Source organism: Sturnira hondurensis, unplaced genomic scaffold, assembly GCF_014824575.4.
Source record: "Sturnira hondurensis isolate 20B ecotype Veracruz unplaced genomic scaffold, ASM1482457v3 Scaffold0020489, whole genome shotgun sequence".
Lineage (NCBI taxonomy): Eukaryota > Metazoa > Chordata > Mammalia > Chiroptera > Phyllostomidae > Sturnira > Sturnira hondurensis.
Genome location: NW_028093120.1, coordinates 6340629 through 6628986, shown reverse-complemented (window position 1 = coordinate 6628986; position 288358 = coordinate 6340629). Strand labels below are relative to the sequence as shown.

The 288358-nt window shown below is 37.7% G+C and overlaps 1 protein-coding gene and 1 pseudogene across 1 annotated transcript; one reads left to right on the top strand and one right to left on the bottom strand.

Annotated features, from left to right (window-relative positions):
• Window positions 1–8247: 8247 nt before the first annotated feature.
• Window positions 8248–8400, bottom strand: LOC118975732 (uncharacterized; annotated as a pseudogene).
• A 136477-nt stretch (window positions 8401–144877) lies between these two features.
• TRPC6 (transient receptor potential cation channel subfamily C member 6) lies at window positions 144878–271695 on the top strand. The gene is made up of 13 exons (XM_037029742.1): window positions 144878–145511; window positions 228609–229383; window positions 236556–236741; window positions 239635–239799; window positions 245780–245996; window positions 252618–252851; window positions 254964–255228; window positions 256533–256728; window positions 257461–257664; window positions 259337–259411; window positions 266760–266843; window positions 269241–269316; window positions 269862–271695. The coding sequence occupies exons 1-13, from the start codon at window positions 145339–145341 to the stop codon at window positions 270011–270013; spliced, it is 2802 nt and encodes a 933-aa protein (XP_036885637.1). The 5' UTR covers window positions 144878–145338; the 3' UTR covers window positions 270014–271695.
• The last annotated feature ends 16663 nt before the right edge of the window (window positions 271696–288358 follow it).

The following is a 288358-nucleotide window of genomic DNA, read 5'->3' as shown; positions in this document are numbered from 1 at the left end:
TTGGAGCTCCCTTGTATGTTACTAGCTGTTTCTTTCATGCTCCCTTTAAGATTCTCTCTTAGTTTTTCAAATCTGCTATTTTAATTGTGGTGTGTCTTGAAGTAGGCTTCTTTGGGTTCATTTTGACTGGGACCCTCTGTGCTTCCTAAACTTGTATGTCTTTTTACCATACCAAGATAGGGAAGTTTTCTGTTATTATTTTTTCAAACAGATTTTCTATCCCTTGCTTCTTTTCTACTCCTTCTGTTATTCCTGTGATGTGAATGTTGTTATGTTTCATGTTCTGATGCTCCCTTAAACTACCCTTATTCTTTTTGACTCTTTTTTATGTTGTTCCTCTGACTGGGTATTTTTTTCTACCTTGTCTCTCAGCTCACTGATTTAGTCTTCTGCTTCCTGTAGCCTCCTTTTAATTCACTATAATGTGTTTTTATTTCAAATATTATATTTTCATTTCATTCTGTTCCTTATTCAGTTTCTATGTCCTTTATCATGCTGATATAGTTCCCACTAAGTTCCTGTAGCTTCCATAAAGTTCCTTGTAGTTCTCACTGATTTTGGAGCATCCTTATAACCATTATTTTGAATTCTATGTCTGATAGAGTGCTTGCCTCAATTTCATTTAGTTCCTTTTCTGGGGATTGCTTCTTTCCTTTCAATTGAGGATTTATTCTTTGTCTCCCTATTTTGGGTAACATATTTTTTTTATTTGTGTGTCTCAGGTTGCTCTGCTTTGCCTACCTGTCTTTTTGGGGTGGACTTCTGTGGTAGGTGTTCTGTGGGACTCAGTGGTGCAGTCTTTTTGATCTTCTCATCTGGATCCTCTAGAATTGTCCTTTATTCAGTTTATGTGGGCTCTCTTATTATACTTGGGGTTTGAAAATTGGTGGCTCATATTTTGGGTTTTCCCCTTCAACTGGCTGACTGGAAGTTATACCCCTGATACATCTTGTTTGCTATTATACAAGTGCTGGTTAACAAAGTAATACTACCCAGAAAACCAAACCCATGCCCCCTATCACTTCAGCAATATCAACAGAAATTGAGCAAAGATTAATTAAGGTGGAGATATATTAAGAGTATTATAAGATAGGAAAAAGGGAACATGAGATCACTAAAGAAAAGTAGTTTTAAGTGAGAGGAGGGCGGATTAATAATAAGAGAAGGGAAGAGAAACAGGCAATGAAAGGGAGAAAATAAAAATTAAAATGTAAATAAAACAGGGAAGAACAATGGCAAAATGGAGTAAGAAAAGGGTAGAGTATAATATGACGTTTGAAGTAAAATTTAAAAGATAGTGAACTAAAGGGAGCAAAATTGAAGAAAAACCACAACAGAGTCAATAGCAACAAAAGGTGAGCAAATATTACTCAAGTTAGAAAGAGAATAAGAATATTATACAAAAGAGAAAAGAGAATATGAGATGTCCACAGTAAAGGAAAATGACTTTGAGAGGATGGGGGAGGAAAAATAATAACAGTAAAGAATAGAATCCAGGCTAAGAAAGGGAAAATTTAAAATTCCTAACTCAAATAAGCAGGGGCAGGAGGAAGATAAAATAAAGTAAGACAGGGGAAGAATAACCTATGAGATTTGGAATAAAAATAGGGAACAAATAGGAAAACAGTTGAAGAAGAATAGCGATAACTGTAATGTGCATGCCAAATAAGCCATAATTTATAAAGGTGGGAAGGAAATAAGAATATTATTAAAAGGGAAAAGAATGTAAGCTGACTAAAGGAAGAAAGAATGCTTTTGAGAGGATAGAAGGGGAGAAAGATAAGAGTAAGGAATAAGAATAAGGTGTAGTGTGGGTGAAAATAAAATTTACCACAAAAATAAGGAAGGACAGAAAGAAGGTAGAACAGACTAAGAGATGGAAGATATAATGTGAGGTTTGGAATAACAATGAAATAAAAAATAATATAAAATCTAAGTAAAAAGTAAAAAATAAAAGACAAAGAATAGTGAATTATTTGGAATACAATTGAAGCAGAAGAAATATTAAAAGGCTATGTGAAAGGAAGAAAAAAATGCAAATTCTGAAGAAGAATGAGGTGAAATTCATCTCAGCAGTTTGGTACTTACCTTCTGACTTCTCTTTTTGGATCTGCCTCTGGCTTTTTATCAGCTCAAGGTCCCAGGTCATTCAGCTTCTGGCAGCACTTCCTGTATCATCTTCACTTTCCTCTGGAGGGAGCTTCTGCCTCAATCAGGAGGATGGGACCCCGATTCCGCCTTAAGAGGTACTGTGATACCTCTTAAGGTATCACTCAGTCTTCTGGGTGTGGGTGTATCCCCCCTGCCCCTGCAGCACCTGTGTTGGTCTGTCCCAGCTTGCTTTCAATAATGTATAGTTTCTAATAATGTATAATGGACATCTAATGGTGAATTAGATGTCCATTTCAAGGGAGAGCCCAATCTGTGTGAGAGGGTCAGCTCTTTCCTGCTTGGTGTTGATGACAGCTCTGTGTGTGAGCCAAAACTGGGAGGTGCCCTAATTTTCTCTTGTTGCACTGATTTTTGATATCTCTGCTTTGTTGGCCTCAGTGGAATAGAACCCTAGGAACACTGGTTCCCTGAGAGAAGTTCGAGTGAGCCCTTCAGGCATTTCTCTTTCTGCCTTTCTCTTGGGGGAATGTATCCTGAGGGGTTCTTGAGGCTGACCTGCCTATTTTGCAGACCTTCCCTGTTGGTAGTGCTTTTGATCCCACAGGAGGTAGGGGCTAGGTGCAACCTTCTCTTCCCAGAGATTCGATCTCCACCAGGGAAGGGGGCTCTGTCCAGGTGTCAATAATCTCAGGTGCTCATCTCCTGCTCTTCCAGCTCCCCACCTCTCTGCTTTGTTGGGCACCGCTCCGTGTGGTTTTGGAGACTATAGTCCTGAGAAAGCAGGCTTGAAAGAGGCCAGTAAGTCTCAGTGGAAAACCAGGAAATGCAGGTGGCAGATACGACCTGACACCAACACTGAGGGTTCCCAAGGGGAAATCAGGCTTGTATCCTTTGAAGCTTTCTTTGCTTTGTATATCCCTATTGATATAAACTAGATGTTTAAGTTCAAGGCATAAGGAGTAAACTCCTTATCTCATGAAACACGTCTTAAAGACCGTCCGGTGTCAGCACGGCTAGCAGACACAGACCCAGAGGCAGCTCTCTGTTTCTTCAACTGTTATCTACAGATGATACCTGTTTTTGTATGACCATAGCCTTTTGATATTGATTGATGAGGTATGCATATGCTGTATACCCCTACACATACCATTCCCCATAAAAGCTGTTTGGGAGAAGGGCTCAGGGCATTCCCCCCTTGAGGGAATTGCCACCCCCTTTCCCACCAGAACAACGAGATTGTGTCTGGGATGACTTATTCTTATCCACGGTGGCCAGAAGAGCTCCGTGGGATGGAGTTCTCCCACACTTGCCTACTGCCCTCACAGCACACAGAGTCCTGAACTCTCCACTCTGTGCAGCCTCCAGCTGCACTGGGCTGGGGCTGAGATATGCCCTCAACTATGCACCTTTCTGATCTCTCTGCCTAGTTGCTCTGAGTGGGAGTAAACCCCATCCTCAATCTTGTTCTTTGCTGGCAGCACAGCTGTGCACGGGGTCCCTGCCCAGCGCACCCCTGCTCCACTTTCAAAAAGTCTCTCCAGGCACTCCCACCGCAGCACTGAGTCACTGTCCAGCTTTCTGTACCCATCACCTCTCCAAAAAGTGAAGAGTCTCTCGCAGTCACAGCTGGCTGCGGCCTGCCGCCTCTGCCTGACTCAGGTGCAGATAGAATCCTTCTCCCTCTCTGGCTCTCCTGGTTGGTGTTTGCCCCTGCAGCTATGGGAGTGTTGCTCACTGTGTGGGTGTGTAGCCTGGATCTTCCTGACTCTGTGTATCCAATGAAAACTTGTTATTGATCATGAAGCTGTTAAAGAGTTTTGCATTATAAGTTGTCTAAAAAGGAATCAGGAGGGCCTAAAGTCATCTAGAGCTTGAAGTCTAAGGATTGCAAGTCTAGTTTTGGCAACTTAGATGGGTTAGATATGTGGGTAACTATTTAACATCTGAGGCTTTGGCCAAAAACAAATTCCATAAGCTCATGGGGTTTTTGCAGTTATGTTAGTCATTTTGGGGGCTGTGGGAATAAAACATTTTCCCCAACCCCTCTGTCTTTAATATGTTCTCATGATCTTCTCTTCATATTTTTACTGAGAAAACTAATCCATGTACCCTAGACACACACAAGCACAAGCATAAGTCAAATATATTTATGAATTATGTATAAAACTAGGTATATAAATTAGCTATATATTCTAAATATATAAAATAAATATATACTACATATATGTTAAATAGTTAGAATTATACTACAAACTCTAATATACTTAAGTAAATGAAATATACAATATAAAAGTAAGCTATCTATATCAATAACTATATCCATATTCATACCTATATCTGTATCTCAGTTATAACTATCTTGACTAAGTGCTAGAAATTATGCTAGTGATGTAAAATCAATAAAATACAGTTTTGACCTTATGAAGTTAATATTTTATTTGGTGAAGTAGATAGAGTATATATATGTATATATTTCTAGGTATTGTGACAATTGACATTTAAGACGATTCATCAAGAGGAAGGAGATTTGGAGGGATCAAAGGAGCAGCATGACAAAAGTCGTAGGAGAATGACCGCCATGGCTCATTTCGCTTTGGTGGGGAGGTGCAGATATGTGGGTAGAACAAAGTAGTTTGGGTTGAGAGGGTTAACAGCAGAAGATAAACGTGAAAGTGAATTCAAAAAGTGCCTACACTGAGTGAAAAGAATTTTAATCTATATTCTGAGGAAAATGTGCTGTAAACATGAATAAAAAGTTATCTCTCTTTTTTGGAAATGGAAAGAGATTAACAGGCAAATTTAAAGACATTGTGAAGAGAAGTCTAAACTGTTGCGTCTCAAACTCTAATGTGTACACAGTTGACCTGGGGATCTTGATACAATGCAGATTCCAACTGGTTAAGTTTGGGGAGGTCCAAGACTCTCCCAGGTATTGCTTAGGCTTCGGGTTTTCAGACGTGAGTAAGTGAGGAGCCACGACCTGAGAGGACTGAGTAGAGAAATCAGTCCTGGCAAGAAAGGTCTGGGGTGGGTGTACTGGGCGCTGCCTCCGAGTAGACCAGCAGGACTTTCTGGACTGCCTTGGAAGTTGGAATGGACTGGCAGGAAGCCTAGCCACAAAGGCAGGCAGGGCATGTTTGAAGAAAGATCAATTTGAAAAAAAATTAAAATTTCATGGTAGGAGCAGTTCCACATCACCAATGACTAACAATAACTTTTTCTTTCCTTAAAATAGCATGGTGAGAATTAATAATTTCCCAAAACACAGGAGTGTTCTGTGGGAGGGGGCAGTATTTACATGTTGTACTTCCCCAAATGAAAAACGAATGTAGTACTAATTGTATTACATATGCCCAGTGTTCTGAAAGTTAGCTTTGATCTGCTTTTTGTTGAGATTTTCTCATCCTTTGAACTTCGAAGTCTTCCCATGACCCTGCATGCTCTGATGGCTCTTTACCACTCATCATTCCTTCTCTTCACCTATCAAAATAAACTAACACTTTAGCATGTTGCGTTTTATTCCCTTCTTCAATCCCCCTTGTGACACAGCAGATGTCTCGAAATGGTTGGTCTCTTCCTGTCGAAGGAAAATCCCCTCACGGGTACTGTGAATTCCATCTTTCTTTTTCCCCTTTCAGGGATTTAGTTTCTTTGATTGTCTCATCCTCCTCTAGTATCTTAAGTCTCTCTCCACATTGAAACTCTGCCATCTCCATTTAAACGTACTCAAGTGTCTCTGTGTTAGAGATAATCTCTTGTTTCATGTTCCCCTGTAGCTACTGCCCTCTGAGTTTTCCTTTACACTATATTTAACACTTCCTCACCTCACATTTGTGCACTAACACATTGCAATCTCATTTCTCTCCCTTCCCCAAAATGGCTTAACTGAAAAGACTCTTGCCAAATCACAGAGGCACTGTTAAATGAGTATCGTATTTTATTTGAATATCTCATTTTACTTGATCAGTGGTTTATTTTCATGTCCAAGTTCCCTTCCTCTCTCATAAGAGGCTTTTTTTTCTTGGCTCCTGTGAGACAATTTTCTCCTATTATTCTTTTGACTTTGACAGACGTTCCTTCTTAGGTTTTATTTGTTTAGCACTTAAAATTAAAATTTTAATTTGGTTTGCCATGTACAAAGTGTATAATATAAGGATTATATATATTCCATGAATCTAAGAAATAATAAGTATTGCACGTAACAAAAGTTTGGATTTAATAACTAGTAGCTAGCAGAGGCAGCATGGTGGTCAAGACTTTAGTCTCTGGACTCTGACTTCCTGCATGCAAGTCCTGTCTCTGCCACTTTTCAGCTTTATCACTTTGGGGAAATTCCCCAGCCTCTCTGCTTCTTCATTTCCTCATTTATAAGATGCGGACCATACTAGTATCTGCTTCATAAGGTTATGAAGATTTTATTATGTATTGTGCTTAAAGCACTTAGTATAGTGTCTTGTTAATAATAAACCCTCGTTATTATTAGCTATTAAGAAAATAAATATTATTTTATTATTCATTTTGGTCATATCTCTAAGCCAGCTTTAACTTTTTGTTTGTCCTACAGTAATTCAAGGTCTTTACAACTTAAAACTTTTTAAATAATTAAAAATTTGTTCTTTAAAGAGCTTTAATTGATTTTTTATTATATTTTTCCCCATTACCATTGAACCCCCTTATATCCCTCACCCTCTGCACACACCACACTGTTGTTCATGCCCACGAGTCCCATTTCTGTTTTGCTCAATCCCTCCACCCCGTAACCTTCACCCCACTAGCTGTCATCTGCTCCCCATCTACGAGTCTGTCTCTATCTTGCTTGTTAGTTCAGTTTGTTCATTAGATTCCACATGAGTGAAACCATATGATATTTATCTCTCTCTGACTGGTTTATTTCACTTAGCATAATGTTCTCCAAGTCCATCCATGCTGTCACAAAGGGTAAAATTTGCTTCTTTTTTATGTCTACAACTCATAGTAGTCCATTGTGCAAAAGTGCTAAGTGAAATTAGCCAGTCAGAGAAAGACAAATACCATATAATTTCATTTATATGTGAAAGCCAATGAACAAAGTGAACTAACAAGCTAAATAGAGACAGACTCATAGAGAGCAGGGTGACAGCTATTGGGAGGTGGAGGTTATGGGGTGGAGGGACCAAGCAAAAAGAAAAAGGACTCACGGACATGGACGGCAGTGTGGTGATTGCAGGGGGAGGGAGGTATAAGGGGGTTGAATGGTAATGGAAAAATACAATAAAAAATTAAAACAAAAACAAACAAACATACAAAAAACAACACAAACCACAGCTATTAGTTAGTACCATTGCTTCTTGAAAATAAAACCGTCTCATCTTTGATCCAGGATAACACCTTAAAATTGGAAAAAAATTGACACAAAAAGTAAACAGGGTAGCTGATGCAAGTACATTGCTGTTGAAATGTTAGCTGTAGGAGGACAACATTGGCTGATGAGTTTCCACCTGGTATCCAAGTCAGCCATAATTACCATAATTGCATTTGCACTAAGGATAGACTTAGAGTCAATTCAAATTTGGATTGTCCATGACTGTGGTATGTTTTTTGTTATGTATAATTAACTGAGTGAACAAAATATTTAATCTACTTAACACATGTAGTTTAACCAGGAGGGAGATGATTCTGCCCAGCACTAAGATTTGTCTGATGGGTTTTCAGTCAGTTAAAGTGGAAAGCTTATAATTTTCTGTCAATTTAGACTAAAATTTTTCCAGTGGGAAGTGCCTTGAGGTTAGGTGGGTGAAGATCCTCTATTAACAGCATCCAAAGCTTGTCAGCATGGGGATTTATGCATATGTATTTCATGTTCAATTTTTTTGTGATGCAAAAATAATCTCATGAGTTTAAATGGGTCATAATTTTCTTTCATCTTTTCCTTAGCTCATAGTTTACCAAAATAATGGGATGTCCCGTAAAGGTCATTAAGTTGAATTTAAAAATATTTTGTCATCTATTTCTAGTGTCTTTTTTGCAAAAGAATTGAACTTGCTCTTTCCTTAGCTGCAAATAATCTCTCTCGCTCACTTTTATTTTTTTAATCTCTTTTATGGCATGATTCACTTCCTGTTTTAGCTTCAGATAACCTATATGCGTTTTTTTTCCCCATGTCCCCCCATTCATAATACACACCGGGCAAAGGGCCTGGGCTGAGGTGCATATGGGATGGGCTGAGGTGTGTATGGGGCAGGTTCACTCTGCCTCCTGTTTCTACACAGGTGGTGTAAGAACACAGCCCGTGGTAAGCACCGGGAGGCCCCTATATGTGTTTTATTTCTCCCACTAGAAGGTAAAACAGCCTTGAGGTGCTTTACACACCGTATATCCAGTATCTTAAATAGATTAGGTGCTTAAAAATATGATACACAAATATTTCAATGCATAGCTATCTTGACAAATAACAGCCAAAAATTTTAGGGTTCCTGAGAGTAGACCCAGAGATTTGGTAGAAAGTTTCTCCAACCTGGGTAAAAGAACAATCTTTAGTGTTTTCTGGCTACCAGTGACCTTAGGTAACATGCTTATTTTCTCTAAGCCTAAGTTTTTTCATCTGTAAAATGGAAATGTTTTATGTCTACCTCACAAAGTTATGAGAAACTTTAAGTTAGGAAATATATGTAAAGGTTTTTTTGAAACTACAAAGTGCTATCAAAATGTATAAAATATGGAGCTTTTGTTAATTCCCACATTTACCTCAGTCTGAAGTCCTTAGGAGAAATTTATGAGTTGTATGTTAAGTACCTGGAAGAGTGCCTGTTTCATAGTTACTCAGGACATATCTGAGGAACTGAATTATGGATAACTTCAACCACTGAGAGGGTTTCCTCAGAGAGTTAAGGGAGTTGTGTTCTGCGTAGGCACACAGGAGAAAGAAACTGGCAGCTAGCTGTGGGACTTGGTGACTCTGTTCCTTGGATTTGTGCTCAGATTAGAATTCTAAAGAGCTTTGGATCCATTCTTTAGGGTAGCTGTTTAAAAAAGCTATTCAGGCTTTTGCCTAGAGCACTCAATAGGAGCTGTTTCTTGAATTGCTCAACAGACGTACATAGTGCTCAGAAATTACCCTAGAGCTATCCAATTACTGGAAATCTGCAAGAAATACCTAGAACTTAGGTTGAGTCAAGCAGATGCTGAAGATAATTTTCATTGGTCATTGATGCTAAATAGTCATAGCAAGTTGCTAAGATTGAGCCCATTATTTAATGTATTGCAAAGCTATTTATTGAATGCCAGCTCTGTGCTGGCCACTGTTTAGACACAAGAATTTAAATGAGGAGAGGAGAGATGAAAATTTCTGCCATGGTGGATAAAATTGCTCAAGAATAGCTTTTTGATATGCGATATTATTTTATATTAGTTTCAAGTGTATAGTATAGTGCACAGCGGGGACTATGGCCCACAGGCCAAATCCCATCCTCTGCCTTGTTTTATCTGTCACCTTGTTTCTACTCAGTGACAGTGCTGAACTCTTGCTTGACTGTTAAGGAGTAGTTACATTTATACAGTTCTGAAATTACAGTCGGCCCTTTGAAGGCAACCGTGAGGCTGATGTGGCCCCTGGTGAAAGTCAGTTTGACACCCCTGGCAAAATGGTTAGATAATTATATAATTTACAAAGTGATACCCTTAATAATTCAAGTACCCATTTAGCATCATACAGTTATTACAATATTATTGGCTATATTCTCTATGCTAAACTTTATATCCCCATGACTATTTTGAAATGACCAATTCTTTCACATTTTTTACCCACTCCCCCAACCCTCTCCCTTCTGGCAACCATCAAAATGTTCTCTGTATCCATGAGTCTGTTACTGCTTTGTATGTTCATTTTTTTTGTTCTTTAGATTTTACATGTAAGTGAAATTGTGTGTTATTTGTCTTTCTCTGTCTGACTTATGTCACTCAGCATAATACCCTCTAGGTCCATCTATTTTGTCACTTAGCAGAATGCTCTGTAGTTCCAGCCCTGTTGTTACCAAATTAAGATTTCACTATTTTTTTATGGCCAGGTAATATTCTATATATGTACCACAACTTTTTAGTCCATTCATCTATTGGCGGGCACTTGGGTTGCTTCCATATCTTGGCTAGTGTGAATAATGCTACAATAAATAGTGGCAAATATATCTTTTCTAATTAGTGTTTTGGGTTTCCTTGGCTATAGACCCAGAAGTGGACTCACTGGGTTACAAAGTAGTTCCATTTTTAACTTTTTGAGGAAACTCCATACTGTTTTCCATAGTGGCTGCACCAATCTCCCACCAACTAAGCCAAGGTTTTTTTTTTCACTCCATGTCCCTAATCATCAGAAAAATGCAAATTAAAGCCTTAATGAGATATAGCTCACACCTGTCAGACTGTTCCGCATCAGGAATAGCACTTTGAAGGTACTGTCACCTGAAGCTGGTGTAATAGATAACTCACTAATGGCAGCAGCTGTGCCCGTGGGATTGCTGGATGGTGCACATGAACAGAAACACCTATGGAGGGAAGCCAGAAATTTCTTATCATCCAAAACGGAAACATCCTGATATTCAGGGGAAGAATGGAAGTCACTGATTTTTAAATAAAAGCTTTTATTTTTTAAAGATTTTATTCATTTATTTTTAGAGGGGAAGGGAAGGAGAGAGGGAGAGGAGAGAAGTATCAGTGTATGGTTGCCTCTTGTGAGTCCCCTGCTGGGAACTGGCCTGCAACCCAGGCATGTGCCCTGACTGGGGATCGAACTGTGATCGTCTGGTTCGCAGGCCTGTGCTCAATCCACTGAGCTACACCAGCCAGGGCAGCTTTTATTTTTTTTTGTAACAAAATTATGGCTTGATTCCCATGTCCACTCTGACTAATTCTTCACATCTGGTACAGGTTTCCTCTATTACATTACTTATCACTTTGTAGTTTATATTGTGGTTAACTTTTCTTAAAGGGAAAGTATAGTAAAAATTTCAAAAATTATCATAATTGCTGGAAAATCTATATATCTATATACCCATGCTTTAATAAGAAGTCTAAAATAGTTTTCGAAAAGTTGGGTATAGTAACATTCTCTTCCCATGGACTCTTGACCTATGAAGGCCTTTCTAGTACTTTAGACATCATTTTTGGTATTCATCATGGTACCAAAATGATGCTGAAACATTGAAGAGAGCATAAAAATATTTATGGGATGAAAATGCCTTATAAACACTTTTGAATATCACAAAGAGAAGCTGAATGTCTCTGGGCAAAATAAGAGTACTGAGATAATTAAATAAAAAATTAAAGATTTTTCTTTAAAAATTTTGCCATTTAGAAAAATTAAGTGGAATAAGCCAGGTGGTGAAAGACAAATGCCATATGATCTCACCTATAAGTGGAACTTAACCAATAAAACAAACAAGCAAACAAAATATATCCAGAGACATTGAAATAAAGAACAAACTGACAGTAACTGGAAGGGAGAGTAGAGGGGATAATGGGGGGCAAAGTGGAAACGGTCATCAAGAAACATGCCCTGGCTGGTGTAGCTCAGTGGATTGAGCGCGGGCCTGTGAACCACATGATCGTGGTTTGATTCCCAGTCAGGGCACATGCCTGGGTTGCAGGCCAGTTCCTGGCAGAGGACGCACGAGAGGCAACCATACATTGATATTTCTCTCCTTCCCTTCCTCTCTCTAAAAAAAAAAAAAGAAACATGTGTAAAGGACAAAGCCAAAGGCAGGCCAGATCAAGGGTGGGAGGTGGGGATGGGTGAGGATGTGGGAGTGGTGGGGGGGAGGGGGGAGGGGGGAGGGGGGATGGAGACAATTGTACTTGAACAATAATAAAAAAATTAAATAAATAGAAAAAAAAGAAAAAACAATTGCCTACATTTTATAGGCTTATTGGTAAAAGCTTCAGATTAAGAGCATGAACTTTGAGGTCAGCCTGCTTGGATTTCAACATTTATTGGTTATGTGATCTTGGGAAATTGTTTATCTCTATTCCACAGATGAAAAGACTGAGGCTCAGAGAGATCATTTTTGGTACCTTTACAGGTTGTTAGGAGAAGCAAATAAAATAATGCATGTAAAGCACTTAGCATAATAAGCGTATATAGATGTTTGGTGATGATGACATTATTCTTAATCATTTACATTTAATTATATTTCAGTTGTTTCCCTGCCAGATGCTGATTTTATTACCATACTATACCTTGGCTCACATACCATTTTAATGACTATGAACAGTATGCTTTAAAATATAAACTTTTGTAACTTTTAAAAATATTTGAATGGCTTACTTAAGGGATTCTGATTCAAATGAAGACCTGCTATGTGTTAAATATTTTTACAGACTTTTGAAGAAAAAAGACAAAAGTGCAGTTAAGCTTGCAAAAGACATTTCTATTAATGCTATTAAGTAATACAATTTGAAAGCCAGACAAAGACACAACAAAGAAAGAAAACTTCAGGCCAATATCGCTGATGAAGATAAACACTAAAATCCTCAACAAAATATTGGCAAACCACATCCCACAATCCATTAAAAAGATCATACACCATGACCAAGTGAGATTCATCCAAGGGATGCAAGGATGGTTCAATATTCACAAATCAGTAAATGTAATACATCATATAAACAAAAGCAAAGATTAAAATCACATGATCATATCAATAGATGTAGAAAAAGCATTTGATAAGTAAGGTACAGCACCCATTTAAGATAAAAAAACTCAGCAAAGTGGGAATAGAGAGAGCATTCCTCAACACAATAAAGGCCATATTTGAGAAACCTACAGGCAGCATCATACTCCATGGGTGAAAACTAAAATCTTTTTCACTAAGATCAGGAACAAGACAAGATTGTCCACTTTCACCACTTCTATTCAATATAGTATTGGAAGTTTTAGCCACAGCCAACAGACAAGAAAAGGAAATAAAAGGCATCCAAATTGAAAAGGAGGAAACAAAACTTTCACTGTTTGCAGATGACATGATAGTATACATAGAAAATCCTATAGACTCCACCCCAAAACTGCTCAACCTAATAAATGAATTCGGCAAAACAGAGGGATACAAAGTCAATATCCAGAAATCAAAAGCATTTTTGTATACCAACAATGAATCAGCAGAAGCAGAAATCAAGAAAAAAATCCCATTCAATATAACAAAAAGAAAAATAAAATACCTAGGAATAAACCTAACCAAGGAAGTAAAAGATCTGTATGCAGAAAACTACACAACACTGAAGAAAGAAATCAAGGAAGACACAAATAAATGGAAACACATACCGTGTTCATGGATTGGAAGAATTAACATCATCAAAATGTCCATACTACCCAAAGCAATACCTATTAAAGTACCAATGGCATATTTCACAGACATAGAACAAACACTTCAAAAATTTATATGGAACCATAAAGGACCCTGAATAGCAGCTGAAATTTTGAGAAAGAAGAACAAAGTAGGAGGGATCAGAATACCTGATACCAAAGTGTATTACAAGGCCACTGTAATCAAAACAGCCTGGTACTGGCACAAAAACAAGCACATAAACTAATGGAACAGAACAGAGAGCCCAGAAATAAACCCAAGTCTCTATGGTCAATTAATATTCAACAAAGTGGTCAGCAACATAAAATGGGGTAAAAATAGCCTCTTCAACAAATGGTGTTGGGAGAACAGGACAGCTACGTGCAAAAAAAAAAAAAATGAAACTCAAGCACCAACTTACACCATACACAAAAATAAATTCAAGGGGAATAAAAGACTTAAATATAAGCTGTGACACCATTAAAGTCCTAGAGGAGAACATAGGCAGGAAAATCTCAGATACTTCACACAGCAACATTTTTACTGATATGTCCCCTAGAGCAAGGAACATAAAGGGAAGAATAAACAAATGGGATCTCATCAAAATTAAAAGCTTCTGCATGGCTAAAGAAAACAGTATTAAAATAAAAAGAGAAGCAACTGTTTGGGAAAACATATTTGCCAATGATAAAAAGGGTTTAATTTGCCATATTAAACCCTTCAGTCAAGGGTTTAATTCTGTAAAATATGCAAGGAATTTACACAATTCCACCCTAAGAAGACAAGCAACCCAATTAAAAAGTGGGCAAAGGACTTGAACAGACACTTCTCCAAGGAGGTCATACAGAGGATCCAGGGACACATGAAAAGATGATCAGTATCGCTAGCTACCAGAGAGATGCAAATAAAACCACAATGAGATACCACTTTACACCAGTCAGAATGGCTATCATAAACAAAGAAACAAACAAGTGTTGGAGAGGTTGTGGGGAAAAGGGGACCCTAGTTCACTGTTGGTGGGATTGCAGACTGGTCCAACCACTATGGAAAACAGTAAAGAATATTCTCAGAAAACTAAAAATGAACCTGCCTTTTGACCCAGCAATTCCATTGCTAGGGGTATATCCTAAGAACCCTGAAACACCAATCCAAAAGAACCTATGCACTCCAATGTTCATAGCAGCACAATTTACAATAGCCAAGTGCTGGAGGCACTTGAAGTAAATGAAGTAAATGAAGAGATCCAAAAACTGTGCTACATTTACACAATGGAATACTATGCAGCAGAAAGAAAGAAGGAGCTACTACCCTTTGCAACAGCATGGATAGAACTGGAAAGCATTATGCTGAGTGAAATAAGCCAGGCGGTGAAAGACAAATACTATATAATCTCACCTTTAACGGGAACCTAAACAACAGAGCAAACAAGCAAGCAAAATATAACCAAAGACACTGAAATAGAGAACAGGCTGACAGGGACCAGAGGAGGGATGGGAGGGAATTTCAGGGGAAAAGGGGAAGAAGGGTTTACAGGAACAAGTATAAAGTACATACAGACAAAAACTAAGGGGGGTGGAAATGGAAGGGAGGTGGGGAGCACTGGGAGGGTGGGCTGGGATGGGAGTAAAATACAAAAAACTGTACTTGAACAACAATTAAAATATATAAAAATTAAAAAGTAATAAAATTTGACTATTAATTTTAACTTCCATGTAACTTTCTACATAGTTTTGTAAATATAAATTAATTTTCACTGAGTGTTCTTTGTGTGCTAGACATGGTTTTGTACACAGCAGGGAGACATTGTTAATTTAGCAGTGGACAGTAAAATTTAGACCAAGTTCAAGATGAATTGATGGGTGCAGAATACAGACAGATTGATAAAAAGTTCTTTCTTCATGTCAGCGACAACCTAAAAGTAAGAAGCGTTCATGAACACACCTGTTTGATGTGTCATTCAGTTTGCTTCTATTTTCAAGTTACAGAAGACCCAAAACTCACTAACCAAAGCCAAAACAAAAACAAAACCGCAGTGAAAAATAGGAAATTCATGGGCTTACTCAACTGAAAATTTCAGGTGCAGTCTAATTCAAGGGCTCAAATTATGTCCTTGAAAATCTGTTTTTTTTCCTGCCATTTCTGCTTTCCAATTTATTGGCTTTATTCTCTGTTCTGCAGTATATAAAGAAGGCTATGAAATAGCCACCAGTAGCCCAAATCTGTATCTTTCCAGGCATAAGTAGATAGAAGAGGGGCACTCCCTTCCCGGTATTCTTGAACAAGCCAGTTACTGGTGATGTGGCTGGGGGTATTCGATAGCCCGACAAGCTAGTCCTGGATTATTTATGCTGTCCCGAGGACAGTACCCTTGCCAGACAAGGGAAGATACATGCTCAGCAGGCAAAATAACAAGTGTCCATCATATGGGAATTGCTTAAACTGAGGCTGAATCTGCCATAGATTTTATAGACTTCACAATGTGGACTCAATTCTGCTCTGAATGAAACTTGACATGTTGACCATGAATGCCCTTTTTCAACTCTAAAGCCTGAATTTGTGATTTCATGATGAGATCATATTCATAAATGGGTAACTGTAAGAGTAACAGAAAAAGGAAATCATTTAAAATGATAGCAAGATTCTGGCAGGTTTAATAATCTATTCTAAAATTTATCAAATCATAACACAAACATGACTGAAAATTTTCCCTTATCATACTTTTTTCCCATAAGAACAAAAGCAGAAACATTAGACACTGGTTTATCTTAAGGAGTCAGTTGTGATAGTCACATTAGTTTTTGGCAAATCATGGCTTCCCCATGAGACATACAATGTTAGTGTTGAAGATGAATTGCCACAATTTTTCTTCAAGCATCTCTGAATGTGCCTTTACTTTTAGCAAGAACAAAATAATTATTAGCTGACATTTGTTGTGTACTTTTTATGTCACAGCCACTGTCCTTAGAGGTTCACATGTGTTACTTAGTGAATCCTAAACATAAGTCTATGAATTCCTGTTTCACAGATGAGAAAACTAAGGAATAGAGAGATTAAATAACAAGTAAGGGGGCTTGCAGATTATATAATAATCATGTGATATATATTTTTTAGCTATTTGTAATGTTATTTAATATAGTAGTTGATTGCCCAAGAGTTAATAGAAATTTGGCTTATGATTTAATAAGGATTAAATAATTAATGTTTTGTCTATCATTTTGATTAGTGTTATATTTATTAATATAACTCTACATCAACATATGTTATTATTTTTTAAAACTTTATTTTAACAACTGTTTAATTACTTTGTATTAAACAGCCTCACACCAAGAATGGCATAACATATATAATTTTGTACTCTTCAGGGACTCATTTATAAATAATTTTGAGAAAATACAATTGGCAAATCAGTCCCTGAATTTTGTGAGTTGTGCTGGATATTTTTGATAACAGTGTATTTCACTATGGGATACATACGATGTTGAAATAATATGGCTTGAAAATAATAGTCACTACTTTTCTGTGCTCCATTGCCTTTCAGTTCTTTAATCTCTTGTGTGTATTCTTGTCAGTTTGATTTCATAACATTCTATAAATTAATATTTTAAAAAGTAATATATAGAAAAAGTTAGAACTTTGGGATATTTTTGTAAACAAAATCAGAGAGCACACACAGACTTGGGGTAAGTTGTGAAGACACAAAAGTTATGACCTAAACGGTTTTAATTTGGTAATTTGGTATGTGCATGCATACAGGTGTTTTAAGAAGTCATAATCTTGAGCAATCTATATTTAGAGAAAATAACCAACAAAATGGGAGAAGTCAACAATCCAGGAAGACAGGTGGAACCAGTGTCACCGAACACCTGTGCGATTCTCATAAAAATTATGTGATTTAAAACCACAAACTGAAAGATGAATGATGACATGTGTTTTTACATCTAGTAAAAGTGCTTGCAGGATAGAGCCTCAAGGGTTTGAGTACCTCCAACCCTCCTGAATAGATAAAAAGGATCATTTTCTGGGAAATGGATGAACAAGACTTTAAAAAATAACGGGTTGCTGATTGCCTGCCTTGTGCCATATAAAATGTCTTTTCTGTTGCTAGATGTGAGATGTGATCAACTATATGGCAAGTGATGTGTGCTATTTTAGGAGTTTACAATTATTTAAAAGCAAACTGATAATATAGTCATTTGGGAATGAATAAGGCAACAAAAACTTGGCTATGAAAAACAAGAAGCTAAGTGAGAGTTTGAATATCTGAAATGAAATTAATATTAATATAAACTTATAAGCAGTCTACATGTAGTGGGGCTACTAAATAGTTTAGACAATGAGCCCTCTCTCAATGGCATTTTAATTCTTATATACTGAACCCCTTATCTTAAAGTTTAAAAGTTATTTATAGCAGTGCAAGCTAATCGTGTAAATATTTCCCTCTCATTTTTCATCGATAATTGCCAACTGTTCACAACGACCATTCATCTTATTTTCTGTCTTCCCTTTTTTATTTTTCAAAGTGTCTGTCCTCTTAGCTCTGGGAACTTTTGCTTAATTTCATACTTTCTTCTGTTGGCTCAATTCAAATTTGCAAATTGAAAATTCTTCACTATGTTCAGCTTCTCCTATTTGCTGCAATAAATGCAAGTTAAGTATTTAAGCACCGGCTCCAAGGCCAAGAATGAAGTACTATCATCTAGTCTGAAATGTGGCAAGAATGATGAACACCACTGGGATTCCTCCCGTAATCTTTATACCCCAGGATGTCAATTCATTTTTGTTTTGTCCTTGGTACTTCCATTATGTTTTATTTAGAGGAGCAAGTGTAAGAAGGTAAAAGACATCCAGTTCACAAGCTTCTGGCAATGGTTGATCTGAAATGTAAGTTCTGTACTTTGCCTTGTGGATCAACTGATTCAGATTCTTTCAGGCCCAAGTGGGTGAGTCATTTTACAGGCCACATGCCATCTGGTGAGACTGTTCTTCCTGCATGACTTCCTTTTATCATGTTCTGCTGTCATTTTGATACAGAAGTCATTCAGTGTGGCCAGGATTAGAGATGATCTTTCTATGATAGTCAAGTCTGGTAATTGTTTTCCTTCCTCTTTATGATAAAAACAATAATCAGTGAGTGTGAACCTTTGTAAATAATCCTTCTGTTACAGGTTCAGCCATGAATCTTTTGTTGCCAAATGGTTTTACTTTTAAGTATCATCACCAAGTAAAGCTAATGCTTTGTCACCACCTCTGTGGTTCCTTTCTAAGTCCCCCGGTATCCAGAAGTCATTACCAGTTATCTTCAAATAATTGTAGGAGTAAAAACCTTCCATGCATAAAACAAAAGAAAATGAAACACGAAATCAGAGAGCACACACAGACAACCAAACTCATCAGAAGTGCCACACAAATGCATACCACAAGGTCAGAAATTCTAGGTTTTTGGCTTGCCAGAAAACCAGACACGTCTTCAGAGTTACTCAAACATTAATGAGAATGTCTATTGAAACTACAGTCTAATTAACCCAGGCCGATATGGTCAACAAACAGCGAAGGAGAAGCTATAATACTTATGCAAAACCAGCTAGTCTTCTGAACTTGTCCCCTTTCCCTCTTCTTTCCCCTCCTTCTTTTCCTCATCAGTTGTACTTGCTTGAACCAGCTGTGTGGTCTCTTGCACAACTTGAGTAAAAGGTTGATCCTTTTTCATCTTCAGAGACCTAAATATAGTGAGGGTGGGAAGACCTACTATGTAAATAAATAATGGCAGGAAAATGTATCCAATATTCTGAAACAGTAAATATCAGGTGCTCTATACTGAGGCTAAGAAAATTGAAGAAAAGAAATTAAAACTCACTAGCGATGAGGTGGGGCAAAACTGAATTCTGTTCTTTTGGCATTCTTCTCATGTCACTCCTTACTTGTGGTTTCGCCTTCCGTGGTTTCATTTACCCCCAGTCAAATGCCACCTGAATATATTAAATAGAAATTTCAGAAATAAACAATTTATAAGTTTTAAATTGCGTGCCGTTCTGAGTGACACGATGGAATCTTGACAGTCCCGTTCCATCCCACTGGGGCGGTGAATCATCCCTTTGTCCAGCATCTCCACACTCCCCACCTCCTGGACTTAGTAGTGGGTTTGGTTATCACATCACTTGTTGCGGTACTACAATCCCTATATTCCTGTAACACCTATTCTACTCAATAATGACCCAAAGTGCAAGAGTAGTAATGCTGGCAGTTTGGATAGGCCAAAGAAAAGATGTTCAGTGCTTCCTTTCATTGAAAATGTGACGTTCTTGACATAATGAAGTGTTATCTTGACATATCATCACAAGAAAAAGAAGCATTGAATACAGTACAGGACCATAAGATATTCTGAAAGAAAGAGAGAGAGAGAGAGAGAGAGAGAGAGAGAGAGAGACCACATTCACATCACTCTTTATTACATACAGCAGGCCTTGAAAGATGTTTTGTTCAATGCCATTTTGTTATAAGGTTGATAGGAAAAAAGAATCCATTCCCAGCCAGGGTTGCTGTCTGTGTGGTGTTTCCACATTCTCCTCACATTCGTGTGCTTTTCTCTGGGTACTCCAGGTTCTTTCCACATGCCAAAGATCTGCAGGTGAGGTGAANAAAAAGAAGCATTGAATACAGTACAGGACCATAAGATATTCTGAAAGAAAGAGAGAGAGAGAGAGAGAGAGAGAGAGAGAGAGAGACCACATTCACATCACTCTTTATTACATACAGCAGGCCTTGAAAGATGTTTTGTTCAATGTCATTTTGTTATAAGGTTGATAGGAAAAAAGAATCCATTCCCAGCCAGGGTTGCTGTCTGTGTGGTGTTTCCACATTCTCCCCACGTTCGTGTGCTTTTCTCTGGGTACTCCAGGTTCTTTCCACATGCCAAAGATCTGCAGGTGAGGTGAATTGGCATGTCTAAACTGTTCTGGTAGGAGTGAGCAGGGGTGTATAGGGATGGACCCTGCAATGGAAAGGCCTCCTGTGCAGGATGGGTTCCCATCTTTTGCTGTGTGGCTGCTGGGACAAGCTCCCATGACCCTAAACTGGAACAAGAGGTTAAAAATAATTATATTGTTTTATTAATCCTTCTTAAATAAATGCACAGTTCATGTTTATTTGAATATTCAATATTAGCATTGCTTTGGGAGTCTTTATTTAGAAGGTTGGTGATGTTTTTTGACCAGAAATATGCAGGAGAAACTTAACTTTTGTTTATATCCATTAGCCTATAATGGTTTTGTTATGCATCATTTTGCTTAAAGTCACAGTTTCCAAGACCCTATTGAAGAAAAGTGAGGATTTATTTTATATTGTTACAGTTGTTCCACTTTATTATTATTGTTGTTGTTACTGTGTTTAATTTATGAAATAAACTTTATCCTAGGTATGTATGTGTAGGAAAAAAACATAGTGTATATGAGGTTTTGTGACTTTGGACATCCACTGAAGCTTCTTGGAATGTATCCCCCACAGATAAGGGGGGATTACTGTAATGAGAGAATAGACATATTCCAAGAACTGCAAGTAACTCTCTGTAGTAATGTAGGTTGGGGAAATGATAAGTAAAGGTGAACTTGACTTTGTAATAATTTATGCCATGGCAAACACTCTGACTGTTTCCTACTTAAAAATAATATTTCACCCATTATTTTCAGCTATGTTTTTAATCTTCAGTAATATAGAAATTCCATTTATAGGTAAATGTTTTTTAAGGATAAATGGCAGATCCAAAAGGTATAATATAGAGTTTGCTTAACACGTTTCATCTCTTTGGAAATGTAAACTTCCTTTAACATACGTATATCTTTTAATTGCCTTTCACAATTCAACTTTTGAGCAAACTTTTGAAAAGGAGACAACCTATGTGGACTTAGAATTTGTTGTTGCTGATTTGCTTACTGAAGCACAAGGAAAAGTGGATTTACCAGAGGAGTATATATAAAATAGGAAGAGAAGAGCATTAAGAATGGGACTTGGGGAATCCCTTTTTGTTCTTAAAACACTTTTTATCTTAGTTATTTTATTTGTTCAGTGAAGAAAATATGGAAATTAAGGCAGAAAAATTACTTATATATCCACCACCTTAAACCCAACCATTATTAAAATAGTTTTTTTTACAGATTCTTCTTGCACTCCCCCCTCAACACACATTTATAGACCATTTTAAAATTTAACTCCATTTTGAATGTGGGCAATAACATGTAAGGAGTAGAGGGAGAAAGAGTAATCTTTGAAGACGGTTGGACAGAAAAAGGAGCAGAAGCTTATAAAGAACTGGTAGAGAACATTGTGGAGAAGCTAAGAAAAATTTTTTGACTGGGCAATACTGCCAACGTGACTGCCATTGAAAAACCTCACATATGATAATTAAGAAGTCTTTGGTGATCTTAGATATCAGTTTTATGCAACAGATGATTGTAAATCTCAGTTTAGAGTTAACAAATCTGCAGTCTCTTTCATTAAACTATACCTTAAGCATATGGCTATGTTTATAAAATATAGTCATAAAACACATGAATTTCCAAAAATACTAAAAGCCTACTGAAGAACCCATGTGATAAAGTTTATGGAGAAGGTGAAGTATTTATAAATCTTTGCCAGAAAAAAAATCACAAAAGCTCCCCAAATAACCCATAAAGCTAGTTAACCATTTCATGCTTACTAGTGGCTCAGTTTTTGTGAATGTTACTTTAAGTTTCTGTATATTTTCTCATGGGAAGAACACCATTTTGTTAACATAGTGGTTCTGAAGGAGAGCTGTGAAGCTCTTTCATTCTTCATAAGTCACACAAAAACAGGAATAGGTTTTTCATGTAAATTCAGATTGTCAGATTGAAAACTAATGTGCAATTTTAAGGTATACAAGCCCACAGGAATTTTATTACAAAGTATAGACTCATGAGGTCTTTGATCCAATCTTCAAAAGGTGAATCACTTTAATTTCTTAATTTAGCTAACATGTTCTAATCTTTTTGGATTGGAAAACCTTTGATAAATAGCTAAGAATCTCAAATTTAGCATTTCATTAACTCCTTGACTCTTGCTTTGAAGATGTACTAATTGCTTCTTGTCCTTTCCTTGTTTAAAAAATGTAAACCAAGGAGGCTTTTTAAAGTGAATGAATTTTACTCATTTTAATTATATGCCATGCTTTATTAGTGTGTGCATTGTAGAGGTTTATTCCCCTGGCCAGCATCTCCTGGATACTAGGAAACTTTCCTACCTTCACACCACTGTTACCCCCAACACATGGCTCAGATGAAAAGGACAATTTTACAGATTATTAATAGAGCATGACTTAAGAATAAAGCAAAAACCAAAAGACGTTTGTGATGCCTGATAATTTTTCCTAAATAACATTTTTCTTGTATATATGCTTTTCTGTTTGTTTCTTTTTTTTGTATTGTTGTTCAGGTACAATTGTCTCCATTTTCACCATACCACACTTTGCACCCCACCCTCCAACCCACCCCCTTTGGCTTTGTCCATGTGTCCTTCATACATACTCCTAGCTGGCCCCTCATTACCTTTTCCCCCCTCCCCTCTGGTTACTGTCAGATTGTTCTTTATTTCAATGTCGCTGATTGTATTTTGTTTGCTTATTTGTTTTGTTGATTAGGTTCCACTTATAGGTGAGATCATATGGTATATTTTGAAAATATTTCAGCCATTTGAAGGAAGATTGAAAAACATGTTGTTTTCTCAAGTCTAGGTATGCTACCCTAAGATGCTTGGAATTTTTAATTGGTTAAAATGGAGAAAAAAAGATATATAGTATGAACTTGCCCTTTTATGAGATTGATGCCTTTTAATTTGGATTAAATACTTATGATTTTGCTATTTATTTTATTTTTAGAAAACAGCTGGAGTTGGAAAAATATTAAAAGTATGCAGGCTCGTGACTGAGGTAGTGCTCCGTGGGCCTGTCTGACAAGGAAGATAATGTTAGTATGTGTCTGGAATGCATCCCAATTATCTAGCATTGAGATAAGCTCAAAAATAAAATGTTCAAATAGATTTTTCTTTGCCTTCAATGACTTTAAATCTTTGAAGTGTATTGTCTTGCTACCATTTAAGAGTTTTAGGTATTTGTTATTTTAGGAAAAAATAAATATTAGATGTAAAGGACATGTCTAATAAAAGAAAGAAGTACTATAATAGTTGAGAGATGAGAGATAGGTGGACATGGCAGTGTTTCCTGTACTTCATTAAGATGGCTAACCTTGATTGGGATCTAGATTCCAGGAAGATAAATAGAATGACGTAGTGGTGAGAAGGAAGGTAGGGCACATCGAGTTTAAAACACAGGAGCTGCTGACTCATAACTCATCTCTGACTCATAGCTGTCAAAGATGGGCAGCTAGTAACAATCCTGTCAAATTAAAGTGGGGAGAGTATTTTTCCACCATCATCCCACACCTGGACTGTAAATATTTGTTCTAAGAATGTGGTGGGACTTTGACCCTGAAACAGATTCTAGCCTGTATATAAAGAGATGGCATAAAAGAGGTGGAAACTCATTGTAGTCAGATTGCTTTTGCTTTTCAGGTGTGTACCATTTTTACAAGTGTTGCTGACATCTATTATCAACATTTCTATATGTATATATTTAAAGTTTTATATGCGTATATTTAAGAAATTCGCATGAAAGTTATTATCTAGTGGCTTGTAATTATACTTCTTATGAGTTTTCTTACCTTTGAAAATTCCTATGAAACAAAAGTGAAATTAAAAAAAATTGTAAGGCCCTGGCTGGTGTAGCTCAGTGGATTGAGTGTGGGCCTGCGAACTAATCGCGGTTGGATTCCCAGTCAGGGCACATGCCTGGGTTGCAGGCCAGGTCCCAGCAGGGGATGCACGAGAGGCAACCACACATTGATATTTCTCTCCCTCTCTCCAGATAAATGAATAAAATCTTTTAAAAATTATAAGAAAAAGTCAGTCAACACACAAGGTGGAGTAGATAAATACAAAGGCCCATTCCTCCACAGAAATGTCAAAATATAAAGCAAAAACTGTAAGAAGCAATTTTGTCAGACCTCTGGAAAATAGCTAAAAATGTACAGAAAATAGACAAATATTAAAAGGGCAACTTTTAAAAATAATTAGAAAGCTTTTTGATGTTTTGCTTTTGTCTGATTACCTCCCTGGTCTGGAGGTGGTCTTGAAGATTTCAGCCTGTATTTCCAGTGTGAGACCCTCAGAGAATTGTGTTTTGCCTGTTTTGACCTATCTGGGGGTTACCAGAAGGAATGATATAAGGAGCTTGTTTTTGTTTCACCTAACTTGGAACTCTCTCAGGGTGGAAGTGTGGCTGTGCAGAGGGCAAATTGTAAGGCAAAAAACAACCTGCTTCTGGCTGGGGCAAAAGATTATAGTTGAGGCAAAATGACACTCTGTTGCCTGAGAGGCAAAGTTGGAGAGAGAGATGCTTTGGGCAATTAGGACATTGATAAGTACCTGCCTATACCAGGCAATCTAGAAAGACATGTATATGCCCAGGGCAGGATGCATGCTCAGAAAGACCAGAGATTTCACTCTGGCTGTTCTATAGGCTCACTTAAAGCTCAAAGTCCAATTTTCAAATACTGGGGCAGATGTTTTTTTTTCCTTCCCTTTCCTCTCCATTATTCATCTAGTCACTTAGGTAATCTTTGTCAACACTAGTTGACTACAGGCCAAAGAGACAGAGACTTCATAGACTATATCCAATATAGAATACAGGAATTACAAAAATAATTTAGGTAAACAACAAAAGAAACAAATCACTAAAACTCACAGCAAGCAAAAATAAAATAAAAGTACATGAGAAGGGGTAAAATATGATTTTACAGTTACAGTATTCAAATGTCCAGTTTTAAACAAATACTATGAAATATGCAAAGAAACAAGAAAGTATGGCTGATTCACAGAAGAAATTAATAGAAATTATCCTCTAGGAAGCACAGATATTGAACTTGTAAGACAAAGATTTTAAATCAACTCTCCTAAATATGTTCAAATAGCTAAAGAAAATTATGAACAAAAACAAAATAAACCAGTAAAATGATGTCTCAACAAATAGAAAATATTAATAAAGATGTAAAAATTATAAATATAAACCCAAAAGAAAATCTGGAGCTGTAAAGTAAGGTAGCAGAAATGAAAAATTCAGTAGTAGGTTTCAATAGCATATTTGAGCAGGAGGAAAAAAGAATCTGCAAACTTAAAGATTTGTCAGTTGAAATTATTCAGGTTCAGGAGAAAAAAGAAAAAAGAATGAAGAAGAAGACCGGGTGGGCCCATCAGGTCTACTGACATGCACATTATGAGAGTCCCAAAAGAAGAGGGCACGTAGAGAAGGGGACAGAAAAATTACTCAAAGTTGTAATGGCCGGAAACTTTCAAAATTGGATTAAATATGTGAATCTACAAATATGAGAAGCTCAACAAACTCCAAACAAAATAAGAACAAAAAGAACTATACTGAGATATAATCAAAATGTTGAAAGTCAAAAAGAAGAATCTTGAAAGAAGTGAAATAAGCAACTTACTATGTAAAGAATGCTCAATAAATTTAACAGCTGATTTCTCAGCAGAAACCATGGAATCCTGAAAGCAATGGAATGACGTATTTAAAGCGCTGAAAGAAATCTGTCAACCAAGAATTGTGTATCTGGCAAAGCTATCTTTCATAAATGATAGAGAAACTAAGACATTCCCAGATAAACAAAAGCTGAGATAATTCATCACTATGGGACCTGCCCAACAGAACTGCTAAAGGTGGAAATTAAAGAACACTTGACAGTAACTTGAAGCCACATGGAAAAAGAAAAAAAAATGGAACACTGTTAGAGTTAATTATGTAAGTAAATTCAAGAGATAACATAATTATTTTATTGTATATTCAGTTTGTAACTCTTTTTTCCCCTCTACTGAGGTCTGTCCAGAAAGATTCCAGCCATTGTTAATATAATGAGGATAATTTAAGCAACATCAATGTAACCTGGCAGCCGAGGAGAAAGGACTGGGAAGTACATGTGTGAACAATGACTTCACTGTACTTGTCAATGGGGACAGTTGACACTGTTTGAGTAAATACATGTACTGTGTGGCCGTTGAATTCAAAATGACTGAGCAAGTAGAACAATGAATCTGCATCAAATCTTGTGTTAAACTTGAACATTGTTCCAAGAAAACTATTCAGATGATTCAGAAAGCTGTAGCTATGTGCAACTGGTGATTGGCAGCTTCATCATGACAACATGCATGTTCCTGAATCACATCTTGTGCAGAGTTTTTGGTGAAACATCAAATCATTCAGGAGACTCATCCCCATTACAGCCCAGATTTGATGCCCTGTGACTTCTGGATTTTTACAAAACTAAAAATCACCTTTTACGAGGAAGAGATTTCAGAACTTTGATGAGATTCAAGGAAATATGATGGAACAGCTGATGGCTACTGGGAGAACTGTGTAAGCTCCCAGGTGCCTACTTTAAGGGGACTGAGGCACATTGTTCTATGTACAATGTTTCTTGTATCTTCTTCATTAAATATCTCTATTTTTCACGACTGGATACTTTCTGGACAAACCCTGTATGACTTTAAAATGCATGTAACTAAAACTGCAAATCTATGTAAGTGGGTACATACATATAAAAATGTAATTTGTGATGACAGTGTCACAAATGGGAGAGGGGTAGAGCTGTATAGGAGTGTAGTTATTTGAACAGAGGATAAACAGTAAGAAAATAAAAAATACAAAAAATAAAAGAAGAAAGGAATCAAGATGATACACTATAAAAAATCAAACACAACAGAGGACAATAATGCAGAAATTGAAGAACATAAAAGGAATGAAATATAGAAGACAATTAACAAACTGACAGAAGTCCTTTGTTAGTAATTGCTTTATGTATAAATGGATTAGGTCTCCTATTAAAAGGCAAAGATTGGCAGAATGAATAAAAAAATTTCCAACTACATTCTCTCTAAAAAAGGCTCGTTATAGATACAAAATTACCCTGATACCAAAGCCACATAATGACATTACAAGAAAACTATAGACCAATACCCTTTATCAATATATATGCAAAAATCCTCAACACGGTTGAATCAAGCAGCATATTAAAAGGATTTTATACATGACCAAATGTGACTTATTCTCAGGATTCAAGTATGGCTCAATATATGAAAATCAATATAATATACCATATTGATACAATGAAGACAGAAAATATCACATAGTCATCTCAATTTATGCAGAAAAAGATCTGACAAAAGTTAACACATTTTATGATAAAAATGCTTAACAGACTAGGAGGAAGGACACTTTCTTCTGCTTTGCAGGCTGGTGCTCAGTCCATTGAGCCACATCAGCCAGGCCTGAAGAACACTTTCTTCACAAAGAGTATTTATGAAAAACCCATAGCTAATATCATACTCAATGGTTAGAAAATGAAAGCCTTCTCCATAAAATCAGGGATAAGACAAGAATGCTCACTTTTGCCATTTCTGTTGACAAAAGTGACGCTAAGTGATTCGTAGTGTCTGATCACAGCAGTAGAATTGCTGAGTCAAAAGGTATTTCCATTTTTAGCTATTTTTTTTGAGAAAATTCCATACTGTTTTCCACAGTGGCTTCGCCAGTCTGCATTCCCACATGAGTGTACTAGTATTTCCTTTTCTCCACAGCCTTGTCAGCACCTGTTGTTTGTTGATGTGTTTACAATGGCCACTCTGACTGGTGTGAAGTGGTGTCTCATTGTGGTTTTAATTTCCATCTCTCTGATGGCTAGTGATACTGAGCATCTTCTCATGTCTCTGGGCTCTCTGTATGTCCTCCTTGGAGAAGTGTCTGTTCAGATCCTTTGCCTATTTTTTAATTGGGTTGTTTGTCTTCCTGGTGTGGAGTCATATGAGTTCTTTATATATTTTGTAGATCAAACCCTTGTCTGAGGTATCATTGGCAAATATGTTTTCCCATACAGTTGGTTCCCTTTTCATTTTACTGATATTTTCTTTAACCATGCAGAGACTTTTAATTTATTTTTAAAATATATTTTATTGATTACGCTATTACAGTTGTCCCATTTTCCTTGATTCATTCCCCTCCACCCTGCATACCCTCTCCCACTCACATTCCCTGCCTTTAGTTCATGTCCATGTGTCATAAGTTCTTTAGCTTCTACATTTCCCATACTATTCTTGCCCTCCCCTGTCTATTTTCTACCTACCATCTATGCTACTTATTCTCTGTACCTTTTTTCCCCTCTTCTCCTCCTACTTCCCTCCATGTGATCTCCATTTCTGTGGTTCTGTTCTTGTTCTAGTTGTTTGCTTAGTTTGTTTTTGTTTTTGTTTTAGGTGTGGTTGTTAATAATTGTGAGTTTGCTATTATTTTACTATACATATTTTTTATCTTCTTTTTCTTAGGTAAGTCCCTGTAACATTTCATGTAATAAGGGCTTGGTGATGATGAGCTCCTTGAACTTGACCTTATCTGAGAAGCACTTCATCTGTCCTTCCATTCTAAATGAAAGCTTTGCTGGATAGAGTAATCTTGGATGTAGGTCCTTGCCTTTCATGACTTGGAATACTTCTTTCCAGCCCCTTCTTGCCTGTAAGGTCCCTTTGGAGAAATCAGCTGACAGTCTGATGGGAACTCCTTTGTAGGTAACTGTCTCCTTAACTCTTGCAGCTTTCAGGATTCTCTCCTTCATTTTAATCTTGGGTAATATAATTATAATGTGCCTTGGTGTGTTCCTCCTTGGGTCCAAGTTTTTTGACTCTCTGAGCTTCCTAGATTTCCTAGAAAATTTAGATTTCTTTGCCAGACTGGGGAAGTTCTCCTTTATTATTTGTTCAAATGAGTTTTCTACTTGTTGCTCTTCCTCTTCCCCTTCTTGTACCCCTATAATTCAGATGTTGGAATGTTTAGAGATGTCCTGGAGGTTGCTAAGCCTCTCCTCAGTTTTTTGAATTCTTGTTTCTTCCTTATTTTCTGTTTGGTTGTTTTGTTCTTCCTTCTGGTCCACTCCATTGATTTGAGTCCCAGTTTTCTTCCCATCACTATTGGTTCCCTGTGCACTTTCCTTCATTTCCTAGCACAGCCTTCATGTTTTCATCTAATTTGTGACTAAATTGAACCAATTCTGACAGCATCCTAATCACCACTGCTTTGAACTGTGCATCCTATAGGTTGGCTATCTGTTTATTGCTTAGCTGTATTTGCTCTGGAGCTTTGATCTGTTCTTCTGTTTGGGCCATTTTTTTTGTCTTGTTGAACTTGTTATGTGTGGGGGGTGGAGCTTTAGGTGCTCACCAGGGCAGGGCAACCAACCCAGTCATTGGGTTGTGATGCTGTATGTGGGGGCAGGGTCTGAGAGGGAGTAATGATGCTTGCTCTGCTCTCTGTTGGATTTCAGTCCCTTCCGCTGCTTCCCCCAAGCAAACTGGGCCTTTCTGGTGCTGATTCCCAGGTGGGTGACTTGTGTACATTCTAGGACCCTGTGGGTCTCTCCAACAAATTCTCCTGTGAGGCTGGGAGTCTCTCCCAGCACCTTAACCCCCACAGGTGTTTTCAATCGGTGTTTGAGACTTTATTTTTCCTCACTGGGACCCTGGGTTTCATAGTCTGTCTTGCTCCCCAGTTTCGCCTGGTTTATTTGCCCATGAATGTGGGACAGTCTGGTCCACCAGCTGCCTTGTGTGCTGTGCCCTGCTTCACAATCACCGCCTTGCTAAGTCTGCCCCATTGCCATCCCACACCCAAGGTCTGATAGCTGCTGCCTGACTGCCCAGGGTTCGCCTGCTGCCATCTTGCACACCTGGGGTTTGTTAACTGCTGCCTTTCGCTCCTGGTGCCACCTCTATTTTTCTGCAACCCGTCTTCACCCTACAGCCCACCTGACTCTGCCCCTCCTACCGGTCTGGATGAATGTGTCTATTTTAACTCCTTGGTGGTCGGACTTCCATACAGTTCAATTTCCTGTCAGTTCTGGTTGTTATTTTGTTTCTAAATTTTTGTTGCTCTTATTTTGGTTGTGTGAGGAGGCACAGTGTGTCTACCTACTCCTCCATCTTGGCCAGAAGTCCCAGAAGGTTTTTTATTTTGATGAAGTCCCATTTGTTTATTCTTTCCTTTATGTCCCTTGCTCTAGAGGACCAACATATCAGTGAAAGTATTGCTGCATGAAATATTTGACATTTTTCTGCCTATGTTCTCCTGTAGGACTTTAATGGTGTCACAACTTATATTTAAATCTTTTATCCACCTTAAATTTATTTTTGTGTATGGTGTACGTTGGTGTTCAACTTTCATTTTTTTTCATACAGCTGTCCAGCTCTCCCAACACCATTTGTTGAAGAGGCTATTTTTACTTCATTTTATGCTTCTGCCCCCTTTGTTGAATATAAATTGACCATAGAGAATTTGGTTTATTTCTGGGCTCTCTATGCTGTTCCATTGATCTATGTGTCTGTTCTTATGCCAGTACTAGACAGTTTTGATTACAGTGGCCTTGTAATGTAGTTTGATATCAGGTATTGTCATCCTTCTTACTTTGTTCTTCTTTCACAAAATTGCTGAGGACATTCGAAATTGTTTATGGATCCATATAAATTTTTGAAATGTTTGTTGTATATCTGTAAAATATGTGATTGATATTTTGATAGAGATTATGTTGAATCTATAAATTGCTTTGGGTAGTATGGGCATTTTGATGATATTAATTCTTCCATTCCATGAATACGGTTTATGCTTCCATTTATTTGTGTCTTCATTTCTTTCTTCAGTGTTTTGTAGTTTTCTGAGTACAGGTCTTTTACCTCCTTGGTGAGGTTTACTCGTAGGTATTTTATTTTTCTTCTTGCTATAGCAAATGGGATTTCTTTCCCTGATTTCTGTTTTTGATATTTCATTGTTGGTGTACAAAAATGCCTTAATTTCTGAATATTGACTTTGTATCCTGCTGCTTTGCAAAATTCACTTATTAGGTCAAGTAAATTTTTGGTGGAGTCAATAGGCTTTTTTACATATACTATTATGTATTTGCAAACCATGACAGTTTTACTTCCTCCCTTCCAATTTGTATGCCTTGAATAAACATATTTCTAAGAGGCCCTGGCTGGTGTGGGTCAGTGGATTGACCACTGGCCTATGAACCAAAAGGTCACCAGTTCGATTCCCAGTCAAGGCACGTGCCTGGGATGTGGGCCAGGTCCCCACTTGGGGGCACACGAGAGGCAACCACACGAGAGGCAACCACACATTGATGTTTCTCTTTCTCTCTTTCTCCCTCCCTCCCCACTCTGTCTAAAAAATAAATAAATCTTTAAAAAACATATTTCTAAGAAAGATACACAATGGCCACCTAGCACACAATAATATGCTTACCATCATTAGGTAAATGCAATTCAAAACCATTATTGGATATCCCTCCAGACCCACTAGAATGGCTATAATAATAACACAAAGATGAAACTAATAAGTGTTGATAAAGATGTGGAGAAATGGAAATGCTTGTATATTGTTAGTAGGAATGTAAAATGGTACAGCCACTGTAGAAAATCATTGGGTAGTTCCTCAGAAAGTTAAAAATGGAATTACCGTATGATCCAGCAATTCCATTCCTTAGTATAGCCACTCACTCCTCCCAAAGCTGAAAACAAGTACTAAAACAAATACTTGTACAGTAATCTTCACACTGTACTATGCATAATAGCCAAAAAGTGGGAATAATCAAAATTCCCATTAATGGATGAATAGATAATCAAATGTGGTTTATATATCTAATGTGTTATTATTCAGCAATAAAAAAGTATCTTTATCTACTATACTGTGAATGAATCTCAAAAACATTATGCTAAGTGAAAGAAGCCAGAAACAGAAGGTAATATAATATATGATTCCATTTATATAAAATACCCAGAGTAGATAAATCCATAGAGACAGAAAGTGTTTGGGTTGGTGATTGCCAGGGGGCCGGAGAAGGAGTGCCTACTTACTGGCTGGGGTTTTCTTTTGGGTTAGTGAAATGTCTTGGAACTTGATATAAGTGGTAGGTGTACAATATTATGAATATTTCATTATACACTTTAAAAGGGCCATTGTGCACTTTAAAATGCTTAATTTTATGTTATAAAAGTTTCACCTCAGTAAAAAAGCACTAGACACTGTTTTTTAGGCTAAAAAAGACATCAAAATTGATTTGAATTATTTTAATTAACACCAGAATTAAAATTAAGATACTCAGATGTAGGATACATGGGATCTTTCTGTTATTATTTCTCACAACTGCATTGAATCTACAGTAATCTCAAAATAGAAAGTTTAATTTAAAAACTATCAGCTTATATTGCAAAGCTGATAGATGATTTGAATGTTGAGATATAACCATTAAGATACTTAGGATTTAATAAATGTATCTCTTTTCCATTTGCTTAATTGACACACACTACTTAACATACATCAGGCACTTCCCTAAGTGCTTTAAAATATTAACTCCGTGAGTTGCTGGTTTTAATAGTCAGTGCCTTGAACAGTACTTGACACTTAGCAATTGCTAAATAGATACTTATTTAATGATTAGATAATAGTTTTCCTAAATTGCTCTCACTGCTGGATAAATTTGTACTGTCTTGATTTTACTGGATTTCAAGTTCTTTTATATCCTTTTTGGGGGTTTTCTAAAGGCAAAGCCTCAGATTAGAAGTTGGGAGCACAGCAAGCAGTAATGGAGCACAGGAAATGATCGAGGAAAAGAAGAATCTATGTTATGATGAATCATTGAAGTTAAGGCTGGTGAAATTTTGCAAGAACCTCGAGAAACATTGGAATGCTTCTCAGAACTGTTTATATAAGGGACAAGAGGTCAGGGCACCCCCTGTCACCTCCTTTGCCCCACAGATGGTGTGCCTCTGGACTTTTAACTCCCTCCATACTTCTGGGCTGCCTGTTTGCAGGGCTGAACCAGTTCTTTGATTTTGAAGAAGCCTTGATTAGAAATGCTCATGCTTAAACAGACCAGTCCAACCCAAATGAAGCTGGAAGCAGAGGTGGGCTGTGGGGATGAAAGGCAGGCCAGGAAAAGTATTAGCTCTATACCTGATGAATATAACTTTTAATTTAATAAACAATTTTTAAATGATGATCAAAAGAAATGCCATAAATTAAATGCACAATTACAGCTATTACAAATTGAGTTGTTAAATATCTACAAATCAGTGTCCAGTTTCAGAAACAAGATTGCCTCAATAGATTATAGAAGTATTTATGATAATAGACACAATGTACATAAACTGTTTATGCTTAGGTTAAAACCCTTCTACCCTTCTGTCCTTTCCTACCCACTCTTTCATACTCTGGCTTTTCTGTTATGGCAGACTCTTCTCAAGTGTCTGTGTTTACTGAGCAACAATACAAACATTTCTATAAATGGTCTTTGCTTCTCTAGAAAAAAGTGTTTTTCTTTCAGAATCATCAGTGGTGGGTATTGTGATTGCTTAAATTTTAATGGACGGATTATGACTAGTTTATACTCTGATATCATTAAGTGGGCCTGTGACCTGCCTGGAGTCTGTAATACAGCATTTTCTCAGAAATCAGTCATAAGATGTGGAGTTATTAAAAGAAAATGAAAGCACATCATTATCAAAGAGCATGTTAATTCAGATGTAAAATTGTCTCTATTTTAAAACATTTGCTATATTTCACTTAATTTTATTTCTTTATTTTTTATTTTTTAAATATTTTGTTTATTTATTTATCTTTAGAGGAGAAGGGAAGGAGAGAGGGAGAGAAACATCAATGCATGGTTGCCTCTTGTGGGTTCCCTGCAGGGAACTGGCCTGCAACCAGGCATGTGCCCTGACTGGGAATTATTTCACTTAATTTTAATCATAGACTACTGATTCTCTGAACATAACAATTACAAAGTAATAAAATTTTCAGTAGAAAGATCCCTGAAGATCTCTCATATTCCTTTTCCCAAATTTCAGAGGAGCTTCATTAGAAATAATGGAGGAAGGTGGTCATCTGGGGGAAAATGTATCATGGGCTACAGGAGTGGGTGGGGAGTTGTCTTAGTTGGGGATGAAAATTATGAGGGTAGTTTGGGGATAGGGTGTGGCAATTTGATTCCTGATAGCCCTTCTTTGTCCATTCTGCACTTTCTTCATGTTAGAGAGATTGAGTTCTACGTATATCATTGAGTTCCTCTGATCTGTGCCTTTTGGTTGGATTCAGCACATAAGAGGCACCAGCTGGAGTGCAATGTGTAGAAGCAGAATGAAATCATGGTAGCATTTTACTGTTTATTTCCTGTTCGGCCATGGAATTTGTTCAGGTGGTCTTTTCTCATAGCTCCAGCTTTCATTAAGTTCTAGAAATACAGCACAACACCCTCTCCTTATCCCTGCAGGCTGGGCAAGGTAATGGCTTCCTATCATTGCCTGTCCCTGGTGCTTCATTGCCCCTGGATGGATTTCTAATCCTGTTCTCGGCTCTGTCAATAGATTTCCTGAAATTCTTACCAGGTATTCATTTGAATGCATCATCTGTTTTGCTGCCATGCTCCCAGTGATGGAAACCGGTTTTGAATAAATATACAAAAACCAGTTTGTTTGCAATATACCAAGAATGACTAGCAAGTGGTATAGAAAGACATTTCTTATACAGGAGCATATCTTTATTATGCAAGAGTATGTATGTTGTGTATTGTGTGTGTATTTTTATGCACACCTATTTCCTTTTGTGCATTGGTTTTCTGTATTATATTCTTTAATATTCTATTTGAAAAAATATACATATATATAATGGGTCATAAAAATTAGAAACCACTAAATTATGCTGCATCCACACTACTGAATAAAAAGGCTAAGTATTATTTATAAAATAATTTATAATGCACTGCTTAAAATCTCATTATAATACTGTTGGGACTTGGTAGTAATTTAAAGTCCTCTTGAAGAATAAATAAGAACAGCTAATAAAATTTTGAAGTTCTTTGAAAAATAGGCAAATAAGATAACTGGTAAACTTTTGTAATGAATTTAAATGTGGGACTTTTTAATACACCAGATATTTAACAAAAATTATGTGATATTAACATAGGGTTTAGAGATGAATGAGACAAAGTAACCCACAAGGTATCCTTATGTGCATATATTTGACTTTAGTAAGTAATACATTGCAAGCATCTGGGAGAAGCCGGTAGTCAACCAGCATTTTAGGGACAATTGAAAAACAATTTAAAAATATATCATATCTATACGTTAAAATAAATTTTATGAATACTAAGGTATTAAATGTGAAGTCAATAAAATCTAGAAGAAAACCTAAGTATATATTTCTGATTTATAGATGGAAAGAATTGTGAACTTAAAATTATAAAATGGAACCAATTTTCAAACACAAGATAACTAGAAAAATTATTTTAAAATGAATATACTTGACTCTATTCTTGTATATCTTTGGTATGCTATAATATAAAGAAATTTCAAAGACAAATAGAAGAATTTAGGAAGTATTTATAATATGACTAACAGCTGATAGCTTAATTCTGTACATGGAGACTTCTCACCAATTTATACACAGACACACATACACTGTACCTTATTTACAATAAGGCTGTAAATCTACTCAAAATCATTAGAATAAAACTTAAATGAGATACTATGGTACTCAGCATCTTAAAGGTAAGGAGGAGATCAAAATAGCATTGGACAAAGTTTACAGAAACTACCCCTTTTGTATACTATTGGTTGGAATTTAAGTTGAGTTAATTTTTCTTAATGGCATTTTGACAATATTTTTAGAAAAGTATATGCCCTTTGACACAAAATTTCCATATCAAGAAATATTACTTGGAATAGACATGTGCAAAATCTATACATATAGGGATCTTATACCCCGTGCTACTCTGATTTAAATTGCTAGTTTTACAGAATAAATGACCAAACAAAATTGGAACAGATACAGAGAACAGAGAAATGATGGTTGCCAGAAGGAGAGAGGGGTTGAGGGACTGGGCGAAGAAGGTGGAGGGATTAAAAAGTACAGATTGGCAGTTACAAAGTAGTCTTGTATATGTAAAGTACAACCCAGGAAATATAGTCCGTAACATTGTAATAACTACATATGGCATCAGGTGGTGCTGGAAATATCAGGGGAACACTTCGTAAAGTATGGTTGTCTACCCATACTTTAAGGTGTATGCTGTACACCTGAAACTAATTCAAAATAATATTGAATGTAAAATGTAACTGAAAATAAAATCTTAAAAAGTTGGTAGTTCTATGCAGTGCTAAGTTAGTTTGCTCAAGTGTGATTACTTGCTTTCAGGGCCATTGGAGGGGCTTGCTGNGGATTAAAAAGTACAGATTGGCAGTTACAAAGTAGTCTTGTATATGTAAAGTACAACCCAGGAAATATAGTCCGTAACATTGTAATAACTACATATGGCATCAGGTGGTGCTGGAAATACCAGGGGAACACTTCGTAAAGTATGGTTGTCTACCCAGACTTTAAGGTGTATGCTGTACACCTGAAACTAATTCAAAATAATATTGAATGTAAAATGTAACTGAAACTAAAATCTTAAAAAGTTGGTAGTTCTATGCAGTGCTAAGTTAGTTTGCTCAAGTGTGATTACTTGCTTTCAGGGCCATTGGAGGGGCTTGCTGAGCACTGGAGTTCATGCGGTTCCCATTTCAAGGGGCACTCTCAGCTATTTGGCCTCCCGTTAGATGGGACTGTAGTTAGTTACATTGTCTCTAATCATGGCTTTAGGTTTTGGAGCCCCAAAGTGTAGCTCCACCCAGAGGAAAGTAACATATTCCCTTAGGGAACAAATAAAGAGAAGGGGATTAATTATTTTAAAGAAAGTATGTTATTTTTTCGATTAGGAAATAATAAAATGAAATATGTCAAAGTCTAAGTTGACAATTCAAAAGCTGATGCCTAGAATACCCCATGCCTGACAAATAAGCTTTATTCAGGAACTCAAGAGGAACCAGACTGAACTGAAAAATATCTTTCAGTTTTATTGTCCTTTGGATATATACCCACCCTCTATCTTGTAATTTCAAGGGGGCTAGAAAATACACTGCCCGGGAAAACATAGAGTGGCTAATTTATCACTGTATTCTCAAAGTCTGGACTGTAGGCATATAGTAAGAACTCAATAAATATTTCAATAAAGATTCAATAAATATTTGCTGAATGACTGCTTTAATGAGTTAATGAATGTGTGGATGAATGAATGAATCGATCAATCCATCTTAGTAGAGTAGGAAAAATCATGTCAAGCAGCACTTAGATTCACAGTGTGCATTTAAAGTAAATGTTGATAAATTTAACTAAAGGCAAGACCTAAGTTCTAGAACAGATATTTCTTTGGTCAGACTTTTTGAAGACCCTTTGAAATGTATACTTATTTGGAGAACAAGGTCTCAGAAAATATAGTGACGCTATGCATTCAGTATTATAGCATACAGAGTTTTAAAAAACTATCTTTTTATTGGAATGGGATATTGAAAAAGTTTTTAGCTATAAAAGTTATTCTTTTTTACACATGGACAAAGCCAAAGGGGGTAGGTTTGAGGATTGGAGGTAGAGATGGATGGGGTGGTGGTTGTGGTGGTGGTGGGGGAAATGGAGACAACTATACTTAAATAACAATAAAAAATTGGCTAGGATTTGAAAATTAAGAAAAAGTTATTTTTTTCTGTATTATTTAAAATCTTTTACTTTTGCAGGAGACCATTCTGCATGGTGTGGACCCAGCTCCCACTCGGAGATGCACAGGATCCACACCCACGAATAGAGTCTCCCGTGGGGAACCAGGCCTGCAATGTGCCTAGGCTGCTTTGAGTCTTGTTTTTTGCTAAAAATTCCCTCACCTGGATTTGTGGCAAACATTTACTGCAAAATAACTTCCTAAAATCCATGCTAAACCTTCCAAGGACCAGTGTAACAGGTTCAACCACTTTTCCCTTTTCATTTGCAAATATCCTTCTTCTGTGATGGGATTAGCAGCATTGGCTTCTTTGTTTTCTGTAAAAGGTAACCTCCTAAAGCAAATTGTGCACAGTAAATGAGGACCATCATGGAGAAACCCAGTAAAGGCTGGTCCCATCTAGGGCTAAGGCTTTTTACTCCCCTTGAGAGAAAAGCCATGCTGTCCCTGTTCCTCCACCAGACTCAGTAGTCTGTGTGAATGTCTCATTTCATCCATAATGACTTGGACACTGTGGGCTGGTGTCCACGTCAGCGTTAAATCTTTAAAAATAAAAATGTTGTTTATGAACCTACCCTTGTGAATTTTGACAATTTAAAATGTAGATGTTTTAAAGATATATGGTATTAAAATATTTCTTTCAATTGATTTATTAAACACTCTCTTATTATATTTTATGAACTAATGAACTTACATAAAATTCATCATACCACACTGAAGAATTGGGTTTGAGAAAAATGAAATTTTCTCTAAATTTGTATTTTATAACAGGAGCTAGTATTTGATTGTGAAAGAATTGGGAGAGTGGAGAGAGACAGGCTCTGGGGTCAGAAAAACATTAGGTGAAATCCAGACCCTGCCTCTTCTCAGCCAGAGACCCTTGGTAATGTTGCGTATTTTTGCTAGGCCCTTTTTTTAAGTCACTTGTAAAATGAGGGTAATTCTCTTATGCTAGCACTCTTGTGAAGATTAAATGGGATTAGAGATGCTGAAAATTTAGCAATGTCTGACACTTCCGTGACTCTCAAAAAAGAAAAAAAATAGTTAATTTTGTCTTCTTATTCCTCCTCTCCTTTCCATGTAGAACAGTGTTCTTCAAACGGAGAAGCAAAGTAGTTGTTTAGGGATGGCCTAACATTGCCCTCTAACAGGCAACGTGGCCTAAGGATGGTAAGCGATCTCAGTTTACTGGTCTGGTGGAGAGGTGAAGAGGAGTTTGCCAGCTTCCTCCAGGTCCAGTGGAAGAGAGCACACAAGTTTTGGCTGACTGACGTTCTCTCTTCAACTTCTTGCATAAATCCCACCCATCACGCAGTAGTTGCATCTCCCGCTCTGCTTTCATATCAGCAAAGTAAACATTTAGTGATGCATTTAGAAGGCTAAATTTTCTGAGATTTTTATGACTTCGCCCCCTATCTTTTAAAGTTGTCTTTCCATGACCAAATGTTATACTTGATTTTATAGTGTTTTTCCAAAGTAGTCAATGAGTTGTTTAGAGGAAAAACTTTCACATGGATATTTCTTTAGTTTCCATAATATTTAATCAAATTACATGTTAATTATGTAATAAATATAACTGGCATAAAGAGTTTGGGGAAGAAACACAGTTTATTCTTGTTTGGCACAGAGCTTGAGTGGGACAGAAGAGCCGGCACACATCGGGAAATGCTTACCGCCACAGCTGGCATCAATTAGTTTTAAAGCAGGAAAGCAAACTTTTGATTAGTCCAGTGAGCCAATTGAGTTGAAGTTGATTAAAAGAGCTTATACAAACTGAATTATAGACTACTCCATGGCTTTCTGTTGCAGAAAATATGAAGTGAATATAAACATGGTATGTGGCTACTTTTGTGCAATACTAAACATTCAGAACAAAATTGTAAATTAACATCAGCCTTCCAGATGTTTTAGCTTGTAAAGACATGATTTTAATGATTGACTATATTAGTTTCCATCTGAATGTTCCTATTTTTTGAATATGCCACTTTATTTTAGGTCCTCAGTAAATACTTCTTCAATTTTTAAAAGAAGAATATTTCCGCCAAGATGGAGGCATAGGTGGAAACACTGTGCCTTCTCCCACAACCAAGTTTGAATACAACAAAGGTTTGGAGAACAAAGACACAGCCAAAGAACAGAAAATTGAATTATACGGACGTCCGACAAGGAGCCCTTCAACCAGACCGGTAAGAGGGGTGGAGCCAGCAGCAGAGCAGGGTCTGGCAGGAAAGATCACCCAACCCAGGCATGGACCCAGTCGGGGTGTGGGACACACTGACCTCGGTCGCACATTCGTGAACAGTGAGATACCATGCAGACCCCAGTGGGCAAACCCAGTGGCTGAGGACTGACGGCGGTGGCACATTTGCGAGCAGTGGGACGAAACGCAAGGGCCCAGGTGACGGTGGCAGCTGTGGCCGCAGCGGTAGGAGGCGGCATACGAATCCACCATTGCTCCTCTTTGACCCCGCCCCCCACATACAGCGTCACAACCCAGAGACTGAGTTTCCCTGCTCTGGTGAACACCTAGGGCTCTGATCCTGATATGTAACAGGCACGAACAGTCCAAAAGATGGCTCAAGAAGAACTCAAAGCCCCAGAGCCAATAACTCTAAGCGACCAAGAGATTGCCAGCCTCTCAGATGCACAGTTCAAAACACTGGTCATCAGGATGCTCACAGAACTGGTTGATTATAGTCACAAATTAGAGGAACATATGAAAGCTAAACTAATTGAAATGAAGGGAAATGCACAGGAAACCAATAGTGATGGAAAGGAAACTGGGACTCAAATCAATGGAATGGACCAGAAGGAAGAACAAAACATCCAACCAGAAAAGAATGAAGAAATGAGAATCCAAAAAAAAGAGGAGAGGCTTAGGAACCTCCAGGACATCTTTAAACGTTCCAACATCCGGATTATAGGGGTACCAGAAGGGGGAAAGAAACAGCCACGAGTGGAAAACTTATTTGAACAAATAATAAAGGAGAACTTCCCCAGTCTGGCAAAGGAAATAGACTTCCAGGAAATCCAGGAAGCTCAGAGAGTCCCAAAGAAGTTGGACCCAAGAAGGAACACACCAAGGCACATCATAATTACATTAGCCAAGACTAAAATGAAGGAGAGAATCCTAGAAGCAGCAAGAGATAAGGGGACAGTCACCTACAAAGGAGTACCCATCAGACTGTCAGCGGATTTCTCAAAAGAGACCTTACAGGCAAGAAGGGGCTGGAAAGAAGTATTCCAAGTCATGAAATCCAAAGACCTACAGCCAAGATTGCTTTATCCAGCAAAACTTTCATTTAGAATGGAAGGACAGATAAAGTGCTTCTCAGATAAGGTCAAGTTCAAGGAGTTCATCATCACCAAGCCCTTATTATATGAAATGCTAAAGGGACTTATATAAGAAAAAGAAGATGAAAAATATGAACAGTGAAAGGACAGCAAACACACAGTTATTAACAACCACACCTAAAACAAAAGCAAACCAAGAGGACAGCTAGATCAGGAGTGGAACCATAGAAATGAAGAACACATGGAAGGTTAGCAACAGGGGAGTGGGAGGAGGAGAAGGGGGGAGAAGGTACAGAAAATAGCATAGACAGTAGGTAGAAAATAGATAGGGGGGAGGGCAAGAATAGTGGGGGAAATATAGAATGTAAAGAACTTGAGACACGTGGTTATAAACTAAAGGGAGGGAGAAGGGTGGGGGAGGGGTGTGCAGGGTGGAGGGGAATGAAGGGGGGGAATAGAACAACTGTAATGGTATCATCAATAAAATATATATAAAAATATTAAAAAATTAAAAAAAATTTTAAAAGAACTCCAAGAAACACTAAGATGCATCAGTTTTCTGACCTTCAATAGCTGCACAACCTTGGCATTTTACTCATAAAACAACCAAGTTACCTGTAAAGAAAAGAGTCCTGTGTGGTGTGCTTCCACATGTGGGCTGAACAACACTCTCAGATCTATCATGGTTAGTAGTGTGCAAAGTGAGTTAAAAAATGTTTGATGAAAAAAGAAAAAGATATACAAGGAGTGCAATTGATTCAAAAGTATACTCCAAAAACATGGAATTGTTTCAGTGAAAAATATTAGAGATCTTGGTGGTAAAGTGGACTGTATTTTGAAAGATGAAGAATTGAATTTAAAGGGCATATCTAGAACTTCCTGCTCAACATGAATATTTCCCAGTCTTTATTTTAAAAGGGGGAAAGAAAAGAAGCTGCAGATCTGCAGTTTGAGCCAGAGCCTGTGAAAGGCAAAGACAGCAGAGTGAAATGTGTGTGTGAGTTCCTGTCAGTCGCCAGGGGTTGCTGTTGACCAGAACCCCCTTGATCTCTTTCCAAGGCCCTGGCCATATTTGGGAGTGAGGTTTGGAGACCGAGGTGTTTAAGCCACAGATCATATGTATACATGTCATTTGCCCAGGAAAATGCAGACTTGTCTTTATGTTTTTTGGGTTTCACCTCACTGGTTCTGTTTTGTTTTTCTCTGTTGTCCTCGGAGATTTTACTTACTTTCATCAGTAATGCATTCTCAAGCATGTTGCTGTAATTTACCCAGGGCAGGAACTTTGTTGTATTGTGGTAGAGTTTGCCACTGTATGTAGTTCATCATATTGGGGGAAACTGGACTGATAATTTTTTAAAAATTTATTTAATTATTGTTCAAGTACAGCTTTCTGTCCTTTACTCCCATCCCAGCCCACCCACCCAGTGCTCCCCACCTCCCTCCCATCCCCTCCCCCACCTTAGTTTTTCTCCATGTGTCCTTTATACTTGTTCCTGTGAATCCTTCCCCTTTTCCCTTAAAATTCCCTCCTCTCTCCCCGCTGGTCCCTGTCAGCCTGTTCTCTATTTCAGTGTCTTTGGTCATATTTTGCTTGCTTGTTTGTTTTGTTGTTTAGCTTCCTGTTAAAGGTGAGATCATATGGTATTTGTCCTTCAACACCTGGCTTATTTCACTCAGCATAATGCTTTCTAGTTCCATCCATGCTGTTGCAAAGGGTAGTAGCTCCTTCTTTCTTTCTGCTGCATAGAATTCCATTGTGTGAATGTACCATAGTTTTTTGATCCATTCATTGACTGATGGGCATCTAGGTTGCCTCTAGCACTTGGCTATTGTAAATTGTGCTGCTATGAACATTGGGGTGCGTGGGTTCTTTTGGGTTGGTGTTTCAGGGTTCTTAGGATATACTCCTAACAGTGGAATTGCTGGGTCAAAAGGCAGATTCATTTTTAGTTTTCTGAGAATATTCTATACTGTTTTCCATAGTGGTTGGACCAGTCTACAGTCCCACTAACAGTGAACTAGTGTTCCCTTTCCCCCACACCCTCTCCAACATTTGTTGTTTGTTGCTTTGTTTATGGTAGCCATTCTGACCGGTGTAAAGTGGTATCTCATTGTGGTTTTAATTTGTATCTCCCTGATAGTTAGCGATATTGAGCATCTTTTCACGTGTCTTTGGATCCTCTGTATATCCTCCTTGGAGAAGTATTTGTTCAAGTCCTTTGCCCATTTTTTAATTAGGTTGCTTGTCTTCTTAGAGTGGAGTTGTGTAAGTTCTTTGTATATTTTGGAGATTAAACCTTTGTCTGAGGTAACATTGGCAAATATGTTTTCCCATACAGTTGGTTCTCTTTTTATCTGAATACTGTTTTTCTTAGCCGTGCAAAAGCTTTTTATTTTGATGAGATCCCATTTGTTTATTCTTTCCTTTATGTCCCTTGCTCTAGGGGACATATCAGTAAAAAAGTTGCTGCGTGAAATATCAGATTTTCCTGCAAATGTTCTCCTCTAGGATTTTAATGGCATCATGGCTTATATTTTTTTATCCACCTTGAATTTATTTTTGTGCATGGAGTAAGTTGGGGCTCGAGTTTCATTTTTTTGCATGTAGCTGTCCAGTTCTCCCAACACCATTTGTTGAAGAGGCTATTTTTATTCCATTTTATGTTACTACCCTCTTTGTCGTATATTAGTTGCCCATAGAGACTTGGGTTTATTTCTGATAATTTTTAGGAAAAAATGAGAATGAAGTACATGTCTAAGTAGAATACATGTATGTCTATAACTATATATCTCAATTCCATTTAAAAAAAGTGTTTCTGTATTTTGCTTCAGCCTTTTCTTTATACAGTTTCCAGCATGTTTCTCCTAAAACTTCTTTGTGTCAGTGTAATAAATATATTTCCTCATTGATATCTTATTTGACATTGTCCATATCCAGCAATCATCAGACAATAAAACATTCCTCTTGTTAACTTGATTGTAATTGTTCCTCTCTACAAAATAGCAATTGAAGTTGGTAGGGATAAAACAAGTTGAGTTTAATGCTGCTGAATTTTGAGATAATTGAAATTTTCTAAAGCTCTTAGGTAAACTTACTGCAATTTCTGAGATAGAATATATTGTGTTTTCTAAATGGTACTTCTTCAAGTTTTGTGCAATGTGTAACTCAAAATAAATAACAATTTTTGTTTAAAAAGAAATTAAAATGATACAGTAAAGCAGTTAGGCTTTCCCCAAGTAATTGTTGGGCCAAAGTCCTTTGACCCAAATAAATTTCTTATGGGTTTCAGATAAACAAGTAATTATTAACATATGCTTAAAATAATACAAGCTGCATAATGGTGCATATTAATTTGATATGTGGTGGGGAAAGCCCCTTGAAATAATAGAAAAACATTAAAAAACATTTGTGTTGACCTCATAAATATTTCTGTACATAAAAAGCACTGTGTTCAATCAAAATATGAACCACCAATTATGAAAAGAACAAATTACAACAAAAACTAAGGTAAACATGTAATGTATTCTAATACAGAAAAATATTTTTGATATCTTACTATAAAAGGGTTCACAATATAATTCTAATTTATTAATAATTGAAGCTGCAGTACTTTAGATAATGTCACCAAATTTTTATTACTGAATTACTATAAAGTTTAAAAAGTATGATGCCCAATGCTGGGGAGATAAAGCAAGGTTTGTAGTCAATGAACTGTGTGAGTCAGTTTACATGAATGCATGACTTTTATAGGGCAATGGGGGACAAGTTTTGGAAATCTAAGAAATATTCATACCTTTGATCCAGTAATTTCATTTTAGGAAGTTGTGTTTGAGAAATAATCAGAAATATATATAATATTTAGTGAAAATAGCATTTATGTGGGTATTGCCTATTACATAATTGATTTGGAATCCAATAAGAGAGTAATGATCAATTAATTAGGATATATCTATATGATGAAATGTGTCATCTGTTCAATTTAATAGACTAAAATAGTGTACTTTTACAGAATAGAAAGTTTAAAAATATTTACAATGCACTTCCATTTTATATGTGTAAATTACAAAAAATGAGGAAAACATGAAACATTAATAAGTAGTGATGCTTTGGGGTACTGAGATTATGGATGAGCTTATTTTTATCTATGTTTTTTCTATAATACAATGTTTGTTATGCTCACTTACCATACTCACTTCTATAGTTACATAATTTATAATACCCATCTATGAATGTAATAATTTTGTAAAAAGCATTTTTTAAGTTCATCAGGTAAAATTTTATTTTTGGTTAAAGAGAAGGTGTAGAGGGGGAAATGCAGGAGGGATAGATAAGAGAGAATGCAAAATAGTTTTTTTTTTGCTTTGTAGTTTCAAAAAGTGCCTTGCCCCGTGTTTCAGTGGCAGAAGAGGGGAATGAAAAAGAAAATAGAAGAATAACAGGTGATTACATGGGTTTGATACTTCGCTTAAATATATTGTTGTGATGTGCGATAGTTCTTTGCATCAGGTATGCATGGGTAAAAATAATCTATTTTTTTGTAAAAATGACAAGGGCATTTTATGTTTTTGTACATTTGCACCAAAATGCAATGCTGATGAATTATAATTACTATTTTACAGAGGGCTCTTTATATTTTTTTATCCTGATAGAGTTTACATTCTTATATCTGTGAGGGAAAAACCTCAGTTTTTTTCCTTCTGTAGGGAAAAAACCTAGTTCTTTCCTACTGTGGGTCCTTGTCCTATGAGTCTCTTGCTCCTCACACAGAGCACTTTGCTTCTGGTCACCGAAGATGTGGAAGCTTTCCCCCATGCCACGTAATTCCCGGTGATGCCCACGGGGTGTCCTACACTTAGTTCTGACACTACCTACTTGGAGATAGCTTTAGATCCCACAGGTTCAGGGCTCAGTCCCAGGAAATTACAAGGGTACATTTCTAATATTAGAACAAAAAAGATGCTCCTAGTGTTCTTCTCACTTAGGCGATTACAAGGGTTTTATGAGCTGTGTCCCAGAAACCAGGGGCAGAGACCAATATATATATTCTATTCTCTCACAATGGCTAAAAGATTCAATTTTGTAGGCCGTTAAGTTATTGATGTTGATGAATTACAATTTGCAACTAACCCAGCTAATGTGAGAAAGCAATGGTGATTAAATTGAGTAGGAACTGCATTCTTTTTTCTCTATTTCAAGTAAAGTTGTTACATCAGTATTTGTTGGGCATTTTAATCGCTGTTTTGTCTGATTGCCGAGGGTGTTTCCATGGAATTGAGTGTGTTTTGAGAGTCCTTGCATTTCTCAAAGTTTAATATTCAAAGCATATGCTTAGTACAACTGTTTTTTTCTCATGTGCAATTGCAGTCAGCAAGAAGAAAGCCAAAAACTCAGAGTTCAGTCTTCGGTGAGAGGTCACAGAGATGGCACAGCAAGGTGTCTCATCACCCCGCGTAGCTGAGCTGCATTGCTTGGTCATGAGTACGCATGGAATACATTTTTTCCCCTCTGTATTAACTTTCCTTTTCCTATTTTCACTAGGATTAAAGCACAAATGTATTCCTAAATCCTTTTGTTAGAAAAACTTTTGCAAATTTCTGTGTAAGAGTTAGCTTTTTATTTCTGAGCTCCTGACTCAAATGCAGTTTCAGATACAACAGGTTTTCTGTTTCGTGCTCCTAGTTGTGTTATCTAGGCTCCCAGACCTTCAGGATATCCTTACTGGTGCTGAACTGCTGACTCCTCAGTGCCGTCTCATTCTCATGGCTTCCAGATGTCTGGCATTTTACAGGTCATGGTGCACTGAGATATTTCTAATTCTCATACTGGTCCAGAACCTTATTACCTAACCCACTATCAGATGACTTTCATGGGTCCCTTCTTTCTGCTTCTACTATCTATCTTAATGTAGTTTTGTTTTCAATAAAAATGGAAAAGTATTGTTTGCCAATTTGTTTTGTACCTAATAGTGTCATTTCTTGAACTTTTCAGCTCATGCATATAAGTATATTTCATTATTTTGAATTGCCGCACAGTAGCCTCTCAGTATGACATCATAGAATTTATGAAACAATTCTCTGTTGGTGGGTAAATGGCAGGTTCCTATTTATTGTTATCACGAACAATACTATAGTGAAAAATCTTTGGACATACAACTTTGTTTGTGTGTTAAAAATATAATACTATGGAATGGATACATCAATTCAAATTTCATACTTTTGAAATTTTAATATTTACTTTTAGTCAGCAATGCCAGATTGTCCACTAATATGGCTATATTAGTTTATATTTTGCCAACCATATTTAAGATTGTCTGTTTCCTCACATCTTTATCAACCCCAGACACAATCAGTTTCCTTAATTTTTACTGTCTGGATGATGAAAAAACCCCTCTTTCAAAACTGCATCTTTTGATTGTTAGTGAAAGTGGTCATATTTTCATCTGTTTGTTGACTTTGTTTCTTTTCTTTCATGTTCCTATTAAAATTCATCATTCATTTTATATTTTTAAAAGTTATATATAAAAAGTCTTTATATATTAAGGGATTTATTTTTTTGTTTTGATATTTTAAACTCCTCTTTTGTTGTACATTATAATCATACACAGAAAAATTCTTGTCAAGCTACTACTAAACAATCATTTATCTACTCAGGTCAAAACAGGTCTTTTAATATTAAAAAAAAATTTTTCTGCTTTTTTAGTTTTCTGAATTGTAAGAGTTAATCTAAATCAGTTAATTGGTTAGAACCAGAAATCTTTTATAACCTTTTTTTCATAGTTTTATATATTTCTGTAGAACTGATTATGCATTTTTATACATTTTTATTTATATGCATAATTTTATTTATACATTTTTTCAGAACCTACAGAACATAGAGATGAAACACATGAGTAAACACTGTTGTCTCGGAAGTGGACATTAGCTAATATATTTCCTCCTGGCTCCCATGCCTCCTCGGAGCAGTAAAAATGCTGCCCGCTGGACACCAAGGATAAGGGAGACAGATCTGAGATAGAAGAATATGAAGTCATTCTCTCTCTGGCTGAAAGTGGAGCCAAGAACCTGAGTGAAACAAACATGAGAACAAAGGGAGATTTAGAGAAGGAATAAATATTGGCGTCAATTTTTCAAGTTTTGTTGTAGAAGTTGTACTGATTCTGTACTTGGATTCCATAACACAGTGTTATTAGGATGATTTTCTTTTACGGTCAAGCTAGCTCAACGTGGTATTTTTTTGTGTGTATTTGACATGCAATAGAAAGCATCCTAATGAAGGCAGAATCCCTGTCCAGTTTTGATGTAGGTTATTTTATTTTTTTCCAATAAATAATTTGGATGTAAATTTCAAAGAAGTACGTTAACAAACCACCAAACTAGAAGCTATGTGCAGACAAACTTACTGATGAGACAGCAATACCCTGTTTATTTTGTTTCCAGATTCCACACTTAAGTAAAGTTGGGGGAAAATTAGTGGATAGAATAAGGAGAAAGAAAGAATACAAATTTGTGAAAGGTTAGCAAAAACAGTGGATAAAATGAATAGTACAGATTTAAATTTCAGTTACTATTTTTGAGCTTTAGAAGCGCTAGCTAGCTCTTTTTATAATTTGTCTTATCACCTTTTTATTGGTTTCAGTTCCTTTTTGGTATTTTCAAGATCTAAAAAATTCCCTTAAACATACTTAGCATAGTTTCACAGTATATGTATGATAATTCCATATGTGAAGTCTTGGTGAGTCTGCTTCAACTGCCTCTTTCTTTCCTCCTGTTTTTTGCTCATATTGTCTCATTTCCTTGTCTAATGGTGATTTAATATGTCTGATTATCCAAGTTCAAAGATTTAAGCTCCCTCCCTTGGGCCGCAAATCTGAAAAAAGTGTGACCCCACTTCCGGTTTACTCTTACTCTGAGGGTCCAGTTTAAAGAGAAGATGGTGGCATTTTTCAGGCTTCCTACTTCGGCAGGCCTTTGCTTTAGTTACCCTTATTCTGAGAAACAACTAAAACTCCAGTTCTATTTCCAGCTATCTTATTTTTATGAGCAAAATGCCCTCAGGGTAAAAGCAGCTTTGTCAACTGTTCTTATTTTATTGGGTTCCTACATTTTCCAAAATATCGATATGGTAAATTTCATATAAATTTTCATATATACATATACCACACATTACACTCATAAGTTGATTTTTAGCTGTCCCCAGTAAAATTGGTCTTGATTATGTGGTCCATCATACTAGAAGTGTACGTCCTTTCTCCCAGAACAGAAAAGAGACCAGTGGTTGCTGAAATCCAGGACTGATTATAAATGAGTATATAAGGGAATATTTTAGGGTAATATCAGTGCTCTAAGATTGAATTTGGCAATGTTATAAAACTGTACAAATTTACTAAAATGCATTGATCTTTATACTTACAATGGCTGAGTTTTATGGCATGTAAATTATACCACACTAAAGCTCAGGAAGTGGTTATTAAAGAATGGGACAAAGAGGGGTAGGATCAAGGGTGGGATCAAGGGTGGGGATGGCTGGGGTTGGGGAAAATGGAGACAACTGTACTTGAACAACAATAAAATAATAAAGGATGGGAGAAATCTCAAATGGATTGAGGGGGGATGTGAAAACGGAAAGAGCTTGAGCCCTCATTTGCTGTTAGGAAGGAGACCACTTCACATGAAGCCCCCTGGGCCAACACAGAGGGGCCAGAACAGAGGAGAAATTATTATCAGGCCCGTTGGGGCAGAGTGCTGGAGATTGCTTCTACCTCTTAAAAACCTCCGCCTTAGGCGGGTGGCGGAGGAAGAGCCAGAATTTCTCATGTGCTCTTGTGGAGGGTACAGAAAGTAGTTGATCAAGGATCAACGACATTGCTCTGTGGTAAGGACTGTTTGCCACGTAGCAAAGGCCACGGCATGGCCAGCTGAGAAAAAGGCCAGATCAAGCACGTGGAAGAGATCCAAGGAATCCGAAGCACCCACAGGAGCTGAGGTTGGGAGGCTGGGGGGTAAGGGTCAGGAAGCACCTGAGATGATGAAGGAAAGAATAGACCATGAGTTACACAAGCTGAATGTTCTTGAAACATATGTAGTAATACAGAAGCTGACAGACCTGGCAAGATTAAGTTGCTGTGGTATATATTCTACACCTCCTCTCCATCTGGACCTCAACCAGAGATGGATGAGAACCCCCGCCTCTCCAACACCCTGGGCACACAGGTTTTGCTCTGTTCCCAGAAACTGTCTTGTGAAGGAGGAAAACAGACAGTCCTTTTGAGAGCGTAATGACACCTGACGGGTAGTTTGAACTTCAAATTAGCTGCATATTTTCCTGACATGGACTTTTAAATAAAAAAAGACCGTTTTATACCAGAAAAAAATGATTCACCTCTAATTGGCATTTTAATGCTCTGCCCCATCCCACCCCCCAGCCACATGCCACAATAACTTAGCACATTTGTAGAAAAATGAAGACACTTGCTTTTGTTAAGCATCTGAGCTCTAGCGTGCAAAGTTTGACACATCACTACTGCCATGAGCACCATGGCATCAGCTATGACCCGACAATAACCAGGACTTTCCCATGACAAGAGGTGAGTGTCAGAAAAGATGTACTTCGATATGAATAAGCAAGAGGGGTTTGTTGTTTTAGTTGAGAAAGTCTCATGACTCTGTATGAAAATTTTCAGCCTGTTTATGCTCTTTGTCAACACTGGTATCATTTCATTTCTGCTTAAAAGAAATCATTAGACAAAACTTGTTAAGATGGCCCAGGTTTTCAAAAGTGTGAGTATTGCCTGTTTCCCCAGTTTCAGCCAAATTGGCCACCTCTGTCCTATAAGGTCCTTCTCGTCTCTAAATAACACTAGGATCTATTCTTATCGCTGCTAGTGCTTTATAGCTTCCTTCTCCAATAATGCACATGTAGTTCTCTGTTAATTTTGCAAAATAAAGCTTTTAACAGAGAATAGAAAAATCATCTAAATATGTGAACAATAGAAATGATGAGATAATTCAGTATGCAACCATACTCTATAAACTTCTTAAGTTCACTATATTTTAAAACTAAATTAATTCTAATATTCTGTGAATTTTCATGATGTTGGGGTGGCCATATTCATTGTATGTTGTGCATTGTACCATTTTTCAGTGAATACAATGTCACTATGTGGTGATCATGGGTTTTCTGATGTTGAGTTTGGCTGGACCTGCCGCCATAGCTGTTGTACTCCATTAACTATAATGTTGCAAGATTTAGCAGCTAAAATACAGGATGCTCAGTTAAATTTCAATTTTAGATAAACAACAACCAACATTTTAGTATGAGTATATCCCAAATATTCCATGGGTGATACTCACACTAAAAAAATACTCATCAATTCAAATTTAACCAGACACCTGTATTTTGTTGGATGACTACAAATGCTAGTGTGAATTTTCCATCTGTCTTTCTTGCAGTTGTGAACATTTCTACCCTTTCCCAATCAAAATCAGATTACTCTAGCGGGGTTACCTTGGCCTGTGCTTTGCTCTTGGTCTAATTTCACCACTAGAGGGATTATTTCACTTTTGTTTTTGGCTATTTGTAGAAAGTAAAGCCAAAAGATAAGAATGATTGAACAAGAGCCCATTCTTTCCCCTGACTGTAATGAAACAGAATGTAGAGCACACGTAGTTCAATTAGAATGTATTCTGCAGGGAGCTTTGGACAACGTGTTGCTCTGGCAGTGAAATTAGTCATTGTTTCAACTGGCTTGTAATTTACCACCACGAAACAACAGATGGCCTGGTGTGGAGGAGTGTGTCCACAGAGCTGTTTGTGGGGAAACTATGCCATTGGCTATGTTTGTTTCTCTTTTCTAATTACCCCTTTGGTGGAAGCATTTTTGGAATTTCCGGTGGTGAACATCACTAGATTTAAAAGTTGATTTGAAACCTGTGTGACTGGTGTGGTACATCTAGCATTTAACCTCCTGCGTTTATATGGTTTTAGGCTTTGTGTAGTGTTGCCCACTGAGACCTGAATAAAATAATTTTGGCCCTGAAGAAAGATTCCAGAAGTTACTTTGAAATTTTCCTCTACAAGGATAATAATTATTCTGCTGAAGTATGTACCAAAACATTTCATTTCCTTTTCACCTTAGTCCTCCGTCGTTTATAGATTGTACTTATACTTTCTATTTTAATCCCAGCAGAAGTGTCATCAGTTGATGTGTGGATGGGGCCTTTATCTGGCCAGGCACTTCCAGTGCTTCAGGAGGCGGGCTGCTAAGGCGGGCGGCTAAGGTTTCAAAGCCATTTGACTCAGTAAGCAGCAAGACTATTACGTATTGCATTTTAGTTCTCCTATCTGGCAAATAACCTATTCCTTCTTTTGCTTTCCTAAAGATAACTAGAACTCTGAGGAAATTGTGTTCTCAGAATTATTAGACTAAAGCTAAGGGTAAACATTTATAAAGACAGTAAATATTAAAGGAACAGGCACTGTGGCATAGAGCTTAGGTTAAATCATATTTGGTTTGCTTTGTCTCTTACCTTTCAAATTCTGTTTACTCTGAGGCTCCGTATGAATCAGAAACATCCATTACTGTGTACACGCTGGGTTGGTAAGAAAGAAAGTGTACCTCTTGAAGAATATCAAGTGCTCAGTGTCTACGTCCTCAAGGGTCTTTTTTCCAGGTCAAATAACAATAGTAGCGGTAATAATAAGAGTTCTGGATGATAGTTTTAAGCACTTACTATGTACTAGGCATTTTTATACAGCACTTTATTTATTCTTCCTCTTCGTGGAGCACTGGAATCATGTTGTTAAAGTTCTTTTGCCAGACTATAAGATCTTCAAGGACACTGAGTTCCTAGTAACTAACATAGTGCCTGACACATTGTATTTCTTCCATAAGTGGGGAATAAATAAATAACTTCTTTACTTAAAAGGTTGGAGGAGAATAAATATTACTGTATCATTCATAGTATTTAGTCATTTTAAAAATACTTATATTTATTTTATTTTTAAAATATAATATTTGATACATCTAAAGAACATATCCACAAAATAAAGCCTAAAAAAAAATCACTGATCACAGCACACAATTCCAATCAGATCCCATCTCATTATCAGTAACTCTTATTTACTCATCTACTTCCTTCCCTCATCTAACCTCATCATAAGTAATGACTGTTTAAAAATTTTGGTTTATCACTCTGTCATTTTTGTTCTTTTATATTTATTACAAACATATATTGTCTGAAGAATGCATAGTTTGGATTGACTTATTTTTGAGCTTTATAAATATAGTATCGCATCCTACGAAGCCTGCAGAGGCATGCTTTTCCCCCCACTTAACATTATGCTCCTAAGATTCATCTATGTTGCTGCATGAGGCTGAATGCCATTCATCTTTACTGCTGTATAATATTCTACTATACAAACAAAACACAACTTCTCTTGTCAATGGACTTTTGGGACTTGGTTTTTCACCTTTGCAAGTAAAAAAGTGAAGCTATCAACAGTCTTGGACATATCTTCTTGCACGTGGGCTAGAATTTCCTTCAGACCTATACATATAATTAGAATCACTGGGATGAATTGCTGTGATTGTTTTTTTTTTAAATATTTTATTTATTTATCTTTAGAGAGGAAGGGAAGGAGAGAAGGAGAGAAATATCAATGTATGGTTGCTTCTCATGAGTCCCCTGCTGGGAACTGGCCTGCAACCCAGGCATGTGCCCTGACTGGGAATCAAACCGCGATCGTGTGGTTCGCAGGCCCGCGCTCAATCCACTGAGCTACACCAGCCAGGGCCTGTGATTGTTAACATTACAAGATAAGACCAAGTGGTTTAAGAAGGTCATCACCTTATTTTCTTGGGTGAACCATAACTGAGAATTCAGAATTAATTTTAAACTACCCAGTTTTCTATTGAGAGTTATGTCTCAGAAACCATATATCTTGTTAAAGAGCAAATTCTAGTTAAGATAATGTCTTGCTGTTCAGAATTGAGTATCTGTGATGACTGTGTATTGTCTAACAAGGATACTTATTTGTTAGGGTCTTCAAGTGGTGTCTCTGTAAACTAAAAATCTAATCTCTATTTTGGTTGCAAAAATATAGAATGTTAGAATTAGATTCAATCCAGAAGATTTTGTAATTCTTGAGAAGGTACTCTTCATCTAAAACCTTTTGAGAGCAGAAGCATTATTCTGAGAAAATAAAATGATGATAGTATTTCCACTCTTGCTCATGTGGAAAATACCTTGATTCAGGATGGACTGAATGCATCTAGGGCTTTAAAAAATAATTCATCTCTCTCAAGTGGTAGGTAAGTCTATAATTACACTGTAAAAATATTAAAGAAATCTGTTTAGTATAATTGATGCCAAAAGAGTATTTATCCACATTTGCTCTAAGAAAAAAAAAGTACTCACGCAGTTAATTACATACATATGGTCCTATCTTTATTAGGCATCTTCATACATCTGCTACAAATTGGAAATTTCTGACTAGAGAAGAATCCATGTATTTTAAGTAAGCTTTCATTGGACCTAAAAGTATTCTGATTCATTTGGAAGATTATTTCCCAGTGGATTCCATTTGTAATCAAGATTCTTAAAATGACTATATTGCTCATATTTACACAAAAAGTCAACATGGTGTAAATGTTACTTGAAAATAGACCTACTGTGTGAGAAACTACAGGGCATTTGCAGAGATTACTACTTCCTGAGGTGTTGTGTCTATGCTTTTGAATTGATCAAACCTCTAGCCTTTGGCTTGAAATTTGCCATTGAATTTTACATCCTTTTCATTTAAAAAAGGCAAGAGGGCTAAATAAGTGACAATTAATCTATTTTGCAAAGTAATGTTACGGAACACATACTGATATGCCATGTTCTGGGCCAGACATTGTAGGGGCTAGCCACAAAGAATGTAGCCAAACTGTCCTGTGGAGCAGAGGATGAAATTCGTATTGCAATAAATAGTGAACTCTACAGAGTAGAACATTAAATGCTAAGTGAAAACTGTAATAATTTGGGGGAGAGAGCCATCTGTTGAATAACTTATTTATGTATTTGTAAGTATAAGTAGAAGATTCAAAGGTTTCTTTCATCTTGCAGTTTCTTGTTTTGAATAAATTTGCTAATATTAAATGTATTCATATGTACATCTGTAATTAGTAGAAACTTTTTTGTTTGTTTTACACCTTATCCTTATTGGTTATAAAAGCATTAAACACACAGTAACTGCCCAATTAATATTAATTCTATGAACTACTATTATTAAAAAATAACAGCTATGAAACAGTTGTAAAATATATTAGCCCAGTACAAGAGAGTCAATATCTAGTGCCCAGACTAAATGGGAAAAGCTTAATCACTGTCTGAAAACACTGCTTATATAATTACCAAGAGTTTAGCTGATAGAGTCAGCTAAACCTCTAATAAGGTGTTAATACATCTAATAAGGTATTTACCCTACCCATGCTCAAGGCATTTTATTGTAAACTATGGGCTCTAAATAATATTGAAGATAATTTAATGACATGCAGATTATTACACTGGATTGGTTTGATTGGTTCATTTGAGTTATTATTGGGTTTTCCTTAAAACAATTTGCTGTATTTCTACTTGGTAGCAAGGTTATGATTAAACTTTGACCCAGATTTTAATTTTACTGTTGTATACATGCATGCCTAATTTGTACTAAATTCCGTAAAAGAGCAAAATAGGGTGTGGGCGATATGGGTGAAGGGGGTCAAAAGCTACAAACTTCCAGTTGTAAAATAAGTAAGTCATGAGCATCTAATGTACAGCATGGTGAGTATAGTTAATGATACTGTGCTGCATATTTGAGCGTTGCTAAGAGAGATCTTAAAAGAACCCATCACAATAAAAAATTTTGTAACTATGTGTGGCAATGGGTGTTAACTAGACTTACTTGGTAATCATTTTCCAATGTATAGAAATGTTGAATGATGTTATATACCTAAAAGTAATATAATGTTATATGTAGAAGATAGTAAGTGAAAGGAAAATAAATAAATCTGTTTGTTTACCTTTCTATCTTCCTTAGAAATATCGGTTCATGATTTTCCAGGAAAATCATTAAGCCAAAGAAAAAGTAGTCACTCATTCACAAAATATAAATACCAGTAATTAGTGGAGATTAAAACTCATGGTGAACAATGAAAGTTTCTACATAACTTTGAGGAGGTCTTTGTAATTTATAAAATGGTGTGTATATATATATACACACACATATCATATATACTATTATGTAAATAATATAAATGCATAAATGTAAATTTGGATAACATATGTAAATAATTTATGTAATTATTATAAATTTGTATATATATACACACATATATACACACATATATATTCTTATTCAACTCCCCCATATGACTATATGATTACAAAGTCATTCAAGTGTAACAGATAAGAAAAAACATTCATTTGGTTGTGATTTCCCTAGGGTTTCATTATTAACTTGCCATTGACTTTTTAGAGTTGAACTTATCTTAATATTGTTTCTTCCATTATTTTCAAAAAATTATTTATTTATTTATTTCAGAGAGGGGAAGGGAGGTAGAAAGAGAGAGAGAGAAACATCAATGTGTGGTTGCCTCTCACCCACCCCCTACTGAGGACCTGGCCTGCAACCCAGGCATATACCCTGACTGGGAATGGAACTGGTGACCCTTTGGTTTGCAGGCTGGTGCTCAATCCGCTGAGCCACACCAGCCAGGGCTCTTCCATTATTTTTATGTGTACATATGTTTACTTAGTTTAATCACAATATGAATAAAGGCTGCATGAAAGTTAGCATCCTGTTTACTTATTACAGTATATATTCATGTTGCTATTTAGGTTTTTCAATGACCATAAATAGTTGTATAATATTTTATTGAAGAGATACAAATCATTTATTCTATTCATTTACAAATATTTATTAAGCCCTTATAATGTGCCAGGGACTGAGGAAATAACACTGACTAAGCAGTTTGTTACTATCATGAACTTTAAAAAATGTAGATATTGTTTTCTAATATATGATATGTTACAAAAAACACTGCATACAGTGTTTATAATAAATAACCTGTTTCATAAGATGATCAGTCATGGGCATTTCTAAAATGATTGTTGATATATACAACTTGCTTTTCAAATAGTTTGTAAAAATCTAAGATCCTCTGAGTGTATAATAATGCTTAGTTTCTGCCAATTATTACCACATTTTATATACAGACATGCTTGTGCATGTACAGTATTATCTGTGTGTTTAATTTTGCAAATTGGTAGTTGATAAGTAGTATCTTATTATTAATTCATGTTTTGGTAACTAAGGAAAATCATATTTTACTATATAAATTTTTATAAATGTATTTTTTCTCTTGTGTGAGGCATCAGTTCATGTCTCAACGGACTTGGATTTTTGAAGTATGAAGGTCAAAATGAAGAGGTCCAACAACATTAATGGAGAATCTATTTTTACTTTACTAATGTTGCCACTCTTCTCACATATTTAATTTTCATATATACTTTGGTATATTTATGTCTTAGTTATATTTAAATAAGTAAATGTAATAAATACTAAATGTGGCCTAGTAATAAATCACACTATATTTACATGCATTTCCACATCTGATATGGTAGTTTGTTCCTTATTACACTTTCTATTCACTTCTTGAACATTTACTACTTTACTCTTAGTGAGGTATTATCATTTTCCTCATAAAGATTCTGAATGCGTGTTGCTAAGATTTCTTTCTAATCGTTAACAAACATTGCACAGATACATGTATTTTTCCGCTGTTGTTTTGGCAGTATTAATGGACTAAGTCCTTTTGTAATTTTCAAATAAAGCTATTGACAATATATGAGAAATGTAGAGTTTGCTTATATATTTTCTTATTTTTCTCATTTTTAAATTTTTGTTCAAGTACAATTGTCTCCATTTCCCCCCCACCAGTCCCACGTACCCCAGCTGTCCCCACCTTCCACCCTGGATCCTGTCCCCCTTTGACTTGGTCCTTTATCCATGTTCCTTGATGATCCTACTCCTTTCTCCCCGTTATTCCCTCCCACCTCCTCCCTGGTTACTGTCAGTTTGTTCTTTATTTCATCGGCTCTGGCTATATTTTGCTTGCTTGGTTATTTTGTTGATTAGGTTCCACTTATAGATGAGATCATATGGTATTTGCCTTTTACCACCTGCCTTATTTCACTTAGCATAATACTCTCCAGTTCCATCCATGCTGTTGGAAAGGGTAGTATTCCATTGTGTAAATGGACCACAGTTTTTTTATACACTTATTTACTGATGGGCACTTAGGCTGTTTCCAGCATTTGGCTATTGTAAATTGTGCTGCTATGAATATTGGGGTGCATAGGTTCTTTTGAGTTGGCATTTGAATTAGGGTATAATCCCAGCAGTGGAATTGCTGGGTCAAAAGGCAGTTCTACTTTTAGTTTTCTGAGGAAATTCCATCCTGTTTCCCAAGTGGCAGCACCAGTCTGCAATCCCACCAACAGTGCACTAGGGCTCCCTGTTCTCCACATCCTCTCCAACATTGGTTGTTTGTTGATTTGTTGATGATGGCCATTCTGACTGTTGTGAAGTGGTATCTCATTGTTGTTTTAATTTACATCCCTCTGATGGCTAGTGATGCTGAGCATCCTTTCTTATTATCAAGCTTCTGCATGGCTAAAGAAAACATCAGCAAAATGAAAAGGGAACCAAAAGTATGGGAAAATATATGTCCAGTGATACCTTGGACAAGGGTTTGATCTCCAAAATATATAAAGTACTCACACGACTCCACTCCAGGAAGACAAATAACCCAATTAAAAAATAGGCAAAGGACCTGAACAGACACGTCTCCAAGGAGGACATACAGAGGGCCCAGAGACATGAAATTGTATATTTTTAACAATTTCACATTATGAAGTCACTAACATTATTTTCCTTTCTTAACCTTATTGTCTGTTTGATTATTTTTAAGACTTTACTTTTAAAGAAGTAATATACCAGAGTGAAAGAAAACATAGGCTTTACAGCCAGCACCTACTTATTTAGAGTATGGCACATGGAGCAAGTGCCTAATATATTAGTGATACATACAAATATATACATATATATTTTTCATAAATATATGAAATATATGTATCCTAACCATATACTTTGGGTCATGATTAAATTTTTATTATTTTTATGAGTGAATTTGACAGGATGTAATATAATGTCAGATGTATTATTATGTTGAGTCTTGTCATCAAGGAAGATGTTATCTTTTCATCTGTTTGGTTTGTTTTAGGTACTTTATTAAATTTCTTTTTTTTTTTAAAGATTTTATTTATTTATTTATTTTTAGAGGGGAAGGAGAGAGGGAGAGAAACATCAATGTATGGTTGCCTTTTGTGCGCCCCCTGCTGGGAGTTGGCCTGCAGGGAACCGGCCTGCAACCCAGGCATGTGCCCTGACTGGAAACCGAACCTCGATCGTCTGGTTCACAGGCCTGTGCTCAATCCACTGAGCTACGCCAGCCAGGGCTAAATTTCTTTATAGGTGATGGATATTTCTTCTTTCATTTATTTCTCAGTATAATATTCTTATGATTATTATAAAGAGAATTCTTTTACTGTTATATTCTAATTTGGTAAATTGTAAGCTGTTGAACTCTGTTCTTAACTTTTAAGAGTTTCTTAGTTAACTTGTTGGTTTTGGCCTATTTAACAAAATTAGTTAACTTACGGTTTATTGAACAATATGACTTATTTCAATTGTATGGGAACTAACAAAACACCCAAAAACAAAAGAAAAAATATCCAAACCATGCAAATTTATTAAAAAACACCCCTGCCTATACTGAGTTAATTTTCCTAAATAATTTAATGTTGTGTACATTTTCATAATAACCTCATAATCTTTTAGCCACGTCGTAACTGACTCTCGATAGATCGTAACACTTAACACTGCCAGACCAGTGCTGTCTTTCTTATAATAGATAAAATCTTTAGTCCTGAAATGAAGATCATACACCTATGGCTATAGTATATTTAAAAATATCTCTTTCAACATTTGGGCAGACCTGAACTATAATGAAGTTGTCATATGCTTTCCTTTACTTATAAAAAATTACTAAGAATTTATGAGAATAAAAAGATTGGAAATCATACCGAAGCAGCTCAGGGCAATGGAACTGGTTTTTTTTGAAACTGTTTTTTTTTCTGCCTTCTTCCCTGGAATATCTACTACCAAATTTTCCTCTGAGCCCTCACCATCAGCTTCTTACTCCATCCAGGTCTGGGACTTGTGTCTCTGGGATCTCCATCACAGCACATTCTGCTGGATTCTACCTACTTATCTGTATTGCTTACTACTTTTCCCCAAACTGAAAATTCAATTAGGTTTGTGTAGCTTATCATCATATACCTAGTACCTCCCATAATGTTTGGCATGTGGTAGACAATCAGTAAACGCTTACACAAGTGAAACCTGAAAGTGGAATGTCATGCAATTATTGACTTCTTAGCATGAACGTGACTTAAATCAATGTTCCTTAGGACAAGTGTTCCATCTTGTGATGTTGAAGCTGTCCTAAGTTTAAATCCTTGACCCACCTTGGAAGGAAATTTATAACTTAAGTGTATCTATTAGAAAAGAAGAGAATGTTAACATTAAAGATCTGAGCTTTCACTCATGATTGGAAGGATAAACTTTTCTGTACTTCCAAGCTTGCAGGCATGCCAGGACACCACTGCTCACCTCTAAATACAGCTTACCTTTAAAAATAGCACTACAGACACCATTTCTGACCTCTAAGTATGGTTTATTAGCTTGGATAAGGAGGGAGTAGTAGTGTTATCTACTTGGTTTTTCCCTGTATGATAGTTCTGACTGCATAGATCAAGGAACTGATATAGGGTTTGTGCCAATTCCCAAATATGACTGTTTTAATTACAATACATATTTGGTAACCAGTCAAATGACCACTTATGGGTCCATAGACTCAGAGGTTTTATTATCTGGTCTCCACATGCTGCCACTCTAACAGTGGGCCGTATGGCAATGCTTTTCCTGTTTCAAGTCTTAAAGTACAGTTACCCAAGTATACGGGTATGGATTCCCTGAGGATAACTGAGGAACAAAACTGTACACTTGACATGGTGTTAATGGGTCATTCTTTTGGAGATGCAGCCTCTCTTTCAGTCAATAGTTCCTGAAAAATAGCTCAGTTCTAGAAGCTACGTGACTTTTAATTGTGATGACATTCCTCAGCATTCTGAAAATTTTTATTTTGATTTTGCAGTATTACCCTTTTGATTTTAAGTATTACCCTTCCTGGTTGTTTATTTTGCCCATAGGAATGCTATATTTTACTAGCTGCATCTGTAATTCTCTGTAGCCCAGTTACCCCTAGATGCCCCTTCTAACTTTGCCACTCATTAGGATAATTGTGTCTGCCTATCTTATGATTATTAAGTGTCATCATCTACAATTACTGTCCTGGACCCTATCATCCCCGTTGCTGTCAGTGAGCTTATATCTCTAATGACCTTTTCTACCATCAGCCCTGCCCTACAGAGAAGAGCCACCACTGAACCTCCTAGTGATGCCGGCACCCTTCTTGATAGTGCATTTGTTATTGCTTTGGTAGACTGTGTATCCTCTGGACTGAGAAAGAAAATCTGGTGCAACCTGGAGGAGCTGTGCTCCGAGGTGCTGACAGGTGAGCCAGCAGATGAGCAACACATGTCTGAGCTGCAACATCCTGGCCCTAGATCTATTTTCAGAGAATAGAAGGACTGCCTTTTCCTTTTGCTTCTCAAATCTCACGACAATTTCTCTAGATGCTAATCCTGACATGGAGCCAAACAAAGAAAAGAATTCTGGGAAACATGACTCAACTCAACTAACTTGACACAGTACAGTCATAACAATTTCCACTGCCTCTGAGTCAAATGTGCTAATAAAAAGAATGCTGATTTTCATTTACAATAGGTTAAAAAGCAATATCTAGCACAATGGAAGGGATAATTGTGTTGGTACCTTATTAAGGGAGCTGCTATTTCCCCGCATCATTGTTTTATTTATGTAAATGCTTTTCTCTCTTTTCTTTTTTAACCAGGAATTTTATTACTGAGATTATCAGAGATTGTGAGAAGAGCCTAGGTGAACGCTTCATTCCTTTATTCAGTCAGAACCCCCACGACCTCTCAGTTTCCATTACTCGGTGAAATGTTTAAGTAAAATATATTTATTTGTTTGCCTTTGTTATGTCTAAAAATATAGGAAATCACATTTGATCAGATGATTTTCTTAAGTCAGAATGCAACATCCTCCCTCCTACTCTTAGGTCTGCTGTGAAGCTGGCTTGCTTTTATGGTCAACCCCACTAGAACAAAACAAAACAAAACAAAACATAATAGCCCCAAAGTAGAAACAATACAAATACTCATCAACTGCTGAGTAGATAAACAATATTGGTACATCCATATACAGTTATATAAAGCCATAAAAAGAGTGAAGTGCTAAAACATGTACAAATGGACTGAACTTGAAATATCACTCCAAAGAAGCCAGACAGAAAATTTCTTATATTCTTTTATTTGCAATTAATGTCAAAGCTATGCAAAATCATAAAGACAGAGGGTGTATTAATTTTTGGTAGGGGATGGTGGGGACAGGGCTTTAGAAATGCCTGCTAAAGTGAATGGGGATTCTTTTGGGAGTGATACACGTGTTCCGGAAGACAACGGTGGTGACTGTTGCAGACATTGCGCGTGTGCTGAGAACTGCGGCATCATGCACCTTTAAATGGCTAACGTGGAGAACTTGGTGTTGTGTGAATTGTATCTCAAACAAAAAATTGAAAAGCAGAAATGGAATGTGGAAGAAAAAGTGGTAATTTTGTGCTCATTAGTTTTTATAATTCTATACATAAGTGGTTACCATCCTCAATATCTCTAGGGAAACTATTTCACAGCTCTTATACCTATGGTTCTTTGAAGGCATTTTCATTAATTCTTACAAGTAAAATGCAGTGAATCAGAAGATGCAGCAGATGTTCTTCTTTGCTATGGAGAAAACAAGGAATATGACTAATAACAAGAACAATAACCCAGGTACAGAATTTCTCTCTTCTCCCAATAGCTCTCTCCCCAACCCTCTCTGATAAATACAGATACTGTGTTAAGAACTTAAATAGCAGCCCTGGCTGGTGTAGCTCAGTGGATTGAGCACAGGCCTGTGAACCAGAGGATCGCAGTTCGATTCCCAGTCAGGGCACATTCCTGGGTTGCAGGCTGGTTCCCTGCAGGCCAACTTCCAGCAGGGGATGCACGAAAGGCAACCATACATTGATGTTTCTCTCCCTCTCTCCTTCCCCTCTAAAGATACATAAATAAATAAAATCTAAAAAAAAAACTTAAATAGCTTTATATACTCAGAATCTTCATTGAGATATTAAATACATTAAAATTGCTGCTAATTCATTATGTTTTAAATATTAAACAAAAATTTTAATACATTGAATTTAACTCCCTAAGCCAATGAATTGAAAGTAATCGGAGGAGTAATTAGTTTTCAAATTTTTATTTAGATGAAAAGATACCTGCCCAGAAGAAATTCTTCGGAGATCAATTTAATTAACTTGGCTCTTGACACACAATTTCTTTCTACTTCCCTCATAAATGACCTCAGTTTGACAGGACTGGACCACCTGTTCTGTGTGTCTGTCACAGGGCCCAGCTTCAGCTGCTGAAAGCCAGCCGGGTTGCTTTGCCAGGAGTCCCAGGCTTCATTCCCAAAAATGGTCCTGACTGTACCAGCTGGCCCTTGATTTCCTAAACTTTCTACCTTAGAAGTCCTAGTGAGCCATTTTGAACCCTTCATCTGCCCTACTTGGATGAATTTTTTCAGTTTGTGACCTGCTGTTACTCTTGCCTGCACATCTACGAAAAGGAAGTCAGTCATCTCTTGCCGCATATAGTCTTGGCATCCAGTTATTTTATTCAGGTGCTTTAGGGTCCAGTTAACAGAAACCAGGATTTAAACTGGGGTAAGTACATCATGTGTCATGTCATAAGGGGGAGTCTGGGAATACAGCGGGCTCAAGGGTTACTTAGCTGATCAGTCCCAAGGTTCTCTGTTCCTCTGCTCTGCCTTCATTGGCAGAGACTTTTTCTCAAGTCAGGGCTGAGTGTTGACTAGAAGCAACTCTAGTCATCATTTTCAGACATGACCATATTCCAGGAATGGAGACAAGTGTTTCTTATTTGGTTTTCTCTAAAGCAAAAGAATTTTTTCCCTCAAAGCAGTTACCACCCTTTGCTCTTCTACCAGGAGATTTCCTCTAATGTGCCATGGGCCAGAATTGAGTTTTAGTCCCAACCTACAGGTAGGCATTGCCAGGGGAATAGCAATGACCTTTCAATCGGGCATCCCTGGACTAGGGATGAGGTTTGCCTCTGAAACACGTGGGGATGTGAGGGAGGGTGGAAACCTTAATGACATTTGGATTTCATTAAGAAGAAAGAAGAGAAGATGGATGCTCGGTTGGCACCCATTGGTGGCTTCCATGTTACTATGTACCACTTTGTCATGCACAAACAAGCCCTGGACTATGGAGTGAAGCAGATCTGGATTCTTTTCCTAAATGAACTTTGCTCTCTCCAGGGAACCTTGATCAAAACCCTCAATTTTTTCTAGGCTAGATTTTTAAAAATATCTAAACTAGATAGAAGTATAACTCTTTAAAGGTCATTGAAATTGTTAAATGAGAATTGTAACAATAATCATGAAACAAAAAAGATTTATAGAATTCTGGCCATAGTAAGTTCTCAATTTAGTGTTTACCTCTTCACTTTCTTAACCTGTTAACTCCCATCCCTGGCAAAAGCACTCAAATTCTACACAATGATAAGAACCTTTATTTATTGCTATGCTGGCAAAGATTTTTCTTGAGAAAAACACTACTAAAGCTCTTCCAATCCTACTATATACCATCCCATTTCATTTTCTTTGTACTGAGTGTGAAAGTGCTTATTGAGTTAGAATGTTAGCACAATTTTTACTTATAAAATAAAATATTAATGCTTGTGTAACCTGCCTAGCACACGGACAGTGCTGTGCTGTTCTGACTGGGGAATCTGTAAATTATGCAAAAGGTTGACTGTCAGATACGCTAGACATAAAGCAGGCGCCAACTTTTCACAAAACCTAAAACAGACAAGTAGAGACCATCCTCCCCACCAGGAAACCTCCTCTGACCTGGTTTCAAACAATGCTTTGAATTGAAGCTGATCTCAGGCCAATAATACCCAACTCAGAATTGAGTGGTGGCCATGCAATAAAATCTTATGCCAATTGACCATGGCAAATACTTTTTTATTCTCTTTAAAATATTTGAATTCATTCTTGATGAGTTCAAGTTCACTAGGTAGAAGGCTATCATACATGACGAGTTATAAGGGTAATCTAGGGCAGAAAATTTACCCAAGAGTAAGAACTGTATTACTTGTGTTCCTGACTTCACTAAGTGTTTCCTTAAATATTTCTAGTAAATATATCTTGAGAGTATTACTTTCCCTCCTTTCTCAGGCTATAATTTTTACCTTTGCACTCTAGGGCAGCCAAACAGAAAAAAAAACCTCTAACTTTCTGGTTTTCCTCTTCTGGGGAGTGTGAGAGTCTTTGGACTGTGAAGGGGAATGTTTTTCCCCCCCTAAGAAGTGGCTTCTGCCTTTGAGGGTCTGAGCAGCCAGAGAGTTCAAGTAGCCTGCTCTACCACAGGGGATGCACGCAGCAACCGGATTTTGGCACACAGCCATGATACCGAGGATAGAAAGCTCAAAAACAGCATACAGGTAATACTCACCCAAGGCTGAGGAATACAACCTGGGAGTTGTTTTAGAGTCGGGCTTTCAGAAAGCATATCAGGAAAGTCAGAGACGAGTGGATCAATTAGGTCACACAGGAGATAAAGCCCAAGTTGTACAGGAGAGGGCCCTACCTTTTTCCTTTGAACACTTAATGTGAGATCTACCCTGTTAAAAAAATGCTTTGAATTACATACGGTGGTGTTAACTATGGACACAGGTTGTACAGCCAACCTCTAGACCCAATCACATCACATCACTGGAATGCTGAGCCCCGCCCTGCAAGCACTATGCTACTCTCCGCACCTATGCGTTTGACTCCTCTAGGTACCTCATGTGAGTGGAATCACATAGCATTTGTCCTTCTGTGACTGACTTATTTCATTTAGCATCACATCCTCGAGGTTCGTCTGTACTGTCACATGTGGCAGGATTTCCTTCTATCTTAAGGCTGAAAATATTCCATTGTTTGTATATATTGCATTTTCTTTATCCATTCATCCATTGATGGGCATTCAGGTTGTTTCTGCATCTTAGCAATTGTGAATAAAACTGTAGTGAACATGACTGTGCACACATCTCTTCAAGATGCCGATTTCAACTCTTTTGGGTAAATGCCTAGATGTGGGATTATTGGATTACATGGTATTTCTATTTTTAATTTGTTTGAGAAAGGGAGGGTCTTATTTTTTGATTGGATAAAAGACGACAAGTTTATAACCCAGTAATTCAAAAGCCACTTCTAGCCCTGGCTGGCGTGGCTCAGTGGATTGAGCGCGGGCCTGCGAACCAGATGATCGCGGTTCGATTCCCAGTCAGGGCACATAGCTGGGTTGCAAGCCGGTTCCTTGCAGGCTAACTACCAGCAGGGGACGCACAAAAGGTAACCATACATCGATGTTTCTCTCCCTCTTTCCTTCCCCTCTAAAGATAAATACATAAATAAATAAAATCTTTAAAAAAAAAGCCACTTCTACAATATAACATAATGCTGTATACTGCTCGGCTATATTTCTGGGCTCTCTATGAAATTGCAAAAATTTATTGACATCTAATGAGAAAAGATAATGCACTTTCATGGTTAAGGGTATGGTCTCTGGAGCCAGATGTCCTGGATTTCAATCCCAACTATGTCTTTACAACCCATGTGAATGGGAGCAAGTGACTCAGCTACTCTGTGCCTCAGTTTCCTTATCATCAGTATAAGAGAAATATGCATGGTCCCTACTTTATGACATAACTGTGATGCTTAAATAAATATATGTAAAGCACACATATAAATATACAAATAAATTGTATGTTAAACATTGGGTACTATTCTTAGTGTTTCCTATTATTATCTACTTAGGTCTTTGTTAATATTGCATTCTTTAAATTACTACAGCAGTACAAAGGCTCTGTAGGAAAGCTGGGTGTGTGGGAAAGCCAGTTGCCCACCCTGTTCTTCTTTTCACATATTGCCTTAGATGCAGAATTGTGCTTTTATCTGTAGGGTTGCCTTCCTGCTTTAAACAATTAAAATGTATGAAACAATAGTTTGCAGACATTTGGTAACAGGCAACACAAGACAGGGATCCTTGAGAGAAGGGGAACAAAAGAAGTAAGTTCTATGATTGCCTCAGGTTACTGTCTGGAGGGAGTTTCCAAAGCCACATTGCAAGAAGGAAGAAACCAAACAAAGTATTAAGCCTCCTGGCCTCCCCAAGTGGTGGAGACAGAGGTAAGAATTCAGGGAGGTCAAGAGGTCTGGAATTGTCAGGATAGAATACAAGGGAGGGGAGAGTGGAAAGGTAGAACTGGAGATATGCAAAGGGTTTCTCTCAGTCTTTAGCTAAGTACGGATCAGTGAATGCAGATGAGGAAAATATGAAATATAAATGGGCAGGTGAGAAATTCCCAGTGCTCACACAGGCTGGAGTAGGTTCATGTTCCCAATAGCCAGAGTGGAGAAATCTCATAATACATCTGGTGTAGGACTGATTAAATGCTCAGAGGTAGTTTACCTTGATAAGATCCAAATAACCTTTAGACTTAGGCCTGCTCTGGTCCCACCTGATAAAGTTTAAAAGTAGATTTGAAATTTGTTTCCAAATAATTTTATCAGACACCAGAAGAAAGCTAAAAATATTTCAAGAAATATAAAATTTTGCACCTAATAATGTAAAATTCACAAGGTCTGCCATTCAGTAAGAATTATCATGTATGCAGAGAAGCAGGAAAATGCAATCCATAATGGGAAGACATTTAAAGCAATCAAAATAGACTCAGCAATGATGTAGATGATAGAATTCTTAGACAAAGACATTTATAAAGCTATTACAAGTATACACACTATATCAGTAAGGTAGCATGATCATATTAATGAGAGACATAGAAGATAACATAAAAAAGACCAAATCAAACTTTTATAGATGATGCATATACTATCTGAACAGAAAAATACACTGCATGCTATTAATAGCAGATCAGACAGTTCAGAAGAAAATATTAGTGTATTTCAATTCATAGTGATAGAAGTGGCCCCAAACTAAGCAGAGAAAGAAAAAGGACTGAGAATGAACAGAGCATCAGGCAGCTGTGGGGCAACTTAGAGAGCTACCTAGAGAGCCCCAGAAGAGGAGAATTTGAAGAGTGGCAGAAAAAACTCCCACAACAATGGGAGGAATAATGGCAGAAGTTTTCAAAACTGATGTAAACTGTAAACCTAATCATGGTAGTGAAATTCCATCCCATTCACAAGTCCTGCTCACAGTCAGGGGAAAAGGAATATACGGTGTGTAGCGAGGGGTTAGCAATCTTAGGGGACATCTTAGAATTGTACCTACCACTCAGAATTATGAAGAAGACTCGGTGAGTACAGAAGGCAGAAAAAGTGAACAAAGAAGAGAATGGACAGATATGAAACAAATATGATGGATTTAAACCCAACCATATCATTAATCACATTAAATTCAAATGATCTGAACAACACAATTAAATGGCAGTGATGGTTAGGTTGGGCAAGGAAACAGGTCCAACTATATGCTGTCCATAAGAAAATCCACTTCGAATATAATGACACAAGTAGATCAAGCATAGATAGAAAATAATAAATGATGTTAACACTGTGGCCAAAGGAAAGCTGAAGTGGCTTCATTCAAAAAAAGTATATTTCAGAATCTTGGTAACAATAAATAGGATCTTTGATAATGGCAAAACAGAAACTTTACTCAGGGTACATAATCCTAAATGTTTATATATTAATAACAAAGCTTCAGAATACATGAAGCAAAAATAGAAATGAAAGGAGAAATAGATCTCCAATTATAGTTGAAGAATTCAACACACATTTCTCAACTGATAGTACAAGGGAGAAGAAAACCTAAGCATATAGAAGAAGCCATGAACGACACTATCGATCAACGTAACCTGATTGGCATTTTGAAAACACCCTACCCGACACGCTCGGAGCACACATTCCCATCCTTGGCACTACTGACGTTTTGGGCTGGATGATTATTTGTGGCATCCTGTCTCTTGAATTGTAGGATGTTTAGCTCCACCATTGGCTTTTACCCGCTAGATGCTAGGAGCACCTTTCCCCTAGTTATAAAAAACCAAAACGTCTCCAGACATTACCAAGTGCTCCTTGAGGGGCAAAAGCAGCCCCAGTTGAAAATTCCTGGTTTAGAAAATAACTCTGCCATGAAGTGTGTGTTTGGGGGACAGACTAACTATTTTCTGATAGGGGCGGCCCACCGGCCAAGGAGGTCGCATCACACAGTGTCTTGATGAAATTAGTAGACCTTCCTATAATCTCTTTTTCATTCCAAAATGTGGGCTCATGTTATGATTTGTTTATGCATCTTCATTGGTGTGTTACTTAGAAATTGGCAAATGGCAAATCCAGCATTCCTAGTTTTGTGCTACTATTCATTTATTGAATTCAGTCAAGTAGCTGCCATCAGCTAGTTCTAGCATTGGGAATATATTAGAGAACAAGGCAATGCGCTCACCTAAATAGAGCTCACATTCTGGCAGCAGGAATTAAACACACAAATAAGTAGGTGTACGGTGTACACGTCCATACAGCTATGGAGATAAAGTAGGATAGGAAAGACAGGGAGTTGAGGTGGGGAAAGCGTTCAGAGACAGTGGCAGTAATAAAATGAATGGATAATAATAATAGTTGGATAATAAAATAATAATAGTTGAGTGGATGACCTGAAAGAAGTAAGATAGTGATATCTGGCTTTCCATTTCAGGAAGAAGGGAAAAACCACAAAGGACTTGAAGCAAGAGCTTGCTTGACAGTGTGGTAGGATGGAGCAGAAGGAGTAAGTCAGAGTGGCAGGAGAGGTGGTTAGAGAAGCCGCAGAGGGGCAAGATCACAAAGAGCCTCCAGGTCTTCGTGAGGTCCCAGTAAGCTTGTTGAGTAAAATGGAAAGCGATTAGAGGGTTCTAAGCAAAGTGATGTTACATTATGTTACATTATTATGTTACATTATGAATACTGTAACATAGTCACTTTGGTACCTGGGTTGAGCCTCGACTGTAGTGAACAAGTTTAGAAACTGGAAGACCAGGTAGGAGGCTGTTGTAACAGTCCAGGTGGGCCACAATGGTGACTCTGTCCAGATTGGAAGCAAGGAAGGTGGGAAGATGTGTTAGACTTTGGTTTTACTTTGAAGGCCCAGAAACAAGGTTTCCTGACAGATAGGGTGTGGGGTATGAGAAGAAAGATTTTTGACCTATGAAACTGGAAGAATTGAGCTAATGCTGTCATTTACCGATGTAGAGAAGGTGGCAGAAGGACCATACATTTTGGGGACATGTTAGATTTAAGATACCTTTTAGACACAAGTGAAAATATCAAGGGAACCATTAGTTACAATAATCTGGAGTTTAGGGAAGAAGTCTGATCCAGAGGGATAAATGTGGGCATCATCCATGCTTAGTTGGTATTTTACTTTATTTCTCTTCTAGTTTATTGAGATATAATTGACATATAACATTGCATTACTTTAAGATGTACGACATGATGATTTGATAGATGTATACATTGCAAAATGATCACCATAATCAGTTTGGTTAACATCTATCACCTCACATAGTTGCAATTTTTTTCTTGTGATGAGAACCTTTAATATCTTCTCTCTTAGCAACTTGAAAATATGCAGTGCAATAGTGTTCATTACAGTCACCATGTGCACTCCAGAACTTTTGTATTTTATAACTGGAGTGTGTACCTTTTGACCCCCTTCACCTATTTCCTCTACCTCTCACCTCTGACTTTTGGCAACCACCAATTTGTCCTCTGTCTCAGTGAGTTTAGATTTTTTAGATTCTACTGTAAGTGAGATCATATAGTAGTTGTCTTTCTCTGTATGGCTTATCTTACTTAGCATAATGACCTCAAGTTTCATTTATGTTGTCAAAAATGGTAGAATTTTCTTCCTTTTTATGGATGAATAGCATTCCATTATATTTATATATATTCATACATATAAAATGAATATATATATACATATATAATGGGTATATATAATGGAATGTATATATACACATATGAACACTTAGGTTGTTTTCATGTTTGGTTATTATAAATAATGCTGCAATGAACATAGAGATGCAAATAACTCTTTGAGATAATTATTTTATTTTCCACATATATATATTTAGAAGTGGAATTGCTGGACTTATAATCTTAATTTTTTGAGGAATCTCTACACTGTTTTCCATAGTGGCTACTCCAATTCACATTTCCACCAATGGATTCCCTTTTCTCCACATTCTAGCCAATACTTGTTATCCCTCGTCTTTTTGATAAAAGCCATTCCAACAGGAATAAAGTGATATCTTGTGGTGGTTTTAATTTGCACTTTTGATAGCTGGTTTCAGCCTTGACACAGGCTACTTTAAAGTTATTAGGGAACGAGTTTACATAGAGAAGGCAAGAGGTTCGAGGGATGGCGCTGGGGCAGGCCAATATATAAGGGCTGGATTGATGAGGAGGATATTGGTCTAGCATTACTAGTGTAACAAATTACCACAAATTTAGTGGCTTAAAACAACATCAATTTATTCTCTCATAGTTCTGGAGGTCAAAAGTCTAAAATCAAGTTTTTGTCAGGGCTTCAGAATGGTGTTCCCTTTGGAGGCTTCAGGGAAGGATCTGTTTCCTTTTTTTTAGCTTATAGAGGCTTCCTGCTTTCCTTGGCTCATACCCCTTCTCACATTACTCCAACCCCTTGCTTCCATCATCATATAACTTACTATTGATTCTGATTCTCCTGCCTCCCTCTTATAAGAGTTCATCTTATTGCATTGGACGCACTCGAGTAAGCTACTATACTCATCTCCGGATCTTAAACTGAATCACATGTACAAAGCCCTTTTACAATGGGAGGTAACATAGTAACAGGTTCACACTATTGAAGCATGGACACCTTTGGAGAACCAATATTCAGCCTACCACAAGAAGGAACCAGAGATAACACTGAAGAAAGCAGCACCCAGTGATTCGACAGTGAGCAGAGAAAGTGTGTTCTGAAGCCAGGTATGACCAGTGCTTCTAGAGGAAGGCAGTGATCACTCTATTAAGGTCCACTCATGGATCCAATAAGATGAAGATGAGAATTGATTGTTAAATTTAAGCCAATGGAAATCATGGTTGACATTGACAAGAGCTGTGTCAATATTTCTTGTCCTCCTCTCAGTATTTACTCAATAAGTGCCTAACAGTGACAAAGGAAGAAGGATGAAACAATGGACAAATGAATAAAAAGATGGGTCTAAAGAATATTGAAACAGATTTTGTTGAGTTTGTGGAGCATGAAAGCATGACTGGAATAGGTTCAGGTGACAATGGAGAGTGGTCTGTTTCAGGGGTGTATGATCTGTACAGGTCACACAATGCCATGCTTTTACAAGAGCCCCACACTTGGATCAACACTCTGCTATCATGGTTATGAAATTCCTAGTAATTTTGAGAAAGGGTCTCACATTGTTACTTTGCAGTAGGCCCTGCAAATATGTAGCTAGTCCTGTAATAGAAGAAGAAGAATTAGAGTCAAGGGCTATGGACAATTTTTTTTCAGAAAATTTTATGTAAATTAGATCAGAAAATGCAGTCAGAGAAAGAAGTGAACCAAGGGATAGTTTTTAAATTTGATGGTAGTTTTCGAGTCTGGTGCTTCCTCTGCAACAATAGAGTCAGGATTGACCAGGGGCAATTCTCCTTATTGCAAGATGTCCCACATGTGGTTTTAGGTGAGTTCATAGCAAGAATTCACTGGTGTCCTGTGTAGGAGGCCACACCGTTGTTTCCCTGGCTCACCTCCATTATTTTTCCAGTGGTTGTTGTTGTTTATTTTGCATGAAGGAAAGATCAAACTTCTTATAAAGATAAACTTCAACACATCTTTTTTATCTGCTAAACTCGTCACTCTGAAGTTCAGTTTAAGAGATTAATTTTCCAGGCTTTGTTCTTTACAGAGCCATGTTCTTTAGAAGCCTTTGCAAACTGATTTTATCATATTTGTTCTAGCATTTTCCCAGGCATACCAGTTAAGCTGAGTCAGGGCCAGAGTCATTCATTGCTGTCCCCAGGAAGGACACACTGTTGGCATTTGTCCAAGCTGTAAACATTTTTTCCATCTATCATAGTCACTGGATATGAATTTCACTGTAAAAGGCTGCTAACCACACTTAAATAACCATCCAAAGAGCTTTATTAAGCAGCCAAGCATTCCAACTCCCCCTTCTACTAAGTAAGCCAAACATACCCCAATGAATTCATGAAATAATCCCTGAGACGAGTGCTATTGAAACTGTTAACTGGAAAAGAAAAACTGTCAGTCTCTCAAGACATTGTCACTATTTTTCTACAATCGTTGACTTGTGGGAGTGATTTTTTCTTGTGTGCCATAGCCTCAACTTTACATAATGGATAACAATTCTCCAATGTATTTCATATTCATGGACTGTATTTCAATAACATTTATATAAAATGGTGTTATCTGATATTTGGAAATTTCGAATTTACATAGGACTTCCTTTCTTTTCCTCTTAATTGACAGCACCCCCTGCAGTGCTTCTTCTCAATATTTACTCACTAAGTGCCTAACGGCAACAAGGGAAGAAGGACAAAACAATGGACAAATGGATAGAAAGACTGGGTCTTGAGAAAATTGAACCAGATTTTTCACAGATTTATTCCGTTGTTCCTCACTAAGTATACACAGTAAAACAAGGCTAGGAAATATAGTTCTGGAAAGCAAGGTGCTTATAGGGAGGTGCTTTTAATTAGGGGACAGATAAGTGAGCAAAAATGACAACTTTGTGGTAGGTGGCATGTAATCGAAGCTCGAGTCGGGTCTTTGGGACCTTCCTTTCCTTCTCAGTTTTCTTTGGTCTTGAGTCCTCCTGGTGCTCAGATTTCTCTCCTTGGTTTAATTTCTCTCCCTTGTCTTTTCCACCTTTCCCTCTCTTCCATCAACACTTACCTGTTTTCATTTTATTCCTTCTGGAGTCCTCCTTTTTATTCTAAATTGATTAAAAACCAGTTCTAATATGTAAGTGATTAGGTTAACCTTCATAGACAATATTGTTAAAACATTTTTGTTAAATGTTTTAAAAAACATTTTCTCCTCTAGTTTTCACTTAAAAATAAACATTATGAATGACAACCCCAGACATTTTGCCAAACAAATGTTGCATCATAAAAAATGTATAGTCACTCGGGGCCAATTAATATCTGATTTGGAGGCATATACACTTTAAAGTAATTCTTAATTTACATAAAATTTCAAAGTTTCGTGAGGGTCCACTTTATCATTTCATATTAGCATCAAACCCATACAAAGCTTCTAGCCTTTTCATTATTTTACAAAGGAAGAAACAGAGGTCCAGGCAGAGCCGCACAGCTAGAGGTGATGGAATCTCAATCGGTAGGTAGCTACCTGTGATTTTCAAGCCCATTGTCTTTTTCATAAGACCTTTTCTTTTGCTTTCCAATTTCAAAAACCAAGTTTCTGAAAGTGCTCAGGCATATATTTGATTTGGAAAAAAGCAAGGAAGGAATGAAGCGAGCAAGCAAGAGAGGTAAGGAGGGAGGGAGGAAGGGAAGAAAAGAAGAAAGGGAGAGAGAACAGAAGTGGAAGAAAAAGAAAGAAAGAAAAAAATGAATGAATAAAGGTAGGAAGGTATTAATAATATAATGTAAGGGTGGCAATTAAGGGAGCTGAGTCAATATATTGAAGATGTCCTTTACCAATGTGGTACCCAAGAGGTGCTTTATGTTTCTTTCATTAACATTTTCTTTTATTGCATTTCCTGGCAGCAAATCAAAAGTAAGATAATCCAGTAAATTAAAATGGATGATGAAGTACAGAATTTTCTTTGTCATATTAAAGCTTGAATTAATACATTAGAAAAGCAATATCTGGAGAGGCATCTGTATTTTAATTAAGTTTAAACTCTCACAGAAGAAGATAGTGTCTGTACAAAAGATTCACTTTGTGCTGTTTTATGATTTAGATAAAGATAGGCTAGCTTTTCCTGGCTGGTGTAGCTCAGTAAATTGAGCACGGGCCTGCGAACCAGATGATCGCAGTTCGATTCCCAGGCAGGGCACATGCCTGGGTTGCAGGCCAGTTTCCATCAGGGGACGCATGATAGGCAACCATACATTGATATTTCTCTCCCTCTCTTCTTCCTCTCCCCTCTAAAGATAAATACATAAAATCTTAAAAAAAGATAGACTAGCTTTAGCTCTGAAAGATAACATTAAACTTAATGTAGTTTTAATACAGTATACATATCTATAAAAATAACAGACCAGAGGTAGAAAAATTCAGCGATTTGTGCACTAATCTATAAGGAAGCTCTTTTTGATCAAACCAGCCCATACTAGTATTTCTCCTTTCTTGTTTTCCATATTAATTATTGAATCTACATTATGGACTTCACATTTTGATTACAGTTTCTGATGTTAAACTTATTTTTCCTCTAGATATTTATTTTGATATCAATATGTCAGATGCTTTTTATGAATGTCTGATAATATCTAGCAGAGTATGAAATAAAGAAATTTACGAGTACCTATTTTAACCTAAAATAAATTAAAGTTTCAACTTTCTTTGTGAAAAGTCAAATATCGCATATATTGTTCTTTTTGTTTCATAAGGAGACAATTTCAAATAAAGCTATCCACACATGTTGTCTTCAATTGTCTGATCTTATTCATAAAGTATTGCATATAGTAAAACCTCTTTGCGCTAATATTATTATTCCAAATAACTAAAAACTAGAAAAGGTGCTATTCCTAGTTAATTTTCCCTATTGTAAAAAATATTGCTAATGGTCAAATTTTCTCCAAAAGTGTGAAAATTTGATGAGTTATATTTTATCATTTTGCTAGCACCTTAAATGTATGGGAGAAATCCACTATAGGAAAGTAATACTACTTTGCTTGAACACTTACATTTTTGTTATATCTGTATGAAAATAGAAGCTTAAAAGAACTTATGCACCCCCATGTTTATAGCAGCACTATTTACTGTAGCCAAGTGTTACAAACAGCCTAAGTGCCCATCAGCAGATGAATTTAAAAACTGTAGTTCATCTAGCAATGGAATACTATGCAGCGGAAAGAAAGAAAGGATTCCTATCCTTTGTGACAGAATGGTTAGAACTGGAGACTATTATGCTAAATGAAATAATCCAGGCATCAAAAGACAAATACCATATGATCTCGCTGGTAAGAGGAATCATCAGAGGGGAAAAGAAGGGGAAGAGATTAGTCAAGGAACATGTCGGAGTGACCCATGGACATGAGCAATGGGGTGGGGATGGACTGTGGGAGAAGGAGGTAGGCAGGACAGAGGAGGGCAAAGGGGGAAAATTGGCACAACTGTGATAGAATAAACAGGAATAAAATAAAATTGAAAGAAGAAGACAGAAGCTTAAAAGGAAATTTATCAACTTGAATTTAATTCTAAATCCAGGTTGATAAATATATAAATATTTCAGGCAGCACCTTGGAACCACTGAAAGGAACAGTTGCGTTTGTCCAAAAAAGTCTGAAATAATGGACTCATTTATTTTCCAATGTTGTCTTGTTAAATAACTATTTATTATTGTTTTTTGAAGATATTTTGTTTTTCTGTCCTGAGAGAAAGAAAAATGTCTTTCTGTACAATGCACCTAATAGATTACAGGAGCATAAAATGTAAACATTTTTAGCATTTCTCCATTTTAGGCAACATATCTTTCTAAGACTAATTTATCTTGTTGGTTGAAGGGTACATTCATTTGAAACAAGGAAGATTTCCACTCTAACTAGAAAAACTGTTATAAATTTAAAAATTATTAGGCTCTAGAACATTTTTTAAAACCAAACTTCTGAGTTGTGTCAGCTCAGTGCGCCAAAAGGCAAGAGCTGTGGGCTCCTGTCCCAGTTTTCCACACCCGTGGTGGGTTATGATGGCAGTGCGACCTGGTTTCCTGATTGCACTAGGACGTGGAGTGCAATCCTGTGCCTGTGATCATGCCATCCCAGTTTCACCCTTTCTTCTTCCACTCTTTCTTCCAGTTTGTTCCCACCGTGAGTAGTTCAATGTGCTTTCAAGACAGCCCTCAATTTCAACCCAAACTACCAGACTACATAAAGGGTATCTCAAACAAATGTGGTTGATAGGTTACAGCAGAAAAACATGTGTGTCTCTCATGATTTAATCTGATGAGTGAACAGCAGGGTGAATTTTGTATTTGTGTTTGGATGAAATCATTGCCTCAGGCAGGCCTCATACTACTTTGGATTCTTGAAGCGGTGTCAGGAACGCTGGGTGAAGAGGTCGGGGATAATGAAACTGTGTGTTGTGCTTTGGTTCTTCATTTAGGCAAGTAGCTTCTAGTGTATCATGGTTTCTTGGTGGGATCCTTGATGTTAACATCCCATTTCACTGTTTTACTATAGCTGTGAAGACTAATAAAGGTGACAAACTATAGCATGTGAGCGATGAAAGATAGTTTCAGCATCACGTGCCTCGTGAATCTTAAGTTTGGCTTAGACAACTCTAAGCCTCAACCCCTAGCCTCTTCTCAGGCCCAGACTCTTGCTATTTCCCAGAATTCCACCTTATTTTTTCACTTTGGTGTAGGATAGTTACCCATCATGTTCTCTGGATAGCCAATGAGATTATCTCCATTTTTAATTCAGGCTTTTATTTAATTAAAAAAATTTATTTTAATATTCAGATTCAATGTATTCTGTTTTCCCAGCTATTTGACAAATCAAATGCTCATATGATATAGACTACACCCTTCAGGTTCTTACCATATACCTTGTTTATTCATCCAACAAAACTTTACCAGGTACTTTTTTGAAGAGTGCTGTATTTATATCTGAGAAGATAGAAGAAAGTAATGCACACAGAACATGACATATTTAAGTGATAAAATATTTGGTACCAATGTCAGTAGCTATGGAAGAGGACTGAGAAGTAAATATATAACGTAATGGAAAGACCACTGTATCTAGTCTAAAACTTTACTGTTGTAAGTATGGTCCACGTGGATAAGCAATGTGGGCACCACCTGGGAGTTTGTTGTAAATGCTAGCTCTCAGGATCCACCTTATATATACCAAAGTAGAATCAGCATTTTAATGACTATTCAATTAAACTTTGAGAAGCACTTCTCAAAAACACTTGGGTTAGGATATGCTAATTATTTTTACTTACATGTTTATTTTATGGGATTTTTGTCTCCAAAATTGTGAAACTGATTTCTCTAACTCCTTCTTGCATTTCTTATTACATAAACTTGGATGACCATGAGCATTGATATGCTAAAGAGGTTAGTAATAATGCAGGGGTGCCTTCATTGAATTTTGTTTATATTCTGCCTCACACTCACTTCTTTATGTGCATGTGCACATTAGCATCACGTGCACAGACACACACACATGTGCACAGACACAGAGAAGTGTATCTATATTTTCTGGGCCCTTAGTTCCACTGCTAAAAGCAGTAGTATAGAGACATAAAAACACAACTAAACTGCAGAACAACCATCCTTCAGAACTGCCTGAAATCTAGGTAAACAGAAGTCCTACCACTAGGATATAAAGAAGAAGCCACATGAGAATCATAGGAGGGGTGGAGATATGGAACAGGCTGGTTCCATGTGAAAGATATCTTATCTGCGGAGGTCTCCATGAGAAATGAGGGATCTCAGCCCTGCATTAGGCAGCCCAGCCCAGGGTTCCAGTGCCAGAAAAAGTAGTCCCTATAACTTCTTGCTGTAAAAACCAGTGGAGATTATGGCTGAATGATATGGAGGGCTTCTGGAGTCCCAGGCGTTCCTCTTAAAGGGCCCCCACACAGGCTTAGTTGGACTCATTCCTCTGGATTCCAGTGGTGGGGCAGCAGCTTGGAAGGCACCAGGAATATAAGAAAAGAAACTGACATGTTTGGCATTAGGGTGAGAACAGAGGGGCAGTTTTCTCCCAGACAGAAGTGCTGGCAGAAGTCATTATTTCTTTTCTGATCCTTCCCCACTGCAGAGCCAGCAAGTGGGCATCATATCTGAGTCTCCCTCAACATGGCTCCCACTGTTCACCCTGGTGATTCCCTGAGACCTTACCCTATCAACTGGTGGACCTGCCCAAGTTGTTTCCAGTGGTTTTTCCTTTTTACAAATGGCCTGGCATAGTTCATGCTTCAGATTTTTCTAAAGTCTCTTAGATAAGTAGCACCTGGCTTCAGTGTGTCTCCTACCCTTCACTAAGTGACTCCAGGCCCAGAACTAGTAGAAGCTGGCCTTAGACAACTTGGCTTTTCCTAGGTACTTCAAAGCCCAGCAGAAAAGGCAGCCATTTGCATATGGCTTTGCAGCTCATGCCAGGTGGCCCTGGGCAGAGCACAGTTGGCAGTTGATTTTGATCTGAACCTCCTTGGAAGCCCTAGAGCCAGCACACCTAGTAGACAGCTTAAGACCATGTCAAAGCTATACCCAACCACCTCCACAAAAACACACACTCAAGGGGCAGACTCAGTGGGTACCAGAGCCCCACTGAAGCAAGACCTGTTCCATGGGGTGGAGCCCTGCATGTTTGTCATAGTCAGTTCTTACAGCCAATCAGCCTGGGGATAAATCCCTCCCATTGATGTGGCAACAGTAATCAAAGCTAAAATACAGTAGGACAGTGTCCATAGTCCACACAAGGGGACACATGGAGTGTCCAGTTCAGGTGAATGGGAGGCTGTGCCACTGGACTCTATAGTATACCTTCTACATTAAACCATTCTACCAAGCCCAGGAGATATAGCAGCAGCTCTACCTAATAAATAGAAATAAACACACGGAGGCTGCCAAAATGAGACAAGAAACATATCCCAAATGAAAGAACAAAATAAAACTCTAGGAAAGGAACTAAACAAAATGGAGGTAAGCAATGTACTAAATGTAGAGTCTATAACATGGTTATAAAGATGTTGAATGAACTTAGGGGAAGGGTAGATAAACTAAGAGGAAAATTAAACAGCATAAAAAGGACACGGAACTCATAAAAAAGAACCAGTCATAAATAAAGAATACACTACCTGAAGTGAAGAATAATTTACAGGGTATCAACATCATCTAGTAAGGTAGATGAAGCAGAAAATTAAAACAGTGATTTAGGAATATAGGAAGGAAAAAACACCCAGTCAGAATAGCAAGAAGAAAAAAAATCCAATAAAACTCAGATAGTGTAAGGAGCCTCATGGACAACTTCAAGCATGCCAACATTTGCATCATGGGGATGCCAGAAGGAGAAGTGAGAGAAATCATAAAATTGAAAATCTATCTGAAAAAATAATAACCAAAAGCTTCTCTAACCTGGTGAAGGAAAATAGTCAAATAAGCCCAGGATACACATAGAATCCCAAATAAGATGAACCCAGAGAGTCCCACACCAAGATGCATCAAAATTAAAATGCAAAAGGTCAAAGACAGAGACAGAATCTTAAAAGAAGAAAGAGAAAAGCAGTTAGTTACCTATGAGGGAGTTCTTATAAGACTGTTAGCTGATTTCTCAACAGAAACTTTGCAGGCTAGAAGGGAGTGACATGAAATATTGAAGGTGAGGAAAAGCAAGGAACCAAGATTCCTCTATCCAGAAAAGCTATTATTTTGAATCAAAGGACAGATAAAGCGTTTCTCAGACAAAAAAAAAAAAAAGAAAAAAAAAGAAAAAAGCTAAAGGAGTACATTGCCACAGAAGAAGGAGGAGGAGAAGGAGGAAATTCTGAACAATAAAATGGCAACAAATACACATCTATCAACAATTGAATAATTGTAGGGAAATACCTACCAAAATATGTAAAAATAAATCAATACAGTGTTAGAGGACACCCTCAAAAGCAATTTTTAAAAAGGCATTAAAAAACTCCATGATGTAACATTTTAAAGTAAATTTGATCAAGGTATCATTTGCATACAACAAAAAGCATTCAATTTTGTAAAACAGAGCACTTGGATTTAAGCCCCTTTGCAACTATTTGTGAGTGTATGACCAGAAACTCCTCTATGTTGGGAATAATTAATGTCAGCTTCACAGGAATATAATAAGGTTCAAATTAAAGATAAAGATGTGAATTATCAAATAATATACAAACCAAAGTTACCTGCTTTTGAGAAAAAGTTTTCATGGAGAGTATACAACTTCATGTTAATCTATGTGATGAGTATGCAACCTGAATATTTCTTTTGGTCTCCAGCTTCCACCTAGCTAAGCTCTTTTTCTCATGAGGATATGCCCTTAAACCTACCTTTTAAATTTCTTTTTTGATGTGTTTTCATTTTTTATCCCACTTTAGAACTCCCGAGCAATTCTACTTATTCTGGAAGAGTGGGCATGATATTTTTTAAGAAGAGAATTCTTTACTAAGAAAATAACTTACTGTTATCATTAACATTAATAATTAATACAAACAATCATCTCCAAAGTGATCCCATCCTCAAGCTCAGGAAATAGGAGTAATCTGCACAAAAATACATAGAGATTGTACATTTTAACTTACAAGAAATTCAGAAGCATGTAGATATCTAATTTTTGTATTAATACTATTAATCTTACCTCCCATTGGTGTGTTGGTATGAGGTAAGCAACACATGATTCATTCTACAATGTTATTTCCCCTCCACTTCTTACTACATAATTTTCTTCAAAGATATAAAATGTAACAACTCATACCATCACTGACAACTAAGAGTGGTGGTGAACTCATTGCTAGAATATGAGTGAACTCATTGCTAGAATATAAGAAAATTTTCACTAACCACAAGGCTTATGGAACAGAATTCAGATTCTATTGAAATATTTTTTTCATTCAATATTTTATTTCAGTAGGGTGGGGAATGAAGGAAGAGCAAAGACTGATATATGTCAGATGTTTGAGGCAGGCTTGTAGTTATAAGATTCCTGGTTGGAAAATATTTTAATCCAGATAATTAAGTTGCATGTCAAAAGGTTTATTTTAGTTGTATGTATTGAACTGAACCTATTTTTGTCTCTAGTTGGTGTACAATGGGAGTAACTGACATACTTAGAACTTTTACCTTTTAAAATAAAAAAATAAATAAATACACGCACTCATCATTCTCATCCATGCCCCACCCCCTAAAATATTCATTATAGAAGAACATTGGCTAACAAATTGCTTTATTATCTAGAATTTATTCATTATTTATTAACACACAAGGAAATAAATGCATCTCCTTTGCCTGTCTTTATGTGATATTTATGTTATCTAATTATTATGACAGAGAAAATTATGTTTGATATAATATCATGCATTTGGTTGGAGTGACATTGTTAGAAGCTATCTATGTTTCTTAAGTCATCTGCATTTTTTAATACTGCTAATATGTGAGGGCTAGTAAAGTGAATTACTTATATTTAGAAAAATCAAAGGATATACTCAATGTTTTATTTTCCTTAAAAGAAGTATTTATTTAATCTAAATGTTATACAAGGACTTTCATAATTGCTTCCAAGATTTTTCTCTCCTTGGAATCTGAAATTTTACAACTATGTTAATTAATAATAATGTTTTTCAGTTCCATGGCACCCTTCTGTCTGAGAATTTCAATGTTTACATAATACAATCACCGTATCTTCTGGGAAATGTGAATCTGTGGGGTTTCTTTTTCTGCTTCTTTTTAAAATATAAAAGTGTATTACTTCAAACTACCCACTTTTGTCCAGCATTACATTTGTGTGGCAAATCAAAGGAGGGTCTCATTCTGCTGTTTTTCTCAAGGAGCCTGAATGGGCCTTAACTATATGTATTCCTGCCTGCATGTTGTAAAGGTGTAAGAGAAGGTATTAGTAAGCATGCAAAAGCATTTCACAGACTTTTTGCAGGTACGGATCACACCTTTACTTTTTTTCTATACATTTTTCCACATTATATTATAGGTGAAGCCAAGTGATAGTGAACTTCATATATACTCATTTTGCCAGATAATGGATTGATAAATTTTTATACTAAGATGAACTATATCCATTGAAAGTTTTGAGAACCACAGATTAAGTCTAGATTTCTTGTGTTAATTTACTGCTGCATAACAAATTGCCACAAATTCAGGCCCTTAAAAAAACACATATTGTTATCTTAGTTTCTTTAGGTCTGAAGTCTGGATTTAAAGAGAACAGGTTAACTGAGTTCTCTTTTTACTAGGTCAGAAAACTGCAATCAAAATGTTTGTGCTGTGTTCATACCTGCAGCCTGAGTGGAGAATTAACTTGTAAGCTTGTTCAGGTTGTCAGCAGAATTCATTCTCTTTGGTTGTAGGACTGAGGACCTCAGCTTATTGCTAGCTGTTGGACAGAGACCACTTTAGGATTGTAGAGACCACCTTCCAACCTCCTCACCAGCTAAGCTTCCAACATGGCCACTAGGGAGACATGGTCTCTAGTGTGGGTCTGCTAGCAAGACTCAGTTTTATAAGTTTTATAAACACCTTGGCCTTTCTATTACACAGAAGCAACGGACAGGTTTTGCCAACACTCAAGGAGAGGCAGTAGGAGGTGGAGATCATGAGGACCATCCTAGAGTCTGCTCATCCTACTCCTCAACTTGTGTATTGACTGAGACTAAGGATACCTACATATGACGGAAAAGCCACATTAACAAAAATTAAAGCAAAACAGAACTTGATTTCTCTTTCATGTAAAAGAAGAAGGTAAATTCAGAGGAGGGCACGTCATGACTGGCGTGATAGATCCACCTATTTATTTGGGCCTACACTCTGTCTCTTCATTCTGTGCAATTCTTAGCATGTCTTCCAGTCGCAGCTTCTAGTCTCAAGACCATTACTTCATGGTCCAACATGGTTGTTAATACTTACAGTCATCTCCAACACAAAGAAGAAAAGGTAAACAGAATAAATGTTCCACTCGTCTAAAGCAGCTCCCATAGCTTTCCCAGATATCCACAGACCACTCCATCAGTTTGGCCAAATCCTACATGTAGCTGAGGGCTACAAACAGCTTACTTACATGTAGCTGAAGGGGAGGCTGAGGAACGTAGTTTTTAACTGGAGCTATTTTTGAGCCCCAAATAAAATCAGGGCCCTTTTAGTAAAACACAGACAGAATAGCTATCCAGTTATAACTTACTGGTTCTGTCATGTTGGCAGCGAGGGCTCCTTACAAGCCTATCCTGACTGAAGTTGAAGCTCATGTCCAGTGCTGACCTCATATGGAAACCATACACCTACGCCTGGTTCCAGGCACCCCTAAACAAAGAAGATATGTTGATACTTACTTGTGCTGGTCCAGGTATCTTTTCCGTGGAAAGTCCCATATGTTGATTTCCCCATTCTTGCCAGGCTTCTTGCATTTGGTAATATGTACAGTGAATCAACCCGTAGTATTTGAGCTGTGCCTTGTTTTGACTAATTCCACCCTTCATCCCCACCCCTTAGATCCAAAAATTCTTGGGTCAGAGTCTTGGCCCAGTGCCTGCTTCCCTTGTACGTGGTGATTTATTGCCTCCTCTGGAATCCCCATCACTGTGTTCTGGCTCCATTTCAGGACACAGACCACTTCCTTTTACGTCTTCGATGCCAGGTCTTTATTTGGGCAGGTCCTGTTCTCTGTCCCCATGCTCCCATTTACCATGCTGTTCTGTCGCCTACAGCTGGAGCTGACCGGAGTGCCTTTCAGTCTTATTGTCTAGTTCACATTTTATCTACCTGCAGCCTCAGCCTGCCAACCTTATAGCAATTACCCAGGCCATCCCAGAGGTCATACAGCTGGCAATACTTCTGTAGGTGCATAACAGGCACTTGGTGCATGTTTGAACCGGGTTTAGTGAATCTGCATTTTAGGAGAAGGTTTGTTGATTTCACGGGTGCCAGCCTCCCTTACATACTCAAGTTATGCTATTTTCTTCTCAAAGAAAAATCTTGTACAAGTCCAAGACTGTTTATATCTCAGGCAATGGTCGTGAGACCTAACTTTGTCGATGCCAAAAGTAATTTGGGTGGGAATCTCAATCAGCGGTGAAATATTTGGGGGAATATTTGAGCCCCTGGTGAGATGGTTACTGAGGCTGGGATTGTCAGGGGAAGGAAAAGTAGATCAGAAGTCTGCTGAGCTGCCTGGGGCTCCTGCTGCCCTCTTTATACTTGCCATTGTTGCCTGAAATCCCCTCCTCCTTACACTTGCTGGAGATCATATACATGTTTTATTTCCCTGGAATCACAGTTCTTTTATGGGATGGCTGCCGTATCCTGTCCCATCCTACAAGTTCATCTTTCTGCCTTAGTGTCTGCCCTACCCTGACCTGCAGGTTCCTAATAGGAATTTGCAAGGACACTGGCCAACATTCTCACCCTCTTCACTGACAACAATTAGGGCATTATAGTCTCAGTTTTTATTCACAGTACTAGTATTTATGAAACCTTTCTTGGTGTAACACACTGTTCTCAGCATTGTGATACAGGGCCAAACAGGAAAATGCCCTGAATCTCATGCAGTTTATAATTTAGAGGAAGATACAGACAACGGCCACATAAATGAATGAACAAACACAAAAACATCAAGTGATAACAAATGCATTTTATGGAATTAAAGTGAGCTATCGTAGCCCTGGCTGGTGTGGCTCAGCGGTTGGGTGCTGGCCTGTGAATCAAGGGGTTGCCAGTTCCATGCCCAGTCAGGGCACCTGCCTGGGTTGTGGGTCAGGTGCCCAGTAGGGGGGGGCACAAGAGGCAACCGCACATTGATGTTTCTTTCCTTCTCTTTCTCTTTCCCTCCTCTTTCTAAAAGCAAATAAGTAAATAAAATCTTAAAGCTACTGTATTAGTGAGTGACTTAGGTTCAACTAATTGAGCAAGGCCTCTGAAGGATTAAAAATACATGCTGGATGATATCACTGTTAACAGGAATCTAAACAACAAAACAAACAAGCAAGCAAAATATGACCAAAGACACTGAAATACGGAACAGGCTGACAGGGTCCAGAGGGGAGAGGGGAGAGAATCACAGGGGAAAAGGGGAAGGACTCACATGAACAAGTATAAAGGACACATGGACAATAATTGAGGTGGGGGGCAGAAATGGGAGGCAGGTGGGGAGCATGGTGCGGGGAGCAGGGCTGGGAATATAAAACAGAAAACTGTACTTGAACAAGAATTAAATAAAAATAAAAAATACATGCTGGATATTATTCACAATAGCCAAGATCTGGGAACAACCTAAGCGTCCATGGACAGATAAAGAAAGAAACATTATTGAGGCTTAAAAAGGATGCTGTCCCATCGAATGTGACGATGTGGTTAACCTGGAGGGCCTAATGCTAAATGAGATAGGCCAGAGAAAGACAAGAAATATACATACTGTATGGTATCATTTATATGTGGAATCTTAGGAAGAAAAAGTTAAACTCATAGAAACAGAGTAGAAAGGTGACTGCCAGGAACTGGTTCAAGGAGAAGGTGAAAATTAGAAGAGGTTGGTCAGAGTGCGTAAACTTTCAGTTATAAAAAATAAATTACTAAAATCGAATGTATAGCATGGTGGCCATAGTTATTGATACCATATTTTATACCTGAAATTTGCTGAGAGTAGATCTTAAACATTCTCACCAAAATAAAAAAGATACCTACATGAGGCTGTGGATGTGTTAATTAGCGTTGTTGTGGAAATTATTTCACTATGTATATGTATATCAAATCATGATAACTTTCACTTTAAATATATGGAGTCTGGCACAAACAATGCCCATTTTTATCACAAAATCTTTTGTTACAAAATCATAAGCATGTAATTCTGTAACAGAACAATATCACACTCAAACACACCATATGACGTTTTAGGGGAAATGTTCAAATTGCTGTCCTTGTGTGAGACATCCACACACCCTACCACCCACACTTAGGCAGGTGTTACTTCTGCCAGACACCCTATTATGGCTTGTCAATTATACCTCAATAAAAAATTAAAGTTAAAAAATAAAATAATATTTGCTTGGTTCTAAAAAACACCTCTCTCCGGAGAATTGATAGCATAATGTTTAATGCTTCTATACAATAAGCTGCCCCTAAAACTGATGATGTATATTTGGGTAAGGAACTGTATGTGTGTTGGAATGTGTGTATAAGTTTACACAGAAAAATGTGTAGAATAACTGAGTAGTGAGGTTAAGGGTGATCTTTCAAATTTTGCTCTTCATGTGTTTCTGGATTTTTTTTACAGTGTATAAGACTTTCTCCTACAATAAGAAAAGGAAAACGACAGAAGCACTTAATGAAATAAAGAAAAGGAATGCAGACAGCCTGCCTCCACTCATCTCCCCTCTGCAGACAGTAGTCAACACCCCTTTTATTAAGGAGGAGCTGCTCTTCTTATTAACCCTTTTTTGGAGGAATAGAATTAAGTATTACAGAAGACTAGATTTATCTGAGGTCTGTCAGGACAAAGATGGAGGCATGTGCAGCTAACAGTTGCAGGGAAATTGAACTTAAGACAAGCTAATGAGAGAAGAAAGAAACAGGCCACTGAAGATGTCTGCTTGTCGCTGAGCTATAAATTCTTTCCCCAATTACTTCTCTTCTGCCAGCTGTGCTGTGTGAACTGATGCTTTGCCCAGGAGACCTTCCATGTTTGATGGATTGTGGTGAAGCAATAATTCATCCATGCAGAAGCATTTGTACATTTCCAAACAAGAGGGTTAAGCAAGTTCAAAAACAATATGAAGACTTATACCAGGCTGATCTCTTTTTTAGGTACATGCACCTAAGTATGCTCAAATAAACAAACTCATTTATTATGAACATGTAATAATGCTGATCGTGAAAGAGGAAGTCAAATAAATTATTATATAGACACATTTGTCCTATTTTCCATTTTATTATAATCTGGGATAATTAATATCAGGTCTAGGCCTGCAATCAGTATATTTTAAAGTGCAATACACACTGTACTTTATAGGTACAATTTATAACTCTTTAAATAAGCACAGAGATCTTTTTCTATGTGCGTTGGTATTTACTTACTGCTTAAAGTTTGATTCAAAGTCCTTAGAGTAAAAATGTCTTTGGAAATCATCTTGTCTAGTGCTGATTCCAGTATTGGCAGAGTGGTTTATCTCAGGAACCCGAGACCCACACAGAGCAGGGTGGAGACTGTAAAGGATATGACCCTGAAAGGAAGAAAACTTCACTGGATGGGGTACACTTGAGTATGGTGTTTCTCTGAGGGAACTCTCTTGTGAAGGGTAAAGAGTAGTTGGAAATAAGCAGAAAGCTGTTGTGTTACTGACTTGAGATGTCAGAGGACAGAGCTGAGGGATGTCAGGGAGTCTGGAAATCTAGTGGAGAAATCCTGGCAGGAAGGTTGCCACAGAAGGAAGAGCTTTAAAATCTGTGTACAAATTCCCCTCAAATCCTTGTTTAGCCTCTGATTTGCATACACATGGTGCAGACTCCACGGAGCCCAGCAGAAAGGTGGAAGGTGGAAAGAGCCTTCAATGGCTAACTTCCATAAGGAAAGTGGAGTTTGGAATTTCAATCTGATCATGTTAGTAAACGTAAGCTATTCATGGAACCTTTACAAGTTTCATGTTGTAAGTGTAAAAACTATGTCCCATATTTAAAGGATCCATCATAGGTCTAAGCGTAAACCATGAGACTCACGCCAAAAAGTGTAAAACCAAGCCTATACAAGTTCATTGTGACAGCCAATAATTCCACTGACTGTTAGAACAAAAGTCAGCACATTCCAGAGGATGATAACAGAATGTAGTCCCTGCAGTATATCATCCACCATGTCTAGCACATATGAAAAATTGATAGGAATGCAAAGAAACAGGAAAATGTGACTCATAGTCAAGAGATAAATGAGTCAAAAGAAATCAAATCTAAGGTGTCGTAGATGTTGGACCTAGCAGACAAGAATTTTAAAGCATCATTTTTAACAGTTATCATTTTGTTTCTCAACTCCAACTCTACCTTTATTTCCCTTGTTTGTGACACTGGAGCTAGAGCCTATAAACATTTTGCTTTTGCCCACTGGCAATATTAAGCTTCGTTAATGAAAGGTACTGATTAGGACAGTGCAAAAGGAAGGACCTTCTCTTCCTGGGTCTGGTGTGCTATTATTACTATTATTACTATTATTACTATTATTATTATTCTTTTTCATTGACAAATTCTGGCCCCCACAACAAGAGGCAGTCAGTAAACAGAATGTTTGCGTCATTCACAGAGTGGTTTTCCCATGAGTTACAACAGGCAGCTTCCTGCTAGTTTTGCCACTGGGCTGGGCAACCAAGCAGGTGATTTTCTGCTTGCCATCCCTAGCCTGAAACACATGAACTTTTCTGTCATCCAGTGGGTCAAAGCAATACTGTCTCCAATGATGTTTGAATCTCAGTCTTGTGGGTGGAGGTGACTTTTTCCATGCCTATTATTACCTCTGCCGCACATGCAGTGTCTGCCCCATGTATCTGCTATTTTCTCGTATTCTTTAGACTTCTCTTCATCTCCTGGAACCAGTTCATCATTATTATAGTACATTTCCTTATTCAAATTATTTGTGTTATTTTTCAGCTCCTGACTGACCTATGAACTACAAAATATATTTAAGACAAATATAAAAATGTCAACATATATATTAAAAATGAGTAGCAAAGCCCTGGCTGGTATAGCTCAGTGGATTGAGCACGGGCCTGCGAACCACACAATCGTGGTTCGATTCCCAGTCAAGGGCACATGCCTGGGTTGCAGGCCAGTTCCCGGTTCCTGGCAGGGGACGCATGAGAGGCAACCATACATCGATATTTTTCTCCCTCTCTCCTTCCCTTCCCCTCTGAAGATAAATAAATAAAATCTTTAAAAAAATGAGTAGAAAATTCAGTAGAGATTCTAAACTTAAAAATAAACTGATTGAAATATAAAATAAATATAATTTTAAAATGCAAATAAAATATAAAATATATAAAATAAAAATTCATGGCATGGACTTAATAGCTGATTGAAAATAACAAAGAACAAGTCTGAACTTCAAGCTTAAATAATGTCTATGTATTTCTTTAAAGAACTGAAAACATAGATTTTATAGACCCCTGAAATATTGTCATAAAAATATAACATACATATAATTATAGTCCCAGAAAGAGAGGAGAAAGAGAAAATGGAACAGAAAAATATTTTTTAAAATAATGGCTAAAAAATTCTAACTTGGGAATATATATATTCAAGAAGTTCAGCAAACTCTAAAGAAGATAAGTGTAATGAATAGGCACAATATAGTCTAACTGCTGAAAACTGAAGATAGAAAATCTTGAAAGCAAATAAGAAAAAAGTAATACTTCTAAAGAGAGTAACAGTAATGAGAATGGTGCTGAACTCTCATTAGAACTAGTGGAGATCAGAATACCAGGGATACCACCTTTAAAATGTTGAAAGAAGAAAAAATTCAATTCTGAATTCCATACCCAGTAATAAATGTTCTTCAGAAATAAAGATAAGGAAAAAAGATAAGAATTTTCTCAGATAAGTAAAACTAAGAAAATGCTTCACCAGCAGACCTGCACTATAAGAAATACTAAAGGAATTTCTTCAGGCAGAAGGCAGTTAGACTACATAAAAAATCATGTTTACGGTTGGGAATGGAGAGCACTAGAAACTGTAAGTATGTGAGTAAATATGATAGAAACTATGTTTTATCTTAATTTTTGGAAAATATATACAATTAAGTAAAACAACAAAATTTATAATATATGCATATATAAAATATATGAAAACAAAATAGGAGAAGGAATAAATAGAATTATACTGTTACAAGATTATTATATTCTATATAGAGCAGTACAACTTTAATTTTAAATAGAATGTGACAAGTTAAAGGTGCATGGGCTAACTCCTAGATCCCCAACTTAAAAAGAAGATAGGGATATACCCAAGTAGTCAGAAGGAAATAAAATGCAGTAATACAGTGATGCAGTCAACTTTACGTAAGGAGGAACTAAGGGGAAGAAAACAGGGACAAATAGAAAACACAGCATAAAGTGGTAGATTTAAGTGCAGACATGTAAATAATTACATTAAGTGTAAATGGACTAAGTGCTCCAATTAAAAGGCAGAGGTTATCAGACTACCTTTTGTACAACACAAAAAGGTAAAATCTGACATACTGTATAAAAGAGTTACACTATCAATATAAATACACAGGCATACAGAAGAGAAAAGAATAGAGTATATCATTCTCTATTTAGTATGATATACTATCATTCTCTAGTATGATATACTAAAAAAGCATATCCTTCTAAAATATGTATTTGAAAGCTGGTGTGGCTATGTTATAAACAAAGCAGATTTCAAGACAAGAAACATTAAGATATTTACAAAGTTTATATCATAATGATAAAAACAGTATTAACTAGGGAGATATAATATATAAACATAAAAACAGAGCTTCAAAATATATGAAGCTAAACTGAACCAAAAGGAGATTGAGACAAATCTAAAACTGTAGTGGGGGCTTTTACCATTCCTCTCTCTTTAATAGTAGGGAAAGTTGCCCTGGCTGGTGTAGTTCAGTGGATTGAGCGAGGGCCTATGAAGCAAAGGATGGCGGTTCGATTCCCAGTCAGGGCACAGGCCTGGGTTGCAGGCCAGGTCCCCAGTAGGAGATGCATGAGAGGCAACCACACATTGATGTTTCTCTCCCACTCTTTCTCCTTCCCATTCCCTCTCTCTAAAAATAAATAAATAAAATATTTTTAAAAACAATAGGAAAAGTTGATAATGAATCACTAAGACTGTAGACTATGTTTAACAACATTGTCAGCTACTTCAACCAATCAATACTTATAGACCAATGGACTGTTACAGATTCACAGAATACATATTTCTTTCACCATGGGATAACCCATAGAATTTCTGGAGAGGCTGCTGATCAGTGAGTCCAAGAACTAAATGCATCTAAATCCTGGCCACCTACAGGAAATATCAAATTGAATGGTAAAATTTAGCAGATTCTACCTTAGAAGGTAGGACTAAGATCCAAACCCAGTGAGCCTAATAGACAGCAAGGCAGATCAAGTGTGAACGAACGTAAGGTGCCATGTAGTTATTGGTACAAGAACTGGCCTAGGAGTACATAGCATGATTGTTTTTAAATATTGCAAGGTAAAAAAAAAGCTCGTGTTTAAATAGAAGAACCATTTCAGAAACACCAGCAGCGTGAGCACCTTGATGCTGTGTCACTGGAGCAAGAACCAGAGCTCCTTAAATGTTCCAGGCCAAAGACCAGGTTTAAACAGCTCATAAGGTGGCATTCAACAGTTTACTGATAATAAGAACTATATGCATGAAAATTAATGCATTCAGGACTGTTGGACAGTAAAACCAAAACCTGACAAGTAATTTAGTGCGTTGTGGCCTAGTCTGCATCAATTATGTTAAGAGACCAAAATATAAACATCATTATGAGACCAAGGGGAAACCACTGCACCTAAAGTTCATCACCACCTCCAAATAATTGGACAACTCTGATGGGAGACAGTGAGTGATATGTACATATTTATATTGCATATGGTTTATTAAAGATATTATATGTTTAAGATAGGAATTTGCCAATAGAAAATTGTGTTACCTATACCTTATCAGTCTCCGAGGAATTCTTCAAAGCAGAAATGGCACAACTGCAGGGGTTCAGGAAGGTTATTATGCCCAAACAATATTGAAGAGTCTTAAACATAACCATCAGAGATGTTTACTTAGGGTTAAGTATTGTGCTCTTATAAATCCTTAAGACATTAAGTACTCTGGAAGGCTTTAGAAGGAACTCATTAACAATTTAGTGTTAATATGTTTACTCACTGTATTAGTTCTCTGTATATGTACAACAAAATACCCCAAAACTTATGTGGCTTAAAACAATAAGCATTTATTATCTTACAGATCTGATTGGTTAGGAATCTTGGCATGACTTGAATTAGGTGTCTCTGTTTTAAGTTCTCTCATGAAGTTACAAACTGTTGGCCAGGGTTACAGTCCTCTCAAGAATTAACTGGACCTGAAAGATCCCTTATGAGGTCGTTGACAGGCCTCGGTTCCTCACTGGCCAATGGCCAGTTCCTTGCCTCTCCTTAGGCTGCTCTTCATAAATGTCATATAGCTCCCCCCAGGGTGAACAAGAGAGAGCAAGAGAGTTCCCAAGATGGAGAGAGCATGACAGAGTTCCCAAGATAGAAGTCACAGGCTTTGCCTAGCTGAAGCTCTGATACACCATCACCTGTGTTGTAGTCTTAGAAGGAAGCCACTAAACCGAGCAAACTCAAGGGGAGCAGATCACACAAGCAGATCACACAAGTATGGATACTAGAAGATAGAGATCATTGGAGACCATTTTTGAGGCTGCCCACCACACTCATCGCTTTACTCAGTGATAGGTGGTAATCTTTAGGTGGAAGGTCATTCTGAGTACTGAGTAATGAAGTGAATAATGGACACACATTTGGGTTGTAGTTAAAGATGTTGGTAATGCTGATTAAATGCCACTTTTAAAGTGAATCCAACCATATGCACCACTATAGAGTCATTATAGTTCAAATGTTATTATAAAACTGGAAACACATCGAAATCATGGGCACAATCAAATTCAAGCCAAAACTGATATAATTTAATTTCTTATATCAAAATAGATCATTGGAGCTTTTAGAATTTATATGGAGATTATTTTTTAAATTACCATGCCTGTGTATAAACTGGAGCTGTAAAAATACTCAGAATACAAACAACTTTAAGTAGAATATCTTGAATACATACAAGGTCTGTCTGGGAAAAGTTCACGCATTGTTAATATAACAAGAACATTTTGCATGGCATCAACGTAACCTGGCAGTCAAGGAGAGTGAACTGGAATGCACTTGTGTGAATAATAATGACTTCACTGTACTGGTCAGTGGCGGCAGTAGACGCCGTTGAGTGAGAATATGTACTATGTGGCCATCACATTCAAAATGACTGTGTGAGTAGAGCAACATATCTGCATCAACTTTTGTATTAAGGTTTAACGTTGCTCCGCAGAAACTATTCTGATGATTCAGAAGGCTGTAGCTGTGGGCAACTGGTGACCGGCAGCTTCAACATGACGATGCATCCACTCATGCATGGCAAAACATCGAATCACCCAGGGGACTCAACCCCACTACAACCCAGATTTGGTGCCTTGTGAATTCTGGCTTTTCCCCAAACTAAAATCACCTTTGAAAAGGGAGAGATTTCAGACCATTGATGAGATTTAGGAAAGTACCACAGGGAGGCTGATGGTGACTGGCAGAACTGTGTGAGGTCCAATGGAGACTACTTTGAAGGTGACTGAGGTATCATTGTTCTATGTACAGTGTTTCTTATATCTTGTGTCTTCTTCAGTAAATGTCTTCATTTTTCATAGTGCATGGCTGGATACTTTCTGGACAGACGTCACACATAGTTCATATACCTTATCATAATATTATATACTAATAAAGAGAGTGCTAATTCTAATTTTTTCTTAAAGAAATTAACCTTTTAAGCCCTGGCTGATGTGGCTCAGTGGGTTGAGCGTGGGCTGCGAACTAAAGGGTCACCAGTTCAATTCCTAGTAGTAAGGGCACATGCCTGGGTTGCGGGCCAGGTCTCCAGCAGGGACACGTGAGAGGCAACAACTCATTGATGTTTCTCTCCCTCTCTTTCTCCCTCCCTTCCCCTCTCTCTAAAAATAAATAAAAATAAAATCTTTTTTTTTTAAAAATCAACATTTTAAGTTACTATCAGCTTAGTAAATACTATCTCAGTGTCAGTACCTTAGGCCCCAAATAAAACCACTAAAATAAACTCTCATATCTATTAATTTCATGTTATAATGTCAGGGACTATGTTTAGGAAGGAGTTAGATTATACAATGAGATTAAACATTGCAATTAAAAGATTATACAATCTTATTACAAAAGCAATGAGAAATGCTTTTAGTTCACAATAAGCTAATAACTTTGTAATAAGTAAAGAGAGGTAGAGAGAACAGCAACAATTAGACATCAAGTCCAAACAAGTTATCACAAAATCAGTTTTTTTCTAGGTTGGTCAAGGATATCCAAGCCTGGGGTGATGAATGGGGCAAGGTATGGTATTAGAATGTGTGGAATGTTGGACTTGTCAGCATTGGATATCAAGTTAGGTCAAGTTCTATCAGAAGAGGAAACCAGTCAAGGAGAATAGACAAAGTCTAGTTCTGGTTTTCTGTAGCTTTTCTACAATAAGGGATTAAATTAAATTAAATTAAATTAATTACAATTAAATTAAATTCCCATGCCAGACGACTCTCCTAAATTTTAGATTGTGTGTATAATATCTTACTTAACATTTCTACTTCTATATATAGCAGGAGTGTCAAATTTAAATAATCAACATAAAACTCAAATTTTAAATTTTAGCTTTATTGAGTTATAATTTACATATAAAATTATATATGGGCAAAAACTAAAATCTTTTCTACTAAGATCAGGAACAAGACAAGATTGTCCACTTTCACTTTCACCTTCTTCTCCACTCAAAGAAGATGAACAACCCAATTGAAAAATGGGCAAAGGACTTGAACAGACACTTCACCAAGGAGGACACATAGAGGATCCAGAGACACATGAAAAGATGCTCGATATCACTAGCTATCAGAGAGATGCAAATTAAAACCACAATGAGATACCACTTAACACTAGTCAGAATGGCTACCATAAACAAAGAAACAAACAACAAGTGTTGGAGAGGTTGTGGGGAAAAGGGGACTCTAGTTCACTGTTGGTGGGATTGCAGACTGGTACAACCGCTATGGAAAACAGTATGGAATTTTCTAAGAAAACTAAAAATGAACGTAACTTTTGACCCAGCAATTCCACTGTTAGGAGTATATCCTAAGAACTCTGAAGCACCAATCCAAAAGAACCCATGCATCCTGATGTTCATAGTAGCACAATTTACAATAGCCAAGAGTTGGAAGCAACCTAGATGCCCATCGGTCAATGACTGGATCAAAAAACTATGGTACATTTACACAATGGAATTCTATGCTGCAGAAAGGAAGAAGGAGCTCCTACCCTTTGCAACATCATGGATGGAACTGGAAAGCTTTATGCTGAGCGAAATAAGCCAGGTGGTGAAAGACAAATACCATATGATATCACCATTAACAGGAATCTAAACAATAAAACAAACAAGCAAGCAAATGTGACCAAAGAGACTGAAATACAGAATGGGCTGACAAGGTCCAGAGGGGAGAGGGGAGAGAATCATAGGGGAAAAGGGGATGGACTCACATGAACAAGTATAAAGGACACATGGACAATAACTAAGGTGGGGGGCGGAATTGGGAGGGAGGTGGGGAGCACTGGGGGGGGGGGGAAGGGCTGGGAATACAAGACAGAAAACTGTGCTTGAACAAGAATTAAATTTTAAAAAAGAAAATAAAACATATTCATCACCTCACATATTTATCTTGTTTGTCGTTGTTGGTAACACAAGTTCTAGTCTAACATTTCAATTGTAGAATACAGTGCTATCATCACATTTTACATTACATCCTAAGGCTTGGTATATCTTGTTTTTATTGTTGTTCAAATATAGTTGTCCCTGTTTTTTTCCAATTACTCTCCCCTACCCTACCCACCCCCCACATCCCACATTAAATTCACTCCCCCCACCACGTGGTCTTTGTCCATGGGTTCTTTATACATGTTCTTTGACTTTACCCTTCTCATTCTTTGCTTTGTTTTATCTCCCTTACTGCTCCCCTCTGGTCACTGTCAGTTTGTTCTTTATTTCCATGCCTCCGGTTATATTTTGTTCACTTGTCTGTTTTGTTGGTTAGGTTCCACTTACAAGTGAAATCATATAGTATTCATCTTCCACTGCCTGGCTTATTTCACAGCATAATGCTCTCCAATTCCATCCGTGCTGTTGTGAAGGGTAGGAGCTCCTTCTTTCTGGTGTGTAGTATTCCATTGTGTAAATGAACCACACTTTTTTGATCCACTCATGTACTGTGGGTGCTTAGGTTGCTTCCAGCACTTGCCTATTGTAAATAACACTGCTATGAACATTGAGGTGCATAGGTTCTTTTGATCGGTGCTTCAGGATTGTTAGAGTATAATCCCAGAAGTGGAGTTGCTGGGTCAAAAGGGAGTTCCATTTTTAGTTTGTTGAGGAAATTCCACACTGTTTTCACAGTGGCTGTACCAGTCTCCATTCCCACCAATAGTGTGCTAGGGTTCCTTTTTCTCTACTCCCTCACCAGCACTTGTTTGTTGATTTGTTTATGATGGCTATTTTGACGCGTGTGAAGTGGTATCACATTATGGTTTTAATTTGCAGCTCTCTGATGGCTAGTGATGCTGAGCAACCTTCCGTATGTCTCTGGGCCCTCTGTATGTCCCCTTGGAGAAGTGACTGTTCAGGTCCTTTGCCCATTTTTTAATTGGATTGTTTATCTTCCTGGTGTGGAGTTGTGTGAGTTCTTTATATGTTTTGGAGATCAATCCCTTGTCTGAGGTATCATTTGCAAATATATCCCATACTGTTGGTTCCCATTTCATTTTGCTGATGTTTTCTTTAGCTGTGCAAAAGCTTTTTAGTTTGATATAGTCCCATTTGTTTATTCTCTCCTTTATAACCCTTGCCCTAGGGGACATATACATGAAAATATGGCTGCATGGAATATCTGGGATTTTCCTGCCTGTGTTCTCCTTTAGGACTTTTATGGTGTCTTAACTTATATTTAAGTCTTATCCATCTTGAGTTTATTTTTCTGTATGGTGTAAGTTGGTGGTCAAGTTTAATTTTTTTGCATGTGGCTGTCCAGATCTCCCAACACCATTTGTTGAAGAGGGTATTTTTACTCCATTTTATGTTCCTGCCCCCTTTGTATTAATTGACCATAGAGACTTGGGCTTATTTCTAGGCTCTTTATTCTCTTCCATTGATTTATGTGTATATCTTATAGCTCTAGTTTGCACACCATGCTAACCTCTTCCATTTTCTTCTCATGCATAAAATTCTTACCACTTCCCTAAAAATCTGTTTCTTTCCCAGGCTTTGCATCTCAATGAATGATTATCCATTTCACGCAAACCAAAGCAGAGTTTTTCTCACCTCCTATACCCAGTTTATAAGTAAGTGATGTTAGTTTTATTTCCAGTCCCACCTTTACACATAGGTAAATGTTGGGATCAGGATTTTGCCTCAGGGATCCTAATAAAAGTATTTGCTCAGGAAATTTTCTAAATCTCCCCAGAAAATCCTGGGACAAGTCAGGGCTGACAGTGCCATCCTCACTGGGCACCCCAGTCTCTGTTTCTCTCATTTGGGATTGTCTATGCTCCTTTAACTCCCAAACACATGTAGGTCCCAACAGTTGCCTCCAGAAGCTCTGGAACTTATACCTGTGATGTTATCCCGGACCCCATGGTGAGGCCCTGATTCCAGTAGGCCATCTCTGACTGCAATCTGCTGAGCATATCTGTCCCACTGGCCTTTGTAATGGACCATCAGAATCAAGCTGACATATTTACTTGGAGTAATTACCACTCATGTTGGATACAAGACAAGTTCAGGGGTTGAAATATACTGTAGTTTATGTGTAGGCTCTTGCCATGTGTGTTTCAACCAAGGTGACGCCTCTGGTGTATAGTACTTGAAAAAGACAGGGATGGAAGCAGCCATCGCTTACCCTGTATGTTCCCACTGCTGGAACTCAGGGCGATCACCTGCTTGCTTTTCAGTCTTCATGACACATGCCAGGCAAGCACTCCTCCAGAGGTGGCTGTACTTACCACTTTCTAAGGCTGTCATGAGTTGTCCTGAAATGCCAGCAGTCAATATTCTTTCTCACCGTCAATTAATGTGAGGGATCTTTGCTTTTCTGGGTGGGTTTTCAATCATGCTGGAGGATTATTTCCTGCACAAGTAAGACGACTCTTATGACTCGTGTTTTTTACTTTGTTGATATTGTCTTCTGAAAAACTCAAGTTATTAAATTTAATTTAATAGAATATATCAAAATTTCATTCAAAACTAATTCTTTTTTGTTCTCTCTCAGAAACATTTACATATCTCTGAAATAATAAAGACTTCTGTTGTTTTTTTCCAAAAGCCTTATAGTGTTCCCCTTAACATTTAGATCTATAGTCCATTTGGAAATGAATTTAGTATCAGGTTGGAGTCAAGAGTAATTATTTTTACATAAATACAAAGTTGACTTAGCATCATTTATTGACAAGTGCATCCTTTTTCCTTTGCTTTGAGATGCCATTTAACATCATAAATCAAGACACCATATTTATGTGTAGGTTTGGTTTTGGCCTTGGTAATCTATTTCATTGGGCTATTTCTCTATCTTAGCCCCAACACCATACAGTCTTAATTATGGTAGCACTTTAATAAATCTTGATACATGGGACTTTAAGTCCTCCAACTCTAGTGTGCTACTTCCAGGCTGTGGCTACTATTGCCATATTGAGAAATAGCTGACAGTCTTATGGGGGCTTCCTTGTAGGTAACTAACTGCTTTTCTCTTGCCACTTTTAAGATTCTCTTTTAGTCTTAACCTTTTGAATTTTATTTATGATGTGTCTTGGTATGGCCCTCTTTGGGTCTATCTTGTTTGGGTATCTCTGCATACTCTGGACTTATACGTCTATTTCCTTCACCAAGTTAGGGAAGTTTTCTGTCATCATTTTTTCAAATAGGTTTCTAATTTCTTGCTCATTCTCTTCTCCTTCCAGCACCCTTATATTCAAATGTTGGTATGCTTGAAGTTGTCCAGAGCTCCTTATACTATTCTCATTTGGGGGGATTCTTTTTCTTTCTTGCTGTTCTTATTGGTTGTTTTTGCTTCCCCATGTTCCAAATCACTGATATGATTCTTGGCCTCATCAACTCCACTATTGTTTCCCTCTAAATTGTTCTTTATTCCAATTAGTGTATCCTTCATTTCTGATTGGATCTTTTTTATGTTGTTGAGGTCCTCACTAAGTTCCCTGAGCATCTTTATAAACCGTGTTTTGAACTCCGCATCTGATAGATTGCTTTTCTCTATTTTGTTTAGTTCTTTTTCTAAAGTTTTATTCTGTTCTTTCATTTGGGCCATGTTTCTTTGTTTCCTTGTTTTAGCAGTTTCCTTGTGGTTTTTTTTTTCTGTGTATGAAGTAGACCTACTGTGTTGTCCAGTCTTGAGAGACGGCTTAATGTAGTAGGTATCCTTTAGGGTCCAGTGGCAAACCCTCCCCAGTTACCCAAGCTGGGTATTCAAGGTATGCCCACTGTGTGGTCTGTGTAACACCTTCCTTTTGTAGTTGGCACATCTATGGTAAGCCAATGCCTGTGTTCTGTCTGGAGTCACACAGCACTAGCTACAAAGAGATCTGCAGGTAGCTGTTATTTATGCTGGGCTTGGAGGTGTCCAGGAGAGGCCAAGCAGTGAAACTAGGCATGCTGCTGCTAGTGTGGGTCCTGGGAACACTTAGAGAGAAGGATGGGTCTCACTGAAGCTAGATGCTGCTTGTTTGAGAGAATTTAGGAAAATCTGAAGTATAGACCAAGACAAGCCATTTGTATGAAAAAGCCACTGGAAACAGCTTGGGTGGACCTAAAATTTGTGTGAGGCAGGGCCTCAGGGAGTCACCAGAGTGGGCCAAACAGTGTGAGCCATGTTGATGGAATCTCAGATATGGCACCTGCCTGTCAGCTGTGCGGGGAGAGGTCTCAGAAAAGGAACAATGGTTTCTGTGAACACTTCAGTCTGGGAGAATGCTGCCCTCCAGCTCTTACCCTGGTGCTGGACATTTGGAGTGAGTCTGAGCAAGTCTGTGCTTGGGCCCTTTAAGAGGAACTACCTGAGATACCAGCAGTTTCTGTCTTCCACAGCTTTAATCCCCACTGGTTTTTAAAGCTTGAAGTTATGGAGACTTATCTTCCTGGTGACGGAACCCTAGGCTTGGGGGCCTGGTGTGGCTGGGATCCCTCACTCCTGAGATATCCCTTCCAATTTTTATCCACCACATGTGGGTGTAGGGCCAGCTCATTCTGCATCTCCACCCCTTCTACCAGTCTCGATGTGCTCTCTTATTTAATTCTGTAGTTGTAGGACTTCCAGTCAGCTCAATTTTGGACAATTCTGAATGATGGTTGTTCTATAGTTTAGTTGCAATTTTGATGTGGTTTCATGGGGAGGTGAGCCATGTTTACCTATGCTGCCATCCTGACTGGAAATCCCCAAGAGTTTCTTTTAAACAATAGCCCAAACTGGAGACATTCCTAAATATTCATCAACAGGAAAATGGTTAATGTGCTAATATACTAAAAGCTTATATATACACAATAACATGAAAGAATCTTAAAACATTATGTTGACTGAAAGAAGCCAAAAGAGCATGTAGTCTATGATTTTTTTGTATAAAAGTCAAGAATTGAAAAAATTAGTCTGTTATAATTATTGATTGGGATGGTGCACAGAAAGTAATAAAAATATTCTATGTAATTTTTTAATTGGAGTGGTTTGTTACATGGATATATATATAAATACATTGAAATATGAAATTAAGAGTTGTGGCTTTTAGTACATGTAAATTATAATTCATTAACTATTAGACTAAATAAAAAAGAAAAAATGCATCGGAAAAATAAGAAAATTATTTAACACACAAAAATTATTATTTGACAATGGCTTTAATACATTTTTTTCTTTAGAACCACGTTTATCTCAGTTAATTTCCACCACTTATTAATGTTGCATATTGTTTTAAAACAGTAATTAAATATGCTAAAGAAACAGCACAATTTCTGTTTAGAATTTCAAGCCAAAAGTATAAATTACTTCACTGAAGAAAGAAGAAAACCATGATTTCCACTCTACAAACAGAAACTGTAATAGACTATTTGCAATAGTCTTACATTAGGACTATATCATACTGTGGACAGAAGTTGCAAACCTATAATAACAAGATAAACTTCCACCTGGTTCCATGAGATAAGTAGCTTAACATTCTAAAATAAGTTACACAAATTCTTATCTTGGATAGCAACAAAAATAGAACATATTTATAAAATATCCTTTGTATGTTTCATATTCTTCTTTATGGTTTTAATTTGTCATTTTCCTTCCTATTGCATCTCTCATATTCACCCTTTACTTTTTAATTCCCAGAGTCACATCATGATTTAAGACCTTGAACATTCTCATGGAGAGTGAAGAAGGTGTAATAAAGAAGCATGACAACATTTCCCCCATATTATCATTTGATTCTACTTTCAATTATAGCATCCAGGCTAAGAGGCCTTTGACTGACTGACCCAACTAAGCATACATTATGACTCATGATACTAAACCCCTTTCCTACACTATATACTTTTTACATGTATCCTCTTTAATTTCTCTTAATATTGTTTTCCAGACTTTTTTCCTGTCATCTTTTCTCATTATTCTCTCTACAATTCAAGATAATGACTTCCTGTTGCATGTTCTACTTGTGTCTTTTTACTCAGCCTTCCTGGATTTGTCTAGTTTTCTGTCCTTAGTAGGTACCTATTGTCTTCACAGATGGTGTAAATACAGGATCACTTAATATTCTGGGTATATGTTTGTGTTTTCATGTGTACTCTCCACCACACCTCAGGAAGCTGACTACTTTAACTGTGCCTCTCATACTCTTTCACTGTAGTCTGGTTGGATTTGCAGGTAAATTTCAGTGGCCAGGTATTTGTAAGTGGGACAATACACAGATCGGGTATTTATTTGGTGGTTATTGCAGTGGCTGCATTCCTCTACCTAAAGCTATTGTTTTCATCACAACTATATGTGCTGAGTTCTGTTAAAAGCTACTTTCCTTTACCCTTTCAAGCTAAAGGAGGGTAGAAGTTTCCTATTATTTCTAGTCTCAGGATGCTTCATCATTCCTTGGAAGTTTTTGTAACTTGCCCCTAGCGTCTCAAATGATCTCTTCATAAAATTTACTTTGCTTTCATCTTTGGGTGTGCCAGGATCCTAAGCTCCTGATTAATACACCTACATAAAGCAAACAAAAAAGAGGCTTGAATATGTTAACCATCTCAGAGAACATGTGTTGTTTCCTCAGTTTTTTTTTAGATTTATTTATTTATCTTTAGAGGGGAAGGAGAGAGGGAGAGAAACATCAATGTATGGTTGCCATTCTGCATCCCCTGCTGGGAGTTGGCCTGCAGGGAACCAGCCTGCAACCCAGGCATGTGCCCTGACTGGGAATCGAACCAGGATCCTCTGGTTTGCAGGCCTGTGGTCAATCCGCTGAGCTACACCAGCCAGGGCTTGTTTCCTCAGTTTTAAAATAATTTATCCTAGTTGCACTTCTAGTGGATGTAGGTGTAGAGAGCAGCAGAAGCCTGGACACTTTGTGGAACCCTGCCTGCCTTTTATTAAACTGGTATTTATTTAGCCTGCAGCATTGGGTTCCATGTTCATAGGAGATTTGAACTGCAGGCCATGGAATCAGAACTAGAAGGGGATTCAGTGCTAATACAGTACAGACTGTCAGCTATATTCATTGGAACCAGGTAGGAGCCCAGGCTGTGGAACTGATAGGGGAGCCGAAGAAACAAGACCCCAGCATCCCTTGAAACTCCTTTTGATGAGCAGCTCCATGTTAATTCGTGTTATAGCTTGATCTTTTACAAAGAGTTGGATTTGAACTGTATCATTTAGGGTCAAACCTCTGTACGCAAATATTATAGATATAGTAAAGAATAGCTGGCATGTATCAGATGCTTATTGTATGTGGGGATACTGGTTTTATACTTATTATTTCATTTAAACATGACTCACTTCTTTATTCTCCCTCAAAAGGGTAATAACAGTTCACCCCAGATTCTGAGGATTTTCATCTCACTTGAGCATACAACTGTGTGCTGTGATGTGTGATGCTTTCCGTTGACAGCTGAGATGAGAATGAGAACACAAAAAGGGCACACACAAAGAAATGTTTAAAGCTTATTTATTGGGAATATTTTATTTCTTTAATGAAATCCATCACCTGAAACAGTATATGTAGATACATTTTCTCATAGTGACCAACTTGTGATGACGGAAGTCTTTCAATTAATAGTTATTTACTGAAATGTTGCAGACCCCGGCCCGCAGAGTCTGCCTGTTGTGGAATGCACAGGCGACAACAATCCTGTGTGGAAAAAGGGAACAGGCACGACTACTCTCTCAAGGGGAGAGTGTCTATGGTGCCTCGGCCACTCCCTCAAGAGGGGAGCGCCCTGATCCTTGCCTAGACAGGCTTTTATTGTTTTCCTGGGGTCTTAAATCATAGAAAGATTTATTATCTATCATGCAGAACATTATTGTCTACATTCTAGGTACAATCAAGAAAGTGAAAATAAAATGCAGAGGGGAATGACGATGAGCTCATTAGCTCTGTCCTTGGGAGAACTCATACAGGCTTTGGAAATTACCTTGAGGATAAACAATACACATTTGTTGCTTTAGACCAGGGTGAGGGAGTTTTAGCAAGAGCAAGCCATAACAATCTATATGCATTTTCTAGGCCTGATTCCCATGGGAAAACTCAGTTTGAAGGTCTGGCTCCTGCCCACCACTTCGCATCTGTAGGTTTTCCGTACAGAGCTGAGTCACATTTGCCAGGCCAAGACAAACAGGTCCCCTACACTGAACATTCACTGGGGCTCTGCTATATGTAAGATACTGTTCTTTCAGTGACAAGGTGGACAAGATGGACAAGGTGAAGCCAGTGCCCTCAAAGAGCTCGCCACTGTGAACACTACCAAGTGATCATGCAAATATGGTGTCACGTAGGTCCCTTGATTGTAATTCATGAAGGATCCTTGGAAACCATCTAATCTTGTATATTAAACCCAACTATAAATGGCACACGAGGTTCCCAGATCTTCTGAATTCATAGGTTCTTTAGCTTAGAATTTAAAACTTAAATGACTAGATGTCCTCTTCCCTTGTATTGGGGAAGTAGTGTGTCTTGCTCAACATATGCAATTTGTCAGAGATTTATGCTTTTTAAATCCTCATCCAAGGTTATATTTATTGGTTTTAGAGAAGGAGGAAGGAAAAGACACACACACACACACACACACAGAAACACTGATGTGAGAGAAGAACATCAATTCAGTTGCCTCTTGTATGTGCCCCAACAAGGGATCCAACCTGTGACCTAGGTATGTTCCCTGACCAGGAATCAAACTCACAACATTTTGGTGCACAGGACAGTGCTCCAACCTACTGAGCCATCTGACCAGGGAAGAGATTTACGTTTTTATGGCCCTGATCCATTTCAGTTTCAAGTTTTTAAGAACCTTGGGTCTTATGCAAGCCTTCCCTCCTGTGACCATTCCATCCTCTATCTCTGAGACAATCGAGGCATGAAGAATAGTGCCCCAGCTATGGGGTCTCAGAAGCAGCACCCAGACAAGCAGTCAGTAGTTTTGATGGTAAGAGAAAGACACACTACAGCATACAAAATCACATAAAATTTAATATTAAATATTGTGGTTCATCAAAATCCTTTGGAAATTCCTTACATGTGTAATTATGTGGAAGAAATAGTAAAATGAGCTGGGCTTTGAAATACAATAAGATTTTTATTTAGAAATTGAGTAGAAGGGTATTTAGAGAGGAACCATCAAAAGTGATGGCAAGAATAGGGGGGTGAGACATGAACAAAGATCTCTCACAAAAATACCTTTACAGATTGTTTACCACTATTCCTACTTACACACTGTTTATCTGGCCACACTGGGGCCAGAACTGGTTTAGGGATGGTGGTTTGGCTAAACTGAGAATGCATAAGTGAGTACGGTGGATGAAATTTAGGTAGTTTGGGTATTAGGATACATTAATATGAGAATAATGAGTGTGGTGGATTACAATGGAGAGAAGTTAAAGGGAGGAAAACTAGTTATGAAAAATCAGGTATGTTCCCCCAATAGGGCTTGAGGAAGTGCTGCTGGAAGTTTTGTTCATAGACAGTTTGTAGTTGTTAGATTTGCTGGGGATTGGCTCATCTGCAGAGAGCTACCTCAGTCAAGGTCAGACCCCTTGCCGGGGTAACTCACATCCAATCACTGCTTTGTGTAGGCCTGTAATGGCCTAGACATCTTGTCAAAACTTGGAAAAACTCTGAAGTGTCATTCTGGTTTCTGAGCTTCCACTGGGGTGGGGGTAGGGGATAGGCTTAGGCTGTTTTTCAACCTGAGTGTAGTGTTACTCCTCTCTGTCCACACCTGCTTCCTTCTCCCCCTTCTGCAGGTATTGATCACTAGGGTACTTCTTAATAAATATCCTGAATCCTAAATTTCATTTCAGATTCCATTTTCCAGGGAGCCTAATCTGCAACATTAGTCAGAACATATTATACTAGTCTAGATGATAGGCAATAGGACTTAAAATAGTAGCATCATTTGAAATAGAAAAGCCGCACATAAAGAAGTCAGCTCGTCCATGGAATGGTTTTGATATCACGTAGACATTGTTGAGGATTCCGCAATTAAGATTCACTAGGACCAAGTCTAAGTGACTGCAAAAATGATACAGACTTGTCCATTCAAAGCATGTGTGAAAACATGAATGAGTGAATAAATTAATGAATACACTAACAAGTGAAATAGATGTGGTAAGTCTGTTTATAGTTCCATGAATAAAGTGGGTCCAGAAATACAGATTCTCCTGTTCATAGGGCTGTGGTAATAAGCCACAGAGAAGCTGACTGCTGTGTTTGTCATCACATCTGATTCTGCTGTACTTAACTACACAAAGACTGTGATGAGAACAGCAATGCAGAGTGCTTTCAATGAGATCTTTGCTGTGCTAAACTGCAAGCTCTATGAATGCTAATTGGGGATCTGAGATACCCTAAATATGTACATCCTACCACAGGCCACAGCCAGCTGGGAAACCTAAAATGGCCCTTTGTTTCCCATTTAAGGCACCAGCTTTCTCAAAAGGTGCACCGAAGCCTCACCTAACCAGACCCAAATCTTGGTAACTGTGAAGCAGCCATTTTCATTTTTAAAATCATTGATTTTATTTTATGAGCTAGTAAAAATAAAATGAAATAAATAATTTATAGTGAGCTTTCTCTTTTGTAATTTCTCTTTTGCTACTAAAGATAGCAAAAAAAAAACCGTAGATAATTTTAAATATTGTCAGCTAGGTTCTGACTAATCAGCATTTTTTCTATTTAAAAAAAGATAGTTCAGAGAATGGTCTAATTTCTACAGTGATACAGGCAGCTTTCTGTGCTGAGTGTGTCCATAGGTCGGGCATAATAGTCTTTAGACACGAAGTATACTTAATACCCAAAGAAAATTCATTTTTGCTTAATATGTTATTATTAGCAGGGCTATTTTATTAATTCTGCAAATATTTATTGAATACTATACATGTACCAAATACCGTGCTAAGCAACAATATGCGAGTTTATGAAAGAATAAAATTAGTCCAGGAGAAAGTGAGGAAGAGGGAGGTGGGGAAGGAGGAAAAGAGGAACACGTCTTAAAGGAAGGAATTCTTGGCAGTGCCAAAGTTCTTGAGGTCCAAATATGATAAGAACCAATAGCGTCCTTTAGATTTAGCATCCTGCACACTGTAAGTAACTTTCGAAAAGCAGTATGTGCAGGGAAGAGACCAGACTGTGGTGGTTTCATATTTTAAAAAGGAAGTGGACTCAGCAGATTCTGAGTAGCTTCCAGGGAGCGTGATGCAGGCGGGTGACTTGGGGAGAGGAACCAAAGCTGAGGAGGGAGGGCTTCTTTTCCCCCCACAGATGTGAGAGAATTGATCTCATGCACTGAAATAAAGGAACTGCTAGGGAGGGAAATGCAGAAAATACAGGAGACAGATGGGATAAATAATGAAGTGAGGTCTTTTCAGGAAGCAACCTGAGATGGGACTAAGGCCTGGCACTGGGATCAGATTTGGACAACACCATAATAATTGCAATAATGATAACTAATAAGTATTGATCACTATATGCAACGCCTATATAAGTATTGCATATGTTATACCCAAAGCAATATTAGATGTGTGTAATTATTACTTAATTTTTATAGCTGAGAAAAGTGAGATGCAAAAAAATAGTGGTGTAGTTGTGGACCACTTTTTAGGTGAGGAAAGAAATTGAGGTGTTTACTACTTGGGAACTTCCATTTGGTCCTATGAAGCAGGTGAAGAGAATGAGGAGGAAATGATACAGTAAAGAACTAGAGTTAGACTTATTTTTATTTGCTTTATTATTATTATTATTTTTCATCCTCACCCCAGGCATGCTCAGTGACTTTTAGAGAGAGGGAAGGTACCATTGACTGGTTGTCTGTCATATGCGGGATGAGCCAACAACCTAGGCATGTGCCCTGACCAGAATTAAATCAATGACCTTTCGGTTAAGGACCAACTGAGCAAAAATGGAAGGGTCTGAAAATGTATTCTAACTAGAAATCACAGGAGGCTTTCTGAGTTTCTCTGAGGAACCAACTGATGTTTAAGACTGTAGATTCTCACCAGCTCTAAGCAGCTGTTCAGAATGGATTAGCTCCTAAAATTGGAGGAGGTGAACACTTGGCATTGGCACTGGGTTATAATGTCTTTCTGTATCTCTAAGAATGTCCAGCATACTGAAGTACATTCACATGATGGCCCATAGAATGCCCCACCATCAAAATTCCTTGGCCTTCTCTGTCCCAGTTACCTTCTTTGCCACTGCATTTTATCTACTCTCTCCATGGACATCTCATGAACTTTGTTATGAACCTTAGCCACACGCTGTACATTGTGGCCCTTCATTAAGACTTCTGGTAACTTAAATCCTCTATCCCTCCCCAAGCTGTAAAATTCATCTTATCCAACCCTGATCCCAAGCTTAATTATTTTAATCATTCATCAATTCTGTCCTAAAATTGCCTTCCAGTGTCCTTGCATAGGCTCCTCCTTCTGCCCCTCTCTCTCCATATTTTTGACATGGAAAAAGTCATTCCATATTTGAAAGTTAGTTCAACATCGGCTTCTCTAGGAAGCCCTTTGAATTTCTTCTTCTGTAAGCTTTTTGGAAAATGTGTCTTTCATATGCTCTTTCCTATAGCTCTCTGCATGACTCTTCACATCCTGCAAAGTAATTATTAGTTTATTTCATCCCACACAACTAAATTTTGCACATCTTGAAGACTGGTATTATGCTTTTGTTTAATGTCTGCAGGCATATAACCTTGCATAGTAACTTATAGAGCAATTACTTAACAAACACTTGAAAGATATCAATTTCTTTTTAACATTTGTCACTGTACAAATGTTCCTCTACCCAATGTTTTCTGAACTTGAAAATAAAATTCTGAAACTAGGTAACATTCATTGTGTAAAGATTTAATGATAATGGACAAATATAATTTTAATAACTTACACATTCAGGAGTCTTGAAATTGTATTTATCCTCTTATTTACAATTTCTTAGACAGTGATATATCACAAGCCATTTCTGAGAAAATATCACAACATTAGTATGAGTGATATTAGCACTGGACTGACAAAGGCATTACACATCAAGGAAAGTATTCTTTGGAGGTTCTAGCAGGGGAGCACAGCTACTCATATATCCTTGACTGAGGAGGACTGGTCCTCTCCTTTAGTTGGGAAGGTCATCCTCTTTGACCGAGCTCGCAGCTTCAGGAGGAACACATGTGGATCCATGAGGGAGGAAGGGGACACCTGCCTAGCCAGCCAGATGAGCCAAATCAACCCTGGTGATCAATGGGGTGACAGATGTCACAGCCGAATTGCCTTCACATCCAAGGAAAGTATTTTTTAAAAGAGAATTATCTCACCAACAGTGCACTAGGGTTCCCTTTTCTCCACCTCTCCAACACTTGTTATTTGTTGCTTTGTTTATCATGGCTATTCTGACTGGTGTGAAGTGGTATCTCACTAGGATTTTAATTTGCATCTCTCTGATAGCTAGAGAGACAAGCTAGGTGGCTTGTCTTCTTAAAGTGGAGTTGTGTGAATTCTTTGTATATTTTGGTGGGATTGCAGACTGGTACAACTACTGTGGAAAACAGTTTGGAATTTTCTAAGACAACTAAAAATGATTCTGCCTTTTGACCCAGCAATTTCACTGCTAGGATTATATCATAAGAACCCTGAAACACCAATCCAAAAGAACCTATGCACCCCAATGTTCATAGCAGCACAATTTACAATAGCCAAGTGCTGGAAGCAGCCTAAGTGCCCATCAGTAGATGAATGGATCAAAAAAACTCTGGTACATTTATACAGTGGAATTCTATGCAGCAGAAACAAAGAAGGAGCTTTTACCCTTTGCAACAGCATGGATGGAACTGGAAAACATTATGCTAAGTGAAATAAGCCAGGCAGTGAAGAACAAACACCATATGATCTCACCTTTAACAGGAACCTAAACAATAACAACAAAAAACAAGCAAAATATAACCAAAGACACTGAAATAGAGAACTGGCCGACAGTGACCAGAGTGGAGAGGGGAGGGAATTTCAGGGGAAAAGGGGGAAGGGTTTACAGGAACAAATGTAAAGAACACATGGACAAGAACAAGGGGTGGGGGGTGGAAGTGGGAGGGAGGTGTGGAGGGCTGGGGGGGGGTGGACTGGGATGGGAATAAAATACAGAAAACTGTACTTGAACAACAATTAAAAGTAAAAAAAATAAAAAGAGAGAATTATCTTTAGATTTCAAAGCTTGTGCTAAGTTTTGCAAGTAAAGAGAAATTAACTATGAGATCTGATTGGACTCAGATTCATTCTGCGTCCTTCTTCTATGCTGATGTTGCTCAAATCTGTCCTTAATGGAGATAAAACATTGTTTTTGCTATCACTATTTCTGTGTCTAGTACTTGTACTTCTGTCAAGAGCTTTTTCTACACTATCTCTGTAGGAGACCATTATGTGTGGTGTGGACCCAGACCCCAGTGGCAAACATTTACTGCAAAGTAACTTCCTAAAATCCATGCTAAACCTTCCAAGGACAAGTGTAACCATTTCCACCACTTTTCCCTTTTTCATTTGCAAATATTCTTCTTCTGTGATGTGATTAGCAGCATTGGCTCCTTTGTTTTCTGTAAAAGGTAACCACCTAAAGCGAACCCGTGCATAGTAAATGAGGACCATCACGCAATGGGCTGAGAAACCCAATAAAGGCCAATAATGACAAGGGCCAAGGCTTTTGCTCCCCTTGAAAGAAAAGCCATGCTGTCCCTTTTCCTCCATCAAAGTCGGTAGTGTGTATGAATATCTCATTTCATCCGTAGTGACATGGACATTGTGGGCCAGTGTCCTCATCAATCTCATTTACACCTCACAACATACTTCATATAATGACCTTTATTATTCAATATTTACAGATGAAGATTTTGAAGCTTAAGGAGTATATCATGTTCTTTTTAAAAGATTTTCTTCATTTATTTTTAGGCAGAGAGGAAGGAAGAGAGAGAGAAAAATATCAATGTGTGGCTGCCTCTCGTGCGCCCCCCACTGGGGACCTGGCCTGCAACCCAAGCATGTGCCCTGACTGGGAATCGAACTGGCAGCCTTTTATTTTGCAGGCCAATGCTCAATCCACTGGGCCACACTAGCCCGGGCTAAGAAATCACTTTCTTAATGTAACATGGCTATCCAATGGTAGACCATAGCTATCACTTGGTCCAGAAAGGCACTATGCAAAGTAGTTTGCCAGCAGAGACATGACATGATGGCAGAAGTTAACTGCATCTTGTAACAGAGTGTTTAATACTCTGAAGCAGATGTGTATACATTTTTCTCAAGAATTTGCTTTCCTCTGAATTAACGGGAGCTATGGTAGTTAAGAGTCCCATCATCTTCTATCCTGGAAGGATAAGAGGGCTATTGCTAAGAGAGTAAGAGGGAAATTGTCATGCACACGCCCAGAGCAGTGAGGGTTTGGGCCTTGGGGGAAGCAGTGACAGGCATTGGAAAGAGTCCCGCATGGACTAGACATTAGCTTTGCTGTCTTGTGGCTTTAGCAAGTGAGCATTCTGTACCTCATTATTTCATTATCTATAAATTAGGGATGGCTATACATTAATGATTTCATTAACCTGCTAGTATAAACAGTAACTCATAAACTAGGAGATTTCCAAGAAAGTACCTAGAAAACCAGAGCATGTCTGCAAACTCTCACCAGGAAGATGTCATTAAAGTCATCAGTCATCAGTGTGGGCCACCCTATCATCCAAATACCCAAATTGAACTGGAACATGTTTCATGAAAGGCAGAAGAGCTGACATGAAAGAGAAAATACAATCACTTACATGTTGTAATCTGAAGACTGTGACAACAATATTGGTTAGCTAATAGCTCCCACCAAGTGTGGTATATTTGAGATGTGTTTAATCTGTTGGGATGAGGCATTATGTGACAAGTGTGTGTGTGTGTGTGTGTGTGTGTGTGTATCTGTGTAGTTATTATTTTTTGCTTCATCAATACATTAGTACACATTAACCCAAATTAGTTTTGCATGACCTTACTGCTACCTCACAAGTGCAGTATGGAAGAGGAAGAGTCTTTTTAGAAGGAGACCTAAAGCAATACTAGAATGAGGCTCTCTCCCCTTGTTCTGAGTCAAGGTTCACAAGGGAACATCTCAATTCACCCACAGACCTGCTTGCAGGGAAAATGTGTGTTGATAATAGGTCTTCAGATATTTTCAATTTTTGATCTCTGAGGCAGAGACTTTTCTTCCTTAAAAAAAAGTAGATTTTATTTATGTATTTATTTTCAGGGAAAGGAGAAGGATGGGAGAGAAACATTAATGTGCAAGACAAACATGGATAAGTTGCTCTCGCACACCCCCAGCTGGGGACCTGGCCCACCACCCAGGTTATGGAACCGGTGATTGGGTTCACAGACTGGCACTCAGTCCACTGAGCTACATCAGCCAGGGCGAAGCCAGAGGCTTTTCATGGCTTTTCAACAGCTTCCCAGGTTGCTAACCACAGGAAGGGAATGTGAGGGCACTACATTGTCTGTCACTGTGGCAGTTGTTTTCCACTGGGTAACACTAGTCCTGTTTTAGTGAGCATGTGTCAGATTCCCAGGGTCTAATGAACTTGAGACACTGGTCCAGCCCTGTCTCTGAGCCTTCAAAGCAGAGGGCGATGTCCAGTGGCAATTTCTCAGAAGGCACTACCTCCCTACATACATCAGTATAATCTCTCAAACATAGAACATGCACATTTTGGATAAAAGAAATGCACTTGTAGAACTGCTTGGGTGGCATGGAAAGGAATCTTGGACACTAAGTCCAGCATGTACCCAAATGACCAGAAACTGATAAGAGAATATGTTTTTTATATTTTGCTGCTCTGGGCAAGCCATAGAAAAAGTGACCTATTATTTCCATTATCCTTTCTGTGATCTTAGTTCCACTTCCTGATTCTTCAGATCTGTGTGAATCAGTCAATCACAGTGTCACAATAAAATTTCATAGCATCAAATTAAAAATTCACCTGAATATTTTAGTTTGAATTAATCATTTTCTAACTCTAAAAGTGGCTGAACACATGCTCAATGCACACAGATCCACACTGCATCTCAGGACAAGAGATGACCATCTGGATAAATGAGTGTTTTCTATTTATATGGCATTCCATATCTTTAAATTCAGAAGAGTACAGAATAGATAATTCACTCATGGAAGCTCAGTTAAGCACATTTTTCTCTTATAAGCTGTTCTTCCATTTATCAGCTTGTTTCTATCAGCTTGAATTCATTTTGAATTCTTTGAATTCACTTGCATAAAAATGTGACTAAAATTTATGCAATTTTCTAAAGATTTCATAGAGGAGACAGAAGAGATTTACCTCATGTACCCCACATCCGACAATTTAGAAGCAAAGACAACTGATTTTTTAAAAAAAATTCTCCCTTAGTCAGTGACCTGGGGCTAGAAGGAAAAAGAGTATTTTCTCTCTTTTTTTCAAGTAACATCGTTGGCACCTTATTGATTTTTATCCCCTGCCTCCAAGATTTCCCTCAGGAATTTAAAATATCCCAATCCTTCTAGAGAATTTATTTTACATCTCAAGAAACTTATAAGCAGATTGCCAACAAAAGCCAACCTTGTGTGAAGAATTTTTATACTTGGTCTTAAGAGACAAATATCATTAGTACTTATTATGTAACAGCATGGAGACTATTCTTATTGTCATGTGAGCGTGCAATAACATTATGCTATAGAGTGAGAACATTTTGTTTGAACAGTTAGAATAATGTAAAATAATGGTATCCCTGGCCACTGTGGCTCAGTTGGATGGGTGTCGCCTGCAAACGAAAAGGTCTCAAGTTAGATTCCCGGTCAGAGCACGTGCCCAGGTTTTGGTTTCCATCCCAGGTTTGGTCCCCAGCTGCGGCTCATGCGAGAGGTAAATAACCCATGTTTTTCTCTTACACTGAAGTTTCTCTTCTTCTTGCACTCTCTCTCTCCCCCGCTCTCTAAAAATGAATAAATAAAATATCTAAAATAATGATAAAGTGTAAACTCCCACTATTTATAGATTAAAGAGCTATCTAGAAATAGTATTCTATACTTTTTAATGAAATGACTGGTGGATTATAATCAAGAATTGAAAAATAATTTTAAAATCTGCTGTAGAATGGCATAATCATTTATCATCAACAATGATTTCAAACATATACCAAATATATACCAAAAAAATTGGGAAACATACCAAAATTTATGGGATACAGCAAAGAGACTTCTGATAGTTGGTGGTCTATATTTTATAAAAATTTAGCTATAGCTGAGTATATTTCTCAGAAAGAAGACATTTGATTAAGTTTAGTCTATTTTGGCATTGGAGTTGCACCTTACATGTTGTCATAAAATGACTTAGATAGAATGAATGCTTGCTCAGCTCAGGTCCAGCTGGGAAAAGAGAAACCCTTCAGCTCTTTCCTAGGGAGCAAACTTAATACAAGAAATTAATTACACAGGGGTAGAAATGATAAGAAGCCAATAAGAAGTGGTGAGGCGACTTAAAGATTAGCAACTTCAGGAAGATCACAGAGGAAACGATGCCAGTGTCAAGAAGCCGTGCCGTCTGTAAGGTGCCAGAAGAAGATGGGAGTTGCTAGTTGAGAGCTGAGATCACAGCTTTCTAAGAAAGATCTGGAGGCATGGTTAATGTGTAATTGCTGCCAAACACCGTAAGAAGCAGGCAGAAGGAGGGAGGGAAAAAAACCATGGTTTATCGCTTCCTTCTGACTTCCATTCTTCCACCAGTGATGCCAGCTAGTCAAAGTACCACGAAAAGAAAAGGAAAAGATCCTAGTAGCTCTCTAAGATACAGGGCATAAGATAGAGCATAGGAAAGGGTAGAAGATGTATTTGAGAGAAAATGGAGTGTTCACCTGCATAAATGCCATTGCAATAATTTGTATTTGAGCTAATAATGGGCTAAGAAGACATGACTTTAGTGAAAAGCATTTATAGGGGATCTAGTCATGAACTTTCCCATTGTTCTTTACCACCCTACCAAACTCTGTTTTTATCACACGAGTCCTGATGCTTTTACTTCCTTACTTAAAGAAAGTCTGTCCTTTCTTAATCCAAGTTTAAGAACTATACCTGTGCTCAGTTGTCATCCTGCTATATTTATACTCCATGCAATAGCTATTTTATCTTCCTCTAACACCTTTCTGTTTTCTCTTTTTTCAAGCTAATATTGTACATATTTATGCATCCAACATCAGAGCAACTAAATTAAAGCAAACACTAGCAGAGCCAAAAATAGCAATAAACAGCAATATGACAATAGTAAGGGACTTCAGTGCCCTATTTTCAACATTGGACAGATCACCCAGACAAAAAGTCACTAAGGAAACAGTAGACTGAACAAGTGATCTAACAGACTTAAACAAACATTCCATCCAACAGCACCAAAATACACATTTTTCTCAAATGCAATTAGAAGATTCTCCAGGATAGATGATATGTTGAGCCAAAAAGCACATCTTTAAAAAATTAAAAAGATTGAAATCATACTAAACATTTTGTTCTGGCCACAATGGAATGAAACTGCAAACCAATAACAGGAAGAAAACTGAAATATTCACAAACACATGGAAATTGAACAACATGCTCCTAAATAACTAATGGGCCAAGAATAAATCAGAATAGTAATTTGAAGTATTTTTGAGACCAAAAAATAAAGAAAGAAAAAAGAAAATATAATGTACCAATATTTATGGGGTCCAGCAAAAAGAGTTCCAAGAGTAAAATTTATAATGACTAATGCCTACATTAAGAAAAAAAAAGATCTCAAATAACCAACTTAACTTCAAACCTTAAGAAATTAGAAAACAAAACACAACAACAAAAATAGATCTCAAAGTTCCCAGAAGGAAGGAAATTGTGAAAACTGGAGCAGAAATCAGTGAAATAGGGAGTACTAAAACAATAAAAAAGGTCAATTAAACTAAAGGTTGATTTATAAGAAAAGAGACAAAATTGACAAAACCTTAACTAAATCAACAAAGAAAAATAGGGGATGCAACTAAATAAAATGATAAAAGAGGAGATATTATAATTAACACAATAAAAATTCAAGGATTGTAAAAGGCTACTATGACCAATGATCTGAAACAAATTGGACAACTTAGAAGAAATTAATAAATTCCTAGAAATATACAATATACCAAGCCTGAATCATGAAGAAATAGAAAATTTAAACAGACCAATAAGTAATGAGATTGAATCAGATGGTTTCACTGGTGAATTCTGTCAAACATTTAATTCCAATCATTCTCATATTCTTCCCAAAAAATTACATAGAAAGGAACACTCCCAACTAATTTTGTGAGGCAAAATTACCATGATATGAAAGCTGGACAGAGTCACTAGAAGAAAAGAAAAATTCAGTCCAATATATCTGATTAATATAGATGCAAAAATCCTCAAGAAAACAGTAACAAATGGAACTCAGTAGCATGTTAAAATGGTCATACACTGTGACCAAATGAGATTTACTCTTGAGATGCAAGGATGGCTCAATACATGCAAATCAATAAATGTGGTATACCACATTAATAGAATGAAGGATAAAAATCTTATGATCCCCTCAACTGGCACAAAAAAGCACATGACAAAATTGACATCTTTTCATGATAACAACCATTAACGAATTGGGTGTAGAAGGAATACACTGCAACATAATAAAGGGCATATATTACAAGCCCAAAGATAGCATCATACTCATTAGTGAAAGATTAAAGCTTTTATTTCAAAATTAGAAACAAGACAAGAATGCTCACTCTCATGACTAGTATTTAAGATAGTATGGGAGTCTTAAGAGAAATTAGGCAAGAAAAATGTATAAAAGGCATCCCCCCAAAAGAAGTAAAATTGTTCCTGTTTGTAGATGATATAAATTTATATATAGAAAACCCTATATACTCCATCAAAAAATATAGAACTAATAAGCAAATCAGCAAAGTTGAAAGATACAAAATGAATATGCAAAAGTCAGTAGCACTTCTATACACTAACAACAAACCATCTAAAGAAGAAATTAAAATAATACCATTAATAATGGCATCAAAAGAATAAAATAGTAATAAATTTAACCAAGAAAATAAAAGATCTATACAATGAAAACTGTAAGATATTGATGAAAAAGTTGAAGAAGACAGAGATAATAGAAAGATGCTCCATGTTCTTGGATCCAAAGAATTAATATTGTTAAAATGTCCGTACTTCTCAAATTGATATATGAATTCAGTGTAATCCTTGTTAAAATTTCAATGGCATTTTCATAAAAAATGTATCCTAAAATTTATATAGAACCACAAAACACCCAAAAGAGGTAAAACAATCCTGAGAAAAAAAGGAACAAATGTGGAAATATCATACTTCCTGATCTCAAACTACATTACAAAGTTATTGTAATCAAAACAATATGGTAGTGACATAAAGATGGATACACAGGCCAAGGGAAAATAATATAGAGCCCCGAAATAAACCCATGGATATGCAGTCGACTTATATTTGACAAGCAATCCAAGAATACTCAATAAAAGAAGGTCTCTTTCATGAATAATGTTAGGGAATCTGAATAACTACATGCAAAAGAATGAAATTGAATCCTTACTTTACAAAGGATCATACAGTTTCTGGTAAAGTGGATGCTGTCAGCTCCTACTCTCAGGTTTGGCTACAAATCAGCTACCACTATGCTAGCTTTCTCATAATGCAATGGGAGCTGAGCTGGGCATGATGTCACTTCCACTAGTGGTTTTAAAAGGTCTTATATAGCTTCCTACCAAAGGGTTAGAATATTGGAAGAAATTAAGTTCTTAATGCAAGTTTTAGTGACACTAACAATTGGCCACTTCCATGAGGTCAGTCTGCCCAGTCTTTTGGGTTCCATAATTTCTCTCTCTGCTATGTCTTTGGACTTCATCAGGCATCTTGTGCTGTACCAAAGCCAAATTGGCTGGGACTTGCATTCTTGTCTTATTCCTGCCTAGCTTTGTTTCCTTCAACTCTACTCTATTTTGAGTATTCCATGGTTCATCTCAGAGAGAGATTATCCAGGGCACGTCTCTGCTGCCTGGTTGCCATGTCTTTCTCTGCTCTGACCTCCTGGCATCAAACCTTTGTTTTGTTGAACTTAAAGGTTTGCTACTTGATGTAAATCTTGGTGGCCACTCTTTCTTAGGATCAAACATTTTACCCCTGATGGTGCCTCCTCATTTCTGCTGACTCTCTTCTTTCTAATAAGGCTTTTTGGGATGAGAGGACACAGACGGGAGCAAGCAACTGAAATGGTTAAAGCATGCTCTTAGCATATGGGTTTCCTGTGGCCGAATACTTTTCACGTGATCACTTAATTAGTATTATTGAGCCTCTACCCACACTGTGCCAAATACCATGGAAGAGATGTAAGGATACTCACAGACTCAGTTTTCAAACAGTTTATGATCTAATGAATAGATGTATAAACAAGTAAAAATGAGTGAAAAGTAATCACACCTTAGTTCAAATTTGGACTCTGTCACTGACTGTGTGACTGTGAGGCTTAGAGAGATGAACACTTCCCTTTCTTAGAGTATGCAAATATAAAACCCACCCCTTTGGATTATTGTGAGGATTAAGTGCAAATGTGAACATGAAAAGTAGGGTGCCTGACAGACACATAGTGGAAAACAACTGCTATTAGAGCACATTAAGGGTCTGACTAGATAAACAGAAACCACTTTGAGATTTTGGAATAGGAAATGTACTGCTCACAATTAGTTACCCATGTGGGTAGAAAACCTGCCAAGACCACAGAGGGCAGGGTCAAGGCACAGCAAAGGTTAGTGGCAGCAGGAAGCCACTACCATCCTTAGGCTGGAGGGAGGACAAAAGAGTCTGAGTTATCATCAGGGTCACCCAGTGAAAGGTGGAGCCACAATGGGCACGGGGAGTAGGAACTGGAGCCAAAGAGAAGCTGCCCATTGTACTGGAGAAGGAGCTCTGGACAGAGAAAGGGAGAGAAACAGCTCGGTTTCTCCTTTCCTCTGCCCATGCCCCATCTTGAGGGAATGCCTTCCTTTAGCTGAATCCAGCTGAAAGCCAGCTTATTCGAAACTGGGAAGAGCAGCTGGAAAGGTTCATTTCTATTCCCCAGCTCCTCCTGGCAATATGGGAACTTAAGAACCAGGGTTAGAAAAAGACTTAAGGGCAAGCAGGCCCGGTGTGGCCTAAGCACGAGCTGTGAGTACGTGTGTGGGGTGGGCAGTAAGGTAGGCAGAGGTAGTGTGTGCTGGAGAGAGGAATGACATGGCGAGGGGCACAGAAGTCCTCTGGGAGTCCCAGGGAGAGTAATTCTAGGCTAGTAGCCAGTGGTCATGTGTAAGGACACCGGACTGAAGAGATACCGATTGCTAAGCAAGAGCAGAGCCAGGATAAGTGTAGTGTCTATGCCGGGGCCTGTCAAGCACTGATTGCATTTTAGAGCCAACCAGATTTAGCACTTAAAATTTACATGCTGTCTATTCTTTTTTTAAAGATTTTATTTATTTATCTTTAGAGGGAAAGGGAAGGAGAGAAGTAGAGAAATATCAATGTATGGTTGCCTCTCATGAGTCCCCCACTGGGAACTGGCCTGCAACCAGGAATGTGCCCTGACTGGGAATCGAACCGCGATCATGTGGTTTGCAGGCTCTCACTCAATCCACTGAGCTACACCAGCCAGGGTGAGTCTATTCTTAATAATCTGTCTGCTGGTCTTCTCTGGGTAGTAAGAAACTAAAACCCACACTTTTTTAAAAAGACATTTTGTTAAGAGCAGTTTCAGGTTCAGAAACATATGCTTTATACGGGAAAAATATAGAAATGCAAAGGAGACTCTCTGGGATTTCCATGGTTTAGCTGTTATTAAAATATACTGCCTTTACTCAGTAAATATAGGGCAGGATTAATTATCATTTTAATGAAAAGATAGTTCACAGGACTTTTTACTCAGCTTTTTTGACAATGTATAGTTTATAAAGTTCAACTCTATTTTTAATGAATTTTCTTAGATGTCTCTAATATATATCTGATATCTCACATGACAGACTGTAAAGCAGCAAAACACACGTTTCTTGCCCCACAGTATATTGGTGGTGGTGAGATTCATAACGAAGAGTTTCTGTGTTACTCTACAGCAGCAATTTTCAACTAGTGTGTTGTGATAGGCACACTGGTGTGCTGCAGAATTTTAAAATCATGCAATCTCTATTTAGTTTGGGGCACTGCCTCTTCTCCCTTAGAGTAAAAAAAAAATGAGAATAGCCAGTGCAACAATAGCTGTCCTGTGTGACTAAATCAAGATTATACCTATTTTTTGTTACATCAGGGAAAAGGGAATATATTTCTTGGTGTGCTGCAGAATTTTAGTAATTAGCTTATGTGTGCCATGAGATGAAAATGGTTGTAAATCACTGTAGAGCAGTGCTGTTTCCTTACCATTTAGGTTAATCATCCACTCAATGCTGAGCTCCTCTGGGGCAGGATGTGTCTAATCTATCTTCCGATGCCCAGGACCTGGCACAAAGTCTGGCACACAGTAGGGGCTTGCTGAATTGCTGTCATTAAATTAACTGCCGAATGGCCTTACCAGTGAGGCCACGAGGGGATCCTGTTTCTGCCTCTTTTTCTCTGGTAATTATTTGAATGGGACTCAAAGCAGTGCTTCTGACAAGGGCAGTCTCATGTGTTTTCTCGTGCTCTCTGACCGGTGTTCAGATTTCCACTGTACCTTGTCCAATTAGTCTCTAGTCCCATGAAATGATCTTCTCTGGACCTCCGCTTTCACATTTACAGAGTAAGCTACCCCTAGCGACATTCAGAGAGTTGTGAAAGTGGAAGAAACCACATTGCCGAATGTGAATTAATAATTTTTAAGCACTTACTATGAACCTGGCACTGTGTCACTTAGCCATTAATCTGCCATAACACTGGTTATTCTCATTGGGGCTACACTTTGGATCGTTTTCCTCGTGGTGATATGGAGGTCTGTCTCACTGAATTTGAAGCTATGGAAATACGCCCTACATCTCATCCCTTTTTTATATTCCCTTTGCCACCATATAGCTATAGGCCCTTAACCCCATGCTGGATACTGCAATAACTTTTCACCATCTCTTCAACACCAGTATTTCTGTCCTTCTATTTACATACATCCCTGCTAGAGTCATCTCATTGAATCCTCTTCTCCCCAACTTTTTCTTAGAATTATGGTTATGAAACTTTAGGATTTCAAAGAGCCTCAGCCTCAAAAACAGACAAACAAACAAAACTACAAACTAGTTTTGCTTTTTGATTTAACAGTTTATGCAGTGATTTTTGAAAACAGCAGAATAGACATCTTTCAGAATATAGGATATTAAATCAATCTGATACTTTTAGTTTAATGTAAGGTTCATTAATGTCCTTATTTTTATTTCCTAACTGGGGTCATGGAAATTTTTACCATAGATCAATATTCAGAAATATTATACTATCCATCTCTTAATAGGTGTTTGGACCCAAGAGCAATTTCTAAAACCAAGCCCCAGGAAGTGGTTGAGAAAGAGGAAGGGAAAGGCAGAATAAGCAAAGAAAAAAAAATCTTTCCTGTAAATTCTACTAAACTGGTCTCCTTGTCATCTCCCTCTCTCTACCTCTCTAACCCAATGAAATGTTTCATTGCACCACTCACCCACTGCTGTTGGAAAGATCTCCATCTCTCACTGTCCCCATCACACACACCTTGCCTAACCCATCACTTGGATTAGGGTAAACAACTATGGAAGAGGCACATATCCCAAATCATGGGCTTTCAACTCAAATAGCTCTGTGCTAGAAATCTCAGCTCTACTGCTTACCTGTCTGATAGGCAATTTCTTAAAGTATCAGGGTAAAAATGTCTAGTACACAGAGTTCCTGATATACAGCAATTGCTCAATAATGGGCAGATCTTGTATTATTATTTTATTTTAGGACATGAGAACAGGAATGTAAAAGGGAAAAGTGTTGTTTCAAAGCTTTTCAGAGGTGCTTAGCCAGGAACAAAACAGAATTAAAGATTCTGAGTCATCTCGTTTACTTTCTTTCTCTTGAACCATTTTGCTGTGACTCTGTCTACCATTGTACAGAGCAGAAATTGTATGTCCTCTTATCAATCTGTCGAAGATATGTTCCTGATTTTTTTCTAACATCTATGTCCTTAGAGCTCTGACTTGTTAATGCAAGGTGCAGCAAAAATAGGTTTATGGTTGTTCATATAGAAACTAATACAATAATTAATAAATAAAAACACAAAAATAAACTCTCGCATACTCACCACTGTAGGCCTATTTTTGCTCCGTCCTGTATGCCACATCATTTCAGATAAACAAAAATTAATCTAAAATCCTGTCTTAACTATTGATGCCATGGATATGAGAAGACAAACCAAGGAGGATAGAAGCAGGTATGAGATAAAGATCATAGGACTAGTGGGGGAACATCCAGTAAGTCCTCAGAGAGAGGCTCAAAGGAAACAGGTTCTGCTTGAGCAAAACGGAAAAGGTCATCCGTGCTTATTTTTTTCTGCTTAGAGCAAAGAAGGGAGGCAGACTTAAATATAGTTAAGGGCTTAAAACAGAATGAAGTTGAGACTGTCTGGGTTATCTGACCATTGGTGCTTCTCAGTTCTGCTGGATTCTAAACAGAGTCCATCTGGGTGAGGTGCTCAGAACCCACAGTGAGGAAACAGACAGAGGACACAGAATCATGAAGATTCATGAAAAACAAATGAAAATTTAAAAAGCTTATATGCAGAGTTTATGACCTGGCATATGTAAATATCATCTGTAAATGTCACAAAACAAGGTACATCCTGAGTCTGGCACCTTGTAAAGTCGGTTTAACACTTTTCCTGAAAAATCTGTGAATATATGGCCTTCTGATGCAACACCTAAGAAAGCAAATTTTGAACACATTGAAATGTAGCATTAAATTTCTGTTTTAAATATTTTGGTATGAAGCAGCTTGATCTGATATAATTGCTCAAGCACAAATTTGTCCACTATGTAAACTGAGATATTTACATCATAGTATATTTCTTTAAATGTGAGTGTATGTCCCGTGCATTATCAAAGTGCCTGATGGTGAAGACTAGATGGTAAGAGAGATGTTGGTAGCTAATTCTGTCACCAGCAGGAAAGCTGCCAAGTATAAAAAACAAGTCTCAGGAGACTCACTTTAGCTTTAAGGACAAACATAGGTTGAAACTGAAGGGATGGAAAAAGATATTCCAAGCAAATGGCAACCAGACAAGAGCCAGAGAGCCTGTCTTATATCACACAAAAATAGACTTTAAGTAGCAAATTGTGCACTTGCTGGTGTGACTCAGTGGATTGAGCACTGGCCTGCAAACAAAGAGTTGCTGGTTCGATTCCCAGTCAAGCTTCATGCCTGGGTTGCAGGCCAGGTCCCCAGTAGGGAAAGCTCGAGAGGCAACCACACATTCATGTTTTTCTCCCTCTCTTTCTCCCTCCCTCCCTTCCTTTCTCTAGGAATAAATAAAATCTAAAAATAAATAAAAAAATTGTCAGAAGAGACAAAGAAGGCCATTATACAATGATCAAAGTGTCAATTCATCAAGAGGATATAATAATTGTCAATATATGCACTTAACATTGGAGGACCAAAATATTTAAGCAAATATTAACTGAATTATAAAGGGAGAAAACAATTACAGTACTATAATAGTAAGGGATCTCAATATCCCATTTTCAACATTGGCTATATCATCCAGAGTGAAAATCAATAAGGAAACAATAGACCTGAATAACACTGTAAACAAAACAGCCTAACAAACACATAACAGAACATTCCATCCAATGGCACCAGAATACACATTCTTTTCCAATACACATAGAACATTCCCAGGATAGATCATATGTTAGTCCCCAGTCTGGCAAAGGAAATAGACTTCCAGGAAATCCAGGAAGCTCAGAGAGTCCCAAAGAAGTTGGACCCAAGAAGGAACACACCAAGGCACATCATAATTACATTAGCCAAGACCAAAATGAAGGAGAGAATCCTAGAAGCAGCAAGGGATAAGGGGACAGTCACCTACAAAGGAGTACCCATCAGACTGTCAGTGGATTTCTCAAAAGAGACCTTACAGGCAAGAAGGGGTTGGAAAGAAGTATTCCAAGTCATAAAATCCAAAACCCTACAGCCAAGATTGCTTTATCCAGCAAAACTTTCATTTAGAATGGAAGGACAGATAAAGTGCTTCTCAGATAAGGTCAACTTCAAGGAGTTCATCATCACCAAGCCCTTATTATATGAAATGCTAAAGGGACTTATCTAAGAAAAAGAAGATGAAAAATATGAACAGTGAAAGGACAGCAAACTCACAGTTATTAACAACCACACCTAAAACAAAAGCAAACCAAGAGGACAGCTAGATCAGGAGTGGAACCATAGAAATGAAGAACACATGGAGGGTTAGAAACAGGGGGGTGGGAGGGGGAGAAGGGGGGAGAAGGCACAGAAAATAGCATAGATGGTAGGTAGAAAATAGATAGGGGGAGGGTGAGAATAGTGGGGGAAATATAGAATCTAAAGAACTTGAGACACGTGGTTATAAACTAAGGGGGGGAGAATGGTGGGGGAGGGAGTGTGCGGGTGGAGGGGAATGAAGGGGGGAATAGAACAACTGTAATGGCGTAATCAATAAAATATATTAAAAAAAGGAAAAGGGGCTTTTATGAAACTTTGGTTAGTAATAAATTAGAGACTATGATTGAAAAATTAAAAAAAATAAAATAAAATAAAGAAGACTGAAATCTTATTAAGCATCTTTTCTGACCACAATGGTATAAAATAGAAATCAATAACTGGAGAAAAACTGTAAAAATTTTAAATATATGGAAATTGAACAACATGCACTTAAATAACCAATGAATCATAAAGGAAATAAAAGGAAAATAAAAAAAATCTACAACAAATGAAAATGGAAACACAACATACCAAAACTTAAGGGATGCAGCAAAAGCAATTATAACAGGAAAATGTATAGCTATAAATGTCCACAGTAAGAAAAAAGAAATAAACAACTTAACTTTATCTTTCAAAGAAATAGAAAAATGACAAACTGAGACTAAAATTAAAAGAAGGAAGTAAATAATAAAGACTAAGGCAGAGATAAATGAAATAGAGAATAGAAAAGGTCAACAAAACTAGAATGGGTTTTTTTAAAAATTAAAATGAACAAAACTTGCCCTGGCTGGTGTAGCTCAGTGGAGTGAGTGCAGGCCTATGAACCACATGATCACGGTTTGATTCCCAGTCAGGGCACATGCCTGGGTTGCAGGCCAGTTCCCAGCATGGGACTCATGAGAGGCAACCATACATTGATATTCCTCTCCCTCTCTCCTTCCCTTCCCCTCTAAAGATAAATAAATAAAATTTTTAAAAAATATTTAAAATTAACAAAACTTTAGCAAGACTAACCAAGAAAAAAGAGAAGACTCATATAAATAAAATTGTAAATGAAAGAGGACACATTACATTTGACACCACAGATATAGAAAGGATCACAAGAGACTGCTATAGATAATTTTACACCAACAAATTAGACAATCTAGATGAAATCAGTAAATTCCTAGAAACATACTACCTACCAACTCTGAATCATGAAGAAATAGAAAATCTGGACAGACCAATAATGAGTATGAAGATTGATTTGGTAACAGTAATAATAATTAGAAAAACTTATCAAGGAAGAAAAGATGATGACCAAATGGCTTCACAGTAAAATTCTATGAGACATTTCAAGATGAATTAATGTCAATCTTTCTCAAACTCTCAGAAAACACTCCTGAACTTGTTTTACGAGGCCATGATTGCCCGGATACTATTACCAGTTACCCTGACACTAAAGCCAGATGAGGACAAAAAAAGAAACGAAGACTACAGACCAATATCCCCAATGGATATAGATGCAAACATTCTCAACAAAAGACCAGCATATGTACAGTGGAATATTATTCAGCATGTGTCAAAAAGAAATTCTGACACATGCAACATATTGGGGAAACCTTAAAGACTTTGTGCTGAATGAAATAAGCCAGACACAAAAGGACAAAAATTAAATGGTGCTCATTATATGAGGTACCTAGAGTCGTCAAACTTATAGAGACAGAAACTAGAAGGGTGGTTGTCAGGAGTGGGGGGCTAAGGGGTGGGGAGTATTTTTAATGGGTGTGGAGTTTCAGTTCTGCAAGATGAACAGTTCTGGAAATGGATGGTGATGATGGTTGCCCAAGACAGGAAGGCTAGCATGGCCTGGAGTCAGGTATTTCCTCCTTGCAGGCATAGTTAGGCTCTGATGAAACAGCAGCAAGTTAAGCTCTGGTTAACTAGCTTCTCCTGAGCACAGCCCTTATGAGGAAGAACAGAAGGTTCTGGCATTTCAAAATGGTTCATTTGCCTCTCCCCCTATAGGAAGCACTGGGTTGTTTTTCTCTTATATTCACTGTGAACTCCCTTAGATAGCTCAGCTGGTAGAGCGGAGGACTGTAGGGGTTTATTCACTCTTATATTCACTGCGAGAGCCTGGTAGAGTTTCAGGAGGTAAAATCTGCAAAGGTGTGGGGGCCCACTGGCGACTGAGTCCCTGGAGTTTTTATCTCTCAGATTTGCCAACAATTTGTTCATTGCTGTTCAGATTTTTCTGCCTCAGCACTGGTTCCCATGAAGGTTTCTGCTCCAGTGACTTGTGAACCTCTGGTGATTTGTTCCCACATCTCAATTCTATGATGGAGCAAAGAAAAGTTGTTGATTCTTCAGTTTTCTCAAGCTTACTTGTTAGGAAGAAGCGGTAACTTCCAATCTTCTTACATGCTGGGCCAGAAACTGGGAGTCTCAATACATTGGAAAATATATATTGGATAAGTAATGATGGACTAAAAACCACCTGAACTTGGATTTGAGAAAGTAATCAGAGTTAGACATGCAGATAAAATTAAAAACAATTTTCCCAAACTGAATCAAACCAGATTCTTTGTCTTACTCACAGATACTTTACTTACATTGATATTCCTATCTATTGTACCACCTATAGCAAGAGGCAGTAGTCACACTGGAGATAGCAGGAAATGTCGTATTATAAAAATAAACTTCCCACATTTTCATTTTCTCTATGACTGACAGAAACTGAGTTATCTTTGGAATGTAAAGCTTTTTAAAATGTATTTCAAGAATATCTTGGTATCATTCAGCTGGGAAAAAAACCGAATTTTCTCTCTTTATATTTCCCTTCAATTCCCAGGGGCCTTTTAGGACAGAATCATGGGCTAGAAATAGCCGGGACTAATTTAGTCTCAGTTAGACAGGCTATTTACCCCATTGCACATAGTTGTTTTTTTCCTTTTCAACCATCTAGTCACACCAGCCATGCAATGAAAGCATCTGTGTGGTGTGAACAAGACCACTTGCTCTGCATTCTGAGTCACTTGCTTGAAAATAATTCCCAGAATTTAGCTTTTGTTGAGCATCTATGGTCTGTCACTCTACTCATATTTTATTGCATACTGTTACTATATTATAACCAGAAATTCTTCATCATTTGCCTAATTACTGAACAGCATATTCAGTTATGCAACATTATGTCTGTAACTAAAGAAAATCAGGTACTCATTTAACCATATTTTAAGTAACTCTTCCATTCTTTAGCAACTTTTAACTCCCACCTCACTCCATCATTCCCACCCCAACAAGTGTCAGGTTCAGGTGCATTATATATTTTGCTAAATTAATAAAGGTTAGAGTGGTTGAATCAGTAAGACCCAACATGTATTTTTTAATGTTACTGACAATCCTTGAATACTAATGACACACTAGGAACTAGTCTAGGCACTATTCGGTGGTAAGATAGAAAAAGTCCCTGAACTCATGGATCTCATAATCCATTCAGGGGAGACAACCAGTGATCGAATTAGCATTAAGTGCTATGAATTTCTTTTTCACAGTTATACTACTTTCACATGGGTATTCAGGGAAGGCTGCTCTGATAGGGTAACAAGCAGAGACATGAATGAAGGCAAGGAGTTGGCTGTGCAGATAATGTACAGGGAAGATCATTCCAGATGGAGAGAGAAGGAAGGACAAAGGCCTGAAGGTAGAAGCACTCTTGGTATCTTTGAGGAACAGCAAGAGAGGAAGCAGACATGTAGGGTAGTGTTTGCAAGTCTCTGAAGGGACCACATCTGCTAATATCCCCTGGCCAAAGCTAGTCACATAGCCAGTCTCCAAATCAAAGGGTTAGGAACAGTGAAGTCACATGGCAAAGGGCATGCACAGAAAAATGGGTGAAAAATTGGACTACTTAAAAAAAATCTTTACCCGTGTCCTTAATTACTCACTTGTAATATAAACCAAAAACAGGAATTAAGAGACAAATTATCTTTTGAGCTTTCTTCTTTAAACTACTAATATGGTGAAGACCTTGTTGGAATTTGCTACTTAAATTTCCCTTATATGCCCAGGATAAAGTGAATTTCTTCATGCCATGCATGGTTTTTAGATATTTATGTATTTGGCTTGCTCACATATGTTTGGGCTTCTGGAGGGAGGTTTGGAGATTCATGAGTGCATAGCAATGAGTGAGACTGGCCCTTATTTTTCTTCTCTTACATTGTCTAGTTTGTTTGATATTAAGACTATGTCCGTTATGAAAGTAATTGGAAAAAATGCCCTCTTTTAATACTCCATGGATAATTTGGTGTAAAATTGTACTCCACTTCTTGAGATGCTTGGTAGAATTTTCCAGTGAAGCCATTTGGTACTGTTTTTTTTTTATGGCACAGTTTTAAATGCTGATTCTCTATCTTAATAGTATAGGATTACTAAGATGTACTGCTTCTTCTTGTATTTTGATAATATGTATTTTTTCTAGGGTTTTTTAGCTTTTATGTGGGTATAACTTTATAATATTTGTCAATTATCTCTCACTTTCTATAAGATGTGCAGTGATATTCCTCTTTACAGTTCTGGAAATTGCTTTCTTTTACCTTTGTTCTTCTTGATAAATCTTGTGTTAAGTTTATCAATTCCATTAATTTAAACAAATAAATTTTAATGTTGAATTATATTTTTTATTCCTTGCTTCTATTATTTTTCTTTTATATTCTTTGGATTTATTTTGCTTTTCTTTTTATTGCATCTTGAAACAGATGCTTGGATCATTAATTTCTCAAAATTCTCCTTTTGTGATATATGAAATTAAAGCTAATTCTCCTCCAAATTCTGCTTCAGGTTTATTCCTAAAACTACAAAATGTATTTGTGATAGTCAGATACAATGGACAATTAATTGGAATATCAGTGACTCAGCATAATAAAGATTTTTAACTTGTGTACTGCAAGTCTGATATGGGTCAAGTAGTTCTCTGGCCTGAGAACTTCTACAGGTGGTTTCCTAAAATGTAGGCTTCTTTGATTTTATAATGATGCCATGTGGGGGACTCTTCCTGCAGCCCCCCACTCCTCTGCCACCCCTGGCTGCCATGGATGAGAATAATTCTACCAAGACATAATCTGCTTGGGGAGGAAAGGTGGCCGATCTCTCAAAGGAAAAGGGCCAGGAACCTGTTCCTCAATGGGCTTTTATTGGGTTCATTTGGCATAGGAATATAGGTAAAGGTCATCAATCATTGTCAGGCAGTAAGGATCAAACAATAGATAACATACAAAGGACTCTGAGGGCATATTCTGAGTCTGGGTCGGTTAGCTAAAATGCTATAAAACTTTGGGAAACATACTCATTTCCTGCTTGGACCCTTATCAGAAAATTAAGAACATTCTTAGCAAAACAGGTTTCACAGGATTTTATGCATTCTTTCTTAGGCCTGATCACCCCAGGGAACCCACCCTTTCCAGCACAAGACTGTACTGCCCTCTGTCATTGTGTCAGGCTTAAGTCAGGCAGGGGAAGTAAGGCAGCCAGGGGATTAGGAGATTTCTTGCAGACAGAATGAGAAATCAGGCTGTTTCAAAGCTGAGCGTGAGGGTCCATCACCCCCTTTTTTATAGCCCCCCAAGTCCTTCCCTGAGGGCTCCTTCATGACCATTCCTGTCTTAGGTCATCCCTTCCTTGAGGAATCTTATTTGTCATTGGCTAACCAGTCAGTCCTGGGGCCAGGCAGGGGGCAGAGTAAAAGGGGCAGAGGCAGCTCTGTGGTCAGGGAGGTAAGCTGTGTCTCCTTGGTGGCTTAGAGTCCTGAGGTCTCGCACTCAGCCTTAGCCATGGGGGGATACAGCTTCTGAAACCAGGCAGGGTGGTTCCCAACAATACCACCCAAACCTTCTGTTTTAAGAGACTCACTATGGAAGAGGACTTAAGAGTAAAAGGGTTATATGGCTAGGTCTAGAAGGGGCATGTAGAATTTCCACCTCTATTCCACTGATTAGTGTTCTAGTTACCATTGCTGCATAACAAGCTACCCCAAAACTTAGCTGGCATGGAATCACCATTTTATTATATTCACAGATTCTGTGGGTTAGGTATTCAGATAGGATACATCAAGGATATCTTGTTTCTGTCCAACAATGCCTGGGGCCTCAATTGGTAAGACTTGATGGCTGGGAGTCACTTTCAAACTAAGGGTTCATTTCATGAGTACATCCACACATATGTCTGGCTGTTGGTGCTGGTCATCAGCTGGAATTTCAGCTAGGACTTGCAGCCAGAATACCTACATGTAGCCTTTTCATGGTTTGTGTTCTTTATAGCATGAAGGCCTCAAGGTATTTGGAGTTCTTATAGACTGGCTCCAAAGACAAGTGACTCAAGACATCTAAGTGGCAACAGTAAGGGGGTTCTAACCTTGCCTTAGAAGTTAAAGTGTTTCTGCTGCATTTTAATTGTTGTAATTGAGTCATTAAAGTTGGTCCCAATTCAAGGGGGGGGGATATAGACCCTGTATGTTAATTGGAAGAGTGTTAATTATTGTGCAGGAATGTTTAGAATTGGTCATAGTCAGTTATATGTGCTCATTCTAACTGTAAAGGAATCTGGCAAATGTTTTTGTTGTTGTTGTTATTGTTTTTTAGGTGTGACAATGATATTACAAGTATTTTGAATATTTTTAATTAAAAAATTTTTTGAAGTATAGTTTCCATTTAATATTATTTTGTATTAATTTCAGGTGTACAGCATAGTGGTTAGACAATCATATACTTTAAAAAGTATTCCCTCTGATATTTCTAGTATTCAATCAGCACCATATAGAGTTATTATAATATTATTGACTATATTTTCTATGTTGTACTTAATATCCTCGTGACTATTTTGTAACTACCAAACTGTACTTCTCAATCCCTTTACTTTTTTCTCCTAATTCCCCAAGCTCCCTTCACAGGGCAAACAGTCTGTTTTCTGAGTTTGTTTCCGTTTTGTTTGTTTATTTATTCCACATGTAAGTGGAATCATATGGTATTTGTTTTTCTCTGAATGACTTATTTCACTTATCACGATACCTTGTAGGTCCATCCATGCTGTCACAATGGTTCAAGTTTGTCATTTTGTGTGGCCAAGTAATATCCCATTGTAAATTGTACCACCACTTTTTTACCCATTTGTCCATTGATGGGCACTTGAGCTGCTTCCAGAGCTTGGCTATTGTAAACGATGCTGCAATGAACATAGAAATATGAGAGGTGCATATATTCTATCAAATTAGTGTGTTGGGTTTTTCAGAGATATATCCAGAAGTGGAATTGTTGGGTCAAAAGACAGTTCCATTTTTCAGTTTTTGAGGAACTTCCATACTGTTTTCCACAGTGGCTGCAGCCATTTTCATTCTCACCAGCAGTACACAAGGGTCCCCTTTTCTCTACATCACAGCCAGAACTTGTTTGTTGATTTATTGACGATAACCATCTGACAAGTGTGAAGTTGTGTCTTATTTTGGTTTTATTTTACATCTCTCTGATGATTAGTAGCTTTGAGCATTGTCTATTCACCAATCTGTATGTCTTCTTTGCAGAGTGTCTTTTCATGTCCTTTGCCCATTTTTAAATTGGATTGTTTATTATTATAATTTTTTGGTGCTGAGTTGTGAGTTCTTTATAAATTTTGGATATTAACCCCTTATCAGATGTATCAGTGACAAACATGTTCTCCCATTCAGTGGGTCATCTTTTCATTCTGTTGATGGTTTTCTTTGCTGTGCAAAAACATTTTTCTTAATTTTGATGTAGTCACATTTGTTTATTTATCCTTTTGTTTCCCTTGTCTAAAGAGATATATCAGAAAATAGTATTACTAAAAAATATGTCCAAGATTTTACTGCCTCATGTTTTCTTTTAGAATTTCTTTTCTTTTTAAAAATATTTTGTTATTGTTCAATTATAGTTGTCCCCATTTTTCTCCTCTATTCTCCACTGTCCTACTTACCCCACCTCCCATTTCCAATGCTCCCTCCTCATTGCCTTTGTCCATGGCTCCTTCATACATGGTATTGAGATTTCCATTTAACTCTTTAATCCATTTTGAGTTTATTCTTGTATGTGGTGTAAGAAGTTGGTCTAGTTTCATTTTTTTTGCATGTATCTTCCCAGTTTTCCCAAAACAAACAAATGTTACTTTCTTACATGCTCAAGGAGAGGAAAATGAAACAGAGCTTGATGAACATATTACAAGTAGAAACAACAGCATTTTGTCATTTACTTAAAAGCCTATTCTAGATTTCATTATGGGTTCTTCTATTGCATTTTAATTTTCCAACTATGCTTATAAAGGGTGTTTTGTACACTTTGTTTAGTGCAGGGGTCAGCAAGCTTTATGAAGAACCAAACAGTAAATATTTTAGGCTTTGTGGGCCACAATATGATCTTTGTAGTACATTTGTCTTTATTTTTCATAACTCTTTTGAAATATAAAAACCATTCTTGCCCTGGCTGGTGTAGCTCAGTGGATTGAGCGCGGGCCTATGAATCAGATGATCGCAGTTCGATTCCCAGTCAGGGCACATGCCTTGGTTGCAGGCCAGTTCCCAGCAGGGGACACACCAGAGGCAACCGTACACTGATATTTCTCTCCCTCTCTCTTTCCCTTCCCCTCTAAAGATAAATAAATAAAATCTAAAAAAAACATTCTTGGCTAATATTTCATACCAAAACAGGTCACAGGCAGAATCTGGCCCAGTTTACTGGCCCCTGCTCCAATGGATTGTTCTATATATGACTATTAGGTCAAGTTTGCCAGTTGCATTCAAATCTTTTATATCTCTCAATACAGAAAGATTTCCCATATCAAATATAGAAGGAGGCATGTTAAAATCTCTGTTGATTTATTTCTACTTATAGATCTATTAGTTTTTACTTTATAAATTTTGAGCTCTAGTTAAGAATTTTTGTAGAAGTAGTTTCTGCTTAACACCAGTAATAGATCCATTAAAATAACATTATATGCAAAACACATTAATGAGAAGCCTATTTATCATTATTTTAAATGGAAAAAGCTATGGTGCATTTATGTTAATGCCAAACTCTCAACCAATCTCCTAAAATGTTACTAAAACACAGTAGAGAACTTATTTGTAGCTGCCTATATGTTTATATACTAACAAGTTAGGATAAAAAATGCTTGAAATATCACTTCCTACTCATCAAACAATTTTTATTTGTTAACTGATATCTGCTTTATATGAAGTAATATAGCCTCTTTTAGCATCAACAATACCTCAGATAAATATCCCCTTTGTTGACACTCTGAATGTTTTTCAAGACATCTACTTTTATAGTACTTTTTTAGTACAATGTTAAAATCACCATCTCTTGTGAATAATGGTGCAAAAACTCTAAGCAAAATATTAGCAAGCCAAATCCTGTGCCATATTTAGGAAATAATATATAATGATAAAGTAGGATTTATAATCCACTAAAATTATGGGCTATATTAATAAACCTAAGGAGAAAAAATATGATTATTTCCATAATTGTTTGGAAAACCTCATTTAAAAAAGAATTAAAAAATCAGAAAAATAGGAACTGTTGGATATTTTCCTCATGACACACATGTATGCACACACATTTGTATGTATTTAAATATTATATACATCTATGCATATATATTAATTAACACCAATATTTAACAGTGCACAGGGGATATTAATCAATGCAATTAGACAATAGGAAACAACTAGAGTCACAGAAATTTGAAAAAATAGAAAACTATCTTTTTTTAAAGATTTTTTTTGTTTATCTTTAGAGGGGAAGGGGAGAGTGGGAGAGAGATATCGATGTATGATTGCCTCTTGTGTGTCCCCTGCTGGGAACTGGCCTGCAACCCAGGCATGTACCCTGATTAGGAATCAAGCCATGGTTGTTTGGTTCCCAGGCCCGCGCTCAATCCACTGAGCTAAACCAGCCAGGGCAAAAACTATCTTAAGTTTAAATGATATGATGATATTCCTAGGAAACTCTAAAGAGACTATTGTTTAGTCTAAACAATAAACTAAAACAGTAAAAGAATTCAGTGAGTCATCAGTATAAAATAACAGAAATTAATGGACTTCAGGAAAGCAAGAATAAGTATTTAGATAATATAATGGAAGATACACTATTTTTAAAATAGGGTGATAAAGTTTTAAAACTTGGGCATGTACTTAGCAAAAAATGTATAAAAACTATATAAAAACTTTAAAACAATTCTTCAAGATACAAAAATTGATACAAGCAAATAAAAAGGCAGCTCTTGTATTTATATATGATAACTTACAATAGTAAAGATTTCAGTTTTGCTTAAATTAATTTATAAGTTTAATGTGATACCAATAAAAATACCAACAAACATTTATTTTGGAGTTAGAAAAGTTGATGCCAAAGTTAATATGTAAAAATAAGCATACAGAATAACTAGGAAAATACAGGAAAAAAAGCTAAAAAAAGGGACTAGTCTTTTAGTATATTAAAATATATTATAAATCTATAATTAAAACTGTTTGGAACTCACATACTAATGGAAAAGAATAGCAAGTCTGGAAATAGACCCAAGTACACATGGCAATTTAATATAGGATAATGATATATAAAAACACCGGGACAGAGCAAAGTTTTTAATAAATGGTGTTGGGATAAGTGAATAGCCATGTGAAAGAGGATGAAAGTAAGTCCATATTTCACACCATACACATAAAAGAGCACGCTTCTGGCCCCCTAAGGAGAAATAATTGGTTAATCAAACTATAGTTTTCTTGTATATAATGTCTCTTTCCAATGGCTTCTTTCAAAATTGTCTCATTATCTCTGCTTTTTAGCAGTTAAACTATGATGTGTCTGCCTCTATGTCAGAAATTAAATTCCTATAAGTCTCAAACATGCCATTTGTAACAACTAGGACTGTAGATTACCTCCTCCAACATGAGTGATGCTTTTTATTTCTGTCACAAAAATTAGTCATCAGAAGTATGGTGGTTTTGTCAACAAAACTAACTAATACATTAATGGAAATAAAATGTGTGGCATTTTCTCAGATGCCAAGTGGTGACTGAAAAAGAATCTGTTATCAGATGCTGGAAAGAGGACAGTTCACGTTACTTGGCATCATGTTGTAGAAAAAAATGGCAAAAACAGTCACCTTCAGCTACTTGGACGACAGACAATGTACATAGTAAGGTTTTTAATTGAAGGGAAGGACTGAAAAAAAAATGAATGTTTATAGCAAATGTTGGTTGCTGTTGGCTGTATTTGGTAATTTAATACAAGAAAGAGATGAGCTCCAAATAGTGTTGAAAAGTTTGCCAGCAAAATGCAAGACAATAGACAATTCTCAAGTTCAAAGACCTTTAAGGGTTGAATGGGTTGCTGCTTTTCATTTCTAAATGGTGAAATATAAAATTGTGAAATCATTTAAGGCACAAACACCTATAAATCTCAGTCTCACATTAAGGGTCAAATCAAAGATGTGGCCGTGGTGCTTACCATAAAATCCTAACAAATTTAGGTGAACAGCGCACATCCCCGTAACGGAAGGAAACGGCTAAGGGTGCACAGCTCCCACTGCAGCCTGGTGTGGGCCCGGTGTCCACACTCATGAGATGTAGTGAGAGAGTGAAAAAGAGTCACCGGGGTGAGGTACTGCTGAAACAAGGCAAACCCAAGATACGTGACTAGAAAAACGTGTAAAATCACTGGCACACGAAGCTGACTGGGGTCAAATAGAAAGAAATTTTCTGAATTTCCAGAAGAGCGTCTTCCTGTCAAGAGGAGCCATGAGCCCACAGTAAAGCTTGAGCTTTCAGCTGCTTCTCCTTTGAAGCCCTCTAAGGACCAACTGGTGTGGGTGGGTGACGCTGCGTCCACTCCCTGAGTCATCTATCTGTATTGATGTATGTACATATGTATACTTTTGTTTTTATTAGTCAGGTCCATAAATCTTTTCCTTTATTGTTTCAGCTTTTGCTGAATGCTTAGAATGGCATTATCCACCTGAAGATTAAAAATATCTACCTCTATCTTTCTCTAGTAGGTTTTATGGTTTTAAAAATTACATGAAACATTTTAATGCATTTTCTTTTAAAAAATATTTTATTTACTTATTTTAGACAGAGGGGAAGGGTGGGAGAACCAGAGGGAGAGAAACATCCATGTGTGGTTGCCTCTCACGAGCCCCGCTCTAGGGACCTGGCCCACAACCCAGGAATGTGCCCTGATTGGGAATCAAACTAGTGGCCCTTTGATTCGCAGGCCAGGGCTCAATCCACTGAGCCACACTAGCCAGGGTTCAATGTTTCAATGCATTCCATTTATTTTGACAATGATGGGGGCAGAAATCTCTTACCCAATTCCATTTATTCAATATTCCTTCATTTCCCTTACTGAAGTAAGATGTATTCTTTTAAAACAGCATCCTATTACTTTTTAATTATATTTTATTATTTATGCTATTACAGTTGTCCCAGTTTCCCCCCTTTTTCCTTCTCTACCCAGCCCCCCTATTCCCTTAGGCGATTTCCACACCATTGTCCATGTCCTTGACTAATCCCTACACCTTCTTTCATCCACTTTCCTTCCCCTTCTCTAGTCCCCTCTGACAACTGTCACTCTGTTCCATGTTTCTATGCCTTTGATTCTATTTTGCTCATTATTTTATTTTGTTAATTAGATTTCACATGTAAGGTCATATGTTATATGTCTTTTACTGACTGGCTTACTTCATTTAGCATAATAATCTCCAGGTCCATCTATGCTGCTGTAAAAGGTAAGAGTTCCTTCCTTTTTACTGCTGTGTAGTATTCCATCATGTAAATGTACCACAGTTTTTTTTATCTACTCCCCTATTGATATGCACTTGGGCTGTTTCCACATCTTGGCTATAATAGATAATAATACTGCTGTAAAAATAGGGGTACATATATTCTTTGAATTGGTATTTCAGTATTCTTAAGATATACTCCCAGAAGTGGAATCACTGGATCAACAGTCTCCTTTTGGTATTCAATTAGCTTTTCAATGTGCAAAACCGTATGTGCCCCAACTTGGAATGGAACCTGCAACCTAGCTATGTGCCTTGACTGGGAATCGAACCCTCAGCCTTTTGGTGTACAGGGACTCCAACCAACGGAGCCACACTGGTTAGGGCTTAAGATGTATTCTTTATCATACTATAAAATCTTTTATGTCCTGAAGTCTTTGCCTGATCTTTCTATCATACTCTTTTAATGTTTCTATTTTTTTTTCCTTTTTCAATATGATAGCTTTATTGAGATATAATTCACATACCATACAATTCACCCACTGAAAGTATACAGTTCAGTAGTTAGTATATTTATGGAGTTATGCAGCCATTAGTGTAATAAATTTTGGAACATTTTTATTATGCCAAAAAGAAATCCTGTAGTCACTTCAGTCACTATCCAGTTCTCCCTTATCACCAGTCTGCTTTCTGTATAGATTTGCCCATTCCTAACATTTTCTATGAAATGGAATTATAGTCCATGGTGTGTGTGTATATGGGTGACTGGCTTCTTTCACTTAGCATAATATTTTCAAGGTTTATCCATGTTGTAGTATATATCAGTACTCGATTCCTTTACATGGCTGAATAATATTCCATCTTGTAGATGCACTACAATTAACTTATCCTTTCATCAGATGGGTTGTTTCTACTTATTGCTATTATAAATAATGCTGCTGGAAATATTCATGTACAAGTTTTTGTATGGGCATATGTGTTCATTTCTCTTGTATATTTACTTAGAAGTTGAATTGCTGGATCATATAGTAACTGCGTGTTTAACCTTTTGAGGAACTGCAAGTGTTTTCCAAAGCAAAATGGGATCTCATCAAAATTAAAAGCTTCTGCATGGCTAAGGAAAACAGTATCAAGATACAAAGAGAAGCAACAGCTTGGGAAAACATATTTGCCAATGATACCTCAGATAAGGGTTTAATCTCCAAAATATACAAAGAACTCATTCGGCTCCACTCAAAGAAGACAAGCAACCCAATCAAAAAATGGGCAGAGGACTTGAACAGACATTTCTCCAAGGAGGACATACAGAGAATCCAGAGACACATGAAAAGATGCTCGATATCACTAGCTATCAGAGAGATGCAAATTAAAACCGCAATGAGATACCACTTAACACCAGTCAGATTGGCTATCATAAACAAAGAAACAAACAACAAGTGCTGGAGAGGTTGTGGGGAAAAGGGGACTCTAGTTCACTGTTGGTGGGATTGCAGACTGGTACAACCACTAATGTTTCTATTTTTTTAACACCAATCTATTTATTGTGGTTTTCCTAAAACATTTAATATTTTATAAAGGAAGTTCCATTCATTGATTTTTTTGCCTTTGTCACATTTTTTCTTAGAAAAAATAAATAGTGAACCTATCAGTATAGGGGAAAACAACATTAAAAACACTACATTCTATCCAAATTAGTGTATAAATTGAATATCCATTTCATCAAACTATCAATAAAATATATTGAATAATCTGATGTAGGCCTTTGACTGTAAATTAGGTCTTAGGAAAGCTTTATAATTTTATTTACATAGATCTTATAATTCTAGGTTCAATTTATTTTGTTTAAAAATCTTTTTCTTCATCTGTGGACATCTTTTTTATTGCTTTTAGAGAGAGAAACATTGATTGGTTGCCTCCCATATGTGCCTGGACCAGGTATCATTTTTGCTCTGATGGGGAATTGAACCCCTAACCTTTCAATTATGAGATGATGCTACAACCAGCTGAGCCACACCGGCCAGGGCTTGGTTCAATTTGTTTCTATTTATTTTATATTTTATAGCTTTTATTGTATTTTAATAGGCTATTGCTAGTATACAGAAAAAGTACTGAATTTTCCATTTACTTTTATAGTCTAATACTGTTCCAAACAGATTTTTTACTCCTCATTCTAATAACTTTCAGTTTAAAATCTTGGATTTTTTATAGTAAATAATTATATCATCTGTAAACTACTAACTTTTTCCTCTATCATATTTTATTTGGGCTACTGCAGAAGTTCTTAGCTAATGATTAACAGTAATGATAATAACACTTTCATTTTATTTTTACATTGATGGATGGATCTGTAATATTCTCCCTGTTGATTTTACCTGAAATAGGTCTACTTCACTATGCTAAAGATGTGCCTGTTATTCTGACTTTACTAAGTGTTTAAAAGGATAAGTCAGGAATGGATATTTAAATTTATCAACAGTGCATTTTGGATCCATGGAAATGGTGATGAATTTTTGACTTTTTCGTAAAGCATCTTACTGTTCATTTAATTTACCACTAAAAACATTCATTTGCTTTATCTCATACATAGAAAATTGAGGTCAGTCTGCCTTTAAATATGTCTAGTGATAGGAAACTACCCATAAAGCAGCTCCATCCATTCTTGATATATCTCTATTTACTGAGCCTGGGTGATACTGATCCATACATCAGTAGGCGTCTCCACAGTGTTCTGGCTATTTATGAACTAACCCTCTGTTACCCAGTCCATATTTTTCAATCTTGCCGACAAACCTATTAAATGATGCCCTTGGCCAATTGTTTACTGAAAGCATTCTAATAATTCTATCAGAGATTCATTTATTCTGACACAACTTATTCTAAGTGAAACCATGGTAATCATGAGTCCTTACAAAATACCCATATGATAATGTTAGAATTTTGGACATCTATGTTAAGTTCAAATTGTCACAAACCATCAAAATAGTTACTATTTAAATTTTATATTTCTAGTATTTAACAAAGTTTCAGCCTCAACAGAGATATTAACTCATTATTACAACTCTTTTTACTTCAAAAATTAAGAAATTTAGGTTCAAAGTTCTGGTAGCACTGGCAACTATTTCACTCAAGACAGAATTTATGGAATTTCTTCATTCGCCCGAAGATCAGGCCTTCTAAACCTTCTGAGGTGTTTTTACTCTTTCTTTCCCTGTGGATTCTACAGTGCCTGTGTTAGGAGGCAGTGCTCAGGGTCTCCATGCTTTAAACTATCCAGATGAATTGCCGACTACACTCTTTGTAGCTGTCAGCCAGCTAACCCCGGACTGCCTTTCTCAGAAAAGCCCCATGCCAGTGATTTCCCATCATCAACAGCATCTCATAAGCTTCAGTGGCCCTAAGTCCCCATGTAACACCTTTTTAGCTTCCTCTTGAGTCATCAAGCACCTAATAACGTTTTCTCAACCTTTTGACCCTGCTGCCAGTAGCAATTTCATTTTCTTTCCCATTGGGCCCATAGCGTGAGACCTTCTAGAGGCCAAGACTTACTTTTTCATTATTTTGCTGCCCCTGACTTTTCAAAATACTGTGTTGTAATAACAAACCAGTTTTTGTAAAATCAAACAGTGCAGACACACATAATGAGGCAAAGTCTTCTCTTAATGGCCTCCCTCCCTTGGACGAGACCCACAGCTGACCTTCATCCCCACACCTCAGAGTTACAGCTGAGTGATCTTTTGTAATTCAGTACCATAAACACACTACACAAACACAAATAGCAGTAACTTACACAACACTTTTTCCCTCTGTGAAAATTATAACTTCTTTACTCATCTACTATTTTTTACTTTGAGAATTATCATTTCTTCATTCACCTAATGTTCTTTATTACTCCAGATCTAGTCACACTGCTGTACTTGATTTAAAACGTTAATCAGTTGAAAAGTTGTCTTCCTGTTTCACTGTGTTTTTAAACATAATTGACAAGAAGATAAAATTGCATAATCATAAAATGCAGAAAGGTAGAAATCGAGGGATCCTAGTATTATACATCCACTTACTGGTGGATAAATGAGAGAGACGGGGAGGGAGATTAAACGCCCTCTCTTAAGGTCAGAACAAGAATTCAGGCTTTCAGATTTCCAACCTAACGCTCTTTCCGCTTCATCATACTATGGGCCTCCAGAATCCTCTGACCATTTGTATGCCACCTTTTCCCTCTTGGGGGAAATGTCCCTGGGATTTATTGGTCCTGTACTAACCATATCTTGAGAAAAACATGTCTTACCTTGCCAGATGATAAACTGATGTCACATGATAAGTTTGCTATAATAACTTTTTCAGTGTAAATGTTGCTACCTGAGTATAAAACAGTGTTATGAGAAAGAGTGCAAACAGTACAATTAACTATAATAACAATAAGATAAGTTGTCTTGATTTTTGTTTTTTAAGTGACAGAATAGCACTTCAGCTCACATCACAGGTCCTTTCTCATTGCTTTAACTCACAGAATTTGAATCAGGTCAACACATCTAAATTGTTGCTTTCTCCACTATATTGTTTCCTATACTCGGTATTCCCAAAATGATTAACTTGGCACTACTTAAACATGTACTAACTAATTCATTCAAGCATCAAAGCTGTTAAGTCTGACAGACAGAAGTTGCCTAAATGAATTTCAAGCACAGTATCTTATTGCTATGTATAATCACTAGGTAATAATAAGATTTTTAAAATGTGACTCCACATGTTAAGAGATTAAAAAAGGAGATTCTTAAAATAGGGATAACATACCTCAGAACGATCCATTCTAGTTTTTCAGGGATGTTCTTTTAGTGGCCAAGAATATTTCCTCTCTCTTTTTTATACTTCATCCATCCTTCAGTCCACTCATTCCTTTCACATACCTGAGCCAAATATAGAACTAGGCTCTCAGAATACAATGGTTTCTGTCTTCTCTCAGCTTTAGTTCTTAGTACACTGGCTAAGTCACAAGCTCTACATTTGTGACCTCTTTTCCCCCTCTATCTAGTTGATTGCTGTTGCTCACACTTCTAACATGCATGTTATTGTCCACCCAAGCAAAGGTACCTTAGGAATAGAATTTTAGATGGTTTGGCTTTCTTTAGTCCATTTGCCACAGGGTTTCTGATCTTTTCACGTCTGGCCCTTTGCCAACCAACATCACTTAACTAGCACCTCCTGGGAAAGGCCTCTTAAAAACATCTCATCTTAAGTAGTCAGTCCCCAGTTACTGTCTTTTTTTTCACTGTACCTTTTGTCTCTGATATTTTCTCCTTTGATTGTTAAATCTCTGTCTTCCTCTCTTCCATGAAGACTGTGAAGACAGACAGGAGCCTTATCTGGCTAGTTTGCCTCCAAATCCTAAAATGGTCTTGGTGCACAGTTGGCATTGATTAAATATGTGTTGAACGAGTGAATGGATTCCTAATTGACTACTATTTGTAGTACAGATACAGACTCACCTCTGTTGAGATGTTTTTAATCTCACGTTTATGAAGATTAAATCAGAATTTAAAACTAAGTCTGAAAATTAAAAACACTTTGGAACTGTGAGAAAGATCTGGCAGAGAAATAATTTTGGCATTTGCAGTGATGGAAAGAAGTTTTCCTTCTGATAGAGGTTGTTGGCCTCTATCAGTATTATTGGAAAATACTCGCCTATTTTTGTTGGTTTGCTCAGGAACTGGGAACATCTGGCACTGGGGTCATTGAAGTTGTTCATTTCCAAGTGAAGAGTTGTAAGAACTTTGGAGGTTGGAAATGGCAGAGAAAATGCCCTAAGAAAATGAAAGCAGTCTAGAGAAAGGAGAGACTCATGCCTCCTTTACTTTTAAAATTTTTTTAAATTTATTTTTAAATTACAGTTTACATTCAATATTATTTGTATTAGTTTCAGGTGTGTAGCATAGTGGTTAGACAGTCATATACTTTAGAAAATGGTCCCACAATATTTCAAATACCCACCTGGCACCAGTACATAGTTACTGGTGTGTGAGAGTTATGATATCATACATCTTAAAAAATAGGTTTCTTCGGTTCTTCAAGAGTCTTACCTAAAGAAAGCTTCCTAGAAAGTTCTTAATGTATGGTTTCTGAATAAGCAGACTCCTGGGGTGGCGGGGCGGGGGAGGAGGGAAGGGCAGCGTGTCGCTCCGCCTAGTTTAGGCTCATTCCGGCCCAGAAAGTTGTGTTTACAGCACAGGCTTCGGCTGCTGCTTTCTAGAACGTCATTCTGATCCCTTTAAAGGTGGGGGTCATGACGGAGGATGTGGAGGAAGAAGGCGGGAGCCAGGCGAAGGCTGGAGAATCTCGGTTGACATAGTAACTCTTCAGCTGCAACTCCCTTTGCTCCGGGCTGTCAGGCTCCGCTGCCACCCTCCGCCCCGCCTTTACTCACTGGCCCCGGAGCCAGGACCTCCTCCTTGCGGGGTCCCCTTTGTGGCCCCCCTAAGTGGTGACTTCTCTCCGAATGAACAGCAAAGCCGCTCTCTGAGCTCAGGACGCCACGCGTCCGCACCCCCTGCCTCTCACCCTGGTCTCCTGGGCACCTGCGCGCCCCGGGACAGTCGGGCGAGTGGCACGGACGCTGCCTCGGGGTCCCCCTGGGACTGCCCGGGCGTCTCCCCTCGGAGCCGGACCCTGGGCCCGGCCGGCGTCCCCATGATGAACCAGAGCCCAGCGTTCGGGCCTCGGAGGGGCGGCTCTCCCCGGGGCATGGCTGGGGCCGGCGCGCGGCGCAACGAAAGCCAGGACTACCTGCTGATGGACCCCGAGCTGGGGGATGAAGGCTGCTCGCAGCCACCACTGCCTCCCTACGGCTACTATCCCTGCGTGTAAGTGTGGGCGCCACGGACCGGCGGGCGGGGCTCGGGCTGTGCCCCGGACGCTGTGCGCTCGCAGGAGCGTACGATCCGCGTCCCTGTGCGTCTGAACACGCGTGTTCCCCCGAGGGCCGCGCCGTCTGGGCTGGGACCCCTGGGAACCGAGGGCCGTGTGCGGATCTAGGTTGCTCCCGGTGAGCAACCGCGCGTACGTTTGCCACCCCGCGCCCTCAAAGAGGGTCGCTGCGCCAAAGGCACGTTCTGGGCAGGGGACTGATTCAAATTTGCCCCCTGTAACTCAGCCTGTGTGGGAGAGATGAGTACAACACTAAAGGTCCTCGGAGCCACCTCGGTGCGTCCGGGGAACTCAGGAACTAGTGCGTCTGGCGGTTCCTGCACACTCTGCCTGCCTTAGCCCTTCAGGTGGCGCGATCAGGTCCCTCGGACCCCAGACGGCGGGGAGTTCGAAGATGTGCACGGGAAGGTGTGGACTTGTCCTGGGGACTTCCTCTTCTCCGCCTCCGGGTCCCCAGGTTACGTCTGGGAAATAGAACTTCTAGGCTTCCCCATTCGCAGCACGAAGCTTTTACCAAAGGCGTCCCTTGGAGAGGAGCCGGATAGGGTGCGGGCCGGGAGACGAGTGAACTGTAGAAGCGAGGACGACAGGTCATTAGTAGTGCATTGTGACTAGTCAAGAGATTTTATTTAGGGATTTGGGGGATGGGGTCGTTAGCAGAGGCGGGTAGAGGGTGGAGTGGAGAAGTCTCCCCTCTCTCATACGCCTGGGCCCACACGTGCAGCTGGTAGATAGTGTTTCCGCCTCGTTGCTCCTTTACTTGATTGGGTAGAGTGGTTTCCTGACATGTCTCCTCCATCCAGATGCGGTTTTCCTCCTGAGGAAAGCAGTTCCCTGTAGCAGTTCTGTAAGCAGCGTGCGTGTGTGTGTGTGTGTGTGTGTGTGTGTGTGTGTAGCAGGGCGTTTCCGAATTTCTGCTTCCGTGGGCTCCAGGCAGACCCTCGTGGTAGATGGGGGTGCACCCTCCAATCTTTGGTCAGGACTGCCCACAGCCAGGCCCTGCTGTGGTTCCCTTTCACAGTAAGACATGAACCCTAGGAAACAGAATCTAATTTTTTTCCAAGATAAAAAGAAAATGTTGGAACTGGTTCCATTCATCTGTGTGCTGAACAATTTGAAAGCACTTACTATTACTTATCTTTCGTCTTTTTAAAAAATTAAGGTATATCTCACATCACATACAATTCATTTTAAGTTGTACAGTTCAGTGGTTTAGTATACCCACAAAGTTGTGAAGCCATCACATCTATCTAGTTTCTGGACATCGTCATCACCCGCCCCCCCCAAATCTGGTATTCAACTTTAAATTACAGAATATTCTATTGTTTTACAGTACAAAGCTTCTCAGGCTTTAATGAACATATGAATTACCTCGGATCTTGTTAAAATGCAGATTCTAATTCAGTAGGCTCCAGGTGCAGCCCAAGATTCTGCACGTCTAACAGTATCTGGGAAGTGTGGAGAATGCTGGTCATGGACCACACTCTGAGTAGCAAGAACGCATACACCAAGAAAAAATAGGAAGAAAAATAAATCAATCTTGGATATTATGAATACAGCTATTTTCAAATTTGATTTGAGAGTATATGTTTAAAACATAGACTTTTAAAAATTGGCTTAGACTTGAGATTTACTAAGATGGTAACATTACCTGTGGCTAAGTCAAACAACTTGAAAAAGCTATATGACTTTTTAAAAATGAGGCTGTCTCATAGACAAAGTCTTGTATGTTTTCTTTTTACCACCTGATTAGTCTATAATCACTTGTTACTGTCTGTGGGAGAAAGAATTTGGTTTTAAAAACTTGTTTTAATATATTAAAAAACTTTTTCTCACTATATTAATGTAGTGAGAAAAAAAACTAAATAAAGTAATAAGATCATGTCCTGAAATCTTTCCTCAATGCTTTCTTCAAATGTGGTTTACTGCCTTATTTATTTTTCTAGTTCTTACATTATCTACTATTTAGAGAACATTTAGTTCTGGAATTCCAGATCACTCTTAATGGCTAGACCTGTGCAGCAGAGAGATGAACAGAAATATTTGAACGCTCTTCTATTCATAAGGAGCACCCCCCTCATGCTATGTCAGAGGTACTATGTAATACATTTAAGAGTGAGCCTTGTTTCAGAAGTAGAGGCTAGTCTTGTCTAAATCTGTTATTTCCAGAGGCTTTAAAGTTTTTATAGCTTTTATCATTATTTATCTGGCAAGGTTTGTATTTTCTGCAGTTAAAAAATCAAGTAATTGAAAACTTTTAATCAATACACAACAGTTCTTCACACCTGTGATGTAAAAAAAAAAAAGAGCTAAAGAAAATGACTTTCCTCTGTTGGGGAGTACAAATAAACCCTTCCATATGCTTTTGATTTGTGATTTAAACAATTTCATGTATTTTTCCCAGAGTGGGAGGAATATTATTTGTGAAAGTGTTTTTTCAAATCACTGAGATATTTCCCTTATAAGATCACAAATTTTTGCAAGTTGTCATTTTTGTGGGGTAAGTTCATGACTCTTGCTAAAAAAATTCTGTTTCATAGTTCACTTATGGAGAAAGACTTTTTGCATAGATTTATGAGGCTTTTACTACTTAAAATTGTGACATATTATCTTCTTTGGGAACAATAACATATTCGCAGACCTTAATGGTGTTAGTAGTAATATTTTGAAATGGTGTCTAGAAGAAAAAGATTTAATTTTTTCTTTTTCCAACTTTTAATCAGGAATCAACCAATACACTGTGTTTTGATCTATTTGTATGGATGAATAGCAAGAAATGGTCCATGTTCTGCCAGAGTTTTAGGAAGTGTATCATTTAGAAATTAAAATTATGTTTCTTGTTCATAGCTTCTCAACATGGGGAAGAACTCTAGACATAAAATAAGTAATGTTAAGGGTTTCTAAATTCTCAAGACCTGAAACACAGTCAAACTAAATGTTCTATTTGGGAAACACTGACTAAATAATTAAAAATAAGACACAGTAAGCTCTTTGTAAACTAAAGCTCTGGCAATAGAATAGACTGAGATAATTTAAAAATATTATGGTTACTATTACCTAGAAATACTGGTTAAAGTATTTAAAGTAATTTTAAAACATTGCTCAGTTTCACAAAAAGTAAGGTGGTTTATTTACCATGTGCCAAAAGCAAAGAAATGGACAGCCAGAGGAGAGCTGGTGCTGTGGCCCCCTTGGGGCTTATGGACCTGAGTGGCCAGGATGCCAGAGCCCAACACCCATGAGAAAGGCAGAGCAGCTCAGGCCTTGGTTCCAGATGAGGCAGAGAGTTGGGACTGAGACCTCTGTGCCCTGCACAGACCCAGGGTCCTTATTTGTGTGAGAAGTTAGGCTAGAGGGAGAACAAGAACGGTGAGAACACAAAACTTTATTAGTAAGAGGAAAAGAAATCTTCCCCTAAAAATTTCATTCTTTGGGCTTGCATATTATGAGTTTTTGTTGTAGCTTTTATTTCTTTACACTGCTTAGCTGACCTGGAAATCTTCAAGCTGAAAAATGTTCTTGAGGTTCCTAGAAGAGTAAACCACAAAACTATTTTGAAAGAATAGTGCCAACCATCTCAACTGCGAGGATTTTCAAGAAAATGGCAAAAGAGAAGAGAGCACGGCTAAAGATGTGCTCACCATAGTATGTGACCAAGCACACAAGGAAATAGTCAACCGAGAATGAGTGCCGGCAGAGGGTACAATCCGTCAGGCAGAGTCAGCAAGCAGTCTAACAGCCTTACTGGATACTTAGGAGTTTAAGATAATGTCTCAACATGAAAAAAAAAAAATAAAGTGCAGGATATAAAATAAAATGTTGACAATGTATACAAAGAAATCAAATTCTAAGGAAAGAATAAGACTTACTTCAAAAAATAGAAAATCTGTAAATGAAAATACAATTTTGAAATAAAAGGTCAATGGAAGGGTTAAAGTGCATATTAGCCATAGCATAATTGATGATAATATCCAGCATACAGAGATATAAAGAAGTAAAAAATATAAACATAACTGAGTCATGGAACAATAAGATAGGAGTTACAGAAGGAGAAAATACAGAGAATAGCAGGGGAGGCAACATTTGAATAGATAATGGGGTGATAATTTTCCAGAAATGCTAAGTTCTCATGTTCAAAAAGTACAGTAATGTAGGCCCTGGCTGGTGTAGCTCAGTGGATTGAGCGCGGGCCTGCAAACCAGATGATCGTGGTTCGATTCCCAGTCAGGGCACATGCTTGGGTTGCAGGCCAGTTTCCGGCAGGGGCCAGTTTCCGGCAGGGACCAGTTCCCTGCAGGGGATGCACGAGAAGCAACCATACATTGATGTTTCCTTCCTCTCTCCTTCCCTTCCCCTCTAAAGATAAATAAATACAATGTTAAAACAAAAAATAGTACAGTAATGTTAGTGTAATAAATAAAAATAAACCATTTAAACATATCATACTGAAACTGCAGAACACTAAAGACAAGAGGAAATATTAAAATGAACCAAAATACAAGGGATTTGAATAAGTTTAAAAATAAAAAAAAGTTTTTTCAATTACAGTTTGCATTCAGTATTATTCTTTGTTAGTTTCAGGTGCAGAGCATAGTGGTTAGACAATCATATAGTTTGCAAAGTGTTCCAATTGATATTTGCAGTACCCAAATAGCACCATACACAGTTACTACAATATTATTGACTATATTTCCTGTGCTGTGCTTTATATCCTCATGACTATTTTGTGACCACCGGTCTGTACTGCTTAATCCCTTCATCTTTTCCACCCAGTCCCTCCTCCCCCCTTTTCTATCTATGAGTCTGTTTCTGTTTTGTTTACACTGCTCTTTAGATTTTACATGTAAATGAAGTCATATGGTATTTGTCTTTCTCTGCATGACTTATTTCACTTATCGTAATACCCTGTAGGTCCATCCATGCTGTCATAAATGGTAAGATTTCATTCTTTTTATGGCCAAGTAATATTCCAATGTATATAGGCAGCACAATATATTTTTTTATCCACTTGTCTATTGATAGGCACTTGGGTTGCTCCCATAGCCTGGGTGTTCTAAATGCTACTGCAGTGAACAAGGGCTGCATATATTCTTTCAAATTAGTGTTTTGACATATAGTCAGAAGTGGAATTGCTGGTCATAAGGCATTCCATTTTTAAATTTGGGGGGAACCCCCATACTGTTTTCCACAGGGTCTGCACCAGTCTGCATTCCTACCACCAGTGCAGAAGGATTCCCCTGTCTCTGCCTCTTTGTCAACACTCGTTTGTTGATTATTGATGATAGCCATTCTGATACGTATGAGGTAATATCTCAAAGTGTATATTTCTCTTATGATAAGCAAAATTTAGCATCTTTTTATATGTCTATTGGTCATTTGTAAGTCCTCTTTGAGAAGTGTCTATTTAGGTTCTTTGCCCATTTTTTAATTAAATTTTTTTGTGGGGGAGTTTTGGCATTGAGTAATGTGAGTTCTATAAATTTTGGACATTAACCCCTTATCAGATGTATCGTTGGTGAATATATTCTCACATTCAGTGGGTTTTCTTCTCATTTAGTTTCATTTTGTTGATGGTTTCCTTCATTGTACAAAAACTTTTTTTTTATGTAGTCCCATTTATTTATATTTTCTTTTGTGTCCCTTGCCTGAGGAGATATATCAGAAAAAATATTACTAAAAGCAATGTCTGAGATTTTACTGCCTATGTTTTCATCAAGGATTTTTATGGTATCGAGTCTTACATTTAACTCTTTAATTCATTTTAAGTTTATTCCTGTATATGGTGTATGAAGGTGGCCTAGTTTCATTTTCTGGCATGTATCTGTCCAGTTTTTCCAACACCATTTATCAAATATTTCCTTTACCCTATGGTATGTTTTGCCAAATAGTAATTAACCATATAGGTGTGAATTTTGTTCAGGGCTCCCTGTTCTTTACTATTGATCTATATGTTTGTATTTATGCTAGTACCATTGTGGTTTGAGTATTATGGCCTTAGAGTATAGTTTAATGCCAGGTACTTTCAATTTTGTTTTTCTTTCTCAAGGTTGCTGTGGCTATTTGGGATCTTTTGTTGTTCCATATAAATTTTCGGAATATTTGTTCTAGTTCTGTGAAATACAACATCAGTAATTTGATAGGAATTCCACTGAACCAATAGATTGGTTTGGATAGGATGGACATTTTAACAAAGTTATTTCTTCTTATCCATAAGCACAGTATATGCTTCCCCTAAATTGTATCTTCTTCAGTTTCTTTCTTCAGTGTATTATAATTTTCTGAGTAGAGGAGTTTTACATCTTTGGTTAAACTTATTCCTAGGTATGTCATTATTTTTTGATGCAATTATAAATGGGATTGTTTTTTTAGTTTCCATTTTTGATAGTTCATATCAATGTATAAAAACATCACTAATTTCTGAATATTGATTTTGTGTCCTGCTACTTTACTGAATTCTTTTATTATTTCTAACAATTTTTGGTGTAATTTTTAGGGTTCTCTATATACAGTATCATACCATCTACAAAGTTTTATTCCTTTCTTTCAAATTTGTATTCCTTTTATTTCTTCTTGTCTGATTGCTATGGCTAGGACTACTAGTAGTATTTTGAATTAGGGTAATGAAAATGGACATCCCTGTGTTATTCCCAATATTAAGGGAAACAGTTTTAATTATTGCTCATTGAGTATGATGTTAGCTCACTCACTCATTGAGTGAGTTTGTGATATATGGCTTTAATTATATTGAGATATGTTGTCTCTATTCTTCCTTTACTGCGGGTTTTGATCATAAATGGTTGCTGGATTTCATCAAAAGCTTTTTCTGCATTTCTTGCTATCATCATTGATTTTTATCTTTCATTTTATCTATGTTGTGTGTCACATTGATCAATATGTGGATATTATACCAACCTTGCAGCCTAGAAATAAATCCTAGTGATTATGGTGCATGATCTTTATAAGGTATTGCAGGATTTGGTTTGCTGGTATTTTGTTGAGGATTTTTACATTTGTTTATCAGGGATATTGGCCTATAATTTCTTTGTAGTGGTTTTGAAAGTAGGATGTGTTGACCTTCTAAAATAATCATGGGAGTCTTTTCTCTTGATTTTTTTGTAATAGTTTGGGTGGGTGTTAGTTCATTTTTGAATGGTTGGTAAACGTCACCTGTGAATCCATCCAGTCTAAGACTTTTGTTTGTTGGAAGTTTTTTGATTACTGCTGTAATTTCATTAGTTGTAATTTTTCTGTTCAGATTTTCTGTTTCTTCTTGATTCAGTTTTGGGTTATTGCATTTTTCTAGGAATTTATCTATTTCTTCCATATCGTCCAATTTGTCAGCATATTGTTGTTTGTAATATTTTCTTATAATCCTTTGTATTTCTGTGGTGTCAGTTGTCACTTCTCTTTTACTTCTGATTCTATTTGTTTGGGCCCTCTCTCTTTTTTCTCAGTGAGTCTGGTTAAAGGCTTATCAATCTTGTTTATCTCTTTAAAGAACTAGCTCTTAGTTTCATTGATCTTTTGTAATGTTTTTAGACTCTGTTTTGTTTATTTATGCTCTGACCTTTATTATTTACTATTACTCACTTTTGGCCATTTTTATTTTTATAGTAGTTTTAACTATAAGGTTAGATTGGTTATTTGAGACTTTTCTTGTTTCTTGAGGTAGGCCTATTGCTGTTAATTTCCTACTTAGGAGTACTTTCGTTATATCCCATAGGTTTTGGGTTGTGTTTCAAGGTATCTTTTTTAAAAAAAATATTTGATTGATTATGTTATTACAGTTGTCCCAGTTTTTATCCCTTTACCCTCCTCTGCCCTGTATCCCCATCCCAACCAACAATCCCTGCCCTTAGTTCATGTCAATGAATCATGCATGTAAGTTTTTTGGCTATTCCACTTCTTACACTGCTTTGTTCCTACCAATTTGTACTTCATAATTCCTGCACCTTTCCCCCCAATCTCCATATTCCCCCCCCAGCTGATAATCTTCCAAATGATCTACATATCTATGATTTTGTTCCTGCTCTGCTTGTTTGCTTAATTTGTTTTTTAGATATAGTCATTGATAATTGTGCATTTGTTGCCATTCTAATGTTCATATTTTTGATCTTCTTTTTCTGATACAGTTCCCTTTAACATTTTACATAGTAATGGCTTGTTGATGATGATCTCCTTTAGTTTTACCTTGCATGGGAAGCACTTTATCTGCCCTTCAATTCTAAATGATAGCTTTGTTGGATAAAGTAATGTAGGTTGTAGGTCCTGGCTTTTCATCACTTTGAATACTTCTTGTCAGTCCCTTCTTGCCTGCAAAGTTTCTTCTGAGAAATAAGCTGGTAGTCTTATTGAACTCCTTTGTAGGTAACTGTCTGCTTTTCTCTTGCTGCTTTTAAATTCTCTCTTTAGCTTTAACCTATGGCATTTTAATTATGATGTGTCTTGGCATGTTCCTTTTTTGGTCCAACTTGTTTAGGACTCTCTGTGTTTCTTGGACCTGTATGTCTATTTCTTCACCATATTAGGGAAGTCTTCTTTCATTATTTCTTCAAATAAGGTTTCAATTTCTTTCTCTTCCTCTTCTACTTCTGGCACCCCTATGATTCAGATGTTGGTACATGAGGAGATGTCTCAGAGGTTCCTTATCCTATTCCTGCTTCTTAAAAATTCTTTTTTCTTCTTGCTGTTCTGAATGAGTTCTTTTTTCTTCCTTATGTTCCAAATTGTTGATTTGAATCTTGACTTTATCCCCTCCACTGTTGGTTCCCTGTGGATTTTTCTTTATTTCACTTAATGCAACCTTCATTTCTTTCTGGGTCTTTTTTTATGGTGTTGCAGTACCCAGTGATTTCTTTGAACATCCTGATAGCCAGTGTTTTGAAATCTGCATCTGATAGTTTGTTTATCTCCATTTCATTTAGTTTTTTTACTAGGGTTTTGTTTTGTGTTTTTTTCATTTGGGCCATTATTTCTTTGACTCCTCAATTTGGCAGCCTCCCTGTGTTTGTTTCTGTGTCTTAAGTAGAGCTGCTTTGACTCCCTGTCTTAGTAACATGGCTTTTGTAGAAAAGGCACCTGTAAATTGTGTGGAGCCGAGCCATAGGTAGTCACCAGGGCAGAGCAACCCATTTTACTGCTCTGTGGCTCTGTGTGGGGGAAGGCTCAGAGAGGGGACAATGCTGCTGCCTGGCCTCTGGAGAATGACTGAGAGGAAGCTGTCTTCCTGGCACTCATCTCATTGCCAGTCACTTTACTTTCTCCCTTTCTCCCTGTATGCCGTTCGTGCCCTTCCAGCTGCTGCCCTGGTGCTGAGTTCCAGAGGGGGATGGTCTGTGTGAGTACTGAGTCCATTGTGGGCCCTTTAAGAGAAGTCTGTTGGAATTCTGCAGTTTATTCCACAGCCTCAACCCCTACTAGTTTTTGCAGCTAGATGTTATGGGGATTTATCTTCCTGGCATTGGAACCCTGGGCTGGGTGGTCTGGTCTGGGGCTGGGATTGCTCACTCCCAAGGTATCCCTCCCAATTTTTATTCACCACACACGAATGTGGGACTGCCCATCTGCCGCTTCTCTGTGCCTCTCCTCACCTTTGTGTCTCCATCCCTCATACCTCTCTGATGAATGTGGCTTCCGTAAATCCCTGGTTATCAGAATTCCATGCAGCTTGATTTTCTGATGAATTTGGGTGATACTTGTTTTGTAGTCTAGTTGTAATTTTTGTTGTAGCTGTATGTGGAGGTGAAGCACGTTTACCTATGTGTTCATCTTGGCCAGAAGTCTCAAGGTATCTTGATTTCTTTCTTTATCTCATTGTTAACCCATCATTTGTTAACTGACTAAATAAGTAACATTTGTTACTAAACAAATAACATCGGTCAGTAACAATGTTATTTAGCCTCCATGTGTTTGTGTGTTTTTAGTTTTTTTTCTTGTGATTGATTTCTATTTTTATACTGTTAGGGTCAGAGAAGATTCTTGATATGATTTCACTCTTAAATTTATTGAGACTTATTTTGTGTCCTAACATGTGGCCTATCCTAGAAAACTTTCCATGTGCACTTGAAAGGAATGTATTTGAATAAGTTTTGAAATTGAAAATATATATAATAAAAATGTACTCATGATGTATCTTGAAACCTAGGTTATAAATTGTGTAGCTTGTAAGAACTATGTTTTTTTGTTTCACATAAAAGTACAAAGTTAGTTCTCCATTTCTGATAGTATCTTTTTTTAACAAGGATACAGACAAAAAGAGATTCCTCTTTAAGGGTTGACTTATCATGAATCAAAATTGTAAGAAAAACCCAGGTTCTTAATTCTGTTCATTTCACATGGTAAAAACAAAGACTTTTTGACACTTATATTTATTTTTTATTTAATCTATGAGTTTCATAAAACCTGTTTATTTTATAAAGTAGTTTAAATTAAATAGTAATTGTGATTATTCAATGATTTTAAAAGGCTAGACATTCAAGGATGGGAAGTTGGGGTGGCTGCGGTGGGGGCCAGTTACGGGGGGAAATGGAGACAACCATACTTGAACAACAATAAAAAAATTTAAAAAATAAAATGCTAGACATTCTCTGAACAAAGACTTTAAGATTATTTTTATTGTTTATTTGGGAGACAAATAAAGTTATTCCATGTACATGGTTAAGCAATAAAGAATGCAAACTGAAGAAAGAGACTTTTACAGCACAATAGCTGTTTAAACTATTATTTTATTAATGATCAAAGAACTTGAATAATGTGCCATAAGCATGATATTGAATTATAGACATTGTTACAATAATGTTTCTCAGATGTTTACTTGTACGTCGTGCTATTTAAAATTTTACATTATGGAGAACCTATTATTAAATAAAGATAAGTGAAAAATTTCTTTAATATATGTTACCTCATGTTTTTTAAAAACTTTTTTCAATTATAATGAAGAATGACATTTAAAAAAAAATCTCAATGACTTTTCTGTTAAACCTGTTTTTCTTTTTAAGATTTTATTTATTTATCTTTAGAGGGGAAGGGAAGGAGAGAAGGAGAGAAATATCAATGTATAGTTGCCTCTTTTGCGTCCCCTGCTGGGAACTGGCCTGCAACCCAGACATGTGCCCTGACTGGGAATCGAACGTGATACTCTGGTTCGCAGGCCGGTGCTCAAGGAATGACATTTTTATGGGTCATGAATTCTTTAAAACTTTTTTGGCTTCCAGATGGTTTTGGATGAAACTTATGTATGAATATCAGGACCCAGACTTTTAATACCTGATTTAAGAGAGGCCACCTAATGTCAGAGACCACAGACGAATAGAATTCTCAAACACAGTCTTCTTTTCTCCAGGTAAAATAAAATGTGTCCTCTACACATTTATGTATAAATAAGTGAATGACAAATTCAGATTGCAGGTTAGAAAGTGTTTTGTGACATTAATTACTGATAGAGAATACTTACTCTTTTAAAGAAGTTTAAGACTAAAGTTAGCATATGGACTCAGGCCTATGAATCATTAAATTTTTATGTTTTTCCCTCACTTTGCCTCCATATGTCTAATAACTATGTTTGTTCAAACATCTGTTATGTTTTTGCACTTATTTTTTTCATACATCTCTTTCCCTCTATTACTAGACTGTAAGCCTGTAGATATGAGGTGATGCTCTATTTCTTGAAGTTTGCAGTGTATAACAAAGGTGCAAATTAATGTGTCTTCCTTAACAAAGATATGATCCTCTCCTCAATACAGGAGTGGGCAAAAGTAGGTGAAATAATAAATAATACAATAAATAAATAAATAAATAAATAAAGCAAGAATAAATTCTGTGTTTTGTGTACTCAGAACTGTAAACCTACTTTTGCCCACCCCTCTTTTTGTTGTAATAGTAAATGAAGTGATACTGGCTGTTTTCTTTTTGAAATAGTTTATTTACTTATTTTTAGAGAGAGGAGAAGGGAGAGAGAAACAGAGGGAGAGAAACATCAATGTGTGGTTGCTCCTTGCACGCCCCCTACTGGGGACCTGGCCTGCAACCCAAACACGGGCCTTGTCTGGGAATTGAACCAGCGACCCTTTGGTTAGCAGGCCTGCACTCAATTCACTGAGCCACAGCAGCCAGAGCTGGGTCTTTTCATAACATAGCATCTAAGTCCTCTAGGTTAGGCAGAAGAATGAATGTCCACATAGAAGGTGATACTATTTCTTATATTCCAGCTGCCAATCCACCGAAATTCACCTTCTTCTGGGAGGTTGGCTACTACTGAACATTACTGTCACTACCACACTGCTCTCCTTTTAGCTCTCTAGCCTCAGGCTCTTCCCTTCAGGTTTCTTCTGCTCACCTGAGATGAGGCTGTGTCTGTATCAGGACCTGTCAAATGTTCAGGTATAATCAAAGAGAATTAACAAACAGAGAACTCTTCGCTGGTTATAGCTGCTCTTCCAGTTCATATACGAAGTCTCCTAAGGATTGACCCTGCCTAGCACCAAACTTCATCCAATTGGCAGAGAGCAGAGCATTCTTCCTTCCTCTCCCTAGACCATCCTGAAAAAATCTAGCCCTTAATAAAGCCTAGTCCAGACAGACAAACCCTCAGCCCTCACCGTCTTTTTAATCCAGTGCAAGATATGCCTTTCAAACTCCATTCTTTTTCTAGGATTCCTCTTCTCCTGAATCATTGACATTAGGTCCATTCACCCATTTAAGCAAAGACCCCACCAGCTACCCACAGAGGTATGGCTTCACTCCCTGACCCACAAAGGGACAGACACATAAGAACACAACACCCAACAGCAGTGTAAGGATAAAATCAAGCAGCGTTTTTCCTTACAAAAATGTATTTATCAAAAGATAAATAAAATCAGCCCTGGCTGGGTGCTCAGTGATCGGAGCATCTTCCAGCATACTGAAAGTTTAGGGGTTCAATTCCTTGTCGGGGAATTTATGAGAGGCAACCGATAGATGTTTCTCTCTCACATGGATGTTTCCTTCTCTTTCTCTCTCTCTCTTCTCTCTCCTTCTAAAATCAATAAACATATCCTTGAATAAGGTTTAAAAAATAACAAATAAATAAATGAAAAATATAATTAAAATCAATCAAAGGGAGCATGTGTGATATCATGATTCCTTGTATATATATATATATACGGAATGATTTAGAATTCAGAGATAATCCCAGTATAATGTCCTTTGAAGTAATATTAATAACCANTATATATATATATATATGGAATGATTTAGAATTCAGAGATAATCCCAGTATAATGTCCTTTGAAGTAATATTTATAACCATAAAGCAAAGAGCTGGTCCTTGGTTAACAGTTTGCATTTTCAAAGCTGCTCTCAGAGGAAAAGCAAGTATAACAATCACCTTTGGATCTGCTTCCCCTTCTTCATTTAAGAACCAACATCTCCCCTAGCCACTTGGGTTAATGGTGGATCTCTTTTAATTGACCACTTTGGCAGTCTGTGTTCTGCATGACAGAAACCACCTATTTTGTTTCCAAACCTCCACTGCCTTGAAGTAATCAACATCGACTGATAACAAATTATCAGGAAACATGTTTTTAAGGGGATAGACATGCAGGTTGTGGAGTTATTGCCAGATGTGCTGAAATGTCTACATACATTCTTTAATAGAATGTTGGTTTACCTCTAGGAAGGCATTGCATATTTTTTCTCTAGAGTTAGTTATGTTCCTTGAATTATAAGAAGTGACTTCATAAGGCAATTCATCTTTGTTTTGTAAGAAAGTAAGTCATAAAAGGAAACCATTTTCTTAAAGCCCATTCTTGTTTCTCTCCCTCTTCCATAAAAACATGCTAACTATGGCCGTAAGAGGATCCAGTTGGGTAAAATGACCATCTGTGACTGCTCTTTGTTCAGGAATCTTCCACTTACTCTAAGTACATGGCGAATGCTCATCTATATGCCAAATTTCAAGTAAACTTTGGCACCTAAAAGTGGACATGCCATTCAAGACTCTTAAGCCATTGGAAGTGATTGAATCACATTTCTTATAGGATGTCTGTTTGGAACAAACTATGGAAATGTTTCCAACTACTACCCATACAATGTATATGAGTGTGCTATACCTCTATAACTGTTTTCTGCCTAATTCAGATAACTCAGCCGGGACCAAGAGTAGGGATGATGTTAATGAGAGTTATGAGAGTTACAGTTCAGTGCAAGTTGTTGTTTCTGTACAGGACTAATCTAAACTCTTTACATGTATTTGGTGGGATTAACACCTTTTGAATACATACTCTGTAGCAGGTCCTTTTCTAGTTGTCATACAAATGTAATTTGCTCTTTAGAGCAGGCACTTGGCTCTGTTAAATGTCCATTTCATAAATGATAATATTGAAATTTAAAGATGTTAAGCAATGTGCAGAAAATTACACAGCTGGTACATTGTCAAGTGGACAAAAACGAATGCATCTTAGATAGCACAGGCTGGAACGCATGGGCAGAAGGGCTGGTAGTTTGCAGAGTTCCCAATTCTTTCAGCATTCCGTACTTGTCCTTGGCACAGCTGGCTACTTGGTGGGTTGCGCTCTTGGAGAGCATACTCATCATCCCTTTTTCTCTCTTTCCATAGCTTTTTGAGGAGTCACAGGTTGGGTGTGATCTACTGAACCAAGGGTTTTTGTTCAGTGCTCATTGTAACTAAGTTGTACTCTGGTTGAGGGGAGAAGACAGGAAGAAAGGCTCTGAATAGTAGTGATAAATATGTTTAACCTCCATCTTCTCTTTCTATTAAAATCTTAATTAACTATCTTTGAAGGTGAAGCTTTATATTATATACTTCTTTCATTAACTCATTAAACTACATATTCATTCATCTTTTATGTGATTATGTCTGGTAATAATAAAAATAATAGCTAGATTTATTAGGGGCCTCTATCACTAGGCCCTCCTCTAAGTGTTTTTATAAGTATTAACTCATTTAATATTTATAGTAGAGCAATGAGGTATGCAGCTTTATACCCTATTTTACTGATAAGAAAGAAAAAAATTCAACAGCAATGTGAAGTTCCGTGACTTCCCAAAGATTACGTATCTGGTAGTTGACAGAAATGGGAAGACAGAAAGGAAGAAGCAGAAGATTTTGTTTTATCACTTAACTAGATAAACAGTGATAGGTTTTGAAAAACTTACAATCTTGGTCACCAAAAGATGATGAATGTACCCAAACTAGGTAATCTGTAATTGTTTTATCAAGTGGTCTTTTATGACTAAAGATTACAAATGATGAAGCTTTCTTTTACTGTTGATTTCTAGCATGTGGATGAAATTGTTTCTATGCTTTCATGCAGTTGTATCGGAAAAATGGCAGTGTGAAACTGGAGGATCTGCGTAACTTTAAAAGCATTTTACATGATACTTATCTGAAAGTGTCTGTTGCCCCCCATCAGTTACAGTGTGGATATTCACGTTAAGCTTGATTGCCTATTCATGGCAGATCTCGTGTTTCAATCACAGCAGCTCTGGTTTTGCAGCACAGAGAGCATTTTGGCCTGACGTGTGGTAGGTCAGCACAAAATCCTCCCACAAGACTGGGAAGAGTTTTCTTCATGGGAATCACCAACAAAATTACCTGGAGAGTTATAATAAGAATTGGAAAGGACATGATTTGTGCAACTCTTTTGAAAATTCTTTTGGCAGATAAACTGTTACTGATAAACTCATTTTTATTATTATGATGTGAATCTCCTTGAAACAGAATTTGCATTGAAGAGGTGGAGGGTGGCAGTGGTGACTGTGGGAAGTTGACCCCTGAGCAACGTGGGGACCCCGCTACTACCCAGGACGAGGTTTTCTGCAGATCCTCTTTCTGTGAGGGACATTCAGGAGCAGGCACTACATTTCATCTTGAGAGGTGCATTAATCGCTTTCAACAGTATTTGCTTAAGCTCCTTTGATATGCCACACACCATATTTGGGAACCACAAACAATGTCTTATCAAATATAAGGTTCTATCAATTGTAACCTGCTCTGATATTAGATATACCCTCCAAAAAACAAGCAAAAAATGTTGTCAGTTAAATGCTACCTTTGATTTTTATTTTATACTCATTGAAGCAGCTCTTTGTAGACAATTAGATATAGATTTGCGTCATATATAACTCTTATGCACATATGGAAAAAGAAAATCTAAACAAAATAAATTTGGTTAAGGTACTCCTAAAGCCCCTTCACACTTAGAGATGGGCTTTCTGGTCCCTTTTCAACTCAGAATCTTAAATGCTCGTGTTTTCCCACATGGCATTGTCCTCCATGCCAAAATGAACAGTGGTGATGCAGCATTTCTTTGAAGAACCTGTGTTAGACACAAAGCTTTTGGTGCTAGGTAATTAAACTGACTTTGCCATTATGTAGAGCTAGACTATTTTGAGTAACAGTTCCTGAATGTTGCTAAACAAATGATTCACCACTATCCCTCACGTATGTCCCACCCTCCCCAACAGAGAGATTCACATACACACATGCATTTGTTTCTTGGGCTTGAAAAGAATGCTCAGCTACTGTTTTCAGGATTTATTTTCCACCCTCTGTCATCCAATCTGAAACATTGGATGCCACTGCTTTTTCTGCTTGCTCATGCACTTTCAATGTTATGGTAATGACTGACACCTGACAGCAGTGATTCCAAGAAGCCCTAGATGGCAAGATGCAGTCTATTCCACACAAGTTAAAATGGGAGAGATATGTGTTTAAAAATCAATGAAATACAGTGTTTGGTGTGCTAGAGGTAAGGTAAATGAAAGAGAAGATGTGATGTGAAAGATGATAAGGCATACAATATCTTTTATGATCTGTCTAGAATTTAAGAGGCTTAAACTGTATTCTCCAGCTGACTTTAAAATACAGATAAGACTGGCAGTCTTTTGCTTTATTTATATTAGCTGATTTCATCCTCACAGCAAACCTGTGTGATAGGTAATATTATTTTTTGCTTATAAATGAGGAAACAGTTCTGAAACACAAAGTGACTTGCCTAAGACTTTATGGCTCTCAAGCATCTGTGCCAGCTTGACCCATTTGATTTTTTTTTCTTGATTTTTTGTTTTTGACCCTCGCTGTCCGTATTTTTTCCCCATCAGTGGAATGGCAGCTTCACAGGGGCAAGCGGCTAATCTGTAACAATGAGTAGCATGTGATGTGATTCAGTAAATGTCTGTTGGATGAAAGAATCAGTGTTTCCCTTAAAAAAAGCGATTTCAGTGGATTGGACTTACTTCTAAAATTCTTCCCTCTCTGGGCCTCATACAGTATTGCTAGACTTTGCCTTTACCATGTTTTTATTGTTGCCTTTTCAGAAATACTACAATATTGGGGTTTTATATTCTTTTAGCTTAGGTAATTTAATGAATTCTAAGAGCTGTGTGTACATGCTTGTTTTCTAAAATGATGGCTGTTAAATATTTCTAAATAACTCTACCATAAAAGTCCTAGATGAGAGCATAGGAAGGAAATTTTAGATATTCCATGCGACAATATTTTCAGACAAGGGTTTGATCTCCAAAATATATAAAGAACTCAAAAGACTCCACACCAAGAAGACAAACAATCCAATTACAAATGGACAAAGGACCTGAACAGTCACTTCACTAAGGACATAGAGAGGGCCCAGAGACATATGAGAGGATAAACAGCATCACTAGTGATCAGAGAGATGCAAATAAAAACCACAATGAGATACCACTTCACACTGGTCAGAGTGGCTATAATAAGTCAAAAAAGAACAAGTGCTGGCAAGGCTGTGGAGAAAAGGGAACCCTAGTGCTCTGTTGGTGGGAATGCAGACTGGTGCAGCCACTGTGGAAAACAGGATGGAATTGCCTCAGAAAACTAAAAATGGAACTGCCTTTTGACCCAGCAATTCCACTGCTGGGATCATACATTAAGAATCCTGAAACGCCAATTCAAAAGAACCTATGCACCCCAATGTTCATAGCAGCACAATTTACGGTAGCCAAGAGTTGGAAGCAACCTAGGTGCCCATCAGTAAATGAGTGGATAAAAAAAATGTGGTCCATTCGCACAACGGAATGTTACGCAGCAGAAAGAAAGAAGGAACTCCTACCCTTCTCAACAGCATAGATGGAGCTGGAGAGCATTATGCTAAGTGAAATAAGCCAGGCAGTGAAAGGCAAATACCATGTGTTCTCACCTATAAGTAGAACCTGATCAACAAAACAAACAAGCGAGCAGAATAGAACCAGAGACACTGGAATAAAGAACAAACTAACAGTAACCAGAAGGGAGGGGGAAGGGGGATAATGGGGTGAAAAAGTGGAAGGGTTGTCAAGGAACATGTATAAAGGACCCGGTGGCCAAAGGCAATGGGAGAGGGAAAAGATTGAATGGGGGAAGTGGAGGGGAAGGGAGAGCATAATGGGGGGAATGGGGACAACTGTAATTACATAGCAATGAGAAAATGTACAAACAAGAATATGCAAACATAAATTCGTTCTCTATTTACACTGTGTTGATGTAACACTCATGGGGATTTATCTTTTCTTGTTTGTACTAAAGTAACAAAAAGAAAGGTACTTTTTATTTAATAAATTGAAAGAATTTGTGACAGCTTATTACATCCAGGAAAGTCTTAAATATTTAAATGAAATAATTCAGCTTAAAAACAAGAAAGTGAGAAAAGAATGTTAAGTGAAAATTATCTAAAAGTTACATTACATTAGCAAAATATTGTAACTTTTGTTTGGACCAAATTGTGCCTGGGCAAAACTCACAGTTAAAGTCATACAGTTGATTTTCATTGTAATCTATCTTTCAGAAATTAATTATTTTCAGGTTGGACTACAATTTATCTTATACCTAGAAAGGCTTAGAAATGATCCCTATCCCTTTTCTTACATGCAAGCGCCTTATGTACTATTACTGGAAAATTATAGTGAAAGATATTACTAAGGGGAAGTGTTGCATGCTAAAAGATGTAAACACAGAGAAAATATTAATAGCCTCTTTTTTACACATTTAGACCAGTGGATTGCAGAAGGTTTTAATCAGTGACTTGCAAATCTGTTTATACAGGGTGGGTAAAAGTAGGTTTTCGGTTGTCAGTATCCACAACACAGAGTTTGTTCCTGCTCATTATTCATTAACCATTGCATTATTTTCCATATGAACAACTGTAAATCTACTTTTGTCCCACCATGCATATCAGAATCACCTGGATGATTATTAAAAATACACATTTTTACAAGAGCTTAACTCAAGAGTTTTGGGGTGAGGTATGGCCTAGCAATAACATTGAAAACATTCCCCAGATGATTTTAATATGTAGCCATTTGGGGAAACCTATTATTTCAGATACTTTAGATTCACCGTAAAAACCAGAGTTAGCAACTAAATCTAATTTCAGTTAAGAAAATCATTACTGTGTATTCATCCGAAAGCAAAAATATAAGATTAAAAACCTCAAATTTTGCCCTGGCTGGTGTGGCCCAGNGACACTGAAATAAAGAATAAACTAACAGTAACCAGAAGGGAGGGGGGAGGGGGATAATGGGGTGAAAAAGTGGAAGGGTTGTCAAGGAACATGTATAAAGGACCCGGTGGCCAAAGGCAATGGGAGAGGGAAAAGATTGAATGGGGGAAGTGGAGGGGAAGGGAGAGCATAATGGGGGGAATGGGGACAACTGTAATTATATAGCAATGAGAAAATAATTGTACAAACAAGAATATGCAAACATAAATTCGTTCTCTATTTACACTGTGTTGATGTAACACTCATGGGGATTTATCTTTTCTTGTTTTTACTAAAGTAACAAAAAGAAAGGTACTTTTTATTTAATAAGTTGAAAGAATTTGTGACAGCTTATTACATCCAGGAAAAGTCCTTAAATATTTAAATGAAATAATTCAGCTTAAAACCAAGAAAGTGAGAAAAGAGTGTTAAGTGAAAATTATCTAAAAGTTACATTACATTAGCAAAATATTGTAACTTTTGTTTGGACCAAATTGTGCCTGGGCAAAACTCACAGTCAAAGTCATACAGTTGATTTTCATTGTAATCTATCTTTCAGAAATTAATTATTTTCAGGTTGGACTACAATTTATCTTATACCTAGAAAGGCTTAGAAATGATCCCTATCCCTTATCTTACATGTAAGCACCTTATGTACTATTACTGGAAAATTATAGTGAAAGATATTACGAAGGAGAGGTGTTGCATTCTAAAAGATGTAAACACAGAGAAAATATTAGCAGCCTCTTTTTTACACATGTAGACCAGTGGACTGCAGAAGGTTTTAATCAGTGATTTGCAAAAACTGTTTATACAGGGTGGGTAAAAGTAGGTTTTCGGTTGTCAGTATGCACAGCACAGAGTTTGTTCCTGCTCATTATTCATTAACCATTGCATTATTTTCCATATGAACAACTGTAAACCTACTTTTGTCCCACCATGCATATCAGAATCACCTGGATGATTATTAAAAATATAGATTTTTACAAGAGCTTAACTCAGAGTTTTGGGGTGAGGTATGGCCTAGCAATAACATTGAAAACATTCCCCAGATGATTTTAATATGTAACCATTTGGGGAAACCTATTATTTCAGATACTTTAGATTCACTGTAAAAACCAGAGTTAGCAACTAAATCTATTTCAATTAAGAAAATCACTACTGTGTATTCATCTAAAAGCAAAAATATAAGATTAAAAACCTCAAATTTTGCCCTGGCTGGTGTGGCTCAGTGTATTGGGCATGGGCCTGCAAACCAAGGGGTTGCATTTTCAATTCCCACTCTAGGGCATGTGCCTGAGTTGCAGACCAGGTCCCCCACAGGGGGCACATGAGAGGCAACCACACACTGATGTTTCTCTTTTTTCTTACTCCTTCCCTCTCTCTAAAAATAAATAAATAAAATCTTTTAAAAAAACCCTCAGATTTTTAGGGTGATATAATCAGATAAATTGAGGGTAGTGTATTTTAAATAAAGAATATTCTTATGAAATACCTACCACCCCACATCTTTAACTTAATATCTAAAATTTTTCATCCTAAGTTTAAACAGTTGCAAAGAATGACAATATTTTGTGAAAATTAACATTTTCAAGTAAAATTGACCCATCACTTTAAAAATTATATTTCATTTGATCTAAGTGCTAGCAATATAATATTCATCAACATTAATTTAAAAATATATAAACCCCTTTTAATATATTTTACTTTTACTTGAAATCATATTTCCACATAACTTAAATATCATGTTGCACAATATTTTTCTTGAAAGTTTTCTATTGATGACCCTATATAAGTTTCCTGAAACAAATGAAAACCTACATAAAACTTAAAAAGTAAAAAAAAATCCTCTGAGTTATGATTGCAATTAATATAATTACAACAATAATAGTAATACCTAACACATAGAGCATTTTCTATGTGCCAGGAACAATTCTAAGCACTTTACATGTATTAACTTATGTAATGCTCACAATAATTCTAAAGGACCTTAATATTATTATCTGAATTGTACAGAAGAGGAATTTGAGGTACAGGGAGATTCAGTAACTTTCTCAAGATTTCACAGCTGGTAAGTAGTGGAATCAAGATCAGATCCTAAACATGATGACTCCAGACTTGAGACTTTTTTGGATCAAAATCTCACACATTTTGGTCAGTGATAGTTTATTTTTTTGTTTAATAATGAATAGAAATGCATTCTTTAAAAGGATGGATGGGGAGACGTCATGCCTTGATTAAAAGATGCCTGGTTTGAACTTTGGGACATTTGTTTCATGTTGAAGAGGCTGTTACACATTAGAGCAGTGCTAGGAATGGGTGAGGGTTGTACTTTTCCTTTGTAAAGTGAGGGGAGGGAGGCTGTGAAATGGAACGTGGGAAAGGGGAACCAGCTTGGCTAATTGACGACACGAGTGATCTAAGGGGAACCTAAGGGGAGTTTTAGAAAAGAACACATGTGCATATGGAGGACTTGGACAGAGATTTCCGTGAAACAGTTTCTGTCCATGTACTTCTTGCAAAGTTGTGTGTGTTCTGCATGTACGGGTTCTCCAGTTTCAAGACAGTTCCCCTACAGCGGGACTGTTCAAGGTGTGCCCCAGCATCCTCTGGGAGCTCCTCAGGAATCCAAATCCCTGGGCCCTGCTCCAGACCTACTGAATCAGAAACTCAGAGGGTGAAGTCCAGCCACCTGTTTCTTTCTTTCTTTTCTTTTCTTTTTTTTTTTAATGTGCAGCTTGACTTTGAGCCACCGGCCTAACTGCCACGAGCCCAGCTCTCAGAGCGTGATGCTCCTTAGTAACATTCCTTTGTTACTATAGTTTGTCCAGTCAAAGGCATCGTCATCGTTAAATAAAGCCCAGTTTTAAAGATATTTAAATGTAAAAAATTGGCTGTCTTTCATCAAGAGAGATATGGTCTCTCCTTGCCTACAAGAATGGCCCCCCTAATGTCAAAGGTAGGGCTTCGTCACCACTGTGCTCCTCTCACTTTTCGGTGCTTAGCTGGGTGTGAGGTGTGGAGTAAACACTTGCTGAGCGCACATCAACATTGGGCTTCTTTGTTTATTGTATGTTCTTTAGGTTTTTAATTTTCTCTTCCCTCTTTTAACATAAATACCCAGGAGGAACAGCATCTTTTTATTTTTATTATTTTCCCTCTGTGCTACCTGCGATATGCTGAGCATCATCTGGCCCATCCTTTCCCTCCTATTCCATGAGGACCCACGCCTACTCCACCAATTCACCCGAAGTCCCGTAGTTACCTGGCAGCTTCCAGCTGTGGACGCTTTGCCCTGTTTGACATCCTGCGAAAGCCCACACCCTACTCACATGGACCATTATCTCCGTTTTACAGATTAGGAAATGTGAGCCCAGCATCTGAAGTAACTTTCACAAAGTCTAACAGGTAATTGGCGGAGCAGGGATGCAAACCCAAGCAGCTGGACTCCACAGTTTATATCCTAAATCCCTAATCTACACCCTCTTAGGTAAGGCATTTTAATCCTCAATTCCAGTATCATATTCCAAAGGGACAAAGACAAAGGAACTTTTCCCATTACATTTTAACTCACAACTAGGTGGCTGCCTACATGTGAGTATGAATCTTATTTTACTGTGTAAACTAGGATTTTTGGTAGGACTGTCTAGAACAAAACTTAAGTGACTTACTTATTCTAAGATTTCTGGTTGTACAGAAAGTAGTATCTTCATACACTGAAAGGAGTAAGAAAGGAAATACAATAGGGAAGGAATTTTAAAGATTTGATTTGCAAATGGATTTACCCTGCAGTATTTTGGGACTTGGGATGAGGTCATAAACTTCTTGAATTTAGGGACTGCCCCAAATTGATGGGCTCTAAATATATATAGCTACTCATTCAAATCCTGGCAAGTCCCATTGGGACTTGAAATTGGGTGATGTCCCCTGCTTTCTTTCCCCTTTCTTTTTTCAGTTACCGTCTTTATTTTTAATGTTTACTTCTCTTCCCTTTTATGACTGGGCCTGTCCATTTTCAGGAGGGTCAGAGGAGGAATAGAAATCAGAATTAGGACTCACCCACAGACAAAGCAGGTTTGGATTTTTAGTGCATCAAAATATTTATTTTACCACAGGTTTACTTCACTCATTCCAGCAACTGAGATCATCTTTCTGTGATGCTGTGGTGTATCTTAGGCATTTGTGAGGTGTGCCGCAGGCAACTTATTAATAGCTAGAGAGAAAGGACCAAACTCTCAGAGGAACTTGCTTTTTCACAAAATTAAGTTTAGGCCCTGGCTGGTGTGGCTCAGTGGACTGAATGCCAGTCTGCGAACCAAAGGGTTGCCCATTCAATTCCCAGTTGGGCACATACCTGGGTTGTGGGCTGCGTCCGTGGGGGTGTGCGAGAGGCAACCACACATTGATGTTTCTCTACCTCTCTTTTTCTTTCCCTTCCCCTCTGTCTAAAAATAAATTTAAAATCTTTAGAAATAAAAAAATCAAAAATAATTAAGTTTAGAAAATTTAATACAATCTTTAGAAACCCCTGATATTGACATGCCTTTCTACAGTTTTTCCTGAGTGGGAGAGAGAGATGAGTGGGGCTTGTCTGTAACCCAGCCTGTACCATCTACATCGAGCCTCAGGAAGCTTCTCTCCATTTGGATACCCCCCAGGTCAGATGCAGAGTCGAGGGGCAAAAGGGATGATGGCCACTGTTCTGGAGCCTTCATCTAAGGTTTATTTATTTACTTATTTATTTATCTTTAGAGGGGAAGGAGAGGGAGAGAAACATCAATGTATGGTTGCCTTTTGTGTGTCCCCTGCTGGGAGTAGGCCTGCAGGGAACCGGCCTGCAACCCAGGCATGTGCCCTGAGGGGGAATCGAACCGGGATCCTCTGGTTTCCAGGCCCGTGCTCAATCCACTGAGCTACACCAGCCAGGGCCCATCTAAGTTTTTTTAAAAAGGTGTTTGTATGTGTGGGTGGGGTCGGGGGTGCTTATGAGTCGGTGTGAAGCTCATGAATACAATTTATGAGTGCTCATCCCAACCTAAATTAAAGAATTATTGTGTATACTTCTAATGAGCTTGATCCTTTACTTTTAACTTACAGTATATCAGAAACAACAAGTGAGAAGTGGCAGACAGTACTTGAGATGTCTTACTTTTCTATCAATTGCTCTCAGTTTGGCTAGTGGCTTTATATAAAAATGATGAGTTGCTAAAATAGAATAATAGAGGAAATGTCCGGTAACCCTGAAACTCTCTTACAGCATTGCTACTGTATTGGCAACATGGATGGTATAAGGTTTGGCATTATGGTGCCCTTGAGTCATCAAAAGAGATTTATACAATGCATTTTAGAATGACTTTAAAACCAGTTTAGTTAATGAAAGGCATGACAGTAAACAGGAATGTTCCTTTATGTGGATTTGCTCGTACCAACAATCAAATACAATCTGCGGCCCTACTCTGGGACAACTGAGTGCGCTGGCTTCTACAGTCTGACTTCCTTCTCCAATCGGCTCTCCTCACCTTCATCCTGATCTTTGTGTTCTCACAATAAATGTGCTGATGCTTTTGACGGCAGTCCTGTTCTTTAGACCACCCACTCCACCTTGACTACCACTGCCTCCTTTTGTATATGGCACACCCATTCAGGGAATCATTTCCTGGACCCACCCCACGACTCCAGGCTGGAGTTACTTCACCTTAGGGCTCTCGCCATATTCTAAGCCGATTTCTTTCATTGCTGTTAACAACACTGTCATTTAATAATTCATTTGTGTGTCTGCTGTGTGGGACTTTCGGGTGTTCCAAGGGCAGGGGCTAAGGCTTAGTAATATACTTGTTAGTTGCAGTGTGTCATACACAGTATCTAAAAATGTCTGATGTGTGGAGAGATGGGTGAATGAATCAGTCTTGCCAACTCAAATGCTTAGGCAGGAAATAAAAACAAGTAAAGGAAATCTGATGTACAGGCGGGTGAGTTGGGGATGTAGTGAGCTTCAGAGGATGCCCCCCCCCCCCAAATGGCAGTCTCCACTTAGCCCTAGTCAATTATTACCAGGAGCCATTAGATGGCCGTGGTCCAAAACCTGATTTTTAAAGAAAAGCCAGAAGAAAGATTTTACATGTGAAATGTTCTGATTTGAAAAGCATCAGATAGTCTAAAAAGACTATAGACCAGATCTAAGTCTCAGACTTAGAATTTGTAAAGATTTAGAATACACAAAGAGATCAGTTTCCGTGACACATTAGTTGTAGGCTGAACAAATTCTGCTCACTAATATACCACTAAAATAGAACCTACCACTCTAGTAATTTTATATATGTGTGTGTGTATGTGTGTGTATAGAGAGAGAAAATGTTATCATCTTTGTTAAACAGGTATTAATTTTATTTCTCAACTTGAGCTGTTAGATGTTACTTTTTCACAAGATCATCAGTTTTTGCTTTACAAAAGAACTGTAAAAAAGACATTAAATTGATAGTAAACATTTTCATGTTTATAGAAAAATAAATTTTGAAAAAATCACTGCAGTAAAAATCCTTTCAAATTATCAAAAAAATCTGTTACTTCTCTTAAAAAGCAGTTCACCTTTACTTAGAGGCATGTCCATAATATGTCATTATTATTAAGGCTTAAAGTATTTGCTTCATTAAAAATCTATAGAGATAACTTTCTAGGGATTAGGAAGCTGACATAGTGCTCCTCAAAGCTTTACAAATAAAATTTTACATAAAATTTTTAGCGTGGCATTACATGACACAAAAAGATAAACAACTGGTTCTTACCGAATTCTGATATGGCCATCTGTAAACAAATTCTTTCACATCTGTTTTACATTAAAAGTTTGAATTCTGTTCCACAATGTTCCCACGTCTATCTAAAAAGAAAATAGTTTCCCACCACCCTTTTCCCATAAATATGTAATATGTTTACTCATAACTTTGTATGCCATTGCCATTAGGTCTCACCACATTCTTAGGGATACTCATAACAGGAATGGGAAAAGCTGATTCACATCAGTGATTATGAGCAGAAAATATTGACTCAACAGCTCCTCAAACTCAGGTCATGAGCAAATACACTACGTATATGGGTCCTTCCTAGGAAGGAAGAGGTAGTTAGTGGAACAAGAGGAAGATTTTTCAGAACAATAGGCTAAAAGGAAGGTTCATTTCAACGCGGTGGAAGAGTAGGATGCCATGTGGCAATGCTGGAAAGAGAGGTACTGGGAACGGAAGAAACGAGTGGGGGCCCCGCAATGTGTTCCCTGACCAGGTGACACCAAGTCTAAAGGATCTCGCCTTTGAATAATAGGTGAAGAAAGCTGACTCCATGAAAAACAGTCAGCCAGTGAATGCACACTTCACATCCATAACAAATCACAGAGAAGAAGCCCCAGAGCCTGGACTCAGCAGCATCTCTATGGCCTAGCGTAGGGGTTGGCACAAAGTGAGGACTCAGCGACTATCAGGCCACACTATCCAGGCAATTAAATCATAAACAATAGGAAACGAGAGGAAGTAATCAGTAATACAGCCTGGAGCAACCTGAACCTGTGGAATAGAATCTCTAAGGTCTGTTTTAAGACTCTGAAGTACAGAGAACGTGGCAGACTTGGGGAGAACGGAGAGGGGAGGAGTCAGGGGGACTAGTGCCCACACCTGCAGTGGGGAAGTAGGGCAGGGGTCTAGGGAGGGAGTATCCAGCTCTGAGAGCTGCCGTCTGACCTTGGAGAGTAGAGCAACTCTAATTTTTAGTTAATAAAGAATTTTGTTGATTGGTTGTATTTCATTTTTGTTTTTAACTTTTTCCCATTATTTGCATAAAACAGAAAAAGGGATGCAATGAGATGGATAGCTTGCTTCTTGTTGCCTGGCCGTGGGTAGCCAGGGGCTGAAACTGGCCAGGGCTCTGAGGGGTATTGTAGAGGTCAGTGTCTCTCCTGGGAGCCAAGAAGTCCACCGTATTCTCAATCCATATGTATTTCATACACAGTCATGCAGGCATGGGAAACACAAAAAATTTCAGAATAATAGGTTAATGTTTTTATTGTTTTATTGCTTAACTTTTGAAAAAGATTGGAGTGCCTAGTTAATATAGCAAGCATAACATAATGCAAACAAAAGTTTAAAAACATGAATACATGCAAATAAAAACTTTTCTTTCTTTTATATTTTATTGATTATGCTATTACAGTTGTCCCACCCCCCCTTTATTCCCCCCCAATCCTGCAAATCCTCTCCCACCTATATTCCCCTCCCACCCTCTTTAGTTCATGTCCATAGGCCATACATATAAGTTCTTTGGCTTCTACATTTCCTATACTATTCTTAACCTCCCCCTGTATTTTTTCAGCCTACCATTTATGCTACTTATTCTCTGTACCTTTCCCCCTCTTTCCCCTCCCAATCCCCTGCTGATAACCCTCCATGTGATCTCCATTTCTGTGATTCTGTTCCTGTTTTAGTTGTTTCCTTAGTTTGTTTTTGTTTTTGTTTTAGGTGTGGTTGTTAATAGCTGTGAGTTTGTCATCATTTTACAGTTCCTTTTTTTTGATCTTCTTTTTCTTAGATAAATCACTTTAACATTTCATATAACAAGGGCTTGGTGATGATGAACTCTTTTAACTTGACCTTACCTGAGAAGCACTTTACCTTCCCTTTCATTTTAAATGAAAGCTTTGTTGGATAGAGTAATCTTGGATGTAGGTCCTTGCCTTTCATGACTTGGAATACTTCTTTCCAGACCCTTCTTGCCTGCAAGGTCTCTTTTGAGAAATCAGCTGTCAGTCTGATGGGAACTCCTTTTTAGGTAACTATCTCCTTATCTCTTGCTGCTTCTAGGATTCTCTCCTTCATTTTGATCTTGGGNGATGCAATGAGATGGATAGCTTGCTTCTTGTTGCCTGGCCGTGGGTAGCCAGGGGCTGAAACTGGCCAGGGCTCTGAGGGGTATTGTAGAGGTCAGTGTCTCTCCTGGGAGCCAAGAAGTCCACCGTATTCTCAATCCATATGTATTTCATACACAGTCATGCAGGCATGGGAAACACAAAAAATTTCAGAATAATAGGTTAATGTTTTTATTGTTTTATTGCTTAACTTTTGAAAAAGATTGGAGTGCCTAGTTAATATAGCAAGCATAACATAATGCAAACAAAAGTTTAAAAACATGAATACATGCAAATAAAAACTTTTCTTTCTTTTATATTTTATTGATTATGCTATTACAGTTGTCCCACCCCCCCTTTATCCCCCCCCCCCCATCCTGCAAATCCTCTCCCACCTATATTCCCCTCCCACCCTCTTTAGTTCATGTCCATAGGCCATACATATAAGTTCTTTGGCTTCTACATTTCCTGTACTATTCTTAATCTCCCCCTGTATTTTTTCTGCCTACCATTTATGCTACTTATTCTCTGTACCTTTCCCCCTCCCAATCCCCTGCTGATAACCCTCCATGTGATCTCCATTTCTGTAATTCTGTTCCTGTTTTAGTTGTTTCCTTAGTTTGTTTTTGTTTTTGTTTTTGTTTTAGGTGTGGTTGTTAATAACTGAGTTTGTCATCATTTTACAGTTCATTTTTTTGATCTTCTTTTTCTTAGATAAATCCCTTTAACATTTCATGTAACAAGGGCTTGGTGATGATGAACTCTTTTAACTTGACATTACCTGAGAAGCACTTTACCTTCCCTTTTATTTTAAATGAAAGCTTTGCTGGATAGTGCAATCTTGGATGTAGGTCCTTGCCTTTCATGACTTGGAATACTTCTTTCCAGCCCCTTCTTGCCTGCAAGGTCTCTTTTGAGAAATCAGCTGACAGTCTGATGGGAACTCCTTTTTAGGTAACTATCTCCTTATCTCTTGCTGCTTCTAGGATTCTCTCCTTCATTTTGATCTTGAGTAATGTAATTATGATGTGCCTTGGTGTGTTCCTCCTTGGGTACAGCTTCTTTGGGACTCTCTGAGCTTCTTGGGCTTCCTGGAAGTCTAATTCCTTTGCCAGACTGGGGAAGTTCTCCTTCATTATATTTTCAAATAAGTTTTCAATTTCTTACTCTTTCTCTTCTACTTCTGGCACCTCTATGATTCAGATGTTGAAATGTTTGAAGTTGTCCCAGAGGTTCCCAAACCTCTCCTCATTTTTTTGAATTCTTGTTTCTTCATTCTATTCTGGTTGAATGAATGTTTCTTCCTTCTGGTCCACACTGTTGATTTGAGTCCCAGTTTCCTTCCCATCACTGTTGGTTCTCTGTACATTTTTTCTTTATTTCACTCAGCATAGCTTTCATTTTTTCATCCAAATTGGGACCAGATTCAACCAATTTTGTGAGCATCCTGATTACCAGTGTTTTGAATTGTGCATCTGATAGGTTGGCTATCTCTTCGTCGCTTAGTTATATTTTTTCTGGAGCTTTGATCTGTTCTTTCATTTGGGCCACTTTTTTTTTTTTTTTGGTCTGGGCATGCCTGAGCCATGAAAGGTTAAGTGCCTAAGGCAGGTTCTGCTGAAAGGACTGATGCACTCAACTGACTCAGAACATGCAGGTAAAAATGCTGGAATAACTCGTCCCCGTATAAAAAGTCTACCCACATCCAAACAACTGTGGTTCCTTAGAAGAGAGTACGTTCTCAGTGGAAGGGATCATAGCTCTTTTCTTTCCAAGTTTTCCACCTGCTGCATTCCCTCCCTCTAGCATGTTGGCGTGTGCTGACATCCCAAATAAAAACTTTTCTGTATTGAATCTGTGAAACTGGTCCCTTAATAAAAAAGCAGAAGTAAAAAGGAACAATTTCCACTTTCAGTTCTTCTGACTGTGTTGAAATGACACAGTCTACAGTCTCATACATTTTTTTCATTGCATATACTGGTCTGTCTGCCTGGAATGCAGATTCTTCCTTCCTTTTCACTTATGGAACCTCTTTGCATCCTATCAATGTTCTTTAAAAATGACCTTCTTGTGAATTTAGATTCCACACAGACCCACTTCAGTGTGTCTGTTTTTATATTTTTATGTGCATTATGCAAACCTCTAATATGGCATTTAAACCAAATGTGTGGTGTTCATATGAACATTTCTCCTGCCAAACTATGAACGCTTACAACAGCATGTGGTATAGGGCAGGGGTTTACAAAATGCTTCTTTCTGCAAGTGCCTTATTTTCCTTTGTATATGTCCTACCACTATGTGGTTGGCATCTCGAATATGATTAAATGTTTTTATGGAGAGAATGATGTATAGGTGCATATACTCTTCTAGAACTCATTGTAGGAGCCAAAGGAGATAGAAATAAAATGAAGGAGCTTTTCATACACATGTGGTAGACTATTTTATAATCCTTAGTGGACCTGAAACACTGTAAGCTGAGAGCTCAGCAGTTGAGTTGGTTGAGAAGGAAAGAAAGCTAGAAACTATTAGGAACGTGATCTAGGGGATTCTAAACTATTGGTCACCAGTCTAGATTATAAAGTCCAAAGGCATGAGACTAACATTACTTGGTTTAGGCTAACACTGACATGCAAAAGATCTGAGCTGATGGGTGGCAAGTCAGCAGGAATTAACTGGTCGTGAGATACTTCATCTTATGGTGTCCTTTGAATCATTTTTTATTTATCCAGTTTGAGATAGGATACCAACTATATATAATAAATTTCCAGTCAGAAGATTATAAAGCCTAGTCAGGGAGAAATGAAAGCAAGAAAATAAAAGACTGGTATCCGGGTTAGCAGGTGTGAGATAGGTTATGGGAAAGAGTATAGCTCGGGAGGATTTGGTCTCTGCACTAGGCCTGTTTCAATTCTGAACTCCTCAATCTGGTATAATTGCATTGGTCAAGACTAGTTTAGCATCCTGGTCTTAAGCTCCAGCTGCTGACTCTGGCACAAGAAGGGACTGCCTGCCTTTTTTGATTATGCTTAACCCTATGACCCTCTCTTACTTCCCATTAATACCATACTTCCTAAATTTCTGCAAACTCGGCCTTTAAGGAAGCTAGCTACTCTTTTCACATTAACTGAATACAACTTAGTTTATTCTCCATTTTTGGAGAAAAGACTAATTTCCCAGCCCTGATATTTTCATTTCAGTTTTGTTACTCAAAATAGAAAAAACACAGTATATATAGTCCAACAATATTTGTAACTATCACTTATGTTTACACCATGGAATTTATACATTTTTCTAGGCACTTCCCAGAACCCATAATTAGACCTGATCTTCATTCACTGGGGTAAGGTACATACTCAATACTAGTAGAAAAATAAGAATGCAGGAATTATAGAAGAAATATACAGAGTTTGAGACATTTGTAATCTTAGACAGATTTTAAAAAATTAGGTAATCTGATACCTAAAACTGAATTTGTTTTAGAATTTGTTGTTGGAGTATTGACCACTACCCTCATTTTGTGTGGGACAACAAATAAACGGACCTAATGGGAAGAAGAGAAGATGTCTCAAAAGCAAAACCTGATGTTTTGACTAAAGTTTTATGATTTGGTCTGAATGCTTTCTGGACCATTTTGGTTCTTGATATATAAATCACAGAGCCAGACGGTGATAAAAATATTTAGAGCCAAGCAATTTTGGATAATTAGAAAATTCTGCCTCATGTGGCTTTGTAATTTTTTTCACGTATAGGTCATTATGTGTTTCAAATGTGGGTTATGTTGATTTCTCTTCATTGTCCATTTCTCTTGTCTCTTACAGCTAAGAGTGACGTGGTACACAATGGAAAACGTGCACTGAGAGGCCTTGGCTCTACTTAGTTAAAATTATAACCCTAGGGCCTGGAAATTATAAATTGTTAATAAATTATAAGATGTTATTGGTGTCCAGAACTGCGAAGGGTCTAATATCTTACTTCACTTGAAACTTACAAGATAGCCTGTCAAAGCTTCATGGGTACTGGTGGGAGACGTAAACCTCCTGGCTGAGAGGCGAAGGACAGTTTATTGCCCTACAACAACAGGAGCCATTGTGTTCTTATTTTTGGATCAGTTCCCTGGTCCAGAGTTTTTACAAGGAGACATGAAAGGCTAAGATGGCAGTGCACTCACAGTCAATTGTGTTATACATAAACTCTGAGTTTAGGGAACCTAAATCTTCTGTGATGGGCAATAACCATGCTGCCCCTGTGCTCTGGAGAGAGACACCACCTCTGTCTTTCAAGGTTGTTTGCTATACCAACATCCTTGAAATTATAGGTTGGAAAAAGGACAATCCTTACCTTGCACATAGGAAACTTCAGATTCAACTGTGAATAATTTGATTTTAGAAGTCTTTCTGTGTCAGTAATTGGTAAAGATGATCTATTGAAGGAAAAGTTGATTTAAACATTATTTACTGCTACAGAAAAATTGCATAATATGACTATATGAGGAAGTAAGAAAAGCAGTTTATATTAGATTTGAAAATGGTAAATCGGGTTTTTCTAAAGGTCTTTCTTTCTTTCTTATTTGATTATTTATTATTATTGTTCAAGTACAGTTGTCTCCATTTTCTCACCACCACTTTCCCCTGCCCTACCCACCTCACCTCCCATCTTCAATCCTTTCAACCTCTGGCTTTCTTTATGGGTCCTTTATACACGTTCCATGATGACCCTTCCCATTCTTTCCCCCATTATACGTCTTTCCTCCTTTGGTTACTGTCATTTTGCCCTTTATTTCAATGTCTCTGGTTATATTTTGCTCACTTGTTTGTTTTGTTGACTAGGTTCCACTTATAGGTGAGATCATATAGTATTTGTCTTTCACTGCTTGGCTTATTTCACTCAGCACGATGCTCTCCAGATCCATCCATGCTTTTGCAAAGGGTAGGAGCTCTTTTTTTCTTTCTGCTGCATGGTATTCCACTGTGTAAATGTTTTCTGATCCACCCATTTACTGATGGGCACTTAGGCTGTTTCCTGCACTTGACTATTTTAAATTGCGCTTCTGTGAACACTGGGGTGCATACGTTCTTTTGGATTGGTGTTTCAGGATTCTTAGGATACAATCCCAGCAGTGGAATTGCTGGGTCAAAAGGCAGTTCCATTTTGAATGCAATGCATTCCACCACTATGCATTCCCACCAACATTGTACTAGAGTTCTCTTTACTCCACAACCTTGCCAAGACTTGTTTGTTGACTTATTCATGATGGCCAGTCTGACCCATGTCTCCATGGTCAATTAATATTCAACAAAGTGTGAAGAAACAAAAATAGTCTCTTCGACAAATAGTGTAGGGAAATCTGGACTTCTACATGCAAAAAAATTAAACTCAGCTACCAACTTACACCATACACAAAAATAAACTCAAGATGGATAAAAGACTTAAATATAAGTTGTGACACCATAAATGTCCTAGAGGAGAACATAGGCAGGAAAATCTCAGATATTCCATTCAGCAATATTTTCCCCAATATGTCTGTCCCCTACAGCAAGGGACATAAAGGAAACAATAAACAAATGGACTTCATCAAAATAAAAAGCTTCTGCACTGCTAAAGAAAATATCAGCAAAATGAAAAGGGAACCGACCATATGGGAAAATGTGTTTGCCAATGATACTTTGGACAAAGATTTGATCTCCAAAATATATAAAGAACTCACAGGACTCCACTGCAGGAAGACAAACAATCCAATTACAAAGTGGGCAAAGGACTTGAACAGACACTTCTCCAAGGAGGACACACAGAGGGCCCAGAGACATATAAAAGGATATTCAGCATCCCTAGCAATCAGAGAGATGCAAATTAAAACCACAATGAGGCACCACTAAATAATTTTTGGGGGGAGAGTAATCTGAATAACATTACTTAGTTTTAAAAAAGAGAAAGTATGCCAAAAAAGAAAAATAGTATAAATGGTGATATCTAACATATTTTTGGCTTGCTTTTTGATAAAATGTTTATTAAAAGTTTAGTTTATTAAGGTTGTCTATCTGAACTGGGCATAAGTAGATTATTCTTTTTTAAAAAATATAATCTTTATTTTTTCCATTACCATTTAGTCCACTTATACCCCCGCCTTCACAATCACCACACTGTTATCCATTTCTTTTTGCTCAGTCCTTCCACTCCCTAACCTTCCCCCTCCCACTAGCTGTCAATCTGTTCTCCATCTATGAGCCTGTCTCTGTTTTGCTTATAAGTTTATAGTTTGTTTGTTAGAGTCCACATATGAGTGAAATAATATAGTAGTTGTCTTGTTCTTACTGGCTTACTTCCTTTAGCATAATGTTCTCCAGGTCCATCCATACTGTTGCTTATGGCAAACTTTACTACTTCTTTATGGATGAGTAGAATTCCATTGTGTAAATGCCCCATAGTTGTTTTATCCATCTGTTCTATGAATGGACACTAGGGCTGCTTCCATATCTTGGTGATTGTAAAGAACACTACAATGAACATAGGGGTGCTTATGTCAAATTAGTTTTGGGTTCCTTTGGATATATTCCCAGAAGTAGGATTGCTGGGTTAAAAGACAAATCCATTTTTAATTTTTTGATGTATCTCCATATGGCTTTCCACAGTGGCTGTACCAGTCTGCACTCCCACCACAACAGTGCAAAAGTGTTCCCCTTTCTCCACATCTTCACCAGCGCTTGTTGGTGAAGATAGCCAATCTGATAGGTGTGGGATGGTATCTTACTGTGGTTTTTACTTGCATTTCTCTGATGAGCATCTCTAGTGATGTTGAGCATCCTTTCATATGTCTATTGGCCATCTGTATGTCCTCTTTGGAGAAATGTCTATTCAGGTTCTATGCCCATTTTTAATTGGGTTATTTGGTTTTTTTGGCATTAAGTTTTGTAAATACTTTATCAATTTTTGGATATTAACCCCTTATCAGATGTATCAGTGAATATGTTCTTCCATTCTGTGGGCTGGTTTTTTATTTTGTTAATCATTTCCTTTGCTGTGCAAAAACTTTTAACACAGTCCCATTTATTTATTTTATTGTTGTTGTTTCCCTTGACTGGGGGGTATATTTGATAATAAATTTCTATGAGCAATGTCCAAGATTTTGTTGCCTATATTTTCTTCTAGAAATTTTTATGGTTAGAAATTTCCCTAGAAATTGTTATTTATAAAAATTTCTATAATTTATTCTAGAGTTTGTATGGTTTTGGGTCTAACATTTAAGTCTTTGATTCATTTTGAATTTATTCTTCCGTGTGGTGTAAGAAGGTGATCTAATTTCATTTTTTTGCACATATATGTCCAATTTTCCCAACACCATTTATTGAATAAACTATCTTTGGCCCGTTGTATGTGTTTGCTTCCTTTGGGCTCTCTATTCTGTTCCCTTGATCTATGTATCTGTTTTTATGCCGGTACCAGGCTGTTTTAATTGCAATGGCCTTGAAGTGTTGTTTAATATTAGGTATTGTGATTCCTCCAGCTTTATTCTTCTTTCTCAGGATCACTGTTGTTTTTTGGGACCTTTTGTGGTTCCATATACATTTTTGAAATGTTTGTTCTAGTTCAGTGAAATACATCACTGGAATCTTGATAGAAGTTACATTGAATCTCTAGATTGCTTTGGGTAGTATAGACATTTTAATGATGTTAATTCATCCTACCCACGAACATGGTATGTGCTTCTGCTTATTTGTATCTTCTTCGATTTCTTTCTTCAGTGTCTTATAATTTTTCAAGTACAGATCTTTTACATCCTCAGTTAGGTTTATTCCTAGGTTTTTTATTCTTTTCGAAGCAATTGTGAATGGAATTGCTTTCTTAATTTCCCTTTCTCTTATTCGTTATTGGCACATAAAAATGCAACTGAATTCTAGATATTAATTTTGTATCCTGATAGTTTGCTGAATTCATTTATCAGTTCTAGTAGCTTCTTGGTGGAATCTTTGGGGTTCTCTATGCACAGTATCATGTCATCTGCAAATAAAGACTGTTTTACTTCCTTTCCAATTTGGATGCCTTTTATTTCTTCTTCTTGTCTGTTGTGGCTAGGACTTTCAGCATGATGTTGAATAAGACAGGTGAAAGCAGACATCCTTGGCTTTTTCCTGATCTTAAGAGTAATGCTTGTAGTTTTTATTTCTTAAGTATGATGCTGGCCATGGGTTTGTCATATATGGCCTCTATTATGTTTAGGTATGTTCCCTCTATTTCCATATTGCCGAAAGTTTTCATCATAAATGGGTGCTGGATTTTATCAAAAGCTTTTTCTGCATCTATTGATATAATAATGTAGTTTTTATTCTTCATTTTGTTTATGTGGTAAATCACATTTATTGATTTGTGAATGTTCTACCATCCTTGTATTCCCAAAACAAATCCCACTTGAGCATGGTGTATGATCTTTTTGATGCATTGTTGTATTCACTTTGGTCATATTTTGTTGAGGATTTTAGCATCTATATTCATCAATGATTTGACCTATAATTTCTTTCTTTGTAGTGTTTTTATCTGGGTTTAGAATTAGGATACTGCTGGTTTTGTAATGTGAGTTTGGGAGCTGTCCCTCCTCTTGAATTTTATGAAATAGTTTGAAAAGCAAAGGTGTTGTTCTTTTTGGAATGTTGGGTAAAATTCACCTGTGAAGCCATCTGGTCCAGAGGTTTTGTTTGTTGGGAGTTTTTTGATTACTACTTCAATTCCGTTGGTGTAATCTGAATATTCAGTTTCTCTGATTTTTCCAGATCTAGTTTTGGAAGATTGTATGTTTTTAGGAACTTATTCCTTTTGTCCAGGTTGTCCAGTTTGTTGGCATATTATTGTTCATAATATTTTCTTACAGTCCTTTGTATTTCTGTGGTGTCAGTTGTTATTTCTCCTTTCATTTCTGATTTTATTTATTTGGATCTTTTCTCTTTTTTCTTGAGGAATCTGGTTAAAGGTTCATCACTCTTATTTATCTTTTCAAAGTAGCAGGTCTTGGGTTCACTGATCTTTTGTATCCTTTTTTATACTCTATTTCATTTATTTCTGCTCTGATCTTAATTATTTCCTCCCCCCAACTCACACTGGGCTTTGTTTTTGTTACTTTTCAAGTTCCTTCAAGTGTGGTTAGATTATTTATTTATGCTTTTTTTGTTTTTGGAGATAGGCCTATAATGCTATGAATTTCCCTGTTAGGATTACTTTCCCAGTGTGCCACAGATTTTGGATTGTTGTGTCCTCATTTTCATTTGTTTCAAGGTATCTTTTGATTTCTTCCTTGATCTCATTGTTGATCCATTCATTGTTTAATAACATGTTGTTTAGCTTCCATATCTTTTCATGTTTTTCAGTGTTCTTGTGACTGATTTCTAGTGTCACTGCATTGTGGTCAGGGAAGATGCTTGGTATGATTTCAATATTCTTAAATTTATTGAACTTGTTTTGTGTCTTAGCATGTGGTCTATTCTAGACAACATTCCATGTGTAATTGAAAAGTGCATATATTCTGCTACTTTGGGATGAGTGCTCTAAAGATATCAATGAAATCTATTCGGTTTAATGTGTTGTTTAAGGCCACGGTCTCCTTGTTGATTTTCTGCTTGTAAGATCTACCCATTGAAGTCAATGGGGTGTTAAAATTCCCATCTATGACAGCATTTATGTCTGTCTCTTCTTTTATGTGCTTCGAGATTTACTTTACTTATTTTGGTGTAAATATTTACTAGGTTTATATACTCTTGTTGGATTGTTCCCTTTATCATTAAGTAGTGTCCTCCTTTGTCTCTTACTATAGCCTAGGTATTAAAGTCTGTTTTGTCAGATATAAGTACTGCTACCCAGATTTTTTTCTCTTCCATTTGCATGAAATATCTTTTCCCATTTCTTTACTTTAGTCTACGTATATCTTTGAATCTGAAATGGTATCTTGGAGGCAGCATATATATGGGTCTTGTTTTCTTATCCATTCAGCTACCCTGTGTCTTTTGGGTAGGGCATTTAAGCCAATTATATATAAGGTGATTATTGATAGATACATTAGCTACATATGTATGCCATTTTATTCTTAGACTGTTTTCCTCAGGTTTTTTTTTCCTTTCTCTTTTTCTTCTCTTTCTCAAAGCAAGCCATTTAATATTTGTTGCAATACTGGTTTGGTGTTAACAAACTCCTTTAGCTTTTTTTTGTCTGGGAAGCTCCTTATTTCTCCTTCAGTTTTATTTTTATTTTTTTTTAAATATTTTATTTATTTATCTTTAGAGGGGAAGGAAAGGAGAGAGGGAGAGAAATATCAATGTATGGTTGCCTCTGCCGAGGACACATAATGTATCGTGTGTCCCCTGCCGGGAACTGGCCTGCAACCCAGGCATATGCCCTGACTGGGAATCGAACTGCGATCCTCTGGTTCGCAGGCCCGTGCTCAATCCACTGAGCTACACAGCCAGGCTTCTCCTTCAGTTTTAAATGATAACCTTGCTGGGTAAAGTAGCCTTGGTTGTAGGTCCTTGCTTTTCAACACCTTGAATATTTCATGCCACTCCCTCTGGCCTGAAATGTTTCTGATGAGTAATCACATGACGGTCTAATTGGTGCTCCCTTGTAGTTAAGTACTATATTTTGCTGTGTATAATGCACACCCATGTTTTTGTACTAAAATTTGAGGGAAAAAAATCTTTTGTTTTAATTTTTTGATTCAATTTATTTATTTATGTTTAGATACCTTTTTTGCATTATAAAGGGTATTATTTTCCATATTGATATTGTTATTGCTTTCTAGAGTTATACCTTTAATACATAGGCATAAGTAAAAAAAATTCAAAACATTTATATAAACTTGGGATTAATACAACCCAAGTATAATACATTCTTAATTTCCCCTCAAAAATTTGGGTAAAAATTGTGCATTATACATGGCAAAATACTGTACTTGCTTTTCTCTTGTGACTGTTGGAATTCTCTTGTTATTTTTAAGCCTTGCCATTTTAATTATGATGGGTCTCGGTGTAGGCCTCTTTTGGTTGAATTTGTTTGGGACTCTGAGCTTTCTGGACTTGTGTGGCTTTTTCGTCACCAGATTAGCAAAATTTTCAGTTATTATTTCTTCAGATAGATCCTCAATCCCTTCTTCAATCTTCTCCTGGTGTACCCATAATGTAGATGCTGTTCTGCTTCATGTTGTACAAGATGTTTCTTAAGCTCTTTCGTTTTTTAAAATTCTTTTTCCTTTTGATGCCGTGTCTGATGTTTTTTCTACCTTGTCTTTCAAAACACTGATTTGATCCTCTGCTTTGTCTAACCTAATTTTTCATCTTTCTAGTGTATTATTTATCTCAGATATTGCATTCTTTATGTGTGACTGATCCTTTTTTTAATTTTCTGTCTTTTTTCATGTTTTGAGTAATCTTATAGCCATTACTCTAAACTTTATATCTGATGAATTGCTAACTTCTATTTCATCTAGTTTTTCTGAAAAATTCTCTTGTTTTTTCATTTGGGGTCTATTTTTTTGTTTTCTCATTTTGGCTGCTTCTTTGTATTTTCCACCTTAGATGTTTAATCAGTCATTAAACCAATCAGTTTTTTAAATCTAAGTAGGCAGTAATCAGCCCTCTGGCTTCAACACCATAGGGTGGACCAGAGTAATTCGTGTGGGCGGGGCTCTTGCTTCCCCTCAGGCTGGTGCCATTGAGAGAGGAGTGCTGTGCCTCAGAGAGATGGCTTTGTGGTATAGGGAATGACTCAGCACATGGATCCCGGTGGCTGTTCCTTCAGTTCTCTCCCCAGAACCACCAACCCCAGACTCTCCTCAGGTATCTTTAGTACAGTCTGCCCTTCCTCTTCTGGCACCCAGGGTAAGTGGCTGCCAACAAAATATTGTGTGTTGGCCCATTAAGAGGCTGTCTGCATCCCCAGCTATATCTCCCTGGTCAACAGAACCCGTGCTGCTTTTCATGGGTGGATATTATCGGGGTTCTTTTCTGCCTCTGGTGTTGTAGGCTGGGGAGTGCAGCTTGGGGTTCAGTTTCCACACTGCTCAGTGGGTACCCCTGTGCCCCTGAAATATCCCTCAGGCACTTCAGCTGCTTTGCCTTGGAGCCCAGCCAGCTATCTCGCATCTCCTCTGTACTCCCTACTGGTCATGTTGTGCTGAAGTGTTTTCTTCTGTCCATGTTTGCAAAGCCTCTCTTTAGCTAGTGTTCCACTGGTTATTCAAAATTATTTCTCTACAATTTAGGTGTAATTCCAGATTGGTCCTGAGAGGAGGTTAGTGAAGTTTTCACTTACTCTTCCACCATCTTGGATCCCAGTTTACCCTTTAATGCTTTAAATTATGTCACATTTATGTCAATTCATGATTTTCGTTTAGTTCTTTTCATTCATTTAGTAATTTTGCTGAATGTGTTTACTGATTAAGTGCTAAGTGTTCCTTTCCAGGAAGTTTAAAATTGAGCTGTTTTTTTAAAGATGTTAACATGAAAATATGTTTCTATATGAAGAAACTATTTTCTGATTACTAAAATACAGAAGCATTTTCTTCAAGTGAACTACACTATAGATCAGACTTTGTCATAAATATTTATTTATGTGTAGTCATATAACTGCTCTGAATGCAAATGATTGTTTTAAGTTTGGCTAATGCGTCAGCCAAAAAAATGTTTTATTAAGTCATATAGTTCAATTTCTTTTAACTATTATAATTGAATAAAATGTAGGAATCATCTCTTATCCCATAACACTATTAAGTGACTCTAATGAACATAATTAAGAATGTATATTATTTTCTAAATAAAAAGAAAATGCACTTCTATGTAGTATTAAAAATTGCTACACTTGATATGAACACTTTTTTCAAATATGCAGCAGTTATATTGAATCATCTGTTTTATGACATATTTTTACTTAATCTGTTTGCTTTCTGATATCTTATAAAGCCTTTAAGAGGCATTTGCATATAAATAATATTGTAGTTGTTCAACTGTTCTTTGTCCCTATTCATTAATGCTTATGACAAATGTAAAATTTTTAACAGGAATTAAATTTTCTTTTTTTTTCTTGTTGCTGAAAAACATCACATTGTGTTTTAGGGTTATAAAAATTGTTGTTATTAGTTGAACAAATATTTTCATAACAGCATTAACAGAATTTCAATTAAAATTTAAAAAGTATCATAGCTTCAACTCTAACAAATCAAATTGTATTTCACTGTTACTCTGTTATTTTACATCATAGCATATATTTCTGTATTTCTGTCTGTATTTTTAAATGTTATAAAATATTATACCTGCCTTTTCACATGTATGATATATAGTAACTATACTTTTTTTAGATTTTATTTATTTATTTTAGAGAGGGGAAAGGAGGGAGAAAGAGAAGGAGAGAAACATCAGTGTGTGGTTGTATCTCATGTACCCCCTACTGGAGACCTGGTTTGCAACCCAGGCACATGCTGTAGACTGGGAAGCAAACCAGCAACCCTTTGGTTCTCAGGCCGGTGCTCAATCTACCGAGCCACACCAGCCAGGGCATATTCTTTATAATAATGTTAAAGTCCACACTATCATGTGATCTCCAATTCTACTGGAGAACTTTTTATAAAGGGATTTATTATTATATTATTATAATATCTTTATTGATGAACATGTGTAAGCTGATTCTAAACTTTTGTCCTTATACATAATGTCGGCAAGAAAATCTTACATAAATATTTTTCCTTTAGATTTTTTGACCAAATTCCAAAATGGAGAATTTTTAAAGCACAAAAACAATATATTCTCATAATTCTTAGACCATACTATTAAATTACAATACTTTCCATAAAAAGCTGTTCCAATTTCTGTGTTATTAGTAAAAATGGAAGATATAAATTTCGCTTCAGCCTTGTATAACTTTGGTGATGTGATTTATACTGCTAATTAAGTTATGAAAAATGATATCTCATATTAGTTTTAATTTGCATTTGTTTGTTAGTCAATGGGCTATTTTTCCAAGTGGTACCTTGCTAATTATATTTTATATTGTGTGAATTATATTTCCATGAACTTTGACTTTTTTATCTATTAGGGCTATAATATTTTCCTCAAACTTTTATATAAGCTCTTCTCAAAATATAGTTACTAATCCTTTGCTATATTATTTAAAATTGTGTTTTTCTCTCTGACAATTTCTCATTATTGATCTTATTTTATTGTAAACATTTAAAACTGCCTTTTCATTATGGTGTCTTTTATTTTATCAAAGTTTATAATTACTAATATAAAATCTGGTAAATATTAAGTGCTTTTTTAACTTTCCTGGGTTTGTTTTTATTTAGTTAGCTAAATAAAAGATATATAACTATGTTATTCACATATGTTTGTTTTGCTGTGTGGTATAATATGAGGTATAAACAATATAAATGATTATCCTTCCATATAGCTGACTTATTATTCTCACATAATTTTTTTAATTAAAAATTTCTAGTGTGGTACAATACACATAACACAAAACTTAGTATCTTAAGCAATTTTAACTGTAGAGTTCAATGTTATAAGTACATTCATGCTGTGGTGCAACCATCACCACCTCCACCTCCAGAACTTTTTTTATCCTGTAGAACTGAATCTCTATACCCTTTAAACAGTGGTTCCCATGACTTTTTCTTCCAAGTCCTTGGCATTCACATTTCTACTTCCTTAAAAAAATTAATTTATTGGGGTTACATCAGTTAATAACACTATATAAATTTCAGGTATGCAACTTAATAATATGACATCTGTATATACTCTATTGTGTGCTCACCATATATCTGACCTCCTTTATCTTCTTTGTCCTCCAACATATATATAATAACCTCCAATAACCAGCATTCTGTTCTCTTCTCCAATAACCACCATTCTGTTCTCTGTATCTATGGTTTTTTTTTGTTTGTTTTATATCATAGGTATGAGTAAAATCTTACTGTTCTACTCTTGTCCTTTTGTGTCTGACTGATTTCTCTTAGTATGATGCTTTCAAGATCCATTCAGTTTGTAAATTGCAATATTTTAGGTTTTTATGGCTGACTAACATTCCATTGTATATTTGTACCACATCTTCTTTATCTAGTCATCCATCAGAAGACACTTAGGCTGTTTTTAATGTCTTGGTTTTTGTGAATAATGCTGCAAGGACCATAGGGATTACATATACGTTTCTGTATAAGCATTTCCTAATTTTTAGGTGGAAACTCAGTGAAGGGTTGAGAGGTCATATGGTAGGTCTATTCTTAATTTTTTGAGGAGACTTCCTATTGTTTTCCTAGCTACACCAAATTCATTGATTAGGTCAAGTAGTTTTTTGGTGGTGTCAGTGGGGTTTTCTATGAACATTATCATATCATCTGCAAACAGTGACAGCTTTACTTCCTCCTTTCCAATTTGGATGCCACTTATTTCTTTTTCTTGTCTGATCGCTGTGGCTAGAACTTCCAATACTATGTTGAATAGAAGAGGTGAAAGCAGACATCCTTATCTTGTCCCTGATCTTAGTGGGAAAGCTTTTAGTTTTTGACCATTGAGTATGATGTTGGCTGTAGGTTTCTCATACATGGCCTTTATTATGTTGAGAAATGCTCCCTCTATTCTCACTTTGCTGAGTGTTTTTATCATAAATGGGAGCTGTACCTTATCAAATGTTTTTTCAGCATCTGTTGATATAATCATGTGGTTTTTGTCTTTTGCATTGTTTATGTGATGTATTACTTTTACTGATTTGAATATATTGTACCATCCTTGCATCCTGAGATGAATCCCACTTGGTCATGATGTATAATATTTTTAATATATTGCTGGATCCAATTTTCCAGTATTTTGTTGAGGATTTTAGTATCTATGTTCATCAGTGATATTGGCCTGTAGTTTTTTTGTTGTTGTTGTTGTGTCTTTATATGGTTTTGGAATTAGGATGGTACTGGCCTAATGAAAAGAGTTTGGGAATCTTCCCTCTTCTTAGATTTTTTTGAAATAGTTTGAGAAGAATTGGGGTTAGCTCTTCTCTGAATGTTTGGTAAAATTCTCCTGGGAATCTATCTGGCCCAGGGTTTTATGTGCTGGGAGTTTTTTAATTACTGCTTCAGTTTCACCAGCTGATATCAGTCTATTCAGGCTTTCTGTTTCTTCTTGACTTCATTTTGGAGGATTAGATGTTTTTATAAATTTGTCCATTTTACCAAGGTTTTAAAATTTAATGGCATATAGTTGTTCATAGTAATTTCTTAAGATCATTTGTATTTCTGTGGTATCAGTTGTAATTTCTTCTCTTTCATTTCTGATTTTATTTATTTGAGTCAGCTCTCTTCTTTCTTAATGAATCTGGATAAAAGCTTGTCAATTTTGCTTATCTTTTCATAGAACCATCTCCTGAATTTATTGATTCTTTGAATTGTTTTTTCAGTCCCCATGCCATTTAATTCTGCTCTGATTTTGATTATTTTTTTTCTTCTACTTTCTTTGGGCTTTATTTGTTGTCATTCCTCTAGTTCTTATAGATGTAGGGTTAGGTCATTTATTTGAAAATTTTCTATCTTTTTTTGGCAGGACTATATTGCTATGAACTTCCTTCTCGGGACTGCCTTTAATTGAACTGAATCTGTAGATCACTTTGGGTACTATGTACATTTTAATAATAAAATTCTTCTAATCTATGAATATAGGATATTGTCTAATTTATTTGTGTTGTATTCAATATCTTTTATTAATGTTTTTTTTTAAAGATTTTATTTATTTATTTATTTTTTAGAGGGGAAGGAGAGAGGGAGAGAAACATCAATGCAATGTATGGTTGCCTTTTGTGCGTCCCCTGCTGGTAGTTAGCCTGCAAGGAACCGGTCTGCAACCCAGGCATGTGCCCTGACTGGGAATCGAACCACGATCGTCTGGTTCGCAGGCCCGCGCTCAATCCACTGAGCTACGCCAGCCAGGGCTTCAATATCTTTTATTAATGTTTTATAGTTTTCAGTGTATAGTTCTTTCACATCCTTAGTTAAATTTTTTTCTAAGTATTTTACTCTTTCTGGTTGAGTTTTTATGGTTTTCTACATATAAGATTATGTTTAGCTTGATGAAGAAAAAACAGAAGATTGAAATAAATAAAATTATAAATAAGAGTTAAAACATTACAAGTGACACCACAGTTATGCAAAGGATCATAAGACACTACTATAAACAATTATATGCCAGCAAGTAGGATAATGTAGAAGAAATAGATGAATTCTTGAAGATATACAACATACCAAGTCCAAATCATGAAGAAATAGAAAAATCTAAACATTACCTATAAGAAGTTAGGAGATTGATTTAACAATAAAAAAATCTCACAACAAAGAAAAGTCCAGGATAAGATGGCTTCACTGGTGAAAACATTTAAAGAAGAATCTATACCAATACTTCTTGACCTCTTCCCAAAAAATTTTAAGAAACACTTTCAGACTCACATTTTGAGGCAGAATTACCTTGATTCAAAACCCAGACAAGGACACTCCAAGGAAAGAAAATTATAGGCCACTATCCCTGATGAACATTGATTCAGAAATCCTTAATAATTAGTACAAACAGAATTCAATAACAAATTTAAAAAGATCATCCATCATGAGTAAGTGGGATTTATCCCCGGGATGCAAAGATGCTTCAACATATGCAAATCCATAATTGTGATACAACACATTAACAAAATGAAGAAAAGCCATATGACTATCGCAATAGATGCAGAAAAAGCATTTGACAAAACTTAACATGCGTTCATGACTTAAAACTCTCAACAAATTAGGTATAGAAAGGATGTACCTCAACATAATAAAGAACATACACTATAAATCCAGTTATATCATAGAGCTGAAAGTTTGGGTGTAAAGCTAAAAGTTTTTTTTAAGGTCAAGAACAAGACAAGGATACCCACTGTTGCCACTTCTATTTGACATAGTTCTGGAAGTCCTAGTGACAGAAATCAGACAAGAAAAATATATAAAAGGCATCCAAATTGGAAGGGAGGAAATAAAATATTCTTACATAATTTTAATAAATAACTCTTCTGTTTTATGATATACCCTTTTTAAATCAAACTGTGAGATAAATCAGTTGTTTTTCTAGATTTGAGTTTTCCCCTAACATTCGTGTTTAACTTTTTATCTTACATCTTAAATCATCTTACTCTTAAATCATTTCAGGTGATTAAACCAGTCATGTATATTATTCAGTTCCTCCTAGTAGTAGACCTATCTTCTGATGTGAATATACGCCATTAAGAAAAAAACAACTACATTGTTCTTTTTTAAAAATATATATTTTATTGATTATACTATGACAGTTGTTGTTCTATTCCCTCTCTTCATTCCCCTCCACCCTGCAGACCCCCTCCCCCACCATTCCCCCCTTTAGTTTATGACCACGTGTCTCAAGTTCTTTAGATTCTATATTTTCCCTACTATTCTTGCCCTCCCCCTATCTATTTTCTACCTACTATCTATGCTATTTTCTGTACTTTCTCCCCGCTTCTCCTCCTCCCACTCCCCTGTTTCTAACCCTCCATGTGGTCTTCATTTCTATGGTTCCGCTCCTGATCTAGCTGTCCTCTTGGTTTGCTTTTGTTTTAGGTGTGGTTGTTAATAACTGTGAGTTTGCTGTCCTTTCACTGTTCATATTTTTCATCTTCTTTTTCTTATATAAGTCCCTTTAGCATTTCATATAATAAGGGCTTGGTGATGATGAACTCCTTGAACTTGACCTTATCTGAGAAGCATTTTATCTGTCCTCCCATTCTAAATGAAAGTTTTGCTGGAAGGAATCTTGGCTGTAGGTCTTTGGATTTCATGACTTGGAATACTTCTTTCCAGCCCCTTCTTGCCTGGAAGGTCTCTTTTGAGAAATCCACTGACAGTCTGATGGGTACTCCTTTGTAGGTGACTGTCCCCTTATCCCTTGATGCTTCTAGGATTCTCTCCTTCATTTTAGTCTTGGCTAATATAATTATGATGTGCCTTGGTGTGTTCCTTCTTGGGTCCAACTTCTTTGGGACTCTCTGAGCTTCCTGGATTTCCTGGAAGTCTATTTCCTTTACCAGACTGGGGAAGTTCTCCTTTATTATTTGTTCAAATAAGTGTTCCACTCGTGGCTGTTTCCTTCCCCCTTCTGGTACCCCTATAATCCGGATGTTGGAATGTTTAAAGATGTCCTTAGGAGGTTCCTAAGCCTCTCCTCATTTTTTTGAATTCTCATTTCTTCATTCCTTTCTGGTTGGATGTTTCGTTCTTCCTTTTGGTCCATTCCATTAATTTGAGTCCCAGTTTCCTTTCCATCACTATTGGTTTCCTGTGCATTTTCCTTCATTTCAATTAGTTTAGCCTTCATATGTTCCTCTAATTTGAGACTAAAACAAACAGAAACTATAGAAAGGTGAAATTTAAATCTTCATGTATAAGCCCTAGCCTCAGCACTACTCCGCAGATACCCACTGATATTTTCTTATATGTACTTTCAGAAAATGTCCATACATATGCAACCTTATGTGTGCATGTATTTCACATGTGTAATATCAAAACAAATATATATATTTTACAAACCAAAATCGGATTATTTTTATACCTTTCTACACCATATTATTTTAGTCAATCACTTGTGTATTTTGTAGAGTCTTGTATTTTAAGAACTTTAGATTATTCCATTCTTTCTAGTAGCTGCATTGTATTCCATTGGATGGAAATTATTTCTAAACAGTTTGAATAGTTCTTTCATTTCAGTCTTCTTTTTATAAATAAGCCTGATTATTGACAGAGGCAGCGTCTTCTGCAAAAGAAAGGATGTATTGGCTTTGCTGTTATGGAATTGAAGTCTGACATTGATTAAGTGGCTTGTCTCATCCTAGGACAAGCTAGTTGACTTATTTAAATTTTACTTTTGTTATTTGTGATGTAAGTATAATATCTACTTTTTAGGTTGTTGGGAAGATTAAAGGAGGTGGTAAATTTTAAATGCCTGGTATATAGTACAAGATAGGAGAAAACTAAATTACAGAAAGCCTACTTTGTTGAAATTTATTTGGACGATGATTGGTTTTATAGAAATCCTACAGTAGTCCCATTATTGAAATAATAGCTTCAGTGTATATGGCAAGAATTTAAGGAATCTTGAAGTCATAGTGGGTATCTCCTAAAGACAATTTATTTTATTTTTAAAAAGATTTTATTTATTTATTTTTAGAGACGGGATGGGAGGAAGAAAGGGAAAGAAACATCAATGTGTGGTTGCCTCTTGTGTACCCCCTACCAGGGACCTGGCCTACAACCCAGGCATGTGCCCTGACTGGAAATTGAACCAGCAACCCTTTGGTTCACAGGCTTGCACTCAATCCACTGAGCCACACCAGCTGGATGCTAAAGACAGTTTATTTTTGAGAAGTATGTGTGAATATATTTGAATGTAACATGCTTATTGGCATAACAGTTAGTTTGGTATCTGAAGTGGCTAATAGGCTCATTTTAGTGTTCCCTAGTTTGCTTGTAATCCTGAATATTGGAAACTATTGAGTAGGAGAAGAGAGGCAGCCGGCTAGAACCAAAGAGCGCCTATGAGACCAAAGGAAATAAAATTGTGTCTGCCTGTCTCATTCTCCACCTCCCTGTTAGTGTACTGCTGGCCTTTGGGGAGTATCTGAGGACACAAGTCTGAAACACAGAAAGATCACCACCTGGATGGCTGGTAGGATGGTCTGTTTTCTGTGCAAAGTTTCAGTACAAACTCACGACTTTCTAAATGACAGACAGGAAGAGACAATCTTGAAGACTGAGCTATAACAGACATTGATGGTTCCCCCAGGGTATACTTGAAGCAAGGAGGCTTTAGGGATTTCTAAATTGTGTACTAGAATCCAAAAAAATGTTCTCAGCAGCAAAGGTTTTTGCTCAATGCCATTCTTCCTATGCACACTTTGGAAAACTCGAGCTGCTTTGTTATTTACCATATTTTAAAAAAAGGTACTATATTAATATTTGTAAGCACTGGAGAATTTTAGGGTCCACCTAGCTCCTAGGTATAAAGATACTTTGGGGATATCAGGAATACTGGATGTAAAATCCTGCTTAGAATATGCTGAGGAGAATATAGGGTTGAAAAGATGGAGGGAGTAGGCTGACACAAGATTTTTGAAAACATTTGCAATCTGGGGGAGTTTTTTAAAGCCAACTTCCAGTGCCCTTCTCTTGCCCCCTTTTCCATATACTAATCTGTTGAAAATACAACACAAATGCTCTCTTATCTGATCCTGTTGGGACCCATAGTTAATAGTTTAATTTAAAGAGTGAATTGAAGCACAGAATTCTGAAAAATGTTTTACGTATAGCTTAAAACTTTCAGGTAAAGCTTACATTAGGATTGCACAGTCGCCAATATTTTGATGTAGTACCAAGGATTTTCAAGACTTAGGGCCAATGGTTGGTACTTCATGTCTTTCTCCTATCAACCACAGTAAAGTGCATACACTTTCATTTACAGTATCATGTTGAAGCATAGAATGATCAGGTAAAAACTCCAAAATAATTGGAGGATACAATTTTTAAGATTCCATTTTTACAGTTGCTTCACTCAATCTAATAGTAGAACATTTTTTCTTAATAGACTCTCCATTATCAAGTTTCCCAAAGACTGCAAATTACTCTTCCTAAGATTGACAAATTTCATTTTACATTCCTACTCTATTAATAAAAATACATGACTGATTTTTGTTGGAGCTGTTGGAACAGCAGTGCCAGGTACTTTAGTCACAAGCATTTGCTGTGGTAAAAGCATCAGGGAGTTTGCTTTCTAAATGTACCGCATTGGTTCATCTATGGTTTAGATAAGAGGAGACGTGTAAAGAAAGTGTGTTGTATATGATTGCTGCATTGTGCCTTTAAATGGAAGGACTCAAATATATTAAAGAACTTAAGGATTTGGATTTCTACTAAAACATGACTATGGTTTCATGTTCATAGATTAAATATGTTTGTGAAAGAAAAGCAACATTAATTTAAAACAATGTCTAAGAGTAATGAAAACTAATTTTGTTCTCATTTTTGAGAGACATATCAGATTTACAGAAAAATAAATAAAACATACACATGCAACTTAAGTAATAATTATAAAATGAACTCTATATAACCAATGCCAAGGTCAAAAAACATATTTGCAAAACCCAGAAGACTCCCATGAGCCTCTTTCCAACCTGGCTTTTGTAATGATTATTTCTTTGTTTTCCTTTATTGTTCACCACCTATATATTTATCCTTGAACAACATAATGTGTGAACTTTATTTAAGTGGATTATCCCATTTGTATTCTTTTATTTCTTGCTTTATTTAATCATATCATAATTTTGAGATTCATGAATTGGATGTGTAGCTCTACACCATTTGTTTTCATTACTGTACAGTGTCTCATTGTATAAATGTACCATAATGTATCTTACTATTATATTATCAATAGACATTTATGTTCTTTCTAGGTTTGCACTATTATACTCATTGCTACTATAAACCTCCCTATATGCATGTTTTTTTGAGTTGCTATAGGGCTGCACCTTCAACTATCGCAAGAACTAGACAGTGACTCTTTAAATTTAAATTACCTAGTCAAGGTTAAATAAAATAAAAAATGTGGTTCCTCACTTGTGTAATGACATTTCAAGGCTTCAACAGCCACATGTGACTTGTAGCGATAGTACTGGACAGCACCAATTATAGAATATTTCCATCACTCCAGAAAGTTCTGTTGAACAGCCCAGCCATAGGGTACATGGCTGAGTAGAATTGTTAGGACCTGATATAAACTTATCTTCAACCTTACCAGATAAGGCCAAACTGGTTTTCAAAGAGGTTGTACTAGTTTATATTCCATTCAACAGGACCTGAGAGTCTTGCTTCTGCATCCTCAACAACACTTGGCTTAGATATTGTATTAGTTAGCTAGGGTTGCTGTAACAAAGTACCACAAACTGGGCTGTGGAAACAATGCAAATTTACTGTCTCAGTTCTGGAGGCTAGAAGTCTGAGGTCAGGTCATCAGCAGACTACTCATTTCACAGAGTTGTGAAAGAAGGGTCTGTTCCAGGCTTCTCTCCGTGGCTTGCCAATGGCGTTCTCACATTGTCTTCCCTTTGTCTGCATTTTGGGGTCCAAATTTTTCCTTTTGATAAGAATAGCATCGTATCAGATTAGAGCCCACCCTAATGACATCATTTTGATTTGGTTACCTATCTCTAAATAACATTGCATTCTGAGGTCCTGGGGTTTTGAATCTCAACATATGAATTTGAGAGACAGGGGTACAATTCAGCCAATAACAGATATTTTAGATGTCTTAATATTTGTGAATCTGGTAGAAGTATAATAGTGTTACATTGAAACATTAATTTTATTTTATTTTTCTGTTAATTATTAAAAAGATATAACATATTTTTCATATACTTATTGCCCATATGGTAGTTCTCTTTTTTTAAGTGCTTGGCCAAGATTTCTACCTTTTCTTTTCTATTAGGCTGCCTACTTTTGTCATATTGCTTTATAGAAGTTCTTTGGCTATTATGGACACTGGTGCGTTTTTTATTATAAATGTTGGGATTATGTTCTATTCTGTGGTTTGCCTTTAACTTATTTTTTTATCCTCATCTGAAGATATATTTATTAATTTTTGAGAGAGAGAGGGAGAGCGGGGAAGATACACACACACACACACACACACACACACACACACTGGTCGGTTGCCCCCTGCTTGCTCCCCACCATCCAGGGACAGAACCCTTGACCTTTTGTTGTATGGGACGATGCTCTAACCCACTGAGCAACCTCGCCAGGGTGCTTCTTATTTATTTTTATTAATAGTTCTTAAATTTAACATATCTAGTTTAATAAGCATTTTCTTTATGATTAATACTTTGTATTTTCTTAAGAAATCCTTCCTTATCCTGGAGGGATGAAGTTTTTTTCTATATCATCTTTCAATAGCCTCATATTTTTGTTTTTCTCATTTAGGTAATTTTCCCACCTGGGATTATTTTTTTGTTTGTTAGGTAGGGGTAAACAATTTTTTTTCAATAAAGAAAACCAATATTCTCAGCATCATTTATTGAAATTTTTATTCTTTTTAAAGAAATCTGTAATATCATCTTGGCTATATAAAAAAGTGTCCATAGGTCTGTTAATGCTAATTTATTTTTAAATTTTGTTCTGTTTACCTACCACTATGCCAATATTATACTGTATTTCCAATGTCTTGTAATAAGTCATTAATCTAATAGGGTAAATCTTTTTTACTGGTTCTCTTTCTTCAAGAATTTCTCAGCTACAATGGGCTCTTCACATTTCCTATTTTTTTATAGCTCTATTTTGTCAGACTAAGTTCCCTTCTATTCCTGGTTTGCTGAGGCTTCTTTTTTAAAACCACAAATAGAAGTTGAATTTGGTCAAACATTTTTCCTGCAGCTGTACTGAACTTTTCTGAAAATCCCATGCTTCCCAAATGATGTGTTCGATGCTTCATGTATATCATATCTAATCCACAGATCAGTTTTGCAAACTGAGTATTATTATTTCCATCTTATAAATGAATAAAGCAAAGGTCAGAAAGGCTAAATAGCCTGTCCAAATTTTTAGCTACTCAGTGGAAGAGCTCAGATTCAAGTCCAGGTTTCTCTGGCCACTTCATTTACTCATTCATGAATTTACACGTGTATTTATTCAATAAATTGTTATCAAGGAACCTTTATGTTCCATTGAAATCTTGGTAGTCACTACCTTTCTCTTCTTATCACCTGAGTCTGAATATAAAGGGCTCTAAAATGTGACCCTATTTCTTGTGAACTCAAATAATTCATCTTTACTTTCTTCCCTTCTCCATCACCCTATTCATAGATTGGAACAAATGAGTAGTCCTATGTAAACCATAAAGGGAGGGCCCTTCTGTGTGGAAACTAGGTGACACTGGGGCTTTTATGAGGACAAATGGGTCAGGTAAAATTGATGTCTATTTTTAGTAGCTGATGTGAAAAGTAAAATTTATCTCAGTAGAATAAAAAAATGGAGGAATGGGGTAGTCAAAGGATGAAAAGATGATAAAGGCCTCCATCATCTGCTTAAACATTGCTTATTTTAAGCCTTTGTGAAAAACTTTTAATGTCTTAGCTAAATTATAAGAAAGGTATCAGGGCTGAATGAGTGCTGAATAAACAAAGCTAAATACATAAAGCTAAATGAGTGCTTTATCCAAAGGTTGGCTTTTCATCAGGAGACTGTAATGGTTAACAGAGCTAGGTTAGCAGTCAAAAGACCCAGGCACACTATTGAACACTATGGTCCAAGAAAGCTGTTTTATGGATTGTAGACAGAGGCCAATCTGCCTTGTAGACATATTAATTTTGTTTTCTGTCAAATATGGTGGCAATGTTATGGGTACATGTACATGATATGGATGTGTATAAAGACTAGGACAGACCTATTTCTCAGAAGCGCAACTCTTATAGGACTCACATACTCAAAAGTTATCCTCATGAATCCTACCCAACAAATTCCTCAGATACTGATAGGGCAGAGATTCCACACTCAGGAGGTGGCCGGTGCTCCCACTCTATTCCCTGAAAGTTCACGAACTATGAAGTAATTTGAAGATCCAGGAAAATATCTGTTTTCTATAGTATTTTCCAGAACTGGGCATTGATGTGTGAGATGTAGACAAGCTAATAATTTGACTTCACTTCAAAAATAGCGCTTCTTAAGTCTAAACATGTCATTTATTGGAAAGAACTGTGTATGGCTCATTGGATACATGTTAGTTTACAGCAGCATTTGAACAAAGTAAATTCCCACAGCATTTAAAAAGTCTAAATGATTCGGTTGGCATGAAATCTAACCTTTGAAAAATGTGTACTGAGTGATAAATTACATACAATGAAACTCAACCCTCTTAAGCATACAGTTCAGCAAGTTTTGGCAAACGCATACAGTCATGAAACTACCACCAAAATAAAAATACAGATCTTTTTATCACCCCCAACTTTTCCTGTCTTGAACCCATCCCGCTGTAATCACTGGCCTACTTTTTTTGTTCCTATAATTTTGCCTTTCCTGGAATGTCATACAAATGGAAATACACATGCTTTTGGTTTCTAGCTTCTTTAGCTTAACAGAATGCTTTTGAGGTATATCCATGTTGTTGCATGTCTCAGCAGCTTGTTCATTTTTATTGATTGTATTTTGTTGGATGGATTACTGTAATTTATTTATTCTCTCACAAGTTAATGGACACCTGGATTTTTCCCATTTTTTTTCAATTGTTAATAAAGTAGCTATGAACATTCGCATACAGATATTTGTGTAAATATATGTTTTAATTTATTTTGGAGTAGGATCATAGGGTACATGTAGGTTTAACTTTATCAGAAACTGCCAAAGTGCTTTTCTTTTCTTTGTTTTTTTGGTTTCTTTATTTTTTATTGTTGTTCAAGTACAGTTGGCTGTACAGTTTTGCATTCCCAACAATGATGTATGAGCTCTAGGTTCTCCACACCCTTGACAAACTTGGTATTGTCAGTCTTTTAAGTTGTTCATTTGATGATTAATGAAGTTGAACTTCTTTTCATGTGTTTACTGGCCATTAGAATATTTGCTTTGTTGAAGTGTCGTTTTAAATCTTTTGCCCCTTTGTTTTTAAATTGTCTTACTGAGTTATAAGAGCTCTATGTATGTATATCCTGGATACAAGGCCTTTATCACATATGTGTTCTATAAATATTTTCTGCCTGTATGCCATTTGTCTTTCTGTTTTTTTAGTGTCTATGAAAGAAAATGGAAAGGGTAGAAGTTTTTCAATTTTAATGAAGCATAGCTTATCGATTTTTAATGGTTTCAAGCTATTTAAAAAATCTTTGTCTAATCTAAAGTCATAAAGATTTTCTCATATGCTTACTTCTAAATTTTTATCCCTTACATTGGGGTCTAATACCTACAGCATGTTACTCTGTTTAGATTCATATTTAATTTCCATTTTTATCATTTAGAATTATACTTATATCACACTGACTAAGCATAATGGTTGCTTATCCAAATCTAGCTATGAAGACTTGCTCAAAATTTGTTTAGATACTTTATTTCATGGCCTCAATGGCAAAATATTTTTACTTTTTGGTAGATACTACTCTCTTCAGTTTTCTCTTGTGTTTTCTAAGTGGTGTGCTTTTTAGGGCTCATCACAAAGGGTTTAAATTTTAGATAATGAAACACTCACCCATGGTGAGTGGGTGTTTTATGTGGGTGTACCACATAAAACTTATGTGGTTCAGGCTTCACTTGATTTCTGAATATCAACTGGTTTGGCTGCTGACTTTAGTAGTGATTATTAGCCAGCTGAGGTAACTGGCAAAACTATCTAACAGAGTCAGGTCTGTTCCAGTAAGACGTGTTTTTAGATCGTCATGTGTTTTTAGATCGTCATGTAAAAGCACTATCTTCATTAGTGGGATGGAATAAGTGACCAATTTACATTTTTTTCAGTCATGAGGAGGTATTTGGCATCCTATTTATGGCTGACTTTAGCATTAAGTTATTACCTACGTAGATGGGTGTCTCAGAGGGGTGGTACATAGACCCTGCACCTCTAATTGACTCTGTATGTCAGACTGTGTCCTTGAATTACAATGGTCAAGGCACTAGAGACCAAGACACTAGACACTAGAAAAAAATCAGCAAACTAAAAACAATAATGTTTTTAATTTTAATTATTTTAAGAGTTGATCTAGGGCTTTGTCCTCTCTTTTAATAACAGCATCCACCAGCCAGTTTCCCGGTAACACTTTAGACCTGAGAATTGCTGATCCTAATCTGGATAGTCTAAGAGTGGCCTGGTATTTTCAGATGCTCCATACTTCCAGATAGAGTATATACTTTCAAGATAAAAGAAACTTCGTGGATAGCTACTGGTTGNGTCCTTGAATTACAATGGTCAAGGCACTAGAGACCAAGACACTAGACACTAGAAAAAAATCAGTAAACTAAAAACAATAATGTTTTTAATTTTAATTATTTTAAGAGTTGATCTAGGGCTTTGTCCTCTCTTTTAATAACAGCATCCACCAGCCAGTTTCCCGGTAACACTTTAGACCTGAGAATTGCTGATCCTAACCTGGATAGTCTAAGAGTGGCCTGGTATTTTCAGATGCTCCATACTTCCAGATAGAGTATATACTTTCAAGATAAAAGAAACTTCACGGATAGCTACTGGTTGGAGTTCTGCTTTATGTCCTGCCTCTGGTCCGCTTAAGAACACATTGTCATTAACGACGATAAACTGCTGCCTATATGTCAGCACTTTCTGAGATTTAATTCTTGAATTATTGAGATACTAATAGGGTAGTGCTGATTTTCTTCATCATTGAGTGACAGATGCAAACAGTATCCTTTAGTCCAACATCATTCAAGGTGGTTTACAGTCCTTGGCAAAGTCGGCATGAGCGGAACATATAATCAGAAATTGTGTGTGAAGAATTCCTTCATCGTACGCCATCCATTCAGCCTGACCTGGCCACAGCTTTCTGTTTCATAGAAAGTATGAGAAATACAGTCATTTTTATATGTGGCAACTCAGTGAAACAAAAAATGAATTTCAATATATTCTAAGCATTATGATAAATACAGACATTTTACACTGCATAAGCCTGGGAAAATGCATATAATAATTTTTTAAAATATATGTACTGTGAATAATACCACCTTTCCCTTTCTTTCCTGTCTTTAGAGTAATAAAAGTTAAAATGATAACTGTTCTGAATGCCTAATCTACTCAGTTCTCAAATTATTTCTTAGGCCCTGCATTGTTCTCTGTTCCCTCATCGGCTGTGGATCGTTGGTGCTCTTCTGACCGCAGATGTTTCGCGGAAGCCTTTACGCAGCCTTCAGCCTTCGCTGTGTCTACCCCCAGGGTGTTACCTCATTTCCACTGCTGATAATTGTTTCGGCACTTCCTAGAAAATAGAAAGTTTTTACAGATATTCATTGCTCAGTGCTAGGAGGAACTAAAAAGTTTTGAACAACTTTTTAATCTTCTTATAAAACTCATTCAATTTCTTGCTGTATTTTGACATAACTGAAGGCTTTAAAAGTGATTTTATATTTCAAATCTGTACTTAATCACAGAAAAAATAAATGATCTTATTGAAATGGATCCCTGATTTACTCCGAATGGCTATTACTCCACTGCCTGCCAATTTCTCAGCATTGATGCCCCTCGTCTGTGTTACACAGCTTGGCCTCACTCTCAGACACCCCGAATTCACACAGACAGCCTGAGACATCATATATCTTAGGTGGTTTTCTTTAAAGAGAAACTTACCACTAAATTTGCTTAGAAGAGGAGCTGCCATTAGGTAATTTAACTGTGGTCCAATTTTTAAGAATAGTATTTGCAAGCAATTTTTTTTAAGTGTGACTTAAGTTAGGCCCAGGATTCTGGAAAGATGGTGACAGCAGAAGCAGCATGTTTTTTTTTTTAAGTGTCTTCAAATTCCCACATACAAACAGCTAAGGCAATTATTTAAGAAAACCAGTGGACAATATGTATAACAAAATTGGTGACAGAGTATTACCAAGAAAACCCCAGATGCTGTCTAAGGGGATAAGCCAGCAATAGTCACAAGGCCTGCTTGCCATCCGTGTCTGAACCACTGAAAGCAGAGGGATGCTCCGTGTGGCATCTGAGCATCTGGCAACAGAGAACAGCCAATGCACTACTAGCAGGCCCCGGCTCATCTAAGAACAGCAGCTGGAACTGGGAGGGTCTTGCTCATTCTCGTAGCAAGAGAGCTAGGGGCTTATGGTAAATCCTAAACATGAGAGCAGGGTAACCCTTACAAAATCGCAAAACTGAGCTTTTAGAGCTTCTTTCTGGGAGTAGATCTCAAAATAAGCTGTAAGGCCAACACTAAGGAAGGATGACAGAGAGGTAAGGATGACAGAGAGGGGGAAAAGAAAGTTCAAATAAGAGTGGGTGAGCCATGAAAGACATGGAGGAAAGTTAAATGCATATTACTAAGTGAAAGGAGACAACCTGAAATGACTCCAGCATTATGATATTCTGGAAAAGGCAAAACTATGGAGATGGTAAAAAGGCCAGTAGTTGCAGAGGGCTGGGGTGCAGTGAGGGGTGAAGAGGAAGAGCAGGGAAGAATTTTTTTTAAATAATTTTTTATTTAATTCTTGTTCAAGTACAGCTTTCTGTCTTATATTCCCAACCCTGCCCACCCCCCACCTCATGCTCCCTGCCTCCCTCCCATTTCCACCTCCCACCCTTAGTTATTGTCCATGTGTCCTTTATACTTGTTCATGTGAGTCCATCCCCTTTTCCCCAGAGAACATGATTCTCTCCCCTCTCCCCTCTGGACCCTGTCAGGCTGTTCCGTATTTGAGTGTCATTGGTCATATTTTGCTTACTTGTTTGTTTTGTTTAGATCCCTGGATGTAAACGGTGATAACGGTGATATCATATGGTATTTGTCTTTCACCACCTGGCTTATTTCACTCAGCATAATGCTTTCCAGTTCCATCCATGATGTTGCAAAGGGTAGTAGTTCCTTCTTCCTTTCTGCAGCACAGAATTCCATTGTGTAAATGTACCATAGTTTTTTTTTCTTTTTTTTCCAATTTTTTATTTAATTATTTTTCAAGTACAGTTTTCTGTCTATTACTCCCATCCCATCCCACCCCCCATGCTCCCCCTCCCTCCCATTTCCACCCTTCTCAGTTGTTGTCCATGTATCCTTTATATAGGTTCCTCTAAATCCCTCCCTTATTTCCCCTGAAATTCCCTCCCCTCTCCCCTCTGGTCAGCCTGTTCTCTATTTCAGTGTCTTTGGTTATATTTTGCTTGCTTGTTTGTTTTGTTGTTTAGCTTCCTGTTAAAGGTGAGATCATATGGTATTTGTCCTTCAACACCTGGCTTATTTCACTAAACATAATGCTTTCCAGTTACATCCATGATGTTGCAAAAGGTAGGAGCTCCTTCTTTCTTTCTGCAGCATAAAATTCCACTGTGTACCATAGTTTTTTGATCCAGTCATTTACTGACGGGCATCTAGGTTGCTTCCAACTCTTGGCTATCGTGAATTGTGCTGCTATGAACATCGGGTGCATAGGTTCTTTTGGATTGGTGTTTCAGGGTTCTTAGGATATACTCCCAAGAGTGGAATTGCTGGGTCAAAAGGTACGTTCATTTTTAGTTTTCTTAGAAAATTCCATACTGTTTTCCATAGTGGTTGTACCAGTCTGCAATCCCACCAACAGTGAACTAGAGTCCCCTTTTCCCCACAACCTCTCCAGCACTTGTTGTTTGTTTCTTTGTTTATGATAGCCAATCTGACTGGTGTTAAGTGGTATCTCATTGCGGTTTTAATTTGCATCTCTCTGATAGCTAGTGATATCGAGCATCTTTTCATGTGTCTCTGGATTCTCTGTATGTCCTCCTTGGAGAAATGTCTGTTCAAGTCCTCTGCCCATTTTTTGATTGGGTTGCTTGTCTTCTTTGAGTGGAGCCGAATGAGTTCTTTGTATATTTTGGAGATTAAACCCTTATCTGAGGTATCATTGGCAAATATGTTTTCCCAAGCTGTTGCTTCTCTTTGTATCTTGATACTGTTTTCCTTAGCCATGCAGAAGCTTTTAATTTTGATGAGATCCCATTTGTTTATTCTTTCCTTTATGTTCCTTGCTCTAGGGGACGTATCAGTAAAAATATTGCTGCGTGGAATATCTGAGATTTTCTTGCCAAGGCTCTCCTCTAGGGTTTTAATGGTTTCACGGCTTATATTTAAGTCTTTTATCCACCTTGAATTTATTTTGGTGTATGGTGTAAGTTGGTGCTCAAGTTTCATTTTTTTGCATGTAGCTGTCCAGTTCTCCCAACACCATTTGTTGAAAAGGCTGTCTTTACTCCATTTTATGTTATTGCCCCCTTTGTCGAATATTAATTGACTGTAGAGAGTTGGGTTTATTTCTGGGCTCTCTGTTCTATTCCATTGGTCTATGTGCCTGTTTTTGTGCCAGTACCAGGCTGTTTTGATTACAGTGGCCTTGTAATACAGTTTGATATCAGGTATTGTGATCCCTCCTACTTTGTTCTTCTTTCTCAAAATTGCAGCAGCTATTCGGGGTCTTTTCTGGTTCCATATAAATTTTTGAAGTGTTTGTTCTATGTCTGTGAAATACGCCATTGGTACTTTAATAGGTATTGCATTGAATCTGTAAATTGCTTTGGGTAGTATGGACATTTTGATGATGTTAATTCTTCCAATCCATGAACACGGTATATGTTTCCATTTATTTGTGTCTTCCTTGATTTCTTTCTTCAGTGTTGTGTAGTTTTGTGCATACAGGTCTTTAACCTCCTTGGTTAGGTTTATTCCCAGATATTTTATTTTTGTTTTTGCTATATCAAATGGGATTTTTTTCTTAATTTCTGCTTCTGCTGTTTCATTGTTAGCATACAAAAATGCCTTTGATTTCTGGGTATTGACTTTGTAACCTGCTGTTTTGCCAAATTCATTTATTAGTTCGAGCAGTCTTTTGGTAGAGTCTATAGGATTTTCCATGTACACTATCATGTCATTTGCAAACAATGCCAGTTTTGTTTCCTCCTTTCTGATTTGGATGCCTTTTATTTCCTTTTCTTGTCTGATCACTGTGGCTAGAACTTCTAATACTATATTGAATAGAAGTGGTGAAAGTGGGCAACCTTGTCTTGTTCCTGATCTTAGTGGAAAAGCTTTTAGTTTTTGTCCATTGAGTATGATGTCAGCTGTAGGTCTTTCATATATGGCCTTTATTATGTTGAGGAATGCTCGCAGGGAAGAATTTTAAAGCAGTGAAACTACTCTGTATGACATTATAACGATAGATATATGTCATTATACATTTATTTAAGCTCATAGAATGCACAACACCAAGAGTGAACGCTACTGTAAGTATGGTCTTTGTGCATCAGTGTAGGTTCATCTACTGTAATAATTTTATGGCTCTGGTGGGGAATGTTGGTAATTGTAGAGGCTATGCATGAGTGGGGATAGGGAATACATGGGAAATTTCTGTACCTCCCACTCAGTTTTGCTGTGAATCTAAAACTGCTAAAAAGAAGTCCATTTAAAGGTGGATTTGCTTTTTTTCAATTACTACTGTAAAACATGGCCAAAATAGTGATTTAAAACAATGGTTCTATAGGGCAGAATTCTGGACAGTCATGTCTGGTTCTCTGTTATGAGTCTGATGCCTGTCTGGGCTTTTATTGGGAGAGTCTAGGGAGAATTCACTTCCATGTTCATTCAGGCTGTGGGCAGCGCTCAGTACCATGTGGTAGTAGAACTGAGGTTCCCATTTCCTTGCAGTATTCCAGTCATTTTCTAGAGCCTATCTGCATTTCCTAGTTTTTTCCTAGTTTAGGGCCCTCTTCATTTTAAATGCATCTATGGCAGTACTTTTTTAAGATTTTATTTATTTATTTGTAGATAGGAGGAAGGGAGGGAGAGAGGGAGAGAAGAAGAGAGGGAGAGAAATGTCAATGTGTGGTTGCCTCTCACCACCATCCCCCACCCCCGCCACCACTGGCATGTGCCCTGACTGGGAATCAAACTGGCAACCTTTTGGTTCATAGACCGGTGCTCAGTCCACTGAGCCACACCAGCCAGAACCAGTAAGAGTGGTCTTTTCATGTGGGTTGAGTCCTTTCGTCTCACATTTGTCTGAGCTCTGGTTCTGCTGTATCTCTCCTGCCTCCAGCTGGAGAAAGTCCTCTGCTTTTGTGGGCTGAAGGTTTAGACTAGGTTTATACAGATAATCCAGTATGGGGGTGACTTTTCTCGCAAGTCCCCCATGTGCCAGGGATGAGAGTAAACATGACTGAGAGTAAACATGTGATCTGCCTGGGGAGGGGAAGTGGCCAGTTTCCCAGAGGAAAAAGGCCTTGAGCAGTGGCCAGTTTATCAGGGGAAAAAGGTGTTGAGCCCCTTCCTCCAAAGGCTTTTTTGAGTTGTAATACACAGGAATATAGGTCAGCAAGGATCAAACAATAGATAACATTTCAAAGAGATCTAAGGGTTTAGTCTGAGTCAGAGTCTGTCAGAACAGAGTTTTAGGGTTTTCTGCTTGAACCCTTAACATATGAATGAAAGCACTCTTAGCAGAGCAGATTTCACTGGTTTTTCGGGAATTCTTTGTGATGCCAGATTTATCTGGACACACTCTAGCAAGGCAAGGAGCTGCACCCCTCCCCATCAGGTATTCAGGTTTAAGGGGATTAGAGCCAGGAAGTGCTTCTCCCAGAGGACATGGGGACTCGGGCTTGGTCAAAGCTGGGGGGTGAGAGTCCATTGCTCTTTGTTGCAGCCCCCCCTCCCCTGAGTCCTTCCATGAGGGCCTCCAAAGTGATTGTGTCTGGCCTAAGTTGCCCCTCCTCTGAGGGGTCTTACCCATCAAGGACTTCTGACCATGCTTTGGGGGCAGGAAGGAAACTGAGGCAGCATTTGCTACCAGAGACAAGCTTTGCCTCCTGCGGCTCACATTCCAGAGGTCACTGACTCATCCTTAGCCACAGGGGATAGAGTTACAATTCCTGAAACCAGGCAGAGTGGTCCACCACAATCCAGTATATCTCCTTGGATTTTATATTGTGGTCCATAACCTTGACTATATCTGTAGACTCCCTTTTGCTATGTAACATACATGTTCATAGGTTCCAGGAATTAGGATGAAGACATTGTAGAGGACCACTTAGCCTCCCCCCTGGGAGAGGGGCTCAGAGCCGGGACGTCTCGGGAAGCAAGGTGCTGCACCAACATGACAGAAGAGGGAGCTCTGTGACATTAGAAAAGTTGTCCTCAACTACTCCTCCTAAAAGTGCAAAGAAACCAATTTTACATAAAAACAGGCAACAACAAAGCATAGACATAGTCCTTTATTTAAAAACAAACTTCAAGACTTAGAAGCTTGACAAGACAGAACATGAGAATGAACAATATTCATCAAAATGAGAAAAATTCAGAAAAGAGGTAACAGAACTGAGGTATTAGGAATAAAAGAAAAAATCTACATGAGAGTAAACATACATGAGTGCTTTAAGAGAAATGAAAGATGGAAAAGGATGACACGGTAAATATAAAAAGTGAAGAAATTTAAAGAAGGATTAGAGAGAAATTTAAAAACATTGAGAGTAGGTAATGAAGATTCAACATAAGTTAATTAAGGTTTCTGGAAAAAAAGGAAAACAAGGCAAGGGAACAGAAAAAAAACACTACTAATAACAGTAAAAAATTTTTTCTAAAAATATGAATATTTGAATTATATATTGAGAGCACCCTATGTATTTAATAATATCAACCAAGAATGACCAACATTAAGATACATTCTAGTAAAATGACTGCACTTTAAATAAAAACTAATTGAGCATCTGGGAAAAACCAGTAAGTGGTTAATAAGGAGAAGAAAATGACATTACCACCAGATATTTTTTGATAGTATTCTATGTGAGCAGAAAATGGAGTAACACATTCAAGATACTCAAGGAAAGAAATTTTAGCCAAGGATTTTGTATTTAGCAAATTAAACTTCAAATACAGAGAGTATAGATAAACTATGAATAATATACAAGAACTCAGGGAAATAGTTCTCAAGATTCCTCCCTGAATATGTTTTTAACTACCAAAATGACAGAGAAATATCACTATAAGGTCATGTGGTGGTATTCAATGTATAGTTACTTAAAGAACTCAGATGAAGTAATATTGAAGTGGAGAGAGTATGGTATATAATGGCTATTTGTTCAGAAAAAAATACAGTCCCGCTACTACAAAATAGAAGTAGAATGAAAAGCACACAATTAAGCCATTCCCAGTAATTACTATGTAAGAGATGGTAGTAGTAATGTTATTCTGAGACCTATTTTTTTGTATAATGTGGATAGAGTAAAGTGGATCTATATAGGATAGTCTGTCATTTCTTGTGTCCTTGAGACATAGGATCGTTGGTATAGATGAAAGAGATATGGATATAATATGAGAGGTTAAGGGGAAAACTCTGTAGTCTTAAATATGAATTTGAATGGGAAGTATCAATATGACTTTATCTTAAAACATGAAATTATCTCAAAAGATTTCCTAAAAGAAGTGATACTCAATGATTACACTATGATATCCCAATCCTACTTTTCCAAGTGTAGATTGTAGCATTACAGCCCTGGATATTCAGTCCAGAGACTTGATAAGCACACTTATCCCTTAAAATCCCCCACTCCTTCCTCATTCACATTGTTAAACCATCCAGTCTGTAAAGCCTATTAATTCTACCGTTCAAGAGTTTCTCAAACCCATCTTCTCCTGTGCATCCCAACAATGGATGTCATCGCCTCTCACCTGGAGCACTGCAATAGTCTCTTAACAGGTCTCCTTGCCACTCTCCAATCCATTCCTTACACTGCCAAGTCATCTCTGTAAACACGTGTCATCATATCACTTCAGTGGCTTCCTAGAGCCCTAAGAAAGGCTGCAATGGCCTGCAAGTTAGAGCCCTTGGCTAAGGCTTGACCTCTCAAGGGTGCCTTCTCCTTCTAGCTCTCTGTTTCTCTCTCCCTCCTGGTGTTCTTTTGACTGCTGAAACAGGCCAGAGTCCTAAGGGTCATTACTTTGTTTTCTTTTCCTAAAAATTTTCTTCTTCCTACTACATTGTATTCTTCCATCATGTTTCAGCTTAAATATCACCTTCTCCAAGAAAATATTCCTGGTCCCTACCCTAGACTGGAGAATGAACCCTCACATGCATACATAGCACACTGAGCTTCTTAGTAACACTCTGAGCATTTGTACTCACAGTTTCAGTGCCATTTTTTTCCCCATCAACATGGAAGCTTCATGAAGAGAGAAATCAGTCTACCTACTTTCTTACATCATCCCCATTTCCTAGCATGTAGCAAATATTGATGAAATATTTTTTTATCCAATAGATGAGAGAATGTTTAAATAGACTGAATTGGAACATAAAAGAGGCTGCTATCTTACTTGCTCTAATCTTTGCATTCATTAAACCAAGTGTGATGTCATCTGTTTTTATATTTCTAGGAATATTATTTAAAGGATATTCTCATAGTCCATAGCCATTAATCTATCACTATTTAATTAAAACTTTTCCAGGCAGGTTATTTATCTGCAAGATATTTTTTTCTTTCCATCTTAATTTATAAATACAATAAAAGCTGATTATCTTGTCCCCCCAATTAGTAATGCTTTTATACTCTGCTTTGAACGGACTAGTCGAACCACAGTGGAAAAAAGTCTATTATCGTGGATTTTACTAAGATATAAGCAAAACTACTAAATCATATCTCAGAGTCAGTCCAGTTCTCTACATTTTCTATATTTAAGGTGGACATAAATATTCAGAATAATGACCCTATAGTCCTCTGAAGTCCCAAATCATGGAAAAAATGGCTTTAATTATCTTGACACAAAAGTGGATAAATATCTTTTAGGAAGACTTTCAATAACAAAGGTTAAAGCAAAATGCAAGATGAAATAAATAAATTATTTGGGTAGTAACTACATTAACCATAAAAGTAAGAACATGCTACTTCTAAGCACCCTGGGCACTTGAAATCATCTTAAATGATTTATTTTCTCATATAAATCTTATAGTAAGGTGTGAACTATCCATGGTTTCTGCCACCCAAATCAGGATTTCTAAATGAACCACTGATTTAATTTCTGAAAAAATCTTATAGGATTAAAATTCACTTTCCTGTGAAGTAGGTGTGTTAAAGAGATATGAGCCCTCTCTTGCTACATATACATTGGCTGCTATTTAATCTTTCCTTCAGTTAGATTAGGAATGTAAGCAATTACTATCTTTTGCCTATAGTTTGGCTGCCTATTTTTTAAAATCTTTCCTGACATTTATCAATTATAACTCTTGATGAATTTGTTTGCTTTTTGATAAAGTGGTTTAAATAACTTTACACCACATCCTTACTGTTTTACCTTGTACTGTTAACTGGAGCACAGATTCTGTAAGAATTGAAAAGGAGCGAGGGCTGAGTACAGAAGCCGACACTGGGGAAGGGCAGGGGCACATGGAACTTCCTGACTACAGACTACTACGGAAGAGCAGACTCCTGGACTAGATGGAGTGGAGGCTTCCAGATAGGTATGTGGAGTCCAGCCTTAAGGAATCCAGCAAGCATAGAGGTGGAAGAGAAGATTTTTTTATAGAGATATCTACCTTAAACTCAGGTCAGCCCCCGAAATTTATGAAACAAAATATGAATTTCTCAAAAGTGGTGGGAGGCAGCCTGTGGGACTCAAGGGATGCATTTCGTCTGATTCGCAACTTTCTCAACAGCTTAACTGAATTCCACTTTGAAGGTGAGAGTAAACCATAGTTTCAAACAGAAAAAGACCTAAGTTTTGTGGGGCCTGGTACTTATATATTTTAAGGGTCTTTTAAAAAAACAAAACAAAACAGAATACAAAATTACAAATACGAACTTACTAGGATTCCTTGGACGTGATCTTGGAAGGCCTGAAAGGGACCTGTGCAAGTGAGAGGCTCTGAAGGTTGAGCTTCTCAACTTTGGAATGAACACGCTCTGGGTTCAACCGTACTCTGTGGTTGCTTGAGGTGACCTCTGACCTTGCTTTTGCCTTAGCACCCATGAGTGATTTGTCTGATACTGGTTCTTGTCCATTCAACTGTGCCTCTGTGTTAGGATAGAGATTGCCTTAACCCCAGCCTGCAGAGTTATCTTCTTCTCAGGTACCCTCAACTAGCCCACTTCCAGGATGCTTCAAACGGGCAGAGTGGAGGTGGAGAGATCACTTAGGACACTTCTGCAATAATTTGGGTGATGAGAGTTTGAGTTGCAGTGGAACAGAGAGGTTGGGGAGAAATGAGAAGGTACTAGATTGGTTATAAGAGATGGAAAAAGAAAAATAATCCATAATGTCAATACCAATTAACGTGGAAAAGTTGCTGATTTGGTCCTGCATATTTAGACTCATTGAAAATATGACAGGCAGTAAAATTGTGTTAAGTACAAAAAGCCTCAAATTTGTTCACCTTATTCATCATATCTATGGGTTTCAGGAAAAGTTATTGGAAAATTATCTTCCTGAGGTACAACCAGATTTTTTTTAGAATCAAAGATTATAATCAAAATATTTCTTAGAATAGAAGCTGGGCATGTTGCCCATCCCTGTCACAGCCTTTCAAGCTAGAAAAAGCAGCGCTGAGTGCCTACCTAGATGAAAGGCAGTGCATTAAAGAAAGATGTGAAGGGTGCAGACTCTGGGGCAGACTTCCTGAGGTCAGATTCCTGCCCTGCCACTCAGGAGCTGCACCACCAAGAGCGAGTTACTTATGTCCTTATTTCTCAGCTTTCCCATCTGTGCAAATGGTGTATAGCTCATAGTGTTGTTCTGAGGATTGGGTTACAGTTTATAAAATAATGTTTAGAATTGCACCTATCATGTACAGAGTAAGTAGAATCTAAGTAGTACACAAATAAGGTTTCTAAGATCCCTCCTAACTGTGAGACTATTCAGTTCTATAGAATAATCTTTTCTTCCTGTTCTTCAGCATTGTATTATTTTGCCTTCAGAAAATTTTGTATCAAGACAAACAATTTGAAAAACACCAGGTATGTCAGAGGACCTTATTAAAGGACAAAAACTGCTCGGTGCTCACTCATGCTTCCACCCAGGCCACTTAATTCCCATAATGAGGCAGCAGCACTTGGGGCTCATTTAGGACTGAGCTCTCACATCAGGATGCTGCCCCGCCCTGGTGTTCAGCCAAAAAGGGAATCTCCACATCACTCCATCCTTCCCTAATCCCATCTTCAGCAGTATGTGAACTCCTTAATCCTTCCTGATTTTTCTAGGCTTTTGGTGAAGTTTGATGCATTTTCTAACCTTTTGATGTATGTACCTCTGTGTTATAAAGTTTTGTGGATCCACAAGTCTGGTATTTAAAGGACATGAGAATTCCTTAGAAAATGTACTTATTATTCTTTGCTTTCAACTGAAATTCCTTAGTAGTTAATCAGAGGAAAATGGTATCTGTCATGGTTCATGCCTCCTGCTTGCTAAAAGGGCTGTTGACTCATTTGTTGGAAATTCTGGGATGTATGGCTTGGAAAGAATATTTAATACTTGCAAGATTCTAGATACCAATTGGCTTGGCTTGTGGTATTATTTTATAAAATACTTTTATATGCATTCTTAGGGCAACTTAGCCTTTCAGAAAACATCGAAGAAACCTTTTTGTTTGTCAAAATTCGTTTGGCTCAACTAATTTTTATTGACACATTTGCTTATGACCTCACACTCCTAAGTATGTTAATATTTTTCTAATATGTACAGGCTAAGAAAGCACCATGAGGCAAAGGCAGTGGGCCTGCAAACTCATGGGTGTCTATGATAAGAGAAAGCAGACTACATATGAGAGTTAATAACAATTATAAAATAATAATAACAGCATAACTGCATGCCTGATAATATGTCAAGTGTCAAGCTAAGCATTTCTTCGTCATGTGTTACTTATACAGAGTTCAACAACACTCTAAGGTAATATCTGAATTTTAAAGATAACTTTTAACCAAAGTGTTTCATAGTAACTTATATTAGTAAATAAGATCATATTGCATATCCTGCTCTATGAACGGCATTATTTTTGCAGGCCATATATGGTCAACATCTTTGCATGTCAGTATCTCAGGATCTAACATTTGGATAATACTTCATGAATATGATTTTTACCTTTCCATCAAACATGCTTAAAATAATAAAGAATACATAATTTAACAAATTTACTTATTCAAACAGATATAAATCTAGCTATAGATACACATATAGAGACAAACATAGAAAAAAATATTTTATGTTCCTTAGCCATTAAGAAAGGATTTAGGGTGGCAGTAATTTGAACAAAGAACTAAAAACATAAAAAGAGTAACTATTTAGTTACTTCATTTTAAAAGATACCCTTTTATAAATAAATAATTTCATAGTTTGTTAATTAAAATGTCAAATTGTGTACTGTTATTCTTATAAAAGCTGCAAAGTGTCCATCAAAAGAATCAATAAGGTATTACATGTGCACACACACTCACACACGCTGCACTTCACAAACGCATGTAGTCTTGTTTGCCCTAATATGTAGCTCTGGGACTGTGTCAGAAAAAAATGTAAATCATGAAATCCATGTTTTTCCTCAGTGTTATATAATAACCAAAGACACTGAAATAGAGAACAGGGGGACAGTGACCAGAGGGGAGAGGGGAGGGGATTTCAGGGGAAAGGGGGAGGGATTTAGAGGAACATATATAAAGGATACATGGACAACAACTGAGTAGGGTGGAAATGGGAGGGAGGGGGGAGCACAGCGGGGTGAGTTGGGATGGGAGTAATAGACAGAAAACTGTACTTGAAAAGTAAATTAAATAATAAAATAAAAAAGAACACTTTCTTAGTCCAATGATTATGAACATAAATGATAAAAAGCCAAAAGCCTTCAGAGGACCCAAGATGGCAGAGGAGTAAGTGGAAGCACCTCTAACCTCCTCCCAGGACCGATCTGGAATTACAACTACACTGTAGTGAAAGCATCCTGAATGACCAACAACATTAGCTGGAGAGAAGCCTTACAACTGTGGACAGCAGAAGAGAACACTTCACCACCACAAGTTTGCTAAGGAGTGCGGAGAGACACAAGAGGGCTGGCTGGACTCCGATGGGGAAGCAGCTGAAGTGCCAGAGGGATATTTCAGGGGCACAGGGGTTCCCACTGAGCAGTGTGGGGACTGAACCCCAAACTGGGCTCCCCAGCCTACAGCACCAGAGCTAGAAAGGAATCCAGATAACTTCCAACTGTGAAAAGCAGCAGGGGTTCTGTCTGCCAAGGAGAAAAGACTAGAGAAGCAGAGAGCCTCTTAGAGGCCAACACACAAAATTTTGTTGGCAGCCACTTACCCCGGGTGCCAGGAGAGGAAGGGCAGAGTGTACTAGAGACACTTGAGGAGAGTCTGGGGTTGGTGCCTCAGGGGGAAGAACTGAAGGAACAGGAACCGCCACCAGAATCCATGTGCTGAGTCATTCACCATGCTGCTGGAGCTGCTCTCTCAGGCAGAGCACTCCTCTCTGAATGGCTCCAGCCTGAGGGGAAGCAAGAGTCCCTCAAAGGAATTACTCTGCCCCACCCTGTGGGGCTTAAGCCTGGCTGCTGATTATAGCTTGATTAGTTTAACAGCTGATCAGTTTAGTCGTTGATTACTTTAATAGCTAAGGTAGAAAATACAGAGAAGCAGCCAACAGCCAAAATGGAAAGACAAAGAAATAGTCCCTAAATGAAAGAGAGAATGAACAAGAGAATTTTCCAGAAGAACTAGATGAAAAAGAAGTAAGCAATTCATCAGATGGAGAGTTTAGAGTAATGACTATGAGGGTACTCAAAAATATGAAAAGAGACATAGAAACCATAAAAAAGGACCAGTCAGAAGTAAAGAATGCAATATGTGAAATAAATAATACACTAGAAGGAATGAACAGTAGGTTAGATGAAGCAGAGGATCCCATCAATGATTTGAAAGACAGGTAGAAAAAAACACCCCGGCAGAGCAGCAAAAAGAAAAACGAATAAAACAAATAAGGTTAGCTTAAGAAACACTTTGGACAACATGAAGTGAGACAAAATTCACGTCATGGGAATAGCAGAAGGAGAAGAGAGTGTGCAAACAATCAAGAACCTATTTGAAGAAATAATGACAGAAAAATTCCCTAATCTGGTGAAGGAAAACTACACACAAGTTGAGGAAACTCAGAGAATCCCAAGCAAGTTGGACCCCAAGAGACCTACTCTGAGACACATCAAAATTAAGATGACAAGGCTAAAAGACAGGGAGAGAATCCTAACAGCCACAAGAGAAAAGTAGGTAGTTACTTACAAGGACACACCAATTAGACTGTTATGCAATTACTCATCAGAAACTTTTCAGGCTGGAAGGGAGTTGTGTGAAATCCTCAAGGTGATGAAAAGCAATGACCTACAACCAAGTCTACTTTACCCAGCAAGGTTATCATTTAAAACTGAAGGAGAAAAAAGGAGCTTCCCAGACAAGAAAAAGCTAAAGGAGTTTGTTAATACCAAACCAGTACTGGAATAAATATTAAAGGGTTTGTTTTAAGAAAGAGAAGAAAAAGAGAAAGAAAAAAAAACCCCAAGGAAAACAGTCTAACAATAAAATGGCCCTATGTATGTATATATCGATAATCACCTTAACTGTAAATGGCTTAAATGCTCTAACCAAAAGACATAGGGGAGCTGAATGGCTAAGAAAATAAGACCCATATATATGCTGCCTTCAGATCAAAAGATACACACAGACTAAAAGTAAAGGGTTGGAAAAAGGTATTTCATGCAAATGGAAAAGAAAAAAAAGCTGGGGTAGCAGTTCTTATACAAAATAGGCTTTAAAGCCAAGGCTGTATGTAGTAAGAGACAGAGAAGGACGCTACTTAATGATAAAGGGACCACTCCAACAGGTTTACCCTAGTAAACCCTAGTGTGAGAGTCAGAGACCCCACATACATAAGAAGTTCAGAGATAAAAAAGAACACGGGTATATAAGACATTTTGAGTAAGGGATGAGGTAAGGTGTCTTGGGATTTCAGAAGGTCACCGCAAGGAGGGCAGATCTTCAGAAATTATTAGTTTGCTCTGCCTATCTGTAGATAGGTTAAAAGTCAATTTTGGTTATAACTCTTATCATGGCCAGCCTTCTAACTTAAATTCTTCTAGATAAGGTAGGGTGCAGATGTTTCTCTTGAACCCCCAGGGTCTCATTTGCCTTTAGTTGAAAATAATCAGCACACCACTGAGGCACATCTTGGGGTGACTTGTTCTGACCCCCTATACTTCATAAATACAAGATACACTTTTTTTTCTCCAAAATTTAACTCTCTGACAGCAGAGGTAGTGGTGCAGTATGGTTGGTACACATTAGTTATTGATGGTAAGTGACATTCTGACTCTACAGTAAAAAATAGGTCCTTGAGTCCTGGCTGGTGTGGCTCAGTGGATTGAGCACCAGACTGAACCAAAGTGTTGCCAGCTCAGTTCTCTGTTGGGACACATGCCTCGGTTGTGGGCCAGGTCCTCAGTTGGGGGCACACAAGAGGTAACCACCCATTGATGTTTCTCTGTCTTTCTCCCTCCCTTCCCCGCTCTAAAATTAAGTAAATAAAATATTTTAAAAAATAAGTTATTGATACGGAATACAGTAGTTTGGGAAACTCCTAAAACATGTCAAGCATGAGATGCGCTTATTTTTCTTTTCAAACTCTTTTTTTCTATTATTTTTTATCCATTTTCAGATTTCCAAGATATTTTATACCTGGTCTTGTACTTGGTACTGGAGTATGAAGATGAGTTCAGATTTTAACAGCCCACGTGTACAAGAAGGGTCAGGGAAATATTAATACACAATTGGGGGATGGAGAGAAAAGAGTAGAACAAAGTTTAAGAACAATGCTAGCAAGGCTGAAACACAGAATATGCTGAAGATAAAAAAAAAACACTAAGGCACCCTGGCTGGTGTAGCTCAGTGGATTGAGCACGGGTCTACAAACCACACGATTGTGGTTCGATTCCCAGTCAGGGCACATGCCTGGGTTGCAGGCCAGTTCCCAGCAGGGGACTCACAAGTGGCAACCATACATTGATATTTCTCTCCTTCTCTCCTTCCCTTCCCCTCTAAAGATAAATAAATAAAATCTTAAAAAAAAACCACTAAGGCAATGAAAATTCCGTTTTAGCCACGTTGATATACAGAGCAAGAAAAAAGAACCAATCTGTTGTTTCGGGCACATGGTACAAATGCAATAGATGGTATTGGGGAAATAGAATCTATTTAATAGCTACTTAGCTTTCATTTTGTTTATTAAGCAGAACATCTTCAAACTGGAAAGCATTGAATAATTATGATTAAGAAGGATTTGAATAAATGAGGGATCAAATTACTCTAAGCTGGATTTCACAAGTCACCCATTCATAGTAACCTTGCCTTCCCTGCCTTACCCATCCATTTTATAACTAAGAAATCTGCAGCTCAGAGAGATGACACAGCTTGTTCATGGCTGAGTCAGGATTCCCAATAAAGCCTGTCTTTCTTCAAAGCTACGTTCTTCTCAATATTTCCCGTGGCTCCCTGGAGTTGCCACGAGTCCAGATCCCTAGGGACTCAGTTCTCAGCAACCCTAAATTTATTCTTAATTTTTCTAAATTTGGGACTTTGAATTATATAAGCTTCAAAAGCCTCAGAACAGAACTCCCTGAGCTGAAGACGCAATACTTGAGTGCTGAAGCTTGAATCTCCTAAACTGGAATCTTTGTCTCTTTGAGAGTTACCTAAATTTTCACATTTCAGCCTTAAGGTGTAAGTCATAAATGCTGAACTGAGAACAGCAATAGAATCTAGACTCCAGTGTCTAATACTGAGTCTTCAACCATCAGTTAAACTGAGCCAGGAATGGAAAGGGCCTTATGGGAGAGGACTCCTGTACATTCCTGCTGTGATGGACATCTTTCTGTTTTCTCTAGATTATTGACTTATACAAGTGTGGTTCTCTCTGCCCAGAGGGCCACTTCTCTTTCCTCTCTGCTAACTTCTCCCTCCTTCTTGGAATAAGAAGCGTCTATTCGGAAGGCTTTCCCTGATCCATAGACTGTATTTAAAATTATTTGTTACTCATTTATATAGTGTAAATGACACCTTTCCTTTGATAACATTTATTGCCTTGCAGTCTTTCATTTACTTCTCTCTTTTCTGCCATACTTAAGTGTCTTTTCCTGCTGTATTCATCACGTGTCTAGTGCAGTGCTTAGAACTGTAAATATTTGAACTGTAATATTATGAATAAATATTCATAAATTAATGAATAAATACACAAAACATTGAATGAATGAATGAATGAACTGTTAAGATTCTGATGGTGGATGTGAGATTTCATAGTGGTATCTAAAATCATACCTCATCAGCAAAGAAAGGCATACTACAACTTTTGTTTTTAAATAAAGTGAACAACCCTGGCTGGTGTGGCTTAGTGAATTGAGTACGGGCCTGTGAAGCAAAGACTTGCTGGTTCAATTCCCAGTCAGGGCACATGCCTGGGTTTCAGTTCAGGTCCCCAGTGGCGGCCACGTGAGAGGTAACCACACACTCATGTTTCTCTCCCTCTATCCCTCTTTTCCCCTCTCCCTAAAAATGAATAAATAAAATCTTTAAACATTTTAACTAAACAATGCCCTGCATTTTCTGACCTTCTCTTTCCCTACATCCGTACTCTCTTAAACATGCCAGGCTCATATAGACTGAAATCTGCGCTGTGAACAGTTGGATCTATAGCCTGTGTTAGAAGTTGAGAGCATGTTCCAGAGCCATTATTTAAATCCATTTCTTTAGTAACATTATCTGTAATAGTCAGCAGCTTTGGCTTGTGCTTTGTGGCACAATTTTAGTAATTCTGAATGTTTCTGACATCACACCCTCCTTCTCACCCTCAGAATCAGAGTTGTTCATTCTAAGTCTCACATGAGTTGCAACATAAAATGCAGATAGATGAATTTTAAAGGTGCGTTATTGAAAGATAATGGACTGCCTGAAATTGAATGTGGGTGTCTTTCCTGACAGCTTAGAGAAGGAAAAAATAAGCTCAGAAAGGTGAGAACTGGTGATGCATCAGTGACTCATAGTAAAAAAATTATATACTTGCCATTTTCTCTGTGTAACTGTTTCATCAGTGATTTTGAAGGGATTCATTGTGGCTGATAGAGTGTGTGCTGGGTGCTGTTTTCTTGCCTTCCTGGTCCACTCCCCACCATTTGCATACTGTCCTCTGCCTGGGAGAATATTAGTTCTGCCTTTGAGGACAAGAAAATCTTCATTTCTGGATCAAAGACAAGTCGCAAAGATGTCATTAAAAATACGTCTTTTAGACCTGTGTGGACGAGGCGAATATGTCCCTTTGTCCCCAGCTTTTGGTTAGGTGCACGCAGTTCACTGGAGGCCACTGTGGGATAGCAGAGGACAGGGGAATGAGGTCAGGGTGCCAGCTCTCCTGGTTCTCTCCTTGAGCATTGTCTATTTCCCTCTATTAAATGCCAGACACTCTGTCAAGTGGCTCATGCCTTATAGTTACCCTGTGTAACTTCTGGTCACTGCTCCCTCCGTATGCCCCTTTAGGTCTAAGCTTCTACTGGCCTAGACCTGGGTCTTGCAGGCCACTATGTTGAATTTCCCTAACTCCTGCCCACACATGCCTAGATTCTCTTCATTAAACTTCCCAGATTACCCAATTTAAGTGTGCTATCTCTTTCCTGCCTGAGATCTATCTTACACAAGTTATTTGTGGAATTTGAAAATATGCTTTATGGTGGTTGTTGAAAATAGAAGCAAAGGGTTTAAACTTCTTTCTCTGATGACATAAGTGGGATACATTTTTCTTGTATTGCACACACACTTTTTAATATTCCCAAGTTCTCAATTAAAATAGATTAAAATAAATGTACACACATTTATTCAAGAGCATTTCAAAGAAGTAAGATGCAACTTGTGAAATTAAACCACAAGCAGCAGTCTGAAAAGAAAAAAAATGACATCTCAGACTTAGGTGTTTTATAAAAAGTCACCTTTCCATAAATGTTCCATTTTTATTCACGTTTCTATTCTCCCACATAGTTAGGTTTCTAGTTTATGCACAAACTGGTGATAAAAATAAACAAGGTGGAAACATGTAACAGCATAAGACATTTTTCAGTCACACTCCTGCTGGGTCCCAACGAAAGGTAACGAACAGTTCAGGCTACTTCCCCTGTGGACTAGTGAGGCAGTAGTGTGATGTGCGACTGATCAAACGGGAAGTTAGTCTTGGATGGAATGAGAGGAGTCCATTGGGAAAAATAGAGCTAAATGAGTCACAATGAATGGTTGCTATCAAGAAAATTATCTGGAGTTAAAGGGGTTTAGCGACGCGTTGTGAAGGTGGGTGATTATGCTCTGTGCACAATGTCAAGGGGAGGCAGGGAGAGCAGGAGGGCTGAGAGAATACCGGTTCTGCCTTTGCGGGCAAGAAAATCTCCACTTCTGAATCAAAGACAAGTCACAAGGAGCTCATTAAAAGATAGGCCTTTTAACTTTCTTCATTCCCTGTTGAGCTCGCTACTTACTTGAAATGAATATAAAATACTATGTTTACACCAAGGAACATTATGGTTCACCCTTTATGTTTTGTTTCTTTTTGTTTGTATGGCTGTACATGGTAGTGATTTCCTGTTGGCTTACTAGTGAACAAGCAGGCTTTGAACTTTATTCCTTTGACAAGAGGTATTCGTGCATTTGACAGGTATGTTCAAAGTGCTTGCAATGTGCCTTTCTGCAGAGCACTGAGGATACAGTGGTGAATAAGGCAAAATAGTCCTTGCTCTCATGAGATGATGGAAAACCACATTAATTGGCTAGTGCTTCCTCAACCGTGGAGGAAGGGACATGGGTATGTGATCAGAGATTAAGTAGACGGCAATAATGGTCTCATTTTCATAAAATCAGAATAAATCTCCTTTTATCATCCATCGCCCTAAAGTAGTCTACATAATTGTTAGTCTTGGTGATTGTTTATTTCTAAATACCCAAGCCCATTTTTTCCCATGGATAATTGTGTATATAACAAAATACATGTTCTGGGATTTCCTTTATGTTTCACCTCCCTAGGATGGATTTAAAGCCTACTCTTCTGGCCCTTGCATGCTGCCTGGAATAGTTATATGCCATATACACGTCTAACACTCTGCTTTAGTAGACCTGTGGTCTGACTGAAATATTTTTGAGTATTCTTGAGAGAAAGAATAAAAGTTAAGCTAGATGGTTCATAAAGAGTTTAGCTTGTATAGGGGCAGCTCCATTTGGTAAAGGTGCCTCATATTTTGAACAGGAAGTACAGGAAATTACTGCACATGCTCTGGACTCAAGCACACAGTCCATTCGACTCAGAAGCCAGTTGGTGTTGCTGGCATTTTCAGTAGAGATGGGTTATTCCATCTCTCACTATCTGGGACAACAGGCACTATTTCGCTGGCAAAAAGATTCAGGAAAATGAGGTATGTGAAAACTGTTGATTTCATGATCTAATCAATATTTGAGTACCGTGGGGGCAGGTCTGGTTACTCTCTGTTCTAGAACTGGTATTTATATGTATTTTGTGTGTGATTAAATAAATTTTAAAAATAAACACATCAAAATGTAGGTCACTAAACATTCAACCTTGCTAAATATGGCTAAATGGATGAAGAAACATGCTTAGTAAATATTTTTCTTAAATACAAGAGCTGACTTTGCGAAAGTGTGCCTTTAGCTGGAATAGCACTAGCTTTTTTATTGACCTAGTGCTTTGTGTGTTCTTTCTAGTGTTCATCTAGAAAAGATGATTTTCTAGATTACATAGGCAGTTAATGTAGAATGCTGTAATATGTAGACTTATGAAATCCACTCTCAGAGAGGTAGTATAACCTAGTGACATCTAGTATTTTTCTTGAAAGGCTTCACATATTTGTTACTGAAAAAGTTGTTTTACACATTTTGCTTTTGCATCTGAAAGTTAGGGATTAAGCACTTAATGTCTAAAATTGTACAGATTATAGGGTTACAGTGCTAGTCTAACGAACTCAGTAAAAATATTTTAGAACAATTATACTATAGTTTGACTCTACTGAAACTGTCTTAGATAATTATTTACAACTTCATCATACTATAAACACTCTAAATTTTAAAACAAATCTATGGATTATATACAAAAATATTCTAAAGTACAAATATAAGTTAAAGACTGAATAAAACATTCACCAGGTCCTGTGACAATAATATACACGGAACCTTTTGCTCTTCCAAGGGGAGACAAGGAGGCAGCCAAGCATGCATTTCGTTGTGTCAACATGCAAGCAGCCTTGTGGTTCTCTTGCTACTGCCTTCATTGTGCAAGTGGTAGTTGTCTTCATAATGCACTTGTGACCACTTCTGTAAACACTCTGCATCTTGCTTTACGGTTGATGGTGCTAAAGAGAGGATGATAATCTGGGCCTTTTTAAAAAATGATGATGTCCCTGCATATGATAAATATTGTGGTCCCACTGAGAGAGGCAAGAGATGCTTTAACACTGAGGATAACATTTCCTATGGAAATGTCTTTGCTGTTTCTTCAAAAGGATGGAAGTTATAGATATGAAAGCCATGGTAGTTTAGAAGGAAATAGGAAAGAGCCATTAAGATTAGTGGCTTGCTCAAAGGGAACTTGCCATTATTAAAAAAAATAGGCGTTTAAATCATAAATTGTTACTTTAAGATTTTAGAATTAAAGATATCACAACTCAGGCTTATTCTACCTCAGTGAAAATTTTGAGGTGTTATATGAACAAATAAAACTTTGGAAACCAGATTAAAAGTTGAGAAATGAGTAAAGCTACTGATTATATTCATTCTCTCTGTAAAAAGACAAAAAAAACATTTACAGTAATTATGTTTACATGTAATTGCAATTCTTGCCTTTTCATGGGTTCTCTAATTGAGTAATAGCTAAAAAATGATAAAGTCAGTATCTTCTTGTTTACATAAATGCACCTTCCCTTAGCTATAAAAAAACAGTGAAACCTAAATTTAAGCACTTTCCATATTATCATTTCAGTTGACCCTGGAAGTAATCCTGTGACACAGGCTGAAACAATTATTCCTCCTATTTTCAGGCAGAAAGAGAGCAAAAAACCAGGATTGCTTCTTGGTCTTCTGGTACTTGGTACTACTTTGTGTCAATTTTATGTCTTTTTTTTAGTTACACAAGAATTTTTCTTGCAAGTTCTCATTCTTAGCACTTTCATTTTACTTTTACAAATCCCCTAATACTTGCTCTTTTCTCCCTTAATTTTTTATAGTTTTCTTCAAAGCCTTATCTATGTTCAGCAGATACTTCCCCTGTTCCTAATTATTGAACTTCCTCTTGTGTGCAACCCAAACTATAGAATGTAATATGTAAAGAAGACAAAAACGGAAGTGAAGGGCTAAAGCGGTTATTAGAAGAGTGATGGACAGAGAAAAAGGAAGTGAGCTCAGAAGTTCAGGAGGGAAATGATGGATGGTGCTTACATGACAAATTTTGGGGGACCTCTCATCTCCTCTACCCCATCCACCTAGCTAACTCAGAAATAACGCTGCTGTTCTGGAAACTCACCTGTAATATCACCTGCTAAAGTCAATGTTAGATCTGGCTAATTCTGAGGAAAAATTTCACTGTCTTTGAAAGATAGTGAATAATTTAATAATAATTTAATAATTATTAATTATTAAAATTAATAATTATTTTTTGTAAATGAAAGGAATGATAAAGGGAACAAAGTAAACAAACAAAAAAGCAACTTAGGAGTAAATTCTCTGAAGTGTTCTGATCTGTATAGTCTTTATCACAATATCTCCAGAATTAGATAAAACAAGATATTATGTTTTTGAAGGCTTTTCTTCTGCTATGTATTTTCTTTATGTAACACTTGCTTCTGGTGCTATATAAAGAAACATCTGAAAAACAAAAATATGTTTTTGAAAATTAAAATCATAATAGAAAAAATTTCAAAATATATATTACAGCATAAAATTAAAGCAATACCCCACAGTATAATGTGAAACAATAAATAATTACAAAATAGGAAAAAAGATAATAAATTAAAAAATAAATCCAGAATATTCAACATCCAAAAGAGATGTTCCAGAAACAACACTGAAAACAGGACACATAAAATTATCAGAAAATAAGCAAATAATGTTTCTCAGAAAAGAACACATTTTCACAGATTAAAAGGTTTACTGAATGTCCAGAACTATGGAGGAAAAGAGATTCCCTCCAATAAAAAATCATGTAATTTTAGGTCAACACAAAGAAAATATCCAGAGTCATACTTCTCAACAGCAACTACAAAAACTAGAATCTTGCTAGCAGAACAAGACTTTCAAAGTTATTATCAACCTAGAATTTCCTACCCAGGCCAATTACTAATTAAGCTTGGTAATAGTACAGTCATTTTTGGACATGCAAAATCTCAAGAAATTTACCTCCCAGGTATATTTCTCAGTCAGCTACTGAAGGATATGCTCTACTAGACACAAGAATAAACTAAGAAAAAAAGGGGGATCTGGGATACAGAAAACAAGAAACCCAGCATAAAAGCAAAACAAAGAGAATCTTTGGGATGATGCTAAAAGGAAGATTCAAAGAGAACGTACATTCCTCACATCTAGATAGCAACCAGTCCAGACTGGCAGCACATCAGAAGACTGCAGAAGACATTCTTCAAGAAGCTAAAACTGAAAAAAACACATAGTATGTTGACTATATTAAAGGAAGATTTACACTGAAGAAGAGGATTTTTTTGAATTAGTCATAAACAGTCTAGTATGATAAGCATATGAATATAGAATGAATTTTTAACTGCTGGGTTTCAGGACGTAGGGAAGCTACACCCGAAAAGACATAATAGTGTACTTCTTGCTATGAGTAGCACTTGCATTGTCATAATGTAAATAGTTATCTAATAAAAGTTATAATGTAATTATACTGGAATGATAAGGGACCATGAGGCTGATTTGTGTGTGTCTCTGAGTGTGAAGGCATGGTGGGAGACTGGGAAAGTGAGCTGAATCCTGAACTTTTGTAATAGGAAGTCCATAGATAATGCCAAACCTGTAAAATTAAGAAATAGCAATATTAGCAAGTCATATTGATATAAGGGTTTAAATGATCAAATAATCAGCTAAAATAGTTGAAATTTATTGTCACCGGGGATCTGGAAATGGGGAAATGAAGAACAATGGACCGTTGGTTTTTGTAACAAGCTTATAGAGTCCTTAAAATAAGGACATGCATAACTGATAAAATTAAAAATGGAATTGAAAAACAAAAGATGGCTAGAGAAAAAAATAATTGTAGAGATGATTGCCTTTTTACTTAATAAGAGTTTAATATACATTATTTAAAGACCCATCTTAGAAATTATTCTCTGGCTATTGGCCGTTCATGTCATTTATAAAGTTGTTTCTTTTATAAAACATCAACCTGGTTGGTTTCAAAGAGGACTTGGATGGCTAAAGGATTCAATGTTGAATGAAAATCCATGGGAAACATTTGTGAATATGGCAGCATACTCTTCAAGCTCCTTGGAGAACTGTAATCTGCTTCTGAGTTGCTGAAATTTTACTAATTTATTCGGGCATCACTCTACCATAGACAACATTGCCTAGAGATTCGGTATAGGGTTGGATCAGGGCTGGGAGGGAAAGAAATTTAGGTTCTCTAGGCCTGGCCACATTATAGGGGGTTCTGGTTTATGAGGTCTGTGGGTCTAGCTAAAGTCTTTTCATACTGGGGAGCTTGTGACTACCTTTAAAGTGGGAGGGCTCTTATAAAGAGAGGGGGCATCAATCACATCAATAATCAATAACAGTTTTTCCTTCTTTTAAGGCTCCCCTATAACTGGACCTTTTTTATTCTGTAGGAACTCGTCCTTTTTGGGTTACCAGTTAAGCCTTGAGCCCTTCAAGCCCAAAAAGATGTGAAGACATAAAGTTATGACTCAATAAGAAGAAAAAACTATTGTGGAATTTTGATCAGAGGAGGAATCACTTTTTTTCATATCACAGACTAAAGGCCACATTGAAGGCTGGCCGCCTCTTTGAAAACTGTCTCCATCACAGCAGAATCCCTTCCCACCTACGATTTTGATCACAATTGCCTCAAATTTCCAATAATGTTTAGAACAACGCCTAACAGAGTCAAAGCATTAATGTTCCCTATTCCTGAAATCTAGGTCATAGCATGTAGTTGACCGCTCTCCTGGAGAAAGCTCTCCACCTGTTCCTGACCCCTGTTTTACCTTCCCACACACGCTCTCACCTAACTCCTACTTTTATTTTTGACAAGTCAGCTTCTCCTATCAGCTAAGCTAGCTGACCCTGCTATAGGTTTATCATGACAATTAAATAGCTGATAACAAGGTATTGTGGTAATTGTCCATTTTCCCTTTAGACTACGAGAGTTATAAGGGCAGAAGATGTTGTGTGTGTTTTTTCCAACCCAATGACATTGGTTATTCTGGGCCTTATATAATATCTGGCCCTGGACTCAATAAGTATGTGTTGATATGAATGGATTTGCTATTTTTCTACTATTTAAAACATATTTTCATACTCTATATCATAATTGTGACTGATCATGGGTCTTTCTTATGTCTTATACCATCTGTGATTGAGGAACATGTATTAATCTCTATGTAAATGGCACAGAGAGATTATGGGAATTGCTAGTCTTCCTCCTAAATTGGAATGTTAAAATATGCAAAGTACTTGGCTTTCTTAAAGGAAGAGTTCTTGGAATCCATTATCAAATAAATGCATCTTCATTTTATATTAGAGTTGGTCTAGAGACAATGAGACAACATCTAATATACGGGGAAGATTGCAATTAGATGGTAAGTCATTTGGCACACTAAATTGCTCTTAATATGATTTGTTAACAATTTTTCTATTTTATTGCAGCCGAGGCGCCGACAACAGACTGGCCCACCGGCGGCAGACAATTCTCCGTGAGAAAGGGAGAAGGTTAGCTAACCGAGGACCAGCGTACATGTTTAATGATCACTCGACAAGCCTATCTGCTGAGGAGGAGCGCTTCTTAGATGCAGCTGAATATGGCAACATCCCAGTGGTGAGAAAGATGTTGGAAGAATGCCTGTCACTCAATGTTAACTGTGTGGATTACATGGGCCAGAATGCCCTGCAGTTGGCAGTGGCCAATGAGCACCTGGAAATTACAGAACTTCTACTCAAGAAAGAAAATCTCTCTCGTGTTGGGGATGCATTGCTTCTAGCTATTAGTAAAGGTTATGTTCGGATTGTGGAAGCCATTCTCAATCACCCAGCTTTTGCCGAAGGAAAGAGGTTAGCAACTAGCCCCAGCCAGTCTGAACTCCAGCAAGATGATTTTTATGCCTATGATGAGGATGGCACACGGTTCTCCCACGATGTGACTCCAGTCATTCTGGCTGCCCACTGCCAGGAATATGAAATCGTGCACACCCTCTTGCGGAAGGGTGCTCGGATTGAACGGCCTCACGATTACTTCTGCAAATGCAACGAATGCAACCAGAAACAGAAACACGATTCCTTTAGCCACTCCAGATCTAGGATCAATGCCTATAAAGGTCTGGCAAGTCCAGCTTATCTGTCATTGTCTAGTGAAGATCCAGTCATGACAGCCTTAGAACTCAGTAATGAGCTAGCAGTGCTGGCCAACATTGAGAAAGAGTTCAAGGTAGGTCTTTAACATAAGGTCTGCATTCTTCCTAAGTCGTAGTCAAGGTATATTCACAAACTTCCACTATGTGCTCAGGATTGTACTAGTTACTATAGTCAGTAAGTAATTGAATGTTTTTTTCCCCAACAAACTCTTTGTTCTAATCATATGTAGTAAAAGTTATGATTGCCACCACTTGGAGATATTCTGCTATCTACCAGACATTTTACAGTTATTATGTCTAATCTTTATCACAATCTTGAGGAGATATTAGTTCCTTTTCAGGTGAAGAAATGGAAGTATAGAAAGGTTAAATAGGGCCTCACTTAAACAACTGGTAAATGACAGAGCTGGGGTCAGAATCCAGGTATGCTGCACCCTCAAACCCAGGTTCTTTCTCCTATTTTGTGTTCAGAGCATGGTGACCCATACTGTTGAGGTCAGAAAGGTGGACAAGCTGAGGGAAGGGACTGTTTGACTGGAGAGACAGGTGCATGCATACTTTCTGGTGAGGTGTAAATATTCACATTTAAAGATAGAATTCTTAAATCGCTCTGTCAGATGTATTCAGGGGCCTATAAATGCTACAGTGATGTGATGCGCCTCAACACCTATTTTAAAAATAAGTGAACAACGTCTTCTTTAACATTCAGAATAGCTATATCTTTCCTTTTTCAGTCCAATTTCCTGCAGAAATGTGATTCCTAATGTAATAGCTTTTATTGTAGTCTCTTGTAATCACTATATATGCAAAATTTTGTGTATGTATATACCTATACATATATTTCATATGTTTATATATGAAATTTTTGACTTTTTAATTTCCTATGATCATAAGGTTCTAAGTATTAAAATATTCTGAAAAAGTTAATTTTACATCTATTATTTTTGCATTTGAACAAAGCAACATAAACTAAACACCATTGTTTAATATGACAAGTATATACAAATTTTGACAACAAATTTGACTATATGACACAATCCTTATTGGAAATAAATTCGTAGTGGGATTAATCATGTCTACACCTTTGTTATACATTTAATAAAAGAAAAAGGTATATCATGCTAAAAATATCTTGGTAAGGAAGCCAGAATGTTACTTTAGTTTTTGTTAATAAGCTATATAAATCATTAAAGATTTTATGGAATAAAATTAAAAGAAGGTTGACTGTAGGTGGAATAAATATTTCTTGATATGATTTGATAACTACCTTAGTAAATTACACATACTATATCTGAAAAAAGTCACATAAAAGTTTATCCATGTGTGTCAGCCAATGTCCTATAAAAATTCTGAGTCCCATAAACCTTTGCAAGTCACATTAAAAGGAATCATCCTCACTAGTTTTTCTGTACCTTGGTCATTTGAGATGCCTCTCATTTTAACTAATGTTATATCCTAAAGAGGAATATTCAGACTAGTTTAAAAGAATCACACATTTAAGTACATGAAAATTTTACTTTTGTATTTAGTATTTCCTACTGAAACCTTCTTTTCATTTTCTGTCACTGTCACTCAAGAGGGATGCATTTCTTTGACAATGATTGTCGGATAATGAAGAGGCAATTATACTGAACAAAAGTTATCATGGCTCCTATCACCACACTGTACTGTATTTCTAAATTCAGAACATTCTAACATGAACCATCACATTGTATTTTCACCACTAAGCTTTGTCTTCGACAGAGATGTGTATGAGGGCGGGGTAATTTAGGGACCTCTCAGGGTGTGTGGTACTGGGATTGATCATTAGAGGGAGATTCCTTATTGCTGGCTACATGGGTGAAGTGGGGAATTCTTTTGTAAAAGGGCAAAAGGTATATTTTTAAGGAAATCAGTTTTAGGAAAGTTGAGGATCTGTAAATCAATTCCCTTAAAGCTATCAATATTCTATGGTCCCTTGGAAAGTTTTTACATATCTGAAGGCAACTTAATCTATTTTGTGAGTCAGAGAATGTGAACCTACACAAAGATTTCTGTAATATCTAGCATATAACTTCTCTAAGCTCCTCCCAGTTTCTCCCCTTCCATTAATAAGAGGCTGGGTGCATTGCTCCTGAGTTCCATGGGCAATTTTAGTCTTTCTCCTTGAATCTCCTAAGCCAAACAAATTGCACTAACCATCAGGTTTGTAGCTGGTTCCATGCAGAGGTACAACCAGACCACAGCAGAAAAGTCCAATAACTAGATAAAGCCACAGGAATAAAAAAGAAAACAAATAGACCTGAGTAATTGCATGTCTTTAAAGAGAATGGGGAGAAACCAGATTCAAAATTTTTCACCCATTCAAATCCAACTTTTGTATTGAACTTTTTTCAGCCACCTTAAACTTTCACTAAGCCTAATTTTTGCAACAAATACCAAATCAGCAAAAAAAAAAAAAAAAAAAAAAAAAAAAAGGAACACCCAGAACTTACCTTTTCCATATCCAGAGAGCAAGACTGCTGGCTCCTCCCCTTGACTCAAGACGAGGCTCAGATAAGGTAGAATAATCTTACAGACAAGGAGATCAACACCAGGGTTGGTTTTATCAGCAAATTTAGTCTCCCAAATTTCTAATTTCTTTCTAACATCTCATTATGTACTTATGACTTATGTCTCTAAACCCTTTTTGAACTTTTAGGTTGCTTGTGACAACAATGTTTTCTTTACCCTAAGGAAAACCTGTATACTTGTATACTCTTGTATACTTCGGGGACCATCATCTTCCCTATCATTCTGGAAAAGCAACTGTTCTGGAGCTTTTGCAGATCCTTCACGTCTCCCCAGGGACCTGTGCCTAATCATGCAGATGCCTCTGCCATTGACTTTGAGAAGGAGGAAGATAGAGCAACTCCTGCTTCGTCCATTTTTAGACCATTGCTATACTCTAGTGTTCAGATGTTCAAAAATGTCTGGCATTGTTTGCAAGAAAGATCCTTTAAGAAACTGATTGAGCTGAAAAATCATTTTTGTTAGCAGGATGGCAGTGTGATTATTGTTAGACCTTAGCAGAGTGACAAAGGTGTCACCTTGTAGCGACAGTGCTGAGTAGCAACAGGGCGAATCACTGTATCAGAAGCACAGGGCTGGGAGTCAGACAGGTAGGAGAGGTAAGAGGAAGGAGAACAGGTACCATTATTGAGCTTTATGGATTATTCTAAGTGATTTACACTCTAATTTTATGATATCACAACATTTAAGTTCTCTGTGATTAGGAGAAATTGGCCAAAAGCTAGAAAATACAGTGACCTTTCTAAGATTATATAAATATTAAGTAGCGGAGCAAAAATTAAAATCCAGGTGTGTTTTGTTCCCAGCCATATCCCTGTCTTTACATCACTCAACATGTTTTTGATTAAGTACCATGTGCCACATGCTGTGCTGGGGTGTAAGGACTCAGAGATGCGTAAGATCTGTAGCAGTCTTTGCTCTGAAGGGTATTTGAATCTACTCAAGAGAGGCAGATACGCAAACAAATAAATGCACTAAAGTGCATGCGGTGCATGTATGTTGTTACCATTGAATTTCCTATGCTAATTTGAAATAGATGGACAGAGAAAATCTCCTTCAGGCAGAATTTTAGATCTAAGGCAAGTCAGCACTTAGGGAGGGAAGTGAAGTGCAGCAATTCAACCCTAAGGGGCCTCAGCCCCTGAAGTCCATTGTTTACTTCCTTGCTGCTCTGCAAGGGCAGTGGGACCTGAGAATTTCTACGTGAAAGGAGCAATAAAAGCTGGTTGTCAAACACGGTGTTAAATTAAATATATAGCCACTGATGGCCTGCAATCAACGTGAAAGTCAGTAGCATCCACCATGTCTAAGAAAATGTCTTTAATTCACGTTTAAAATTGCGTCTCCTCTCCTTACCTTTTCTGTAGCATCCTGTAACTTTTATACCCCTTACAACCCTACCTGGTGGGTTCTGCATAAATACTTGCTAATCGTTACATCTGCTGTCACAGAGCTCAGGGGCCAATATGACAATAATTCCAAGAACAGGAAAGACCCAGTGTTACAAATGGTCTTCAGAAGCATGGCTGGCTAACAGGTGATAATATTCAATATTTACCTTAATCTTCAAACACATAATGTCATTTTACAAACACCTGTCTTAGTAAGACTGGTATCTATCACACAACTGGTGCGTAGAATATTTGTTAAAGAATGCATGAAGATGCTGCCCAGGAATCCCAACATGTGTCATATTTGTTAGCACGGCTTTGTGCTGAGGGAATGAGAGCACCTGAATATTGTTTACGAAAATAATAACAATCCTAATAATTACCAGGGAGTTGGCAGTCATATGTGATATAGTCTTCACAGCAACCCTGGAATGGGTACTGGTGTTACCCTCATTTTGCACATAAAGATTCTGAGGCTTTTAAGGGGTTAAGTCACTTGCCCAAATCCATGCAACTAGTTTCAAGGTAATTTTGAATCCAGGTCTGTCTGCCCATCTCCGAAGCTCAGACTGTTGACTAGTGGAAGAAGTAAGGCGTGCTTTTCCCCCTGGCAGTTTCTATGAAGCAAACCTCATTCTTTGTGCAGAAAGAAGAGCCAGGCATTACAGTCACAGATCTTAACATCTCTTCTACTGTGTAATGTGCAGCTAAGATGACTCTTTGAAAAGATAATTTTAACAAGGACATTTTTATGTCTTATAATTTCTAAACTCTGTCCTTTAAGCCCACTATCAGCCATCTCCTTTCAACTCTAAGGTTAATAGGCGAGCACCCACTTCTGATTTTATAGTGTATTGTGTGGTGTGGGTGTGTGACCAGAGACGTGACCCAGAACTAAATCAAGACGCCAGCCTCACTTCTCTTTCCAAGGAACCAAAATCACTGCTGCATCTGGCTAATGAGCTGCTGCCAACATTTCATTGTAAATGGGTTTACATGTCCACTGGAGAGAGCTTAAAATATGAAAACCTTTGAAAATGGATTCCGAAGGTGAAAAAAAGCATGTATTTCTAAAACAGAGTCTTATTCTTCCTTTTTTTTTTTTTAGAAAAATGGGTCTTGGGTTTTTAATTTCCTTGAGAATGAGCAGTGAATTGGAAACATGGTATTAAACAACACAAAACTGCTGTACTTTACTGTTTCAGTCCATGTGGTTTCTCCTAAAAAGCACAACTCCACAGTTGATGGGTTATACTCTCTTTTTCAATGGCTAATTTCCCTGTGAGCCTTTCTACAATTTTACAGAGTATTGATTTCAACCACTAGGTATTTTGCTTTAAAATGATCCAGGATTGAGCACTGCATGGAGGAGAGGTTAGGTTCATTAGATTTTGTAATAGCTCCATGGGTTCTTATGAATGTCAGGAAATGGTCTGTTTTCAGATCTTGCCTTTGATGATATAAAATAAAATAAGTACCTTTTATTGAATGCTTGCTAAGTGCTCATCACCATGCTATGGACTTTGTGTGTGTCATCTCATTACACTTACTTAATTTCACTAAGCCTCAGTTTTCTCATCTTAAAATGAGACCAATAATAGCTCCTGTCTCATAGGGTAATTTGAACATATTTGAGATTGCATGACTAAAAAATGGAATATCTGGGATATGACAAAAGGCATACTTAGCTCTAAAAGTCCAAGTTTGTAACTAGAATACAGTGGACACACAACATTCATACCTCAGTGTTTGTCCCCATGACTGTAACAGACTCTTTTATGGGAAAAGGGTGAAGCTGTTTCCTTGTAACTCTCCTTATACTCTCTGACCAGATACCTTTTTTAGAACTGATTTGAGCCATTCTCAGCTAAGACACCATTTCTTTTATCAGTTTGCTTTTATAGAAACTGTTTGGGTTTGCAGTTAGCAAAGTATAGCCTGTTTATAAGTTCCTAAACTCACAGAAAGGTCACTTGTCATGATTTACAGAGAGGAACCTTAGCAGGTGATTTACACATACACAGTGTACGGCTATTTTCTTACAGACTTTTCCAAAATATGACCCTACTGACTGACACCCAGAGCTTATCATATTTCCCCAACATATTTCTCTCTTGATCTCTCCAAGGGATTTTTTCATTCCAAAACATATTGGTGGCTTTAGGATGGAAGAGACAGCTAACTGTGAATCTGCAAAGCTGGCTTTAAGAGAGTACTCTGCCAGTGAAGCTGTAAAGCTCAGGGGGCCTTAGTTTTCTCATGTGCAAAATGGGAATAGCATTTGCCCTGCTCGCCTCCCAGTTTTTCAAGATAAAAATACACAGCATTTTACGAAGCAGAGGCAAGTGGCGTAATTCTTTAAGGCAAAGGGTTTGGGGCCAGAGAGAATTAGGGTTAAAGCCTGACGTTGATGCTTAGTGGCTGCAGGGTGTTGGTCACATTATTTAACCTAACAGAGCAAGAGACTGTGACGATGAAGTGAGATAATATAATCCACTCACAATGCAACAAGTCACAGCTAGTTGGCTGTCTTGATTAACATTGGGTTATAAATGGTGTGATTTCAATGTGAGAGAACAAGGAGATAGGATATAATAGAAAGACCTAGGTGAACTTGTGAATTCATGCTGTATGTAAGTTTGACAGGAGTTTTGGTGTTTAAATAAGATCTGCATTCTCCAAATCTTGCCAGCATGCACTAGATCATCAGTGATAAATTACAATGATGAAAGCATTTTCATTAAACTTTCCTTTCTCTGGAGAAAAGAATCTGTAGACTTTCTATTCCACTTGCCTTTTGACCCCATGTTTGGCACATGGAGTTCCTCAATAACTATTTATTAAGTATATAAGTGATATGTGTTTGTTTTTCTCCAGGACTTCTCCAAATGTCCTGTTTCTCAAGTTAACCAACACCGTTCACACAGTCTTCCAAAGACCTACCAAGTGCCTATTAAGTGCCTAGCTAATGAAGTTATGAACAGAAGAGATATGATGTATGCAAAGTAGTGAGAAAAGTTGCTTATTTTATATTTCCCCTGAATCAACAGGTGAATTTGATCATGCTTTAGACAAATTTCCTTTTTTAGAATCTGAAGAAAAGCCTGATGGTGCTAAAATAGTTCAGAGATCACTCAGCAGGACAGCAGTTAAAACAAAAGAAGAGTAAACCTAAAAATGATTTTTCTCTTTGTTTTCTGTGCAAACCAAGCTACTGATAAATTCCACTGAGTATCATAGTAAAAGGGGCTACTTCTACAGTATTATTATTATTATTATTAATTTTGGTTGTCTCTGTTTCCTAGAATGACTACAAGAAACTGTCGATGCAGTGCAAAGATTTTGTGGTCGGACTCCTTGATCTGTGCAGAAATACCGAGGAAGTCGAGGCCATTCTGAACGGGGACGTTGAAACACATGACAGCGGTGGAGATCCCAGTCGTCCAAACCTCAGCCGTTTAAAACTTGCCATTAAATATGAAGTAAAAAAAGTAAGGTCAGGCATGAAGCCCGTTTTATGTTATTTCAGTTTGTGTTGGTGCTAAATAAGGGTGAAGGGTTGGCGCAGCTAAATGAACTGGGTGTTTCTAGTTAACAGTTGCATTAGGCAGATGAATCCTAAGAGCCTCATTATGAGGCATCTCACCTACACTGAATGCCAGTCTTTAAAATCTTGATGTCCTCATGCAGTGATGTCACTTTCCTGTCCTTAACTAACGACATAACCAGAACCTCGTCCAAATCACAAGGCATTTGTTATGTGATGGGAACATCATTATTGAAGACCCATCTCTGTTTGTCATTATATTTCAGTTTCTTCTTCAATGCAATTGAATCTCCTCCAGAATCTCCTCTGATCTTTATTTGTAGAAGATTTTCACCCTGTCTCTATATAGTATCCCTCTCCTCAAATCCTGGGCTGCTTTCAAAGGTTATGTATGATAGCTTTTTAAAAACTTTTATTTTTTATTTTTTTAAAATATTTTATTTATTTATATTTAGAGAGAGGGCAAGGGAAGGAGAAAGAGCGGGAGAGAAACATCAATGTGTGGTTGCCTCTTATGTATCCCCTACTGGGAACCTGGCCTGCAACCCAGGCATGTGACCTGACTGGGAATCGAACCAGCCACCCTTTGTTTCACAGGCCCGTGCTCAATCCACTGAGCTACACCAGCCAGGGCTAAAAACTTTTTTAAAGCTAAGTTTTTTTCTTTCAAAATAGATGCACCAGTTTACACAGGCTGTAGTGGCCTATGACGGGGCATATTTCTTCCAATCACAATGTATTATTAAACATTACCATTCTGGGAAGATGAACAATTGATCTTGTTTTATCTTCAAGGTTAACCATTCTTAGGAATCATTTGTAGTTCCTTTATATAACCTGTCCTTTATTAATCTTTCAATATTCCTTATCATTTAAAAAATTTTAGGTATTTTTGTATATTAAATAATGTTGTCTGTCCTATGTGGAGGTCATTTTTTTAAAATAAATATGTGAGGCAAATTCACAGACATAAATAACAGTATGATGGATACCAGAAGGGAAAGGGGTCAGGAGAAGATGAAGAGAATAAAAGGGGTCAACTACATGCTGATGGGAGGAGTCTAGACTGTGGGTGGTGAGTGCACAACGCAGTATACAGATGATGTGTTAAAGAATAGTACATCTGAAACATATCGCATCCTTAACCAGCACTGCCACAAAAAAACTAATTTAATCAATTAAATATATAAGAGTTTTAAAAATCTGAAAAAAAAGTTTTTTTTTATTGAAATAGTTTATGGCACAGAAATAAGATAGACAGTCTATAAACAGACCCATGTATATAAATGAGAATTTAGTATAAAATAAGTTTAGTGCTTTATGTCAGTACAGGAAAGATAGTATACTTTTTGTGCGGGGGGGAGGAACCGGTCTTTATCTACAGCATTCCAGCCTTGGGCAGGGGCTCAGAGCTCTTCAGCTTGGAGCCCTTCCTTCCCACAAGATCCAGCACTTCCCTTGTTCCCCAAAAGGCTGCAAGCCAAAAACAAACCCAATAGTTCCCCATAGTCTTATCTTAAGCCAGTTGCTCAAGCAGTTCTCCTGTCTCTCTGGAAAGTTCCAAAGTTGCCATCTTCACGCAGCAGCTCTCTCCTTCAGGATCTGGGATATGCTGTTATCACCCTTCCTGTGCCCAGGAAAGCATGTGTCCTGGTGCACTGGATCATGGCGAAGTCCAGGAAAGGAACAAACCTCAACAGTCCAGAGAGAGTCCAGGTCTGCAAGGCAGTGGGTCAGCATCTTGCAAGGAAGGGTCCTGGTTGGCTTTGAAGTCTGCCAGAGTGGGCATGACCAAAGCAGCTTGCCTGCTTTTCTACTAGCCCGTGGCGGGCGAGCTCCTACAGCCTGCATGGCTCCTATCTCAATACTGGCAGCCTGCCAGAATCTACCTTTACTACCAGCTGCATCATGGCTTTCTCGGGGCTTTTCTACTCCTTTCCAAGCCACGTGGCCACAACCCTACAAACTGCCTAGCTGCTACTTCATTACCCGGAGCATGGCTCCTTCTATACCCTTTCAAACCAACTGCCCAGACCCCTCATGGCTCTCCATGGTTCATTTAAATCCTGACCTGAAGCCTCCTGTGGGTTTCCCCTGGACCACGGAGTCACTCTTGCCCTGCCGGGGGATGGCAGCCGATACGAATGTACACTATACTGGAGAACTGGTATACTTCTTTTTTAAAATGTATTTTACTGATTGTGCTATTATAGTTGTCCCATTTCCCCCTTTTTATTCCCCTCTACCCTGCACACCCCCTCCCACCCACGTTCCCCTACCATACTTAGTTCATGTCCAGGGGTCACACATATAAGTTCTTTGGCTTCTCCATTTCCTATACTATTCTTAACCTCCCCCTGTCTATTTTCTACCTACCATTCATGCTACTTACTCCCTGTACTTTTCCCCCCACTCCCCTCTCCTGTCCCCACTGATAACCCTCCATGTGAAAAGTGTTTAAACATCTGGACTAGCAGGGTCTTTACATTGTTCTTTCTAGTTGGAAAAAAACCATAATTATAAAAGTCCTTGTGTAAGCCATTGGTGAATCTTTTTATAATATTAAATTTCAAAAAGCGTTCTATGCCTTGAAAGAAAGCCCGTTGGTTACAAAGGAAAAGCTTAATAAACTGGAACCTTCACATTTATATAATACATATTAGAACATTCTGCTGTCCTGCTTGGAGCCTGTCGGCTAGATGGTTTCTGTTTGTTCCTTAATCCTGACAATATTTTTCATGGGAAAGCACAGAACAAAATATCAGAATAAAAGAAACTAGCTTATGGTGAACTTTTCCTCAATTAAGATGTTAAATGTCTTGTCATTTTCTTGCTAGTTTGTAGCTCACCCAAATTGTCAGCAGCAGCTCCTGTCCATATGGTATGAGAACCTTTCTGGTTTGCGGCAGCAGACGATGGCAGTCAAGTTTCTCGTGGTCCTGGCCGTCGCCGTCGGACTGCCCTTCCTGGCTCTTGTTTACTGGTTTGCTCCATGCAGCAAGGTATGTCCTTGAAATCTGGGCCTCTGGTATTTGCTAGAAGTATGTCTAGGGACATGTATCAGAGCCAGTTATGCATGGAAAATTATATTTCCCAAATGAAAATTTTATGAAGGTCACATTCAGCTTAAATAATCTTATTGTTTTTAATGTTGCAAAAATAACATATGTTAGCTAGGAAATACAGTAAAAAATGGAAAGAAGGGAAAATTCACCTGTAATACCATCACTGTTAATGTGTAAAAGAAAGCCTCAGTTACTATGTTAGTGTATTTCCTTTTAGTCTTCCTTTTCGTCTTTTCTCTAGGCATATATTTTTATATGTTTAAATGAGATTTCCATATGTATTGAGCAGATATTTCAAATAACATCTTAAAAGACAAACATGGTTTCTCTCTATTATTTTTCCTCTGGCAAAGTTTGAGATGAAAATTTTTGTAGCTAGGTAATCTTAACTTAAATAAGGCACAGTCATATCAAAACCAATATAATACTTGTTTCGTGAAGAATATTTAATTTAGGAATGGCATACAATGCAACATGATAGCAAAGACAGCTTTTTTCCCCCGCAAAATCTATGTGCCCAGGCTTTGTGAAAATACATTCACATGGACTAGCCCTTCATCAGTGTGACAGAACGAGTTTGAAAATGCTCAGATGTCTGAATTTTGTTAACAAGCGCAGACATTTGTCGTCCTGCATTGCCAACAATCTTATTTCCCATGCTTTCGAAGCCACCTTTCTAGGCCTATTTCAGTTACAATTCTGAGGGTCAGACTGAAATAATTCTAAAGTTATATAGCAACATGTCTGTTGGACCATCTATTTCTGAGCTCTGCAAAAATGTCAGTTGAATCACTTGCTGTTCTTAAACATGGGCATGACACATTTTTAAACATTTGTAAGTGTGTGGGTACAAACACAAATATCGCCATTACTAATATAGTGTTTTATTACTCAGTCACATATTTTGTGCTTTAGCCTTATAGGGACCTTTCTCATCAGCTTTGCATAGAAAGCTTGTGCAAAATCTTTTTTTTTCAAAATAGTGTGGACTTCATAATTACTTCTAGTGAGTATGATAGGAACTGCCAGAAACTAGGCGTTTTCTTAAGAGTATAGAATCTATCACCACATTTCCCCCCTTAAACTATCGCCCCAAATTCATCTCTTATAAATAAAATATAAATGAAGAAAATAGTGAGATTTGCTAAATGAGAAATTTATAGCACAGACTTTCTTCTAGAAAGTTACAATTTTTTCTTCCTTCTTTCATAGGAATCACAGATTCCACTTATAAAATTCTAAATTGTTCTTATGGGAACAAAAACTACATCTAAGTATATCGTTTCTGTTCTGCTTCTACTAACATTTCTTGACTCTTCAGAGGAGATGAATTAACAGGGGAGGCGTTTCTGAATTATATCATTCTGTGATGAAGTACATTATATTTTCTAAACTGAATAATTGTCCTTTCCTTTGTCCAGTGAGTTCAAAAAACATAATGTCTCCCAGAGTGTTTGCTCTTTTGAAGGAGATTATTTTTAACAGTCCTTAGAGTTACACGTTTCCTAAATTTTGATTGAATCCTAATTAACCTGATTTCCTTCAATATTTCTTCATCCCTGGCCATGTTTCTTTCTGGCATCTGTTTTCCATCCTTGTTTATGAACGCTGAGGCAAACAATCAAATTAAAAGGGCACTGTCGAGGTATTTTCTTCTCATACTAAAATCTATTTTACTGGTTGTTATTTAGCCTTTGAAGCATGATGGTAAAATCCATTTTATAGTTGTTCCATTTAACGATGAGCATAAACATAATTTATAGGCTACAGAATTTATTTTTTATGAGGGAAGATTACTTAAGGTACGTTGATGCTTTTACTGAAAGTACTATTTTAAATATTTAAAAATTTCTAATACATCCATTCGTGTTTAGTCAGCTCCAACTGTAGGCCTCTGCGCACTGACAGATGCTTGTTTCTGGTTGCAGTTGGTTTTCTTTCTTCAAATTCACCTTCTTCTCTTTTCAGAAACCGTTTTCTGTCTTAACTTGTTTTCTTTTTCCACTGTATCCCAGATATCAGTTACTTTATGCTCATTACAATGAAATAGGTCATGCTGTGATTTCAAATTATTTTCGTTTCAGTGAGTGTCAGCATTTTTCTCTTTTGGTATTTTGTAGTTAGGTACTTGGTCATCAATGAGTACTTCAAAGAGTATGATATACAATATTTCAAAGCAAATATTTCTTTCAATGCTTTCACTCAATAGTTTGCCAGGTACATTAATTGTTCACATTGTTCAATTGATGAAGTCTCTCCTTTAGAGTTATTTTTCAGATATTTGTTTCATCTGAGAAGATATAATTGACAAATTTTACTAAAATGGAAAACCATCTAAATTCCTAAAGTCCATGAAATGGTGCCAAAATCTGCTTTTGTTTAAAGAAAAAAAAAAAAACGCCATTCTCAGTGATTTTGTTAGTGGAAAGATAGTACCAGGTGTTAACCTCAGGTCTACAAACTCAGTTCTTGAGTTCTGGCTAAGAGAAGAAGCCGAGCGAAGACTCACGTTATAAGAGAAAGTTTATTTAGGAACATCACAAAGGTAGAAGAAGAGAGCCATAGAAGATCAGGGGGTGGGGGGAGGGAGAGAGAGGAACATTGATGGGACAGAGAAACATCAGCTGGTGGCCTCCTGGACATGCCTGGCCGGCAGCTGAATATGCAGCCTGGGCATGGGCCCTGGGGAGGTTGGTCTGTGGGACAATGCTCCATCCCACTGAGCCACACCAGCCAGGGCAAACTTTTTCTTTTTTATTTGCTTGTTTGCTTTTCTTTTGAACTAGAATGTTTAATAAGCAGCAAAAACACCTGGTTTGATTCTCCTTTGTTCCTTCTCAGTAAAATAAAGGAGTAATGTTACTTAAAGGCCAGTAACTCCATGAAGAAGGCAGGCCAGCCGGGTCAGGAGGGAGGCGCAGATCAGAGACCATGCCCTGAATAAGTGAACAATGACTCTGGATGTGTCCAGGATAGCAAAACTCAAGTTTCGGAGTTTTCAGACTTGTGGCATGCTCTATTGTAGATAGCTTTATTCCCTGTTCTATGTCCCCAACCTGTTCTCTTCTGCTTCTCTTTTGCCTTCTCCTTCTCCTATTGTGCTCTCTTGTGTTTTGGGTAACTTTGTAGAATATTTTGAAGGTTGCCTCTGATTCTTTCTGGAACAAGGCAGAAAATAAATTTTCCACAGATTTCACTACTAACAGTCATCACTCCAATCACAGTTTTCCACAGCAGCCAAATAAATTGAGAACTTTGAAAAATTAGTTTAGGATTTATAAAAGCTGGGTAAGATGGCAGCATAGGTAAAGACCATACAAGCCTCCTCCCACAACCACATCAAAATGACAACTAAATTACAGAACAGCATCATTCACTAGTGCTCAGAAGTCTGGCTTACTGGAATTCCTACAACTAGGGAATTAAATAAGAAGCCACATTGAGGTTATTAGGAGGGATGGAGACATGGAATGAGCTGGTCTTATACCCACACGTGGTGGATTAAAATTGGGAGGGGTATCTTGGCTGAGGAACAAGGGGTCCCAGCCTCACACCGGGGCCCCCATCCCATAAAGAGGAGTCTTCATAACCACTGACTGTATAAACCAGCAGGGATTGTACCTGAGTGAGACACAGGGCTTCTGGAGTCTGAGGCTTTCTTCATAAAGGGCCTGTGCACAGACTCAAACTCACTCCTTCTGAGCTCCAGCTAATATGATATTGTATGTCAACTGTAATTCAAAAATAAAAATAATTAAAAATGAAAAAGTTTTATAATAGTTTTTCCATGAGGGACTTATTAAATCTTGTGCTACATTTTTAATTTGTTACAATACATTATTAAAATAAATCATATCTAAAACATTATAGAATTAAAATCATCCATGTGATACACCATGGAAAAAGACATTAACAATGTACTAATGTTCATGTGTTAACAGTCTGTATTTGAAAGAAAGCACAGCTAAGGACAACATGCAAAGGAACATGAAGCCTGCTTTGCTTCCCATTTGTTTTAACCTTGCCTTCATTTGATTTTTTTGAGTTCTACTTAAATAGGGTAGAACTCTCTAAAAAAATTAAGAAACACTCTTCAAGTCAAATAACAAGACTTCTTCTGGAATTATGGTTTTTAGACATGATTTTTATAGAAAATTTTCACAAAGGAATTTTGGACTGGTTCAAAATATATCTATCTAGATGGAGACACCCACTTAAAACTGTACAGAAAGATATAGATACACACATGTACATGTTCTTGTGCAAATATTCCGATGCCCTGTCTGGCCTTAGATTCTAAATTTGAGAGACAGGGAACTGAACTATATGATTTATTCTAGGGTTAACTTTCAAGATTTTGAAAATTATATAGACAAATAAAACTTATAGGAACAGAGAACATTGACTGCATTCCTTCCATAATAGCATTTAGTTTTTCAGCATTTAAAAAATTTTTTTAAATTAAAAAAATTTTCAACTGCTGTTGACATTTGGTATTTTATTAGTTTCAGGTGTACAGGCATACTGGTTAGATATTTATATAACTTATGAAGTGATCCCTCCAATAAGTCTAGTATCCCCCTGGCACCACTCATAGTTATTATTCATAGTTATTATTCATAGTTGTTCATAGTTATTATTCACTTAAAAGGCCTTCTTTGTTTTCTCTAAGAGTTCACATACACCTATATATGTACTTTAATGATAAAATAACAAATTATTTTGCAAACCAAATGAACTCTAAAACAAGAATGCCTAGGTTCAAATTTCAGCTTGGCCATTTATGAGTTTGATGGCCTTTAAGCAAGTTTCTGGACTTCACTTTCTCAGCTTTTTAATCTGTAAAAGAGGTATTCTACTATCCCCTAACCCCTTTGGATTATAATGATTACGTGAGTTAACAATAAAACACTTAAAATAATACTTGTCACATAACAAATATTGTGTTGTTGGTATTTTTATTAATTTATGAATTTTCCTGTAATCATAAATTCTTTTGGAAGGCCGTTGAAAGCTATGGGCCCTCTTCTAAGGAAAACACTGCATGCACACACTGAGTTTTGTTTCACATTTCAGCGATGTCCACAGCCCTTGAGACCCACCCTGGACACACACCATCCTTCTGCCCCAACTAGAGTCTGTGCATCCCAGATGGAAATGAATCCTGTACTACAGAGGCACGAGAGCTTTTATTGTCTCCATATTTCATAGGAAGAATTTGATTTTCATGTAATTTAGGAAATTTGCTCATTTCCACTTAACTAATGAAGGAATGAAACTGGAACTTGAACCTACAGTGTTGGACTTTAAGTCCAGTGTCATTCCAGGACATTGTTCCGATACATCATGGAAACTGCCCTGCCGTCCTGTCCTCAGTTGACAGTTCTTTGCTTGGTGCCCATGAATTGTGCTCTGTTTACAGCATCACCCAAATAGTGATGTCACTCGGGCCTGATTGTACTCAAGGCAGTGAAATATACAGGCGGACGACAAGCAAGGCAAACATCCAGCCAGGGATCTACGCATTGCAAAGTAGACTCAGTGTAATACTTTTATTGCTGCTTCCTCAATACTTCATGACCACTAAATTTATTTGCTTTTTATGGATAATGATGATATTAGGCTCTGCCTAATACAATATTATTTTGTCAGTGCTATGTAATGTTATAAAAGTTTAAATATCATTTAATAGAAAGGTTAATTTATCAATCTAGAACATCAACATACGTAGAGGAGGAATAGGTCAAAAATTTTATAACAGCACAAAGAATCATTTTATTACTGGTCATGTAGTTATACATCATTACTTTAGGAGAATATTGGAGTATGCATGTGCTTATTCTTGTGTACACACTTGTGGGTTTTGGAAAGCATAGAAAACAAAGCTGAAATTTTCTTTTGGTGTGTGTTGCGGCAGATGGGGAAGATAATGCGCGGACCATTCATGAAGTTCGTAGCGCATGCAGCCTCCTTCACCATTTTTCTGGGACTGCTAGTCATGAATGCAGCTGACAGATTTGAAGGCACCAAACTCCTTCCTAATGAAACCAGCACAGATAATGCAAAACAGCTGTTCAGGATGAAAACATCCTGCTTCTCATGGATGGAGATGCTCATTATATCCTGGGTAATAGGTAAAGACTGATTTTCTGTCGTGTATTTTTGCAGCCTTAGCAGTTGGGATGAATGACACAGACTTCTTCACAAACCAGTTATACAAATGTGTACAGTGTGATACAATGCTCCACACACCATGATTTTCTTTGTGTTTTTAAAGCAGAGTTGTCTCGGGTTTATCATCAGTGCCTAGTCTTTTTCACATGCCCCAGGAAAAACTCAGGAAGAAAATAAACAGGAAGGTATTAATCAAATACCTCAAGTGATAAAAAATTATATTTTGGGAGAGCTGTTACTTAAAGCTTAAAAACAACCATATGATTTTACAGTAAAATTTAATACTAACTGAAACTCATAATCACTCATTTTGGAACATTATGTACATGAAATTGTTCAAGGCACTTTATATACATCAAATCACACAATCGCTCTGTTTCTGTTTTCTTCTCTGTGACATGATAATCACATCTACCTTTCACCGTTTATGTGAGGATTAAGTAATTTGCTTTGGTGCTCCCGGGCGGTAAGCGAAAGAGAGGGAATGTGGTGTTAACGACCACACTATTTGTCAATCAGTCATACCTATGACTTGTCGTTACATAGAAGGCAAATGGAAGATACTTGAACTTGATATTTATGAATGAATGAGTTCAATAGCTATTAAGTGTCTTCTTTTAAGTAGTGGGGCTACTGAGGTGAATGAAACACAATCCTTGCACTCAAGAAAGTTAAATCAGGGGGCAGGTCAATAAGTAAATCGGTAATAAAATGTGATGAATACTATAACTGAGGAGCAGTTTGGAAGTTGAGAATGCACACAGATTGAGCATCTCAAGCTGAGTGAAAGGGGAAGGGGCAAAAAGACTTTGGACAGGACTTTGATCTGAGGCTTTGAAGATAAGGAAGTGTTAACCGAGTCTAGTGGTTAGGGGAGAGTAAAGACACTGCAGGCGTGGAATCGTCAGATGTGGAGATGTGGGTCTAGGCCCACACCTGGCCCACTCGAACAGTTAGGAGTAGGCCCAGCTGAGGCACAGGTGCTTCTGTGGCTGTGGAGGGTGGGAGAGAAAAGCGGTGCAGTGGTCAGAGGGTGATTTTCAGCATTTGTGATATGACCAGGTCACTCACATTTTAGAAAGGTCACAGCGGTTGTGAGGTAGAGGGTGGCTTAGAGGAGGCGATAGATGATTGGATTCCTGTGAGGGGGATGAGGGCTGGAATTGAGGGGATGGGGAAAAGGACTTGAGACCTTCTTAAAAGACACACTCCAGAAAACTCAGTGGAAAGGGAGAAATGTGGATTCTGCCTGGGACAACTAGTTGGTGACCGCAATTCTCTGAGGGGGAATGTAGAAAGAAGATCATGCTTGGGTCTGGGAGGAAAAAACGCCATTTAGTTTGGGTTGTGACCGACTTTGAAGTGTCCGTGGAATTTCCATATGAAGACAGCTACTAAATAAAAAATACGACCCCTGGGAGAAGCCTGGGTTGTGGATAAACTTTTAGCAACTTTATTTCCTAGATGGTACTTAAGGCCCTGATTGTGCATGGTATGGCCTGTGGTGGAAATATATAGGGTGTAAAGAGAAGAGAGCTCAAGGAATCTTCATTCAAAACCTTCAGTTAGTTAAACCATGAGCTGGGTTCTTCCCTAGTGGTCTGGAGAAACATCTATAGTCAGTTTACATCACTTACACAGGGCTTCCCAACCTCTGCACCTTGGATGGGTACCAACTGGGCCTGTTAGGAACCGGGCCGTCGTGCAACAGGAGATGAGCTTGAATGTAATGTACTTGAATGATCCCCAAACCATCCCCCTCCCACCCTGGCCTGAGGAAAAATTGTCTTCCACAAAACCAGTCCCTAGTGCCCCCCAAATTTGGGGTCTCCTGATAGGGCATAGAATGTCTTCTTGGCGTCCTCAACAATGAAACCCAATAGTATGATCAATGAAAAAATTACGAAGCACTGTGCAGATTACCATGTGATTATTTTAAATGCACCTGAGGTGATTCAACAGCATTGTTATTCAAACCTCCTGAATCATCTTATTTCTTGACTATGATGCAAAGAGATAAGTGGATAGTGGCTTACAATATAAATTGTATCTTAGATAAAGAAGGGCTGGGAATTTACACTGTTTATTTTCTAATTTAATTAATATTTACCTCCCACTATTAAACTGTAACATAAAGTACCCTTCATCTCCAATACTTGATTTAAAATAAGAATAAACAATCATTTGGACATTGCCTTGATCTTATTAGACTAAAAGCTTATGTGTTATAGTTTATCTTTTTATGTACTAGTATATGTAAAGTACATGATACAGTGTTTAGCACACAGGAAAATTTCAATAAATTTCAGATAATTATTATTGGACTCTTCACTAAGAATTCATATTCTACTTTTTTTAAAGATTTAATTTATTTATCTTTAGAGGGGAAGGGAAGGAGAGAGGGAGAGAAATATCAATGTATGGTTGCCTCTCTTTCGTCCCCTGCTAGGAACTGGCCTGCAACCCAGGCATGTGCCCTGACTGGGAATTGAAACGCGGTTGGTTGTTTGGGTTGCAGGCCCACGCTCAATCCACTAAGCTACACCAGCCAGGGCCATATTCTACTTTTATATAGGAATGGTAGTTCCTACTGAAAATATACCAAGCAAGACAGATCATTTAATGTAAAACATTGAAAATTATATTTTATATAAGGAGATTAGATATAATGAATATCCATTTTATTCTTTTTTTTTAATTTTTTCTTTTTTTAATTTTTAATTTTTTAAATTTTATTCATTTATCTTTAGAGGGGAAGGGAAGGAGAGAGGAAGAGAAACATCAATGTATGGTTGCTTCTTGTGCATCCCCTGCTGGGAACTGGCCCCTGCAGGGAACTGGCCTGCAACCCAGGAATGTGCCCTGACTGAGAATCGAACCGTGATTGTCTGGTTCACAGGCCCACGCTCAATCCACTGAGCTACACCAGCCAGGGCTTCCATTTTATTCTTTATCACAGATAATTCATTCTCCCTATACTAATATTTTATTACAAACATTAGGTGTTTTTTCTTTTTCACATAGAACCCTAAACTAAGGATACTGGAATAACTTGCAATTTTATGAATAAACACACTGTTCTTCAAATTATTGGCTGCTAACCTTTATATTTGATTGCAGAGATTTTCTTATAGTGTTTACTTAGAGGGAAAACAATGAACAACTCAGAACAGACGACTGATATTTTATCACATATATTAGATGTCTGGTTCAGTTTCTGACACTGGTATTTTTCTTTTTGAAGTTATTCTTAAACAAGAGTTGCTGTACCTTCTGGAAATATTAATAAGTGGTCTACTTAGGTTAGATGCCAGTGTCTTGAGGGGAAATGATTCTCATTGTTGGTCACGGAAAGCAAATTTATCTAATTTTTGTTGTTGATAAAAGCAAAAAGGCTGACAGACAGACTTGACATTCCAGGAGATCTTGACAAAGCTGAGTGGCGAGCTCAAACCAGTGAGAGGAGGTGAAGCAGGGACATGCTCGATGCCACTTCACGTGAAAGGGTCCAAAGGAGCACTTTCTACTGAACGCCCAGTGTGAGCTGCCGTGGAAGCAAGTGCAACGCTCTGTTGACTCTTCAAAGGACAGGACTGCAATCAGGGCTGTCATTAGCCCACTGGTCCGTGCTCTGGCCAGGCCACACATGCAGGGCTAGGTGTGGCTCCAGGTGCCCCACACAGGCCATTGGCGTACTGGGGAGCACCCCAGGGAGAGCAGCCGGAAGCATGATGCCCCTCCCCAGGACTACACCTGCGGGAGTGAGGAGGCTTTACCTGGGATGATGGGGGAGGAATGGAATCCAGAGGTTGTGGAGCCTGAAGATCATTTGTTTGGAGAGCCTCGCTTAGAGAAAAAGAAGACAATACTCAGCTTCAGAAGGAGCCTGGGCACATAAGGCATCTTGAAACTTCAATTTCACTAGCTTCATGGTAAATCTGTCTCTGCTGGGAAAGAATAGATTTAATGAGCACACTGGTATTTTTGTTTTATTTTATTTTATTAAAAAAATTAAAGCAGTGGGAGCAGACTTTTTCTCTACTGCCCTAGAGAGCAGAATTGGGACCAACAGGTCCACATGGAGAGCATACTTCCTGCAAACCAGCAATGGGGTGAGCAGCCTTCAGATGTAGTGAGCACCTTGTCTCCAGACGTGTTCAAGCAGGGGCTTGGTCCCCGTGGAGAAGCCCCTTGCTTGCAAGAGAAGTTGGTTTAGACAGGGGATGTTGAATTGCGCTTGGCAGCTCCTGAGGGCTCTCAGGGAAGATAAAACAGGGACTCTTTCTTCAGGCAGAATAGTTCACTGTATTTGTTTTATTTTTAAGCTTTGGTAAGATATTTTTATGAATAATTTTATGAGAGAAAGAGAGAAGGTGGAGAAATGAGAGGGTGAAGGAGGAGAAGCTTTGCAAACAAATGGATGAGCCCAAATGTCCCATTAACCCCTATGCTTCTGTTCTCTAAATTGTCCTTGTCTCCTATTGAGGCCGGCAGGAACCTAGGAGCCACAAAACAAAAGCTGCCTTAGGTATTTTCATCCCTGCTCACAGTTTTGGGGGATAAGGCAGGAGGTGTGTGTTGGAGTGTGCAGATGGGGTATATCCTGTTTTTAATTTGATCCACTAAAATATGTATGAATTTAATTCCAGTGTCCTCTTAATGTGGAAGAATTCAAAATAGAGTGATGAAGTTATCTTCTTATAAAACCATGTACTCTATGGTGCACTGAATGCTAATTTTGAGAAAAGCACATAGTAAATTAGCTGGCAGAGACCCTTCACACCTAGGTTCTCTGTTAGAGGTTCATGGGAAATGTGAGAATCTGGGGCAGGTGTTGCTGTGAGGAAGGGGAGAAGATTATTTCAACTAAGGAACTATGAACGACTTCTTGATGGAGGTAGATTTTGATTGATTGCTGGAATCTAAAGATTATATTCCTCCACATGGCCCTTGGAGGAAGCAGGATTTCAGATATAGGGTATCTTAGAGGTAGTAGGGGAAAAATCAGTTTCTATAATAAAGTAACCTTCTTCAAATTAAGAAATAATATATGTGGTAATCACAGAAATTAAAAAATAGTAAGTGCTCAATAAATGCCATTGTTTTCCCCAGTTGCCAGATACTGTGCTATGCAAAGATATAATTTTGTTTCATTCAAAATCATTCAAAGATATGATTTTGTTTGGTTCATGACACCTCTGTGAAATAGGCACAAACTCCTATCAAACTCATTTTACAGAATGAGTTCTAGAAGGTTTAAGCAAGTGGCAAAAGATTGTACAGCTAACAGGCGGGGACGCAAGTTCTCAAATTCATGGCAATCTGATCCCAACACTTATGTTCCCGAGTACTACGCTAAGTTGTAGGAAGAACGTGCAATCTTATTCATAATTCTACCAGAAAGAGACAACTCCTATTAATAGGATCTTGGATTCATTCATATTTGACCTTTTCACTGAACACATTTAAATGCTGATGACAAACATCTGCCACCGTGGTAGCCTAGGTCTTCCAAGATGCATGTGCAAAGACTGTATTGAGTATATGACAGTTTTATTAAGGAAGGTTAGAACTCTGTTCAAAGAAATTCCATATGAGAGAAAGATGGGGAGGGAGCGGAGGAAGGGTGGCAGGGTGGTCACTGGGTGGCAAGTCTAACCATGAGGGAAGGAGAGAGGGAAGGAAAGTTGAAAGAAGCATCCTCTGTCTCCATGCAGTTCAAGGAAAGTTTGGTAAGGCTGTCAGGAGATCCCTGATTCAGAATCAGCCATTCGTGGACTCCCATGTCTCCCAAAAAGGGGAGTCCTCAGTCATTGGCTGGGAGCTGCCCCTGGGTCAGTGACCATTGGACAAAGTGACCATTGTTTTCCAAATGCAGGTGCTGAGGCCCATGGACAATTATATTACTGTAGTTGGAGGTCTAGGAGATACACTCTCGTGGCCACTACTCCATGGCAATTAAAATATCATACCAAATATGATATTTGGTCTGCATTCTACTCGATTTGTGGAAGTCCCATAATTACTTCTATTTTGAGTGTGTGTGTATGTGCGTGTTTGGATTATAGAGAATCCTACAGTGACATATCCTTAATATATTTTTATGTGTAGAATTAATGGATCAGCCCTGGCTGGTGTAGCTCAGTGGATTGAGCGTGGGCCTGCGAACCAGAGGATCGCAGTTCAATCCCCAGTCAGGGCACATGCCTGGGTTGCAGGCCAGTTCCCAGCAGGGGACACATGAGAGGCAACCATACATTGACATTTCTCTCCCTCTCTCTTTCCCTTCCCCTCTAAAGATAAATAAATAAAATCTTAAAAAAAGAAGAATTAATGGATCAAAGAATTTTTTTAAGCTTCTTGGTGAACTTTGTCAAATTGCTTTCAGATAATGCACTAATATTACTGGACAATGAGATTTTGGAGGATGTGGGAATTATAGATGATGGTTGATATAGGGCCAAATATTGAGGGGTTTTGAATACTAGGATGAGACCTTTCACATTTATTTTGTTTTATTGAATGGTTAAGGCTGGAATGAAATTGAATTGATAATACATTTTAACCCCTTTCCAATACAGGCATGATATGGGCTGAATGTAAAGAAATTTGGACTCAAGGCCCCAAGGAATATTTGTTTGAATTGTGGAATATGCTTGATTTTGGTATGTTAGCGATCTTTGCAGCATCATTCATTGCCAGGTTCATGGCATTTTGGCATGCTTCCAAAGCTCAGAGCATCATTGATGCAAATGATACTTTGAAGGACTTAACAAAAGTCACACTGGGAGACAATGTGAAATACTACAATTTGGGTGAGTTTACAGTACACAGTGAATACAAGGTAATAAAAACATAGAATTTTCTTATAGAAATACATGTCAATGGTAGTTTGGTTACTATCGATTCTCATTGAATTATTGGCAAGCTTCCAGCTTCTTCAGAGTGTCTGTATCTGAACAAGCATGTTGTTTTGCTTCTTCCTTTTGTTTTTCTGGCTACAAACCTCTCTTATTCACAAGAATTATCTCACTTAGCTCTTGAATCAATTGGCTGACTACAAACTCCATTGGGAATGCCTGTTTTATGTCTTGGATTTATTTTTTTCCTCTTGTCTATAAAAACTACACATTTGAGCACCATTTCCATTTAAGACATATACATTATTTGAAAGCCAGGGAATTGTTGGAATCTCTGAATGGGCCCCCAGTAAATAACACCACTCTCCCACTCAGGCTTAGAACTGGTTGAAAAATAAAGCAAAACTTAGTATGGAGGCCAGATCATTACTTCTAATCCATCCTGATAAAGTTCAGGGTAGATGACATAGTTCTGAGTCATTACCGAATGGGCCCAGCAGTAGTACTGAACCCCAGAAGTAGGCAGATAAATCCTCCAGTTTCCAAGAGCAGAGGACAAGGCAGTTGTCCCCTAAGAGGGGTATGGCAGCACATGCCTGACCATGTGAGATTCCTCCATGGAGAGCTAGAGGAGAATTCACAAGAAAAGAGGGCAGAGCTGAACCAGGTATGTTCAGGTTAGCAATCACAGTCTGATAAGTTGTTCCACCTCCCCAGGAGGAGAGTGACTACAGGATGGAAATGGGTTGTTATTTGCCTAGGGAAAAAATTCTTCTTGTAGAAACCTGGGCTGGGAAAACTAGATTCCCTCTGAATGCTTATTTTAAACCCTCTGATAATGAATTAGTTGGCAGTTAATGACAAATACCATGTGATCTCACCTATAAGTGGAATCTAATCAACAGAACAATCAAGGAAGCAAAATATAACCAGAGACCTTGAAATAAAGAACAAACTGACAGTGACCAGAGAGGAGGGGAGAGGGGGACAACAGGGGAAAGGAGGGGAAGGGTCAAGTCAAGAAACACGTATAAAGGACTTGTGGACAAAGACCATGGGGTAGGGAAGTGGGGGGTGGGTAGGGTGGGGGAGAGTAATGGGGGGGGAAATGAGGACAGCTGTAACTGATCAACAGAAAAAAATGCACACTTTAAGAAAAAAAGAAATCAGTTAACATATTCACCTGACATCTCTACAGGTTTATTTGCTGGATCACAATTTCTTTTTCTGTTATTAATTTTTAGTATTTAACATTTAATCAAAGTTTTTTAATATACAGAATTTTAGGAAGTCAAAAATATCTTTCTGTGTATATGTAGTATTTATATTCAAAGCACTGTAAAAATGGTTAGCTGCTTTCACTGGTTCCTTGCATCCTTTCCTAATTCCACTTCTCAGTAAATAAGCAAAGACAAATTTATAACATTTTTCCTTTTTCACATTGTTCTTGAACTTTCCTTCATGATGTTTTGAATTGGGTTTTTGAGGACCTGATAGAATTATTATATCAGGTCATTAAAATTAATAAATGAGTAATTGCTCATTTCTATGGTAAAAGTAGACTTGAGTGACCCATAAAATTACTTCAAAAAGTTTAAATAACTGCAAGTATTTCACAAGCCCCAAATTACATTATAATGTGATTCTAGTTTACAATTAAATAATCAATGCTACCATTTATTTAGTGTCAAGCACTTTCTAACCACAGAATGTATGTTGGCTTATTAAATTCTCACAGCAGATGAAAGATGTAGGAGTGATATTATCTCATTTTCAAGGATGGGAAAATAAGACTAGGAGAAGTTACACAATTTGAACCAGTTTTTCCAGTCTATCTACTGAAATTTCTGTATATACTGAGTCCATAGTTTGAGCCAACCAGGAGGGTCATTTTCTCAATAAATTCACAAGCATAAATATATCTGACACTTAAAGAAACCCTTTAAGATCAGGGAGTTCCATTGGGACCTAGATTGCTAATGTAATTTATATTCTTAACCAGAAAAAGTTGCCTAAATCATCAACTTAAAGAAACTCATCATAACTCTTGTCTTTGCCTTTTCCTAGCCAGGATAAACTGGGACCCCGCTGATCCTCAAATTATATCTGAAGGTCTTTATGCAATTGCTGTAGTTTTAAGTTTCTCCAGAATAGCTTATATCTTACCAGCAAATGAAAGCTTTGGACCTCTGCAGATATCACTTGGAAGAACAGTAAAAGACATCTTTAAGTTCATGGTCATATTTATCATGGTGTTTGTGGCCTTCATGATTGGAATGTTCAACCTCTACTCTTACTACATTGGTGCAAAACAAAATGAAGCCTTCACAACGTATGTGATCTCAGATGTTTTGATGATGGTGATTGCCAATGAATTAAATATGAGCTTAAATGATTACAGATTTAATATGTTGTGTAAAACGAAATGAGACCTTCATGGTTGTAGGTGCTTTCAGAAATTTTGATGGTGAAGATTGCAGATCAGATGAATGTTGGCTTAACCATGTTTGTATATGTCTACAGGATAAATAATGTTTTGATAAAGATTTATCTGCAGCTCTTTTTTAGCAACATGACAGGATTCTTAAAGGAGCTGCAAGAACTCAAAAATATAAGCACCTTCCTAATATAAAGTAATAGTAGCTAACTCACTCACATGAATTATGTTATTACCTCTATTTCACAAAAAGAGGAAACTGAAGTTTAGAAAAGTTAAATACCATGCTGTGACCATTTGGGAAAGCTGGGACCTAGCCCCTTGTCCATGGCCTTCAGTATCTGTGGTGTGGACTGTTGCGCCTTCTGCTTCTAACCTGCCTGGGTGCTGTGAGGAGAGCGGCTTCCCCACTTCGGTTGGTCAGATCTTATTGAGAAGATCTGAGTTATCAACAGTGACAAAAGTTTCGACTCATGTTGATTGGAGATATGTGTTTTTAATAAAGTATATTCATAGTTGATTACTCAGATATTAGGTCTTCAGTGTCATAACCAGAAGCATCGCCCGAAGCACAACGTACTGCTGCCCATATTTTCCTGTCAAGTGCAGTCTCTGAGAGGTGAAACCACCTGGGTTCAGCAGGGGGGTTTAGCTGTGGTCCATGATTATGCCTAAAGCATTGAAATAGCTACCAAGATGTGTCCGTGATTTTAGAAACAGTTTATATATATAACAGCACATGTTTATATTGTCATATTTTGCTTAAGACACATACTATTATTACCTACTGCCTGTAAGTGGAAGTACCTACAGATGAGCGGGAAACCTAAAGGGACCTTAACAAATTACATTATTTTAACTAAGTAATACATTTAACATTTCCAATGCCAAAGCTATGGATTATTTAAAGGTTAACATCTACAGTTATGCTATGTTAATAATATTTATTGAGTGCTTATTATGTGCCAGATACTGCACTTTGTGCTTTATAGGCACAATATTAGCTCATTCTTGCAACAATCCTAGAATTAAAAGTACCTGTTTTATAGAGAAAAAAAAAACTGAGGTTCAGGGAAGTAGAGAATTGTCTCATGAACACCTAGTAATTTGCAAAAATATTAAATTCACTTGCTTTTACTATGGTACCACTGTCATTTATATGGGCACTTCATTTTTTCTTTTCTTTCTTTTTTTCCCAGAGTCGAGGAGAGTTTTAAGACACTGTTCTGGGCTATATTTGGACTTTCTGAAGTGAAATCAGTGGTCATCAACTGTAACCATAAATTTATTGAAAACATTGGTTATGTTCTTTATGGAGTCTATAATGTTACAATGGTCATTGTTTTGCTAAACATGTTAATTGCAATGATCAACAGTTCATTCCAGGAAATTGAGGTATAATCTCTATACTTTTGTGTACTGTGTGCCTACGTGCTTTAACTTTTCTGGGGATCAGCTCAGCTGTGGGGATGAAAATGCAGACTGCTTCCCCTCCTTTGTTCCTTCCCAGCTGTATATAATTGTTTGACAGTAACCTAGAAAATTTTAACTCTTTGCTTCCAAATGTGACGTTGATGGGTGTGGTGGGAGAGCAAGGCATGAGGAAGGGAAATGCTCACGTTTATTGCTGAAACAATTATAAATATTATATCAGTTTTAATTCATTTTATCCACAAAATATTGCTTATGAGTATGGCTGTTTTCCAAATCTTTTTGAGTGATGTTCAACATTGATCTTTTTTCAAATTTAGAGTGATTATAAATGTTTATTCTAGAAGCCTGGGCCTTTGTTCTGAATTAATCAAATAAGTGATTTGTTGCAGAATGAAGGAGTGAATAATTTATATATAATTTATTTTCAGAATGTAGGAAAATATATTTGTATCTTTCAGTGTATTTATCAACACAGGGAAGTTTTGAGATCTGTAGTTCTGTAAGCCTGATAAAATTTTAGACAGATTTAGGAGAGAGTGTATGAGTAGACCCAACATTCTGACAAATCTTGGAGCAGTCCTGGGCGTTCTGAGAGTGTCTGAGTCATTGCTTTCACCTAGGCGCACAGTGTTGAAGATTCCAGTAACTCTGTTTATGCATTTCCTTGCTGAACGGTCCTGCATATTTGTGTAGGGTGATGCTGATGTGGAATGGAAATTCGCGAGGGCCAAGCTTTGGTTTTCGTACTTCGAGGAGGGAAGAACTCTTCCTGTTCCCTTCAACCTGGTGCCGAGTCCCAAGTCCCTGGTCTATCTCACACTGAAGCTTAAGAAATGGATTTCTGAGCTGTTCCAGCATCATAAAAAAGGTTTCCAGGAGGATGCAGAGATGAACAAGGTAATTTGACTTGATACTTTTTAATGATAACTTTAAATGATGTGACTATTATAACTACTGTACTACACCCCTTTAAAAAGAAGCAGTTCATTATGATACGTCTATTTATTCCTTGTGTAGTCAGTTAGCTCAGCATGGGACTTTGGCTTATGTCTGTTTAACAGGAGCACATTGGACATGTCCTACTTACAGGAATATAAGAAAAAATTATGAAATGTAACTAGTGTAATACATTATTTTGAGCAGATACTGAAAGGACAGCTATTCTGGGACTTATTTTTTGCCGTTGTGGCTATGTGTCTCTCACCTTCAATTTATCCACCTTGGCAAAGCATCAGTAGCTGATTATGACTTGGGGGAATTTGACTCTTAGGTAACTTTCTATATTGAAACATTCAGAAATCAACTGCTCACCTGCATTATGGGAATTTAGGCTTGGCAGTATGTAGTTCAAGAAAAAAAGTATCTAAGGGTACTAATTGGAAACGATAATCCGACGAGGCAGTGCAATCTCAAGAAACCATAAAAGAGGCATTTTGCTCAGATGAAGACCATACGATGATCACTGTATGTTCAGAAAGATTTAGAGCACATGAGAAATGCTGTATCTAACTGTACGTGGGGTGCTTACGCTATGCAAAGCGGAGGAGAAGGCATCCAGAGAAGCACCCTGATGGGACAGGTGTGGACAGGGTGTCTGTCATGTGATGGGGGATTGAAGGAGCTGGCTGCTTCACCCGAAGAATTAGGATTGACAGGGAACCGGAATATCTTTAGAATTCCCACTCTTGATTAAGAAGTACAATTGTTTTTCTTCCTTCAAAAACAGGAAGAGAGGCTGTGGGTGAATGTTGCAAATAGTTCAATTCTAGTTCTATGTAAAAGCCAACTTGTAACAAAATCTACCAGCAGGGTGGTGGGCGGTCTTATGAAGTAATAAGCTCCGCATCATTGAAAGTAATCAGTATGCTGGATGACCAACATTGAACACTGAAATATTTATAGATCTTCCTACACTGGGTGGGCAATTAAGCCAAATGATTGCAATTGTAAAAGTTCCTTGCAATTAATTATAAATTCTATCATTGAATAAAACGGAAAATATTCTGACATTCTTATTCTGCTCCATGTGCCCCTTACTATTTGGGGTTCTCAAGTGAGGGAAAAACTCTCTAAGCTCTAGTTTTGTCAGCTGTGTTAAGGGAATAAAAATAGATTTACATCTTGAAGATAAAACCAAATAAATATGTTAAAGTGCTTTGTGAATTCCAAAACCCTCTTTAAATATCATTATTATTATGAGTATTTTGTGTTGGAATTTTGAGAAACATATGTCATTTACAGCATTTTTCTAGATGTATGATAGAGAACTCAGTGGGTTGAGTAGCAAAGATTTACCTTACTTTACTTAATAAAATTTAGTATATAGTTTACTTAATAAAACTAAGTTGTTATTAGAACTCAAGTCTGAGAGAATTAAACGTCCAAAGGAAATGTCTAAGCACCTTCCAAATGTAAGACCCCAGTAAGAGTGTTTTTCTCTTACTGACACTTGCTGAAGAGTTAGACCTGATGGCTTTTAAAATATGGAATAAAGAAAAAGTACAATTGATTTTGTAATTACAACTGTACAGTCAGCAATTATACTAATTTTATTATCTATCTTTGAAAGAGAAATGAAGAAAAGAAATTTGGAATTTTGGGAAGTCATGAAGACCTTTCGAAATTATCACTTGACAGAAAACAGGTAAGATCCCCTTTGAAAATATGACATCACATGCAAGATCAGGCTTGTCTTAGCAGAGAAAAGAACAAATGTTCAGAAGCAATGTCAAGAAACAGAAATCAGACGCATCAAAGAATATAATAACACTCAAAGAATGTATTACTGAGTGGTGGAAACAAACCTATATTCAAATAATTGGCAAAAGGAATTGTGTGTATTTTAAGACATTAAATACATATTTTCGAGAACTTATGGATAATGGAATATAGGAATAATATGTAAGAAAGGAAAAATTAAAATGCTCGAGGAACTTGTCAGACACTAATGGAGGGATGGTTGATTCTACTATCGGCAGCTCAAGTGGAGAGTATGCGCATCTAGCAGAGCCTCCTCACTTGTCAGTAATCAAGAAGCTGCCGAGGCACCACGAGAATTCAGTGGCTGGGGTAGTTGGCATAGTTCATAATGAGCAGTGTTCCTCGGAAATGTATCGGCTGCGTAATTTGGAGTGGCAGGATCGCTCATGATGAGGACATTCGCTTCCTTCTTGTAGCATGCATACACATGCACGTAGAGGCGCAAGGAATGCTTTTTGATAAAGGGGAATTATATGTAAGTTAAGTATGAAAAGCCAATGTATCAGGTAGGACTTGCATGCAGTTGCACATAAAAAAGAAACAAATCCTGGTGCTTTATAAGTTGTTTTTCCCCTTCCCATGTAACTCCCTAGAGAGAGGCACTCCAGGACTGTTGCCTGGGGTGGGTCTCTGTGATTTCCTTGGAGTTTTGTTGTGACAGCAGATGTACAGTGACAGGCAGCTTCATCTCCAGCCATCACACCTACTATTTATAGACATGAAGAAGAGTAAAGACATAAAAAAAAAAAAGTGGGGCGTGTCGTCAGAATCTGCCATCACTCTCAGAACTGTTCCCCAGCAATTTCCATTGTTATATCTCATTAGCCAAACTATGTTATAAAGTCACGCCATGGGACTCAAATCCTGAGGAGGGATGCTTTTTCATTTTGTTTTTAGGCCATCTTTCCTCCTTCAATGCAATAAGAATCCTAATGAACATTGATATATTGATAGTAAGAACATTGAACTAAGTTCTCAGAAGATAGGGGTCTCATCTTGTCTCTCTCATTTGAGCAACTGTTTAACTTACCTGAACTTCAATTTCCTCATCTATAAAATAGGGATGAGTGAGTTGTACAACCCCTCACGTGAGACGGTTGGGAGGACTAAATTGGTGCTTTGTAAATTACAAACACTGTACAAATATAAAGGACGTGCCATAGAGAGGTGGCTCTTTTTGTTATTTGGGTATAAACAATGCGATAAAATTTAGCAAAAATAGGTCAGTGTAACTTGGACTTTGGATTTTCTAATAAGAAACTACGCGTGCTGAAATTGTGATGAATGCATGACACCAAAAATCATTAGACAAATATGAGAAAAATCGTAGGGGAATTGAATGCCTTTTTTTTAAATGATAGAAACTGTGGTACCTCTCAAATAATATTATTTTCTTTGTAGTTTCTCTAAAATGAACAAAATTAAAATTTGTTTTAATCATCTGAGAAAATACACTTTATACCTCTCAAACAACACTTGGATCACCTTATAGTTTCCAATAGCACATACTGTAATCCTAAATTAAAACAAACACGTTAAGAGCAATCCCAAGCATGTGGTATCCCTGCTTGCAGATCAACAACATGTTGACTCCAACACCAGTTTTATCATGTAGAGACCCTTCCGTATAACTGTGTATCATGGCACCGTGGAGATGTGCCATTCACACTTTCTTTGGGAAGAGAGCCTGCTTCAGGTGTGGTCAGCTGAGCCTCCAGGTGCAGCACCTTTGGGATCCCCCTCAGCTTTCCTGCAGGGGCCGTGCTCTTCAGGGCCTGGACATTTCTAGCCATCGCAGGACCCCTTGGGGGCATTCTGAACCGGAGTGCCTCGTTAGGCTGTCTGTCTTCCTCCGATCATCTTGTCTTTCCCTCTTTCCCTGGGAACCTGAGCCTCGTAGTCGGGAAGCTTTTTCTGCCTTCTCCTGCTCCCACTTCCCATGATCTTTCATAGGCAAAATTCTAAATACATTTTACACTTCTCACTTTGTCCTGGAGTTTGATTCCTGAAGATCAACTCAACACAAGTATCTACTTTATTTTCCCTTGCCGTGCAAGCTGTGATGAACAAAAGTTGAGACACATAGCTTGTTTTTTTGGTGATATACCAACTATACATATGTCTGAGAAAATGTTTTTGAGGCAGCCATTTACATTTCCAAAATTTTTTGCCTATTGTTACTGAGAGGGGCCCTGATATGTGCTAAAAAAAAAAACTGTGATGGTTCATTCTTCCTTACCCAATTCACATGACTTTTGCTCCTTTCTTTTCACGAAGTCTGTGTCTAAAACAACACAGTTCAGTTTCTATTTCACTCTGTTCTTCTAACTCCTTGAAGGTTAATGTGGTTAGTTTGCACAAATTCTTCCTTCACATCCGATTCAAGTAAACCACAGAAACCAGCAGGACAAGCCATACAGAAATACTTTTGAAGCAAAGCAAGCAGATATGTTTATTTTCTGTCATAACCTCCTGAAGTCACTGGCTTTGGTTGTGGCCAGCACTAGCTCTTCAGATACACACTTGGAAAGAACAGCATACGTTAAAAGTTGATCTTTGCCATACTGTATCACATGTGTAAGTCTGAAAATGCCAAACACCTTCTTGAATAACTGCTGTGTTCCATTTCCAGAACAGATTCCTCTCAAGTTGTCAGTGTGGGAGCAGGTGTTTGCCCCTTACACAGTAAGGCAACCTGGAGTACCCTCATGTTAGTTTAGCATTTTTGGTCTGTTCTCCTCTGGATTGGGTGAGATGTAGTAATTTTTAAAAAATCAGGTACATATCCAGGAACTACATTCTTTAACTTTGAATCAAATTGGAGGCTATCTTTTTAATCCTCTGATGGAACGATCACATAAAGTCGTGGTTTCAGTTTGTCACCATCACCAGGATCACTTCTCTGGGTGATTTTGTACAAATTCCCAGCCCTCATCAGGCCTATTGAATTACAGCCTCTGGCAGTGAAGCCTGGAAGTGGATATTTTAATAAGATCTTAGGAGATCTTATGCTCATCTGGGTGTGGGAATCACTGAATATTTCATTACCTGAATAACTTAACCGTGAGTTTGGACGTATCAGTAAAAAGCAGTACTTGCAAAGTGTCTCCAGAATAATAAACTAGATTAAAACAAACCATGAAATAGACCTAAAGCCACATAGTAGATATTTATAACTTTTATATAATAATAGCAGCTGCTGACCCTTGTAGAATACCTACTGTACGCCGAGCGACGTATTCTACAAACCTTATCGCTTTAATCCGCACATTAGCTACATGTAGGAGGTTGGTAATACTATTTTTCCTCATCTTATACATGAGGGATGTGAGGATTAACATAGGTGAAATGACTTGCCCAAAGTTGCTTTTCAGACAAGTGACGAGACCCAAATTCCAATTCCCACCTGGTGGGTTCCCAAGCAGGAGGTTTAGGAGCACTGCTCCACGTGGCTTCATTTCATGCCTGCATTTCCTGCCGCCTCCATACACTGCTGTACCTTTTCAGTGCATGGTTTTACTCCTGGCCTCAGGGCATTTCGTACTGTGGAGAACGGGAGACTCTCAGAACTGCTGCTCAGAACAGCATAATACATTCCAAAGGCTGAACGAAGCTTACTTGTTCCTCTGAATGAATAACAAACAAGTTACTATTCCTCATTCTAATTTCTGCAATGAAACTACACAGAGATGAGAAATGTTAATAAAGTAATTATTAGAGAATGAAAGAAACAGAAAAAAACCTAAAGCATGAAGGAATTGAGGTAGAAGGTATATTAAAAATAAGGATAGGCAATGGATCATTCAGAATTGGAGTGTATATTCATGCGTTAATAAGGAACAAAGTTTATCCCCAATCCTTCCTGCTTCTCCTGAACCAGCTTCCCCTTCCCTCTTCCATTGCATTCTGTTAATACTGGTTGATACAATCTATAACTACCCACCCGCCTAAGGTTTAAATATTATTCATATTGCAAGTGGAGTTCCCTTGATTTTCTAGTCTATTTTAGTGGTGTACATGGAAACAACTATATATTAGAATTTTCTGCCACCAAGTGGTAATAATGCTTCTTTGCACCATTGGGTAAGTGTCTCCTTACATGCTATTTTTGCACTATTCAATTTCAGCATGTATATATTGAATACCTATTATACATTTGAAAATGATTAGAAATTTTTTCTTAAAAAGGGTTGCATTTGCCTCTAAATTTGTATCTCAGATTTAGAGTGGAACTAGTCATGCAAAAAATGTTCCAAGTAACTTTACAACTGTTTAGTTACATACCATTGAACTATACCAGTGGTTCTCAACCAGAGGTTGTTTTGCCCTCACCCACCACCACCAGCATCACCAGGGTGCATTTATGATAGTAGGAGACATTTTTGGTTGTCACAGCCAGAGAGGATGGCTGTTACTGGTGTCCAGTGAGTAGAGAGCACAATGGTATTAATATTCTATGATACACAGACAGCCCCCCCCAATAAAGAATTATCTAGCCTGATTGTGAACACTTGAACTCAGTCCACTGAGTACACAAGCAGGAGAGCTGCGTGTTGGGCTGAAACTGTATGAACTGTAACTATGGTCATTAGCACTTCAAGAGCTATACTATGGACAACCCACAATCATACACCTTCTCAAATGACCAACATATCATTTCCTGCTTTCCTAGCACTGTTACTTCTTCTGTGCCACCCGGTATGTTCCTTTTAAGGCATCTATCTGATGCCCTAAAACCAATTCACCATGTTTCAGACAGATCTTTATCATGTAGCTGAGGCAGCCAACTGGTTCATCAACCTAGATTGCACATGTCTTGTGTAGCAAGGTTTCCAGAAGCCAAGTGAGGTCCATTAGTGACCCAAGAGCACTTTTCCCAGCACTTAGTTCACCGGCCAACAATCTGAGCAGTTGCTACATACTGGGCAGTGCCGGCACTAGGGACATTGGGATGAACTGAATGAAGTCCATCCTTCCATACAGCCCAGAGAATGTAGACAAGAAACATGTAACTAAAGTAGCAAATATAATAATTGTCAGTTGTGAAGTATGTTATAAAGGAAGCAAAAGGCCTAGCTTGCTCAAGAGCTATTTTTCATGGAGTGGGCAGGAATAGCTTCTCTGAGAAGTTTATGTTTTAAGTAAAAATCCAAAGGATGAGACAGAGTTAGTCATCTAGGCAAAAGCCAGGAAAAGAGGGTTTTAGGAATTGGAAACAGCAAACACAAAGACATTAAATTAGGAAAGATCCCTGTGTGCCATTGCTATAATACTATTTCAAAAAAGAAAGGATATCTCCCCAGGCACGGTGTGTCATGGGGCTGCTTTCATTGAGGCAGATGGGGTTAATAGATAGTTGTCTCTGTGCACCCTGCTAAAATAGACTGGAAAGTCAAGGGAATTCCACTTGCAATATGAATAATATTTAAACATTAGGGGAGGGGTAGTTACACTCATTGGGTATCAAGTACCACACATTTACCTTCAAAAAACCTCTAGGAAGCAAAAATGTTCCCTTTCTATTTTTATGAACCCCTTTGGATGGAACAACATCTTCTAATAAAAAAATGAGACATCACGTTAACAATTTGTAGCCATGAGCTTGTGGATGCACGAATGGGTAGCACAGGATGTGCAAGGACTCCGTCTGTCTGGGTCTTCTCCCTGGTTATGAACCTGCCCTCGCCCTCCACGCTTTATCGTAAAAGATGGGGAGGAAAGTGAGCTTGAACCTGGCCATCCCGTTTAGTGATGTGCTTAAGGTATAAAATACAATTTGAAAGGCAGAAATAATTATAGTGTTGTAAAAGTAAATGAATAATCATAGCATTTTAAAATAAATTTTATTATTAAACTGTTTAAGATTGTGTTAATTTCACAAGTTCATAGAAGAAATTGAAGGATTGTAGAGGTCAACCAGACCACTCTCTTCAGTTTTAGAAGAGATAATAGCCAGTTTTAACATCTTGCCTGGTGTTCTACAGCTAGCTTGTGGCAGAGCCAGATTTGAATCTTTGGGTTTCTGTCAAGTGCTCTGAAAAGTCTAAGCTGCCTCTCTTTGGTTAATTTGGTCAATTGTATAATTTCATCTTAATGTTGTTTAAAGTTAATATAAAATAAATTAGCGTACATTTTGCTGATATTTTTAGAGAGGGTAAAAGAAAAAGGGAAATTAGCTATGGGAAAAAGGATGCTCCCTGAACAATATTACCAAAATTATAGATTTTTATGGATTTTGTCAGCCTTGCCATATTTTTCTATTATTGTAAATCAGCTAGACCATAATTGTTTATAGCTTTCATCAGTACTCATGACGTAGCATAACACCTTATTTACAGAAGACTCTCAATTCATACTAATTCAGTGGATGACTGTGTAAGTGTTTTAATTCAGCATGTAGGCATTTAAAGATCAAAATATTAAAGTCAAGGATTTTAATTGAGTCTCACTGAGCTGTACTTATAGTGACTTAGATGTCACCGGGAGATATCTTTGAAGACAGTCTTGAAGTTTCTCATCCCCTGTAAACAGTTGTGGACCTAAAACATGTAATTTTGTAGCTGTTCTGTTGCACGCAGGTTATCTTTTTTCCCTTTAGAAAATGACTTGAAGTCTTTTTCAGTCATCATCTTAGCATGTTAAATGATATGTTAAAATGTGTATTGTGGATTGCTTGAATTCTTTGTTAAATATTTGCCTGTTCAAGTAAATACATTACTTGAAAAGTGCTTCTCAAATTGAATACTATACAGATGCTAAAAGTCAAATGGATTAATTAGTGTTTTCTTGGTATCTGAATTCTGTCTCACAACAGTCTCATTCTGGTGTATCTTATGTTGCTGTTGTGGTTAGTCATACTGGCCTGTTGATCCATCATCAATAAATTTCTGAGGTCGTCACCATTATTTTCCCAATTCATTTGCGTCTTCCCCTATCACAGATTTGTCTGTAGGAAGGTGAAAGTGTGACTGTCATGATGACATGAACGATGCCACAAAGTCTAAACACCTCCTCGGCAACCTCCAATAACCGAGAGAGACTGAATGTACCGCAAGGGCCTATGATTTGTCTTGGAAGATAAAATATTAAGCAAGTGAACTCAAAACGGCTATATATATAGTTTATTTATACATAATATAAAAGATTACTTATTCATTTACATAACTAATAAATCTCATTACATTTCTTAAAAGTTAGATGAAAATCAGTTTCTAATTATTTTCAAATTGCAGCCTGGGCATAGTAAACAATCAAGCATAAGAAGCTCAGAAGATTTCCAGTTAAATAGTTTCAGTAATCCTCCAAGACAATATCAGGTAAAGATTTTTTCCTCTTTCTTTTTTTATTTAACAAAGAGAGGGGAAGAAAGGGAGAAGGCAAGGGAAAGAAACATCTACATGAGAGAGAAACATTGAGTGGTCACCTTCCATACCTTCCATACCCCCCCCCCCCACCTCCCGACTGGAGACCAAACCCACAACCCAGGCACCTACCTAGTCTGACTGGAATTGAAGCAGAGACCTTTCCGTTTGCTGGATGACACCCAACCAAATGAGCCGCACCAGCTAGGACTAATCACAGATATTTGAAGAAATGAGGCTAGTTATTTGTAGTATACAGAATCTCAAACCATGCAATTCTTTAAATTATAATAGACATTTTTAAATATCAAAATGCATTAATTTAACAAATTGTTATTACCATGTGCCAGGCACTTTCTATTTTTTTTTAATCCTCACCTGAGGACATGCTTATTAATTTTAGAAGGGAAGGAAGGGAGAGAGAGAGGGAGAAAAATATTGATCAGTTGCCTCTTGTATGAGCCCTGACCTGGGACTGAACGCACAACCTAGGTGTGCCCTGGTCGGGAATTGAACCCCGCAATCTTTTGGATTACAGGATGACGCTCTAACCAACTGAGCCACACCAGCCTGGGCCAGGCACTTTGTAAGTACTGCAGATGCATAGGTAAAGAAAATAGATGAAGTCTTGGATCAAACTTAGAGTCTGTTCATTGCAAAAAGTCTATCCTTACTAAAAACATAAAGATGAGAGTAAAATTTACCTCAAACCCTACCACTGAGGAGTAAAGGCTACTTCTTTTGATGAATATCCTGCCAGGTGATTATATATATGTGTAGAATTATATATATATATATATATATATATTAGTATATAAATGTATGAGGTCTGTCCAGAAAAAGTCCAACCATTGCTAATATAAAGAGGATGGTTTGCATGGCATCAATGTAAACTGGCAACCAAGGGGACTGGACTGGAATGTGCATGCATGAACAATGATGGCTTCACTCTACTAGTCAGTGGGGGCAGTAGATGCCATTGAATGAGTATATGCACTGTGTGGTCATTGCATTCAAAATGATTGAGCAAGTAGAGCAATGAATCTGCATTACATTTTGTATTAGGCTTAAACATTCATTCATAGAAACTATTCAGGTGATTCAGCAGTCCCCAGCTATGGGCAGCTGGTGATTGTCGGCTTCATCACAACAATGCACCCACTCATGTATCACATCTGGTGCGGAGATTTTTGGCAAACATCAAATCCCTCAGGTGACTCAGCTTCCCTATGGCCCAGATTTGGCACCGTGTGACTTCTGGCTTTTCCCAAAACTAAAATCACCTTTCAAAGGGAAGAGATTTCAGATCATTGATGACATTCAGGAAAATATGATGGGGCAGCTGATCTTTGTTGGGAGAACTGTGTGAGGTCCCAACTTTGAAGGAGACTGAGGCATCATTGTCCTATGCACACTTTTTCTTGTATCTTGCATCTTCTTCAATAAATGTCTCTTTCATATTACATGGATGGATACCTTCTGGACAGACTTCATATATAATATGTAAATGAATTAATAATACTTACATAATGAGCAATAATTTCCACAAAAATTGCTAAATGTTTTCATAGAGCATTGACATTAGTATTAATGGATATATAGTATTCCTTTGTATAAATGTTATAATTTATTAAAATAATACCTTGATGGACATTTAAGGTTTATTTTTCTACTATTATGTGGTGCTATTATGAACACATTTTTCCATGAACCTTATTACATCCTTGGAATAAGTTCTTGCAATTGGAATTTTACTGTCCACCACTTCTTTTGGGCTTAGGTAGTAAGACTTGTTTAAGCTATATCTTTATTCAGGACTTCCTGCACATGTGCTGAGCCTCCTGTTTTTCACGAAAAGTGTGTAGTAAACATCCTTATGGAAGAAGCAGTGGTACAGGAGGAACTGTGTTACACTGTGACTGACCATTATAAATGACTAGCAAGCATGAAATCAAAGCTGGCTACATTTCCTGATATGAGAGGGAAAAAATATAAATGAATTTTTGCTTGTTTGCTCAATTTTCCATTTCCACCTGCAGTACCACAGACCTTTAACCTTTCTAACCAAAATGCTATGTCTTGCCCTAATGTTTTTCAAATAAAATACAAGCAATGAATCAAGGATTAGATTTGTGTTCTGAACTTGCTGCTTTCTGAAGAATTAATTTTGAGTCATTAGCCCAGGTGATGTGCACATTGCTTTAAAAATCTAGAGATGGCCTGCATTCCCTGGGTAGATCATGTTAATCTCTGAGAGCCATCACTTTGAAAGTGCTTACGAAAGAGAGCATGACTCAAATGTATTCCAAGTGACATTTGTCATGAACTGAGGAGGATTTTTTCTCTCTATAGAAAATAATGAAGAGGCTTATTAAAAGATATGTCCTAAAAGCCCAGATGGATAAGGAAAGTGACGAAGTGAATGAAGGTGAGTTGAACCTGGGGACAGGTCAGCTCTGAGCATGAGCCAGATGTGGGCCTGCTGCTGAGCTGAGAGGGAGCTGGAGAGAAGGGCCTGCTGGGAACTGTGAGCTTCAAGGGGAAGAGGAGACAGGTTCTCACCAATCATCAGTACCATTAAGTTTTCAGGAAATAGGCTATTTCTCCACAGTTGGGGGCACATGCCAGTAGTTAAAGTAACTGTTGTTTTTATGGGGGGCTTCGAGGGAGGAGAGAGTGGTTGGGGGAGGTGAGGGACTATTCTTCCCAACCCCCTAAATATTTGCCACCTGTGTTCTCATTTAACTTACTTTCAGAGGACTGTTGTTATATCTTTTTCTATAACTTTTTTTATTAACCAAAATACTTAGCTGACAAAATAGAAACCTGCTCATTAGGGAGTTATTTCCTTCAAAAGGATTCAAAATACTGATCTGTGTAGAGCTAAGACTGATTTCACTCTATCCTAGAATCTCTTAGTTTCTCTGCATTACGTATTTATACTTGAGTTTTTATAACTCTTATTTTTCAAAGGGGAACTGAAGGAAATTAAACAGGACATCTCAAGTCTCCGCTATGAACTCCTGGAAGAAAAAACTCAGAATTCAGAAGATCTAGCAGAACTTATCAGAAAACTTGGGGAGAAATTATCGATGGGACCAAATCAAGAGGAAAGCAACAGATAATGCAAAGACTCTCCTAAAGTCATATTTATTTGTTCACTTGAGACCATATTATTTTCTGATTTATTTTTTTAAGTGCCAATGTAACCATCTTTTAAACAAGAACATGTGCAAAGATAACTCGGGTCATACTAGCTTCTGGAACCCCAACATTTAATATTTTTCATGGACCAACTTCATTGTTTGAGGTTAAAGATTTCAGATTATGATAAAAATTATGCCCAGTTGTTTGGTGCCTGTTTTATAGATTGCTTTCTTAGGTATACCTATTGTGAGGTGTGATTGCAATGTAGTATCTGCCTGGGAATCAGCTCGGCTGGCAAGGGACACACACACATTCTGTGATGGTGATTTCAAGCACCTTCTTGCCTGTTCTGTGGATCCCCTGAAATCTAACAACAAAAAAAAATCTATGGTCATTTACAGAATGCTATTTAATCATCTATCATGCTCAGCCCCTGCAGAATATATCTGATAATGTCTGTGCAAAATGGGGTTAAATCTTTCCTAAACTTTTTGATTCATCTCTTTGAAAATATTCTACCTACCAGTGAAAAAGTGCTTCCTCCACTGAACCCTAAAACATGCTCCTGAGTGTGTATGTGTGTGTGTGAAATGCTCACCCCATTTTATCTGCAGCCAGTATGAACCCTCAGAAGCTCTTTATGTTATAATTTTTATCGTGACTAAAAAATTATTGACCAAGTAAGAACCCTTTATGGAGAGGTATCAAAGCCACAGAGAACTGTGGTCCTTTGGTTCAATTAGAACACAATATTGTGGCATTGCCCAAGGGCTTTACAGGTGAATTCCCACATTTGGCCTCAACTATAAAGAAAAAAAGTACTGAAGGAACTTGCAAATACTTATCTCTTATTATAAGTATGTTCTAGCCTCCTCTCAAAATATAGAAAACAGAAATTTGCATTCATGTTAATTCACCAGAGGTTATTACTAACTAATGATAAGAGTCAGTAGCTAAAACAAGCGAAAGAGAAGTGAGGGATCGTCTGTTCAACCCAAAGACCACCAATATGTAGTTGATGCCGAGCATTAACTGAAAGGGAAGCTTTAAATTCAATAAAGAAGGTCTCTGTGTGCAAAAATGTAACTTCATTTTAAAGATAAAATGGTCACAGAAAATCTGTTTAGTACTAAATTTGACTGAATTTAAGTCAAAGGACTTTTATGTAACCAGCAGAAAACAGAGTTGAAATTTTGTGTTCGGTGATTTTGTATTTGTGGATATTATTTCTTGTTATTTAGTGATACATGAAAAGGTCTGCTTTCAAATGTTTTGTGACAATATTTGAATCAGAAGTTGCAAAAATCAACCTCATACCAAACACATTATCAGCAAATTAAAATAATGGACCATCCACAAAACTTGTGCACCAAGCTGTATGTGAGATTGGCCTCCATGCCAAGGAGTCATTGGATTTTCCTCAGGGTCCAGTTGGACAGGCACCTCTTCCAATTTTTTTTTTTAAATTGAAATATGTAAAGAGAAAACAAGCATATTTTATGAAACATTTTTAGAGAGCTTAATTAAAGGCACATTGTCAAAGAGTGGTCATGAACATCACCTTCCTACGTCTCATGATCACTGACTTTAAATCCTGTATTCCTGTTGCAGTCAGCTTAACCTCTCGAAATAAAGCAATTAGTAAGTTGAAATGTATTGATCCAAACTACTGTCATATTTCTCTCAGATGTGGCACTTTCTGGAGGCTCGGCCACCATAAGGAGGACACAACAGATCCGTAACAGGGTGAGACCACTCCGCTGCTCCCTGAGGGCCAAGCCTTGCTCACTGCTCGTGGCAGACCCACCTCCCTGTCTCTGTACATCAATGCCTAGTTTTGCTTTCTGCTGTTCTCATCACTCTGAAACTGAGAAATAATACACAATCAATATGATTTTACTAGGCATATAAAATGAATTACCAGACTGTATTGTCTGCTTAAAACTTTGCCAGGTATTTAAAGGAATAGAAAATGGGTTTTTGACCCCAATGGACTTGCCACCAAGTAAAGAAATGGGAGTCAGTATGACTCTAAGAAATGTTTACTGCCCTGGCCCAGGTACTATGGCGAATGCTTTCCATGCATTATGTAATTTCCTCTAATACACTGCTTACAACAACTGAATGAGGTAAGTACCATTTCCCTCAGTAAATAGAGAAAACAGGCTTTTAGAGGCTAAGTCACTTGTACCAAGAGTTAAGTGTCAGAGCCAGGAACAAACCCCAGGCCTGCCACACTTGCTGGGGGCCTTGACTGGTCACACTGGCGTGTGCTTGTCTCACTGTGAAACTTCTAGTTCCATCCCTAGGCGAGAAGAAATGAGCCAGACCTGAAAACCATCATTTCCATCGCACACCCAGTCCAGACATAGACGATGGCATTAGTCAAGGATACGGGTAAAGGAGATTTGGCTTCAAAGGAATTGGAGGCATAAAAAAGAAGGAAAGATGCAACCGTATAATGAAGCCAGGCATGAGTAAGGGGACTTTTCAGAGAGAACAGTATATTCAATGACTGCGACTCACTGAAAACAGATCGACTCTTCGAGAAGTTTATTTCCAAAATCCAAAATTATTCCAATATGAAAGAATTTTATCTCCATGTTAAGTAGTAAAAGCAAACCAATGCTTCATTAAAATCGGGACAATATGTGGTAGTATTTTCCAGGTAGGCAGACAGAGGAGTTCCCTAATAGAATCACTGTCGGGACCGACTTCCAGCTTCAGTCCAAGGAAGAGATGTTTTTCTCCATGTGCCACATTCAAAGAATGGCCTGCGGATGTTCTGACTCTAATGAGGAGATACAGCCACCTTCTTTACTCTGAAAGCTTCCTTTGCCCTCAGGGTCCAGGGAGGTAATTAGAGTCATGCCGATTGTCCCTACAGCTCTGTTGAATGGGGCTGGATATGAATTCCTATGCTGCCATTGGAATCTCTACCCTTTGATGTACAGTGTGCAAATTGAACCACCAGGGAGCAGAAAAGAATGTGAATTCCCAACTCAGACCTCTGTATTATACACAGGCAACATCTAACAAGCTTTCCAAGTGAGAAAATTAATGAAAGGTTGTATAGGATGGTTTTCTCAGAGCAGAGAAAAATTGGTATGAATAGGATCCAAGAATTTCTCCCATTTGTTTTTCTTTTTCTAATGTCCGTGCTGTAAGCCATAGACTTTTCCCATCACCTGCTGAAGAACTATGAAAACAATGTGTGACAGGTAGACAGGCAGGCATAGCCTCTAGGGAAGAAGGCACAGGATATTGTGAATTTTGTTTTCCTGACTTCTTAGAGAAAACCTTGATGATGACACTCAGGAAGTAAGTTTTGAACTTCACTACCCAGAATTTTTGTCCTAATCATGGCACTGTAAGAACAATCTCAGAACAATGTAAGTTTATGTAATATCATGTCTCAGACTAAAGGAACGATGGCAAAGCTCTGCTTTTGCCTTAACCTTTTCAGTATTCTGTGATTCAGCAGTCTGACATTTACCCTTCACTCTTTTTCAGAAAATTGACAGTCCCTCAGAATAATTGGGAAAGGTCAAATTTTAGTGTTACCTTATATTTCAAAAAAAGTTAATGTTTATTGTTACTATTTGTTGACATGGAGAAGTATATACACATATATACATATAGAGTTTGTCGTGATGTATAATACATAACCATATGGTGCATATGTAATATATGCATGTTATATATATATAATCAAAAATATTCTTCAAAGCACTGTTATAATCCTAAGGAGAAAATATTATGCCCCAAATATGTTTTGGGTTTTTTTCTCATTTGTCTTTTTCCTTCTTTTTTAAAAATTTCCATGATTTCAACTTTTTTCTAGTCTCTAGAAAATATCTACCTCTTCTGCTAAGTCCTTTCCAGCTGTGTAGTGTAGAATCTGGAGCTTGAGTTCCAGCTCTAACAGTGACCAGCTGCACATTCTTCACTAAGTTTCTTGACCTTTCTGTGCCTCATGATCCCATTCTACAGGGGAAAAAAAGCCCACAAAAAAAACTAGTGTCATCTTCTGCATAGAGTTTTTGTGAGGACGAAATGAGCTTATACATCTTAGGATCAGAATGCATTGCACAAGTATCCAGTTAATGTTAACAATTGTAGAGAAAAGGTGCGGCTCTTGAATTCTCTTTTCTACTCCATCTGAAACCTTGTACAGTCGAATGAAATTGAGGTTTCCACTCATATTTCTCTGATTAATTGGATCACGGTATCTGGACCACTGTTTTAAGAAAGATTCCAAGGCCCCCCTCAGGATCAGGAGAGAAGAATGACGTAGAGACAGTAGACAATGCTTGCCATGAACAAATGTTTCGGGCCATAGAGTCTTCATCCTTGAAGAAAATGAATCATTTGAACAAAATTGGGAGAGCTTCAAGACACGTTTATTACTTTTTTGATTGTACTAATTTTATATAATTTTGTATTATAAGATGGGTTAGAATATACTAGATCTCACCTAGAAAATGTTTATTTAAAGCCTTTATAGTTACTGCAGTGTGCTGGGTGAGGTCAGTAGCAGTATTAGAAGCAGAAAACAAGTAGTCTATTTGTAAGGAACAGACCTGATTCATACAAGCTGATTCCATAAGGCCTATTTTAATCTATTCATCCCAGATAGCTCTACAATTCTTAGGAAAAATTCTTCAACATTCGNAACAAATGTTTCGGGCCATAGAGTCTTCATCCTTGAAGAAAATGAATCATTTGAACAAAATTGGGAGAGCTTCAAGACACGTTTATTACTTTTTTTATTGTAATAATTTTATATAATTTTGTATTATAAGATGGGTTAGAATATACTAGATCTCACCTAGAAAATGTTTATTTAAAGCCTTTATAGTTACTGCAGTGTGCTGGGTGAGGTCAGTAGCAGTACTAGAAGCAGAAAACAAGTAGTCCATTTGTAAGGAACAGACCTGATTCATACAAGCTGATTCCATAAGGCCTATTTTAATCTATTCATCCCAGATAGCTCTACAATGCTTAGGAAAAATTCTTCCACATTCATAAAGTGCGAAGTCAAGACTGGACTCATTTGTTAGATTTAATTTACTTGATATGGTTTCATCTTATTTCTTAGAGGATGAACCAAAGTTATGTAAGAAAATTTGGGCTGCCTTGCATTGGATAGTTTCTGATTGATTTTAATCTCCCTCTTGGAAGACAAGCAACTTGAATCATTCACTTCATATTTGTGTTTAATGAGAAATTCATTATTTGGCTCAAGAAGTAATAGTAAGTAAAGAATTAACCATATGCCAGCCTCCTCTTATTAATCATTTATGTGTCTAGGACAGTAATTTTCAACGGGTATCCTGCAAGAATTTTTTAAAAAAATATATTTTATTGATTATGCTATTACAGTTGTCCCATTTTTATCCCATTTATTCCCCTTTGCCCTGTATTCCCCCTCCCACAATAATTCCCCCACCATGGTTCATGTCTATGGGTCATATATATAACTTATTTGGCTTCTCCATTTCCCATACTATTCTTAACCTCCCCACCTCTATTTCATACCTGCCATTTATACTTCTTATTCCCTATACCTTTTCCCCCATTCTCCCCCCTCTCCATCCCCCTTCCTACTGATAACCCTCCATGTGGTCTCTATTTCTTTGACCCTGTTCCTGGTCTAGTTGTTTGCTTTTTTTGTTTGTTTGTATTTTTAGGTTCAGTTGTTGATAGTTGAGTTTGTTGTGATTTTACAGTTCATATTTTTGATCATCTTCTATTTAAGTCTCCTTAGATCGTCTCCTTAGATCATCTTCTTAGATAAGTCTCCTTAACATCTCATATAATAAGGGCTTGGTGATGATGAACTCCTTTAACTTGACCTTATCTGGGAAGCACTTTATCTGCCCTTCCATTCTGAATGAAAGCTTTGCTGGATAGAGTAATCTTGGATGTAAGTCCTTGCCTTTCATCACTTCAGATACTTCTTTCCAGCCTCTTCTTGCCAATAAGTCTTCTTTTGAGAAATTAGCTGACAGTCTGATGGGAACTCCTTTGTAGGTGACTGTCTCCTTTTGCTGCTTTTAAGATTTTCTCCTTATTTTTAATCTTGGGTAATGTAATTATAATGTGCTTTGGTGTGTGCCTCCTTGAGTCCAACTTCTTTGGGACACCTTGAACTTCCTGGACTTCCTGGAAGTCTATTTCCTTTGTCAGGCTGGGGAAATTCTCCTTCATTGTGTTTTCAAATAAGGTTTCAAGTTCTTGCTTTTCCTCTCCTCCTTCTGGCACCCCTATGATTCGGATGTTGGAATGTTTGAAGATATCTTGGAGGTTCCTAAGCCTCTCCTCATTTTTAAAAAATTCTTGTTTCTTCATTCTGTTCTGGTTGAGTGTTTGTGTCTTCCTTCTGTTCCAAACTGTTGATTTGAGTCCTGTCTTCCTTCCCTTCACTGTTGGTTCCCTATGCATGTTCCTTTATTTCACTTTTCATTGCCTTCACTTTTTTCTCTATTTTGCAACCATACTCAAGCATTTCTGTGAGCTTCCTGATTACCAGTATTTTGAACTGTGCATCTTATAGGTTGGCTATCTCTTCATCACTTAGTTGTATTTTTTCTGGAGCTTTTGTCTGTTCTTTCATTTAGGCCATATTTTTGGTATCAGTGTGCCTTTGTATCAGTAAGAGGCAGAGCCTTAGGTATTCACCAGGGCAGGGCAACCCTCTGTGCTGTGTTATGTTGCTGTATGTGGGGGAGCGGTCTAAAAGGGAACAATTGCATTTGCTTATCTCTGGCTGGCTCTCAATAACTTTGTCTGCTACCCATAAGCAAAGTGGGCCCTTCTGGTGCTGATTTTGGTGCTGGTTTTATGTACATTCTAGGACCTTGTGATTCTCTCCAGTGAACTCTCCTGTGATGCTGAGAGTTTCTCCCAGTGCCTCAACTCCCATGGGTTTTCTCAGTCAGAAATTCTGAGGCTTTATTTCCCTATGCTGGAACCCTGGGCTCGGTGTCTGTCTTGCTCCCCATTTTTCTTCGCAGTTTTCCTTCATGCAAATGTGGGACCACCTACCTCCACCAGCCCTGCCTCATCCGCCCAGTCCTCGGGCTCCTGAGTCCTCTCTACCTCAACTGCCTGGTCTCTGCCCCTCCTACTGGTCTGGATGAATGTTTCTTCTATAACTCTTTGGTTGTCAAACTTCCACACAGTTTGACTTTCTGGAAAGTCTGGTTATTTTTTGTTTTTAAATTTATTGTCTTTCTTTTGGTTGTTTGAGGAAGCAAAGTGTATTTACCTATGCCTCCATCTTGGCTGGAAGTCTCTGCAAGAATTTTTAACACATTCAATATCTGACTGTTGAGTCAGGGGTACTGACCTCTTTTCCCTTAAATTGTCAAAAAAAATTAGAAAAGCTAACACAATAATAGCTGTACAGTATGAATGAATCAAAATTTACCTATTTTTGGTCAGATAAGCAAAAAATATACATTTTTGGTATGCCACAGGATTTTAGTAATTAGTTTATGTGCGCCATGAGATGGAAAGGTTAAACATTGCTGGCTTAGCCTATGAAGTTGCCTCACAGTTAGGATCCAGTCATCTTTCATGACCAACCGATAGGCTAGAGTTAACCCTTGTCCAGTAATAGAAGTTCATTTAGCCTCATTGATGAGAAAGACACAAGGTGACTGACTCAGTCTGTTGATTCTACCTGATGCTGTCCATTCTGAGGCCTAATTATTTTTCTCACAAATCCTCATATCAGTCCTAACCCTGAGGTACATATAAGATTTTCTTTCTTAAACCAATGACTTAAGAGCTCAGAGAGTTTTTGTGAAGAAAACCTTGGTGTGAGAGGCAATTAAGGGGCTCTGCAGTCTTTTGAATGACCACCTCTCAGGAAAAATCAAAAGTCCTGAACTCTTGTTTGTGGTTGGTAAGAGCATTTAATATGTCACAGGGTCAGCAAATCTCATAAGCAGTGGTCTTAGGCTTGACATTATGGGAAAGTAATGACTTCTCCCAGCAATTCACTAATGCCCAGTGTTAGAGAAATAATCTAGACATTAACTGTAACCTAATTGCTGGTTGCAACCAAGGCGATAATCTGCATCATCTCATTGCTCCTCCTCCTCCGAGCAGGGACCAGGCCTGTCACCTGTTAGCATCTTACAATATCTCATCAAAATTGGAAAGAATATTCATATAAAGTGCATTATCAGAAAATTAACATAGTATTTAGTGTGTTTTGGCCTGTGTTTTACAAGAGGAGTATTCAATGTTACTTTCATCCTAATGGGATTTTCATGCCCAAGGGATCTCCTAGGACTTTGTGAGTGCCCAGCTATACATGATTCATTCAATCATTTCACTTAAAATTCAACCAGTACTCAGAACACACTTTCTGCCCTCAAGGAGTTTTGAGTCTGACACAGGAGTCCGCCATGTGGCCTGCTCAGTGCTATAAAAGCCCCCAGGATGAGCATCAGGAGGAGGGTGCACATGTTCTGCAGGTCAGAGAAGCTTCTGGTTGGAAGTAACATGCATTTGGGAGAAGCCTGTACTTGGACTGAAGCATTGTTACTTTGTCCCCCAGACAATGACTTGGCATGCTGCTTGTCTTCATGTACCCTGGCTTAAATAATTTCCCAGAAGGAGACCTGAAACAAAGACATGCAAGTGATTTATGGAGAAAGTGCTCCCAGGCCAGGAGAAACTGATAGAGAGCTGGGAGGAACAGAGCAGTGGCGTAGATGGTCAAACAACTGTGTGACTCCGGCAAAATCTTGCAAAGGGTAACTTCCAGCAAGTCCTGCAGAGGAATTCTGACATTCTGCCTCTGAGCTGGACTCTCATACCCCTTGCCCACCAGTCCTTGCTTACCGGCTCCCTGGGGGGATGCAACCTCCCAGGCACTTTCAGGAAAGGCTCCTGCAGCCTGAGGGCACCCTCCAGATTGAGGCGCAGGGGCAGGCCCTTCAAAGCAAAAGCAAGCTGATGTTAGGGAGGGACACACTGTACAAGGGTTGCTGGCATCTGCAGATGTCACAGACTCAGTGTCCAGAGCCAAGGACAGTATTAATTGTTACCACAGGTTGTGTCAGAATTCGAAAATGCTATCTGCTTTTCCGATAGCATTTTAGAGAAATTTGAGAAATAGAAACTTTTTTTGAGTCTGTAGAGGAGATGGACGGGATCCCCTTGAAATCAAGGGCATCTGGGTCACTTGGGGTTAAACCAGGTGATGTCTGTACCCTATATCGGTCCAGAAACAGGGCTGTTTTCACAGGTGGCTGCTCACTTTATTAAACTAAATGATATGCATTGGGAGTTACACACACATCCTGGACCAATATACCTCACGAGGCAGCGAGGCCGTTCACATTGCCCGTCAGCTGTCATTTCTTTGACTGGAGGTATAATATGTTGCTTTGAAATGTAAGTTTAATAAGGGTCATACAGTAACCAATTGTGAATTTTATCTTGAATACATTTACCTGGACCTCTAAATAATGAGACCCAGAATTGGTAACTTTAGATGAGGTGAGTCTCAGAAAAATTCTAGAACGTGGAGCCATTCAATTAGGCTGCTTTCTCACCATAGCAGTGTTCTGGACTTAGCAGTAATAGATAGCTATAGGGATTGCAGGAGGCAAGGGCAGCCTTAATAAAAGGCATCAAGGGGCACCAATGACTAATTTTCCCTTATACAGCCCAGTTCACAATACTCATGGTCCTTTTACACCAAAAAAGGGGGGGACTGTCCATGACTCCTGGAGACCTTTCACCCAGAAATTTATTTCACACTCATTTTCAAAGTTCCAAGAGCATACTGAATTCTTAAAAAGTATTTGCTGGATGAATTGTGCATTTGATGCCACCTGCTGCCTCTGCAGGGCCCGCCGCTGCATCCTGGGAGAGGAAAAGTAGGACAGATCCCAGGCAGAGAAACTCCTGAGGAAAACCGTTTCAAGTCTTGCTGGACAAACGCTTGGACATGGGTGTCTTAGTAGCCTTCTTCAGGCTCAGTCGGCTTCAGGACCTAGTGAAGGGCACAGATCTTTAATGCTTGGGGAAGCTCTTTCTGTCTGTCTACCATAGGCTCTACCCACAGACAGACGGAAAGAACACACAAATCTGGCTTAACTTGTGTTTCTTTTTTTGGTTTTGTGAGGACTTTATTCTGGTCCCTGCCATCTGGGTTGATTCACTTTTGACCCTCACTGGAAGACAGAGGAGGGGCAAGAAGAAGGCTGCCCAGGCGACACAGCACCAGCCGGACTGCTGGAAAGAAAGAGGCAGTAGGGAGTAGCCTATGTCTCCACTGCCGGGGTTCCCCGCGTCATAAGCAGAGGGGAGTCATCCGTGCTGCGCACTTGACATCCCAAGATTATGGTGCAAAAATGATGCCTCTAAAGTGTTATAAAATTGCTCCACAGAGCCATCCATGCACACGAACCCAGCCATGGAATTCAGATGATGTTATTCTACTCCTTGAGGGTTGTCACTTGCTTAGAATAATTAAGATTATCATCTACCAAAGTCTCATTTTCAACTAATGGGAAGACAGCAAATATCAATCCAGACTTTGACTGGCTTCCTGGAAAGAGATATTGTTTGGGTCCTCTGACCACTTTGGCTTCTTCCTTTCATTATTCCTCCTTCATTAAAAAAAATTGAGATTATAATGGAGCTATATTAATTTCAGGTATATAACATAATGACTTGGTATTTGTATATATGGTGAAATGATTACGTAATAAGTCTGATTAACCTCTGTCACCATATATAGTTACAAATTCTTTTTTTCTTATGAGAACTTTTAAAGTCTACTCTCAGCAACTTTCAAATATACAACGCAGTATTATTAACTATGGTCATCATGCTATACACTAAAGTGGACTTGGTCTTCTTCTGTTCCCATTATGCCTGGCCGCTGGCCAAACCACATGGTATTCTACCCAGATCTGGCGGTGGTGGGGGGGGTCACACTGACACAGTTCAGTCAGGCTGATGACAGGGCCTTCGAGGAGTCAGGCAGGAAGGGCCCGGTCTGCTGGCACTGAGGTCATGTGGCAACGTGGTTCAGAAAAATGTACGTGGCTTCAGAAACAGATCTGAAAACTCCTGTACTACCACCTGCCACCTTCCATTTGAGCTTGGACCCAAGTTGAACCTTTCTGCAGCCCATTTTCCTCGGCTGTTCAAAAACGTGTCTTTCATGAGGTCAATGTGAAGATACATAAGAATGTGTACAAGAAGCTGGAGCATCTCTTTCAGAACTGGTTGATACAATCCTTAGGTATCTTTTACCTCTTGTCTCCCTGGATACCCAACTTAATTTTGAGAGGCCATCTGTGCCAGTGAAATAATCCCAGGACAAGCCTCAGGATGTGTATCTGGGACAGTGAAGACCAAGCTGAGATGTGAGCTGACTTTTGCCAGGCATTTGGGGGAAAGGAGTTGTCTAGAGCCACATCAAGGCACACACACTAATATTACCTATAATGCTCAGGTAATCTGGATCCTAAAGTTTGCCTCCAAACCACACATATGTTGGCTTCAACATATGGCTGTTCCCTCTCATGGGGACAGAGCTTCCTGCTGGGCTTTGTTTCCTGACACCCCTAGGGTCCTGATGGTAGGGGCTTAGTCACTGGTCCCCGATCTTAAAGCTATTCCCTGAAGTCAATTGGGTGACCACCCCACAGACCAGAAGGACTCCATTGCTGAGTCTTAAACACAATGGCACTCAGAAGCCTGCTGGATTAGAACCTCCATCTAGATGTGTGAGCCTCCTGTGTTCAGGATTTAGGGCTTTCTGGAGCTTCTATGCCCAAAGGTATGGTGCTGAGAATAGTAAATCCAGCATCAGCTGTTGTACAACAAGTAGGCACCAATGACCTAATGTGTGTTGGGCTCTGTTCTGGGTGATGAAGAGCCCAGGGCAAACCTCTGCCTCCTCATGAAACTTGTACTCAGGAATGAGAAAGCAGACTGAGCAAAATAAGTGTGAAGCATGTAGTGTGTTAGAAGGTGATATATGCTGTAAAAAAGATAAAGAAGAGGTGAGGGGGTTGCAATTTTAAAGAGTAGTCAGAAAAGACCCCCCTCCCCACACACACACACAGCCCTGAAGGTGATAAGGGAAGGAGATGAGCAGATTTGTGAGGAGAACCTTCTAGGCAGGGTGAACCTGAGTACAAAGACACTGCGGCAGGAGCATGTCCGGTGTGTTTGAGGAATAGTGAGGAGAAGGGGAGGAGAGTGGGACTGAGACAGAGGTAGGGGGAGGGGGAGCAAGGGGAGATGAGATCAGACAGAAACAGGGGCTGGCCAAGTGCTGGGCCAATGAAGACCAATCCGATACGCGAGCTGACTTTTATCACAGAAGGCTGTGGCTTTTATTTGGAGTAAAACTGGAAGTCATAGCAGGATCTTGAAGTTAGCAAAAGCAAGATTATTTTCCAGTTATTTGTCTGGCCCCCTTTCTTTCCTTCATTTTGCAGCAACTGAGCCCTGGCTTTCTGGATCTTACCATTAACATTATCACCTGAATGGCAGTTTGGTACGGACATGTGGGGAGCGTAAGAACATCTAGGTCAAAGACCCCAAAGGTGATGTTTCTGCTCCTGACATACCTGCAGGAATGGAACTGGATCAGTCACACGGGTTTACACTCTCTCTGATCCCAGCATACAGTCCCCCGACCCTGCCTCATTCCTGCAATGTTCAAAGTGAATCTTTCTTTCTCCCCTTTTCTCCACCCTTTCCCTATAATGCCCTTGAGTTGGACTATTTTGTCTCTAACATGACCCGACACTTGCACTAGCCTCAGGGTTTTCTAAATACCTACTAGCAGCTAGTGAGTGACAGACACCAAGCTGCCTTGGAATTAGTGGGAAGATTCCGTGCTCTCCTCTCTGTCCGTTTTCACCAAGAAATGACAATATAAGCAGCATAGCGCTCGCCTCAGGAATTATAGGCCAAGGGGTGAACTTAATTTTCAAAGGGAAATTTGGAAACCTCCTGTTTTTGCTTCTTCAAATTCTGACTTCAGCCAGCATTTCAGGGCAAATGAAAAGCATTTTTAACTCGGAGGCAAATGTGGGCCACTTCGAGCCACATTCCCCAGTCGCTGTCTAGCGCCGCTCTGTGGCGAAGAAGGGGAGGCGCCTGCTGTTCTCAGGTGGGCTGGTGGAGGAGCGGCGTGAGTTCCAGCTTCTGCAGCAGCCTGCCAGGAGGCGCAGAGCACTCGGACGCGCGGCTGGCTTGAGAGCGTTTATGAGGTCGCAGGTAGGCTCTGATGACCCTGCTCATAACCATGGCGTTTGGAATGGGGCCTGAAGACTGTCTGAAGGGCGAATGCAATTATGACTAAGCACAAGTTTTTTCCGTCACATTATCTTCCCCAGCAATGAGTGGGACCATGCAGTTATATTCGGATTTTGCAAGTATCTGTTCAAACGTAACATAAAAATACAACTAAGATTACAAAGACATTTTAATGAGAACTTTTAAATTATATTATTTAACATTTTTATTGTTTAAAATCTTTATTTCTTGTAGATATTAATCAGCAGTGTCATCTATTCTACACATTATTTCATGCTTTAGATATTACTGTTTTTTTCAGAGATAAAAACATTCAAGCTCAGTTAGGTCAAATAATTTTCCCAAAGCCATACAGTTACTGTGGGGTAGAGTCAGGAATTAATCCCAGGTCAGTGAAGCGGAACGAGCACAAGAGTTGGAATTAAAAATGCCTTTATTCACATAGCTGCGGCCACTTGTGGACAGACGGTGGTTTGCACGTTTAGCGGCGCTGCACAGGGGATGTAACAGTTTTCCACAAATGGAGGAATATGTCTCAGCTCCCACTTCCGTTGCCACCCCTCACACTCTCACAGCCCATCGACACACTGTTCCTCAGAGAGGTTGTGACCGCACAGGTCAGCAGAAGCCCGGGTCACAGAGGGAGCTTCTGCTCGGCACTGCCCACGGCATAGACCTAACCCACACAGAGCGGCTTGTTCGGGTGAGACTCTCCTGCTGACTATCCAGTTTGAATTCTATTCCACTTTCTTATTACATGGGTTAAAATAAACCCCGGCTCCATACAAAAGTTGTACACAGAAGACTCTGTTAAGTGGGTAGAGTAAATTGTGTTTAATTACTCAGTACTTTATAAAAATGATTTAAATATTTGATAAGAATCACTGTGCCCTTCTATTGTCATATATTGGGATCTCATTTGACTATTAAAGTTGAATTTCTGATATGCAGAGTAAGAAAAAATAGTTCATCAGTCCCCTTGGAGAACACTTGTTTAATGTACTATTTTCTCTTGATGTGCTTCCCGTGCTTCCTTAACACATTTGCTCATTTTAATCCCTACAGCAGTCCCCATACTGAGATTTAGAGAAAAGAAGTAGCAACCATTATTCTTACTTGAATCCAAGATTCTAATTCTAATACCGGCTTTTTAAAAAAGCCAAGGCCAGTACTTTATGTGTGCAAGTACACAAGAGTGTTGAAGTAATCATCATACTCAGGTCAAGTTGCTCCTGTCTATCAGCAGTGAAGTTGGGTAAAGAACAAACAGTCTTTCAATTTACTAGGCAAGGATTGCAGCAAAAAGCATCTTGACATGTCAGCCACTAGGGGGTGCCATTGCCGCTCTCTGTAGTGTGGTTATAGTGGCCAGCTGGCCCAAAGGAAGAGGTTCAGGGAGAAGTTCCCAAACTTCGGAGGGCATAAGGCCCTTGCATTTGTGTTCCACGAAATTCAGAAGATGTTTAAGAAAATTTACCTCAAAAAATTTTGAGGGAGCTATGGATACAGTTAATCTGATATTTTTAAAACTGTCCTGAAAGCTTTTTTTTTTTTAAACTTAGTAGAAAATACATTAAAAAATGAATAAATGAGACCCAGGAGGGAAAACAATAGTTCATGTTGTCTTTCTTGGAATGGCTTTAATTTCCTTTTTATTTTTATTTTTGGCAGAGAGGACTAGTTTGTGAATAAGCAGCTTTTCCCAGTTCTATCAGAGAGACAGAGACTTTAAACTGATATAGAATGAGCTCTAAATTCACCCCCCAACCACCGCCACCAGCTGCAGTTCATAGTTCTCACCCAGCCACCTTATTTGACATGGGAGCAAGACGGGACAACAAAGGGATTTCTGTCCCCTGTGAGCACCTAATAACTACTTATTGACTGGCTGAAGGAATGAATTAGTGAAATCTCTGTTTAAATACCCCCAAGAGTAACAAGTTAATAGTCGCCTTCCCCAGCTACCCCCTGCCATAGTCCGGAGTGCATAAGTAGTGATCCGGTTGTAGATCAAGCGTAGATGACGTTTAGATTTGTCCTTTTGTTGCCAGTGGTTACAGACACAGCCTTATGCTTATAAGATGCTTCATAAACACCTGAAGAATTGAGTAGTAGCAACTGGCCCTAATTAGCGGTAGTGGGTGAAACCGAGCCACGGAAAACTGAATACGGAGCAGTTTCAGGGGGAGAGATTAATAATAAAATCTGCTTGCGTGTAATCACCTCCCATCAGTAGCAGTGGCTGTCCCCAACATTAATTAACTTAGAAAAAGAAATGGTTAGGCCCAGGGGCCTTCTTGCAGGGATGTGACGAACCAAAGAGAGAGGCAGAGGAAGCACGGCAAAGATGCCCTAATGGGTTTTCCACATCTAGGTTGATTGACTGTTGAGAAAAGAAAGGACAGTTTGTACCATTCTGGTTAGCATGAGCACTGTAATTTGTGACAACTATAGGTCATGTATCTATTTTTCTGTCTGACAAGGACAGGGAGCAGCTGGTAGCTGGTACAAACTCAGATTGGCTTGTTCGGGCTGTGAACTATGGAAACAGAGCCTCGGTTGCCAGGCTGAGACACAAAGGAGGGAGTGTGTGTGGCTGATGCTCGCATGTCTGCACAAACTTAACTGAGATAACGGATTTCTGGCTGCAGGTGGGAAAATGAAGCTTAATGATTCTGAGAACTGTTTCATTAATTTCCTTCTGAGTATAAAAAAGACTAGGCTTTACCTCTCTGTCTCTCCCCTCTCCTTTCCCAGTGTGGACACCTTCGATTCAATTCAAGTCTAACAGACGTCAGCTGAGCACTTACTAAATACCTGGCACTGGGCTAGGCACCGAGGAAGCGAGATGAGTGTAGTGTGCTAGCTGAGCCTCCAGGGTCAGTTTAATACTGAAGACAGACAAGTAATCAAACAGGGTGGTGCTTGTGATAATGTAAGAGATCTATGCACAAAAGCTACAAGACGCATATAAAGGAACAATTTACTCCACCGCTGTAGAGTAAGGAGAACTGCATAGAACTGCTCAGTCTGTGGAAATGAGAACACCACATTTAAGGAATTCAAATGGCTTTCCAGCACATGATTTGACCTTTTCCCTCCTGTAAAGTGACTAGAAAAGAGCTGACGGGTGGAAAGGACTATCCCATCTACCTGGTATAGGTTCTTTCCAGAATGCCCCTAGCTCTCCCCCACGCCTGGCTAAGGGCTAACCCCCTGACTTTGACGGGTCCCTTTGAAGCGGCCTCACACATGCCCAGAGATGGTTCCATTAGTCTCTGTATGCCCGACCTCATTTCATTTCATTGTTCGTTTTTTCTCCTACAAAATTGTCTGTGATTTTCATTTCCTTTGGGCATTCAAAAAATCCTGGAAAATGTATTCAGCTAGAGTGTTCTTGTCTTTTGCAGGCCCGAAGTGTCAATGTCTCCCTTAGGAAAAGGCCATTGTCAAAGTTCTATGCAGTTAACCCACAAGGTGAATGCCTGAAAGCTATAAGATGCTGCATAGATAAGAGAGTGAATAAAAGGGAGCTTTAGATGGTCAAGTCCAGTGAAGTTTCCTGTCATCTCCCAGTTTTTCACAAACTCATTAATTCTGTCCTCATTTCCCTTAAGCCTTTCTCAACTACGCCTTCCACCAACCCTGGCTTTATAGGCCCTCTCCCTGCCAGCCTGCCTGTTATACCTCAACAAGTCGGCCTTCTCTCATAAACTGTCAAATGACAAAACTGAAGCAGTTTAGCAATGAGTTTGATGTCCATTATTCAAGGGAAAACAATCTGTGGACTGGGGGAGTGCAGTGCCTAAGAAGCGGCAGAGAATTCTCCCTGAGGGATTTAGGCAAGAGCAAGTTCTGTAACCCTTGGGAGAAGTAAAGCAGAAACAGGGCGGGATTGGCTGGGAGGTCGGGGATTTCCTTATAAGGCCAGCAGGTCCCAAGGTGAACTAGTCACTGCTGAGTTGGAGGATTGTGATTGGTATCTGTTACATTTCCTTGACAGTGAGGCATTTCCCGTAAATTCTGGCTGACTTAGGTTTAGATTTGTGACCTGGGCTGGGAAGGCCTCCATTTTATGGGTCACAATATGTACATTAACTTGGGTCCTGCATAGAGGTTCTCTGGCTTCTCCATTTCCTATACTGTACTTGACATCCCCAGGGCTATTCTGTAACTACCTATTTGTACTTCTTAATCCCCTCACCTCTTCACCCATTCCCCCACACCCCCTCCCATCTGACAACCATCAAAACGCTCTCTGTACCCATGATTCTGTCTCTGTTCTTCTTGTTTGCTTAGTTTGTTGTTTAGATTCCATTTTTGGTAGATATGTATTTATTGCCATTTTATTGTTCATAATTTTGATCTTCTTTTTCTCAATTAAGTTCCTTTAACATTTCTGCAAAGGTGGTTTTTTTTTTTGAGAAATCAGCTGTCAGTCATATGGGAATTCTCCTTCAGGTAACTGACTGCTTTTCTCTTGGTGCTTTTAAGATTCTCTCTTTATCTTTAATCTTTGGCATTTTAATTATGATGTGTCTTGGAGTGGGCCTCTTTGCATCCGTCTTGTTTGACACTCTGTGCTTCCTAGACTTGCATGTCTATTTCCTTCACCAAATTAGGGAATTTTTCTTTCATCATTTTTTCAAATAGATTTCCAATTTCTTGCTCTTTCTCTTCTCCTTTTGGCACCCCTAGGATGTGGATGCTGGGAGGCTTGAAGTTGTCCCACAGGCTGCTTACGCTGTCCTTGTTTTTTGGATTCCTTTTTCTTCTTGTTGTCCTGATTGGTTGTTTTTTTCCCCCTCCTTACATTCCAAATAATTGATTTGAAGCTCATCTACTTTGTTTCCTTGAAATTTTTTTAAAACTTCAATTAGTATATCCTTCATTTTTGACTGGATCTTTTTTACACTGTTGAGGTCCTCGCTAGGGCTAGATCAAAGTCATGAAAAACAGAGACCTATAGCCAAGATTGTTTTACCCAGCAAAGCTATCATTTAAAATCA

Excerpts from the sequence above, each read along its gene's own strand:
- TRPC6 (XM_037029742.1), top strand. The coding sequence starts at position 145,339 with ATGATGAACCAGAGCCCAGCGTTCGGGCCTCGGAGGGGCGGCTCTCCC. Across the intron at positions 257,665-259,336 it reads AGGATGCAGAGATGAACAAG|AGAAATGAAGAAAAGAAATT; the intron begins GTAATTTGACTT and ends TATCTTTGAAAG. Across the intron at positions 266,844-269,240 it reads ATCCTCCAAGACAATATCAG|AAAATAATGAAGAGGCTTAT; the intron begins GTAAAGATTTTT and ends TTCTCTCTATAG.